The sequence below is a fragment of the Mustela erminea genome, chromosome 4 (assembly GCF_009829155.1).
Source record: "Mustela erminea isolate mMusErm1 chromosome 4, mMusErm1.Pri, whole genome shotgun sequence".
Taxonomy (NCBI): Eukaryota; Metazoa; Chordata; class Mammalia; order Carnivora; family Mustelidae; genus Mustela; species Mustela erminea.
Window position 1 is genome coordinate 138,342,107 of NC_045617.1, and position 288,358 is coordinate 138,630,464.

The 288,358-nt window shown below is 45.4% G+C and overlaps 2 long non-coding RNA genes across 2 annotated transcripts; one reads left to right on the forward strand and one right to left on the reverse strand.

The window, feature by feature from the left end:
* Positions 1 to 82,870: 82,870 nt before the first annotated feature.
* On the reverse strand, positions 82,871 to 229,811 carry LOC116589176. The gene is made up of 5 exons (XR_004285226.1): positions 229,723 to 229,811; positions 221,013 to 221,080; positions 123,898 to 124,001; positions 88,301 to 88,412; positions 82,871 to 84,136 (listed from the first exon to the last, which is right to left on the reverse strand). It is a non-coding gene; the product is annotated as an uncharacterized LOC116589176 (long non-coding RNA).
* LOC116589173 lies at positions 99,926 to 102,976 on the forward strand. Its single transcript, XR_004285223.1, has 2 exons — positions 99,926 to 100,048; positions 102,417 to 102,976. It is a non-coding gene; the product is annotated as an uncharacterized LOC116589173 (long non-coding RNA).
* Positions 229,812 to 288,358: the final 58,547 nt, after the last annotated feature.

Below are 288,358 nucleotides of genomic sequence, written 5' to 3' on the forward strand. Positions count from 1 at the left end.
ATTCTTTTTTTTTTTTCCCCCTCCTTACTATTCTTAAAACACTTCAAGGTTGGGGCTTGGTGTCAGTCATTTACACTATAGTATGAATTAGAATAATCAGGATTTATTTAGCTACATTATAAGTGTATGTTTGCATTTTAATTCTCAACTCAACTGTATAATGAAAGGTATGGGCTGATGAAAGCAGTCCTCACCTCTGCATTTCTGAAACCAGACACCTAGCTTCCTGGCTCCTTTGTTTGTGGGAAAGGCAGGCCCCTGACTGCAATAAATGTTTCCATTTTAGCTACAGAATATCAGCATTTAATGTCTCTGCCCCTTTAGAAACAGCACACACTGGAAAGCCTACTAAATGTGGGAATGGTTGAAATAATGTTCAGTCTGTGAAAATATTCACATATCCAGGTCTTTTCAAAGACAGTATTCTGTATTCTTACTTATAAAATCATATTTGCTTCCCAAAGATATTGAGTACATATACCGAGTGCCTAATAAATAAAAATGAGTAATGATTTTGAGTGCTGGATTTTGGACACAGAAGGGGAAACTGTATCCTAGAGCATTTAAATAACCACTCAAGGTCGTTCACTGGTCAAGGTAGGGCTTGGCCAAGAGAAGGGGGTTTCTGGTTCCTGGGTTCGTGTTTCAACACATCATCTCTCAAACCACCTAATTCAAGTCCCAGACAAATCTGACAGCCTCACGTTGACGCTGACGGGAAGGTTCAGAGTGACCCTCCTCATTCTCTCTCCTTTTCTTTGGGGTAATTCTTGGCAAGTAGGCTATGAAATGAGGTTGAGTGAGCAAACACCATGTGGCTGACCCTGCTAAGCTTTGCCAACTTATTAGACCATACTCTGCCGCTAAATGGGCAAAAATGCAGAAGGAAGAAAAACTTAGAATGAAACAATCGCTTGTCTTTGCTCCTATTTCCCTCATTCTGACCCACGTCACGGTGTGGTCAGTCCCTGGTTATCCACACATTTCATGGGACCGAGAGAAGGGGGGGCAGGGGGGATGGCACCGCCAAGAAGCTTCTCCAGGGCTCACCCCTTAGGAAGAGTTTCCCAGCGGAAATCCACCTCCAGCCGAAAGGCTGAATTCACGATAGCCTTGTATTACTTATAGAGGGATGGTTGATACTCTGTCCCCAAGGTTAGATCTGGGGTCACCTTCCACCAGACCCCATGGGGACCGAATCTAGGCCCCCTAGTCATCGTGTATCCTGTATATTTGCCACATTACCCTGTCTGCTGTCACCTAAAGCCCACATCAGATCCTGACCTTGACTTGCCAATGTGTGTTACCTAAAGAACCTTAGTACCTGCCATTTATAGATTTGTTCACTTATTCAGCTAAAATATGGTAAGTGGTTACTGTATACCAGGCACTGGGCCAGGCTCCTGCTATATAAAGAAACCAGACACGCAGCTCTTGCTCTTGACAAGCGGATGTGAGAATCAAAAAGGGACAAATGACAGAGAGCCAAGTTAATTTATACCCAGATTGACAAACGCCTCTTTACTCTTGAAGACTCTGATCAGACATCGCCCTCTTCAAAAGGCTTCCTGCCCATCTGCAAGCAGGGCGTGCTTCCTCTCCTATGCCCTGCTAATAGGCGGGTTGTTATTCGACTGCAGAATTTTTCATATTGTTAAAGTTATTTCTATGCACCTCTGCTCGATTTTTGAGACTGTGTGTGAAAAGGCAGGAGGATGGAGAGAGGAAAGACAGAAACTGCTATTTCACATCTCCAGACACCCACAGTATCTGGGACTTTTCAAATGATTGGATGGATGGATGGACGGATGGACGGATGGGCAATGTCCAAGTTCTCTTGTCCTCTTCATAGATTTCCTTGACCCAAATACGTGTTCACATGAGAAATAAACTTTCCTCACAGCTCCTTAATATATAGAGCATGATTATTTCAGGTTCATCACGCAAACTTCCAGAATCTGGAGACGTGAAATGCTCATCTCACTCCGCCAAAAGCTCATTTGGTTGTCTTTGTTTATGTTTCTCCAGGAGCGTAATTAGAGTACGTGTCAGCATATGTGAGTGTGGGTGTGTGTCAGTCCTCACGGAATTGAGCAACGTCCCCCATAACGGGGGTCCCTCCAGTGGGTCTCAGCAGCAATGGAGGGCATGGAGGGTGTGCCAGGAAGATGGGGAGATTCAGCCTGTCAAAGCCAGTCATATTAAATCTTAGTGCTCATTCAGTGCCTGTCACAGAAGGAGAAATCTGATGACACCCGAACATCAGAACGGTTATAGCGTCTGTTAAATGGCTTGTTAATGTGATTGTTGAAAATTCTACACAGAAATGACACTGGTTACAACCAGAGCAAGGCAGGCCTGGCTCCCAGCCAGCTTCTCCTGAGCTCGGCCACCACGGCAGGCCAGGTGGACGGGGGGGTTCCACTGCTACCTGGCCTGGCCTCCTGCCATCATTTTAAAGCTTTCCCTCTGTCTTGTAATCTGTTTCTTGAAAGAGAAGCCTGGCAGTCTCCCCCTGCCGCCCCCTCCTGTCATGAATGTTACCTATCTTTACAAATGGAATAAAAAATTTTTACACCACAACTAAACAGAGCTTGGAAACAATTTGTCTATTCTATTTTTGGTGGGAAGGGTACCTATCAGAAACATTCCATGTTGGTTTAGGGGGGCCTGAGTAAGAAAACTCTTCCGTAGGCTAAATCCATTTCATTGGATACCCAAGCAACAATCATAGAATCTTAGGGTCATAGACCTTGAAGGTGACCCAGCCAACCTTAAGTTTCTCCTGAAAAGTAAGTGAGCTATGGTGGACTGGAGCGACAATCCAGGGGTCCTGATGGTCAGCCCAGCTTATCTCCCACTCACCCCACCCCCCACTACCTAAAAATCCAGATGCCTCACTGTTGTCTTTAGTAGCAAGAAACCCAGGTTGCACTCTTGGACCTGGCCCTGGTCCCAAGGACATCTCTGACATTGCCCTGCCGCCCCCTGCTTCTATCTCTGAGGAAGGATGCTTGGCTCTCTGAAGTGCCATGCGGGCTCTGCCCATGCCCCCCCGCCGCAGGTGTGTGAGGACTGAGCCCCTGTGAGGCAGGGTGACCATAAGCTGGGTAGCACTGGACGCTCCTTTCTCCCCCAACCCCCGCCCAGGAAACAGACGTCCCAAAGCGGCTTGTTACCATTGCTTACTTGGAAGGACAGAACCTTCCCTGACGGGGTCCTTTTCTTGCAACCCTTGGTAGTGGCAACAGATGATTTCTCAAAGGCCTGGATCACCCCGTCTCCCGTTCTGTTCTTCCCGGACACACTCTCCCCTTGTGGGCAAAGCCCTGAAGTGATCTTCTGGTCAGTTTCAGTGCCTCCTGCCGTGCAGGCCCTGGGTATGAATTACACAGAGCAAATGACAAGCCCCTGCTAGTCTAACTCTTCAGCTTACATTGGAGCTCCCTTGCCTTCCTCAAGACCCATGGAAATGAAGATCGGCCCTCCCGGGCTTTCTTGACAGTTCAGTTCCTGGCCTCCACCCACAGGAATCCTTCACCCAGCCCTCCCCCCATCTCTTCCCTGCAGCGCTCTGAGCCACGCTCTGTGCGTTGGTTTTAATGGCTTTTCTTGAAGGCAGGTTACCCTCTGTATTAATTTCCTAGAGCTGCCGTGACAAATTACCATGATCTTGGGCACTTGAAAGAACAGAAATGTACTCGCCCACCCTTCCAGAAGCCAGAACTACAAAATCAAGGTACAGGCGGGGCCATGCTCCCTCTGAAGCCTCGAGAGGAGAATTCTTCCTTGTCCCTTCCAGTTTCTGGTGGCTCCAGGCTTTCCTTGGCTTGTGGATAAATGGTTCCAATCTCTCCTTCTCTCTTCACATGGCCTCCTCATTTTCTTCCCCTGTGTTCTCTTCTGTCTCTTTAAGGACACTCATCACGGGGTTTAGAGCCTACCTGGATAATACAGGGTGATGTCATCTTGAAACCTTTAACTGAATTATATCTGGAAAGGTCCTTTTCCCAGATCAGGTCACATTCACAGGGTCTCAGTGTTCGGATATGGATCTGTCTTTCCAGAGAGCACCATGCAACCCACGGCGCCCTCTTCTAGGAGCACCACTCAAATCCTGCTCCCCGGCATCAGAATGGAAACCTTCACTTTGGAGTAACTCAACGATTCAGCCGTGAAGTGTTGAGTGCTGCTTGGGCACTCGAGGTTGGATATTAGTTCGGTATTAGACACACCCAGTGAATAAATAAGGCATGGTTCCTGCCCTCGAGAAGTTCTTCTGTCTGACCCATCAGGCAGAAAAGCAAATAAGTCATTACAATACAACTTGAGAGAGAGGAAGAAAAAAAAGAAAAAAGAATTGGAAAAGTCCCCTCACTCAAGAATCTGATGGCCCATTTCCCTGGCAATTCCATATTCCAAGCAGTGTCGCTCTCTTTTTGTTCCTGTGCCACAGAAATCTGCTTAACCAGGAAAATGAGAACGGATGGAGGAAGGGAAGGGTCATGGGAGACAAGGGACGTTTCTTCCCTGAGGAACTTTCTTTAGACTGCGGATACGTCTGTCTAGATATTAAAAGTAAGGGCAGACGTTTGGCAAAAACAGTGCACTAGGGGCATGACGTTTCTGATGTCTGAGCAGAGAGCAGCTCGGAGACAGAAATGACTCACACACGGGCAGGAGTGATGGCTCCCTGAAAAGCTTTCCACATATTTGTGCACAAATCGACACGTTGGCCGGGTGCCAAGGAGCAAGCGTGCTCTTTCACTGTTGAATTGTTTAAGCATTTCAATACTTGAGTTATGCGAGGCCATATCTGAGCTCCCATGTGAAACCTTGCATGTTTAGCGCTCCAGATAGGAGATGGCCTGGCTCACAGACAGAGAAATCAGGCAAACGCTGTCCTCCGCTTCAAAACAAAGAATCTAAAAACCCTCTCCTAAATTCCTAAGGGGCAGGGGAAGGGAGGTGTAGGGGAGGGAGGGTGTGAGACATTATTCAGGATGATAAGGACGCCAGGTGGAGAGAAATAAAAAAATATACCTTGTCAAGTAGTTCTAGAAGGTTCTTTCTATAGCAAAGCCTTCCACCATTTAGGAAGCCAATTGTGGATAATACTTATCCTTGAGAGCCGATAAATACAGACATAAAAACGACAGGCAAATAGACAATGTACAAATTGGCTGGAATATTGTGATTCAGAAATAATCACTAGCTAGAGTAGTTCCTTTGCTCTGTACTTCTAAAAACACACTTAAGTAGTATTTTACAATAAAATGACTTTTCTTCTGACTTTTTCTTAGTGGAGACTCAATGAGTAAAACATAGATAATCATCCTAAACCAGCCCTTATCTTCAGGGCTCTGCCATTTTCTTTGAAAAATAAATTATGTCCCAGAACAGTTCTAAGAAAATTGGCAGAGATCCACCAGCTGTCTGAAGAAAGTTAAAACTGTAAAATTCTCTAGCCATGCTTTGCTGACTCTGCCCAGCATAGAACTTCTCAATTCCAGATAAGTGGCCCTTAGACAACACCATGTTGCAATTCCAATCTTTGCACTTAAATGACTCATGTTAAATCCTGAGTGGAACATCTTGACCAATAAAAACAATAATATGCATAATTGTAATTACATCCTCAGAACTACAAAGGAGAACACCACACACCTGCTCACACAGCTGAGAAATATTATGAAGTTGGAGTTGATCTGGCTAAGTCCCAGATTCTCTGAGCTTACACTGTAGCCAAAAGAGGACAATGTAAACTGACCTTATCTAGCTCTTAAAGATCAGGGTCACCCCCCAGCTGGACACTGGTTTCCCTTTTACAAGTAAGTTCCCCAAAAAAGTTGGTTCTAACCCATTTCTCATTTCTAATTCAGTCTGCCAGAAGAAGCAAGAAACCCCATCCTCCAAAGAACAAAGAAATGCAGGTGATGAATCCTGTTTACAGATCTCATTTGAGAAAATGTCAGTGTAATGTGCTGTTTGTTCATCAACCTACCATGGGCATCCTAGGGGCTCCTGCTGCTGCAGACTGTGCCCACTGTGTCCCTCCACCTCCCACCTCACCCCAGGACAGGGGCTTGAAATCTCAGGTTCACCAATGTGGCTGCCACCTCTTGCCCTAAGCAAGATGAAGTCAATAAGACCAAAATGTAAAAAGGCCAATGGGTCCATCCATTTTTACATTATGTAACAGATTAAAGGAAGGTCTTCATAAAGGTATGCCCATGTCCCGGACCTGTGACTATGACCGTATTTGGAGAAAGCGTCTTTGCAGACATAAGTAAGTTAAGAATCTGGAGATGAGACCATGCTAGATTATCTAAGTGGGCCCTAAATCCAACAACAAGTGTGTTTATATGAGATACAAAGAGGAGAGACGCATAAAGAAGAAGAGAAAGCCGTGGGGAGATCAAGGTAGAAATTGTCATGTCACAGGTATAGCCAAAGAATGCCTGGGGCCACAGGAGTTAGAGCGTACAAGGAAGGATTCTCCCCTGGAACCTTTCCCAGAAGCACCAGGCTCCACCAACTCCTTGATCTTGGAATTTTGACCTCTGGAGAGGATAAATTTCACCCAAGTTTGGGTGAAAACTCATACCTCTTGCTTCATTTTCAAGGACAAATTACACTCTCGCGATCCAAAAGGCCACAGCATGCTATGATCAAGCTCATAGGTTTGGTTTGAAACCTCGTACTCTTTCATTACATAATTGGTCATAGCCCTCAAATTGATCAGGCAATAAATACACTTAACATCTATTAATTTGTGGCAGCAAGCACAAAGATGAGCTAGAAAATATTGCTCAACATATGCTGAAAGTTTTCACTACAATTCAGGATGAATCTACACATGATAGACCCATCTGAGGTTGTTGGCCTTCAGCAAATGAATCTCCTCTCCTGGCAAATCACACCCCACACTCACAGAATTGAGCCCAAAGACCTACTGGTGTTGCATGACTCTTCTCCACCTCCTATTAGACCAGTTATAATTGATGGGAGCAGAGACAGACCTTGACCAAAGCTGGACCAACCACGCTGCCTCTCCTGGGAATCTGAGGTTGGGCTGAAGGTAGCTCGGCCAACTGAGCTGGCTGGGTGTAGAGAAGAGGGAAACTGGGTCGCCATCAGGAGGCCATCTTCCTGCGTTTTTACATGGGTCACTCTGGACAGAGAAGGAGGGGACAGACGCCAGCGAAAAACAAAGATGGGAGACACAGAGAGGGTCCTCTCTGGCTTCCTCCTGCAGCCCTCGGATTTGGTGTAATATTCCTATATTCTCCTATACCTTCTTTCTGGCCTGAGCCAGTTCAAGCTGATTGCGGTGGTCAGCAACCGGGAGAAACTTGGTTGAGACCTGAATGAGCTCCAACAATTAAAATTAACGAATAAAAATTTACATTTCACAACAGATATATGTAGGGATAGGCTGATCTATCTGTCTACCTCTCCAGCCACCTATAGACAGACATCTGCATTTCTTTATCGATATACAATACATACAACGTGCCTTGGCCGAACTCAAAGTCCTTCCGGACGTAAAAATTTAAGAAATCCTTCCTCTCAGTTAACATCCTTATTTTAAAGGACCTGGTCATTGTACTCCACCCCTTAGCCTTGAATTAGAATTTAATAAGTGTTTATTGCATGCATACTAAAAAGGGTCTTGAAGACTTTTTTTTTTGAAAGTCCTCTCTTCCCCCTTGAAGTACTCACGACCTAATTAAGATGATAAAATACACGCTGTGACCTAGTGTGGGTATCTCACCTTGTCACAATTACTGGCAGTTTTCACCTTTCATTAATCGAAAACTTCTCCATACCCCTAACCACTCACATATTTGACACTGACACCTCTCAACCCGCTTTTGTCTGCCAAATTCGGATCTTTATAAATCAGCTGAGAAAAGAGCATTTTGAGCGATTGCGTGGTACTGCTGTCAGCCAAGAGCCGAGTTCTGGAACCGTTACCATTTTTTTTCCCCCTGCACAGCAATGCTTCTGCAATTACTTGAAATCTTTTATTACGCCGTGCCCCTACGGTTTTACAAAAATAAGTGGGGAAATGGAAAAATGAAAGCACTTCAATGTAATTCTCATGAACTTAACACAATCAAGACAAAGGTGGAACTCGGGGAGCCTGACGTGCTTAAATAGTCACCAGGTTTAAACCGATGAAGGAAAATAACAAAACGAAGGAACTTTTATGAAACGGGGCAAAGGCCGTCTTGCAAGAGTGGATCTAAGAGCAGAGGGGTGATAGAGGTTGGGGACGGGCATCCCTCCCCCTTCTCTTGTTCTGCACTCACATGTCGCTGTGAGCCGGAAACTTCCTGGAAGGCTTTGCTGATGGGAGTGGTACCCGGTTGGTGGACGGACAGAAGGGACCTCGGGGGCTGGAATCGGACTTCCCCTCTTACCTGTTTTCTCAGCTCTGAGGTGAGGTAAAGAAGACCCTAAACTGATTGCCCCATTCCTTTACGGTGCCTTCAGGTGAGCGCTCACCGTTGGGGTCTTGGTCTAGCCCAGCGGGTCCTGAACCAGGGACATTCTTGCCCACCAGGAGGCATGTGGCAACATCTGAAGATACTTGCGTTGTCACAATCAAGAGTAAGAAGGTGCACTACTGGCCGATGGTGGGTAGAAGTCAGGTTGTTAGATGCCTCTAACAACCCACACAGGACAGCCCCCAACCACAGAATGTCAAACAGTGCTGCCCAAGCCAAGGAAACCACTAGCTCCCAAACTCCGTTCCTTTTTTGTTTTTTTTTTTTTTTAAAGATTTTGTTTATTTATTTATTTGACAGAGAGAGATCACAGTAGACAGAGAGGCAGGCAGAGAGAGGGAGAGAGGGAAGCAGGCTCCCTGCTGAGCAGAGAGCCTGACGTGGGACTCGATCCCAGGACCCCGAGATCACGACCTGAGCCGAAGACAGTGGCTTAACCCACTGAGCCACCCAGGTGCCCCCCAAACTCCGTTCTTAATTTAGGAACTCTCTTTCCATTCTAAAACTCTCTGAATCCAATGAACCTCTCTCTGGACGATGAGTTATCCTCTCTAATTTGTGTGGGGTAAGTGACTGTCACATAGAGGGGGCAGTGGGGTCGGGGATGATCTAAATGACCACCGTTTCCTGCCCACTCACTACGAATTGGCTGAACTCGGCTCCATGTGCTTTGCAAACGTGACCACGTTTAATCCTATGAGAGTCAAATACAGTAGGTCCGCTAGGGTCCTCACCTTACAGATGAGAGATCCGTGGCTCGGAAAGTTCACTCTGGTGTTCAAAGCGACAGAGGTCCTAGGTGCAAAGCCAAGGCTGGAAGGGAATTTGACTCCAGACCTGGAGGATGCATGAAAATCCGGAAACACAGATGATGTTCCAACATCTTTAAATGAAGGAGGAGGAGGAGACACACTGGCGGAGACCCAGTGGGTCAGGAATAAGTCATGCATGTCCTCAGCGTCCTTTGTGCTGGCCCAGCTGCAGAAGCTGTAGTCCAGAGCCCCTGGACTCAGACCTGGGTTCGAGCCGCAGCCCCGCTGTTCAGGGCTCTCACATCGAGGCTCTCTCCCCCACCCTTGGCTCAGGCTCATCCCATCCTGTTAACCCAGAACTTGCTTTGTGCAAAAGCTGCAGAACTGTGAAAAGGAGCAGAAAGCATGTGATACGTTTAAATATGCCAGAGCGACATGCTGACCAGCGAGGTTTGTTTATTAAAATCTTGATGTGGGGTGAAGCTCAATTGAGCTGATGTCAGCTGGTGTAGGAGAGGCCCTGTTTCCAAGATCGGGCTGCTGCTCGTCTTCCGTACTGAGCTGACAGAGGACATTCTAGAGAATACATTATGCCAAAAACATCTGTATGATAGAAAATCAACAATGAAAAGCAAGAGCTCCAAATGGAGTTAGTACTTTGAGAGGCTTTTATCTGTCAATAGATTAAACTGCTATTTTTATCTAAGGAGGAAACTAGAGAAGTGTAAACCAGTTTAAGAACAGCAGAGCCAGGCCCACTCTCTTCTGCCAAGTTATTTTTACACGCTCGGGAGAGAAGGGGGTGGGTTTCTGTTTTGTTTTAATCGGCACTTTAAAAGAAAGTGCTTAGAGAACGACCTTATCCCAAATCAGTCTACGTGGGGCTGATTTTTTGTTTTTTCCCTTCTGTTTCTCCCCCACTGGAATGTGTGCCCCGGAGTGAGACACTAATGGGTTTGCATCTCATGAAGAATTGGGCCTCTTAAAGGCTTTCCTAGTTCCAAACTCTGGAGCTGTCACAGGCATAGCCGGGTGTGACCAGAACTAAATTTGTCACCAACACCCTCGTGAGGACAGGAATAATACCAACAATAAATTGCTAACATGTATCGAGCACTTACCCTGGCTAGGTATTTCCCATTCATTATTCCATTCAATCCTCATAGCTCTGTGAGCTTTGTCATGTTTTGATCTGGAAGTTTTTACATTAACATTTTATTCAATTGTAACACGCATGCAGGTAATGGCACAAATTCTAAGTATGGAACTCGGCGCATTTCACAAACTGAACGCACCACCTTGCAGGACAAGAAACCCAACATCTCCCGCCGTCTCCTGTGCCCACCTGCCCTTACCCCTCAAAGCTAACCACCGTCCCAACCTCCCACAACACAGAATGAGATCACTGAGCTTTAATCTGTATGTAAGTGGCCCTTACACAATTGGAAACTTTTTGCATCTGGCTCCTCTCTCTCAGGCCTTGTGAGATGCATCCACATCCTTGTGTGTGGCTGTAGCGAGTAATTGCATTGTGCGTCGTGTGTGGTTGTAGTGTGTAACCATGCTGTGTGTCATGCCCAACCGTGGTGGGTAATTGTCTTGTGTATACTATGTGGTTGTGGACTCCTTATTCTCCTAGCTGCAAAATACTCCATTGTGTGAATAGGCCACAATTAACGTTTCCATTTCATTGTGGATGGGTTTTACTCCTGTTTTAAGCTTGAGGTTAAAGTTCGAGGTTCGGGTGGAAAGTTGAGAATACTGAGACTCAAGAATTTAAAAAAACAAAACAAAAAACTTGCCCAAGTTCACAAAGCTAGTAAATGGTAGATCTGGGATTGTAGCTCAAGTTGGCCTGACTCCAAAGCCCATGCTGTTAAGCACCATGCGGTCTTAACTTTCAGAAAAGCTACTTTTGCAGGGTCATCTCCCCAGTGGGTGGAAAGGTCTTTGGTATACAGATTTGGGAGGGCCACAGGAAGAGATATTTGAATAATGTGCCATGAATCCAAGTCTGCCCACCACTGTTGAGCTCATTACCTTCTCTGGATGCGTCTCTATGCCTTTGGGTCCTGTCAAACACTTTCTCCCACGTGCGTTATTCTGTTAGACCATCCAATAGCCCTACCAGGATCTCAAGCACCGTAGGACTTGACTGAGTAGCAGACACTGAAAACACACCATTGCACCTGAGACCAGGAGATATGTAAGCCAAAGAAGGTGTGGGGCATGTCAAGTTCAGCTGGCACTCATGTGTCGGCTCCCTCTCCCCGCTCTCCAATATTTCTCCTACAAACAGTTTATTATGCCGTTGCCAGGTCATTCCCATGGTAAGCGTCAAGGGCACATCCAGCAAACTGGTCCACTATTAGGATAATTGTATCCTAACAGCATTCCTGTATTTTTTACATGTTCTCAAGAGGAAAGGAGAAAAAAAAAGAAAGAAAAAGGAGACTCCCAAAGAATTACAGCACGAGAAAGGAAATACGAAATCTTGCTCTCTTCCTAATTGTTTGTCCTCTTCGAATGAAAAGTAATCCAATAAAAAGGTTTATTTTTATTGGATTTTATTATTATATATTTATTTTATTATATAATAGATATTTATTATAGATATTTATATTATTTTATTTGATTTTATTATTTTATTATTTTTATTGGATTGTAAAGAGGGAACATCTATTTTAGGCAAATTTGGGGGGGCCCAAGATTTGGATCCTTCTCGACCCTCATCATCATAAGTGACTGTGGTTAGAGACACACAGAGACCAGCCACCAAAGAACTAATGAGAGCTTTCAGCACAGCTTTCTTTCACTAACTTTCAGCCTAGCTCCCCGGTGATTTTCTGCAGACGGGCACAGAATTGGTCATGAGGTGTGTCTACTAGGTCGTTTGGCCAGTTCACAGCTGACCATGCAGCAAATGCTCGATTATTATGGGCCAATGAACCCTGCTTGTTAAGATGAAAGAATCCTTGGATCAGCTGAGCTATAGGCCGTTGTTTCTTTTCCATAAACACCACTGGCATTTCCAGGTATTATGCCAGAAGAAGCCCACCTTGCTTTGCAGCATCTCAAGAACGCTTGGCCTCTCTCTATGACTGCCCCCCGGCCCCCGAAGGAAAGAAGAGGCTGATGGTACTGGCCAACTATACTCTCTTATTAGGCTTGCTACCACAAAATACTACAGACTGGGTGATTTGACCAATGGAAATGATTGTCCCATGTTATGGAGACTGTGAAATCCAAACCCAAGGTGTTGGCTGGGTTGCTTCCTTCTGAGGGCTGTGAGGGAAGGATCTGTTCTATTCCCTTTTCGCTGGCTAGCCGATGGCCGTCTTCATGTTCACATTGTATTCTGCCTGTGTGCATGTCTTGTACCAAATTCCCCCTTCTTATGTGGACGCAGTCATATTGGAAAAAGGCTTACCCTATTGACCTCACTTGATCACGTCTGTGAAGACCCTATCTGGGAAGGCCACATTCTGAGGTACTGGGGATTAGGACCTCAAATAGGAATTGTAGGGCGGACACAACTCAAGCCATAACACCAGCTCCCACAGAAATTTCTTCTCTCCCCAATGCATAATTAGTTCCACTCTCCCATGAATCTAGGGTCTACATTCTGTATGCTCTGATCTCAACCAAATAAGCTTACTGAGGAAGTGGGAGTAAATGTCACATGGCCCCAACTCCGATTTCTTTGTGGTCTTCTGGTAACTTATCACATTGAGGAATGACATTTGGGTTGTCGGGGTCTCCTGTGGTCCAAGAGTTAGAGGCACCCACAAAACTTCTGCTTTGGTCTTCCCAATCCCCTTCCTCACACCCAATGGTCTCACCAACTGGACCTCTGCCTTCACGTCACACAGGCTCATTCTTCCCTCCCTTCATCGATGTGACGCAAGCTCTTTCCTCCTCTTTCTTTGCCCCTTCAGTGATCTTTTAAGATCTCATTCAATTCATGTCTTCCATGACAGGCGCTTCTCACTCACATCATCTGAACAGACAGCATCTTGTTCCAGTTTGTGTTATACGATTTGATGAAGGAAAATGGTGGGCATTTTCTCTTTCCATCTGCGATTTCTCAGCAGCTCCCCATGGCTGTCACTGACATCCCAGTACCATGTCTCGGTTTCCTGGAGCCACGGATTTCTCTTCCAGGTATCCGGCCTTTGAAGCTGCTGCCAGGCAAGCACAGACAGAACAGCTTGATCACATGGATCTCTGACTGCCCCTCTTTTCTGATGAGCACAGGAACTTGGGAGATTTTACCCATGGTTAAATGAGAGGAGAGAGGGAGTCAGTATTTCATTTTGACTTGCCTGAATGAAAATAGGATTTTTTTAAAATCTTGTTTTGTCTCCAGTCCTTATTTTTGTGATGTCTTTCCCTTCCAACCGACTTTAATTTTAAGAAACTACTTCAACCCTTCAGAATGTCATAAAAAAGTCCCCCTGTTCAATTTGCAAGCAGAATCAAATTGCTGGAAATCATCCACATGGAGAGAAAGGAAGAAATGTGCTATAGGGAATGACTTGTGAGGTGTTTTAAAAATATAACATTTGACCTCATTTCTTTAAAAAATGTAAAGCTTGGGGATTTCTTCTGTGAACTTACAAGTGGTGAATGGATGGGTGGGTAGATATGTATCGATTAGGGGACTTCAAAACCAATTGCAGCACCTGGTTTAGTCTTCCCAGGGAATGAGTACCTTTCTGGCAGAAACTCAGGTGCTTAGAGAAACACATACACTCTTTCAAGATGGGAATCCACTCCTGACAGCACTCTTTGCTAACGGATCTGATTACTATCCCCAATTAACTGATGGAAAACCGTAAGAAGGAGAAAGAAAGGATATTCAGGTGCCCAGCTCCATACCTGATATATAACTCTCATTACATACATTAGACAAATCTTAATCAGTATTGAAAGGTATAAGGGCAACAATGGCCATAAAAGCTCTATTTCCTCACTCAATTAAATTCAATTCACTCAATAGCCTGATTTTTCATACCAAAAAATAAATGTGTCTTGCTCCAGTTAGTAGATATGATATGAAAAGGCTATGTGTTCAACATACTGTGATACGTACCTTGGTCATTCCTTTGTGCAATGAAAATTTATTGAGTATTTATTATGTGCAGGCAATGGAAATAACTTCCAGTCAGATACGGGATTCAGAAATGTTAAAGCAGTTGCAGTATAATTTATAGGAACATGTAGGCAAGTCTCCTGATCCAGTCTTGGAGGGCAGAAAATGAAAAAAAAAAAAAAAAAAAAAAAGGTGTTATCGAAGCTGAGTACTATCTGAGATGAGGCCCGACGTTAGCCAGAGGGATTGCATTAACCTAGAAGTGAGAGGAAAGTGGTCGAGTAGAACCTTGGCAGAGAAGATGGAGAAAAGTAGTCAAATTGGAAAAACGTTAGGAGGAAGGGTCTGCAGGACTTGGTGATGGCTTATGTCTTGTCTCATAGGTCATGGTACTGAACAGGGGAGCAGACGCAAAGGTGATTTATTTTGCAAAGTGAATAGTAAGACACTAATCCTCCTGCCTGGTAAATCTCTGTTTTCACACGTAGCTGCCTTGTTTCCAACTGTGCGCTGTTGCACAGCAGCTTTGATTTAAGTGAGTCTTTTTATACCAATGAATTTCTTCCGCTGTCTCATTCCGAGAGCCTAGCTGCTAAGACAGATACCTGAATTTAGAGTGAACGTCTTCTACCTTCAGTCCTTTATAAGCAGGAATCAGAGACTCTTTTAAGCTTCATGCAATGAAATGATGAAGGGGCGCGTGGAAGGCGAGCAAACACTAATTTGTTTTGTGTGGCTAAGGCATCATCGAAGTAGCGACTTGGTAGTAGTGTGTTAGATATTGGAGATTTTCCACCTGAGCAATGCCCCTGCTTTGGAGCTCACAATGTAGTAGAAAAGATAAACTGGGTGTGATAAGCGACATCATGGAGGCATGAGCAAATGTCTGTGAGCACCAACGGGAGAGCGCGCGCATGGACCTGCACTCGGGGAATAGCAAGGAGGGAGGTCACTGGCAGGAGCAGGCAGCAAACCTGGATAGAGGGATTGGCCAGAGTCACTCAGCTGGAAGGGTGCTGAAGGGAGCTCCAGGGGAGAAAAAAACATCATGAACAAAAAGTCCAAATGTGAAAGTAAAGGGAAGAGTGGAGGATGGTAAATAGACTGCGTGCTGAAGCCAGAGTGGGCAAGGTCATTGAGGAGAGCAATGAGAAAGAACCAGAAGGATGGACAGGATGAGGGGCTGTGAGTGCCAGAGAGAGGATCTGGAACCACATGCCTGCCGTGGGAGCCATGGGCGAATGTCAAGCAAGGAGCGACGGGACCAGATCTGCCTCTCAGCTGCCCCATGTCTGTGATAGATTGGAGGTAAGAGAGAGAAATGTCAGGAAGGTCAACTTGGAAAGAAGCCAACGAAGATTTGAGGAGGATCTGAGCCATGGCTTTGCGAGTGGCAATAAGCAAAGGAACAAAGTCAGCTGGTATTTCTGCAACAGGATCTGGAGAGGTTGGTGACCAACAGCGTAGCAGCCATGAAGCTGGAAGAGAATCTAGGGCTTCTGTCTTAGTCCACTTGTTCCACTATAATGGAATGCTGTAGACTGGGTGGCTCATTAACAACAGGAATTCATTTCTCAGGGTTCTACAGGCTGGGATGGCCAAGGTCAAGGCTCCAGATGAGAGTCAGCTTCCTGGTTCATATTCCTATCTGGTCACTGTAACCTCACATGGCAGATGTGGAAAGAGGCTCTCCGGGGTCTCTGTTACAAGGCTCCACCCTCATGACACAATCACTGCCCAAAGACCCCACCTCCCAACACCATCACACTGGGGCTATGTTTCAACACATAAATTTGGGGGACACAAACATTCAGTCTCTAGCAGTCTCTACCTTGGGCATCTCGTCATTAGGAGAGAGAGAATTCAGGGATAGCGGGGAAAGGACGCTGTGAATCTAGGATGTGAGTTATCTTCACATCCCTTTGGAGGCCAGACAGCTTCCCAACATTCAACATTCCCTTCCAGACTGGACCACGCAAGTCTCTCTGGCTTCTCTGGGTGGCACTAGGTCAGAGTTGCTCTTAGAATGAGCAAGGAACATGTTTTCAAGTTGGAGGTGTGGAGGTGCCTGAGGGTCACCTGTACATATGACATAGGGGATGTTTTTAGAGGAAGAGGGTAAGAGTAAGAGGACAGAAGGTAGGACACCGCATTGCTCCAGCATCAAGAGAACACAGGAAAAGAGAAGTGAGCAAAGGAGATGCCAATAGAGAAGTCACCAAGGGGAGTGAGGACTGGGTCCCTGAGGTCAAGACTGCAGGCACTTGGGGAAACATCAGAACATCAATACGGAGATCCCTGGAGTTTGCACCTTGGAGATAAATGCCAGTGTCTTCCTAACCATTACTGCAGAGCCACGGAGACCAACATTGGCAATAATGAGAAGTAGAAATAGAGAACACAGAAAACAACAGAGATAAACACGTTTTCATAAAATATTTCATGAACTGGCATAAAAAACCAGAATGATGTGCAAAAGTAATTATGTACAAGGGCTATTTATAATAAAAACATAGTATGCATTTAATAAAATTTGCAACAACGTAAAAGACCATACAAGGTATTGACTAAGGAGGATGTATATTGTAGCATATTTCATAACAGGAGAGAATATTCACAGTATGAGTGGAAAAGCAAGATACAAAAAATGTATACAGTCTGATCTCAATTTTGGTATATATATTATATATATTATAATGGAAAGAATATTATATATATATTTTCCATTATATATTCCATATATATATATATATATATAAAATGCAGGCATGAAAAGACTGAGATGATATACAGTGATTTGCTAGCAGTGTTATGTTTCACTGATAAACTTAAAGGTGAACTTTATTTTCTTTTTCATGTTATTCAGTATTTTTAAAATTTTCTGCATTCCTTTTTACTTGGGGAAAAAAAAAACCCAGAAAGTTCTATCCATTGTTTTAGTGATCGCATTTTGTGGGGTGGAGAGAGGGGGCTGGGTTAGTGGCTTGATGGACAGGCAGGACAGAGGGGCTAGATTCCGAGGATAGGGAACACTTGCGCAGGACCCAGTAGCCCTGGGGCAGAGGAATTAACCATGGAAAGGAGAGGGCACACGCCTTTCCTCTGGAGAAAGAGGAGAAGACACCAAAGAGCAGATGACTGTACAAGTACCTTTGGAGTCGTGGTTGGGAAATGCAGACAGTGAGTGTCCATTTTTATGAGAAGACTAATCACCCATAAAGCGAGGGTCCAGGGGGGGCAAAATAAGGGTCCAGGGGAGAGTGGCAAATGCTCAAGAAAGGTTAATGAGTAGCTGGGCTTGGAGACCTCCAAGCCCCCAAATCATCCTTTTCTATGGAGCCCATAAAAATGTAGAATGTAGGGTAGATGCCTACAGATTTGCCCGCCTCCCAGGGGCTTCCCTGTCTACTGGTTCTCCTACTAGTCCATGCCCAGATGAACAAAGGGCAGGGAGACCATCCTGGTGTGGCCTGTGTCACACAGGCCCATGGACTGTCCCCAGTGTCTGCAGAGGCCAACAGCCTGGTCTCCCTCTATAGCCAGACCCTGGCCATAGGAGGCACACACAGCACCTCTTTCCAGGTGATCATCAACTTACCCATTGTCTTTACTCCTTACTTAACCCCAGGGAAAACCTTACCCAAATTTAGGGGTCATGATGGATATAGGGAGCCAGAATTGCCTCCTGACATTTCTCCCCAAGGGCGTAGTCCTTTGAAACAGTAGAAGACAGCAAAAAGTGCCCAAACCATTTGCTCTCCATCTGGCCACATCCTTCCCCTGAGGCAATGAGGATGGGGGGCAGGAGACTGGCAAAAGGAGGACAAGGGGCTGGAGGAGGGAGGAGGGAGGGCCCAGGTTCACTTTTCAAGACCATTATCCTGCCAACAGACACAGCAATGCTGGCCACGCCTGCATGCACCCAGGAAGTGCGTGTGCAATGGTAATTCACCAGGACGTCTTTTTTCTTTCCAGCCTCTATCCTGAGCTCTCCCCAGCTCTCTGCCTTCTGGATGTGCAGGACACCTGGTCTCCTCCAGCCCATAATATGAGCAGCTGTCATTCCCTCCGTAGCCCAGATTAGCAGGTTGCCGAAAAGGACAGGCCAGTCCCACAAGGGAGTGATAAATACCAAAAGGGACTACATTAGGCTCTTCATTAACTGGAGGGCCAATAAATTTATGAAAATCATGAATCACTGAATCTACTACTCAGAACGATTAATAGCTAATTAACATGAGGACAAGGGCTGACCCTACTATTCATCTCCGCTCACTCCCAAGCACCCAATTACAGACCCCAGGGCTATCTCCTATGTGCTCCAGTCAGATCCCAAGGGGACAAAGCTGAGGGATGAATTAAATGTAACTTTCTCTTAATGCTGGGACTTCCTCTGAGGGCCTATGCATTTCTTTAGCTTCGTATTATGGAAATAGTCACACATGAAAAATAAGTAAGAGCACCATGAACTTGATGTACCCATCAACTACCTTCAACACTTATCAACACATGACCAATCTGATTTCATCTCTTGGTCTCCTTTCTGGGTTCTTTTAAAGTAAACCCCAGACATTCTGTTATTTCATCTATGATGACTCAGTTTATATCTCTAAAAGAGAAGGACTTCTAAAAACACAGCCATAATGCCGTTATCACACTTTAAAAAAAAAATCCAATAATTCCTTAACACCATTGCATTTCCTTGTGAATCTTACAAATTTTTTAACAGTTTATTTAAATTGGTATCCAGTTAAGGTCCACACACAGTGCAACTGGTTGATAAACTCTTTGAATTTATATGTTCTTCCTCTATAGATGCTTATTTCTTGCAACTTTTTTGTTTTGTTCCATTAACCATGCCATTTGCTCTTAGCATTTGACAGTCTGGATGTTAATGACTGCAACCCTGTAGTGGTGGTTAGTGTGTATGCGCGTGCACGCCCTTTTTTTGTGAAAGTTAGAGAGGCTTCCTTCAGATGAGTTTGTTTTTGTTTTTGTGTGCTTTAGCAAGAATGTCAAAGGTGGTAATGTGTACTCCAATCAGGAGACCTATCAGTTCTCCTTGTCCCTCCTTTTGTGATATTAGCAGCCATCCATGATTACTGCCTGAAGCAGAAGTTCTCAACCAGGGTGACTTTGCCCTCCCAAGGAACGTTTAACAATGTTCATGGACATTTTTAGTTGTCGTAGCTGGGAGAGGGGATGCTACTAGAACCCAGTGGGTACACACTCAGGATATTGCTACCATCCACCACATAGCCCCTTAGCACAAAGAATTATCTAGCTTGAAAGGTCGATAATACAAATTCGAGAAACCCTGACCCAGGGCCATGTTTTCATTTGGGGTTGTAAAATGTGATATTCTAATTCCATCGTTCATTTCTTATTTGTTAGCCTGACTATTTGTATAAAGAAAATAAATATAAGGAAGTATATATAAAAATAAAGAAATACAAAAAAACATAAAGAAAATATAATCAGCTTTTTGGTTTCCTTGAGGTAGAATGTATAGAGTAGATGTCAGTAAATACTTGATTCTTTCATTTACCGGTTTCCAAAATGATGAGGGAGTTTGCTAGACTCCTCCAGAGATGACCAGTAAGATCTCTTCTTACAAGAATCACTTACGAACTTGAGGGCCTGAAAGGTATTGGATATGGTCCAAAAATACAGCGATTTTCTTCACTGATGCCTAAATTGTCTCCTCTTACTCAAGTTGCTTCCTGAGTCCTTCTGATGTCTCCGCTTGTCTTTAAAAGTTTGTTTGACTTTCTGGAAGATAACACACTCTCAGGTCATCTATGTTTACCTTCCTAGACTGGAATCAGCCTCTTCTCTAAGGTTCTTTGGTTCCTTTCAGTGATCCTTAAAGATCACCATCTGGGTCCTAGGGGTTCATGCATTTTAAGAGACAGATAGCCTTTGTAACACCATATTTCTCTCTAGGGATGGAATTTTCTGAGCCATATTTTATACACAGAAAAACTTGGACCCAAGAGAGTGTTTTTACCCAAACTCAAAGCACATGGAAATTTTTGAAATTCTGAAAGATACACACACTCCCATCTCCAGATTCTTTCAGTCAGTAGGTCTGGGAATGGAATGGGCCATCTCAAAAGCCCAATAATGAGGTTAAAATGACAAAAGAGGCTGGATCTTGGGGACTAAGAGGGCCTGAACATGCCAGAGGCTTGGGCCTCTGGCCTCTCCAAGTCTTGGACTTCCCTAGGCAGAGGCTCCCAGAGGGCCCCAGAGTTGGCCATAAGGAGTGTCAACTCTGCCCAAGGTTTAAAGAGATGAGAGGATCTTCCTCCATGTTACAAATCAGATGCAATATTTTATATTTTTAAAAAAAGCCAATTATGGAGTGATGCGCACAATTTCCCATGGTGATGTAGACTACGACTTTGAAGAAGTGGTACATTGCCTGTAGCCCACTCAGCACTTAGCTTTAGAGCACCAGGGTTCAGGTCCCTGGTCCACTGGCATCAGGGTGTTTGGGGGTCAGAGTGTGAGAAGGACTGTGAGCTGACTCTGAACCCAGTCCGCTCCAATAAAGGAGTCTCTTCCTTCACTATAAAGCGAGGTAGCTTAGATTTTAGTGAAAAGTCCGCAAATGGGTCCTTTGTCTAAAGTCAACAATTCTTTTATGTAGAGAATCCCTCTCCCCCTAATTTCTCCTTTCTTGAATAGTGTAACATTGGAGCCACCTGTCTTGGGTTTAAGCTGAGACATGTCAGATTGAGAACAGCCTTAAATCCTTTCCGAAACAAGGTAGGATATGATAGAGGGATAGATAGACGATAGATAGATAGATAGATAGATAGATAGATAGATAGATAGAAAGATGATAGATGTGGAAACATACCTGCCATTTACCCAAGGGGGGTTAACTGAATTTCTTTTCTTTTTCAGCCCTGCAGCCGGCTATCTCTAAGTGAGTAGAAAACTCTACTGCCCAAGTGATGAAATCAGATTAGCATGCCCAACTCTGATGTTCTGTGCTAAGGGAATTGGAAGGAGCTGAGAGTGCCGGAGCCGGGCTATTTTGCATTTCTCAGTGACATCCTCTAATGAGCTGACAACGCAGAACACCAGGCTGCTGTCTCGGAGAAATGAAAACAATACAGTGGTCATTTCACATCCTATCATCCTAATGACAACCCATGAGCTGCCTTCTCCTTGCCTTTGATTAAAATACATGGGACCTGCAAGAGGAATTGAAAGCAAGAGGCCCCGATGGGGAGAGAGACCAAAGAGGGCTGCATGGAGGGAGAGGGGAGGCCTCCGAAGGAAAAACACCTTTAAGAAAGTCGGAGAGGTCAAGGGTAAATAAACTAGCCCTGGTGTCCCTTGAAACTTGGGCTCTTGGGAATTGTCCGCTGCAACGCCTGATTAACTTCGGCCAATAGAGCCAAAATGGTTCCACCAAAGAGACCCAGTTCTATTTCATGGCTCAGTCGCCACAGCAGTGCAAATTATAGGGTGACATTCCTGGGGCAGGCGTTCAGCTGGTGTACACCAGGACAGCTGGGCTCGTGATTAAAATTTTGAAAGACCACATACGGGTTGATGAAAACCCGCTCCTCGAGTCCTTCTGCCAACCACCACCCGTCTTAGGGGCTCCTACACCTGTCCTAAAACCTGGGGACACCCCCACAGCTCGGCAACCTTACTAAATGGGCAAGGCCTGGTGCGGGGCGGGGGGCCGGCCTGCACCCTGATTCAGCCTGGTAGGCACCTTCCCTTCTGACTGTCAACGTCCAGGCCATTATTACATAGTTTTCGTATTCAATTAGGCGTGTCCATTAGGCCGCCCAGCACCGCTGAGCCTTCTCGAATGCTGCCAACAACCCACAGGGGCAGGCCCACTCGGCCCTGCCCGCCCCCCTCAGGCCAGTTGCCTCCACAATACACTCCCACGGGCCCCAATGAAAGAACAAAGGAAACTGAAAGCCCTACCATCGCTCTGCCGCTCAGAGGATTGGACAACCTTCACATGCTTGGCAAGCTGAGCATTAGGATTTTCTTCCTGCCCTTTTGTGGTTGCCAACCCTCCTTAAGCCTCCTAAATTAATAATGATGAAGCTCTTTAAACCTTATCTTGAGTCTTTGTTTTTGATAAGTTCCATTCTCTGGGGCCTTTTTCTCCCGGCTCTGGTAGGGTTTTGCCAGTTCCTCCTTCATTCGTAGCCATTCTCAGATATCCACAAGGATTGTCACTGATTAGGTCATCGGTAGTGGGGGAGCAAAAGGTCACGGGGAGGGTGGCGGAAGGAAACGTAATTGTGGAAAAGAGAGGAATGGCCATTCAGGAATCGCTGGGTCGAGTGTTTGGGTCAGGAGCGGTATGACATTTCGTAGGCTGTGTTCCCCAGTGAAAGAGCCCGGGAGAACGAAGAGTTGGGATATCCCTAAAGGATCGTATATAATGTCTAACATGTGGCAAACGGGGGGGGGCAAGAAAGTAAGGGGTAGAACACCCTCCAGGACCAACACTTGAACCTGGCCTTGAGCTTGCCTAGTGTGAACAGCAGGTGAAGTGTCCCTCTGACGCCATTGTTTCCTCAGAGGTAGATAATCCTCAGCTTGGGGACAGTCGCCTACTTTCTCCTCAGGGAGAAAGCTGGAGCCACCTGCTTCCACACAGCCGTTCCTTTTTCCTTTCTCCACGACAACTGCCTTGTATTCCTGGGTCACCAGACTCCTCTTCTCCCACTGCAGAAGGTATGGAGAGGGAACATTCCAAGGGACCTCAGGGCTGCCCGCCTGGCAAGAATCCTCACAGGGCGGCACCAGCCCCAGGCAGAGGAGCAGGGACTCCACCTGTTCCCTTCCAGCCACCGAGGAAGGGCTGTCAGCGTAAGTGGAAAACCAGATCGTCTCAGACAAGTGAGGACACACGCAGGACTCACTCGCCACGCCGCCATGAGCTGGAGCTTCTCCAGTTCAATCCCACACAAGAGATATGTTGAGTATTTTCTGTGTCAGAATCTGGGCAAAGTACTGGGGACTTTAGAACAGCAAAAGACCAACTTTCTCTCAGGGAAAAGCTCGTCATTTGGCTCGAAGAAGGCTGAGATGAGCCGATTTGTGAAATAGTGACAAGAGGAACTATCTCTTTGCGACAGACACAGCGTTGTGTGAACACTGACTTGAGTTCATTCTCTGGGCACACAGCTCCCCGTTTCCCAGCGCCATCTGCAGAGCCCACATGAATGAATGAGCTCTAGCTCATGGAATGTGGACAGAAGGGTTGGACGCTCCTTCCAGGTCTGGCCTCTGAACACTTTCCCACAATCCTCCAGGCAGGAGACAATCTCTTCCTTCTTAGTCAGCCGGAGGCAAAAGTCCCCACAGAGGGCTCAGAGGACCTACAGGAAGTAGAGCCACTAGCCAGAAGGATTCTGGGTCCCTAAGAGACTACAAAGAACAGAAACCCCCTCCCGATACACACATACACACACACACACACACACACGAGTTACGTTGGACTGTGATATGAACAAAACAGTAATATTGCACTGACCCACTGAGACTTTAGGGCTGTTCATCCCAGCGGCTAATATTTCTTACCCTATTTAACAGACTCGTGGATTTCCTCAACAGATGAAATGAGAGAACACATGGAAAGTGCCTAATTGTATGCCTGACGTATAGGGGCCTGGCACTGTGCTGGGAACACCGCAGGTACTCAATGACTGACGATTTTGTGATGAGAAACCAGTTGCCTTTCTTCGAGGCTCCAGACGTGGAATCTCTGTCAGCACAAGCCTTTGTAGCCAAAGAGAGGGGGAGGCAGCTTCCAAAACAGGAGACCCACAAAAACATGGGCTGCTGGACAGGAAGCGCTGCTGCAGTTAAAGGCACATGGAGAAAATTTTAAGCGACAACAGTCACGATGCACCTATCTGAATTCTTCCTGCCTTTGTTGAACATGGGCTCTGCCAGCTGCCCTGAGTTCCCGGCCTCCCTACAGGTCCTGAGCCTCCCTCTCTCCGGCATAGTCTGTCGAGCACTGCTTTGTTCTGGCCATTTCCTAGAGCAACCCTTCCATCCCAGTCCCAGGCATCCGGACTCCACCACCCTGACTCATTCCCGAAGTATTTGGTATATGCAGGGCACTGCGTTAAAGACACACCAAACCAGGGTGGCTAGGAGTGGGCAGCAGTACAAAGCCACAAGGGAAAATGGCAGAAAATGGAAAAACAATGATAAAACGCATGCAGGTCTGCATTTTATTATCATGGGGTCAGAGAGATCCTCAACAAAACCAGCAATAAAACCTCCTCCCTGCCCCGATAGTACCTGGCTTACTTACTTCCCACATGCCCTGGAATCCTACTGGCTGGAGACCCAAGGTCAAATACAAGATGCTCCTTGCCTTCGGGGTACCTGCAGTCTAGCAAGCGAGCCTACGGCTAAATGTACCCACAGTGTGGGGAACAGTCAACAGTAGGGAAGGCTCTCCCAAACGCAGTGTAGTTGGAGCTCCGCTTTGCAGGACCAGAGCTAGGATTCCTCTAGATAAACAGGAAGAAACAGGCATCACGATCCCAAGGCATGAAACCACATGACACAGCCCAGGGACGACAAATAGTTCCCCGTGAATGGAGGTAAAGTGGCACCTGGGCGGGGGCGCTGGGTGACGCTGGTGAAGCATCAGACTCTTGACTTTAGCTCGGTCATAATTTCAAGGTGGAGAGATCAAGCCCCGCCTGGGGCTCCGTGCTGGCTGTGAGGCCTGCTTAGGGTTCTCTCTTTTCCCTCTCCCTCTGCCCCTCCCTGTCCCTCTCCACTCCTCTCTCTCTCTCTCTCTCTCTCTAAAAAAAAAAAAAAAAAAAAAAAAATGCACCCGGGCAAACCGATACTGGTCAGTCAGACTAGAGCAGCCCATGGTATTGAATTCCAGAAGAACCCTTGCCGAGCTGGTGATAAGAAACTCACAAAGCACTGTTTTTCTTGTCTGTCGCTTTACTGAGATAGGATTCAAATACCGTAGGATTCACCACATAAAGTGTACCCATTCCGTGGTTTGTTGTGTACTCCCAGGTTCCTGCTCTCCTCACCACCACCAATTTTGGAATTGTGCCCCCAAAAGAAACCTGGTACCCCTTAGCTGTCACTCCTCAATGGTCTTGGGCATATGCATAAGAGCAAGCCAAGGGTTTTTGAAACAGGAGAGTGAACATTTTTTACATCAGTTTTCTATTTTTTAAAAGGTCTCTTACTGACCTTCCATTGCCCAAAGCCCAATATGGCACGTATGCATGTGCGTGCGCGCGCACAAGCGCGCACAGACACACACACACATACACACACACACACACACACACACACACACACTTCCTGCATCATCCTCATGATGCAAGCATGAGAAGGACCTACCCACAGCCCCAGGTCCTTCCCCCTCACCAGCTGCGACCCCTCAAAAGCTTGCCCCTGCATGCCGATCTCTCCCCCGCCGCCCGTAGGCGCTGGTTTCCTGCCTCCCAAGAAATGCCTTCGGGAGCGTAGCTTCGGGTCCTGCTTCCTGGTGGCTGGACTTGGAGGATCCGTCCCCCAGGATTTTCCAGCTCTTGGCCTGTTCTCTAACAGCTGACTCTCTCCCCCTCCAAACCCCCCTCCCTCCCACAGCTACCCCATCAAACCACACCCCTCCCCAGGGGGCAGAGCCTCCTGGCTCTCAAGGCCAACAGAGGCCCACAGAGGCTTCAGCACTCACAGAAGTCCCTGGGACTCGCTCAGGACCTGCCTGCAGGGAATATATCATTGTGCTTATTTCAGAAATGGGGAAACTGAGGCTTGCAGAGTATACGTGGGGTTCTAGGGCTCCGTGGCAAGGGACAGGAGAAGCCAAGCCTCCACCTGAGGCAAGGAGAGGCAGTCAGTGTTAGAACGGCTTTCAGCAGCCTCAAACTACCCTCTCACACAAGCGGCCCAGTCGGATGGGAACAGAGAGCTGCTTCTCCCCGAGTAGCGCGTCCAGGTTAAGCACGGTACCACACACCACGGTATCAGCCGAGTCCTGGGATCCCGTGTCTTTGTGTTTCGCCATCCCTAGCATGGGACTTCCAGTTCCATCATCAAAACTCCTACTCCAGACCCTGAGATTTTTTTTCAACTGGGCAAGCAATAGCTTTTCCAGAAGCCTCATCTGGTGGGCTTCTCTTCCATCTCACTGGCTCATCAGGAAGCGTTACATTCCTGCTACACTCAAAATGAGCATTTTTCACCAAGGAAGAGGGAGGAGGGAGAATGGATACTGGGTAGGGAAACTGATGCAGGCTCTGAGCGGAGTCCAGCCCCCTGGTCTCCCACACTCCACCCTCACTGCCCCAGACCTGTGGCCCAGCACCCCCCACGCCCCAAGATGCAGTGGGCTAGGCCCCAGGCAGGCTGGGCGCTCCCAGAGGGACAAGAGCCTCTGCCTATTATCCGTCTACACTCTCAGCTGAGCACGTGTTCCCATGGGCAAGGGGAGAGCTCGGTCATTTCCTCTGGTGGAGGAGCCACTGAGAAGTCCCCGCTTCGGGAAGCATTAGAAAGCCCTGCGAATATGCCTGCCCTCCCAGCTGCTGCGGGCCTTAATGGAAAAGGCTCTGATGCACTCATTTCCAGGCCTGCCACAAAAGCCCTCTCTAGAAACTTCAGGCTCTCAAAAGGGCTCAAGGATAAATTATGTAAGAATCACCATCTCCAGATCATACATGCAAATTACGCCTTCGTGCTACAGTTTCCGAGCAGCATTAACCTGGATGGTGGGGGTAGAGGGTAAGGGGAGATGTTGGTGAGCTGCGAAGGAAAGAAGTCTCTTAGAGGACAAAATGCAGAGTCTCGGAGAAGTCTACGCTGCAGGGGTATTAACTAGAGCGGGTCCATCTGTCTTGTCTGCCTTTCCCTCTGGCTGAGCGGGCCGGTGAGACTGGGGAAGCTTAATCACAACAGAAGTGGGCCTTGCAGAGGTGGGTCCCCTGCATCGAGCAAGCCAGGCCCTTGTCCCCCAAGCCTGGGGGCCAGGAGGCACTAAGACACTGCTCCTCACACCCTGTTCTCCGAACAAGGCACCATGGAAACCTCACTCAAGGCGTCTTATTTCCAGGCTCCATTGCCCACCCCATTCTCTGAAGATTAAACCTGTTAAGAACCTTGAGAAATGGGGCACCTGGGTGGCTCAGTTGGTTAAGCGACTGCCTTCAGCTCAGGTCATGATCCTGGAGTCCTGGGATCGAGTCCCACACCGGGCTCCCTGCTCGGCAGGGAGTTCGCTTCTCCCTCTGACCCCCTCCCCTCTCAGGCTCCCTCACTCTTTCTCTCCTCTCTCGAGTAAATAAATAAAATATTTAAAAAAAAAAAAAAAGAACCTTGAGAAATGTTAATCACCTTGGGCTTTTAACAAACATCCTTCAAAATCAAGACCCCAGGGCACCTGGGTGGCTCAGTGGGCTAAGCCGCTGCCTTCAGCTCAGGTCATGATCTCAGGGTCCTGGGATCGAGTCCCGAGTGTGGCTCTCTGCTCAGCAGGGAGCTTGCTTCCCTCTCTCTCTCTCTGCCTGCCTCTCTGCCTACTTGTGACCTCTCTCTGTCAAATAAATAAATAAAATCTTAAAAAAAAAAAAAAAAAAGAAAATCGAGACCCCAGGGGAAAACTGTAATGTTCCATGGGCAGCACGACGGCATGGAAAGATGCAGGAACCGTAGCCCTGGGTTCTGAACCAGACCCCTCATGAGGCTTCCTGGCCATCTGACCATCTTCTCGCCCATAAAACTAGGCTTTGAGCTAGAAGAGATTAAAGATCACTTCGGGCTCTGATTCTAAGACTCTAGGAATGAACTCTACTGCCCTGAAGTTTGTTTGTTTTTTTTTTACTTTTTTGTATGAATTTTTTTCAGAAAATGCAAGTAAGTCACAGATATTCATGACAATAACCTTGGAGTGGTTACCATGACCTCTGGCAACGTACTTGAACCTGGTAACTCAGTTCCCACAGCAATCCTATTGTAGGCTTGGGTACATACTACAGACCCAATATACAGGTACAGTAACTGGGCACAGATAAATAAGTCATCAACCGCTGCATCTCCCCTTGGGCGTCTTAGAGGCATCTCCGGGTTTTTTTGTTTTTTGTTTTTTGAAGATTTTTTATTTATTTGACAGACAGAGATCTCAAGTACTCAGAGAGGCAGGCAGAAAGAGAGAGAGGAAGAAGCAGGCTCCCCACGGAGCAGAGAGCCCAAGGTGCGGCTCGATCCCAGGATCCTGGAATCAGGACCCAAGCTGAAGGCAGAGGCTTTAACCCACTGAGCCACCCAGGCGCCCTGAGGCAACTCTGGTTTATCAAGTAGTTTCCCCACCCCCTACCCCAGCTGCTTCTCTTCCAGTCTTCCCCTCCCCAGTGGGAGGTCAGTCTTCCGGTCTGACCACTCCCTTCCTCCTAGATCCAGGCCAAAACCTTCACACGTCTCCCGCCTCCCAACTCCTCCCAAATCGCATCAACTTTGCTCTCAAATGTATTCCCAGCCTAAGGCTCCGTCGTGTGGTATCTGGGCCACTGCAAGAGTCTTCTTACTGATCTCCCCGTGTCCGCCACACAGGAGGGGTCTCTCAAGGCCATAGCCAGAATGATCCTTTGCAAATATCATGCAAAACTTTCAGTGGCTCCCTACCTCACTGAGGATGAATTCCAAAGTTCTTACTGTGGCTTCCAAGGTCATCCAAGATCTCTCCCGCCCCAATCTCTCATCTCCTCTTCTACTTTCTTCCCATGGCTCGCTCCTTCCCAGCCACAATGGGACCCTTTGGTCTTCCTCAGATGCCCACCAGGCATCCTCCTGTCTCAGCCCTTGCCCAGCCTGCCCTCCCCCCCAGATACCCAACTGGCTTGCTTCCACGCTTCACTCCAGTCTCTACACCACACCCAGGAGACACTCTCCGACTATATAAAATCGCACCTCCCTTATCTATCTGCGTCCCCTGGTTCAGCTTATTTTTCTCTTTAGCACACATCTCTGCCTGACATTGTTTATATTATTTATTTTAGCGTCCTTCTCCCTCTACCAAAGGTAAGCTCTATCACGACAAAGTCTTTGTCTCGTCTATTCGCTGTGAAATCCCCGGGGCCTAAGAGAGTGCCTGGCATTTTCAAAAGTCCCTCCGTGTGATGGAGGTGTCAGCTAACATAGTGACATTAAAGAGAAAAGTAATAATGTGTTTCCTATGTCACCTATATTCCTTAGTCACCTATAAAACAGCCCGCTGTGGATTTCTGCATGATATAAAGTATTTAAAACACCAATTACCTAATTATTTGACTCTTAATGAACTCATTAGTGAGCATGTTTTAATGCAGAAGGCTAATGTACTGAAAGAATGACATTTTCCCTCTACCTGGACAGGAATTATATACTGTGATGTAAATAAACAATAAAATGATTTGTTAAAGACATTAATTCAATGCAAATATAATTATCCAAATAAAATAAACCATTTTTTTTTTAATGCTTGCTTACTGAATGAAGAGTTACCTGACTAAGAGAGGGAAGCATGTGCCACTGTGTGGCAATGGGGAAAGAGAAGTCAAGGGAGCTGGGGAAGGAGGGAAACCAGTGAATACCCAAGCCACATCCATTTCCTAACCCGGGAATTTGCAGGCAGACTCCCCTTCTTGGCATCTCCAAAACCTGGAAGTGAATGAGTGACTGTGGATCATCAGTCAAAGTCATAAATGAGGCCATAGGATGAAAACACACACAGGTGCACCTGGATGGCTCAGTCGGTTAAGTGTTTGACTCTTGGTTTTGGTTCAGGTCATGATCTCAGGGTCGTGAGATCGAGTCCCGCCTTGGGTTCCGCGTAGGACGTAGAGCCTGCCTGGGATTTTCCTCTCTCCTTTATCCTCTGCCCACCCCCCACTTGCTCACAGGCTCGCTCTCTCTCTCTCACTCTCTGAAAGAAGAAAACACACACATTCAAAATAGACATCTGTTTTAACTATGTAACTATATAATTTATTACCCACACTGAGACAGTTTTGAAAGTGAGAGACAAATAAAAGTATAATTTTTAAAGAATGCATTTATAGATTGACAATTTTTTTTATTTTATTACAAAGGTGGGTCTATAAAATAGTCTTATTTAAAAATTATTTTCATGAATAAAATCATTTCTAAAAACAAAAAACAATGCACATGAAAGCAAAAAATGTTTAATTATTTAGACTGATTTGTCTGAACAGTTACAAAATGCAAAAGCAGAATATTATTCTTGGTTCATAAACACTGTAATTCACTGTGGAGTCACGTCTCTATCTAATACCACATCACAGACATGTTTCTCATATTTTTAGAATTATTTTAAATTTTTTTATAAAATTGCCTTCAATATTTTTCAAAGTTGCATTTTATGGTTTATAAATTTGAACTTATTGACACCTTGGATTGATTCTTCTCAGCTGACCACAGTATCTTTAGTTAAGAAAATATTTTTTTTCTATAGGTAAGTGAAGAGCTAATTCTGATAAATAGAAAATATTCTCAATTCTAATTATTTCCTTATTGAAATCTGTTAATATCTCATCCTAGATCTTTTCTTGGGTACCTTTTTTTTTGTCATTCAGAGAAACATTCTTCGACTGATATTTTATGGGATAAAATTCATCAAATACGTTCTCTATTATTCCTTTAGATGTTTTGCCAAATTTAGATGCTGCAAAGTCATAAGATATTTTGAAGAGTAATTATTTACCCTCAAATTCAAATTATTTGATTTGTTCAATTTTTCCTTTGGTTTTGTAGGTATGAATATTGTTCTTAATGATTACATTTTCCAAAAAGCTTCCAGAGCTGAAGTCTTCTGGCATACAGTTCCTCAAATACTTGGTTCAAGATTACCAACTGCTTTGGAACAAAATGCAAACAAAATTTAGAGGACTTACTTGGGGGGGGAACAAAGGTCAGTAGACATCATAGCACGTTTGAGTTGATTTACAAAGTAGCCCATTAAAGGCTCAAACATTTGCAAAATTGAAGAACACGGCAGAAGAGAAAAAGAGCTCCTTTAGCTGAAGCACTTTTCTGATTTGACATCAGCTCCATTACAAATATTTTGTAGTTTCGCTTCTCTGTGTGTAAATAAAAATATTTATGTCTGTCAACTATGGCTTCTATTTTGTTGGTAGACTGGAACAGCTTGTTTGGATGCAATTATGAACTATGAACGCACTACATCTAATTCCAAATACGTTTCTGCTCCACAGATTTCTTAATTTAGTAATGATATTCTTTCCCTCATGATGCTGAGCTCCACCAAAAACTGTATTCAAGTGTACTACCCCATCTCCCATTGTTGGACAGTTATTAAGTGAAGTGAGAAGCTACAATAATGTTAGAGGCTACATTTTGGATAGAATGAACTTCCAGAAGCTTTGTTTTGGTTCCATGAATGGATGGGGTCGAGGGGCGGATCAAACCATTATTTAAGTTAACTGGTTTTCTGTTGAAGAAACAGATATAAAGCCACATCGTTTTAAATATTTGCAATGTTCTTCTGCTAATGGAGCCATCCTGTTAATAACCATACTTCGTGCACAAGAAAAGTGAAATCAAAATTAAGCCAAATAAACAATGAATAATCACTGTCCCTAAACTGAAAGTCATACTTCCCAAAGTGATTTACATATGCAACAGCACGAGTGAAATCATCCTGGCCAGGTGTAACTGCCTTAGAACAGCTACTCATTTTTTTAATTGGACAGTGATGATTTTTTTGTAAGATTTTGTTTTTTGGGTTTAACTGTGCCAGTGGTGTTACCACAGTCCCCGGGTTTTGTGGCAAATGTCAGCAAGCCCTATGCAGGTTTCACATTCATCACCAACATTCTTGAGCAAAGGATAATCAGTACTTAATTTTTCATTAAACATGTACCTTTTTTTTAGCTCAATGATATTAGGGAAAAAAACAGTATTATCACACAATAAGGTAAAAACCATAGCTTATGGGTTTATCCTATAACACTGAGGTAGGGGCTACAACTGGGTTCAGACCATCCTGTCTACACTCCACTGTATGACCAACCGGTCAAACTCTGTCCAGCACATATTTCACGTCCACCAAACCAACATGCCCCATGTTCCCTTCTGATTGCCGTGACTCTGTCCTGGTCACCCCCACAGTCTGACAGGTTGAGGCTTGTAGCCCAAGCTGCCAGCAAGCTACAATTGGATACCCCCATCATTCAACACCTAGACCCAAAAGAGAAAAGCATCCCTGGCCACTGGTGTCCAAGGGGAACAGGCTCTCCTTCAGAGCCCTCCAGAAAGAATTAGTGTTGTGGAGACCTTGTCTGTGAGAGAAGACTTCTCTGCTGTGGAAGCCAGCACCCAGGGCACCTGTTACAGCCGCCCCAGGAAAACAATACTCTGCCTTGAGCCCCTGAAAGGCACCTCTGAACGTCCTCAAAATGCAGTATTGATTTCCATGTGGAGAGCCATATTTCTCTGGCATGACAAGTTTACTCTTGCAATTTTTGAATCTTCTGGACTGTTCTGAAACCATCCTGACATAGGAACAGTTTCAATATTTTCTCTCATGGAACACTAGGACTTTAGCACCCATTCATCCAAGGGGAGGTTATAGGGATGTGTTGATTTTGGATGCTTAAGGCAACAGAACAACTTTGGACCCAGCAAACTTCTGGGTGACATCAAGTTCATTATACAAAGCTACTTGGACCTGTCCCTAAATCCTATAGCCCCCTGAGATCCTACTTTCCCTTAATTCTTAGATAACATAGCTTAGTCAGACATCCTCAAATTCATAAAATGTTCAGGGTTTGCATTTTCCACGTCATTTTTTTTTTAAGATTTTATTTATTTATTTGACAGAAAGAGATCACAAGTAGGCAGAGAGAGAGAGAGGAGGAAGTGGGCTCCCTACTGAGCAGAGAGCCCAATGCAGGGCTCCATCCCAGGACCCTGGAATCATGACCTGAGCTGAAGGCAGAGGCTTTAACCCACAGAGCCACCCAGGCGCCCCTCCACGTCATTTTTTATTGCAAACTTCTGTCTCCACTCCGGAGGCTACCCTACGTTATTTCCTCAAAGCATACTTCATACAAAACAGCCAAATGAGGAAAAGTTTACTGAGGGTTTGGGAAGAATGGAAATGGTGGCCCAGTAGGAAAGAAGAAACGACTTAAAACTGAATAGAAGGCATGCTTCTCAGGACACCCTTGGACACCTCCTGCCATTGGGGAATGTCACATGCGCCATCTTCCTCCCCTTGTCTCTGGCTGGCACTCGAGCTTTTCAGATAGTCTTTGCAGGTTCAAGTCCCACCTCTGATAACTCCTCTTTGTGTGACCTTGGATGCATCATTTCCCCTTTATGTGCCTCAGTATCTTCATTTGAAAAACAAATGTAACATTATTCAGTCATTTAAAAAAATAGGTACTGATGCACGCTATGGCAGGAATGAACCTTGGAAGCATGATACGGCGTCAAAGAATCCGGACATGAAAGTCCACGTCGTGCATGAATTCGTTTGATGAAATATCCCTAGTAAGTAAAGTCATAGTAACAGGAAGCACATTGGTAGCGTACAGGAGCAGGAGGGTTGGGGTTGGCGAGAGAAATGAGAAATCATTCCTTAATGGGTATTATAGGTTAAATCATGTTCCCCTAAAAAGATATATTGAAGTCTTAAACTTCAGGTACACCCAGAATGTAACCTTATTTGGAAATGGGGTTTTTACAGAGGTAATCAGTTTAAAACAAGGTGATCAGTATGGCACCGAATCCCATATATGACTGATGTCCTTATAAAAGGCGGAAATTTGGTTACAGATTCAGGTGCAGACACGTGGGAAGAATAGCCTTTTTTTTTTTTTTTAAAGATTTTATTTATTTGACAGAGAGAGAGAGAGTGAGAACACAAGCAGGGAAGAGAGAAGCAGGCTCCCCACCAAGCAGAGAGCCTGATGTGGGGCTCCATCCCAGGACCTCTGGATCATGACCTGAGCCAAAGGCAGACACTTAACGACTGAGCCACCCAGGCGCCCCAGGAAGAACAGCCTTTGAAGGTGGAGGCAGAGAACGGACTGAGGCAAGGAAGCATTCTACTCTGAGTGTCAGAGGAACATAGCCCCGCAGACGCTTTGATTTCAGGCTTCTAGCTGGCAGAACTATGAGACAATACATGTGTATTGCTTTAAGCCCCCCAGCGTGTACTACTTTGTTACTGAAGCCCTAGAAAAGGAATACAAATGGAAACAGGATTTTCTTTCGAGGTGATCAAGATGTTCTGGAAGCAGATCAAAGCTGAGGTCCCACCACATTGTGAATGCATTGACTGTCACTGAACTGTTTACTTTCAAAAGGTTAATGTTATGTTATGTGAATTTCGTGTTCATTTACACATGTGTAATAACACCTGCCTACCACAGTTGTGAGCGTTCAATGAGTCAACACACAGGAAATACTTAGAACAGCTCCTGAGATGTAGTAACCACTCAACGAAGGATTGAGTAAGTAACTGTAGATAACATAGAGAAAATACTACTATCCAACATTCTCTTCAAATTTTCCTGCTTCGAACCATCAAATAAGAAGGGGCAGTTAATTACCCAAGACATGTTTTTTTCTTTATGTAAAGCATTCCTCCCTATTTCCTGCCAAACCACTCTGTGTGAACATTGAGTCTGAAATGTCTTCTCTTTTTTTTTATAAGCTGTCCCAACAAGTCATTTTCCCCAGGATTTCTCACCCACAAGATGATTTGTACCAACCCCACCACCGAGCATTCAGTGGACAGATTTCTAAAAAGTGCAATTATTTGGGGCGCCTGGCTCACTTAGTTATCTGCCTTTGACTCATGATCCTGGGGTCCTGGAATTGAATCCCATGTCGAGCTGCCTGCTCAGTGGGGAATTGGCTTCTCCCTCATCCTCTGCCTCACCCCCTCCCCTCGATCATGCTCTCTGTCCCTCTCTCTCAAATAAATAAAAATCTTTTTAAAAAATTGTAATTATTTCCATCTCATCCCACTAACAGCTGCATACAGAAATGAACTCATTTCCCTACCACTTAAAAACAAGCACTTTTCGATCATCCTTCCTGGGGGTGGAGGTGGCAAGTGAGGAGGGATGATTTTATGAGACCCTCTACACTCTCGCCTACGGCTCCTGAACACAGCGTCTCTCTGGGCTGTGATGGCTGAAGCCAGTAAGAACACTTGCCCACATGGAAATAGACACCTAACCTGGGGCCCTGGGCTCTCACCAAGTGGGTTTATTGTCTGGTACACAGCCCATCACATAAGAAGGAAGCTCAGGTGGATGGGCTGGCAATGTATTAAAATGGGGCAAGATCCAATAGGTCTTTTTGTTTTTTATGAAGGTCTTGGTTCTAGAGGATTAAAACACCCACACACAGAAAAATGACTTGCTGACCTTAAAGTCGTCTTGTTTTTCATTCTTTCTTGTAGAATACAGAATAGGAAGAGGGAAAGTCTTCCAAGTACTGAGAAACTAGCCTTTGAGAGATGTGATGCTGTGTGCCGGTGGGAAACGGATCATGGAAGGAAAGGCAGAAGAAAAAAAAATTGTGCAAGTGAGCTGGAGCATGAAAGGAAAAGTTGGAGGAGACACGTTCAACCATGGCCGCCGATCTGAATCAGGCATGCCACAGATTTGGGGCAGGCTTTTTTGAAAATCTATGCCTCAAATTTCATTTCACAGAATTGCTGTTAATGCCCTACAACTTGTCGTAACACGCTGCATCTTCAGGAAGGCCCCTTTTTATTATTAATATTTTATTGTTTTTAGGGTAGGCACTGCAGGAGAGAGTATATGGAGAGAAAATGTACCAGCACACTCTCAGCCGTGCATCCGGGTGGCAACGCAAAGCACTGGTTTGAACAACTCTATTATAAGCCAGATACGTATTTATGTCCTAGATGCTTTCTTCTTCATAAATATTTTCTCTGGTGTCTCCATGTACCTCCCTATCCATTTAGGGATCACTTAACCTCATAATCAAACACTACTGGGCAAGCCGTGGAAACACACAGCTGTTTCCCAAACAATTACAAAAGGAGGAGAAATACATCAAATGTGCAATTCTTATCACAATTAGCTGTTGTGGGAAAGGATAGCCCCTCCCTTTCATCTGTCGAGATCATCAGAAAAATAGAGGCTACATTTAGAAAGAAAAAAGCAGTCCTGACTAGAGGACAAGTGAGACGTTTTATAAGTTAAGCAAATAACAGCGATGATGAGAGTAATTATCAAAATGATGGCAGCCAACATGTGAAGCTCCCAAGGCCAGGACTTGTGCTGAGTGGTCTACGTGATTTTTCTCACTAAAGTCCTCCAGCCCCCCCATGGGGTAAATGTCATCATACCCATTTCACAGATGGAGCCACTGAGACGCAGAAAACATGGCCAAGTTCATCAGCTATTAAAGAGAGCCAGCCCTCAATTTAGATTTATCTGATGCTGAAACCTATGGTTTTAATAACAGTGCTTCTTGCCAACATGAAAGCTTTCACATGCCCAAGGACAAGGCTGCCAGTCTCCTCCCATGGATTCTTATTCTTTTTGTCACAGGATAAAATTTAGCTATTGCAAATAGCCTCCGTGGCTGCTATTCCCCCTGTGGCTGGGTCTGCTGCCTTGACCCACACAGAGGTCATTTTCCTCTCTCTGACCAAGGTAAGCAAAACACACTGGGTCTTCAGGATTAAAAAAAAAAAAAAAAAAAAAAAGCTAAGCTAGAAAAAGGTGAATATAGTTATTGTGAAGACAAACAATAAAAATGAAGTCCCTGAATGGAAATATGAGTGCCCTGCAGTCAAGACATAATTGCTAGAGTTAAAGAGAACAGAAGAAGGAGGGAGGAAAAAGATGGGGAAAGCCAAGAGACCCACTCCAAGCCCAAGATAAAGGCAGGGAAGAGTAAATGCTTTTCTTGGATAATTAAAACTGGGATCGTATGAGATATGAGGTTAGACACTTGGTGAATTATATATTTCTAATTCCTCTACCAAAGCGCCATAGGCTAGAGACAGCTTCCCAGGTATTAATGAAAAGACCTCAGCATGGTGCTCTGAATTCACTGCGGTGTGCCCAACCCAACAAAAAGAAGCCCAGAAAACCCGCAAAAATGGCGAGAGTCAGTTCCTTTGATCAGTTGATTTCTCTTAATGGTTACTGTTTGCTAACGGGCCCCCTCCCACCGTCCCACATACACACACACAGACACACACACACACACACACACACGTACGTGCACACACACATACACACACATACACACACGCAGAAGGGTGACAACTCTTAAGAATATTTTCTGGATGGGCTGCTTTGTCTTTGAAATGTGTTTCATTATTCTTCAGGCAAATGTAAGACAAAAATCATCATCCTGCTCATGAACTAAGGCCTAAAGACTGACCACACTTAGCAAGAAAAGGGCTGTTCAGACCCTCAGAGGATGCAGGGCCCAACCGGGACAATGGAATCCCTCTCCTTCAAAACCTTCTGCCCAACATCTAAGGCCTGCGCAGAGCCCACAGGTGAAAGGTATCTCTGGTAGCATGTTTGCAGCAAGCAGTTTGGAGAGGGTGCCTCAAAAAATCTCAGGAATTGGGGCACCTGGGTGGCTCAGTGGGTTAAAGCCTCTGCCTTCGGCTCAGGTCATGATCCCAGGGTCCGGGAAGCAAGCCCCACATCGGGCTCTCTGTTCAGCGGGGAGCCTGCTTCCTCCTGTCTCTCTGCCTGCCTCTCTGCCTACTTGTGATCTCTGTCAAATAAATAAATAAAATCTTTAAAAAAAAAAAATCTCAGGAATATCCTTCTCTGTGAGCCACACAAAAATGCAGCCCAGACAAAAGATTTGTGCCCCCAAATGTTAATCGCAGAATCACTGAAAACAGAAAACGAAGATATAGGGCCTCATTATGGGGGAATGTTTGGGTAAAGGATAATCCTTTCCATGTATGCAAGGATGGTTTTATCACTAAAATGATTATAAGATGGTAAAAAAGAGTTATAAAATCCTGTGCAGTAAATGCAACTAGACAAAAATATCACCCACAGGATGAAGGAAAAAGCTAAGTGTAGTTACCCCTAAATATACATGGTGGCATTTATGTTTATATATGAAATAATAAAAAAAAAATTTTTTCTCTTAGTTATGTTCTGTTTTTGCTGTCTGAGTATTCTACGGTGGATATTAATGTTTTAAAGGCAGAACCAGAGTTTGGTTAAGAGCAGCCTCTAATCAGAAGACCCAGGTCTGCGTCCAAGATCCCAGATCTACCACTCACGAGCTCCACAACTTCAGGCAGGTTACTTAATATCCTTGAACTTTGGTTCTCCAGTCGATAAAATGAGGACGATTTTATTGTCGGGAGGATAAAGTGGATTGACAGGAGCAAGGAGCTTAAATCCACAGCACAGAGTAAATACTCAGTAAATATGACCCATATTATGAAACTCTTACTGAATACTTGATGGTTGCAGGTTAAATGTTCAGCCCACTGGATAAAGAAGGCAAGAACCAGCTCCCCGTTCTTGAGGGGAAACAGACATGAAAACAGACATGCACAATACGGTGGGGTCAGTTGCACAAGCTAGGGAGATACAAGACATGGGGGAAGCAAAGAAGAGAGAGTCCCTGCTCCACCAGGGCAAGAGTGTCACTGTCCCCAGAACTAGAATCCCTCAGATAGTTTCAGATCCTAATGTTACTTCATCTTGATACATTTTAGCTACTCGGGGTTGGGGGGGGATGAGTACCTGCAGGGTAACTGGCCCCATAAGAAGGAGGTGGTGTGGTACTTGGCATCTTAAGTCTGGGGAGCATTTGATAAGGTCCAGACTGCGCTCATTCGCACCATCACACTTGGCTCCCGCATGACACTATAGGCTGGTTATTTTTCAGCAAGGCTTAGATGGGTAAAGGTGGCTGGTTCTGGCTCCTCAGCAAGTAAGGGTAAAGATGAGACACCAACTCTGGGAGAGAAAATGTCATGGCAGAGAGGTTACAGAAAGCCTTCTCTGTTAGGAGAGGCTCGTGTTTCATTCGTTACTTCTCTGTGTGAGAAGTCTCCCACACCAAGATCAGGACAGAGGGATTTGGTGCCCCAGTGAGCTTGCAGACAGTTCAGAAAGACCAGGCATGGACCCCCAGCAAGAGGTTTGGACAAGGTCCCACCAAAAGCTCACACTTTGTACAGGAATTCTGGAATGAGAGGCAGACTACTGGTTGACCCAAGGATTGTTGACCTTCATGCCTGATACTCTTAACTGCTGGCTTCCTTTGAGCCTATCATCCAACTTGAAGGTGTTCTTTTGCATACCCAGCTACAGAGAAGCAATGTAGTCTAAAGTAAACAACAGTGAACTTGGAGACTCTCCCACTCCCTCTGCCCCTCCCCCCTATCTTGACCATTGGAGTGGCCTAATCAGGCTTAGTTCAGCCATTTATTCATTGTATGACTTTAGCAAATGACTTTAAGCTCTCTGAGCCTTCCCTCCCTCCTTTATTGAAATGTTGAAATAGTAACACCCACATCCTAAGGTTGTTAAGTGATTAAGTGAAATTATATTACGTGTTTTTGGAATATTTAGCAACATGGTTTGGCTCGTAAATACCACTTATTCTTCTGGATAAGGGAAAGGATTCTTGGTGATACCCAACCACATCATCGGCATCATAGCTTGGACGTGTCCCATGAGTCACATGGCCCCGATTGCTCAGCAATAAGGCCAGTCAGTTAGACCATGGCTAAGTCAGCAATAGAGACATTTTCCACTCGAACTGGAGCCACCCCTCTGACTCACACAAAAGGAGTCTTGCTATCCAACTCCCATGGCCTTTACCTAACTAGGTGGATTATCCACTGGTTTTGAACATCTAGGTCAATACTCTTTATTGTTGCTATAGAAAATTGAGAGCTCCAATAGGATAAAAATAACCTCTACCAAGACCTACATTTCTGTATGGAATCTGCACTGCTATGAATTGCTCTTGATCATTTTCCGTTGCCAAAATGGGCCCTCTTCATACAAAAACGGTCATGCGACCCTCAACGATTTCACCAACCATAACTCTACACAGTGATGGTCAAGGAATGATGAAATATGATTAGCAAATTATAGCTCTGGTGTTTCATTTTACGGTAACTTAAGGAACATGAATGGATTGAGCTATTTTGCATTTTTCAGTAGAATCATTTCAAAGGAGCGGGTAATAGCGAACTCAAGACAGATGGCCAAGAGAAAAGGCATGCATACTGGTACCACTTCATAGCCTTTCAGCATTATTTCTCCTTGCCTCCTGTCCTGAACTGCTGTGCATTGTTGTACATGGCTACACCCCTGCTAAGTGTTCCTGGCATCTTTACTTAAATACTGGGTACATTGACCTGAACCATTTTAATTATTTTGTATCTGAATACATTAAAAAAAAAAAAAAGACATGCAATCCCCATCATAAAATCTCACATTGTGCTTTCTCTATAAGTCAGGTCAATCATAACAGTATCTCTGGGATGTAAGTCATGAACAATACTCTTCCAGTAGGTTTAGTCTGTCACCTGTCTTGTATCACCTCTTCTTGATAATAAACTCTATGGTGACCAAGTTCAGGGTTCTTGACATCTCATGAGAAATAAAGACACATCTCCACTTCTCCATTTCTTGCATTGATAACAACAGTGCTATGGCATTGCTAACTTTTTTCTGTCTTTAAGCCCTAGGCTTATAATTTTTAGATCCCTACCATGGAGTTGGCAGTAGAGCAAAATTCCACACAACCCCTTTTATTTTCCCACTGATATCATTATAAAATTAGAGGTACATTCCTATGGAAATAATTTGGCCCTGAAATAGAATCAGAAACACAGTTAAGGACGCAGCACATATTTTAAGTGCATATTTTAAAGAGTGAAGATAACCTGTATTAAATAATTGTCAAAATAACCATTAAAATAAGGGGAAAAGCATTGGACCTGGGTTTGAATACAAGTTCTGGGACCTACCAGCCATGTGATTTGGGGGTATTTTTTTTTTTTTAAGTTGGACTAAAAACTCTTGCATCACAGGGTCATTATAAGAATTAACAGGGAAACGCCTGGGTGGCTCGGTTGTTTAGGCATCCAGCTCTTGAATTCGGCTCAGGTCATGATCTCAGGGTGGTGAGAATGAGCCCCGCAATGGGCTCTGTGCTCAGCAGGGAGTCTGCTTGAGATTCTCTCTCTCCCACTCCCTCTGCCCCTTCCCCCTATCTTGAGCTGTTTAAAAAAAAAAAAAAAAGAACTAAGGGAAACAATAATATAATATCTGATGTACAATATGGGCTTACTAAACATTGCTCAAATTGAATGAAAGACTGAAAACAAGCTATAAAAGTAGAAGGCTAAAACAGCCATCAACTGGCACTTTTCTTCAAGAAGTAGCAGCACCGATTAAAATCAAAATATTTTTTAGTTTCTGAATGTTTTTAAAGCACATGTCACATTACTCATATCTGTTAAAATCCTTACTGACTTTTTAAAAATTGTACATGTAGTATGAAACTGGACAAAATGAAACATTTCAGAAAAACATGATATAATGAAAGTTTCTGTTAATTAAAGAATCCAGAACTTTAGAGCCTGGATTCAAACCCAAGTCCTATCAGGGTGACCTTGCCTGACATTGTGCCAGCATATGCCTTTCATCCTGGCATAATTATTAACAGTGGGCCTCCCACTTTCAAACTGTCCCCACAGAGGTGATAAATATGGGGTCTCTTGCCCTATAACCTGCTTTCCAAAAAGAACACCCCATCAATAATTGGATGCCATGTTCCCCATCCTCTTCATTCTTTATTACCCTCAAAAAAGCATTATTTTCCACAACTTATTTCAACTTTTCCTCTTACTTTACAGATTGAATTTTTGTAGAAATGTAATTTTCCGTACATGTCCATTTTCCTATTTGAACCTGGATGGCAGAATTCTGTTGTAAATGCATTTTGTATTTCTAAGAATGCATGCAAGTGAGATAAAGTAATAGTTAACGATAACTTTTTAAAGTTCCGTGAAAAAAAATTATTTGACCTGAGGTCTGTTCTGTATGTCTCAGCCAAGCGAACATAGATGCAGGTGGGGTACAGTAAAATCCCACTGGTTTGGAATCCAACATTTTGGAATTTTGAGATCATTTGGGCAGGATCTAAATTGAAGCTCCCCACTACTTAAGAAGTCATTTCTCCATGACAGTGAGAATGATTATTTTTTAAATAAGATTTTAGGGCCAAGTATTTAAGAGATCAAACTGTCTGTTCTATTATAAAAGAAAAATATGGGATTTAGCTCAGTTTGACTAATAGCATGAAGTTCAAAGTTATTTGATTATCTGTTACATGTTCTGTAATTAGGCTGTTCCCTAAGTAAGGTCTATTGAGACGCTAAGACAAAATTCATTCAGGAGCTACTCTGCAACTATATCCAACTTATTTCTTCCTTGAGATCCAAATATGTTCCCAGCCTGTTCTGCAACCAGTAGTGATCCTGTCCCAGCTGAATCCCTAGAGGGTAGAGGTGGGCAGGAAGGGCACAGGGTCCTTTAAGAAGAAAAGTCTTTCTGATCGAGGCAGACATGGCTGGTGCCGCCTGTTCCCCACCCTGCGGGCCTTGAACACTTGGAGGTCAGATTGCCCTATCGCAACGGAAGAAAGACCAAAAAAGCATGAAGACTCCCAACTCCGAGGATTCTGAGCAGGTGGACCAACACTACAGCAGCCTGCTCCAGACTTCCGGCTGCATGAGAAAAATAAACCCTTATTTGTGTAAGGTGCTGTGAGCTGGATTTTGCATTACCTGGGGCCAAATGAATTCCTAACTAACACAATGGCCCAGGGGCTGACATAAGCCTATTTTACTTGAAACCGGGGTTTTGCATTCTTCCAAGAAGTGATGTGGTCTCTTTCCAGCAGTAAAGTAAGAAAGCGTTCCCCTTCAATCACATGAGCCTTTTCATCTTATTTCAATTTGAATTCCACTTTTTCATTCCGAAGCAGATAGTCTCAGAACGTCGCGCAAAGCCGTATTTAAATTTAAGCGTTCAACCTATTCCAGGTACCGTGTTCTTACTACTAACCGCCACGCCATGGAGTTGTGGTCACGAACACCGGCTCTAGGGTTGGAATGCCCGGTTCCCAGTCGCAGCTCTACCACAGACATACCCTATGACCTCACACTTGAACTTCTGTGCCTTAGTTTTCTCATGGTAAAAGTGGGGGGGGGGGCGGGAATAGAGTATATGCCCAACAGAGTAATCGTGGTGAATAACCAAGATGGGTACAATGTTTAAAACGGTGCGTGGGGGGGGGCACCTGGGTGGCTCAGTGGGTTAAAGCCTCTGCCTTTGGCTCATGGTCCCAGGGTCCTGGGATCGACCCCCGCATCAAGCTCTCTGCTCAGCAGGGAGCCTGCTTCCCGTGCACCCCTGCCCCACCGACTTGTGATCTCTCTCTGTCCAATAAATAAATAAAAATCTTAAAAAAAAAATCAGTGTGTGGAACTCTAAGCACTCAATAAACAGCAGGCTTTACGTGGGATTTAAAAGTTGATTCTATATCATATATACAAATACATATAGACTGTGTGTATACATATATCAGTGTGTGTATATGTAACTTCTCGTGTTTTATTTTATATTCTCAAATAAAACATGGAATAAAATGAAAGTTGGATCATCCAGTCCTTTGGACACCCCAACTATAAATCCAGAGAAGCCCCAGGGAATAAATTATCCTTCATCTCTTTTGCTTCTATTTTTTTTTTTTTAAGTTCTGTGTCTAAGCCCATTTGATTACACCTGTGTAACGGAACCCTCACAATCATTCACTCTTATTTCCACGAGCACTTGAAAGAATATGGACACTGCTTTGAACGTCTTCTCAAGCCAGCCTTCCTGAAGATCGAGTTTTACTATTCCTTACCAACAACTGGCAACAATATCTGTTGATTTGGGGTTGGTCGATTTCGTCTTTTTTTTTTTTTTTTTTTTTTTTTAAACCTCCTTCCTGTACAGTTGTTGTTGTGCCCTCTGTGCGTTTCTCGCTGTCTTCATCTGGGCCGGAGAAGCTTTTCTGTGCTTGAGCCTAAAGGCGCGCACTGTTCTCCCGTCTCTCAATGCCACTGGCTTTTTTGGATGCTTGACACAGCATTACTTGAACTTTCCATCATCAAAGAATACATATCTTAACCAAGTGGGTCACAACTGCAGTTCCAATTTCTTCTTTTCTTTCGTGACAAGGTTTTTCTTTCCACCTTTGCAAGAGCTTTCCAAATGACCAGCACCCGCCCTGTCCTCTCTTCCCCCACAAGGCACCATCTAGTCCTGCCCCCTTCAGTGTCCCCGTCTCGGTGAGCGTGTTCTCTCCTCCCTTGCTCCCCAGCATTTAGATCCTGCCTCTGTGTGATCCCTATCTTCCAAATTGCCTTCCAAGCTGCGGCTGCCACCCCTCCTTGGTGGTGGCCAGAGTCGGATCTAAAAGACCTGTCCCCTTGCTGGCTTCCCTATCTCCTACATTAGAAAGTTGTCATCGTCGTATTTCACTTGTCAGCAACGCGATGCACAAATCAGATATTTCTTTTTTACGCCTTCGTCTTTGCTGCACACAAGAATTAGTGTCTAATGACACAGAGGCGAAAAGTTAATGGAAATTTAATTGAAAAAAACTACCGTCCCAGCAGGAATTGGACCTGCTGGCCTGCACATGGGAGGTACATATTTCATCCACGTGGCTTCGGGGTTTGGTTTAGCAGGCTTGGATATAGATGATATCACTTTGGTAAACAGATCATTCCTGTATTTTTCCAGTATTACTTTGGTCAACAGAAAGAAGAAAGGAGTGGATTCCAATTTAAATGTCAGGGCTACCACTCTAAGGAGGGGAGTTATAAAAATAGGATTTAATTTCCTATAAATGTTTGAGTTCTTCAACCCTAACATATAGAAATAATGAATATTTATACATGTAAAACATGCCTTCCTCTCAGCTAAAGCAGCATTTAGTCGCTCGTACCCAAAAGAAGTCCGGGAGAATGTTTTTAGGGATTAAGAATCCCACCTCAGATTTTTCTAGAGGAAATAACATTATAAAAAGACTTTTCCCCTCCTTCTTTCATATTTGTCCCCAAAAGCCTAAGCCATAGAAAGAAATGGGCAAGGGGGCTGGCTGCCCAGGGTGGCTCAGTCAGTTAAGCATGTGCCTTTGGCTCAGGTCATGATCTCAGGACTCTGCGATCAAGCCCCACGTGAGGCTCCCTGCTCAGTGGGGAGCCGGCTTCTCCCTCTCCCACTCCCTCTGCTTGTGCTCACTCTCAAATAAATAAATAAAATCTTTATTAAAAAAAAAAAAAAGGAATGGGCAAGGTATACAGTTTTGATGATTTAGTGATAATAATATACTAAAGTAATTCAGACAATCAGGATATTAATATGTGTTTCTATTTCAAAACAAATTAATTAAGATTAACAAATATGTCGTATTCAGATTCACCTAGAACTGTCACCTGATCTGCAATATTTGGGCTGCACACATGAGGCTTCCCGAGGAGGTTGGGAAATGTTTCTCTCCTCAGCTACTTGCTTGCTTTCAACATTTTAGAGCATTTAGTTGTTTTCTGGTGCATGGCTATGTGACAGAGACTGTATGCATTACAATATGTAACTTTGGTCAAACTGGCCCTTACAGCATTGAACAAGCTGTAGAAAGAACCCCTAGACTAGAAATTTTACAAATAACACGAGCCCAAAATGGCAAAGCCTGTACTTTCTTTGCACTTGGACACCATTTTCATCAGTCCCACCATGTGGTGAAGAGCATAGAAGATTTCACTTTTGGTCAACCAAAAAAAAAAAAAAAAATCCCTAAAATTACTTTTTTTAAAGATTTTATTTGTTTATTTGACAGGCAAAGATCACAAGTAGGTAGAGAGGCAGGCAGAGAGAGAGGAGGAAGCAGGCTCCCCGCTGAGCAGAGAGCCCGATGCGGGGCTCAATCTCAGGACCCTGGGATCATGACCTGAGCTGAAGGCAGATGCTTATTAACCCACTGAGCCACCCAGGCACCTCCCCAATGATAAATATTTAAAAGCTTCTTTTTGTAAGAGCAAAAACGGTTTTGTGAACTGCTAATAAATAAAAATTACATCTCTGAAATACAAAAATATTATAGAAACGTAATTTTTATCTTTACTTCATCCATGTTAAATCTATTTGTATGAAACATATAATACATTAAGACCACAGCACAAACATACACACACAAGTTATTAAAAAAAAAATCTCTGAGCCTCAGTTTTCCCATCTGCAAGATAGAAATATCCATACCCATCTCATTTTTTCAGTAAAACAGCACAGTGTTTGCTACATCATAAGAGTCCATTAAGTACTAGACATGATTGTTGTTGTTACCAAAATTATTATTATTATCCCTCCTAAAGGCATAATGTTTTCCAGCAATGCTGAACCACTCACTGTCTCCTTACTTGCTTTTGATCACACCTGAATAGCTCCCACCAGCTCTATGTAGTCAAATATTATCTGTGTTTTTCAATTTTAAATACTACCTGCTCCATTAACACTGCTTAGCCAGAAGCAACTTTCTCTCTCCTCCACATCAAATATACTGTATTTGCATCCCTCTTATGAAGATTATAGCTTTTTGTCCTGTATAGACATATAAGACATTTAGGACAGACATACGAATCATTTGAATATATACCACTTCAGAGAGAGTGAGTTTCTTGAGGATAGGGGTCATTTCCTATTCATATGTGTCCTTCCCAAAACATTCAGTGTTGAACCTTGCCCTTAGTGGCAATCAATACATACAAGTTGAATTAATTAATAAATATTTCTCTCTACTCCGTGCAAAATGTCTGCTTCAAGGCAAAAGTGAGGCAGTGAGGAAGGTTGTGAGGTAGTAGATATTTCAATCTTTATGTCTCCAATCCCTGTCACATGTTATAGTTAATAAGGCAATACAAAGTTTATCTAGACATGAATGTGAACCCTCCTTTCCCTCCCCACTCTCCACCACTAACTTGGTGACCTTGGGGAAGTCATTAACTATTCTAGGCATTGGTGCTCTCTCTGGAGAAAATGAAGAGCTGGATTAAATATCTGAGGGCCCTTCTGGTTGTAAATCCAGGATACCATATTTGAGATAATGTCTGTGCCAGCAACAATGGAGTTATGGGGGAGGGGTCTAAAGCATAAGAATCAAGCATCAAGGTTGAAGCCAGAGAGGTATCTGGGTGGCTCAGTGGGTTAAGCATCTGACTCTCGATTTTAGCTCAGGTCATGATCTCAGGGTATTGAGATCAAGCCCCACACTGGGCTCCATGCTCAGCAGGGAGTCTGCTTAAGATTCTCTCTCTCCCTCTCCTTCTGCCCCCCCCCCACACTCAAGAGTGTGCTCTCTGTCTCTAAAATAAATTAATGTATCTTAAAGAAAAGGAAAAAAAAAAAAGACTGAGGCGAGAAACCAATACTAAGGAGGAGCCATGGGCTGGTTAATTTAAGGTCAGTCCTAAGGGCAAACAATGAGTCTGAGAACAAATCCAAGATGGCGGCTGGAACATGAACGAGCATTTCACAGGGTCTGTGAGTGCAAACAAACCAACCAAACACAGCAACGAACACAGTCTAAACCAGGTACCTCAACATAGAAATGTTAGTATGGGAATCTTGCCACAAAGATGTTGGAAGAGCTAAAAGGAAAACCCAAAACGGATGGAAAGGCAACCCAGGGATTAACAGTGGCGGGTAGCCACTACTCTTTCCAGGGTTGAGGAAATAATCGGAGAAGCAGTGTTACTGGTGTCCAGGGCTGGGGAGGTCCAGCAGGAGAGACTGCTCGGTAAGAGTTACAACTGCCAATGAGACCTAGCTACTTCCAAATACACCATCCCATGGAGAAATTGAGGCAGAGAAAGACCTCATCTTCTATCTTTCTCTTATCTTCTGATGATTCTTGTTGGCCAAATCTGGCTGTGAGACACTTGGCAGGAGCATCCAGAAACAGTTGATAGGGGTCAGCTCACACAATATCAAACAGAGCAGAAGAAAATGAGAAAAGGAGATGAGAGCAAACAGACAATTAACCAACCCAGATGGTCTTGGAGCTAGCTTCAGAGATGATTTTTCCAGAACAGGCTTCCTTGATCTGTGACTTCTTTCAAGTTCTCCACCCCACCTGCTGCCATCACACTTTGCTATATTATTGCTTTGGGGGAGCTAAGAGGAAAGCTACTGACAAATGGTCTGATGAAAGAAGTATGGAAGTGAAGACCACGTCATACAGCATCAGTTGTAAACATTCCAGAATTCTCTAGATGCTTCCTAACGTATGCTTGCTCATAACCACGGTTTCTCCAGTGCAACATATCCCCGAATAGAACCCTGGTGTGTTTTTCCACACTGACATTGATCTCATCGGCTTAGACAATGCAGCGTCTCGTGTCTACTACTAAGTTAACATGAGCTGTAAGACCGTACTCCGATGATAGTCTGATCCTTCCAACAAAAACATAAAACCCATCAGTGCGGTTTCCTGCTAATGAACTAGGAAGCAACAAGCTTTCCTTTTTCTTTTTCTTACATTCCACGGTGACATTCATTGACCTACAGCAGGCATGTGCAACACTGACAGTAAAATGATATCGCATGCATATTTATCGTATACAAATTCATCTTTATCCATTTAGGGGGGAATTTGAGGGGTGGAGGGTAGGGAGAGAGAGGGGAAATTTTCCAATAACACAGGCAATTTTTCCTACCATTTCCCACCATGAGCGAACGCTCTGGAGTGAGTCGGAGATGAGAGATGTTTAACTGTTCTGCCCTAAATCAATCTTCCCTCCTGCTTATCTCTCAAAGCCTCTTGCCGAGATGCTAATGTGTAAGGATTTGGCACTGAAAAATTAAATGTTGCTTACATAGTCTTAACTGTGTACGTATTTTTATATATACTCTGCATACCAATGCTGTAAACTATGTGTACTACACAAAACTGGCAGATGAAGACTTCTTTTAAGGGTAGATTTTCAAAAAATATAACAGTTCCTGGCCTTCCCTGTGGACATTAGAACCTAGGCGACCCGAACAGTGTGACTCCAGGGCACATGTGTAGGAATTGAAAGTTCAGTTGAGGGGCACCTGGGTGGCTCAGTCAGTTAGGTATCTGCCTTCTGGTTCAGATCATGATCTCTGGGTCCTGGGATACAGCCCCACATGGGAATCCCTGCTCACTGAGGAGTCTGATTTTCCCTCTCCCTCTGCCCCTCCCCTGCCATGCTCTCTCTCTCAAATAAATAAGTAAAATCTTAAAAGAAAAGAAAATTCAGTTGAGAGGCTGGTGGTGGTGCAGGAATGGGGAGGAGTTTCACTTCTACCAAAACAAGAGTATAAGCCTTACCTTCAAAAAGGGAGAGAAGGAAGAGAAGACAGGGCTGGAAATCAGTATCACTGCCAGGATTTATCATCACAGGCTGTCCCCCTGGTGCCCAGATACTGCTCTGAGATTTCATCATATGACTAAACCAATGATTTCCTTTGCTCCACCTCAGCTATCGGCCTCAAGAGATGAGGGCATGATATCTTCCTCTTGCTTATTGTCACAAAAGAATATCTAGTGGGGCGCCTGGGTGGCTCAGTGGGTTGGGCCACTGCCTTCGGCTCAGGTCATGATCTCAGGGTCCTGCGATCGAGTCCCGCATTGGGCTTTCTGCTCAGCGGGGGGCCTGCTTCCCTTCCTCTCTCTGCCTGCTTCTATGCCTACTTGTGATCTCTGTCTGTCAAATAAATAAATTATTAAAAAAAAAAAAAAGAATATCTAGTGATTAGATCTAATTCCCAAGTAAGCCATTCTCCAATGGTTGAGAGTCAAAGATGACAGATGAATTCGGATCAGGATAACCCACCCCGGTTCTGTTCACCTCAAATGTGGCCAGACGTTGGGGTGTCGGGACAAGCACAACAGCGTGAATGAATGTCACTTGCACAACAAACAACCCAGTGATGTTCTTCCTTAATCCAAGTTACCAGGAGAAAGTTTTTCCCAACCTTCATCCAAATCTAAAGGGCTTCGTTTGAAGTTCTTCAGATTCCTAATCTCAACTGTGTAACATCCAGAATATATAAACAACCAACCAACCAAACCAGGAAAATCGTCTATGAGCTCCCGCAGCCTGAAAAGCTGCCATCAGTAATAAGCCTTCCCTCTTCCCTCGCTCGCCCTGCCCTGAACCCTGGGCCCCTGCTGTGCTCCACAGCACAGCCCTCTCTAACATGCCAGGTTAATGCTGAGAAGGAACTTAAACCACAAAGGACCAAAAAGCAAATATTTTTGCCCAAAGCTAATGTAGCAAATTACATGCAAGATCTAAACTCCAAGAACCTTTTAAATGGCGCAAGTCTACACAAACAGACGGCATCTAGCTTGCCAAGACTTAAAAACTAAATTAAATCTAAATCATGTCCCACTGGGGGATTTATAGAACCCAGTTAAAAGACCAGGGGTCGGGTCTTGGCAGGACTACTGGCTCACATCGCCCCCCCCCCCCCCACCCAGCTAACTAATTTCTCTCACTGGGCTTCTGTTTGCCCGGGAAGCCTACATTTCTGCCTAGGAGCATAGGAGCGGCAAGGTGAGAGTGTGTAGGCTGGGTGCTCAGGGCTCCAGGCAAGAGAGGTGTCTCTGTGGAATTGGAAATTCACCGTGAGTGTTGCCAGCCACGTGCTCTGTTGCCCCTAACTGGGCTGCTAAGGATGACGGTGTAGTCTGTGAGGTGCAAAGGGCCAGTCAGAGCGAAGGTCAAGTCCTCTTTGAGCAGGGTTTCCCCAAATGGAGGAAACCACGTTGCCTCCGTGCACAGTGCTAGCTGCCTCCAGGCCCAGAAACCTCATCAGCTCAGAGAGAGTGACTTGTATACATCTGTTAAAGATACCCCGTCAACAGTGACCTGAGCCCTAACCACGGATGGATCAACTCTCAGAATCAACGTCCTCTTGTACAAAAACATGCAAGGGAAACATTTACAAAGGAGCTGCTTTGGTGGGAGTCAGATCCACAATGAACACTTGCGGTCAGAAGGCTAGAGACCAGCAGACATAAGGTATTCACGGCCACCTTTGGAACCACGGCCATAGGACTTAGCATCCGGCCACACTCTATGTCCTTCCTGCCCCTTCACCTATGGCTGCAGCCCGAAGCAACAATGCAGATGAAGCTGGAAAAGCTCATTTAGAATCAGTGCAGTGCGGAGACTGGCCCTGGCAGTGTTGCATAGGAAAGCCAGGAAGTTAATGGACTGCATCTGGCTTTGTTTTGCTCACATACTCAGTTGGACACTAGACAGCAGTGGTGGTTATTTTTTGAGCACTTGGGGGAAACTGTATTTTTTTTAGGTCAGCGTGCACTATCAGTTCTGCATCACTTTCATCCCTGAATTTCTTTGTGCATAGGTTTCAAACTGTATTTCAACTAGATGTTTTTGACCTTGTCTATCAGTAGGGAAATGAGTTACTGTCAATGATGGATCACACACTTTCACAGATCCTGTGGCTACAAATGTCACCCTGAAAAAGCAGCCTAGCAGACTGTCCTGCAGTATCCGAGAAGAGCAGCAAGACACTGATCACCAAGAACAGCCCCAGGGGGCTAATTCAGACTCAAGTGCAAAAGGCTAGCACCTTTTAACACCTATGGAAAAAACTCCTACCCAGTCCATGTTGGCCGGATCTTAAAGGTCATCCAAGCCAACATGTCAATCCATCCACAAACTGTTTTATAGAAATGCCCATGGATTTGGGGTGGTTCTGAACTGGGGAGAATGAGAAGCAAAGGAAGACTAATTCCTCGCCCCCTGCAGTAAGCCATTCTCAGGAAATGAGCATTCGGGATTATACCTGTGTCCATGAGTCATTTTGTCTTTCGTCTCTAGTCTTCTTCATGCGTTCCTAATTTTCTACAGTAAACTGGTGGTTTCTGGTAAGTAAGAAGTGGGAGAAGTGCCCCTTGTTATCTAAATTTATTTGACTCATAAGTTCTGAGTGTGAGTGTTTAGAAATTGAGTTTGGAGAACAAGAAATCTATCCAGTTCCTGAGTTTCAGAAAACAAGACCTGACATTTCAGAGAGAGATGGTTTTATCCAAATCAGTTTGCTGGCTGAGCTCCAAGAGGGAAAATTTGGTTGACCAGCAGTCAAATAGCAAGAAACATCTAAATTGAACTTTTAATAAACAAACTTTGCCCTCCCCTCTCTACACATAAGCACCAAAATTATACTCCGGTGGGTAATTTTTGCAATGTCTGTCTCTGGAAAAGATTTATACCACAGTACTTTCATATGACAAAACTTCACACTCATTTTAGTTGTTTCTTCAAGTAAGGAAGAAGTTTCCAGGATGAGTCATAGAAGCAAAGAAATTGGGGACAACACAGGTGAGTTAAGCATCTTTGTCAAATTCACACAATGGAAACACTTGAGTAAGGATTATGTTTTAATGTAATTCTGTGTTCTCTCAACTAATCCGTCAATGAGCTAAGAATCTGAGATCTATAGGCAATAAGTGTTAGGCAAACATGAAGAATGATTTCTTGGCCTCAGCCCATAGAGCCTTCACTTACGCTTTAGACAAATTAAATTAGAGAAAACAAAATCCTGGCCAAACCCATGACTGTTACAGACTTTCTATGCCAAGGAAGTAGAACTCCTCAAGGAACTAGGAGCTAGAACTGCATCCCACAGACAACGCTAAGAAAGAAATACCATAGTTGTCAAGTGAACCCAGTATTGCTAATATACTTCAAGCAGAGATGTAACCAGAGAACCAAATGTTTTCTATAAAAAGTGAAAGGTGAGATCAGACCCCTTGGAGAATTTGTTTTTCCCTTTCTTTAATATCTTCCAAATATACTTGAACTTGTTTCCTTCTTGGACTCATTTAATTTTCCCTGATACACTTCACAGATGTGAGTTACATTTGGAAACACGACTCAGGGACTGCGTGGTTTTGACCCATATGTTGGACTCGTGGAATTCCTCCACAGTTTCCCACCACACCAACGTCGCTCACTCTCAGATTCCCTTCCCAGTGCTGCCCACTTCCCTCCCAGCAAAGGGCTGAATTACTCAAGTGACCGCTGACTCAGTCACTGTAGGAGGAGACTGCCATCAGAGCCAGTATGAGTCTATGAAAGAGGAAGATCCCAGCTGGTCTATGAAAACTATTGCAATTGGCCAAGCCGCCCTAACCCACAGGGCTCAGTCCCTCCTCTTCCCTTACAGTGCTTAAAAGTGGCATCATTTGCAACTTATTAAAAAAAAAAAAAAAGAAAATACTGGCTTACTTCCAGTTACCTTTTCTAAATCACAAATGTTAAGTAGACATGTTTACTGAGCGAGTAAGGAGTGGGAGAGAGAGAAAGGAGACTCAGAGGGGAAAATGAGCAGGGCTGAACAGCACCCACACTGAAACACTCAAACTGCTCGGAAATTCTAATTGTAAAATAACAACAGTCCCCGCTTGTTGGAACCCAATATTTATCCTCACAGCAGCCCCAAGGAAAAGCATTGTTTGTATTCCCATTTTACAGAGGAGAAAATAAAAAGCAAAAAGGTTGGGTAAGTTGCCCAAGATCTCACAACTGGGAAATGATAGAGCTGAGTTTCCAAACTAAGTTAAATCGCTGCTCTTTCCGCCTCTAACATCTGTCAGAAATATTAACCAAAGGGTGTTTCATAAAATCAGTTTGGATAGAAAACAAAGAAGATCTAAAGAAATTTGGAGAATGGTTTCTTCGAAGATCTTCTAAGTTAGTTATCATTGTCATGTTATTCACACATCTATTGACAACCTAATTCAACCTAATTTCCTTTATGTAGAGAAGTGTCAAAGAAAGCATGTATGCTCTGCTTTCTTCTTAAAGAATCATCTTCCAGGTTCCCTTCTTTTTCCTCTCAGCTCATTGCCATGTTGGCCATCAAGGTCTCCCCAGGACCTCATCAGCACAAGCCTGCCTCTACCTCCACATTGGTCTCCTCCCATTGCCCAGAATTCCACCACCACCACCACCACCACCAGACTCCCTAAACTTTATATTCAGCTGAATAAATGCTGCCTTCTTTAACAACTGGGATTTGAGTCTCTCAAACCCTCCCTTCAGGTCAGCCCCACCTACTACCGATCCTGACCTTTTGAATCACAAAACACAACTGGAGAAGGGCCCATAACCCCTAGACCTGGCCCACCGCAGGCTCACACCATCCAAATACAGCTTGGCCCTGGCAAGTGCTGAGTCATCCCAATCCCAGTATCTGTCCTTCATCTACTCCCTGGCTTTTTTCCCCAGCAAAACAGTTATAGATCTTCTTGTCTTGTCTGAAGACCCAAATCTTGGTCAAACACCCATCTCCTTCTTCTTCAAGTAGCTGGAGACCTTCTGGAATCAGCTTCGCTTTGGAGCCCTCCGTCGTCCACCATATACCCTTTTTTTCCTGCCTCTCCCCCTTCGTAAGACCTAGTCACCTTCCACGCTCTTCTACAAAGCCCGCCCTGAGTGTTTCCTCCCTCCCTTGATGTCCTAAAACACACCTGTTTATACATCTTATTAAGGTCCAGTTGCCAAGTATTTCTTATCTTTTTCCCTTTGAATCTTCTTTTAATATTTTAAATTGCACGAACAGTCTGACTTATCTTTTTTATGCACGTCTCCTGTCTATCTACCCAACCAGATTGGGTGTCCTCCAATGCTCTGTCCTTTCCCATCTGCTCATCTTCCTTTCTAATAACTCCCTTGGAGAGAGCTCATCCACTTGCGAAATACCACGGAGGCTACACGTATTCGTGCCATTAAGCCCCTGCTCGGGCTACCCCTGTCCTTAGGCTCCTTCCTTCTTCTCCCTGTCAATCTAAATCCATACTCTTTGTTCAAGGCCACTTCAAATTCCAATGACACCTTATCCAGAAAACACAGCTCCCAATTACCTATTTTTTTCCTCTGAGTGTCTCTAGTACTGCTGTCTATATGGGTATTTTCATGCTTAAGTATATTTTTGTCTTAGTGTGTCTATAAGTGTGTGCACCATTCATTTCCCTACCAGTTTTAGAGTCTCCTCAGGACAGTAACCAAGTCTGTGGTTTTGTACCCCCGTAGTACTCAGCACAGAGTTATATATTCTAAATTGCTTATTAATTACGTCTTACCCACATGCATCCTACATTTCAAAAATTAAAATAGAACTCAGATTTCTGGTTGCCAATATGGCGCAGTAAAGGAAGGCTGTGGTGGGGCTAAATGGAGCCAAATCTGGAGCCAAAACTGAGCAAAATCTAAATCCTCGGGGCGAGGGGTTCTATGTGCTTTAAGAACCTCTTTTCGGAGGGCACCAAGTACACCAGCCATGTTGCTAGTACCCAGCTTCACAGGGTTGTCTTGTTTAGTTATCCAAACCCAGAAATGTAACACCTTGAAAGAGTCTGGCCTGGCCGAGTCAAGCATTCAGATCTCATTTGCCCAAGTGGAAAGTTGCACGGGGCCAAGCAAAGCTGACCTGATGAAAGCCAGCGTGTTCAGTTTCCTTTCAAATCAGCAACCATAATTGCCACTACCATTTAACATGGCACCAGTCACACCTGTGTTCTAGGGCCAAGAACAGTGGCCAGCTCAGCACCTTCTGAAACATGGGTGGCTGAAATCCAAGGCAAACAAGTCTGAACAGATGAATCACAGCAGCTTGAAACCAGCGGCGGCCATTGTAATCCAGGGAGCCTACCCACAATCCAGCAGGGCAGGGTGTAACCTGTAAGGTGCTGGATATGGGGTCCACTCAAACTTCCAACCTAAGAAGGTGTGTCTCTAATAATTGCTAATGAAATTCTCTTGCCTCATCTTGGTCTGAAAATGTGCTTAGCCTTCCTGGATAAGGGACCCAGGGCTCATCTTTGAAAGAAAGTATGGCGACCCACAGAGCTGACCCATCCTCATAGCCACGGTCCATACAAGGATGACAACAGAAAGCCAACAGCCAACATTCCTAGGCTGTTTCATTATGAACTAAGCTCAAAGGAAGCTACTAACACAATGTTCTATAAAGTTCTCAGGAAAGGGATACATGGGTGGCTCGGTTGATTAAGCCTCTGCCTTGGACTCGGGTCATGATCTCAGGGTCCTGGGATGGAGTCCCACATCATGCTCCTTGCTCAAGGGGGCTCTGCTGGAGGATTCTGTCTCTTGCTCCCTCTGCCCCTCCTCCTTCTCATGTTCTCTCTCAAATAAAGAAATAAAATATTTTTTTAAAAAAGTTCTCAGGATAGTATTCTAGAAAGGCAGTGCCCCAATGTTCACCAGTTCAAAAGCTAGTCAGAGTGGAAATTGAGGGTAATGTTCAGTCTCAGGAGCTTTCCTGCCCCTGCCCCCCGGAGCTAGCAATAGCAATTGGGAGAAAGGAGAGAAGAAGTACAATTCACTTTTCATAAGTACATCCCGAGCCCGCGCATCCTGTGGACCCACACTACCAACCTGCCCCTCCCCGCACTTGTCTGTGGAGAAAGCGTCTATATACACTCTCCTACAAAGCCAGCATCCTCTTTAGGATCCTCCCTGAGGCATGAGAACAGCACTACCTGGACTTGGGGCACCTTAGTCCTGAGAGTCAAGAACTCTCAGAGTTCTCGAAAGTCTTTCTCGGGAGTGGAAAACCAAGTCATTTATTCATTCAACAAATACTTATCAAGCATTCACTATGCGTAAGCAGGTGTTCTAAAGTCTGGAAGATGGCAGGGGTGGCTGGGTGGCCCAGTGGGCAGAGCATCAGACTCTTGATACCGGCTCAGGTGTCAGGGCCGTGAGACCGAGCCCAGCATCAAGCCCCTCATCAGGCTCCCGCTCAGTGGGGAGTCCGCTTGCCCTTCTCTCTCTGCCCCTCCCCCTGCCCTTCACGCGCTGGCTTGCGCGCACGCGCTCTCTCTCTCTCTCTCTCTAAAAGTAAGTTTAAGACTCTTAAATAAACTAAATAAACTCTGGAAAATAGCAATCATTAAAATAAGAAAAGTCTCTGCCCTTCTGGATCTTATATTCTGTCCGAAAGAGATAGGCAATTAACAAATAAACGTGTCCATATACAGACCGTCAGATGATTGCGGCTGTTTGTGGGCGAACCCCGCAGATCAGAAGGGAGAGGAACCACCCACAGCTGGGGGACGTGGGTCACGAGGGGTGGTCAGGGCAGTCGGGGCCGACAGGGGCGGTCAGGGGCGGGTTCACTGAAGAGGGGACGTCTCTAAGATCCTAAGGAGGTGAAGGAGAAGCCATGCGGAATGGTAGGGGGAGATTTCCGAGCCAATGCACCAGAAAGGGCGGGGGGACCCTGAGGCGGGAGCTGGGCTCGTGTGTTTGCAGAGCACCAAGGGGACCGAGGGGCTGGAGGGACTGGAGGAGCAGGAACCAAGCAGAGCAAGGTGGAAGGAGCGGAGACGGGACACGTGGCCAGAAGCCAGCTCAGGGAAGACCTCACAAGACTCTTGAAGGACTTTGGCTTTGACCCAGCGTTATCAGTGGGGCCCGGTCGGGAGACAGAGGCCACGCCAGTTATTTCCACAGAGCTAATTTAATATAAAGAAATGTTAATGAGAAATAAAGTCATTAACCGGGTCAGGGACAGGGTAAGAGAGAGAAATGCACAAAGCTGGCTCCGCCGCTAGGGCTGGGTGAGTGAAGGATGAATCATTAAAATTCAGACGCTCAGACCAGGGTCCCCACGGAGCAGGAGCCCAGACTCCTGAAGAGGGGACGAGGGCAGCTGGTTCTGGCTTCCCGGAGGAAGCGCAGTGAGATTGGCTCTTGAGCCAAGTGCATTTAATTGTGTCTACGGGAAGGAGATGCCGAGGCCATGGGGAGGCAGCCGGGGTGCCCCTCGGAGGGCCGCAGCCGGACAAGGAAACCCCGCAGAAAACAAACCCGAGAAACGGAATCTCCTCTGGCTCCTCCAGGGGCGCGGCCTCCCTCCAGCGCCCCCTACTGGCCGGTCCCAGCAGGGAGGGGGCGCAACCAGGGGAAAGGTGGGGGGGTGGGGGGCCCAGCCCCAGCAACTTAAAACCCAGTATGGAAGGATGAGTTTGGAGTCAAGTGGCAATAGCTTAACAACCGACACCCTCTGAGCAAGGCAGGAGGGCATCGGGGAATTTTGAGCAAGAAAGGGGCATATGCTGACTCAGTCCGATGGCTGCGTTCATAGAAGATGGTGCGAGGGCAAGGGCGGCAGAGGTGGGAAGAAGTGGTCGGCTTCTGGATACAGCTGGTCCCATGGGATTTGCTGACCGCTTGCATGTGGGCTGTGAAAGAAAGTGAGGAGTCAAGGTGACTCCCACATTCCCGCCTGATTAACTGGAGAGCTCTGGGTGGGGCCACTTGAGTTTAGCACACCCATTAGAAGTCCAAATGATGATTTAGCAGCTGGATACCCAAGTCTAGAGCTCAGGAAGGGGTCTAAGTGAAGATGTAATCCTGAGGTTCACTCACCACATAGATGGATTTTTTTTTTTTTTAAGACTATTTATTTAAGAGAGAGAGAGTTGGGCGGGGGCTAGCAGCAGAGGGAGAAGCAGACTCCCCACGGAGCAGGAAGCCCAATGCAGGGCTGGATCCCAGGACCCTGGGATCATGACCAGAACCAAAGGCAGATGCTTAACCGACTGAGCCACCCAGGAGCCCTCCCCAAAGATGGATTTTAAAGCCACATGCTTAGATGAGATCAGTAATGACATGTGAACAAAGGTCCACCAGACACAATGGCTAGGAATAAGATTTGAAGTCAGAACACCATAGACTTGAATCCAGCTCTACCACCACTGGATATTCCCAGGCAGCTCCTCACCACTCCAAGCCTTGATTCCACGTCTGCGAAATGGGGATGATAACCATCATACTGACTGCATCGTTCCCATGTGAGGACTAAGCCTGGTGGAAGTAAGCGAAGCCCTTACAGTGCCTGACATGCATCCGAAGCTGGAGAACTGGGTAGCAGTCAAGTTTACCCCCCACGGTGAGGAAACTAAGGACAAAGGAAGTCCAAAGGAGTGCCTCCTGATGCATATGGGAATCCTTGCTCTAACTTGTGAATCACTGGCCGGGGAGTAAAAGGAGATGCCAGACAACCATAAGACAGAAACAAAGAGAGAAGACAGATTCACAAAAGGATTCTCAAAAAAAGAAAAAGAAAAAAAGCAAAACAGCAATCCTTGAAACCGCCAAAACTGAGTTGGCAGGACATCAACGGCAGAGAAACAGAATCCTTGCCGGGAGATGAACTCTGGAGACATCGGCGGGTGCCTGTCGTGAGCCGGGTGAGCCGTGGGTGAGTCGCGATGAGCACTGCTTCACCACGACACTCAGCCCCACAACACCAGCCCTTGCTCGCTCCAAGTCGGCCTGGGAACCGAGCCCCATCTTCCCTCAACTGTGCACCTCTCATGGAGCGTGTTCACATGAGGCAAGCGGCTTCTTTCCAAGAGCTCAAAGGCAGGGTTATGTAAGGTTGTACTGATGTCCTTGCCCAAGAGCTGAGACCAGCTGCCTGCACAGGGCGCTCCCTTCCGAGGGGGTAGGTCAATTCAGGAAACCGAACCACAGATCGCAAGGCTTGCAAAATCCAGCGGTGGGATGCGAGGAGCCGACCCTCTCCACAGGCTGCTCTCCCCGAATGGAGAAAGCACTCTGCGTGCCGGACCCCACCGTGTGACATCAGAGCCCCCCCTCCACCCCTCATTTGGTGTCAAAAGCTTGTCACGTTGCTCTGCTTACAGCAGCCTTTTTCCACACGAGTTCCCAACAATTTGACAATGTGAAATGCTCTACTGTCCAGGGATTATATTCCAAACAGCTGTTCCTGGACGCTAGGAAGGACCCATCGGAAACAGGGATTCTTGACCTCAGCTGCAATTCTTCTTTAAAAAGTTCTGATGCCTACGCTCCCCTCTGGCCAGTCGTTAAGAGCGGCACTGCATCACCCCTCAAATTCTAAGTCCCAGTCCTTCAGACTATGACTGCATTTGCGATGGGATCTTTCTAGAGCTAATTAAGGGAAATTGAGGTCATTAGGATGGGACCAAATCCAGTATGGCTGGTGTCCTTATAAGAAGAGGAGATTAGGACACAGGCTAGTACAGAAGGGAGATCATGTGAGGACACGGGGAGCAGCCTGAGGTCCACAAACCAAGGAGAGAGGCTTCAGAAGAAACCCAACCGCCCATGCCTCTATCTCTGCCTGCGGACCTGTGAGAGGATACCAGGCGTGTGTGAGCTCCCCAGTCTGCGGTGCTTCTCTTATGGCCGCCAGTTGCCTTAGAAGCTCTGCGAATGAGACCTAGGCGTCAGTGTTGACTCAAGTTTTCCCAGTGTTTCCACCATGGTTGTGTTTTAGATATCACTCTTGTGATTGTAAATGCTCTTCCTTCTGCTAAAATCAGGGCTGACTCTGAAGATGGCTTCTCGAAGAATCCATGATGCATGATACTTGGTATAAGTTCGTTTCTTCCTTCTTTCCTTCCTTCCTTCCTTCCCTCCTTGACAGCAATGAACAAGACAGGCCTCGGCCCTCACCTCAGCCTCAGACTCAGCAAAAACAAAGTTAAGTCCCACCTAACGGCCTTCTTTTAAAATCTGAACCACTGAGCGGCCCCAAAGAAAACCTCTAATAAAGCCAAGGACCTAGAAAAGGGCTCTAATCTGATGAAAGCTGCCAAGGGAGGGAGGCAGAGAGACAAAGAGAGACCCGGCTGTAAAAGCTAGCCGGAAACGCCGAGGCAAGGCCTTCCCTCTCTGGAACATGCCCCAGTCGCACAGAATGTCTTTTTTTTTAAACTTATTCCTCATTCAGCTTTCTAAATGTCCCGTTATACGCAGCAGCACCTTCCTAGGAACGGCCAAATGACCACCGCAAGTTCGGGAGGAAAAGGGAGCTGCGGCAAGAGACCCACACAAATCCACAGGAATGGCCAGTCCTCCTTTTTCTGCAAATGGTTGGTTCTAAACAAGCCACCAGCGGTGATCTGATCCCTGCAGGTCTTTAAATAATGACAGCAAGGAGGACTCGCAAGCTTGCAAGCCTTGTCTCTTTCCCTGGGCCTCTGTTTCCCCACCTGGGCTGCAGACACGGGAAGTGTGGACATCTGAGCACCACTGGGATGCAGGTGAACTGTTGTGGCTCCCCAGCAGCCTCTGAACCTCTCCACAAATGTTTCCCCAGCATGCCTTTGCCATCCCCTCCCCCTCTTTTTTTTTTTTTTTTTTAAAATTCATCCCTGAAAGCTTCTATTATCAGTCACTGCATGGGGTAAATTTTCAAATCAGCAGTCAGTTTTTAAGCTGCATGACTTCTATTACAGCCAAAGGAGGCAGGTGACCAACACCGATTTGGTCTCAAAAATCCACTCAGCAGCACATTTCCTCGTCTTCATCCGCTCGTCTTCATGGTGAGGGTCCAGGTGAGCGTCTCACAAAGCCTTCTGGGAGGATGGGTCTCTGGTTCCCAGGGGGTCCGGGGGAAGAGGGAAGGAAGAAGATAGGGCTTCCGGGATGGTTCCTCCTTCGCCTTTGGTCACAGTTACTGGAGCCAGCTCTGCCAGGAAGGAGCCAGTGTTCTGATCGGTGTCTGAGGCACTCTCCAGCCTTCCAGATTCCCTTTCCCAAGCATGCACATGTCCCTAAACAATGCCTTCCACCGACTGGCCAAGTTATCCCTACACAAAGGGCTCTGACCCACGTTCCTGCAGCTCTGGGACCCTCTTGGCAATGCCTGTCTGTCCTCTGTGGAGACGCCATCTTGCCTCCCCTCTGGCCTCGTGGTTTTTCTTCCCACTCAGCCATTTGGACCAAACATCCATGCGCATCATGTCCTGGTGTCTGACCCACCAGTATACTCAGATGCTGCCTTTTATTTGGCATCTATCGGTGGAGTAAGACTTCCCCATCCCTTGGAGATACAGGCAACCACACTAAGCCCCCCAATTCTAGCCTACCAAATGTCCAAAGTCTTTCCTGCAATTCAGCCTCTACTTCTGATCCCCACACCTTAACAGACTGTTTCTGGGCCACCTCCTACTGGGCTCCTCAGCCTGTGTCCAACACCTCTCCTACAAAATCATTAGTAAGGACTATAGGTCGGGGAGCAAGAGGAAAGATTCACCTCAGGCACAAATGAAGAATCCATGATATGTGTTCTCAAGTTCCTCTTGGCAACCCCACAACCTGGGGCAGGGAGGAGGTCCCCTTTTCCTCAGACCCAGCACCCAGCCTCAGGGCCTCTCAACAGAAAGCCTGGTCTTCCTCTTTCCATCATGTAAGGAAGTTCAGCAAACACAGACACAAGTGCCTAGTACAAAGGTCTCTTTCTGATGGCCTGTCACCGCCTTCCTCTGAGGAAGGGGCTCACCTCCGAGAACTCCTCATTCAAAGTCCATCCTCCATCCCCTCCTCTGAAGTGAGGATCAGCTCCAGAGTCAAACGAGAGCTGGCCGGTGGCCTCTGATGAGACCGGGCAGGAAAACTGCCAAGAGAGGACCTCCACACCTTGTAGAAACCAGTTGGGCCCCAGGGATCTTCTCTCAGAAGGCAGGGATACAGGAGTCAGTCACGGCCAAGAGCAGCAGTTAGAACAGCTGGTACAGCAGCAAGAATCCGAGAGACATCCCAAGAAGGGGCCAGTGAGTGAGCAGAAGTCCAGAAGGCGCACGGAAGCAAAAATCTTGAGATGCAAAGCACGGGCAGGAAGGGTTGTGGTAGGTAGTGGCAGGTGAGCAGGGAGGGAGAGGGAGCTGCCCCACTTGTCCAGTCAAGGCCGTCTGGAATGAAAGGAGGCGCCATTTTCCCCACCTGGCCTCAGTTACCTGCTGCAGACACAGTGTCCCCTACTTGCTTACTTCCCTCATGTGATGAATCCCCACTGCCTCGGACTGGAGGCCTTCTCTGCTCCTTACACCCTACCACAGCAGCTTCGTAGCCTCTGTTCCATGACAGTGTCACATGTTGATCTCAGAACACTGCTAGGCCCCCCACCCCTTGCACTGTGGGTCAGGGGTCTTACTCAGATTCATAACCTCGTGTTCATAGCTGCTAGCACAGAGATGCTCAAGAAGGATTTCCTTCCAGCTTAGCCCTCTACATTATGCCTGTGAACTTAGCCTGCGGGTCGTCAAGCAAATATAAACATGATATAAAAATATAGGCCCATGTGCAAGACCTTCAGCTTCCTTCCTCCAGGTTGGCCAACAAACTACAAGGGAGAGTTTGAAATGGAATAGCAACTCCCTGGACCATGGAAAGAAAGTTGAGAAAGACCTTGAGGTCAAACCAAAAGCCATGATTTCTTCCCTCCTCCCGACCCCAGGGCAGCCTCCATGACTGCAGATGGCATAGTGGTGGGCCTGTCAGGTTCTCCTGCGTTCAGACAACTATGGAAGGGTCAAGCTGGAAAGTCCTCCTCAAGTGAAATGGCCCAGTTCTACCATAGTGATTCTCCACAAAAAAATCATCTACGGGGGAGGTGATTCTGTAAAACCCAGGCAGCCAGAGAACACATCAGTTGAGAGCTATGGCAGGAGGAGAAGAATTCGCTAGGGTGATTCTTTCTGCTGAATGTGGCTGATGCCGGGGGGTGGGGGAAATCCAGCCTTTTGCCTCCTGTCAGAAATGGCTGTATGCACCCAAAGGGCAGATTTTACCCGTTTTCTCTGAAGGAGGCCTTTCTTCTCTGTTTTCATGCTGAAAATTTCTGACGCTGTTAATAGCCAATGCCTGAATATAGCTTATGCTGGTTCCCTTTATGTGGCATTTATAAACCTAATAATAATCTCACTGGCGTCTCTACCTCCGAAACTCAGATTATTACAGTGGGATTAAAGTCTGTAGACCCCATACTCTACCGCCATCCTCTCTCTGTACCCACCAGTAATGGAGGGTCTAGTGGGTCTCTCTCCGATGGAAACCAGCTGCATCCTCTGAAGGCGTGAGTAGTGGAGGTGTGACGTGTCACAGCAAACCTCTATGTTTCTTCTGACCCAGCTCACAGCCCAGATGAAGTTCACACCAATATGGCCCTAAATGCATGCCCACTGGCCAGATGCATCTCCTCCATTTTCCTCCCACTCGAGAAATTATATCAGAATGCAAGAACCTAAAAACAGCACCCTTAAGGGGGCTCTCTCTGGTACTCATTGTAATTTTTCAACAAAGCAAATTATTCAGAACTTTGCTATTTCAACTCTTACTAATGAACTCTTTCCTTCTCACATGCAGTGTGGACACTACAGTTGAGAATACTGACTTCTCAGACACCCTAAGACGCCCACCACTGGAATTGCTGATGTCCAACAACTGAGCAAAAAATAACTGTTGCTCTTAACTGACTCATGGAAGATTCCAGCACTTTAACAGGCATCGAGTCACCTCTCTCTTTCGTAAAACACACTCACCAAAATGCGATATTCTCCAATGACAATAACAACAGTGTAATACCCAGCAAAGGCTCTGTTATCCTCCGAACAAAGGAAAAGATAAAACATGTCAACTTTATCATCGTTACGGATGATTAGTACTTTTTGTTGTTTTATATAGTTCCAGATTCCCCGAAAATGAACATCCACCATCTTTAATTGGATATTATTCCAAATGTTATGTAAAAAATGTATTTCCATACTAGGAGTATGATTTGAGGAGATTCCCCAGGGCATAGACTCTTCCCCATATTGACTTAAGAAATTCTTAGAGCACTGAGAAGAGGAGAGCATTTTTTTAAACGACCTCCAAAGGGAGGGTGGGGGGAAGGTGGAGGTTACCACATTTTTACTAAAAGATTTCCTGACTGCCTTCCATTGAGATAGAGATTATAACAACACTCCTACTTTCTCAACCAACAATTAAAAGACAACTTTTTCCAAGTGTCTGCGAGACATGATCTTGGGATCTATTATATCAAATGCATGTTTTATAAGTCACCTGTCAGCTAAGCTTCTGCGAGTGACAGACTTTGGCCGCTGGAAGCAGTATGTCAGAGAACTGGAAATGAAAGTGGATCAAAGGTGCACACCCCTCTAACTAATATCAAATCTTCTTTGGTCACTGAGAACATAAGGGCTTGGGCTATTCCTTTCCAGCCATCTGGGCAGCTGAACTGCGATCAGGGGTCACAACACTGAAAATCCAGAGGACCACTGAACAGCTTTTTTGTCTGGCTCACCATTTCTGTAGCCAGAAGGTATGAGCTTTGAGCTGGGTGGTGGCCAGCATAGAGGGGCAGCGTACCAGGAAAGTGGAGGGAGACAGTTACATGGTGGGTTGGGTAGTCACTGCGGGAAGAAGGACAAGAATCCAGAGGAAGAAAAATAAAAGCGAAGAGGATAGAGGTAAAAAGGAGACTGAGGAAGGTTAGCATTCCTCCCTGCCAGTGCACGTGAGATGATGGAGGTTTGCGCTTCAAACTCATCAGGAATGTAATTCCCGAAGCCAGAGGGCGAGGGGAGATCCCCTGGGTGACCTAGACTTTGCAATGAAAATGCACCAGGGAAGCAGAGTATGCAGACATTTATGCCACAAAGCTGGGGGAAGCCTCCACACCACTTCCCAGTCTTCGTCCTGTCAAATGACAAATGTCTCTTTTCTGTAAGGATCAAATGGTGTTGGAGGCAGGAACATAAGCAAAACCTGCAGTGACATTGATTTTGCGTGTTAGTGGGGCTTCTAAAGAGGGACTCCCACAGCGGCCAGAGAGTTTCTTCACCTAGGACTGCGATGCTGCAGCATCCTTAGCCACAGATCGGCCCACAAAACATGTTCATCCAGCCTCTCTGACAGCCTCATGTGGACATTTCAATTACCTGATAACACCGCCATGTTTTCCTCGCTCAGCAGGAAGACTCCAAAAGAGCTAAACCTTCTTCCCTCTTCGGCTCCCGCTAACCTTCTACCTCCTTCTGAGGATCCCTAGCTAAGTCTCCACAGTGAGCTTGCTACCAGCACACAGAGGGAATACCAACAGAGTCCTGGACCTGAATTCAAATCCTGCCTCTGCTGTTGGCCAGTGGCGTGACCTCGACTAGATTGCCTATATCCTGTCAACCCCATTCTCCTCACCTATAAATTAGCAGTTGCTGCAGAAAATCAGATCAGACCGGCACCATTTGGAACACATGGGTACGGTGCTGGTTGTTGGGATGCCAAGTGTGGTAAGCAAGTATTCAGCTCCCTCTCCAAACTAACATGAAACGTACATTTCTTCTCATGAAAATGCTCTTGAAAACCTCTTGAGTGCATTACAAGTAGCCAATCTAGCTTTAGTTTTATGCAAAAATATTCTGCTCCAATTATCCCGAAAGCTTCTTGACAGAAAATTAGTGTTTAATTTGATAACATCATCCTTCCAATGTAGGGGGGAAAAAAAAACCATAAATTTTGTGTATCTGAGAAATAATTCTAAGTGATTAATATGATAACAATTTTTGGTTAATAATAAAAAGAACTACGCTATGGTCAACACCTCATATTTATTTACAAAGTTTTGTTTTTGTTTTTTTTTTTTTCTTTTTCAGTCTAAAGATGGCAGCAGAGAATATTCTAGATGTCTCTCCGGGCTCCACTCTATACAGATTTCTACTAAAGCAACTGGAGTCCCTTTAGGGCATTGGTTGCTGTGTCTCTCACTGGAATGTGAGCTCCTGTGGCTAACGTCTTCGCCATCTTTGCGTATCTGGTGCTAGTACATAGTAGGTTAGGAAGGATGAGCAAATGGTCAGTCCACCTACCTTGGCAGGCAAAGATACAATCTGAAAAAGACAGCTGTTTTATAAGTTTATATTATACTTGTATCAGTTAAGATCAAGCTCATCTGCTTCCGTCCATACCCTATCAAAAAGGGCTTAATCAAAACAGATGTGTATTTCTTTTCACATCGAAGTCTAGGGCTAGTCTGTCCACTGTCCCAGCTCCAGGGACCCGTGTGGCTCGAGTCTCATTGCTGTTGCCATGTACGGCTTTCATTCCTGGGTTTACGTCTTGGTCCAGGATGTCTCTGAAGCTCCAGTCATTACAATCACAATCCAAATAGAAGAAATGTATGCATGGGTATTTGGGAACCAATATGGGTGGATTGTGTCAAAGAATGCTATTTACTTCTCAATATCTATTGCTTCCCTTTTAAATAATGGAACCTCAATTTTTATCCCCTTTTATTGTCATCCATAATAAATATTATATTCCTCAGCCTGCTTTGCGGGGAAGTGTGAACATACAACTAGGTTTTGTATAATGAAATATAAGCAGAAATATTATGTGGAATTTTGGGGAAGTTCCTCCTCTTTAAACAGAACACGGATAGGATGGCTGGAGCCCAGTCAGCCATCTTGGGTCATGAAACCACAGAGAGGAAAGCTGCATCCTAAGAATGACAGACGAATGAACTGCAAGGAAACTTTGTAACTGAAAACCTCACAGAGGATCCAGACCAGCCCTGGGCTGCCAACTCCGAACATCTTTGTTCTGAGAGAGAAATTAACTTATACCTTTTTTCTGCCACTGTTACATTTCTGGCCTCTGTAAAGCTGAATCTAGTCTGAAACAGGGCAGGACTGAAGTATGGAATCTCTTTCCTCCCCCTTCCCATTTATCCATTACCAGCAGCGTCACTCTCCACCACACAAGGCCATTACTGAATCTTTTTTCACTATCTTAACCTTTCTCACAGGGAGTAGCAAATAAAGGACACAAAGCTCATAACTTTTAGTTTTGCAAACTATGAAAATTTTATAACAAAAGGAAATAAAACATGAACCATCAACAATTCCCTGTTCTGCTCTTGTGAAATAAAAAAGTTAAGAGAATTCATCTCCAAAATCCCAGAAGCCCTTCTGTCACCATTCAGCATCTATGGCCAAGTTCTTACATTGTACTTGATAAGGGAGCATATCTTTAGATAAATGGTTCCTCATTAACATACATCCTTAAAAAGAATAAAGTCAGCAGGAAAGAAATACTTATTGTTCTCTATCAAAGGGGCAGATCACAAGCTCTTTGCCATTTGACCTAAAACCCCTCTGAACAAGATGATCACCCCATTTTCCTTCCTACAAATCTCTATTGAAAAAGTTCAAGCCATGTACGTTGTCAAAGCAACTTTACAAATAAGCAGGTGCCGACATAGCCATGAATACTAAAATCTTTTCCTGGCCAACAGTTGTCTTCTCTAAGATTCTGTTAGAGTTATGCCTCTGCTGATAGTCTCAATTCTTATTTTATCTTATTTATATTTAAATGAGTTCCATGTACCCACAAGTATAAGAAAAAGTGTTTTATAAATTAATGCCATGGAGAGATCAAGATTAACAAGTTTTATGAAGGTGATGTGTGGGTAGCTGCTCTGAATCTTTCTGCAAGGCGTGTCTGGACTCCACAGATCACTACAGATCCCATGACAGAGAAGAAAGGTGAATAGACAGAGCTTACTACAAAGACTTGGATCCTTGTCCCGAGTCCCATTTCCAACACTAGCATAAATTTGGACAAGAGTCTGAATCTCTCCAGCCTCTTCTCTGTTAAATGAGAATTATAACAACTTTAAATAATTTGGGTGAGGTTTAACACTCTATGAAAGCGGTTTATAATGGTAAGGTGTTGTATAAATGTACTGTCCATATGTTTGTATGAAATAGTAGTGTTTAAGTTCTAAGTAGTCGAAATTAAACTGTGTACCTTAAGCATTTGTGTGTATATATGTATGTGCCTAATGTATACAGAACATTCTGGAACAAAAGAAAATAGACCATTAAATGAAATGGTCATCCTTGGGGGGTAGGGTTTATTTCGTTTCCTTTAAACTTTTGGTGGTAGCCATATATTATAAAATTAAGAAAAAATATGGACTATGGCTGAAGCTGTTTTCATAATGAAATGGGAGGAGGCCAAAACGAAGGGATTTGAAAGAAACAGGATATTCTTCTAGCAGTGATAATGAGTCCCCCAGATCTATAGTCTTGAAAGCCGTTACCCTGGTGACCCACAAATTATGTCCTTCAGATGGATACCAACACCAGGCTAGCCCTAGCAATTACACATCAAGATTTAGAAAACCAAAATACTTATAATTGTGTGTGAAGAAGTCCCCAAACATTCAATACATAGGTGTTTCTGGCATTAGGAGGCAGCCCTAAACACACACCACAACACTTGTATTTCTAAGAAGTACTTTTGATTCAAGGAACACCCTTACCCCCACAATCTGTCAGGCAAAAAGCGTTTGGCTTTCACAATTATTTTCTTGTCCACCATTTCCCTTCCTCTTCTTCACTACCTGTTCCATAAATATTCCAACACTCACTCCCAAAACCCCAGAGAAGATCTGGGGGTGATACATTGAAATTAAAGCAGAAATTCTTTGTCTTTGTGCAAATCCCCCACAAATTAAAGCAGAAATCCTTTGTCTTTGTGCAAATCCCACTCTCTTCTCTGGAGTCTCCATATCCTTACCATGATTACCTTGTCTCCAGGCCTGAGTCATCTGGTCTAGATTCTCCAGGCAGGCACACATAGAGTCTGGATCGCCATCCTAACAATGACGACCCCCTCCATCCACACATCCAGCTCCTGCAAATGCCCTGAGGAAGGCTAGTCAGCAGGGAACAGATCAGGTATGAAGGACACCAGAATGGTGGGGCACAATGGAAAGTAAGATGCTGGTTCCTCAAAAAATTAAAGGCAGAATTACCATGGGATCTAACACTTTTCACAATAGCCAAAAGGCAGAAGCAACTCAAGGGCCCATTGACAGATGAATGGAAACAAAATGTGGCGTATACATTATTACCCAACATACACAATATCATTTGACCTGAAAAAGCAGAGAAATTCTGTCACATGCTACAATATGGATGAACCTTCAGGACATTAGGCTTAGGGAAATAAGCCAGTCACAAGAGGACAAATACTATGTAATTCCACTTATGTGAGGTCGTTAGAGCCATAAAATTCATGGAGACAGAAAGTAGAATAGTGTTTCCCAGGAACTGGAGGGAGGAAAGAGGGGTGTGTCATCATTTAATAAATCCAGAGTTTTAATTTGCAAGAAGAGAAGAGTGCTGGAGATTGGTTGTATACCCCTCTTGCTTAAGATGGTAAATTTTATATTGTGTATATTTGATCACAATGTTTTAGAGAGGGATGCCCAAATCACCTGTGCCCTCCCCTGGAGCCAAGAGCACCACACATCCAGCCCAAGTGGACCCCCTAATGTCCAACCTTAGAAGACCAGCCCAGGTCCCATTAAAATCCTGCCATGAGCAAATGCCTTCCAGCTAATGGGAAACTTCCTATCTCTGACCTGCTGTAGCCACATGATCGAGACTAAATCTCAGTCCCAAACTGTGTTGCAGAAGAATGGTTTTAGATGTAATGGGGTTCCCACGTCGGTAGAAACTTAAGAAGCTGTCAGCAGCAGTAATATTGCTTCTTGATCTGAGTGGTGGTTACGTGAGTATGTTTACTTTGTGAGAATTTATTGAGCTGTACAATAAAGATCTGTGTGCTTTTCTGTACATAAATTGGCCTATTTTTTTTTAAGTTATTAAGAAAATTTTCCAGCCCTACTCCATTGTTGCTTGCTTCATTATTACAATCCTGGGCCTCTCACAAGATGATGAGTTCCTGAAAGCCTTAAAGAGCCTAACACAGTGCCAGGATTTATTACTAGCTTCAGATGTGCCTAGTGACTTCACTGAAATATGGAGATCCAAGGGTTGTCAGAGGGAAGAGGGCAGTGGGATCGTTTTCCAAAATCCTTCAGCATCAGCAAAACAGAAGCTTCTGACCCCAAAGCTGCAGCTCAACAATACAGCTTTGATAATCAGCCCAGGCTTTTAGAGCAAACTCAGCTGTGCTCATGATAATCCACACTCTGCAGGGGTAACAATTTTGATTTTAAAAAATAGATAGATTTTTAAAAATATATTTGTGTATGTGTATATACACACATTTATATGCATGGTCGTGTATACATGCACACACACGCCAAAAGCACCAAAAGTGTCAACAGAGCCCAAATCCAACCTCTCCACAAGAAGAATGAACATGATGGAGTAAAAACTGTGCCTATATTGAAAAGGGCTTAAACCAAAATACATTTGCAAGTGGCAAGCTCTGTTGACAAGGTCTGCGATGGCAGATTCTTAAGAAAAGTCAAAATTTGAACAAGAGGTCCTTGGTCTTGAAAATGCTGCAGACTCTCATGACCCCAAGAAGAAGGGTTGGTCCCACAGCAGAAAGGCTAGAAACAAAGCACCTCCAAGGGGGTGAGATAGAGCCTCCAAAACCACTGGTAGGAGATGCTCAGTTTGAAGCTTCTCACTGGAGAAGACCTTTGAACTCGTAGACACTAAGCCTTGGTAGGGTCTCCGGCATTGGGATGCAGAGAATGGGCGCCATTTGCATTTCAGCTGTTTCTCCGAGGGTGGTATGTCCAGTGCAGAGCTGGCTCCCGGAGGAGTCAGAAGGCCTCCACCCTCATCTAGCAACCCTCTGTGTGTGGAACAGAGAGGGAAGCTTTGACCCACCAAGGGAAGCCGGAGGAGGGAGTTAACTGAGGTCTAACTCAAACACCACGCCTGTGGGGGATTCGGGAGACAAACAGATCTGGAGGCAAAGGGGTGTTCTAGTCAGGACATGGGGGAGCCCTCCCCTTCCCACCGCTCCTGAGAGAAAATATACCTTCGGTGGGTAGGCCAGTATAAGATGGAAGGTGCACCAAGCTGCCCTCAGTTCTCATTTTTCTCTCACTTTCTGGTTTTTCTCTGGTCTGACAAATCAAATGGAATCCCAGAGGAAAAACGCCAGAGGAGGAAAGAGTCCTCCCTCTCCAGGCAGATTTATAGCATTCTGGATGCAGCTTGCGTCTGTCAGGCCCAAATGGTGAGGGTGGGCTCATCGAGTAGAATTACAGCTTCCTATAATGGGGAAAGTTAAATAGACAAGCTCGCCTACCCCGAGGAGCACGAAGCAGAGGTCAGTGCTGCTGGCTTTGAACATGAATGGCCCCTTCCCCTCTGTCCCCTTTCACATGTGGCCCGGCAACAGTAGCAGACAGATGCCACACAAAGACAGACACACCTGATTAACCATGAATACAACAGCTGTCGCTTCCCCACCGCCGCCACTACCCACAGCCCGGCTCTTTCCGCTCACTTTTTTCCCTTTCTTTCAGCTCGCACGAGGAAATTAAACCCACCATTAAAACCCAAGTTAGTGGGAGGGTGTCAGCAGCCAGGCCTTTGTCTCTCTGCTCACAGCCCTGTAATAGGTACCTTCTGATTTGTCCTTTCATCTGAAGAAGAGTTGCGGCCTACTGCCGAAGGCCCAGTCAACTCAAAACCTGAGACCCCAGAGAAAGGCCAGCGGTGGGTGGGGCAAGATGGCGCTGACTCAAATGGGGAGGGAGAAAGTCGACAGAGCAGCACGTTTTGTGTGCACCTGAGACTTTCTCTCTTCTCCCCTCCTCCTCTTCATTGTCTTGCCTCCAGCCGACCAGCATTGCCTGCTGCTCAAAACACCCACCCTTACGACAATTTGGCAGTCCTGCATTCAGCAATGGGAAGTGGAGCTCAATGCAGCATTGTCTTTCGTGAGAACTCACGTATTTCGGCCCCTCCATTTTGAGCTAGCCTTCACGAAGAAGAATGAGGGCAGGTGTTGTTTACTGCTTTTTGTTTTCCCCTCTTAGGTAGCCAAATCCTTGAGTCCAATTTCACTTCCAAGACCTTGAGAATCAGAGTAAGGGAGGAAATCTAAGTGTTGAAATGCAAGTAACTTCTAAGGACATCAATAAAGCGGAATGTGACTGTGCTGAACTTCCAGAAACCTACAGAACAGTAATTAGAGCCCTAAGTGTGAACTATGATTTTTCTTCAGGGGTTTCCTTTTGTTTTTGTTTTGTTTTTTCCCCTTTGGTCAATTCAAGTTAATCATTTGACCTCTGTAGTCCTGTGTTTCTAGTTCTTAAAATGGCTCTCTTGACTGTCAAAAAGTTTCTTAAGCCATGACCAAGAGAGACTAATAAAAATGATCAGAAATCACTCAGCAAACACAAAGTCTTATAACATAATAAGGGGTTGGTTACTGGGTAATTTAACTCAAACTCACGAAAATTCTACAAATATCACTTACCTCCTCATGAGTGGAAAAGTAATGGAACAAAGCAAACCTGTCATCTGAAGTCTGTTTCCAATGAAGACCCAGCTCTACTGTATATTTCGGACTTCTACCAAGAACTCACGGAGATATCTCCATCAAGATAATTAGAAAGAAGTCTAACTGAAATGCCTAGAAGATTCTGTTTCAGACAACATAGTAGAAGTCCCAAGAGCCACGATTATGTAAGACATTGGGATTTGTTCCAGAACACAAAGGTAGCTTGCCATGGTCGGTAATCTTAGACTCATCTTCCATCCAGTGGATGAGGAGCCATATCCACCGTCAAATCAGCCGAGGTATCCCACTTCAGAGCGATTTGAAAAGGCCTCCCTCACTTTGCCATTGAAAGCCTTCTCCACAACTCTTATAGTATCCAAATATCTCTTTTTCTTGCTTCACAGAACCCACAGTTTAAGCAGAGGAAGCCTGTCTGTTTTCAATTCTTAACTTTTCACACATGGCAAACGAGTAGAACTTTTGAACACTGCGATCATCTGGCTGATGAGCAAGCTGTTTTCCGTTTCTGGCAACAAATACTTCTGGCTTATCTTGACGGGAAGAAAAGGGATGAAAATATACTCTGGTTGGATATCGTTGATAACATTTGTCATCTTTGCAGCTTAAAAAAAATAGCTTAGAAAAAGTCTCCCTTGGTGTTATAGAAAATGGCAAAGAATTGACACCACCATTCAGATGCCAATTAAATTGAGTTCATAAATGAAGTAGACTGCTGTGATCCTTTTCAAAACAAATACAATATAACATCATGATGTGGGATGAGGACCACATCAGGGCTAAGGATCTTTGGGTCCTGGATCTGGAACCCCACTGGTGGACAGAGTACCTTTGAAGGCTCACTTGGTGTGTCTAAACCTATCCTCATCCCTATCAGTGTGCTAGGGCTGCTAACACAAAGCAGCTTGGTCTGGGGGGCTTACATAATAGAAATGTTCTGTCACGGTTCTGGAAGCTGAAAGTCTAAGGTCAAGGTGTTGGCAGGGTTGGTTTCTCTCGAGATCTCTCTTGGCTTGCGGATGTTCATCTCATCCCTGAATCTTCACGTGGTCGTCCCTCTGTGTGTGTTTGTGTCTTAATCTCCTCTTCTTATAAGGCCACCAGTCACATTGGATTAGGGCCAACCTTATTGACTTCATTTTTCACTTTTAACTCCTTAAAGACCCTCATTCTATATACAGTCACGTTCTGAGGTACTGAAGATTAGGACTTTAACATATGAATTTTGGGGGAACATGTTTCAGTCTATAATACCTTCTCAGGGACTCATTGGACTAAATTAGTTTAAGATCTATCTCAACTCTGAGATAGATCTATCACACTCTGAGGCTATGGTCTGGGTCCATAACCAAGGCTTACATGGCATCCATCTTGCTATGATTCAGTCACAACCAAACATGAAGGAAACAAAATGGATGGCCACATCATTTGAAAGCAGGGAAGTCAATCTCATGAATTGCAGGGTCCTTGAGAGTCATGCTGCCACCTCTCAAAAGAATCAGAAAGACGAGTAAACAAGATCCCTTCTGCTTTAAGGGAGGAGTGTTTTATGAGCATTAACTCACCCTCGCTGACCATGCCCACTCACCAAACCCCTCATAAAATGGTTTTTCCTTCTCTCACATTGACAAATGGCAAAAAGCAAAGGAATGAATCATCAAACAGGCAAAACACTCTTCCTATGACTCTTTTACCTGAGCAAAAACGTTACTTCCTGAAAGAGGAAAGAGAGAGAAAGTGTCAGGCATGACTAACGGAGGTGACAAGCTGACGCAAAGAAGTTCAGGACAGCATGAACGTTAGAAACAGGCAAGATTACGTAGGAAAACGAAGGTGGATGAGCACAGTCCTTCAGGGAAATAAGGCTTGGGGGGTGGAATTGTGAATAAAAGATTTCCAAAAAAAGACATGTTTGTGTAATTTACTTAATAGTTCCACCAACATGCAGCAGTGGGTTGGGGATGATCGTTCCAAACACCGTATGACACATGTTTACAAAGGAACTGGGTGACTCTATTTTAAATGACAACTTCTTATTCATCACCCCTCCAAATGGCCTGTTTGCAGCACTGCTAATCACCAGGGTTCTTCTGGAAGCAGCACTGTTTAGTCATGAGCCATGTGCTGGCAGTGGCTGGGGACAGACAGGAGGGCCAGCAGCTCGTGACTTCAGGGATCCACAGAGGGGAAGTAGCTCCAAGTGATGGTGTATGTTATGGGTTGACTTCCGTCTCCCAAAAAGATGTGTTGAAATTCTAGCCCCCAACACCTCAGAATGGGACCTTATTTGGAAATAAGGTTCCTGCAGATACAATTAGTTAAGATGAGGTCAGACCATCATAGGGTAGGCTCTCCATCCAGTATGACTAGCATCTTTATAAGAAGAGGAAAATTTGGACACAAAGAGAGATGCAGGAAGAACATCATGTGATGATGGAAACAGAGATTGTCTGACAATCCCTACATGCGAAAGAATTCCAAGGGTTGCTGACAAATAACCAAAGCTCGGGGAGGCAAGGAAGGATTCTCTCCTGCAGGTTGCAGAAGGAGTGTGGTGCTGCTGACAGCTTGACTTCAGATTTCTAGTCTCCAGAACCATGAGAGTAAATTCCTATGGTTTAAGGCATCCTGTCTTAAATCCATACTTTGCTATATGGAAGCCCCAGGAAGCTCAGGTGTCCTGCATTGTGGTGAACCCAGCAAGCTTCATGGTAGGTGTTCTGCAGCTCCATGACTTCTAAAACAATGTATTCTTCCAGGGGCACCTGGGTGACTCAATTAAGTGTCCACCTTCAGCTCAGGTCATGATCCCAGGCTCCCTGCTCAGCAGGGAGTCTCCTTCTCCATCTGCCTCTGCTCCTGCTCATGCTCTCTCTCACTCTTCCTCAAATAAATAAAATCTTTTTGAAAATAAAATAAAATTAAATTAAATCAAAAAATAAAATAAAATAAAGTAAATAAACTCTTCCAAAAGTCTCTCCTTTCAGGGATTTGACCTTTTTCCAGTTCTGAAAAAAAGATACAAGACCTTTATTGGCCTTCCAGCCTCTCACCCCAACATGTTGAACAAAGACTTGGCAGATCAGAGTTGGAGACATATCATCTACCTGCTTTTAGGGGTAACTTCCTTATCGTTTTACATTTTCCCTAACCAGCATGACTATGGGTGAGTCTCTAGGCCTCTGTCTTTTCATTATAAGATAAAGGGCCCCAAGTACAGTAATTCCTAGCCTGAAACACTGGAGACCATAACTGTTTTTCTTCGTTGTGTTTTAGACACCAAGCTGATGAAAAAGAAAGGGGACAAGGCTGTAATACGTTTTCTTCTCCCTTGTGCTAGTCCTAAGATGTTCTTAAAAAAATTAAATGGAAAATATTTCTTGAATACACTGTTTAGCAAGTAGCAAGAGGAAAGATAAAGGTTATGAATTCAAAGGAAATACTTCGTACCATAGTCAGAGCAGTCAACTAATTAACCAACCAGTATTTACTGATGCCTATGGAGAGATCAAGTACACAAATGGTTAACAACCAGAGCATATAAAAAATTGACTTCTAACTTACAAGCTGCAGCAACTATCTAGGAATCCAACCCATTATCTAAAGTAACCAGCCCAGAAAGTTAACCTGCTGTAAGTCAGACTTGTATGAAGTCAGATTACTATCTCCAGCAACAATCCAGGAAGCCAAACAATAACCCCTGTAACAATTAACCCAAAATGTCCAGGACCTAATTAGAAACTGAAAGCTTACCTCATTTTGGTCCCCATGGCCAAACTTTGACCAACCAGAGAAAGTCAAGTATGCACCCCCAACCAATCCCATGGGATGCTTGCTTGCTTCTAGTTAGACCATTATCAATGGTCTCCAACCAAGGCACAGCTGAAGCCTTCCCCCTTTTCCATTATAAATCTTCCCCACCCCTCTTCCTGACTTTGAGTCTTTGTCAAAACACAAGCTATGGGGCGCCTGGGTGGCTCAGTGGGTTAAGCCTCTGCCTTTGGCTCATGTCATGATCTCAGGGTCCTGGGATGGAGTCCCGCATCGGGCTCTCCGCTTGGCAGGGAGCCTGCTTCCTCCCCTCTCTCTCTGCCTGCCTCTCTGCCTACTTGTGATCTCTCTCTGTCAAATAAATAAATAAAATCTTAAAAAAAAAAAAAACCCATAAGTTATGGTAGCTGACTCCCTTGCTATATAGCAAGCTCTGAATAAACTTTTCTTGTTCTTATTTGGTTGGTCTTCCATTTACTTCCACACCACCAAATGCAAGTAAAGTATACTCTTGGAGGGTAGGGAAAAATACAAGGATGTATAAGACATGGTCTTTATATTTAATAAACTTAAAATCTATGGGATTTGAGATAAAATACCCAAAGATCAGAAACAACTATCACGACAATTAAGCAAGTGATAAAACCAGTCAGGAATAGAAAGTCTTAAATGCAGTTCTAGGCACTGGGTAGAGAAGTTTGCAGGTTAGAGATTACTTTTGGCTGGGAAAGACAGATATGAACCGGATTTCAGTACACAGAAGAAAATAATTCTCGTAATTATTGAGATACCCCTGTTCACACGGTTATTTAAACTTGAAAGTCTGTGGGAACTAAAAGAAGGCCTGGCAGAAAATGTGTTTGTTCCATGACTACTTTGACTGTTACTTGAACATGGAGTGATTTCTTGGGCAGGTCCCTCCTTTCTCTTCATAAGCCCCAAGTGAGTCAGAACATTCCCTGAGTCACTCAGGCTGTAGACAAGACACCCTCGCCCAATTAGCCTCTCAGTTAAGTTCATCTGTGTTCCCATTCCCAATGATTTCCCCCTGAATCCTTGACTATCCACCAAGAGTAGATCTTTATCCACACCAGGCCATTTTTGGAGACCAAGCAGGGTGCCCTCCTAGAAGCTGGGGTTTTAGGAAACCCAATAAATAGTATCCTTCGCTGGCCAATTTCTAAACCAATTAAGAGGCATAAGAATTAGACATCTAGAGGTAAAAATATCACCATCTGTTAGATGAACAAAGTCTTGGCTGGAGACTATGACTTCAGGTCTGTGGGCTTGTTAATATGATACCACTAAAGTCGCCTAGCAGGTGCCTGGCAGGGCTGGAAGATAAATTTTGCCACGTGGGTCACTGCCCCTTAAAACTTCAGGCTTGAAGAAGCAGAGAATGTTCACTGTCTCTAGACAGTTCCCAGAGAGTGAAGAGAGGGTGAGGCATTTATGCTCAGTGACTTCATCCAGACTGAACACCCCTCTCTTCCTCCAGTGCAGGGAAAGGGAGGATGGGGAGAGCCCAGGGGATTTGCTGAATGCAAGCGTGTCCCCCTAGAAACAATAGGAGAGGGAATAAACATTCCCATGTAACACCCACAACAGGCAAGTCTTACTCCCCACAGGGTTGAAGTCTATAACACAGACACAGACACACGCATACATGCACGTACACTCTTACACATGGCTGCCAATACTATGGTCATGCTCTGTAGTTCTAGGATTTATGACAACTTTTAAGTCTGACGAAAGCAAATGCAGTCATGGAGAAAGCTCCCAAGTGAGGGATTGTCCTCAGCACGGACTATGTTAGAGGTGTAGACCCCTAAGTCACGCATCCTGAATTCCTGTCCTAGTACTGGCAGTAAGTGGCTCAGGAGTTATTCAAGGTGCTCCAGGTGCTCTGTTCCAAGCTATGCACTAGGAATCAGCACCTATCCTGTCGGGGGTATAAAGTGAGAGAGAAAATGGGAAAAGCATCACCATAGAACTCAACTCCACTTCACAGAGGCACCAAGGTGGTCCCATATTAAGAGACAATAGTAACATCTTTCTTGAAAAGGAAGTTCGCCACACAGAACTTTTTCAGCATGAGGGAGTACGTCCAAGAGTGGATCCCTCAAAGTGAAACTGTGGATCCCTCAAAGTGAAACTGGAGAGCAGAAAGGAAGGGTAAGGATGGTCCCCAAACCTGTGAGCTGAAGGGCTGGGTGTTACTGGGTCAGTCAATACATATCCAGCAGCCTGACAAGTCCTTTGCGACTCTGAAAGCCTTCACCCTCAGGCAACCTTTCCCTGAATTATCCCTTAGGAATAAAAAACCAGAACACCCCAATCCAAAAAGTATTCATCAGAGAGAGGCTGGAATTTGAAAGGGCCTCCAGCTTTTCCCCCTGCCGCTTCTTGAAGAACAACTATTGTTGGCTTAGCCCTTTGTCATGGCTTTTTTTAAAATCATTCTCTTGGCAACAAAATGGCCTTAGACCTAGCTAGAGAAATGGTGGGAAGAAAGGGAAGGAGAAAGGAAACATTGGATTAAGGAAGAAGAGAAGAAAGGGGGGTTCTTCTTACAAATAGAAGACCAGGGAAAAATTAAGTGCAGAATTTTTTCAAGTCCTAATTGGAATTTCCTAAGGGTGCCCTGCCTGCCCCCAAGACCTCAAAGTCAGAGCTTTGTCTACTGGTAGATAGAGTGGCTCAATAGGAAATGTAACTTTATTCGGAAGGGTGTAGAAGGATCTGTTATTTCACCTTGCCAGTAAGGCTCTGCTTCCATTTTTCTGCCAATGATTCTCTCTGCTACGTGCTTCCTTTTCACATGTACTCGTTCACCAGGTGCTAGGAGCCTGGTGCTGTGATACACGGGGGAATGAGACAGCACCCCGCTACCCTCAGGGAGATCCGGGTTAAGTGGGAGAGACGCTAGAATGGAGGGAGGTCTGCTGCAGTACAGTGAGAGAGGTTCAAGTACAAATAAAGGCAGTGAAGGAGCTCAGAGGATGGGACTCTAACTTAGGTGGTGAGGTGAGGGGTCACAGCAGGGGTCCTCATAGGGTTCCCCAAGAAACAGACTCAGAGACCACTTGCAAGAGGCTTTCTGGAGAGGGCTCGCTTAAAAGGGAGAGAGAGAAGCAGGCTGAGCAGAGAAAGAAGTTTGCCCCCAACTCGGTTGCCCAGGGGGCTTCGGCTGACCCCTCGAGGAGACAGAAAGCTGGGATGGCTTTTCAGAAGCCATGCCACGAATCAAGGCTCCGTCCCTTGCACGGACCACACGTTAGCCATGGGCAGCCCCAAAGGACAGAGGGGCATGACCTCAGGCAAGGCTGCCCCATGGGCCAAGGGCAATGTCTGGGGAGGGCTTCATCTGTGAGCCAGCAGCAGGCAACACCCCACCTGGGGTGGGGAGAAGCTGGGGGATGACCACCTTGGGCCTAAAGGGGAGCTAGAGCAGCACGCCGTGGCGCCCACTCTCAGAGGTTTTCTAGAAGAGAATGGATCTGAGCTGAGTTTTAGAGCATGCAAATCCCCACAAGGAAAGAAGAGTGTTCGAGGCAGAGACAAGAGCAACGTGCCTTCAGAAAGCATCACACATTTGGAAAACCATCAAGAATTCAGCAGACTCATGAGGTATGTTGGAAGGCAGGACCGAGAGAAAGGGGAAACGAGTCAGGAAAGTGGGCGGCCAGATCATAAAGAAGCCCATTGGCTATGCTAACGAGTCTGGATTCTATCTTAGAAACAAGGGAAAGCCAGAGAAGGAAGTTCAATCTTGTTTATGGGGTTTTTTTTTTTTTTTCCTGATTTACTATGAGGTTAGGAAATGCATTAAGTACGAAGGGAAAAATAAAATAATCTCATAATGCCACCACCCAGAGATAACCATAATTAACATTTTGATGGCATTCCTTCTGGAATTTTTCTATTTATAGATATATGTACTGGGACAGGAAGAAAAGGGTTTTGAGAAACATCAGACAGATTATATCATAGGTACAGGTTTTTATCTTGCCTTGTGATTTATATCATAAGTAGCTTCACGTCATTAGATGTTTTTCAAACACATGATTTAAATATTCGCACTGAAGTCTATTCATTGGATTTAACTAAAGCTTTCTTTATTATTGGACAGAAAAATTTCTTTCTGGATCTTGGTCTATAAGTTTTATTATATCTTAAGACAAATTCACAATAAAGGAATCAGATTGGGTTAAAAGATAAAAACATTTGAAGACTGAAAAAGTTTAAGAGATAACACTGGATGCAAAGGAATGTATTTTTTTTTCCACTAACTTACCTCTGGGTCTTCAATAAAGAGTAGGGGAAGAGATCCAAGTGACTGTGGAGTGTTTCAGTTAACCAAAGGCTGATTCTGGGGTTCTAACATGGACCCACGGGTCTCACATGAGGGCTCTGACACTGTCAGTGTTGCAAAGAGCATGTGAGGCAATGCCTCAGTGTCCCCTCTAAAACTGAGTCCTTCCTGACCCTCAGCCACTCGGGGTACTCAGATTTCATTTTTCCTTCCCCTTGGAAAAGATCCAAACATCCAAAGCCTACCATCGGATGCCGTCTAAGGTTCCCTTTCCTGCTGAAATTCTGACTGTATCTCTGTGAATGTTCCTCTGGAGCAAACTACTTTATTAGCTCTGCTTTCCACATTCTGCTTCTCCCTGAAGGCAGACAGAAGGAAGAAGCTCTAAACCTTCCATTGACACAGAAATTGTCCCAAATGCTCTCAAATTTATCTTCATTTGTGCTGCTGCCTATAAATTACTTTCTCATGGGATATGGTTTGAATTATAGGAACAATCCATTCCTCTCCCCGTTGGTTGCCAGCCCTTCCCCAGGGTCACAGAATACTTCTTTTTGATGTTCATATCCTAATTTTAATCCAACTGTGTGTTCTGTCAGTGGTCTCTGGGGTCTGCATCAGACATAATTCTCAAGCAACAGGAAGTGAGTTAATGTGACCAGTTCCGTTGCTTAGGACCCTTCCATAACCCACTCTCTACACAGCCTTTCGACATGTGTTTATAATAACATGGCATTATCTCTACAGCAGCTTGAATGGTCTTCCGTCGGAAGGGGCCATCGGGGAAGCGCCCGTCCATCGAGCCTGCTTCTGGTTCTGTTGTTGTTGTTTTAATCTGGCATCTCAGGAGGCAGAATGGTCTAATGAAAAGACAAACAAACCCAGATCAAGAAGTCTAGATTCTTGGCATAGTTCTGCCACCAACAATTTAGGTGACAGAGAGGAATTTACCTCCCGTTGACCCGTCTCTCAGACTGGTCATGAGGAAAAACCAAAGTAATCGTCATCAACACAAAAAACAATGTGCACAGTTGCATAGATCCAAGTAGTACTTTATTCCACCAATCTCATGTATATGCACAGAATGAATAATAATATAGTTCGCAAAGCAAATATCGTCATTCGAAAAATGTTTATTAAGCCGGCAGTTACTTGGAGAACAAAGAAAGACAGAATACAGCCAGGGGATTTTCCAGGGCTGGTTGGAAAGAGACACAGGAGTGACTATTTGCAGCAATGATAAGTGCTTTCATGGGCACGTGTATGATCTGACTCGCGAGCGCAGAGGAGGAAGCAGCACATCCCGCCAAGGAAAGTCAGAAAACAAATCAACAGGTGACACCTGAGCGGTTTGTAAGGATGAAAAAGACACTCTGCAGGCAGGTAAGTCAGGAATGAAATCATCACTTCCAAAAATCTCCAAGAAGAAAAAGAATACCGCATGTTCAGGGAACCATAAGTCCACCAGCGTGTGGGAGCGCCACATGTGTGTCAGGAAGGAGCAAGGCTGGAGTCCTGTTCCCCTACTGTGGAATGTTGCTTTGTCTTCAGGGCAAGGTAGAGTCAGTGACATGCCTACAGCATGGCTGTATTGGTCTTGGTCCAGGCAAGAAACATTGAAATCAGTCATTTGAGAGGAGTTTCCAGCAGGATTTTGTTCAAAGGTGTGGATAAGGTGTAGGGGAACCGCAAGGAATCCTGATTGCTGTTCTTAGGCCTTGATGGTTGAGGGGACTTGGAAGAGAGCCATGTGAGAATCCACCTGTTGGGAGCAGTGAGCCCTGGGAAGGACTTAGGGAGAGAAGGGACCCTTCTCACTGCTCCCACCCTTCCCACCTCATCTTACCAGTACCCCCATTGGCCAAACCCTACCGGAAGCCAGAAGACAAAGAAACTTTGGAGGAAGAAGGCAGGGTGAAGAAGGATGGCTCTATAGAGACAAACAAAATCTATCTAGCATCAGGCGAGTAACACCAGATTGGAATTTCAGGCAGCTCATCAGGCAGCAGTACAGAGAAAGGAAGCCAGAGAGAATCAGGAGAAGTAAAACACAATCCAGATGAGATATGATGGGGATTTGATAAGGCAGTGCTGACATTAAGGAAGGGGTCCAATAGACTCAAGAACATTGAGAAGATTCAATCTAAGGAACTTGATTGTCCCTAGCTGGCATCTCTCAGAAGCTCTTTATCATACATGGACAGCTCCTTGGGCAATAAACAAAAACAGAAACAAGAGGATTCTGGGGGATACAGCTTGTCATTTCTGATATCAGAGACTCATCCTTTTGAAGCAGTTCATTTCGCTGATGACATCAATCCTTGATTTGGAAGCCAAGAACTTAGGACAAGCAGCTCCCTCCTTGTCAAGTGTCTCCATACCCACCATCTGGGAAAAAAAGAGGCCATTGTAATGGGCTGAGTGGTGGCATCGCAAAAGATGTGTTTCACATCCCAGAACCTGTGAATATAACCTTATTTGGGAGAATGGTCTTTGTAGAGGTAATTGAGTTAAGGATTTTGAGATGAGCTCATCCTGGATTGTGGAAGGCCCTAATCCAAGGACAATTGTCCTTAGGAGAAACAGAAAAGAACACAGGGAGACATGGAGAGAAGAAGGCCATGTGAAGACAGAGGCAGACATTGAGTTCAACAGCCACAAGCCAAGGAACATGTGAAGTTACTAGAAGCTGGAAGAGAAAGGTGGAAAAGGTGAGGAAGGATTTCTGGGCGTCTCCCCTAGGGCCTTCAAACACCTTGGTTTCAGACTGCCAGCCATGGCATGATCAGGCAAAACTTCTAAAGTCCACCAACACTCGTCACCACCTGTGTCCCCAGCGATCTCGCCACCCCTTGAATGAAACTTTGTTCTGTTCACCACTTGGCCCGATGTGTGTCTTTACCATCAGTGGCCTCCTTCCCACTCCAATGTTTGCCCCAGAAGAAAAATACAAGACACTTGCTTATTTGATGTCACATGTTCTAGAAGCTGTCATTGAAATGAAATCTGAATTAAAGACAGGTCATCATAGACATCTTGAAATGTGCCTCAAAGTGATATCAGATATATTTCTACCAACCTTCACTTTGCCAACTAAGCTTCACCCCTTTATGGGAAAGAACTTCTAAGGTAGCGTGGCATATCGGGGTGATTGCTAGAAGGAGATTGCTAGAAAATATTCCAGTACGTTGCTTAGGTGCCTCTGAATATGATGCTGTCACTGCACAAACCACAGAACCAGTATTAAGAGCACGTTTGTTGAGGTGGGACAAAGAGATGATGGGTACCATGTTCAATAGGTTGAATACAAGATCCCTGAGGCCCACTGGGGTAGATTTCTGGTAAGCAGGATGAAATATGTCTGAAGCTAAAGAGTGAAGTTTGAGAGGACATTCGGGATAATTATGTTTTCCCCTTAAAAGTAGAAAGTGTCTTCTATCTTTGATGCATCTCTTCTTATTTTTTGTTTTTAACTTTTTTTAGATTTTATTTATTTATTTGAGAAAGAACACATGAACAAGAGGGGGACAGAGGGAGAGGGAGAAGCAGACTCCCTGCTGGGCAGGGAACCCAATGAATCAGGGCTCCATCTAGGAACCCTGGGATCATGACCTGAGAGGAAGCCAGATACTTCACCACCTGAGCCTCTTGATGTAGCTCTTTTTAAATTCCACTACCTCATAAAACAAACCCGATATAGAATATAATTTCACTTCTAGATATCTTGGGGTTTGCCCCTTTTACCAAAGGCAAGAGTTCCATTTGAATATATCTTGCTCCCATGCAGCCAACAAACCCCATTCCTACATCAGAGAGTATACCGTTGTTAGTCTGAACCTATAACAGGAGCTCCATGCTCCTTACTGGAAATTAAGGTTGATCATGTGACCCCATTCTGGCCAATGAGATGGAAGTGCTGAAGGGACCTGGGAAAGCAAGTGCGTAGCTTTTCCGCAAGAGGTAGTGGCAGCTCGTATTTCTCCTTCTCTGACAGAGTAAAGGAACACTAGCACTAAGGCTACTGGCAGTCATCCCATGCGCACAAGGACAGCCAGCCTGAGGATCCACTCAACACCACACACAGAGAGGGAGAGAACGTGGGTTCCCATGATCATCGCTGAGCCACTGGCTGGATATCTTCTGAGTCACTATAGGTCCTTATCACTTAGGTCACTTTCACAGTTTCTATTAACTGCACGTGTGAGCACCCGAGCCCCTACCAGAGTCTTCTGATGCTTTGTCCCTAAATCACATCACCCCAGACCTCCTTTGGTGAGGCTCCTATCACTCATCAGTTGTCATTTCTCAGTGACAGACAAGAAAATACGAGCCAAAGCCCTTGGCATAGGGCTTAAAACCCAGGAGGCGCTGGGTAAACTTAGTACCCACTGCTTTGTCTTACTTCTCAGGTTTGAGCCCTTTGTCTCTCTCCCAGATCCCCATCATTGGTTTTGAAATGCTCTACGTGATAAAAGCCAGGTCCCAGAAGGTCTCTGGATGGCTGGGTGCTTAGAAGCCTTGTTGCCAAGGAGTATGCAAGTGGGAACTCCATGCCCAAGAAACATTAGCAATGAGCAACCTTGCTTATTAGACTGTCACCACAGCTAGTCACAGACACTCTTACTCCTCACAAGATTCTAATATGGTGACCAGGCATAAACACCAGAGTCGTTAGAAGCTCAGTGAAATCTGGTTTTCGATCATTCAGAGCTGAGATGTTTCCCTTCTGAGTCATCATTACCAGTATCAGTCCTCACACTGCAGATGGGCAGAAAGACTGATTACCGAATTCTGATTACTATAATGTTCACAGTGTTACTGAAGGAAAGCCCAAGAACTCTGGTCAGCAACTTCTTTCGAAAAAGAGACCATTGGATTTCCCCTCCCCTTCACCCTTAATGTCCTGGTTCTTAGGTTTGGCCCAGGAGCGGTTGCAATAAATCCTCATTTAGAGCTCAAACTTTCTCAAACTACAACACTGCCCTGCGATGGACCCTTCGATAATGCAGCTGGAGAAACCTTCCAATAGTGGTATTTTTTTTTCCTTTTGCTTTTTTGGGTTAAAAGTCACTCACATTCATGTGAATCTTACAGTAATCTCATGAGATACTTGGAGACACCTTGAGATATTGTAAAAATAAATGCTGAAAAGGCTGGTTTGAGAACATCAGCCTGGGTGGAAAGTGCCTTCCCCATCACCAGTGACTCACTTTGGTGACTCAGGGCTTGTCCTACAAATGCAGAGATGCACAGCGCCTATCTTAGCTCCCCTTCCTCTGCATACCTGGACAGCAATGAGGGATTCGTTATGTAAAGTGTACAAAGTGCTTTCAGTCCTTCTGGATACAGTTTACATGAACACACGGCACTCCCCAGGAGTTAAGGAGCATTCAAATTTAGGGGAGGGAAGTGGGGCGGGGAGGGATAAGGCGTGGGATCTTACTTTCCCAAGTGTCTTAACTGAAACTGAATGTCCCCAACAAAGCCAAGACCTTAAAATAGAGAAGGTTCTGATTATCGGTTTAAGTGTGGAAATTTTAAATTTCTAGCAAACTTTAAGAAAAAGAAAGAAAGGGAAGGGAAGAAAAAATCTTGATGTGCCAGTCCAAACTTCTATTTCACATATATTAAATCCCCTTTACTCTGGAAGACTGTCAGGTGTCCAGTAACATTTTAATATTTACACTTTTTTAAATCTTTTTTCTAAAGATTTTATTTATTTATTTGACAGGCAGAGATCACAAGTAGGCAGAGAGGCAGGCAGAGAGAGAGGAGGAAGCAGGCTTCCCACTAAGCAGAGAGCCCAATGTCGGGGCTCGATCTCAGGGCCCTGGGATCATGACCTTAGACGAAGGCAGAGGCTTTAACCCACTGAGCCACCCAGGCACCCCTAATATTTACACTTTTACTCCTCTGCCATATAATCACCTCAGCTTAGACATTATGCAAATATATGAAATCTTCAAACATAAAATGAAGCCAAGTTACTCACCGAAGGGAAACCCTATGTCAACCTTCATCATTGCACACCAAAAATGTCACACAAACCCACTCATTTACTAGAACCAAGATAAAACTACCCACCAGTGCTCAGGAGTCCCTCTCAAAGATATGCAGGGCTAACAAAACACTGAACCTTAAACTCATTTGGAAAATAAGCCTACGAATTTCTTCCTTTAGCAAATGCCACTGGGTGACCCCACCTTCAAATCAAACAGCTGAAACTCAGCTTGCCCTGTTTCCCTTGAGTACTGAGTTCTAAAGGCCACTGGTTTCAATATATTTTGCCAGAAATAACTTGAAGGCTTTCCTGAACAGGCACCAAAGCCCTTGAAACAATGTAGTCGTTTTAAATTAACATCCTAATTTAAAATAACTAAACCCGATTTTTACTTATGATCAAAATTTATACTGGAACACCTCTGTGGGGGTTAAATCCAGTGTCTCCACCCGAGACAGGGGATTTGCTGACAACCAAGAATGGAAAGAGAAGGTTTAAGTCCAGATGCCAAGAAACCAATCCTGTTTCTGAAAAGAAAACAGAGTCTGTACCTTGTCAATCACTTGGAGTTGAACCTATGCCTCCATTAGTCAAAAGAATCCCTGGGTAAGTCCCTCTTTCAAAAGGTTTTCTTTCTTGCAAACATCTGCTAAAAGTAGCAACCTAGAAGAAAATATATAAATATAAAAGGAAAGAAAATACTGTGAGAGGACCAAAAACTAGAAGTGACCTAAATGTTCTTCAGTAGGTAAATGTACATTTATGTCACAGAACATTGCCCAGGAATAAAAAAGAATCAGCCAGTCTTGGCAGGTCACATACTTTTCAAGATCACTTTGATAACATTCTAAATGGCCAAATCACAGAACTGGGGAACAGACTAGTTGGTGGTTGATATGGGTCTGGGGATGGTGGGTGAGTATGCGCATTAGTGGGTAGCATGATGGAGATATCTGCGCGTTGATGCTTACTGAATCCGTACATGCGGTAGAAGGGTATGGAACTCCTCACATGCATTGTACCAGTGTCAGTTCCCCGGTTCTGATGCAGTACTCTAATTATGTCAGATGGGATCATGGGGGAGACTTGGCGAAAGGTGCAGGGGACCCATCGGGGCTATCCTTGTTCTCATTGTGACTTTTGACACATCTATAATGATTTAAAATTTTCCAAAAAGTAAAGAGAAAATAAAAGAGTGAAAGGAAATAAAAGAAAGAAGGAAAAAGAAACAACTTAGAGTAAAATACAGACAACTCCAGAGATGAAAGATGACAGAGAAGATCTAGAGGAAGGGGTAGATGGCAAGAGTAAACAGCAGGGGTCATGGTCAGGCAGGCCGACAACCAGAAGTTGGCTGGATTGTAAGTTGTAAATGAATTCAGTGGACAGAGAAGGGGAAAGATCACTGAACTGTTACCCTTGAATGACAAGGATAGAAGTGAGGGAGCAAGAGCAGAGTCACCGTGGTGGCAGAAGCTACAGGAAGGTCTGGTGGAGAGGGAGTGGGATGCACAGGGTGGGGCTAGCATCTCATATTCCTGAGGACGTGACAAATATCAAATGAGAGAAAGAATGACAAGGGGAAATGTCTGACTCAGAAAGAAATATTGGAAAGGAAGATGAGCCATAGAAAACCTGCAAGTTGAAAAAGAAGGGGCAATTTTCTGGGGCTTGAGCAGAATCACCAATCAAATAATGATGAGGTGGTCAAAGAATATCACAGGCAGGTGAGTCAGAAGGAGGAGAAGAATGACAGAAACCAGGTCTTTGAGGGAGACAAATGCTGAGCAGCGAAATGCAATGGCCTCGGAGAAGGTGTTCCTTACGTGGGTCTAAAACCCAACAACATATCCTGAACTTTCTAGATTTATTTAACAAACATCTTTGATAGCCTGGTACATATCAAGTCAAGCATGATTTTCACATCAAAAAATATGACCTTACCGAGTGTCGTTCATGTACAAGTAACACAAAACTGCAGGAGGGTGAATTAGCATAAGGGAGGAAAGAGTTCACAAGACAACCTGTGAGCAAACATCTTAGAGTCCCCTAGGGCCCGATGCAGGAGACTCTTCAGTGTTTCCGAGAGTGTAAGCAGCCAGTAATATTAAAATCTGAAAATTAAAAAAAAAAAAAAAAATTAAAAAAAAAAATTTAAAAAAAAAAAATCTGAAAATTAAAACAGATCTAAGGATCTGATCCTCAGATCTTAGAATCTAAGATTTAAGGTGGTCATAAAGGAATTCTTATCACACAAAGAAAGCCGCAGTTCATGAATCTCCCAGGAGACACCAGGGAAATTCTAAGGAGGGTAGCCCCTAACAAAAGAGAGGAAAGAAAGATGGTTGGCCACTCCCCATGGTTGGAGAAATTACAAAACAAACAATCAGTTTCTCTCTCAGCTACTGGGGAAAATATCAGCTCGGAATTCTTAGCCAACATGCACTCAACAGTGGGGAAAGAATCAATGGCATCCCCTGAAAGTGATGGGACAGGAATCCGTTTATCTCCATGGCCACCAAACCCAACCTCTAGCTTTGGAGAAGAAGTCAGCAAGTAACCTAAAATTAAGAAACCCAAAGCATATGGTAAACATTGCCAGATATCATTCCCTGATAAATTATGTTCCTGTGGCCCTACAAAAAATCTTCATTTTCCTTTGCAGTTTTATGTGAATCCCTTGCAAGAAGCAGATGTGTAATTCAAGAAGGATGCTCTGATAAAACCTGAGTGCCCAGGGCCTGTGGGTGGCTAGTGCAAAGGACTGAGAGGTGAGAAACAGTGAAAAGCTTTCTCCAAAATAATCATGAGAGATAGGGCAGAGGGAGAATTCACTAACATGTGGACTTTGAGAAACCACTCCATAGAAAGGCCAACAGTTGAGAATAAAATTGAGAAGAGACATCTCAACTGCAAACTGAGAAGTGAAGTTTGAACATTATGAGACGTAAATCCCCTCTTCAGTTTTCCTTATAAAATCTTCAGTACAGCTTATCTCGACAAGCACTGCAAAAGGTACAGAATTGTCAAATCGCTCCATTTTACACCCAAAGCAAATGTAACGCTGTACATTAACTACACTAGAATTAAAATTTTTTAATTAAAAAATAAAGGGATGCCTGGCTGGCTCAGTCAGAGGAGCAGGTGACTTTTGATCTCGGGGTTGGGATTTCGAGCTCCGGGTTGAGTATAGCGGTTACTTAAAAATAAAATCATTTAAAAAATAAAAATTTTAAAAATTAAAAATAATTTTTAAAAATAGAATAGATTAAAATCTCCAGTACAATCTGCTTTGTGGAGTGAACTTTCATTGAGGGAGACACACATACGTGCAGAGCCCTGCGTCAAGGTCAGCACAAGGGCAAAAGCATAGGTCTGGGTTACCTTTTTATTAACTACTCATTATTTAATTTACATTAAAAAGAACCTGAGGACATGAAGCCCAAGGGAAGGAAAGAGAGGTTGGATCCCTTTTTCTTTTACTAAATTTTTAAATTCTTGAGTCACTCTTTCTCAGTTTCCAAGCAGGCTCTGTGGGAGAAGTATGATCACCTAGGGTTTATAAAGAGGGTCTGGTCTCATTCATTCCCTCCAAAACTTCAAGAAGCTTTAAGGATCACAAAGATTCTTTTCAGCTCTGATATCCTTTTCCTCTCCCGGGATCTCAAAAGCCTTCCCATCCTCCTCAGAAACAAATCTAGATGTCTTTGAAAAGAGGACACATACTCGGCGGTGTTCTGTTATTGCTGCTTTCTATGGGTCATCATCGGATTAGAGTTTAACTATTTTACCAAATAACCAGATAATCTCTTTACCACTGCACCCTTTTTTTTTTTTTTCCCGAAAAGGGTTGGCCATCCTAGAAAGTTAAAAAATAGGAAGGGAGTCTCTGTCTTTATCCCTTTGCAAATAAATCCTACCCCAGAGGGAGACGCAATTATGCTGAATCCAGACTGTGAGTTTCTTTTCGTACCGAACAGCAAAATAAAGAACAAGGCACACACGTAAAAGCAAGTGATTATCTGTGTGGTTTCATCAACAAACACATCTGTGAAACTGAAGAGGCGGTCTGCAGAGCAGTTTTGCAGCCAGAAACAGCAGCCTCGGCAGTGAATCAGGACAGGTCTTAGAGCAAGAAAGACCTGTTCTCCAGTCCTGGCACTGCCCTTGCTGCTGGATACTCAATAAAGTTTTTTCACGGCTTGCAAAGTCATTAAAAATAAAAATGAAGTTTGCCTTGTGGAAACAGAGACAAAAATACGAGGCATATGGTTCCTCATCCCCAAGCGCACAAATAATAATTGAAGAAGAAAAGAAATGAATGAAACACAACTCTCTAGCTCATCTACTTTTTCTCTCAGTCACTTTTTTCTTTTTCTTTTTTTAATTTTGTCCTCTCTCTGTCCCAATTCTGCCTCTTGTTTTTTCCAACCTTCCCGCCTCTGGTATATAATTATTCATCCTGTTCTCAGAAGAAACAGAACAATCATAATTTGCTCCAGGAATCATGAGTGCTCAAGTCACCCTAGGCCACCCAATGCTAGGTGATGGGACAAAAAGGGATGGCAGTCAGGTGTTATGCAATGTGGACACTTAACCATGGGCAGCCCAGCAGACCAGATGGGTTTTTCTCACTTATCAGAGGGGCCTTATTCTCGTTCTCTCACCCAACACCTCCAAAACAGTCTTAGTAAAATATCTTTCATAATGCTCTCCCTACTTAAAACTTGTCACTCGTCCAATCCGCAAACACCTGCTGATTGTCTCCCCCAGGTTCTCCGCAATCATCAATCAAGATGATGTTTGCTTTACCTCAGCAATAAAAGACTTAAAGCAGGTGCTGTGCCCACAAGACTCCTTACATGTCAGAGAATGTTCTTCTCTAGTCTCTCTAGCCTTCCCCTGAGCAGTGAAGCAGAAGCCCTGCTTGCAAGAAGCCATCACAAAAGGTTATAGATGAAGAAAACTGCTAGAAACATTTTTTTAAACACTCTTTTGCTTTTCTATAGTTCTTGAGCCAAACTTATTGCCCTAGCACCAAAGTCTCTCTCTGGCTTGTGGCCATTCTTCTCCTGTTCTTTTTTCTCACCAACTCTGACACTGTTTTGCATCTCCCACAGCTGTGAACACAGCCCTTCGCAAATACTTCAGCTCAGTGTAGACATACTGTCTTGATTTGATTTCTCCTTAGAATCTCAGTAGCGTGATTGGTTTGGTTCTTAAACCTTTGACTCACCTGATGGGTAGGGTTGCCAGATCTGGAAAACGAAACAAAACAGGATGCTCAGTTCAATTTGAATTTCAGATAAATGATGAAAACTTGTATACATTCTAGGCAATATTTGGAGCATATTTATACTAAAATAATTATCACTTATCTGAAATTCAAATATAACTTGGGCTTCCTGTGATTTATCTGGAAACCCTACTGGTGTGTCACCTAAAGCTGAGCAAGGGAATTTTCCATATTTTCAGTTGGTGACGCTTGGACAACAGAGATGGCTTCCACGCAGCAAGACTCTGATAATCCCTCACTACAGAAATGGCAGAAGGAGCAAGGAGGATATCCCAAAGCTGGCAACTTAGCCCATATGAATAATCTGTCTGGCAAAGGAGGGCTTTGTTGCATTCTGAGTCAAAGTGGCCAATGGTATTTTAAGTGATCGTGCAAGGTGGAAAGGCAGGGAGGCATGGGAGTGGAAAATATCACCCAATAGTGGCATACAGCAACCACTGCCCTTCTAAGAAGCTGAATTCCTCCACAAGGGTCCCCTCTGGCCCTGTCTCGTAAGCATGTCCTAAATCAAGGGCGAATGGAGGCAGGGCGTGTAGTTGAGTGGTCTCCCTGATTAGTGACCCCTGCCCACTAAGCCACCCCACTCCCCAGAGTCACAGCCTTGGGTATTTTCAGAAAGCAAAAAGATAAACACCCATGCCCAGAAGTCAGGATAAACACCATGCCCAGAGATTCTGGGCAACCGCCACAGTATCCAAGAGAGTTGGCAGCCTGTTTTCTACCTGGGGAATAAGGGGACTTTCTCCTTTATAATGTGATTTCTTGGCTGAAGTGGAACCACGAGGTGCCCCGAGATGCTCTGTAGAAATGCAAGATGATACTGTATTGTATTAATGTCACTTAATGGTAGCTGTCAATGATCGTGATGGAATAAATATGGAAAAGGAAATTGCCGTAATTGATTGACAGTCTGGAATCTTCGATATTCGACCTAATGAGAGAAACCTATGAGCAGCCGCCTCCCAGTGCAGGCTATTAATGCAAATCGTATGCACCACACTGGCATGCTGAATTATGCAATGCCGTGTGAATGTCTAATCCATTTCACCAGGCTTGTCTTTATCCAGAAAAAAAAAATATTTCGCTGACATGCTGATTAGTATATTAGGAGAGTTTAAGAAGTTTGGTGCTAAAGTAGGTGCCATCGTGGTGTTATTAATTTAGTTCTGAACAAGACAAACAGCTCTGTGCAGCCATCAAAATCACTACATAGGTCTACAAGATAACTTTGTCAAGACTGATGGGAATTTACAGAAAAGGCTTGTGATATGTGGAAGGAATTAGCAACTAGATAAGGAGCATATCATTTTTCTAGAAAACCACTGTCAAGGACTCAGTACCCATGCAGAACCAGACACCTGCCAAGACATCTACGATGTCTGCATGATCGCTTGCTTAGACATTCAGAAACTTGTGGAAACTTAACAGAACCAGATGTGGGAGGTCAAGGGAACGACAGGTACAAATAAGGTTTGGGGCCTCCTCTGGGGATTCTGTGGAGGTTTAAGTACTGCCCAGGCATGATCAACAACAACAAAACACTCCCTGTGGGAATCCACTTTGTATGGGAAGAAGTCCCTTAGGATGGAAAAGTAAGTTGCCAATTATCCGTTACTTACACATTCCAAGAACTCATAGCTTTGAGAATTCCCTTGCCCTAAGCTCTTAACTCTGCATGTATCAACTCTTAAAACTTGGACCCTTAGAGGAAGTGCCTAGACTCCTAACTACATCTCCCAGGGCTTCCTACAAGTTTACTGTTTCCTGCCTGCTCACGGGTACCCCAAGTGTCCCCAAGTTTTAAAGCCTGGGAACAGAAGAAACAGAAAATGCCATGCATTGCAATTTTCCACTACCGGTCTCAAAGTAATAGGTCAGTACATAGATGAACTTTTTACCTAATTGCACAAAATACTGTTGAATACCTAGAAGTACAAACTCTGTCTTGCCCACATGGTGCTTACAGTCAAAGAGAGGGGGCACAGAGGCCGTGGGGATTCCCGGTGGGTGGAGAGACGGTCCCAAAGGAGGAAACAAGTGTACACGACTGGGGGCAGACTCAGTCTGGAGGTTGGTGTGGGGGCTGGAGAAGGTGTTATTGAGGAAGCAGTGTGTAAGCCAGGACTCTTCCAAAGTTTTTATCCTTTTAACTTCAATGAACGTGTCCTGATATGATGTCTGTTGGAGAAAACACTCTTGACAAACTTCCGATCTGGGTGTCGTTCTATATAAACAGCTGCCCATGTTTCCTTTTCGAGGGAACCAATGTAAATTGAGACGTGAGCCAGCCAATGTAAAGACAATATTAAGCAAGTAAGAGGGCAATCGGCACTCAAATATTCCACAGATTGCGAATGTGGGACATGATTGCCTGAAGTCCGGGAATTCTGTGTGAGGGAAAGGTGAAGACAAAGGTGAGGGGTAACCTGGGTGGGAAGGGTTCCAGGCAAGAGTTGAAATAACAAAACGAAGGAACAGGAAAGCAAGACAGAAAGTTCCTTCCGTGTGCTTTCCCATATTTTATTGCATTCTTTCACCGATCACCAGTCCCCTGTGGTGTAATGTATTCCGTCAAATTTTCTGTAGAATAATCGAGGCCCTTTCAAGGTCAAGTAAAACATTAGAGGTCACTCAGCAAATTAGCAGCAGAGGTAGAGTTACAAGGCAAGCCACCTCTCGCCCCGTGGAGAACACTGTCTCTCGCCTCCAAAGTTCCGAGAGTGCCGCAAGATGGAAAAAGAAATTTTATATAAAACAAACTAAGTAAAACAGAGGACTTCTAAGAGGAAAATAAAGGCTGCACATGGCTTAAAAACATAGCAGTGTTTTCGTGATTGGATGTCCTTTGAAATGACTCCATTCCAAGGTCTTTGTGGAAGCTTGTGGAATACTGTGTATCTTTCCAAGGACAAGGTAGCCTCTACAGAGCAAGCAAGGATAGCCGCACTGGGGAAGTCTATGTCCCATTTAGTCCAGTTCAGGCTCTCACAGAGGCATGAAAGGGCATTCCATGCACGGTGGGCTTGTCCTTCTCAATGTCAACGTTCAAGTTGGGTTTTCCCCGCGTAGGTCCCAATTATCCTTATAACCCATGAAAAGGCAACATGTCAAGCACCATCCATAAGCTCCTCTGAAACCCTAGAGGAACTAGTTCTGTCTTCCAAGCTCCACCATTCCAGGAGGAATGAACTCCACAAGCTTATTTCTTCCTGTATAAAGAAGAAGAAGAAGGGCTGCTCCAGCCATGGCTCTTCGAGGAACCTCTTGTTTCATGGTCCGAGAACAGTCTGGAAAGAAGTCCCACTGCTGTTAAATGCCCTGCCTTACCAGCGCCTTCTTACCTCTCCCACCACACTTCACTGGCCCCACCCACTTCCTGCCCTATCCCTTCCCATTTCTTCCTTGTTCTCTCCCAGACCCCCAGGCTTTCACGGATTTCCAGCTTCAGGGCTCATGACTGGTTCATTCAGTCAACATTGAAATATGAACCCCATCTACCTGCCAGGCTTTCCTCTAGATCCTGGCATGCAAACAGTCCTTGGTCTCACAGAGCTTATATTCTAGTGGGAGGAGACAAAAAATAATCTCATAGGTTTGTTACAGATTGTTATTGTATTTTATTTATTTGAAAGAGAACGACCATGAGCAGGGGGAGGCACAGAGGGAGAAGGAGAAGCAGACTCCCCACTGAGCAGGCAGACCGATGCGGGGCACCGACCCAGGACCCTGAGATCATGACCTGAGCTGAAAGCAGACACTTAACCAACTGAGCCACCCAGCTGCCCCTCATAGGATTTTTTTTTTTAATCAAATGGTGATAACGCTATCTACGGAAGAGTATTATTTAAAGGCCTATGTGAAATTGAGTGAGCAAGTGGATATTTTGCAACCTGGAAAGCCTGTCTGAGAAGATCACATCTAAGTTAAGATCTAAACGGCATGAAGAGCAGTAGGGAGCGTTCCAGGCAGAGAGAAAATCTCATGCAAAGGCTCCGGGCTCCTGGGAAAAGGGGAAGGTTTACAGAATTGAATGAAGGCCGTTCTGGTGCAGTAATTCTCAGTGGGGCCACGAGTGGCAAGATTGTAGGGGATCCTTCCATGCATTTAGGGATTTCTACTATACCTGGCCTGTCCTCTCAATAAACGCCAATAAAGCACCTAGTTCTAACCACCAAAATCATCCCCCTCTCCCGCACCCTCCCCAGAGTTGCCCCAGCTGAGAAGTATTAAAGACCAGCAGGTCAGCAGTGAGAATATTCAAGGGGCTTTGCAATCAAGGATATTAGTTTCCTCTTTAAAGTACAGAAATTGATGCCTTCACAGTTCTAGAGGTTGCGAATCCCAAATCAAGGTGTTGGCAGGGTCAGTTCCCTCTGGGGATGGTGAGGAAGAAACTGTTCCAGGCCTTTCTCCTGCTTCTGGTGGCCTCAGGTGTTCTTTGTCTTGTCTATGACATATTCCAGTTTTCATGTTGTCTTCCCACCATGCGTATCTGTCTCTGATCCGTATTTCCCTTTTTATAAGGACACCAGTTCTCTGGGCTATGGCTCACCCTACTGACCTCATCTTGATCACTTGCAAAGATGCTGTTTCCACATAAATTGGCCTTCACAGCTAGGCTCGGGGTGCCAAACCCACATGGGGAGGAGACTGTTCAACCCATAATGCAGGTTAAGAAATTCGGATTTTATTTTGTTTTATGAAATGCTTCAGAGGCTTTTAAGCAACTGCATGATAGGATCTGATTCCTGCTTTCAAAAGTTCGATAGATGGATAGATAGAGAATTATTTGGGACAAGAAAAGGCTGGCTTGGGAGGTGTCCTGATACCTGGAGTCAGGTATAGACAGCATTTGGCCCGGTGCCCTCTCAAAGAACTACACCAGGAAATGGGCTAACCCTCCCCAGGAGAACTGCTCAGGGAGCGAAAACTATCTGGGGACCGCCCACCAGAAGAGGTAAATTGGAGCCTGAGAACCATCAGCTTTCAGGTCGAGACCAGAAAGTGACTTGGCTAGGTTTCTGAGTGCAGAGGGCAAATTGGATCATCTCTCAAGTGCCCTTGCCCCTGCAGGGGTGGACGGTGCTGGCAATTTCCACACGGTTATGTCAACACAAGATACTGCCACCTTCCATGGGTCAGGCCATGAGAGGTCAAGGGTGCCTTCTCTCCCCATCACTCCGTTCCTCCCTCCCTCCTGTCCCTGACGGTGCTCGCCAGGACAGAACACGGCCACTGTCTTTTCAGAGCTGTACGGATACACATCCCCTCCAACAAATGAGTATTTCCATTTCAGTGAACAAAAACAAGTTAACGCACCAATAGCGTGGGCTACCTTCCAGGGTTTGTCTGCTGACAGATTAAAAAGTGTGTCAACATGGCTTTAGATGAACAAATATTGCAAAGCAGAAGCCTCTGTTTGTTTTGTTTTGCTTTGTTTTCCTGGTTTCATGGTAATGTCAGCGGATCCACGCCTGCGCCCACGTGAAGGTAGGTGGACCATGGTTCTCCAGCCAGGCCAGGACCTTGAAACGTCCAAGTGTCCGTGAATTGCAGCGGTCAGTCTCTTCCTCTCGCCAGATCCATCAGCGGGGAGAGCGACAGCAAAGGTGAGTGGGTGGGTAGTGTCTTGACCATGCAATCTGGGTGCCTACAGCCACTGTTAAGTGCCTGAATTCTGATTTTCATATCAAAGGAGGAAGAAGATGCTGAGGGATGAGCTAAGGGGTGGGAGATCCATGTGACAACTTTTCAAGAAAGGTTTCAAAAAATAAAAAAGAAGAAGAAGAAAGGGGGAAGGTATCTTTTAATTCTTTAATGTAGGTACTAACTCTGGACTTTTTGTTGTCCTCCATCCTTAGTGGCTTACAAATAGTGCTTAAGGGTAGACCTTGACCCAAGGTTGACTGGCCAGGGTTCAGGACTACTCTGGAGCAGGGGACAGCCAGCCATGGCTCTCAGATCAGTTCTTTTTTTTTTTTTTTTAAGATTTTATTTATTTATTTGACAGAGATCACAAGTAGGCAGAGAGGCAGGCAGAGAGAGAGGGGGAAGCAGGCTCCCTGCCGAGCAGAGAGCCCGATGCGGGGCTCGATCCCAGGACCCTGAGATCATGACCTGAGCCGAAGGCAGAGGCTTTAACCCACTGAGCCACCCAGGCGCCCCTTTTCAGATCAGTTCTGGCCCACTACCTGCTTTTATACACCCCACAAACTAAGAATGGTTCACGTAGCTTTTAGCGGTTGGGAAAAAAGCAAAAGAATTGTATCTTGTAACATGTGAACACATTTCATGACCCATGAAAATTAAAATTATGTGAAATTCAAGTCTCTGTGTCCGTAAATAAAGTTTCATTGAAACACGGTCACATTCATTTATCTACATATTAAGTATGGCTGCCTGGATGGTGTGGCAGTGACATTTAAGTGATGTCCAAGATTGTAGGGTCCTCCTAGTCTAAAATGTTGACTCTCTGCCCCTTCACAAAAAAAGTTTGCCAACTGCTGCTCGAGAGGATTAAGGAACAAGCATACTGGATCTTGTTCTGTGGTCTCAAATGCCTGTCCTAAACCTCTGTGAATTACTGTAGTATTCATTTGAGAATATATATGGAGCTCCTGGTCCCGGTGCTGGAGGTACGACCAGGAACAGTAACAGACAGTCCTGCTCTCAGAGCTCAGAGTCCAGGAGCAGAGCAGGTGTCAAACGCAGAGTCATGCTAGGGCAGCACGCTCTCCCTGATAACCGGGCCAAGTGCTCTCTGCAGTCGGTACGGGGAGCTATGAACACACAAAAGAGGTGAACTGACCTCCTGCTCCACGGTATCAAGTAAGATATGCCCAGGTTAGGTTAATGATTGATTGGGGGTTTATAGGAAATGGTAAAGTTGACAAGAAGGGGAAGAGAAAGGTTACCTATTTCACTTTCTTGCACACACCCTTCTATCTTCTACCCGTCCCTGAACTTCTGCCTGGCACGGAGCAGCAGAGGCACAGAATATGAGGTAAGAGCGAACAGTCTGGGTGGGGCTGGACCAGGCAGAGACCCGGAGGCCACGTGAAGGATTTTTGTCTTTAAGAGCAGCGGGAAGGGTGCCTGGGGGACTCTCGGTTAAGCCTCTGCCCTGGGCTCAAGTCATGATCCCAGGGTCCTGGGATCGATTCCCACATCGGGCTCCCTGCTCAGTTGGGAGTCTGCTCCTCTCTCTCCTTCTGCCCCTCTGCTTGTGCTCTGTCTCTCTCAAATACATAAATAAATAATCTTTAAAATTTAAAAAAAAAAAAAAAGGAAAGAGCGAGCAGTGGGAAGTTGTACAAGGACATTCTCAGCAGCAGTGTCCCCTTAGCAAAACTCTGGAGGCAACCAAAGCCCCACCCACTGGAAAAGAGAGAAACGGAGGCATATTTGGAAAGTGGACTATGACCAAGTCGTTCCAGCAAGTCTACTGGGGCGACCTGCCATGGGATCGCGGCATCTCAGCCACCTGTTATTGGAGGGAAAAAGCAACCTCAGAAGATTACACAGGGAATGATAAACTTTTTACAACGTTTAAGCTAACTAAAATTTAACAGGATGCTTTTTAGAAATACACTTATAAAATAAAACCATATTTAAATAAAGCAAGGAACAATTAAATACAAGGCCCAGGAGAGTGAGTTGGACACGGGGCGGGATGGGGCTCCACGCCTAGTTCTTGTTAATGCTCCAGTTCTTGCGGGCAATGGATTTATAGGTTTTTATAATATTAAAAAAAAATTTTTTTGATTGTAACAAGAAGCCGTTGAAGCATTTTATAACAGAGGGTGACGCAGTCTGATTTGCAACTCAGACGATCTCTCTGGCTGCCGTGAGGAGACTGACTTGGAACAGGGCAAGAGTGGAAGCAGGCAGACCGGCCAGGGGCGAGGGTAGGCAAAGCAGCAGGGCTGTGCTCAGATCAGGGGCACAGCAGCAGAGACAGACAGCGGCATCCCTTTGGTCAAAGTGACTTGCTATCTGTTTTTACACTTAAGGCATCAGTATTCAACAAACAGCAACTCAACACTTCCTTAAATAGGTTAGGTTTCTACCTAATCTTCTAACCTTTTCTAAGGCAGAAGGACAAGAACCTAAATCAGGACAGTGCCTTTTACCAACAGATGTCCATGTCTACCCATTGGAAAAACGAGTGATTACATGAATGAAGATAGCCTACATCTGAATGAGGATTCGAGATCATTAGAAACACTACCGGCAAGGCCTGCTAACTTAGGAGACCTCATAGAAAACCCTCTTATCTCCTGGAAAAATAAATAAGAGAAACACAATAAAGCTACCCTCGAACAGGGTCACCCACCCTTCCTCAGAAGTTCTCTCCCCTCACGCATACTGTACCAACCTCTGACCCCCACAAGCGTACTTGAAGTTCTCCAAAGTACCCGTTCTGGGAAACTAGCCTCCCAGCTGGCATATTTAGTTTGGCTAGCTGCTCAGTGTGTGTAAATAGCTTGGCGTCCAAGGATCAAGGTTAAAGTCCAGCCAAGGCAAGTGACAAGTTTGTGTCCTAGACTCAAGGGAGTGTTTCACGCAATTAAAGGGGTTGCCCTCTTTGTTAAACTGCTGTTGGGACAACTCAAGACAATGAATTGTAGGCCGGCTCTGTCTCTCACATGTTCCTCACTGTGACCAGCCCAGTGAAGGAAGGGCCCCTGACTGGCTAAGGGACCCGGGCACCAACCCATGAATCTGACAATACCAGGCCCAGGAAGACCCTCTGTAAGCGTTGTTCACGCATCCCTAAGAAGTCACCTCAAAACGCACCTACCTCCCGCACGTGTACCCTGTTTTCTGCACTGTTATCAAATGCCCCAAAACAACTTCGGGTCCTATCCCAGCTGGTTTCATTTTCTCTACAGACTCAGAACCCAGAACAGAAACAGAAGCCAGTGGAAACCTTCTGCGAGTGACGGGCTCCTGTGTTCACCTTCCAGTGTGTTCCCCCACAGTCACCTGCCGAGTCGAGGACAGGCCCTCTCCTCTGCAATGCTGGGTGGCTCCTTTTTGTTTTCCCTTCTGCTTGGTTTTGGGGGATCTGATTCTTTCTTGGTGATTACACTTATAAATCAAACAACTTAAAGGAAAAAACGAAAGAAAGATAACGGGTCACCATCCTGGGTCACCATCCTGTCCTCCATTGTGCTCCCTCCCCTTAATCAACAGACCCTTTCTTCCCTTCTCCCCCCTCCCCAAGAAATAACAATAACGTCATTGACAAAAGGCTGCCAGGGCTTTAAAGGTTTAGAAGTGAGTTTTCTGACTCTGGGGACTTTCAGATAAGAATCTGCCCCTCAAATGAGATGAATAATAGTAATGGTAATCTTTTCAAACCGCAGGAACAACAAAGGATGTGAAAGCCCAACAGAAGACCAGATTTTCAGAAATGCGGAAGGTGCCGTGTTCAGGCAACCTCCCACAGGCGTGCTCCGCGATGCAGGGGACGTGGGTGTCGCTCGAGAACTTCCGGAGCACCCGCTGACGCTGACGGGCCGGGGAGAAATGGGAATTATGCACTCTGGGAACCCTGGGGACGTGACAGTTAACTCGTTTACATTGAAAGTTGAACAGATCTGCCCCAAGTAACAGATAAACATATTGACACAGATTGTAAATCGCAGTGGTGCAGAGCTGGCGGGGGTCCAGAGATCATCTCACCCGACTGGCTCCTGGTACAGAAAAGGAAACTGAGGCCGGGACATCCCACGTGACCGGCGCAGCTGCACCCAAGAGAGCGGGGGGCGGGCAGAGCTAGGGCTCAAGTGTTGCTTTCTTGGCTCCTAGTCCAGTCCGCTTTTCTTACAAGCCCCCATATGCCTCTGAACTTGAGTGGAATGATTCTGTTATCTTACAACAGACAGAAGGCAGTGAGGGAAACAAGATGGAAAAAAAAAAAAAGAAAAGAAAAGAAAAAAGAAATTGAAACAGAGAGGAAAGAATGGAAGAGATAGAGAGTGACAGACATTACAGGAGGGACTCTGTCTGCCCCTATCTGTCTTTATCTTTCTCTGTATCTGTCTGATCTCATTCTCTTCTGTAACCTGTCTCTAGCCTGTCTCCCACATGCTGGCTCCTGAAAGAGCACAGCATTATTTAATTTATCCTAAGTACTTTTGAGGAAGGCTTGCAAGTGAGTGAAATGCTGGTGGCCTGGGAGCAGTCAGAATGAATTTTCCAGAACTTCTGTACTTGGGCTTGGGGTGGGCCCATCCTCTGCCCCCACTTCCAATGAGGGTCTGAGATCGCATCACACACACCTCAAACTCTGGCTCCTGGGCATCACCTTACACTGTTAACATGCAGAACCTTGGGGGCGCCTGGGTGGCTCAGTCAGTTAAGTGTTGGACTCTTGATTTTGGCTCAGGAGTTGTGAGATAAAGCCCCACATCAGGCTCCACGCTCAGCGGGGAGTGTGCTTGAAATTCCCTCTCTCTCTCTCTCTCTGCCCCTCCCCTTGCTCACGCTCTCTCACTCTCAAATAAATCTTTTTTTTTTTAATGCAAAATCTTGGACCCACCCCTACATCGGAGGGATCCAAGTCTGCATTTTAACAAGATGTCCTGATGACTGATCGATTCACGTGCACATTAAAGTATGAGAAGCAACAATGTCGAAAACATTGGAAATTCTTCTTCCCAAGTGTGTCTCCCTCCGTAACAAACTTTCTTTCAGGCCCGGGAGGAAGACACCTCAGAGAGTTTAAAGACTGAGTAAGACTTGCGCAGTTTTTTAAAGGCTAAAAACCCATCTTGGGAAAAGCCTGGGGAACACATACGTTCATTCTAAATAGTTCGTTTCAAAACAGTTCAGGCTTGGTCTTCTCAGGTTGGTTGTCATCTATGACAAAGTCACAAGAATGCCTATAACAGGTTGGGTTTTTGCAAAGTCCAGAGGGATGTAGATTTCTAATACTTCCAGCCTCTTCTAAATCAGAAAAGTATAAACAGCAGGAAGGATTTAAGTATTTTGAACTTGTCAAATTCCATAGTAAAGCAGTTCTCTTCCCATGCCTTGGTGGAAAGGGGGGTATCAGAATGGGACAAAGCTGGAAGTTGTGGATGATTCCACAGAAAAGGCAGCTTTGGGGCGCCTGGATGGCTCAGTTGCTTAAGGACCTGCCTTTGGCCGAGGTCATGATCCCAAGGTCCTGGGATCGAGTCCCACATCGGGCTCCCTGCTCAGCAAGGACTCTGCTTCTCCCTCTTCCTCTTCTGCTCTCCCCACTCATACTCATTTTCTCTCCCAAATAAGTAAGTAAAGTATTTAAAGAGGAAAAGAATGGGAAGGGAAGGGAAGGAAGGCAAACTTGACAAGATTTCTAATGCGCACCCCCATGGCAAGATCACGATAAAAAAATTAGTGGGAGAAATTTTCAGGTGTCAGTTGCAACTGCGGAGTGACGGGCAAGGAATTAGAAGCTCCTTCTGTAAAAGCGTTTCCAACTTTGAAGCTGGTGAGGGAATATTGACTTATATCCTTATTTCTCCCAAGCGTGATGTCATCCCATGTGTCCCGTTGACACCGACAAGGATTTCTTGTTAAATAATCCCTCTGCCAACATCGGGGAATAGCCTTGCCCTTTGATCTAAACAGATAGGATCTCGAGAGTTACCCTGCTTACACATCTCCAGTTAGGCTGCTCAAAATCAGATTTCTGAAGGTAGAACGAGGAGAAGAAAAGTACACACAAAAGTAGAATGAGTGAGATCAGAAAAAGGAGAGAGAGCAAATTCTAGAATGTGCCTTCTATGAATAGACACTGCCAATGTTTGGTGTATGCAAAGCACTCTACACCATTCACAGATTTTATTTAATCTGTAGATTTTGCCAATCATGTTCATATTTATAGCCGTATGCAACTCTTTGTAACTCAAAATCTAAAACAAAGGCCAAAAACTCTACCCTGGAGAATCTGAATTCTGTCGCTCTTCCTTCTTTCTACACACACACACACACACACACACACACGCACACACAAGCCACGGCCATGAAACTCTCCTGTGCCCACACAATGACATCGTGTCACACCTCTGCCCACACAATGATCCCAGCCCCCAAGACTGAAAGCAAGCCTCACTCCCGCATTGGATTCTCCCTTGTCACCCGAAAAGATGTTAAGCTGGGCTTCAGGGTTGGAAATGCTCAGGGGAGAAAATGAAAGCTTCCAGATTGAAACAAAACTCCGAAGGGACCAGATTCATGGCAAGGCACCTGTCAGAGGAGACGCACACACACACTCATGCCTCCCTCTGTCTCCTATGCCTTCAAAAGACACAGTTCTCTGTTTTTATCAGACTTTGAATCCAGCGCCCCAAGACTAAAAGTCTGATGATGTTTCCAGTCGGCTCCGCATTTGAGCTGGCTCCGGACAACCCCAGTAAATTGTGGGTCGGTGCCTGCTGTAAAGATCAGCCAACCTGAGCTGAGTCTTCTTTTCAGCAGGAACAAGTTGAATATAGGCAGGACCCGGTCCTAAAGATTTGAGATATTTTGTCTCTCTAGAAGTTTGGGGAACACAGAGTGGGAAAATACTTTAAAATAAGGGATCAGCCTTGTGAAATGGAAGGCAAGACAGGGAAGGGAGTGTTTGGCTCACCGCCCACTGTGCAAATGTGTTTTCAAAACCAATTACCATGCAGCGATCAGGCAGCTTATCTGCTGGGGGACCAGACCGTGGACACCGGCAAGCTGGGCGTGGCTTCCCTGCACACACCAAGCCACATCCTTGGGAATGAGGGGACAGTTTTCGGTAGAAGATTCTTGATGGAAGAGAGGATTTCTTTTAAAAAGGACATCTTTTATTTTCCCATCTGTTTCTTCTCACAGTACAGTGTGGGGTCAAATCAGGTCTTGCAACATTCTGCAGGGTAATTTAGCACTTTCCTTCTATAAGCTTGAACGTAGAGACAAAAAAGGCCTCGTTGTTACTACCTGGTTCACCAGGAAGGACAGGACTGAAGGGAACACCACCACCACGCACCACCTGTCTCTATGTAAGAACCCATTATAAATAGACAGGGGTGAAAGACTTTTGAAGGGAAAAGAAAGGACATCCTCCCCTCCCCCCACCGCCAAAGAAAAGGGTGTTAATTAAATTTGTTTTCAAAAGTGCAAACCCTTATATCTGCTCAAAGCAAATGAGGCATTAATGCCTCAAAGGCCATTGTGTCCATTGCACAGAACTCCCGAAATGGAGCACACGGCCACTGTGTCTTTTGAAATGGTGAGGCTTGGCCCCTCAAATTCAAGCTACTGGGACATGGTATGAGGTTACCGTGGCCTCACAGTCACAAACAACTTGAAACTTTTATAAGAGTCCCAGAAAGAAGGAGGAAGAAGAGAAACACAAAAATAAAGAGATTTTTTTTTTTCTAGCTACTAAAAAAATAAAAACTGCCCCTGCTCCTGGCCTTCCTCCACAGCTCACATTAGCCAGCCTCAGAGGGAGTGAGCTCCCTAAATGGAGAGGTAATCAAGCAGGTGGTGTGCAGGCTGGCATGGAGCTCAAGCCACCAAAGGAGCCATGCAAATCCTATCACCACCATCTCGTGCTCCCTGTCTGATCCCCAGATGACCATCTCCCCTCCACGCACCTCCCCTGCAAAACTCCTGGGTACCAGAAGCAACTCCAGCCATAAGCCCAGTCCAATTTTTTTGTTTCCAAATATAGTGCCAAGGAGAAGTGGAAAATGAAATCATTTACAACAAATGGCCCTCGGGAGGGACTAACTAATTCTATGCCATGCTTGGTGCCATCAGGTAAAGGGGTAGGGAAATGGATATAAAAGAGAAGTAGGGATTTGCTTAAATGGATAAGTAAGCTTTCCAGATGGTGCCAAGGCAAATACCTTGACAAATTAAAAAGTTCACTGTTGACAGTCAAAATGATATGAAAATTTTAAATCCAGATGACATTTGATCCTAATTAGATTATAACATCAGTTATTGAGTTAATATAATTTAAAAGCTTCATTTAGAAAATGTGTAAGCTTAAGTATGCTTTGGAGGGGGATGGGGAAAGGGTGGCCAACTAAAGGTCAGGACATTTGTGTAGAACAATAGAGCTTTGGAGCTGGGTTTCTTAGAAAGTCCTTCTACCTCCCTCTCCATTCAGATCATGGGCGCCTCACCTTCCCCAGGGGGTGCTGACCCCCACCAGAAGGGGGTTCCAGAAGGTCCAGGGTTTCCCAAAGCTGGACCTGACTGAGCAGAGGCAGCCATTAGCAGAACCTTGCAGGCTACCCATGCAAAATGGGCTGAATGTCCATGTCCCTCAAAATTCAGCTGTTGAAGCCCTAAGCCCTGGTGTAGGGGTGGGGGCTCCGGAAGGTGATTAGCCTGAGATTAGTTAATGAGAGTAAGAGCCCCATGATGGGATTAGTGGTTTCATAGGAAGACCACGGTCTCTCTCTCTCTCTCTCTCTCTCTCTCCCTCTCAATCCCCTCCACCACCAAGGAAAGACCGTGTGAGGACATGGCTAACGGCATCCATCTACAAACCAAGAAGAAAGCCCTCACCAGGACCCAGATCCACTGGCCCACTGATCTTATGGACTTCCAGCCTCCAGACGCGTGAAAAGCAATCTCTCTTGTTTAAGCACATCAGTGTGCGGTCCTTTGTTGTGGCGGCCTGAGCAGCCGAAGTCACATCCCGCTCTGTCCCTCCCCCAAGAGCCAGCTAGCCTGTCCAGGAGGTCACCTTCCTCTGCTGCTAAAAATAATCCTGCCTCAACCTGGAGGACCAATATTCTCTTCCTTCCTTCTAAACACCATGGCAGTAAGCTTCTGACTTCTGGGAGGGAAATACTCGAGCAAAAAGTGTGTGTGCGCGCGCATGTGTGTGTGTGCGTGTGTGCGCGCGCGCGCGTGTGTGTGTGTGTGTGTACATTGTGCGCAGAACACCCTCTCTTTCAAAGACCAACTAGAAAAACACAACAGCCACCGGCAGGTTTTCAAGAACATCATTCCAGAGAGAGGTGTGCTCTGTGCTTCTTTCCAACTGTGCCTGGCCTCCCCCCGTGCTCTCTCTATCATGTGCACTGTGTCTTGTTCTTACAAACACCCCTTGAAGAGGGTGAGAAGGTCATCCTGATTCACATCGGTAAAAACAAGGAGGCATTTGGTTGAACTTGTCTCCGTCAGTGATATATTTTCAAAACTTCCTAGCAACCACAAGCCGTTGGTATTGGACTGAAATGTTTCCGGAACACAGAGACACAAAAAGTACACCAAGTCTGAGCAGAGCCAGACACACAAGGCTCTTGTACTTGACATCACAGTTACTTTCATGGATGTTAGTGTGGCAAGTTGGCAAGGCTAACAGCAGAAGGGCACAGCAGAACCTGAGATGGTATTTTCACATTCCATCTCCCTCTACCTGCCCTGAATTATGGCCCATCTACACACAGCCTGGAGAGTTTAGCTCTACAAAACACCAAGTGATAAGCCTCGCTTTCCCAAAGCCTTTCCAAAGGTCAAGAGCATCATGAAGGATGCTATTATGATTAAACCAACAGCAGTCATCTCCCACTGGCTGCAGTAGAATGTACAAGAAAAAGGAAGTGGGGTTGCAGAGAGGAGGTTCAAAGAAAATTCTGGAGACAAGTTAAGGCCTGAGGAATGTGAGGTGGATGTTAGGACTCTGCTCTCCACCAGAAGAGAAGAGAAGGCTTTCTGGGCAATGAGGAGCCTGGAGGTAGGGGTGGGGAGATTAAAAATAACCCCAAATAGACTTGGGCCATCCCGTATTTCAGGAATGTGCCCAGGAGGGGCAAGGGAGAAGATGGAGTTCCATAAACGGGTAAATGTCTCCTGTGTTTTTCCAGATGGCCATACCCCTGCGTAGGACGGCCCTCAGGCAAGGTCCTGCTGCCCAGACAGGCCTGAAGAGTGTCTGACCCAGATGTTTATCAGGGCTGATCAGCTGGGTGGGGAGAGCTCAAAGTAGGACAAGGAACTCCAGGACATGGATGAAGTCCTGTTTGTCTTGTACCCACAGGATCACGCCAGCCCTTCATAAGCCTACAGCTCTTGGCACTCCCGCGCCCCCTTCTCTATGGCTCAGCCCGCCACCCCCATCATGGGTGTTCTCCACACCAGGCCCTGCCTCCCTGTGCCCTCCTGTGACAAGCCCCCTGCCTAGTTCCCTCTACGTGCTGCCTCTACTGAAGACCCCTATGAGGGGCTCAAACTTTCCGCTCTGTCCTCCAAGCTCAGAATGCAGAAGTAGTCTTGTTTCTGCCTCCTGGGTAACCCTGGAGGACTCTTGGGGAATGAGCTCTCACTACCACTCCTGCCCAAAGGGGCTTTGTCTCTGCTGTCCTCCAGCCCCAGTGACTCTACCCACTGACCCACAGAGAGCCTAGGGTCTACACATCCCCTTCCAGACCCTGCTCTTTTGGTTCCAGAGGTGACTTGGGTGGTGGTCACCAGCCTCCAGATGTTTCTTGACTTGTTGGTCTTAATCACACAACTCTTACAGAGGTCTGAGGAATCCCTTACTGGTGGGTCAGTCTACACTTGCCTTCAACCTTAGATGTGGGACCCTGATGGATATAATCACACTTGACAGCTCTGAGCACATCATCATCTTTGGTCTATAGATGGGGCCTTCTCTTGTCTTTCTGGCTTTGGTTTTATCAATGCCCTCTGTCTGCGTTATTCCATTGACTCTACCCCGTGGGCCATTATTCTGATGCGGTCTATAGCCGTCTTCTTCTGCACATTCTCTTGCACAGTATTTACAACTCGTTGGTGTGTATATATTTTTAACTTGCACAGGTGGTTGGTGTTTCACATTTTATTCTGTTTCTTACTTTTTCCCACCAACACTCCTTTTTTAAAGAGAATCCATCCGGCTTTTACATTTAGTGCATTGCTTTGAATTATTGCACAACATGTACATAGATGATCTCCATCTACCTGTCCTACCGGTAATTCTGCTGATGGTCAGGAGTCTCTAAGTCTCTACCAACACAATAGTAAGGCAATATACAAATACAAATATCCTCATAGATTTTCCTGTCTGGGTCAGGGTAAAACTTTCTCTGGGATACATACCTCACTATGGAATATCTGTGTTATGGTTCACACAAATCCTTCAAGTACCCCAGCAATGCCAGGTTACTCATGAAAACACCTACCCGGTGGTTAGGCTGTCAGCAAGGCATGAGGGAGTTCTAGAAAATCCATTTGCCACCACCAGTTGACGTCCCTGAGTTTTCTAACGTTTTCAAGCCTACGGTGGGGTAGAGCGAAATCTGTGTTCAGATCTGCGTTTCTCTCGTTGTTAGTACAGATGAACATGTCTTTACACATACATTGTCTTTTAGGTTTTCTCCTTCCTACAATGTCTGTTTTTTATCTTTTTTTGTTTTTCCACTGGAGTTGATTTGTAGGCCTCCTTAGCAAATTCTACATATTACTCCTTTGTCAGTTCCAGATGCAAACATCATCTCCCACTTGACATCGTATCTATCTTTGAGGTTTCTATTGTGTTCCCTTTGTTCTCTAGGTCTGTTTCTGAATACTATTTGTGTGACTATGATTTGGTTGTATGTTTTAATATCTGAATAGATACATGCCCTCTTTAACTTCCGTGTTTCTTTTGTAATATTCACTTAGCTATTTGTAAACCTTTTTTTTATATAAATGTATTGAGTTCCTGGGAAAAAAGTCCAACTGGAATTTGGACTGAGAGTGTATGGAGATTATAAATTAATTTGGGAAGAATTGCAATCTTCATAATATTAAATTCTTCATCCAAGAACATGATATTTATTGATATTATTTTCTTTGTCTTTTATTAGAGTTTTCAAGCTTTTCCCCATGGAGGTCTGAGGCAATCTTGGTTAAATCAATTCCTAAAAAGTAATTTTTTTGTTCTTATTGGAACGGCATCATATTTTTTATTATACTTTCTGGACAGTATCGCATAGTAGAAACTGAAGTTATAACTGTCTGACTTAATTATTCCTCCCCACTAAGAAGGGAAGGATGTCTTCCCGAGCTGAGCCTCTTTTTATTTTTTTTTAATATTTTATTTATTTATTGGACAGACAGAGATCACAAGTAGGCTGAGAGGCAGGCAGAGAGAGAGGAAAGGAAGCAGGCTCCCTGCTGGGCAGAGAGCCCAACATGGGGCTCGATCCCAGGACCCTGGGATCATGACCTGAGCCGAAGGCCACTGAGCCAACCAGGTGCCCCCCCGAGCTGAGCCTCTTAAGGAAAATGCCCCATCTGGAAGCTTCTTCTCTCCTATTTTATTCTGTCTCTCCAATACCTCACTTCGTTTCCAGAGTCTTCTTGTTCAAATCTCCCAACACGGAGCACTTACTTTTAACCCCAAGAGGGATTCTACCATTTTTCTTTCTTGTTTCTTGCAAACTCCCAACATTGGTTGATACGAGTAGAAACTGAGGACATGAGTGGGGCAGGGAATGAGCTCCAGTTCTGTGAATGAGAACAAAAGTGGGCGCCCAATTCTAGTGTAATACCTTAATTTTCTACCAAGAAGCACTCCGGCTAACTCCCAGCTGGTTTCCTCAGGAATTGCAGAGAACACCTTGCCAAGCCAAGCATTCATTTTCCTTGAAGACATTACAATATTATTTCACACGAAGAAAGGACATTGCTATGGTGACTTTAACCTTGTCCCTTTCTAAATAATGAACTTTGGCATGGTGGTGTAGTGAAGTCTTTTCTTCTTTCCTGGGTTGGCATATGTTCCAACAGACATCACAGCAGCTATAAATGCCTCTTTCCCATCACCCTCAATGGGTGGCACCAGCTCTGATGAAATTTTCTGGTTTGTTTTGTTTTGATGTCAAAGAGTTCTTTAATCAATGGAATGAGCACTAAGGAACAGGGAAAGTTTAACCTACCAGAATCCCTCTCCCAACCCCAGTAGTAACATTATGGAAACCATGGGATCCCAAACTTCCTTTCTCTCTGCTGAACCTGAAAAATACTACCTGTCTTATAGACGAACTTCTACAGGCTGACAGGTATGAATGGTGAGACTATAAAACACTCCAAGGCCCAAGATGTCAAAATAAGGTTTTGTTGCAAGGGAATTTGATTGTTCACAGTTCTACCAAGTTCCTAGTATTTATGTGTAACCAGGGACCACTCTGAACCAGGAGGACATTTCGCTTGCAGGATACATGAGCTCCACTCATTGGCATAGCTGTCTCGTGCCCCCATGCCTTCGGTCAGATGTTTCTCCCTGTTCCCCCTTTTGTCACCAGCCTTCCATACACAAACCACCCCTGCTTTGAGAACCACTGAATTGGAGATACCACTTCAAAACTGTAAAGTTTACAGTGAAATTCAGAAGAGTTTTTAAAACCCCCTCCTTCAGGGCCCCATCACATGCCCCTGTTTTCACAAAAGAATTCACCACTTCCTTTCCTAAGTCCCTGGGTACTGCTCCAGGCCCAACACACCCACCGCGCTCACTGAGGCTAAAATGAGAACCACAAGGAAAGGCAACTTTCTTTTCCTTCCTTCCCCTCTTGTCCCAAACTGGGGCTGAACACAGCTCTCACTATCTGTGATGCTTATTTGCGTCTTAATTATCCTCAGCCTCACATCGTCCCTTAAATCTGTTCACACTTTACCTCTGCACTTGGGCTCCAAAGCCGGACATCGAAATCCATGTGGAGGACCTGTCGGTGGTAGACTTCTGGTCTCTCCCAACACACGGCTCCAGCCTCGGGAGATCTTCATACCCACTGCACTAACAGACCATCTCTGTTCAAACCTCCATGCAGTTCTTGGTCATGATGGCAATCCCGTCTGGGTCCTTAATCCGCAGGGAGAAGCCAGAGGCACGTTGACAGGTGAATTTGAAGTCCATGGGTCTGTACGTTCCCTGCGTCCCCTGGGTCTTGCCTTTTCCCTTTGAAGAGTGGATTCCTGTTTCACATTTACTGTCACCTAAGAATTTACTCCCATCCAAGTGCAAGGCGGGCAACATTCTCTCACCTCCCTAACATGTGCCTGAGGACTGGATATCGTAGCCCTGAGGATTTTTAAGCCCCCGATGAACAGACCACTGGGCATTCACAACGGAGAGGCGCAATTGTTGGGTTTCAGCAGCCTGTGAGCAGCAGAGGTCCTGATGGGCAGGCTGGAGAGAGTACCCACCATTAATGGGTAGACTTGAGTTGTTAACATTCCCTCAGTGTTCCCCAGCACAGGGCTCTTGACTGGACAGCTGGAGATAAGAGGTGGGTGTAGGGGAGGGGGCAGCGTCGGGTGGAGTAAAAGAGAAAAATCTCTCATTAAAACCCCAATCAAGACATTTTAGCACCTTTTCTCCCCCACAAGGCATTTGCTTCGAGCCCACTATGTTATACTTATTGAACACTATCATAACAGAGACAAATCACTTGCTTTCGTTGGGGGATTTGGGGGTGGGTTGTGTGTCTTGAAAAGCTCACATATACTGGATCCTTGAGGGATCATATGTTCACACTGTAGTGTCTCTGACAAGTGCATTTCTAAGCACAGGCACATGTATGTATGCAGATCATAGGTTACAACAATACTTTCCAACCTCTGTCCTTTTATTTCTTTCTTAATTTCCTTCCTTCCTTCCTACCTTCTTTCCTTTTTCTTTTGTAATTTCCTTCCTTCCTTTCTTCCTTTCTTTTTCTCCTTCCTTTCTCTTTCTTTCTTTCTCTTTCCTTCTTTTTTTTTTTCTTTTTTTCTTTCTTTTTGTTGGTATAAAAAATATTGGCTATTTCTTGAAAGCAGGCCTTAGGTTAGTGCCCCCAAAAGTCTTTTCTTACACAAGGATTGCCATGAGAGCAGATGCCTGTTAGGTTTTATGGGCAAGTCCTCCTTTCCAGAACTGCCCCTCACCCGCCTGCCTTGGTCACAGGGAACTCTCAGGGGCCATGTCTGCTCAACATGGTCTTTCAACCCCAGCCAAGTGGACCGGAACCAGACTAGGCACCAGACCCATTCCAGACCAGTGAGAATCTCACATTCCAGACCCCAGGACTTTAGAATATGAATTAAGGAATGGACATCAGGGTATGGCTATGTTTTCTGCTTTGTGAACTAAGACAATGATAATGTCCTCTTACTGAAAAAAAGAAAGAAAATACTACAAATGTGCAACAAGAAAGGGAAAAGTGAGATGCGGGGGAGATCACACCTAGGTGCCCCGCGGTCCACAGAAAAGTGTCCTGGTCCCCTGGGGCCCACTTGTCTAGCCAACTTCTGCATCTGAGGAGTGAGAGCCCTTCCCCGGGCATGCAGGGCCAGGGAAGAAAGGTCAGGCTAGAAAACCCCACTGAGGATCCTAACAAGGGGAAGCATTCAATGCCTTCCACGTTAGGTCCCCCTCCTCTAGCAGGGAACATCCGACAACAAAGCTTATCATCAAACACATCTTATTCAAGGTCGAAGTATCAGCGTACCATTGTCATGATGAAATTTGACCCATATCAAAAGAGCTACCTAGCAATTCTATGTGTTCTATACTTATCTGCTCACATTACTGAAAAACCCACAAATGTAAAGCCTGGGAAGAAAGGCTAAATCTGTGTATTCACATACCCAAGACATCCCTACACACTGATATTTACACCAGTGAGGGAATCTGAGTGATGCTGAAAGAGCCGCCTGGTCCCAAATATCCCTCCGTCCTTTCTGGCTGCTTGTGGCTACCTGTAAATTCCACTATTATAATCATTCCTCTATATTCCTATGAACGCTCCATTTGGAGAACTTTCTTCTTGAGATGTGACTATCACAGGGAAGATACTATACAGTAAACTACACAACAGCATGAATTTAGTTATCAGATTCATTAGTTGATAGTTTGTAAAAGCTTGAGGATCTAGGCTATCCTATGGTAATCTTTAATGGGTGAAAAAGCAGATTTTCTTTATGTTGGAGAAAATTAGAGTCTCCACTATATGTCTAAGACTCTGCCAGTGACAATATAATGAAACATGACCCTGCTCCTTTCTCAAGAATTTCTGTATGATAACACCTCTTAATATATACCAAGGAATTTGGATATTTTTGTACTACCTACGCCCCTGGAATGTTTACTAACTCTAACAGGCCACCCACCAGCCAAGGAAAAATCTGCCCCGCCAAGGGTCACCACTGAGAGGGTTACTTCTAAATTCTCAAAACGAGTATAGACAGGGGCCAGATCATGGGAAAACCAATGTGGCTCTTTCAGCTTTTCCAAGTCCTGGGCCCCATGCTTGGAGGTCCCATGCAAGTACTTTTTCAAGAGCTTTTGTTTGTCTTTTCTCTTGTTTTGGATATTTACAGGTTATCACAGATATGCATGACTTCTTGTTTACCATACTCATAGCCCTATTTTCAAAACGGACTGATATTTGGGTAGTTTTATAGTTACTACCCAGAGGCTTCTCTTCATCAAGGCTCAACTGATTAACCCATTCAGGCATGCTGAGGTCCCCATATGTGTGATACAGTCTGTGGCTATATCCCAAAATAAAGCAAAATCTGCCCTCAGGTGAAAATGTACATACTTTTGCTCATAATCAAAGAATCATGTAAGGCCATTCAAAACCAATCTCTGTAATACATTTTAGAGAAAGAATGAAAAAATACATTTTTTTAGGAAAAAAATTTTTAAGGGACACTATGGACAAAGTTAAGGGATAATATATTGGAAGATTTTTGCAATGTCAAACTGATAAGGAACTACAATCTAGCATATACATAAGGAACTTCTGCCAAGCTACAAGGTCCAGGAGGCCATTCTGGAGAGAATCTGGTAGTACTCAGCCAACGGAAGGGCTATGACCCAGCATTCCTGCCCCTGAGTCCTAGGAGATATATGCCAGGAATTCTTAAGGATTAGCCTATCAGTCAACAAGGGGACATGGCTGGGGATCTTTACCTCAGCATTTGTGGCAATAGGGAGTTGGAGATGGTCTAGGTGTCCCTCACTGTTGGAACAGATGGATGTTCCAACATCCATCCAATTTCTGGATGCAGTGCAGAAAAAGTAAGAAGCAGAATGAGGTCTCTAATATGCTATTTACGTAACTTAAAACACATGTTCCCCAAACTGAAATACATGTCTTGCAAGAACACAAGCAAATAAACCAATACGCACAAACACGTTAAACTGGTTGCCTTCAGAGAGGACAAAGATGAGGATGGGGAAGGGGACAAAGGGAAAACGTTTCATGCATCCGGAGAGGACACTTGAAGGGATCTGTCACAGCACGCCGCAAACCAGTCTTCTACACTTCAGGCTTAACAACAAGCAAAAATGGGCCAGGAGAAGCCATCCGGTCCTCCGGTCCTTGAAGAGAGGAGAAAAAGGGGTCCTTTCTGAATCCCCAACAGCACTGAGTGCCATGTCCTGTCTTTGGACCACGTCTAGTATTTGTACAACAGATACGTGACTGGTGGATCTATCCACAAATGGTTCCATAAGAGGAAAAACACCATCCCATGGAGGATGGCCAGGAGCCATGGAGCTGCCCTATAAATAAATAATTACTGATGCTCTTTTATATGCCAGACACCATGCTAGACCCTGAAAATGAAATGAGTGAAGAAGGAGACAGTCCCTGTCCCCACGGAGTTCTGCTGAGAGAGAACTCAATGAGTCAAGTGGCAATTACAACAGACTGTGTCGATGGCTATGACGCAGGTCAGAGCACGGGGGGCCCCGGGGACACCCCGCAGGGGCTCCTAGCCCCACTGCGGAAGTTCAGGAAGAGCATCCCAGGAGAGACCGATGCTTGTACTGAGTCCCAAAATGTAAGTAATAGTTACATCAGCGGGAATGGGGGGGTTGGTGGGGGAGGGTGCATAAGAAGCAGGAGAAATCGCATATGTAGTGGGGCTCCAGGGTCAGAACTTCACCATATTAACTCTGATCCCTACTTCAGAAGAGCTGTCTTCCTAGCCTGAAGATATAACAGACCAGTTACTTTCATAGATGGAGCCGCTTGGCATGTATAAGCGTTCTGGAGGCATCTTTATCAAACAAAGAACTGATCCCTGTGTGAGAGGGGAAAGGAAAATAAAAGCCTTCAGTTCTCTTTTCAGAGGCAGCACATGTGCACATGCAAGTTGATCTTGCCTCGAGCAGGCCAACAGGAGCCGAGCACTTATCACTGTCCTATGCAATCATTTCCCTTCGACTTAAGAGGGATAAAGAATTTCGAACGGAAAGGCTTTACACCTGCCAAGCGACTTCACCTTTCCGACGTTTTCCTTCCATCCCGTAATTAGGATTCTTCATTTGTATATGGGCAAGGATGCTTACAGCTGACACACGTCACACGTCTCACTCTGCAGATGTCCTCCCGGAGTAGGTAGGGCTCTGGGTTTGCACTGGCCTGATGAGCTGAAGCACGGAGTCCTACAAAATGCCGGTGCTAGAAACTTCCTCCAGGGGGTCTCAAACTTTGAGCCTGCAGCAGTACCCCTGGAGGGTTTGTGGAAACCACAGGACTGGCAGGGCCGCCCCCAGGGGTCTGACTCAACCCCAGCCTCCGCTGGGGTTGCAGAATTTGCAACTCTAACAAGTTCCCAGATGGTGCTGATGCTCCTGGTCTGGACCACACTTTGAGACCCACTGAACTCCTCTAATTCTGCTGATGGAGAAACTGAAAGTCAGAGAACGTGTCAAGAAAATCTACAAGTCTCCAGTGGGTCTCCTTCATGCTCACTTAACTATGACCTTGACGATGTTTACCATACCCTAGGAGGCAGGACAGGGTGTGGAGGGCTCCCCATCAAGCAATTCTCTGGGATACCACTTACTGCTGCACAATGTAACTCAATTCTGACACCATCTTCCTGGACCTTAGACCCTCCAGAGTACTCCTCTCCTGCCCACTTCGGACATGGGTCTCAAGTCCCGGTTGCCCCCTGGGCCATATGCTGGAGGTTCCCACAACACCCTCTTTGGGTTTGATTAATTGGCTAGAGCTGCTCACAGAACCCAGGAAAAGAGTTTACTTCCTGTTTATCAACTGGTTATAAGACGATATGATTAAAAAAAACAAAAAATACTTGGATATAAGAGATATGCAGGAGAAGGAATGTGGGGAAGGGTCCAGGGTTTTCACGCTCTTTCTGGATATGGCCCTCCCAGCATGCCCATGGTTCACCCACCCAGCAGCTCTCTGAACCCCACGTTTTGGGGATTTTTATGTACTCTTCATCGCATAGGTTTGATCAATCACGAATTCCACCACCAGCTCCCCTCCCCTTTCTGCAGAATGGGGGTGCAGCTGAACATTCCAAGCTTTTAATCATGGCTTGCTCTTTCTGGAGACCAGCCCCCAACCCAACTGGGGAGTCCTTGGGGAGCCCACCCAGAGTCACCTCAGGAGAACAAAAGACAATGCTATCACCAAGGAAATTCCAAGAGATTTAGGAACTCTGTGTTAGGAACAGGGGTCAAAGACCAGATATTAGAACAAAAGATGCTCCCAGTGCTCTTATTACTTAGGAAATTACGGTGTTTTTGGAGCTCTGTGCCAGGAACCCTGGGCAGAACCCAATATATATTTTATCTATTACCTCACAGCAAGTGACTTATGGAAAATGATACAAATTCCTGGTAATCCAACCCAGGTTTTAGGGGCATATAGTGAACAGGAAAGAAATAAGAGTTACGGAGGTTCTTGAACCAAGGTCCTCACAGTGAGTGGCTTCCTAAATAAACAGGAGACATCTTCTCCAGTTCTTACAAACTTCTCCCTCTCCCTCTCATCCAAGCCTGAGAACCACCACCAAGGATGGGGGCTCCGGGGTTGCACCAGCAACAAAGGAGGTGGAGGCAGGCGCTGAGGGTTGAACAAAGTCCTAGAGGTCCCTGCAAGGCAGAGGCAGGTACCAGTCTGTGCTGTGTTTCCACTCACCCTGCACAGTGCTCAAGCCAGAGGTCCGAACTATGTGAGTGAGTGAGCCCTCTGCCAGAGCCTCCTTAACCCATGCCCCACAACACCGGCAAAAAATAAGGCCTGCAGATGAACTCCAGACAGCCTGCTCCACCTGTCAGCCCTCGGTACCTCTGAGGAGATAGCAGCTTCGGGGAAACCACCTGAGGCACAAAGGAACCGCGGCCCGCTGCCCTCTCCCATCGGAACCCCGCCATTGTGCAGGTTGCACTCTAGGAGAATGATGGCGGCTGCTGCCATCTTGGGACCTTCCCTCTCGGGGTAAGGAGGGAAACAAAATCTGGCCTGTTTACCAAAGAGAGCTTAATGGGTTTAATGACAAAGGGCAGGAAGTCTGTGCTTTGGCTCTTGTCAGCACCATGGGGAAGAGTCTGGGTGAAGAAAGATGGTGGCTGGTTATCCTTGTTTTGTTGTCCACACCCCTACCTTCTTTCAGGAGGAATGTGATGGGAGAGGAGAAGTAAGCCATCAGCTGGGGCCCTGGTTGTCAGTGATGTCAGTTATTGAGCCGGAGATGCATTGTTTAGGCATTAAGAGTTCAGAGGTCAAGTCTCTCTGACTGTTTATTACACCTAGGGCCCAGAACACTCAAGACATCTGCAGTTACTGAGAGTTCATTACAGAATTCTTTCCAGTGGCCTTCCTAACGATCTATGATTACAAAGATGGAAATGTCCTGCTTTGCAAGAAGCATGAGTTTGAATTCCACCAAAAAAATAATAGTTCTGCCCTTCGGTTGGAACCGAAGGAACCAAGGAATGTTGCAAGAAAATTACCCCATAGCTGCTCAACAACCCGGTGTGGCTATAGAGCTACACGTTCTAAGCTTGCTTCTGTTTCGCATTCACAGCAACATGGAGATGTCATTTGTCTCTGGTGACTCATGGTCACAATGTGACTTATGACGAGGGTAAAATACTCATTTCAATAAACCCGAGCTTTCGCGGAGTCACTGGTAGTGGAGCAAGACATGTAACAATAAATATTTCGGTTTATCGTATACCAGATATTTGGGGAAATATTCATAGACTACTATTTGAACCAATTATCAACCTATTTTTTTGAAACCTGGTTGCTAGTGGATAATCATGGCCCTCTGGCCTGGAGCCCGAGCTAGAGGTCATCTGACCCACTGTTTAAAAGGCCAAAGGAATCAGACCTCCAAAGGTCTTACTTAAAAAGATGTTGGAAGCTCGAGCTTCCAAGGCTGGGTGCCGCAGGACAAATTCTCTCTACTTTGCCTTTATTCCTGAGCTGAATAGCCTGATTCTGAATTTTGCAAAGCAGGGGCTCTCAGAGGCTATAAAGAGAGTTGAAACCTCTCCCCCAGATGAAGTCCATTCTTGTGGTTTGCCTCCCTTCCCTGCCCTCCCCCACCCACAACAGCAGGCACGCAGTCAGGACCCTGATGTGGTTTTAGCTTCCCAAGGGTCATCACCTAACATTTTGACTTGAGTCAAAATGCCACTTATAAAACCCTTTACACGTTTGTTTTTAAATTGTGGGAATGGCTGATTTACTTCCAAAGGATGTTTGGAGATCTTCCGAGCTGTGCCAGGATCCATAATTATCAACAATTGCTAAGGCAGCTTAACCCTTATGTAAAATATTGTGCATACAAATGGGTTTATTTTGAACCCGTTCACACTATTAAATTTGAGTCTGGTACAGGGTTTATCCCCAGGCAGTGCTCAATGACAGCACAGTAGCAAACACCTTGGCTATATGTCTTCCTATTTGGTTGGCTCGTTTTATATCTTTGCATGTTTAAATAGGCAATGGGAGTGCTAATTAAAATGCAATCATGCAGATAAATTAGACCATGTTTCTAAAAGGTAAAATGAAACCCCTTTTGAGTTCAAAATCTTTGTGATATTCAAGGCAAAAGCACAGTGTGATACTGAGTCCAGAGAAAATCTTTCATGAGATATGGCATGTTTAAAACCAAAATTCGTTTTGTTTTGTTTTTAGATATACGGAACAGGCAACAAATTAATTATGGGTAATTTCTTACGGGAAGTCAAGACTCAGGGTTTCTAGCAAAATGTTCAAGTCATAGGTCACTCAGAATAATCTGTGCAGTCCATGTTTTGCCTGCAGAATGGAAAGTATAATGCGTATTTCAAAGCCTACGTCGGTGTAGGCATCAAGGTGACCTCAAAACCTATGGTTGAGTCTCACTCACTGGGCTCTTCATTCTACCTCTTGCTTAATCTGTTCACAGGTGAACCTGACTGCCAGCAACCAAAGACAAAACAACACGCTGACGTCCCATTAAATATTTTCTATTTCTGAGTTTCAGTTTCTTCCCCCTGCAAAATGAGCTCCGGTAAGGCACTGTGGACTGCTTTTGGTATTATAAACTGTTCCAAAACAACAACAACAACAACAACAAGGACAACAATAGTAGGTGTGCATATCTCCGGCCCCTGCACAATTGTACACATGCAGCCTCTAACCCTCTGATCTATATCTGTGGACCTCCAGTTAACACCACTAGCCCGTGAGCCAGCAATCCCACTTCTGGCTATATATGCAAAGAAAATGAGAACTCCGCATCCCTACAACAATGAGATGGCATATGTCTTTATCTAGGACTTTGTCCTAGGCTCTAACCTGTTCCCTTTTGCTCAAACTGTGTACTACGAATTAATCTTTGCAAAACAAAGTCCCCAAAAATCATATAAAAATTCATCTCTGCTTCAGCATGAGAATATTCTGCTGTGTACACCATTTACAAGCCAGGAATTAACTAGAAACCATTTAAGTAATACAACCAGTGTGGTCTAATTGAAAGCGTTAGATAGTCTAGGAGTTCTTGTTTGCCTACTGCCCCCTTTTAGAAAGCATGCACTTTATTTCAAGGTTACGATTTCTCCCATAGATTCCCACCACCTTCGAGTTTCCAGTCCCGGGCTCAGAAGTGTTCTGAGCCTGCATGGGTGCCAGGAGAAGATCCCGCTTGGGTGTTTGCTTCTCGCCCTTCAGCTTTTGATCTGGAGCCTCTCTAAGTGCTAAAGCTATCAGCCTGAACTACCGTCTCCCCAAGTCTGTTCTCAGACATTTCCCCAGAAATGTGCCAGAAAGCAACGTGTCCATGGACAAAAGAATCTGGGAAATTCTGCACCTAGGATACTCCCAAAGCATTTTGTCCTATTAAAGGCACTGAGAAGTCTTTCATAAACAAATCCATTTAATTTTGTTTTCCCAAAGTTTGAAAAACTTATGTGATTTGGGGCACCTGGGCTGCTCAGTCGGTTAAGCATCTGACTTCAGCTCAGGTAATGATCTCGGGGTCCTGGGATCAAGCCCCACTCTGGCTCTGTGTTTCAGCAGGGAGTCTGCTTCTGCCTCTGTCCCACACCCCCTTGCCCTCGCTCATGCACTTTCGTATGCTCTCTCAATCTCTCTCTCAAAATAAAATCTTTTAAAAATAAAAATAAAAACTTATGTGATGTTAGAATCATTTTGTCCCTGTGGTATTACTATTAGAACACATTTGGAGAAAACCAAAGATCTGGTTTCTGCCCCATCCTCAGCCAATGGACCCTCAGTGAGCTTCACTGAGATTCTGCTGACCTGGGTTCATTACTCATCCCTTTCATCTAAACATCATTTTGTCCATAGACCTCTTAGGTCTTTTGCGGTTTTGCTCGGTGGTGCTGTCAAGCCACCCAGGTCCATCCTCCTCCACACCCACCTTTCCTTTTGGAACTCATAATGCACATCTATGTATGAAAAGATGGTCACCAGTGCTCCTGGGTGGCTCAGTCCGTTAAGCATCTACCTTCAGCTCAGGTCATAATCTCAAGATCCTGGGATCGAGCCCCACCCAAGTTGGGCTCCCTGCTCACTGGGGAATCTGCTTCTCCTTCTCCCTCTGCTCCTTGCCCTGCTTGTGCTTATGCACGGTCTTGCTCTCTCAAATAAATAAATAAAGTCTTTAAAAAAAAAAAAAAGATGGTCACCGCCCTGCCCCAGAGACAGGCCCCATTGTCTCTCCTTCAGATGTGTTTCCCGTCTTAGTAATTTGGAGCCAAGAGAGCTCTAGATATCACCCAATCATTTTCTAACGTTACAAAGAAGAGAACAGACCTGAGGTGTTACCTGACTTGACAGAAATGAGACCAGAGCCCACACTTCCTGATTCTGGGTCTGGTGGCCCCAGGAAGGAACTCAAACTAACCAGAGGCACACAAGATTGATACAGACCAGAGAGTAAATTTGCTGATTTGCAAGGAGCAGTGAGAAGTGTCTGACCAGACCAGTTATGTAGAGACAGACCTGCCCAACAATGAAATGACAGTTGGATGCTTTCCTGATGAGGACAGGCCCTGGGGGTGGAAAAACAATTGGGTTTTCTTAAGGAAGTAATGCTCTGGAGAGCATATGGGACGGGTATTTAGGAAGGGGATCCTGAGTCTGATTTTCTCACTAGAAGATGGTGATGGCAGCTCGATGACATCACCTCCTACATCACAGACTACCTGGCAGATGAGAGAGTTACCTTCCCATCCCTTCCAGCTCTATGTTTTAGGATTCTATGATTCTAAGTTCTGTCCTTTAAATGACTCTGCCTTCATGTGTTCAGCATCCCCTTTTACATGTCAACACACAAACCCGTAGCCCTTGGCGAGACGTTCTTCCAATCCATAATCACCCAGGATTGGGCATGGGTCCTCTTTGTCCTCACAAGGTCATTACATACATCTTCTCGGTATTCTCAAATAAAAGGCTCATTGAAAAAAACAAATAAAAACAAACACAATACAATAAAATACACACAACAAGCCGGGTTGACCGCAGCTGTTCCCTTGATCTCGAATAAATATTAACGTCCCCATCTCTTCCCAGAACCCCCAAATTAATGTAGTCGCCTCATACTCACCGATATCTATTCATTCGATGTCGCAGCAAGACCTCGGGCTCCCCGGGAAGCCAGCGTCACAGGCTGAAGTCTAGACTTCTCCATCGGGGAGTCTCGGCAGTTTCCTGCAACACCAAATCACAGTGTCATTAGCCCGAGATTAGGATGACAGGGTCTCCTAATTCAAGTCCGCAATGGTGCCTTTAAATCACAACCGCTACTAAACTGCTTCATTTATTTAAAGAATGTCCACTACCCCCGGGGCCTCTGGGCACCGGTACAAAATGCTGCTACCAAGAAGTAGCCACAGCAGTTCTCCCTAATCAACTAGCTGCTCATTAGCTCTTACCAGTAATGCTAAGTACATCAACAAGGATGAACTATAAGAAACATATGATTCTTGTTCACACTTACATAAAATAGTGACAGTGCTGTTAGTAATTAGTTACCAGATCCTCGATGGCTTTGTTCTTTGGCATTAGTAATATGCCACTTGAAGTTTTACACCAAATTAACATTACCCGCATTCGACTGTTTCCAAGCCCCTTGAAAATGTGCGATCCTGTCTCGTAAGCAAAGACACAAGCCTGACAGAGAGACGTGGACTTTGAATTGTTTGCTCGCGGCCTGGAGGGACGTGATCCATCGTGGTGCAGCAACGTTCGGCTCTGATACTGTTAGCAATCATCCACAATTAGGAACGATGACTTCGCTGTTTGAAGGTGACGCACTTGTCTGGGCAATAAGTTTATTAACATGTGGCTGTGTCAAACCATCAGGCCTGGCAGATGCAGGGGAGCGAGAGCGAGCTCCGAAGGCCACCGAGGCTCTTACCCAACCGGGACTCTTTCTGGTTCCACGGTCGGCTCGTAGACAGAAACAGAATGCCAGACTCTTCCGGAGGTTTGCAATCGATGCTGCTAAATCCCTTAAATTCAGTTTCTGTTTTTCTATTTGTAGAAAGATAATGATATCTGTTGATATCTAAATTCCTTAGGAAGACGAATGCAAGGTAAACACATAGATCACTGCCATTTTTAAGAAAAAATAAAATGCTTCTGAAATAAAGAGGATTAGTGTGAGACCAGGCAGGAATCCCAGAATCAGGCTCCAAATTCTGTTCCCCAGAAGTGGGCATCTACTGTCTCCACTTCCACTGGAATAACCATCACCACCTTTGTCTTATGAACGACCCTGTGGACAATATTTATATCGTATCTAAGGATTTTGTTTTGTTTTGTTTTCCACGGACACTGTACATCAAACATTTCCAACTGCCGCTGTCGCTAGAAAACTGGATCTAAATCTTCTTGCTGGTTTACATTTCCAAATCCGTCTGAAACTCCCAGATCTCTGACTCCCCACTTCCAATTGAAATATGAATGTGTCAATTAGCTCTCTGGCTGAGGGAGAACACACTGACTCCAGAAACTCCAGATTTTGCCACCGGATTAAATACTGCATGTGCTGTAAGCGCAGATCCTAGAATTAGACTGAATCTTTCTCTTTCCCGCATCCTACTTGAGGCAAATGTGGTATTGTTCTTGTTCTCGTTGATGGGCTCACGATGCTGTCCTTCACGTATGGAAGTTCTGATTCATCAGCAGAAACACGTGCTTTTGAGGGTTTTAACCAGGAAAGAGAGACTCCATTGTTATCAGCCCTCACTCCGCCAGATTCCTCTTGCAACCATAGGAAGGATGAATGGTTGGACTAAGGGGCCCCTCTGTGAAACTAGAAGAGATGTGGGGCTTTTTGCCTTAAGTAACATGAAAGAAATTTAAGTCCGTGATCTTTTGGTTCTTAATATCACGGTCTCATAAACCAAAAGAAACCATCCCAGATATTACAAGAATGCGATTCAACGTTTACGGGGAAATCGTACCTTCAGCATTTAGTTAAAGAATGTATTCTAGACTCTAATAAGTTTTTACTATGTTGGCAAACAGAAAAGAACCATAGGATTAGTAACAAATGTTTTGCTCCTGCAAGTAATTACTTCGCTTAAAACAAAATACTTTTTTTTTTTTTTTTTTTTTTTTGCTTTCTACAATGTGAATTCTCCAATCCTTTTGGATAAAAGGCTTAGATGATCTGTTGTCTCTAGCCAGAATGACTGCATATGTTCTATCATATATCAGTTTCATCAGCCGCCATAGAATAGGCACATATGACAATAAATCATTTTGGGAACTTCCTGAATCCCAGCCAAGTTGTAGACAATAAAAGATCCTGCTTGTAAAGGCAGCTATAAAAGTTAATTTCATACAGGTTCCCCAGCACACATGCCACGGTTCAGTTCCAAACAGATGTGATCTTGGAACAGCAATGGAAAATGGCACGAAGCATTTTCGCTAACTTTCCGTATCCAGGAGATTCAAATATTTCGTGTTTTCTACAACCTTCCGTCATTAGCACATTGCAGCAGGTATGAGAAATGAATTCTTCAAGCTCTTCTAAGGCCTAAGACAGCGTCGTTCCGGTCTAAAATATTCCTCCACGTTGGAAAGATGATCCATCAGGCCAGACACACAGAGACTGAGAAAATCCTCACAGAGCAAAATAACAAAGACAAAAGCAGACATGTGGGGCTGCATTCTGAAAGAATCTCTTGAAACAGGAACTTTTCTTCATTTCCTTGTTTGCCTTTGCCTATAGATGCCCCAGCAGACAGCTCCAGAGACAGCGATCTCCTCCACCCGCTCACTCATGGCACGGCCCAGAAAAAGGGATTTGAAGGAAGGAGAAGCTGAGGTTGAACTTGGGCCACACACACCAATTACACAAATTGATTTAAAATTTTTCTCTCGGTCCAAGATCGCACTTTGTCCTTGGTGGCCAAGGCCATTATAAACTCTTTCCCTGCTCCTGCCAAGGACTGCAGCCGCATTCATTCCTAAAACTCCCCCATGGTCCTAGGCTAACACACCACGTTTCTCCCGATTTTCAACAATAGCTGATTGCCTGAGACGCTGCACGTTCATCTGAATTTTTGTAACATGAGTCGTTCTCTACATACTGGCAGAGCTCCGTGTTCACAGGTCTCTGGAATCAATTCGCAGCAAAAATGATCAACCCTCGGGTTTATCTGTTGCTGGAATGGGGATTTTTCCAACTGTCGTAAAGACACCCTCTCTCCACAAAAGCCCCGCTGAGCCTGAGAGCACAGAGCGCAACGGAAGTCCAAGAAATTGTCGCACAACGAGATGCCGAGCGCTGAGAGAGGGCGCCATTAAAGTATTAATCATACACCTGGAATTAATTAAAGCCAACCTAAGGATTAAGGTGCTCCAGGCCAACAGAAAGAAAAAAGTGGATTGATGATATTATGTGGTAGATATTTATAGACTCACATCTTGGACCAGCAGACTTGCTTCAGAATTACAAGGGACATTTTCCATCTATTGGTTCATAATGAATACGGGGCCAACCTCAGAAATTTGTGAGGGGTTCTTCTTTCGAAGGTTTCAGGAAATAGGCTCAGTGACATTGGGTAGCCATTCCAAAACGGAGAAAGGAGAAAAAGGCCACGAGCCCAGGGTCATGGCCTTGAAAGGGAGCCCTGACTTCTTCCCAAGGGTATCGTCTACGCTGGATCTGGGATTGTGTTCCCGGGGGATTTGGTTCACACCGAAGACACGGGAAATGGAGTTCTATCGGCTCCACTGCTGACCAGCTGTGGCCTTGGCAAGTCCCTTTAAATGCTTGGACCTCCCTTTCTTTAATGGTGAAAAGAATAAACTAGTAAATGAACCCGAAGGTCCCTTCCATACCCAGCCTTCCACGTAGGTCACGGTAGAGGTAGTTGAGCTGTTGTTTATTGACAAAAGGCACGAGGAAATGCGTTTTGTGAGTCTTGGGTTGAAGGTACTCCCACTCCTGAGCTATGTTTTTATCACAAGTGCTTTGCATTTTCAAGAAATAGGTATAAATATGTCACAGCATGGGCGGGGTGACCTCAAAGCCAGAGGATATTTGCTTGCACCAGAGTGAAAGAGCAGGATCCAGGACAGGCGAGTCAGGGAGCAGAAAGGCAAGAAATAAGGTCAGGCTCACCAGCCCCTGGGCAGCTGTCGGGTGGTTTCACCCGAAACCTGAGGTGGTTCTCGGTTTAGTGGCTGGTTTTCTTGGAACTAAGAGCAAGTGGTTTTGCTTCACCAAGCAGGTCAGAAACCAAATACCTGCCCTGTGACCAGCCTGATCTTTGTCTGAGCAACTAAGTCCATTGTGGTGTCTCTCTCTGGACTCCTATGACCTCTACCTTTGACCACCTGGGCTAGTGCCCCAAGCAAGAATGAATCTCACATCCCCCAGTATCTTCCCCTTCCTCCCCCATTTTGCAGTTCAGAACATGGCAGGTCTTTACTAGCTGGTTAAAAGTTGAGTATTAAAGGTCTGACTGTTTAAAAGGTAATCTGTGGCGTTTGATGGAAGTAGGACAGAGCTGATGTCCAAACTCTACTGTGAGAATGATTCCTTCATTTAGCAGTCCCATGAAAACCATAGCCCTATTTTATAATAACTAGAACGTCTATAGCTCCTAGCAATTTCTCTCCATCATTGTCTGCTGTCATTGGAACAGACCAATTTGCAAGATAATAGAGCACACTTTGTTTTATTTTACTTAATGGGTCAGCTCTTTGGAAACAAACTGGGTATCCTATAAGGAAATAAGTAGTACTTCAGCGGCAGGAAGAGTTCTCATCTGGCTCCTGGGGCATAGCTTTCTACCTGACACAATAGGGATCACCGGTTTTCAGTCCATAGTACTTTCTAGAAGGTGTGGGCTGCAAGGAGCTCTTCTTTATATATCCCAGTATTTGAAATATGTCTCTTTCAGCCCATGGAGGAGTATACGCCTCTGCAGTGTCTAAGCCAAGACCAGGTGGTATTAAACAACCTCCACCCTTGGATGCCTCCGCAGAACCCCCAAAGAGCAGCCTTGCGGGGTAAGAATCCAGCAGCGGGCTTCCCACTAACAGAGAACTTCACACGGAGAAGAGATGAGCCATCTGTCTAGGCCCCATTTGTCCAGGGATGTATACTCATGGCTTTCAGACTGTCGTTGCTCTGTCTCCCCAGCTCTGGGTGACAGGCATAAGAAAAGTTCAAAGGAAGGGCCTTTTGTGTTAGTTTTTGTATTGATCACAGGTTCTTCTCATCTTGGAATTATTCTGTAGATAATGTAATAACAGTGTTATACGCAACTAACGAATTGTCGAGCACCAAAAAAACTTAGGATGTACTCTATGTTGGCTAACTGGACCTAATAAAAAATAAAAATAAAAATAAAAACAATGCTGTGGGCAACTCTTCCAAATCAGTCAATCTTAGCAACATAATCCTTTTTTAAAGTTTTGTTAGTTTTTTTTTTTTTTTGACAGAGATCACAAGTGGGAAGAGAGGCAGGCAGAGAGAGAGAGGGAGGAAGCAGGCTCCCCGCCGAGCAGAGAGCCCAATGTGGGACTTGATCCCAGGACCCTGAGACCATGACCCAAGCCAAAGGCAGAGGCCTCAACCCACTGAGCCACCCAGGCACCCCAATCCTTTTTTAAAATACTGCCAACCCAAGCTCAAGATTTCTACAAGTTGGCCTCTCATTGAGTGAAAAGGAGGAAATCACACAGAGGAACTGTGAGCCAGGAATCTTTCCTGGTATTTTCAAGATCACTGGGCAGAGATTTTTTTCCATTTATAAAATGCATTTTATCACCAGAATAATCTCCTATGTCGTATACCTTGAGAAAGAAAATGAACCACGAAGATATTTAAAGACAATTCCAAATACTTCAGAAAGCTTGTGTCCCATCTGGGCAAAGATTTGTAGAGCCCCAATCCAAGCACTACAATTATTTTTGTAGTTTTATGCGATTAGTGGTTAAGCTTCAAAATGACCAAATTGATATCAGGCCGTTCGAAGTTATTTCAAATAAACTGACACTTGGTAATAGAATGGGTATAATAAAATCTAACAACAGTACAATACTTGACAGTTGATGGGGTATTTTCCCATATCACATTTGATCCCCATGACCTGTCTAAATGGGCTACTGTTATCCTCCTTGTGTAGATTAACCCTGTGGCTGATAAAAACTCAAATACAGGATTCACACTCAAGTCATCTGAAAATCTAGATCAGAATCTGAAACTCCTTTCATTTTACCACGAAGTGATCTCAGCAGTGCCCGACCAATTTACAATATGTATTGGGGAATCATAAGTCAAATGCAGAGTAATCTTACATTTCTGAAATTGTGCAAGAACTAATTTTAAAATAGGTAAAACATCATCTTCAAAAGCAAGAGGATTAGGTACTGAACACAATGTATTTGGCAGCTCTCCTCCAGCTTTAATACTTTGCGCAATGCTTTGTCCATTTATGATGTTTCCCCCAAGAACCAACGAAGAAGACTTCAGGGGCGAACATCTTTTGCCTCTTTGATGGTTGGCCTCGTATCCCTCAGGGGATTTCATCATCTCACTCCCTCTCTGTCTCTAATACGCCTCTAGAGGAGCAGAGTTCAGATCCTGGATATAGTTCCCCACGGTCAACATCTACAGGGTTATGGGTGGTTTGCAAATAATATTCAGCAACCACTGCTCATGCTCCTTGAAACCTCCTTGGAAGAGAATGAATCACCCCACTGATCATCTCGCCAATGCCACCTGAGCTGCCCTGTGGTGGGCCCAGTAAGGAAAGGCCAGGAATAGACTTGGCCCGAAGAACAAGGATATTTGACCAGGAATTGGCCACGAATCATTTCTCTCTCAACTAGAATTTTCAAATGGTGGTTCGTGGTCATTTCCCCCAACTCCTGGGATAGTAGTTGGTAAGGAATAAGGGTTAAATTAATGTCTATTATAAAGGGGGGGGGGGAAGGAGAGAGAGAAGGAGGGAGAGAGGAGGAGGAAGGGAGGTCGGAAGAGACAGTGGCTACGCTTCTACAACCATCTCCAGGAAAACCGATCAGAGATAAACAAGTTCAAGCGTGTAAGCTTTTAAAACCACTTTTATCACAATGTGCCACTTCCTGGGGACTTTCCCTCCTCCCGCCTCCCTCCCCCTGTGTGGCTGGCATGTCCAACCTATAAGCAACGATCTCCTTCGACATCTGCCTGTCACTGTGTCCAGTTTCCCTAGGCTCCATGTCTTGGCCTCTGAGGGAGGCCTTTCATCCGCCCTGAGAGTCCACTCCTTCTGCTCTGCCTGCCAGCCTAGACCCTGGATCTTGGCCTGTCTTCCCCTCCTTGACTTTGCTTGTGTTCCCTAGGTCTGGATGGGCCAGCTCAGAAAACCAAGCCTGCTTCCTCCAGAGGCCACATGTTTCCTGTCTCACAGCTGACCCTCATCAGGTGGTGGTGGTCGGGGGGGTCTCTTTCCAGTTGACAAGAGGCTCCTTCCCTGACATTCTTAGCAACACCCCTTACACAGACACACACCCCTCCTCAAGGGCTCAGGCAATCACGTTCTTCAGCTCCCAGCCACCTGCCTTGTTCCCAGCTCCTCTGGCCAGCTCTGTCCCTGCCCTGTATTTAGATCAGAGCTGAGATTCTGCTTTCCTTTGGTCACACGTGGAGGATTCCTCCCAGACTGGGAGTATTAATGGGCCAACCACAAGACATATTTTGGCAGGTTCCTTCCATTTGCTTATGTGGATAACATTAACCCCCTTTCAGAGGAAGAAAGGAAAGAAAGAGAATGGGAGAGGAGGGCCATGCAGGGGAGTGGAGGGAAGGGAAGGCGCTTACAGAAAAATTTAGCTTAGGGACTATCAGAGGCTATTTGCCCACCGATATGCGTTTTCCCCCCCTTTTAATAATGCAACCCCTAAATTGTACCTGGGCTTAGCCCATCAGCTGGAGACTACATTTCCCAGCCTCCCTTGCAGCTTTGGTGGCCACGTGATCAAGTTGTAGCCAACGGGATGTGACAGACTACGAGCCCTGCTACGGGTCACTACCCTGGCTCTTTTCCTTCTTCCTGCTGAGTGCAGCTGTAGCCACTGCCTTGCCTCCGGCCCCAGCCTCCTGACCTCCGGACTGTTACATAAGAGAAGAAGAAACTTTGATCCTATTTATATCACTGTGTTTTAGGATCATTCTGTTTTAATATGTTAGTCCGTGCCCTAACAAATACAGAGGATCAGGACTTTGATGTCACAGTACTTAGCTGGGCATTACCTAAATTGTGATTTCCTCAAGTCTCTTATTCAAGTGTGTTTTAATTGTATGTCGGTCGGTATACTGATTACATGTTTCTGAGAATGGGCTCCACTCAAAGCACTCTGTGAGGCCCTATAGACATACATGACATTATCCAGCCCTTAGGAAGGGTGTCATCTCACCATGAAGACCAGATAGACACAAAAACACCACAACACAGCCCTGTGCATGGTCAGTCTCCATACAGGGGCATCAGTGGTGAGCACACAGCCACACGGCTTCCGTCTTCATCAATAACACTCTTCCTGGTCCATAGGCCTCCCAATTTGAAATAAGATTTTGTGGTGTTTGAGTAAGTTTTTCCTTCCCCTGATCACTTAGTTTTCCTCTACCTCCAGTTTTGCAATTATGAAATGGCCAAGTGTACTAGCTATGTCCTTATCCCTTTGACTTTATGGCTTGGAATTCCCACTCTCTCCAATATGCCTTCCTCTCTCTGGTCCTAGGGCATACGGAAGTGGGTCCGGGCCGTGGCATAGTTTCCTTCTAAGTCACGCATTATTAATGTTGGAGATAATTGCTCAGTGCCTCTCTTCTTGCCACCCAAATAGCAAACCTTGCATTCTTATATTGGTCCCTGCTGCGCCTCATGCTGGATGATTGCTTTACAGGAGCTGAGAAAAGGGGCTGTGCGAATTTGGCCTGGCTGCCCAGGCGCCAAGGCCAGAAAAGAAGATTAGCTGGCCTGAACAAAATCGGGACATGAATTGATGAAATGAGGAGGACCTCTTTCTATGGCATTGGCAAGTGAATCTAGAGCTATTTTCTAAACCAATCAAATTGCTTCATTGTTCACCAGAGGCAAGAGTAAGATCGAGCTCCAGTATTGACCAACGGTAAGTAAAACACACACACACACACACACACACACACAAAATGGAGATCAATCCAATACTTTGGATTAGCGATGTCTCCAAGCTAGTAAAATGGCGGAATGGGAGCCATGTCTATCTCAACAGTAGGTGAACAGGAGAGCGATCTTCTCCATCTAGTATGAGGGAACCATTTGGGATACAGAGAGAAACCATGTTGTGGGAAAAGATCTGCCCAACTACTACTTTACTACAAGTCTAACTTGTCAAGTGACCATATTCTCAGGTGTGGAAAATGGGAGCGCAGTGCAGGAATTCTCGGAAAGTCACTGATAAATGAAAGCGCCTCACCCGCTGCCTGACCCAGTCATTCTTCTTTCGTTGTTAGCACCACCAGAAGCGGACATTACAAAACGCTAATATTTGTTTGAAAATGAAAATAAGATCCTAGATGGACACGGAGGAAAGGGCTGCCAGAAGAGAATATGAGAGACTGGGAAAGGATCCAGGGAATGAACCTCTATCCTCTGAAGAGGAAAGATTTCAGGCGACCTAAGAAAACTGGCAAGAGGCGTCAGAGAAATATGTGGGAAGGCTCAAAACCAGAGAGGATCTCCTAGGACACGAGCCCTGGAAAGAAAGAGAATAAGTCACTGAGTTCTCCTATGGGCAGGACATGGGCACAGCCGTAGCCTTAGGGACTCGAAGGCTGCACAGGGATGATTTTCAACCACACACGAGGCAGAGGCCTGTGGAATTCCCCGGCCATGAAGACAGAAACAGGGCAAAAGGCAAACCAATGAGGGGGACCTGAAAAGACGTACAAAAGATTCAGGTAAATGACATAAAAAATAATCTAAGGGTCTATATTCCTACAACTTGCTGAACTGTTGCAGAGTTGACCCCTTGAGATTTGCATATGTCGCGGTAAGGTCGTTGTGGAAGCTGGCAGCACGTGTGGTGTCTCAGAGACGCCAGCTCTGGAAGGGTCGGGGGCTGCCGGGGGCAGGAACCCACGCTGTCTGTGGTAATTCTAAGGCCCAACCGTGGGGCCCTGGGAGCCTCCCCGTCTCCTCCCACGTGGTCCAGCGACACTCCAGATTCTACTGTCTTGGCCCACCCTGAGCTGGACAAGTCATTTGATTTGTTCCTTTCCTCTAAGAGAACAGAAGATTTGGGCATCTGGGTTTCAGACTCTGTGAAAAAACAGTTAACTCACAGGGGAAACATCCACCTCTGGCCGGTAGGTAAACAACCCACAGACCAGACCAGTGGCTCCTCCAAGAGACTCAAGAGCTCTAGATCATTAGAGATGGAGGGAGGGAAGACAACCTCTCCTTGAACCTCTGACTTCAAGGTCACAGCCACATCCACTGGCAGGCACAGCTCTTCTTTGCTTTTTCTCAAAAGGCAGACAGGAATCCTACACCATCCACCCTGCGGGCCTCCAGCTTGTCAGCAGAGCTGGGGGAACCTGCCCTGGGCACGCACGCCTCCCAGGCATGCAGAAGGACAAATCACCTCTCAGAACACGGAAGCGTGATAAATGATTCCCCTTCCAGTCTCCAACCAAACAGAGCCACCTCCAAAGCCACCCCCACACAGCACCCCGCACCCCCATCCTGAGCCTGTCCCTGAGTCCCACATCCTACAAGGGAAGGCGACCCTGCTGCCCGCAGCCTGACACAGACCCAGGCAGAACTGCAATTTGACCCACATGGGGCATCCAGATGGCTCTTATTCTGCCTGGGAATATGCTTCCCTCAGAGAGCCCCGAGCTCCAAGGCAAGAGGAGGCAATTGTCGCCGCAGGCAAACATCAGCCCCGCTCCCCGGGTCCAGTTTCAGCAGGAGTGAGAGACCACAGTGCACCCTTGCTTCCCTGGCCCCTCCGACCGCTCAGAGCCGTTTATTTTCCTTCGCTCCATCTCTCCTTTCTGCCTTCAAGACCGCGTGAAGTCGGGAAATCTGCTCAGCACAAGACAAAACAGAGAGAGGAAGAAGCCGGCACAAAATGTTTTCTCCAGCGTGCTGCCTGGGGAGACAGGCCTTGACTCTGACATGTGCTGGAGGTGTGGTGTCCAAAGTAAACCTTTGAACTGTTTTTTTGGAACCTCCAAAAAGACCCTGCACATCAAAGGGGATCCGAGCCCCGCTCCGTGCGTTGCAGGCATCATTAAGCATTTTGCATGAATCAACCACCTTCTGAAAAAGAAAGGAAACCCAAACTCAAAGCACATTGCCAGCCCGTGGACCCGAACGCGGCCCCGAGCACATGCTCACCACATGGCTTCTTCCCCCACCCCCGGTTCAAGGCAATCAAACCCTACAGATGCGCCAGGGCTCCATTACCCATCAGTCACCACGGAGCCGCCCCTCCGCAGCCCAGCACCCCCCCTCCCAGGGGCGGATACAATGGGGCCGCTTGTTGGAGCAGCCTCCGGACCCTCACTCGTGCCTGCCTCGGAGGAGCCCACATGAGATCCGACTCCAGTCACGAGGGGAGCCCCGCTGGGCTGCCCCACCCCTCAAGCCAGCACAGGATGCCATTTAGGGCTGAATAGGGAGTCCTGTGTGAGCCCTTTGGCAATGTGCCCAGAAAGCCACATATGTGAGTGCCCGCGTTGGTGGGCACAGCAGAGGACTCCCGTCCACTAAAGAAGGTAGACCAGAAAGCAGATCCAGAGTCCCCAGACTCTTCTGCCGTCTACCTTCTGGGAACTCACTCAGTGGGCTACGGGCAGCCCCGGAGATCGGCAGTGGATGGGCTGGAACCTCAGAGGTCACAGTGGCCCCCGCAGCTCCTAGACATTGGGAAGATACTGTCCTTCTTGATCAGCCTGAAGAGGAAAACACTTTCAGGCCCTTCGTTACCAGCGGTGTCGTCCCCAGCTCCAGAATGGGAGTGATCATTGGAGGGCAGTGGGAAATGGCCTTGGGAGGCCACTTGTGTCCTCTCCAGCCACTATCCACCTTCAAAGCACTAGGAAGCTCTCCAACCCTGCAATTTCACTGGAGGTACATGAAACAGTTCTTAAGACAAGATGCTCTCATTCTTGGCAGTTGTCTTTTTTAAAGTCATTTTCTCTGGTAAGCAAAGCTCTGGCTTCAAAAAAAGAAGAAAAAAAAAAAAAAGGTTTAAAACTGCTAAGGCAAACCGAATGGTAAGAGTTTTAATTAGCAGTTCAAAAACTGCCCACATTCTGGGTTTTTAATTAATAGGCACAATTTTTGTTGAGTTCTACTTCAGTAGGAGCTATATAAAACCAGTGAGTGGGTGACATTATTCCATTCAAAAAAGAGCTATAAAGGAAAAAAAAAAAAAAAAGCCAGATTAGGAGGAACAGAAAAGACAAATGAATCATTTCTCTGGGTTATACCTTTATAAATAAGCGTTGTTATCTAACCCCTCTTGCTGGAAGCCCTTCTCCCCATAACCAATCAACCCCATGAACTATTTTAGCATCTTGACCCTGTCACTTGAATCCAGATCCCAGGGATCCCAGCCAGATCTCCTCATTCAACAACAACTGACATATGCTTTGTCAAGCACCAGGCAGGTACCCAGGATGCTGAGATGAGAGGGCTGCTCCCCACCATCCAAGCAACTAAGTCTTCTACAAAATAATCCCATGAGAAATAAAAATGCTACACGACCAGACTCCAAGATCCCCAAGCACAGAAATGCGATCTTATCCTCCTCTGTATTCTCATGATCCAGGCAAGGTCTACACAGAGGAGGCAACTGTTAAATGTTTGTTGAATGACTGCAGGGTGAATAGTGGGGGCCCCCATGCACACAGTGAGGGCACAAAGGAGGGATGATCAACTCTGATGGGGTAGATAAACCCAGATGCTAGTTACCTATGCATCAGGGTGAGGCCATACCAAGAGTTCTCCATGGCCTCTGTTCTGATGGCTCAGAGCCCCCCAGAAAGACCAGTTGTTAAATATCTAGGCCATCATCCACAAGGAGAGAGGTGTAACTCTGGAGATGGGTCTTAAAAACCAAATGGGAGTTTCCCAAATAGAAAAGCTGGCCAGGGCATTCTGGACAGAAGGAGTAATCCAGACACAGAAAAAGAGAATGGAAATTTACCAATAAGCCAGGGTATTCTCAAGAGGGAGGCTGGGCTGACACACTGGAACTAAAACTTACAAAGGATAGTCTACTACACGCAGGAAGACAGCCCTTACCCCGAAGGTGATAAGGGGTCATCAGAAGGCTTACCCGGAAAGAGATTTGATGAAACTACTTTGATGAGAAAAGAGCTCTGGGGGGAGAAGAAAAAATAGGTCTGAAGGTTAAGAAATGGGCAAGTGGAGCGTTGAGAACAGGCACTGGCAGCAGGGTTGAGGGGACCTCTGAATATGGATATATCTGGGAGGGAGGCTATCCTCGGATGAAATACAGGAACTCCCTAGACATGAAGGAGGAAAGAAGAGCTCCAAATAGCTTCTGGCCTGGGCAACTTGGGGGTAGGGGGGTGTGGGGGAGTCTGCCAACGTGATAGGACACAAAGGAACCTAGGAAGGCTGGAGCAGACGCGTGTTTCACGTGGTGGCTGTTGCCTTTGCCATGACAGATGGAGCGATCCAGCATGTGTCCTAGAGTTCTAGAGCCCAGGCAGATGGTCCTGGAGAGTGGACCTCTGCTGGACTGGGATTTGCATGGAGTTTTGGGGTTTTTTTGCCACAGTCTCAGGCGAATGCACACTCACAGGCACACACACATACGCACACGCACACACACACACAGCCTCCAGAATTTCCGGATGTGTCACCCCCCTGATAAGAACATTTCCATTGTTGAGGAAAACCTGATGCTAATTCAGAAGACACCACGAAAAGCAGAGCACAATGAGAAGGCGGCGATGACACCACTGAGTTAACATGATGACAAAGCAGACTCCAGGAACACTTCCAAATAGGGAGAAAAGCTCAACCTTATTTCTCACCCATGTTCCAAAGAGCTCAGCAAGAAACCCCAGCACTCTCAGTAACCTCAAGGAACCTTTCCCCACTTAAAGCAGAAAAGAACTATAATAATAATAATAAATTTTTAAAAACCTCCCCCTTGCCACACATCAGAGTCTTAGCTCAGGCTCAGTCGTTTCATCTGAACTACCAGCAGGCTTCCCACATGCAGTGATGGTCCCAACAGACATCTCCCTGTGGAATTCCAAACAAGAGATCCTGAGCCATCAATAGACAGATAGCCTTATTCTCTCCTTCCCTTCGGATATTTTTCTTATAATCCTGGTTTCCCCGAGAACCAAGAAATTCTCACTAAGCATTCACATCAATTCATCTGCCCCAGACTCCATGAATCTACTCCTGTTTGCTACACCCTGTAATTTCCAGGTGCAACATAGAGCCAGGGAGAATTCCAAACCTATTTGGCTGCAACATGGCAGAAGGGATCGTCATGGTCAGCTTGCTCTTCCCGCAGACCTGCCTGTGAACCAAGTCAGCCCTAGGAGTCTCATTACTACCGGGCTGGGGCACAGAGAGAACAAGCAACTTCAGGGGAAGTCATCCCACAAACCGTGAGAGCTCAGCCTTCCGGTAGGTGTCCCCAGTTCTAAGATGGTCACAAATCCCTGTCATTTTAGAGAAGGGAGTTCCAGCCTTCCCTGTGAATAAGGTAGTCTGAACATGTATTACTAGACTAACTATTCAAGCACGTCGAGTTCAATTCCAGTACAGACCCTGAGGCTAGCCAGGTGCACGGCCCAGGAAGAAACACCACGAGAAGTTCACATGATCCTGTGTGTTACCAAAAGGTTCATACTTATTATTCATGATAGTTATGTGCTATACAACTGTCAAGAGCACTAAGACATTAATATAGAACCACAGCTCCTAGGGAGAAATACAGGGTTAGATTCCTGGGAGCCTCTGGTCAAAAATGCATAATCTTGTTTTATGTGTGTTTCTATTTAAAGATACCTTATTTAATATTATATGTGTGTGTGTGTGTGTGTATGCATATATATATAATTTCTATATAATTATATACACTATTATACATTACTTAGTATTTTATATATGATATATTTATATATATTGTTGGTTTGCACACATTGAACTCATGGTCAATAGCACTATAATTCATGCCTGAATGAAGCCTCTCTAACATATATATTTAAGACCCATCACAGGGGTGCCTGGGTGGCACAGTGTTGACCATCTCACTCTTGGTTTCAGCTCAAGTGGGGTTCTCAGGGTTGTGAGATTGAACCCACGTGGGGCTCCGTGTGGAGTCTGCTTGAGATTTTCTCTCCCTCTCCCTCTGCCCCTCCCACTCGTGCTCTCTCTCTTTCTCTCTGAAATAAATAAATCCTAGGAAGAAAGAAAGAGAGAGAGAAAGAAAGAGGGAGGGAGGGAGGGGGGATAGGACGGAGGGAGAAGGAAGGAAGGAAGGAATAGGGAGAGAGAGGGAGAGAGAGATGGAAGGAATGGGCAGGAAAGAAAGAGAAAAGACACATTGCAGCCTTCTTGCCCTAGGAGCATTAGACAATTCTCCAGAACTGTGCTTGGGACCATTTTAAACAGTGAAATCTCCAAGAAAAAGCACCCCAAAATGTAAGAAATGTGGCCCTATGAAAAAGACACCTGTTCACAGTCTGAGAGCTGAAACCAGAAGGCAGAGCATTGTCTGTTCACCCTCAGCTGGAAACACACTGGTTAGGTGACCAATTTTTCACCATGACCCATATACACAAAGGACTATGAGAGCACTCTAATTATTGATCTGGGGGTTATAAATAAATTGTAGCCAGTAGGCAAATTCACAAATACGGATTTGTGAGTAATGAGGATCGACATGGGTTGTATGGGGCTCTTTCCTGGAACTTAGCGGTTCTGTAGGGGATATAAACTAGACGTTTAAGTACATCATCATTTAAAGCAGTTCATCTTCAAGGTCATTCAAGTCATTTCTATTTCTTTTGGATTTTAGTGTGTGTATAAATATGTACATACATATTTTTTTAAGATTTATTTATTTATTTATTATTTGAGAGAGAGAGAGAGCATGTGGAGGAGGGGCAGAGAATCTCCAGCAGACTCCCCATTGAGCGCAGAACCCAACTCAGGGCTGGATCCTACAACCTCCAAGATCATGACCTGAGCCAAGATCAACAGTCAGAGCCTCAACCCACTGAGTCACCCAGGTGCCCCGATTTTACTATATTCTTAAAACAAAAATATAAATGAAGAAATGACCAACAGGGTGATTTTAAAAATGCAGTGCACATTGAATGCTTTATCTTTGACAAATTAATGCCTTTAACGTTCAGCACCAATATCATGTAATACAACTGGCCCTATCATAAGATAATGAAAGGATTTTTTTTTTAAATATTCATTCATAGGTGATTCCCGGCAGTTTGGTCTGGCAGAGGAACACGGGATTTAAGTCATATGATGACAATCACCATTTATTCCGTTTGGTATTTCTGTGTCTGTAACTGCATTTGAGGAGAATCCCAATTTCTATATTTGAAGCCCTCTGTGAACATGTGGCCTGGGCAGATGATTTTTTTCCTGATCCTCCCTGTGACAGGCTCATACGTCAGTGATGACCAAGGCTTTGAAGGGACCTTCTTCGTTCATGATGCAGTGAAAGAAACCTATTGTTTTATCTGCTAGAAGAATGGCAACAGTGGCCCTCAGAAAGGGGCTGGGACCCAGGGGGAGAATGGTTAAACAAAGCCAGAGCTGAGACTGTGTTTTGGGCTGTGTCCGCTCCCACGTGGCCCTTTAGGCCTCCAGGCCTCAGTTTCCTCAAATGTTGCTGGAAGATGCTTGAGACCAGAGGATGGCACACATGTTCTAGAAGGATCTAGATAGTACATGTTTTAGGTTCTATGGGCCAAGAGGCAAAACTGAGGATATTGAGAGGTACTTGGAGAACAAGAGAGAAAATTAATTTCCACAATTTTTTTCAACCCTTTTAAAATGTGAAAAGCAGGGCGCCTGGGTGGCTCAGTGGGTTAAGCCGCTGCCTTCGGCTCAGGTCATGATCTCAGGGTCCTGGGATCGAGGCCCGCATCGGGCTCTCTGCTCAGCAGGGAGCCTGCTTCCTCCTCTCTCTCTGCCTGCCTCTCTGCCTGCTTGTGATCTCTCTCTGTCAAATAAATAAATAAAATCTTTAAAAAAATAAAAAATAAAAAATAAAATGTGAAAAGCATTCTTAGTTCATGAGCGGTGCCAAAACAGTCCGCAGACCAGACATGACCCGTGGGATGCAGTCTGCTGGACCCTGCCTCTGGTCAGATCATTGTGGTCAACAGAACTTCCTATAATGATGGAAATGTCTAACTGTGTTATGCGCATGCAAACTTGAGTTGTGTCTAAGTGTGATGGAGGAATTGAATTTTTAGTTTTATTTCATCTCCATGAATTAATTTCTCTTTTAATTCTTTGGAGCCCAGTATGGGGCTTGAACTGACAACCCTGAGATCAAGACCTGAGCTGAGATCAAAAATCAGATGTTTAACTGTCTGAGCCACCCCAATGAATTTAAATCAAAATGGTTACCTGTGGCTAGTGTGCTAAGCCACTTCCTCAGACCCTAAGACTTTATGGTTCTAGAGTTCACTGCATTCAAGAACCTCTGTTTTATGAAGTTGGCCGATGTGGACAGGCTTTGGAGGTGGAAGTTGGATTTTGTTCTCACTGGCATTTGTTTCCTCTTTTCTAGTTTTCAACAGTGTCTCTAGTTATCCTAATACCGAATTCCAAGCTGTGCAGGCACCCCAGTGTGACACAAGAAACTCAAAGAGGTGCTACAAAATATTTTAAATTGGGGGGCACCTGGGAGGCTCAGTCGGTTAAGCGTTTACCTTCAGCTTGGGTCATGATCTCAGGGTCCTAGGATCGAGCCCTACATTGGGCTCCCTGCTCAGTAGGGAGTCTGCTTCTCCCTCTCCCACTGTTCTTCACTTCCCACCCCAGTTGGGCTCTCTCTCTTGCTCACTCTCTCAAATAAATACAATCTTAAAAAAAAAAAAAAGAGAGAGAGAGAGAGAGAGAGGGAATATTATATATTGGAAAAAACCCACACCATACTAAACATTCATCTATCTATATTAGCTGGAAAACTAGCTCAACACCTATCCAGTTGTTCACACAGCATAGCTGGTTCATAGCTTAATCATGAGTTAGTGCTACATTCCTTCCAATAGAGTCTTATCTCTGCCAAGCTGGGCTTTCAACAGTTGCCGTGATCATAAGCAAGAACCATCGTGCTGTCTTGGTCTGTTTGGGCTTCTAGAACAAAGTGTCACAGGCTGGGTGACTTATAAACAACAGAAATTGACTTCTCACAGTTCTAGAAGCTGGAAGTCTATGATCCAGATGCTGGCATGGTCGGGTCCTGGTAAGAGATCTCTTTGAGGTTGTAGACTGATGACTTTTCTTTGTGTCCTCATGCCATGGAAGAGATGAGAGAGCTTTCCAGAGTCTCTCCTTCGAAGTGCACTGATCCCACTTAGGAGGACATCACTCTCATGACCTGATTATGTCCCAACGTCCCCAAATACTATCCAAATACCATCATAATGGAAGGAGCGTTTTGACATGACTTTTGGGGAGGACACAAACATTACTCCATTGCAGGGGCCCACTCTGATCCCAAGATTTTCTTAAAGTACAACTTTTATCCTTTCTTTTCTCCCCACCTTAAAAATTGGGCCTCCAAATCTTTTTAATCTGCAGACCTCAACAACTTATATCATGAAATTTTCAATACCAGGGATCAGTCCTGACAGGAGCAAAGGGAACATTCCCTGCCAAAATCTGACTAAGGAGAGATTTTGCCTTAGGTTTCTGAGAAAATGTATTAAGGCATTTGTCGCATGTAGACTGGGGTTCCCTCACCCACATGGCAAGTAACTGTCTTATTTTTAGAGCCCTCAGAGGAAGTTCCTGTTTTGTTTGTCTCCTTGGCAGTGAACCCCCACCCCCAACCCCCGTCACCATGGATTCCTGATTTTGGAAAGCATGAGAAGAAGCCTGATTCTCCTACTGACCAACATTCTCCCTGCCGGGGAACAAGAACCCATTACTTGTTCATCCCTAGGAGCCAGCAAGCGGTTCTTTCTCTGCTAGCCCTGCAACAGGGAAAGTTTAAGGAGTCACCTGCGGTCCTAATAGTGTTCTTTCCAACTCCCAGGGTTCTCTAGTGTCTGGCTGTTTGGCTGCATAAAAGGCAATGAGCCTGAACCATTAACATTTTTTCCATCTGGATCATGGGGGAAAGCTGGGAAATCACACCATACATACATGTCTGTATTCTTATATGTATATAGTCTGTGCCCTGTTTTTCCTCTAGAACCTGAAATCCAAGGTGGGTGGTATATAAGGGGTTGCTCCCTGGTAATTATCAAGGCCGCTTAAGGGCTTTGTCCAGGTTCATGGTGAAAACTCCACAACTGGGGCTACCATTGGACCCCACCATTGCCGCCAAGATGGCATGTCACACACAAATACATTTCACCACGGGGTTTTCGGATTTTCTGGCTTACCAACTACAATTTCCCTTGACTGTGATTCAGTCCACTTTAACTTGTTTTACTTTTTTCACTTTACCTTTTGTAACTAACTTTACGGAAGCTTTTTTTTTTTTTTTAACTTCAGGTACTCTCCACTATGTCATCCTGAGGTGGGGCGGTGGGGGCGGGGAATCTCTTTCCCACTAAAAACAAAAAAAAAATCATTAGATCCATATTACTAAAAGTAAAAAATTTTGAAGTCCTGTTAAAGCATCTCTGAATTCTAGCAACACCCACCGATGGGCTGGAGGCTACAGGGGACATGTAAGCCCAGGAGAATTCTTCTGCACAAAAATAAAGGGCTTATATTTAAAAGGTTAAAGGAGAGGCAGATGACTTTCTCACCCTGAGAGCTCATGATTCTGTGGCCAGCTCTGAGGCAATCTGCAGGTTCCCCTTACTATATGACTGTGGACAGATTCTATACTCCTTTGTACTTCCTCTCCCTTAATTTGACTTATTTTAGAAAGCTACATTGGGCCCAGCAATACACCAAATGCTAGAGACATAAAGATGAACAAGGCCCAGTCCTTGTCTTCAAGTAACTCAAAGAAGAAATTTAAAAAAAAAAAAATGCATAAAAAGTAATTCTAATTATCCTCCAAGACCATGGTGAGGACCATGGTGAGGAAATCAAGGAACTTTCAAGAAAGGATGTTGCCTGGGAGGTTCTCAGGCAGAAGAAAAGCTTGAGCCTGGGGTGGACACATGTGATATATTCAAGAAAGAGCACAGGGAACCTGGCTGACTCAGTCAGTAGAACATGTGACTGATCTCAGGGTTGTGAGTTCGAGCCCCACACTGGGAGTAGAGATGATGTTAAAAGAATAAATAAATAAATAAATTTTTAAAAGAAAGAGCAAAGATTATAATGTCTCAGCCTCTTGCCTCCCACCTCTGGCTGCCCCCTCAAATCCATTTTTCACTCCAAAACAGAGCAATCTTTCTAAAATGCAATTCTCTTAAAACCCCTTAGTATGGTTCGAAATGCATTCCACAGTCTGACCCCTTCTTTTTTTTTTTTTTTTTAAAGATTTTATTTATTTATTTGACAGACAAAGAGGCAGGCAGAGACAGAGAGGAGGAAGCAGGCTCCCCACTGAACAGAGAGCCTGATGCGGGGCTCCATCCCAGGACCCTGGGATCATGACCTGAGCTGAAGACAGAGTCTTTAACCCACTGAGCCACGCAGGTGCCCCCAGTCTGACCCCTTCTTATTTCTCCAGACTCAACAATCTAACCAGTCCTTATGGGACACCACTCTGTCCCCACTACCGAGGAAAGCTAATGCCAGCTCATCTTCCAGAACTTGGCTTAAGGATGCCTCCAGAGAAAAGTCTTTCCTGAGACACTCCCAAGGCTGGTTTAGGCTTTTCTTCTAGGTGCCGCCTAGGTATCCTGTGGCACATACTAGACTGCATGGTAATGACCTCCTTGCTTGTCTGTAGCCCTCACAGCCTGTCAGCCACGTCAGAGCAGGCACGTAATACTATTTGTGAGGGGCACTTGGCTGGCTCTGTCAGTAGAACGTGCAACTCTTGGGCTCGGGGTCATGAGTTCGAGCCCCACGTTGGACGTAGAGATTACTTAAGGAAATTTTTTAAATCGATTAAAAATATTTGTGGAAGAAAGAAAGGAAAGAGGGGAAGGAAGGACAGGAGGAAGAGAGGGGCGGGGGAAGGAAGATAAAATCCTATAGAAGTCTCAAGTGTAAGACATCAACTAAAGAAAAAGTAAGAACCAGAAAGAATACTATCTTGCAAGCAAAGGTAGGAGGCTCTTCTCATCTTGAGAGAAATGCTCTAGGGAAATCAGTTTGGCTAATGATTCAAACTGGTTTCTTTGCTCCTTTCTGCGCCATGGACCTCTTTGGCAGTCTGCTGAAACCCAGGGGCCCCCTCTCAAAATAATACTGTCACATATCGAAAATGCAATATACATGATTACAAATAAAACTACTTATACCGAAGTAGCTATCAAAATATTAAAACATCACCCTACAGTCATATCTGCACTTCTCTATTAGGGCATTAAGCAGTGAGATCTAGAAAGTAGTCTGTAAACCATTGCAATTTCCCAGTAGGGAAGAAAGACAACAATACTTTGAGATGTCTGCTATAAGCATAATGGGGTATTAACATATCTATGGGGATATCTAATTACAACAAACACTGATACTGTGGTTGATTGCCTACCTTCATAATTGAAGGAAATGCTGAACTTCAGTTACAGATGGGTGTTTGCCCCATCAATATTCATAAATCCCTCAAGCAAGTACCCAAACTGGCAATGAGGTCGTCACTGACCTTTGCCAGAGCCATGTGAGGCAAGTGATGGGGCAAAAGCGAGGGGGGGTGGGGGGGAATTAAATGATGAATGAACTGAGAAGGGAGAAACACAGCCATGATTATAGGCTCTTCTTTCCAGATGTTGCTGTGGCCAAAAGAATGAAAAAAGGCTTGGAGGAGCTCACAGGCAGAGAAATGTCAAGGGGAAGGAGAAATAGAACATGCTATCTCCTTGCGACCCAGAAAGTCACATTAAGTGGCTTACTCACTGCTGGAAGTGGTCCCTGAGTCATGAACAAAGGACAGTGGATCGGGACAGGGAGTTATTCACACTATTTTGGGTAGTCTGGGGACATCAAGAGACCCACCCAGCCTCAGTGTCAGAGCTGCGGGAAAGAAGGGACAATGCCCCAGGATTTTCGGAAAAATGACTGGCCATCGTTGTTTGGAAGAGGAGGACAACCGGTTGCCTCTGGGGTCAGTCTGCAACTCCCACCCTCCAGGTCCTGCCGATCCTAGAAAGGACTACGGAAAAGCAGCCTTCTGGTCTACAGGGAAGACGGAGTCCCTCCCAGCCCCCTGCTTCCGTACAGCCCTCCCGGGGCAGGTGAGAGGTGGTCTCGGGGCAGTAAGAGTATTTCACAGCACATTTTTCTGGGTCAACACTGAACACCACTCATAGCAGTTGGAGAGACGTGAGGTATCAGATATTAAGAAAAGAATGTGTATATGGGAGCCAGACACAAAATCAGAACAGGCAGACCCAACGGTGACAAAACACTGACCGCAACTCAAATAAAAGTAGAGAACGCTCGCATTTCTTCATCACCAATTTCTTCTAACCGAAGTCCAAAAAAAAAAAAAAGCCTCCTAAGATCCGAGGACTGGGCTGCGGGATCATCCCTTGAGTTTGGGGAGACAGTGAACAGAAGGAAAGCCACGCAGATATGCAAAATACCCCCATTCAAATCCAAGCTTCGCTCTTCCTGCAACCCAGGGAAATTAAGTGGCAGGAGAACGGCCTTTGAGCCGCTTTTCTTCAGCGGGTCTGTCGGCGAGCTGACTGCATCCAGCCCAAGCCAGACCCAGATCAATCAGACTGAACGTCCACCGACACTCCAGCCAGAGCCTACGCGATTCTGCAGCAAGTGTCCTGGGCCTGTGCCCCCGACTCAGGCACTGCTGGGCACAACCCCGTAGGGATCACAGATGCCCTTTCCAGAAGTGACCTGCGTGAGCCTCCCCACTCCTCCCTGAGCTCTGCCAGCTGGCGGCCAGACTGCATTATCAGCCCACATTCCAATTTCCCAGGGAGAGGGAAAGGGGATTTATTCAAGGTCACCCAGCAGATGGAGGCCAAGCCTTGGGTAACACGAACCCCTAACCTTGAGTCTTTATCTTTCACTGCACTATTTAGCTCCACCTGTGGCTTCCAGTGAAATAGGAAAAAAGAAAAAAAAACAAAAAAAAAAAAACAAAAAAAACCCAGCTCTTTTCCAGCAGTGTTCAAGGTCATTCTTTGCAGGACCAACCTGGAGTTCTCAGAGGATCTCATAGAGGGGTTAAGAAAAAGAGATCCATTTCCCAAACCTAATCGCTCAGGCTTCTAACAGCCCCTCTCACAAGCTGCACAGAATAAACAAATTCTGGATTCCTGGAGACAGTGTGAATTTACTGAACGTGCTGTGCACATGGGAGAGTTACCTGCTTCTCGGGAATCTGAGACACCATCAAACCCCCAGCTTTAGGGTGACTTCGTATCTCAAGGATCAGGGGTCCAGCAAAGTGCAGGCATCCTTCAAAGATCCCTGGGGATCCTGGCCACTCCATTCTGAGATTCATGGCCTCCCTTCCAGCACTCTCTGCCCATTTGGTCGTTGGTGTCGTGTACGGAAACACACACAACGGAAGACCTCCCGCTCCAAAGGGCAGGTCTGTGTGCCTGGACACGGGGTGATGGGGCCAGTCTGCCATCCTCCCGCAATTTCGGGAGGATTTGGGTCAGGCATGGCACAGACGCTCGTTTCCAGAACAGAGGGGCCCCACTGAGCCAGCTGTGAACTCTGACTCACCTGCCTGCAGCTGCTCTCTCTGCGTGGCCCAGGGAGTAACTGTTTAATGAGGGCCAGAGAAACAAACAGGTTCTGTTTGACTCTCTCTGGGTACCAGCACAGCTGAGGGAGGGAGGCGAGGGCAGGAGGTGAGGGCAGGTGTCTGCACTTACCTCCAGGCTCCACCTTCCATTGTGTTCCCCCTCTGTCTGTTTCCTGTGCATTTCTGACAGCTGGCCGGAAGCCCTGGTGCCCAGATTCTGCACCCCCTGCTTTTCGGGGTCACCTGCAGACCCCTCAGAAGCGCTAACAACCACACAGCTTTCAAAGGCACCTCTCGCATCCATGAGCTTCCCTCTCGCCTGAAGCCAGTAACCCTGAGACCGCAGGAAACTGCCAGGGAAGTACGGTCAGGTCAAAGCCTCAAATGGCATTAAGAGGAAGAATGAAAGTGCTCCAGCTCCTCCCCAAACACGCAGATTGGGAAGCAAACTATTAGAGCGAGGGCAAGCTGTCATCACCCAGCCCAGCTCCACGCTGAGTGCCTTAGTATTTCCTTAGGACTTACCAGGTGCCCGAGAATCCCAGAGTCCAGGGGCCGAAGGGGACCCTGCTTCCCCAACCTGCTTTTGTGAGATAAAAGGATCACCTACCGACACCCACGAGAAGACGACCACATACGCATTATGGGATTCCCGCCGGAGGACAGACAGAGCTGGGAAGCTCCACGCCCCCACGAGGCCGCATTCTGTCCTTCCGGTCCTCGCCGAGGCCCGCCGGCCGCAGCCAAGGCCATCACCGTGGCCCGTATGCTCTGCAGTCACACACACAACATTGCCCCCAGTCCCGGACGCATGTCCCACTTCCCTGCTGCTTTAGGACCTATGGGTGTCTGCCCATCCCCCCGTGCACATTTACGGAACTTGTAAACTCCCTGCACACCTCACCCTTGCCTCCAGCTCCAGCCTGCTTCCTCAGCTTCCCATCTAGCCTGGTATCCTACCAGCCCAAGGAGCACCAAGGGTTTCCTCCTCCCCAGGGGCAGCGGCCCTAACACCTGAGAGTCCTCACCTCCCCCTGACCATACCTTCTGCGGATCCCGATCCTGCCCTTTCTGCTTAGAAACCTGCCCCCCTCCCCGTCTCGGCCTGTGGGTGTGGTGGGGGCTCCTGGGACCCTCGTCTCCTCCCTCCTTTGGCTCCAGGAATCTTACCCCATCCCCATTGCGTTTCCTGAGCACTCATGCCTTCCTCACCCTCCCGCAGGCTGGTCCACACCACCTGGCACCCCGAACCTCGGAGCCCTCAAATGTCAGCGGTCACCCTTGACCACGTTCAGTAACACCTTTTCTCGTTTCTCACTGCCTCTAACTCTCTGAAACGTTCCACAGTTTGTTAACAACCACGCCTGTCTCCACGGCCCAGCCGGTCCCCGTTGGGATCTGTGCGGTGCTCTGCCTTCCTGGTCTACTGCCCTGGGTGTTGCCCTTGTGTCTCCTTGTGGGATCTCTTTCCAAGGTGAGAGCGGGAGGGTAATCCATCCCCATCATAATCCTCATCCTTATACTTTTCTCATTATTTACGTGCTCTAAGGTCACCCATCAATCCTCATTGCTGAGAGAGCGAAGTACGAACTGGGGATAGCCTTGGAGGTCTTCCACGTGACCCTACCCCACCAACCTTACCCCCACGCTTCCTTCTGCTACAGCCCGGCTGCTGGCCTCCTCCCCCGGACACCACAGGTGCGAATGTGCCGACAAACTCCAAACCTCCGCCTCGACCACGTCCCTCCTACCGTCCCCCTCTCTGGCCAAATCCCACTCCTACTCCAAAATCTAGCAAAACATTCATCTGTCTCACTTGGATTGTTAATGTCCAGGAGACCAGGAATGCATCTCCCACTCTTGAATATGCCCTCAGCGCTTAGGGCAGACATTGAGAAGCCAAACATGGAACAGACACGGGATAAATTCATTTCATAGACCTAACCTAGGCATTCTTTTGTCTTGACTACCACAGCAACGCACCAAGAGGCATACTTTTTGTTCAAGTATCACTCGCTTTGCCAACATAAGTGATCCTAAAGTCTATAGTTGTGTATTTACAATTTTCATTTCCCTGGTGTAGGTTTAATAAGTCTGTGCTAGATAGACGTCTTTGTTTCCTCCTTCTCCGTGGCAGGGTGACAGTAAGGGCCACATTTGGCTATGTGGCCTAAACAGGATGGCTTACGCCATTGACATGCTTTATCTGAAATGGTGATAAGCAGACTTTTCCTTTTTCACAAAATGGAGCCCATTGTGGAAGCATCTAAATTTAAACACCCCATACCATTACCCCATGCTAGGTTTAAAGGTCAACACGGGAGTGGCTTTCTAGTAGAGAAAAGACCCACGTAAGGAAAAAAATTAGTGTCTTTCTCGTTCCCCTTTAATTGTCAGTAACTCCATAAATTTGTGTTAACTTTGTGCATTGATTAAACTCTCCCTCTACAAACCACATCTACTGTATCAAACATAACTCCTTGTCTCCCAGGGTGCATTTCCTTTCTTTTATAATAGAAACCCCAATTTTTAACTGGCTACTGGCCAGCCTGTTAGCTAGATAGGGCTGTGACTATGTTTGGCCAATATGATACAAGCAGAAATGTCATGTGCAGCTTCTGGAAAGTATCTTTTTTTTTTACTCTTTCTTTTTAAGATTTTATTCATTTATTTATCTGTTTGTTTTTAAAGATTTATGTGTTTCTTTGGCAGAGAAGGACACAGCAAAAGGGAATACAAGCAGGGGGAGTGGGAGAAGGAGAAGCAGGCTTCCTGCTGAGCAGGGAGCCCAATGTGGGGCTCTATCCCAGGACCCTGAGATCATGACCTGAGCAGAAGGCAGACGCTTAACCCACTGAGCCACCCGTGTGCCCCTTTTGGAAAGTATCTGAGACAAAAGAATGTTCCCTTCTTTCTTCCTTTGTCTTTCCTGATAAATACAAATGACTTAGACCCTCCAACCATGGGTCCATGTAGAAGAAGAAATAGAAGAAACCTGACCCTTAGCTTTACAGAGGAGACATGCCAGCTGTGTAACACCTGCCTCCAGAGTTCATTTTGTGAGAGAGAAATAACTCTCCATCCTATTTAAGTCACTGTTTTTTGTGGTTTTCTGTAATGGGCAGCTAGACCTAACCCACCTGGAAATAAAAACTTACGATTCAATTCATAACTTCCAGAAACTCCAAAACATGATCCTGCCCAACGTATACTACACAGCTTTGCCTCCAAAGTCCATGTATGATGCCGATTTCTTCCTTTGTGTATTAAATGGAACCGTGACTCATTTCAACTAAATAGGCCAAAATAAGTACTGCTCTCTTTTCCCATCTTCATTCCTTTGTGACTTTCTTTATCCACTAAGAGACAGGCTGAGGGGTGTCACAGAACATGCACAAAATGTGTGGTATGAGAAGTTTACATTGACTCTCATCTCTGCCTTTTATTAGCCATGTAACCCTGAGTAAATGACATCCTGTATTCAAAAAATGGGGTGAATAATTTCCATTTGAATCACCAAAATCCCCACTGGTTTTGCTGTGAGCATTAAGTGATATATTGGAGAGCGTGGCTGGCCTCTCACTTGTAGGAGGAACTTGATAAGTACTTGTGCAATCTGAAAAAAAGAAAAACCTCACAGAGCCTAAAACTCCCAAACAGTTGCCTTCCAATCAATAATTATGGACAATTTCCTTTTTTAAGCAGAGAGAAAAACTGTACCCCTCACCGCAGGTGTTAGGGTCCTCTGTACGAAGCTGTGTACTGAGACTACTGGCCTTGTAACTTTACGGCTCTGAAATCCAGCTTCTCCAGAACCAAGGAAAGAGTACAGGAAGTTCAAAATAAGATCCGTCGATTGGTCCATGTGAAAGGGTACAGTTGATCATCCACAAAGATGGCGGCCAACCATCCTCTCAGTTCCATATGCCCATGTGTGCACCACTCCTCCTGGCAGGAGAAGGACTCTTGCAACTTGCTTTGACCAGTAGAATGCAAGCAGAGTGGTATTTTGTGAATTCCAGGCCTGGGCCTTAAGAGACCTTGCTGCGTCTTTTTGCTCCCTTGGAAGCCAACCACCAAGGTAAGAAGCTTAAGCTAGCTTCTGTGGAGGAGAACCCAGGCTTCCCAACTGGCAGCCAGCACTACATACTCAGATAACCATCCTCCCGACTGTCCTGGCCCCAGCCAGCTCCCAGACAGGTACACCACCTGGCCCCAGCTAATGTAAGAAGAAGCAGAACTGGCTAGCTGACCCACAGAACTGTGAAAATTTTTTAAAAAATAAATTATTGTTGTTTTGAGTCACTAAGGTTTGGGATCATTTGTTACACAGCAATAAGTCACTGGTACAAAAGGTGAGCGTTGGGGCGTCTGGGTGGCTCAGTGAGTTAAAGCCTCTGCCTTCAGCTCAGGTCATGATCCTGGCGGTCCTGGGATCGAGCCCCACATAGGGCTCTCTGCTCAGCAGGGAGCCTGCTTCCTCCTATCTCTCTCTGCCTGCTCCTCTGCCTACTTGTGACCTGTCTGTCAAATAAATAAATAAAATCTATAAAAAATAAAAGGTGAGCATTAACCCCATGACTCTTAGGAGACGGGAGCCACAACCTCAGTGCCTCCTGCCCATAACCCCCCCCAAGCCTATGACATCAAGCAGCATAGATCCCTACCTGTCATTTCAGCTGCCCCATCTGGAAGGCACTTACTTGTCCCCACCAACCCATGCTGTTTGCGGTAACTGTTTCAGTACGCCCTTTGAGTTCACTTTTATTCCTCTTCTCTGACTTTTGTGTCTTACTATTAAAATAAGAAAGACACAAAGGGAAGAAGTACAAAGATAATCCAGCTAAGGCGTTTGCGTGAGATTCTGCCCACCAGTTGGCTCTGCTAATTTGCTATACTTAAATCCCCATTTCTGTAAATGATTTTCCTGTTACTAAACTCTACAGTACTAATAATAGTACATTTATTACATTTATTGCATTCTTACTATGTGTAAGGCACTGTACCAAGCATTTCACAAGTATTATGTCTTTTAATTTTTAACAACTCTATTAGGCAGATGCTACTAATTTATTTATCAAATAGGAATCAACCAGGCACTGTTTCAGGTACAGGGGACACAGAAATAAGCAACAGAGACAAAAACCCTCCCTTCATGAAACTTGCACTCCAGAGTTGAAGAAAGGCTATAAGTGCATAGTACATAGGAGAGTGAAAAATGCAAACTCTGGGGCGGGGGGGGGTGGGGAACAATAATGCAGAACAAAGGCCTTACTGATCAGGAGACATCTGAGCAGGAAATGAGGGTATTAGCCCTAGGTATGGCTATGTGGGAAGAACATTTCAGGCACGTCCAATTCCTTGAGCCAGAAACCTACTTCTTGTGCTGGAAGGATAACAAAGCAATCGTAATGCCAGGATCAAGAGGAGAGTATTTAAAGGTGAGAAGAGAGAAGTCATGAGAAGCCAAACCAAGGAGAGTCTTCTAGATCATGACGAGGGCTTTGGCTTTATTCTCAATGAGCTGGGAAAGCATGAGAGAGTTCTGAGCTCATCTTTTCAAAGACTCACTCTGTCTACTATAAATAGGCCAGAGAAGGAGGGACTGGTTAGGAGACTCAGGTAATAATCCAATGGAATATGATGGTGGCAGCAGAGGGAGTGGTGAGAAGCAACAAGCTTCCGGAAATATTTGGAAGGCAGAGAGCTTGATTACTGTTAGCATTATTCTGTCCATTTTACAAATGGAAACGAAGGGCAGAGTAACTTGCCCGAGATGGTGACAGTTAATGAAACAGAGCCAGAACACAGATCAGGACTGACTGGACTTGAGAACTCATCCCGTTCTCCACACTGTCCTGCTGTCCCACGTGGGAAGCTTCTTTGCTTCATCAGTCAGGAATCCCCAACCCGTCCAACCGCCCCTTCTCTACCATGCCCCATCTACACAGACAACAGAAAGAGGTGGGAATGCAAACTGGTAGAACCACTATGGAAAACCACATGGAGTTTCCTCCAAAAATAAAAAATAGAAACGATCCAGCAATTCCACGGCTAGGCATTTACCCAAAGGATACAAAAATACTAATTCTAAGGGGAACATGCACTCCGATGTTTGTAGCAACATTATCTACCAGCCAAATTGTGGAAGCAGCCCAAGTGTCCATCGACTGATGAATGGATAAAGAAGAAATAGTGTCTAGATATACACATGCACACACACAATGGAATATTATTCGCCCATAAGAAAGAAGGAAATCTTGCCATTTGCAATGACAGGGAATGGACCCAAAGGGTATAATGCCAGGTAAAATAAGTCAGTCATAGAGAAACAAATACATAGGATTTCACACATATGTGGAATTTAAGAAACCAAACAAATGAGCAAAGGGACAAAAAGAGAGAGAGAGAGAGAGGCAAATCATGAAACGGACTCTTAGCTATAGAGAACAAACTGACGGTCAGCAGAGGGGAGTGGGTAGGGGGGTGGGCTAAATAGGAGACGGGGATCAAGGAGGGCACTTGTGATGAGCACTGGGTGATGGAGGGAAGAGCTGAATCACTATTTTGTACACCTGAGACTAATATTACACTGTTTGTTAGCTGAAATTAAATAAAAACTTAAAAAAAATAAAAAAGCCAAGCCCCAACTCAGCAGCTTTGCCCTTATGTATTGAATAATCCCTCCCCCCCTTACGTGGTATTAGACCTGAAGCCACACCCTTGGACGTGGACGTGTTTTGGCCTCGGGCTCCGCAGGCTTTACCAACTCCCTTGGATTGCCTATAATCTGGGTGAATGGCTTTTCTCTCTTGAGGAAATTGCAAACGATCCCTGATAATGATTACCTAAAGAGATCAGAATCACAGGGTCAAAAGACAGCCATTAGAGACGACTTACAAAACAGCGTAGCTTTACGTGTAAAAATAATCACATCCCAATCCGCCACTTGGTAAAACAAAGTTCGATGCCAGGACCGAGGTCTTGCGTTAATGATTTCCATGAACTGAAGAGCTCGGATTCTCTTACTCTCCTTGGAATTTTCTTACTCATGAACTTTGACAGTGTGACATGGTGATGATCCAAATGTCGGGGGAGGGGGATGCTTTCCAGAAGACACGTGAGTGTACAAAGGGCTTTACAGAAAGAACAGTCAGGGATCAGATGGTCACGACCTTCCTACACACACTTTTGATTTTGTTTTCTTTTGTTCTTAGTCGTTGACAATCTTGGTGAAATTCTGTATCATAAATTACGTTTAAGAAGAAGACGTCCCTTCCCTCCTTTTAAATTTCCTATCGTCAAAGTTGAAAACAAAAAGGCCTTCTCTGAACCCCAGTCTCTCTCTCTCTGTCTCTCTGTCTCCTCTCTTTCCAAAGAAGAGGACTCCAAGATTTTCAGCTGCTAAAGCCTCAGAGACCCCCAGAGGTTCAACTGTTAAGAACACCAATTTCCGACCCAGGACTCACCCGCCAAGAGAGTGAAGGATAACTGACATCACAATTTATTGCCCCAAAAACAACCTTCTCAACTCAAAGCCAAACCATAATTATTGGTGAGAAAGACACTGCCTGTTAACCAGCTGTGAAAGACTGATTTACAATGCATTCTCCCTCACAGTAGAAGGCCTCTTGGCAGTCACAAATACAGGTTTTGTGTATTCAGAACAAAGCTCAGAGGAGCAGAAGAGAGCAAAAAAGGATATTCTGCATGGGGAGTGTGCCCTTTTCCACCACATTTATTCCATAAAGTCACAGCACTAAGAGCCCTTGGAAAGTGCCCCATTAGGAAAACAAACTTGCACCAGTATAGGGACAAAGACGGAGCACTCTCTTTTTCCCTTTCTCTCTCTCTCTCTCTTTTTTTTTTTTCTTTTAAGTAGATTCATATCCATTGAAATCTGCCGCTCGGTATTTATGGCTTACGGGAACATAGCTCTTCACAAATGAGGAAAATGCTAATACAATTTTAAGTTACAGAACAACACGACCTAACCTCGCCAGAGATAGACGATTTAAAATAGTATTAAATTCTTGTATCTAAGAGGGCTGTCAAGCATTAAAGCTAAAACAACACTCTCAGATAAGCGGGCGTCAGAGAGAACACTTCCCTGGTGCTACCAGGAGAGAGGCTAGTTGAAGTTGAGGGGGTTTGGGAAATGAAACAAGTGTGTGAGAAAGAAAAGGAGTCTAGAGGAAGGACAAAGTCACCCAGGAGCAGGTCTGTGGAGGAACTGCCTAGAAAGAAGGCCTGCCCGGTGGTGGGACCCTTCCTTCCTGGCTTCCCACGCCAGGTACCATAATCTCAGGGGGATCAGAAAGTTCCTGAACCTTTCTCCCCCACCCCCCGCCCAAATCTGGAGAGCGTCTTACAAGTTTACCTCCATTTTTCCCGAACAAAGCTGTCCACCGCCACCCCTCTCCCCCACCGAGACATACTTTGGTCATTTCCCTCCTAACAGACCTGGTCCGCAACAGGATTAATCTTTGGAAATGCCCTCCAGGGAGCCAGGGAATGGGTCCCTTTTAGGATTACTGGGACACAGCTCTACGTCAAGACAGAAATGAGTGCGGATATACTTTTCCTCACAGAAAACGTCTTCACAGAGTTTCCACCGAGTGGAAACATCTGGAATTCAGAACAAAATGGGAGCCAGGGTTCAAATCCAGTGTGTCATCGAGCACGTAACTCAGACACTGAGTCTCATCTATTAAACGGAGTTGGAGTAACTGTGTTAAGGACTTGCTGTGGATATGGCTTGAGGTGATTCATCGAAAGGGCCAGCACATGGATGACCGGCTGACCAGTCGACGGTCAACACGTGGGGCTGTGCCGTGGCCCCTGAGGTAACCACCTTATACCTGAACTCAGGACCCTGGGGTTAAACAGGGCTAAGGATTCGTTAGCTCCGGACTGAGAGTGAGAAGGAAAAAAATGCCGCAGGAAAAGAGTAGATCGTCGTCTGTCAAAAGACCCAAAATTATGGGGGAAGGGGGTGCCAAAAACCAACAGCCATCGGCACACCAACCACCAGCCTTAGATCTTTGGGGGGGTTGCCAGATAAGGCGCAGGATGTGTGGTTACCTTTGAATTGCAAGTAAACAAGGAATAATTCTTTTAGTGTAAGTACATCCCAAATACTGCATGGGCAAACTTGTCCTAAACTTCATCTGCTGTTTATTTCAAATTCTAACACAGCCCTTGTTCTGGGGCAGGATGTGACTAGAGGGATGGGGGGAGTCAAATGCAGCAAAGGTAAGAGGAAGAACAGAGCCAGGTTTGGGAGGAAGGCAGGGAGAGGGGTTGGAAAATGGTCAAGGAAAAGCCACTGCGAGCAGGCCAGGAGGAAGAACAGCCAGACAGAAGGAAAGCAGAACACAGACGCAGAGAATTCCTCAGCTAGTTTGGAAAGACCACCGGCACACAGCGTATGTCATGGATGGCTTGCTTCTCATTTAATGCAGGCGGAACTCATGGCCTGCCACCAGGTGCCAGGGGAAAGTCTGACTCCTTCTAGTCCTTTCCAGCACACAGGGAGTTAAGAACCAAGGTTTTATCAGCATTGCAGGACCACTAAGCCTCTCAGGGAACCGGGACACCCGCTCAGGTTCCACGGGAGCCTGGGCTGTCTGTACTCACATGATTGCTTTTCTCCAGACACCTTATTGCATTTACCATAATTACTATGTCTCTCCCCACCCGGGGAAATAAGTCCCCCCACACCTCGTCGGGTCTTAGCCTGGTCCTCCCATCACCCAAGACATAAATCACACGTGCAAGTTGTCAGAAGCCAGTACTGCGGACTAAGCCCAGGGGAGGCAAAGACAATGACATTGGCTCCATAACGCCTTCCCCTGGGCGTCCATGGTCACGGGCTGCATGGACACAGAGAAGAAGACCTTGAAACCTTCCATGGGCCAAGTGCAAGAGAATACAAGATAGATAAAGTAGGTTGGAGAAAACAGAGCTTTCAGGTCCTTTAGGCCACAGGGAATGTTTTGCTCTTTGTGACACATAAAGGAAGCTGGACCCAGGACCCGGACAAGACAAAGAAATCCAGGGCCCCGGCAGCAAGCAAAACAGTGGTTCGGTAAGCTGTGAAGAAAGCCCAGCTCTTGAATTTCCTCCTTCCTGCTGTGGGAAACGCATAGCTGATGAAACCCTGGCCATCACCGGGACCCACACACATCACGGAGCGGAAGACCCAAGTTCGAGGGTCGAAGGAGGAAGGTAGGGGAGGAAATTGCCAGGTCAAAGCCACCGCCTGAGGAAGTCTGATTACTCGGCACGTTTAAAGCATTATTGTCTAGTCTGGAAGTAGTAGATACAGAATGAAAGGGGGGTGGGGAGTGTCCAGAGAGATGTAGAAAAAGAAGGGGCTGTAAACTTGAGCATTTCCCCCTGGAGTTTTACTGAACCTTCGGCAACACTCCCAGGGTCCCTGTTAAGAGAGGGCAGGCGGGTAAGGAGTCAGCCAGCCAAACACAAAAGGAGAGGAGTATGGAGTGGAGGTTAATTGTGGCCGTCAGAGACGAGTGGTTACATGGGGAGATTGGTTTAAAATTAACGAGGCGTTGGTTGCATTTTATAGGTCTTCCTAGGTAGGGAGATCATAAGCCAAAGGGGCAGAGGGCAAGGGCTCCTCGGGAACTTTTCCTGACCAACCCCTTCAGGCCAAATACAGCGGGGGCGCTCGGCCAGAGGAGCACAAATTCACATGGGTGCCAAAAGAAGGGTCCCAATCCCGTGTGCCTGGGCCGGGACAGGGTACAGGAGCCCTGGGGGAAGGAGAGACCGTGAGGCCCTGAGGATCTCCACGCTGGAAACTTGAGACTGAACCCCTTGCTCTGGCCTGAGATCACACTCAAGAAGGAGAATCTCCAAACCCACCATGTTTGAGCTTTTTCATCTTACTCCCGCCACTGTCAGACTTAGAGTACGATCAGGGAGGGGGCGTGCCAGTAATTAGTGTGCCGATAATGGACCCTTCTCGACTAGCTTGGGCTGGGGGTGTGGATACACTAGCCTCTTGGTGTCTCTATCAGGATGAACCTGAATTGAATGGGGTCAAAGTTACCCCCTCTAGGAAGGCTCCCTTAATGCCCCAGGCAGAGAGAATTGCTTCCTCCTTTGTGCATATATTCCAGCTTCCACGGTTTCATTCTCCTAATTTCTACTGTTTACTACTGTTGGACTCAGGAGTAAGAATTTTGCCTCATTTTTCTTGATCCCCAGCACAAAGCACAATGAAAGCTTAGTGAAACTGTCCGCAGATAAAGAAATGGAAACACAGAGTGATTTTCTAACTATGGCAGCTAACCAGAGATGACAATGCACCAGAAAAAGAGGGAAGACCCAGGGGAGAAGGAAAAAGAGAGAGAGAGAGAGAGAGAGAAATACACATGTCCTAAAGCCGCAAGCTCAGAAGGAAAGAGGGTCACGGTTAATGGGTAAGACATCCAGAAACGTACCAGCTGAACAAGGAGCATGAGACTTCAAACCCTGGACAGGGCTATAAGGAAAGAGAAGAAATCAAAATAAAAAGACAGAAGTGTTTATCTCTTGTGGAGTCGAAGTTTCCCAACACCAGGGTCTAGAGACTCAGAGCAGCCTGTCGGGGACCAGAAATCACGCAAGTGGTCGCCATCTCAGCCAGCCCCCAGCTGCCTCGGCCCCCACACCCAGAATGTTCAAAATTGTAAATAACGGTTGACCCGTTGATTTCTCATCAAGTCCACATTGGGAGGAAACCAAGTGGATGGTGATTGTGGACCCAAAGTCAACCAGCTCTCCCTTCTCCTCGCTCAGTAGAAGAACCTGAGGGACGATCAGGTAATACCAAAGGCAGGAGAACAGAAAGGGAATTGCTGAACAAGGTGTCAGGGTTCAAAGCAATGGCCCAATTCCCAGCTGCCTCCTGGTTGGCGCTTCCTTCCCCGTTAGGGCTGCCTTGGAAATTTCAAGCACAGACCCAGGGGCCAAAAGACCTTTTCCTCTTTCCTCAAGTGTCATTTCACCCACATAAGAATATACCCATTTTACACCTCTAAGGTCAGAAAAGGATGTCTCGTATTTCTTCTGTAAGTTTCCCTGACTCCTAATAAGGTCTAGGATCCCCTTGGCTATTCCACGCCACACGGCAGGGCACCGGGAGTCCCAGGGAGGACAAGTCACTCAGGGCTGTTACTGAAAGGCAGCAGGAATTACATGGAGGACGGCCGAGGGCCACGTGCAGGGCTCAGCTCTGTGAGCAACAGGGAGCCATTAAGGAGAATCCGGGAAGGAATCGTGAGGCCCTCATTACAGAGGGATGACTCCACAGAGGGCAGATGTGAGGATGACAAGTCTGGAGGCCACTGTAATAGGACAGGTATGGGCTGGTGAGAGCCGGAGCAGGGCCCTACAGTAGGCAGAAGGAGGGAATGTAGGGAGGGCCAGTGTGCCAGGCACCGTAGGGAGTATGAAGGCAGATGGCAAAGCCAGTCCCTTGGGGCTCCGGGAGGGGCCAGACCGGGAGTTGCCGTGTGGATACCAACACGTCCCTGAGAAGGTTGGCTCCTCTTGGAAGCTAGACTCGCCTTGTGGGTAGAGGTGGCCTTTTCTTCCTAAGGAAATGAATGCCCCCCTTGTCCACCGCGTTGGGCCACAGACAGAAAAGGAGTGGGCTTTGGACTTGGGGACAGTACCAGAGGGAACTTTCTGTTTCCAGGCTGCACTGGTTGCTACATCTTTTGAAAGGTGTAGCACCATTACTGTCTTGGCCCCACCATTGTTTTAAAAAGGCAAGGTAGATTGTTTTCAAGCTGCTGTGGTGGAGGAGGGAGCCTGCAGTACAGAGTCAAGCCTGACTCTCCATGTGGCAAAGGCCCCTGGAGATTCATGGCTCATGGGTGAGTGAGGGGTCAGCACTTGAACCATCACTAGGAGGAGCTTGACTAGATACCAAGAGTTGGGGGCGGGGGTCTCACTCAACTGGGCTCAGCAGGCCAAGGTCAAGGTCTGGCCAAGAAGAGGGTTCAAAGAAGCCTGACCAAAGTTTACTCAAGGAGGGAGTCCTTGTCAAACGGGAGGACCGTCTCTGCAGCATGGGGCAGAGGGCCCAGAGAAGGGGCCAAGGGGTGCTCCCAGATACCAGGGGTACCAGGGGGCAGCCTGGGAGAGATATGTGGGAATCTGCTGGGAACCAGACATGGAGCCTCCAAGGCCCGGGAGCACCCATGGCCGGGGTGAAAGGAAAACAGTGACCGTGTGCCCGGGGATATTCTGTACAAAGAGGGGGCACAGAGCATGGCTGCGAAACCTACGAGGTCAGTTCACATATCAGATCTAAACCGCGGGATCCCACCGGGATGAATGTGGGGGACAAAATGGCATTCATTGCAGATTTCCAGACACTATAAGGCGCACCCTTAAAAAAACATCGGGAGCTCCTGGGTGGCTCATTCGGTGAAGCATCCGACTTTCCATTTCAGCTCAGGTGATGATCTGACGTTTCAGAGATCGAGCCCCACGTCTGGGTCTGGGCTGAGCTTGGAGCCTGCTTGAGATTCTCTCCCTCCCTCTCTCTCTGCCCCTCACCGCCATGCACTCACGTGCACTCACTCTCTCTCTCTCTCAAATAAATAAATATTTTTTAAAAATAAACACTGAATTTCTCCCTTCTGATATAAAGGAGCTCTCAGAGTGATGGTGATGTGAACATTACCAGAAATGTGTCCTTCCTTTACCCTCTAAACTGGCCTTCGGGCTCCTGCAGATTTTATCTGTATCAGTGTCCCACCTTCTAGGGACTGACTCTACTAGCACAGATTAGTCATGGGTTTTTGTTTGTGAGGGTGGGAAAGAGCAAAGCTAACCTGAATTCAGAGAATTGCTTCTAACTGGGGACCCAGCAGATTCCTTTGTCCACCCAGACCCCTGAGATCAACTAACAGTCCTTGCCTGTGTGATTCTTCCAAATTTCTGCCAGAGAAAGCCAGAACTACGAGCATAGAGCTGGGCTTGATTCAAGGCAGCGTGTTAAAATCCTCCCCCCCCGCCGCGACCCGCTTTCTCTTGCCTTTATTATATGTGATCAAGTGAGTTTGAATGAAACTGTCTCCAAGTCCTCATTTTTATTTCATCCTGACAATATTATTTTTATCAAGCTCATATTTCAAGTAGCTTTATTCTGCTCTGACTTTCCCGAACCAGGGGAAATTATCTTGTTCCTTCCCTTGGGTTTGAAAGAAAACCTTTCCATAGCGAATGTTTATCAGCAGCGCAATTTCTTCTGCAAGAAATTGAAACCTCCTTGACATGGAAAGGTAAAGGGATGATAGACAGACCACCAAGAAAAGCTTCGGGGAAGAGGAAATCCAGCTTCCAGAAGCTTTGCCTTCTATGTGCCTTCCTCGGGCAAGTCACACTCAGGGAGTCAAGAGTGGTTTCAAAAGATGTAGCAACCAGTGCAGCCTGGAAACTGACCAATCCGGACAGAGCAAGGTCCCCAGCTGGATTCATGGGGAGCAGACTTTAACCCTTGCCCTTCTGGATCCTGGAAAGATCTCGGGGGAAAAGACAGCAAGGGAGTGTATTACTCAAGATTCTCCAGAATCACAGAAGTAGTAGTATATATATACACAGGCATATATGTGTACATATGTACTATGTATACCTTGTACTGGGCACTGCGGCACATGTGAATACATATACACAGAGAGAGACAGGAAGAGAGAGAGCTGGCTGCAGACAGACACAGAGATTGAGATTTTAAGGAATTGGCTCCGGCAATTACCCTGGTTGACAAGGTCAAAATCTGTAGGACAGGCCAGCAAGCAGGAGTTGATGCTGATGTCGCAAGCAGAAGTTCTTCTCTGGAAAAACCTGTTTTCACACTTCAGGCTTTCAACTGATTGGACAAAGCCCACCCACATGATCCAGGGGAATCTCCTGTCCTCACAGCCAACTGACAATGAGTGTTAGCCACATCCACAAAACACCTCATGGCGACACCCAGAAGAGCGTTTGAATAATCGGTTACTAATGATAACCATGGCAGCAGGATGAGTCCACTCAGGGGATCTGAGACAGATGTTATCCACTGCGCCACTCAGGAGTATTTTAGTATTTTATTGTATTTTATTTTATTTTAAAGATTTTACTTATTTGTTTGAGAGAGAGAGACAGAAGAGTGAGCATAAGCAGGGGGAGCAGCAGACAGAGGCAGAGGGAGAAGCAGGCTCTCCGCTGAGCAGGGAGCCGATGCGGGACTCGATCCCAGGACCCCAGGACCACGAAGACAGATGCTAAACTGAGCTACCCAGTCGCCCAGGAATATTTTAATATTTTAAATAGTGGCCCTGGTGTCCTCCTGCAGTGGGGACAGAAACAGCATAACCCAAGAAGGAGCAGTTTCTAGGAGGATCTGCTCTGCGGAGACTAGGAGGGAACGTCAAAACGGGTTTGATTTTCATGACAAAATTATGCCCCTCAAATTCTGTACCCACTTCTACGTCATTTGGGGGAACTGCCGCCATCGCCCTAAGAACAAAAGCAAATCTGCTGCTATTACCACAGCAATAAGGGCTCTTCTTTATCGAGAACCTACTAAACAATATGCTACGAAATCTTCAGTAACATTTAAAAGCTAAGAGTTAGTACACCCTTTACACAGATGAAAAGACTGAGGCCTCCAAGCATCAAGTCGTTTGTCCCGCACCGTCCAGGTTGTGAGTGAAAGAGCTGGGTAATCCCAGCTCTATTCAATGCAAAGTCTACGCTCTTTGCACAATGTTATGGAAGCAATAGACATGTTAGCCAGAAGTCAGATTGGGGTTGTTCTAGTTTAAGTAGTCTGGTCAAAAATGCCCCAGTTAAAGACCAGTAGTTTTAATCAGAGTGGAAGAGTAGTTAGCAACGTTCTCAGGTCACTGTTCCTCAGACACAAGGGATAGAGTGAATTTTCCAGAAGATCCATGAACGCTTTTGCTTTTGCTTTGTTCCTACAAAACTCTTCCACATCCCCACATGCCACAGTTTCTAATAGTTAGAATGTAAACTATGGTTGATACTTAATCACACATAACTTTCTATTAACAGTGTGATAAGTAACTAAAATGTTATCAGCATGTTTTGCTGCTGTCTTATTCTGAATGGCACCCTCCTTGCCCCCAAAGCAATAATACTTTGATTGCAAACTATTTCCCTAACCAAATATACTCCTTCCCCCAGAGAACTGCTACCATGGAAATCTATGCAATAAATTCATTTTTGTGGCTTGCACATCAAATCTGACAACATAATTTTGACATTTGGTAAAAGTACATCTTTGTCTATATCCTCAGAAGAAGACTTGCTTAATAGCTCTCCTTTCAAGCTCCTGCAGTATATATTTTATGCCCACACCAAAAATGGGGGGAAAGGTTATCTTGTTTTGGGTTCTGGTTTTTGGCTTATGTTTTTCAGATACCTGAAGAAGGAGTTTTTGTAAAGTTAACAAGGTAGCTGGAAGTCAGGTTGTGAGGAAAAATTATTTGCAACTCCACAGAGAATTCACTAGTAGGAATTCAGCACTAATGACCAATTCCCCTTTTGCAACACCCCTAACCACATACATTCCTCAGCGTTCTTCCCGATGCCAAACTCTGTTGGAAAGATTACCCTGAATTGGATTCATGAAAAACAAATTGGACTTATTTCACTCCAAGAAATTGGAACCACATAAAATAAAATAATGCCAAATTATGCTTGGAACTAGGATATGCTTGGTTCCGATTTCTTGTGACAAAAGAGTTCCAGATTACAGCCAACGTGTGCAATGCGAAATAAATCCTTTCTTATTTTTAGATATTATAAATATCCCTAGCATTGTGTTATTTGCAAAAGAAATGCGTAACTTTCCCGGGTCTTCACTACAGTACCGTTTTCTAAAGAAGAGGGTTTTATATAAAAGGGTGTATTCAACACCGTCCAAAGGTGTGTATTTATTGAAGAGGCAGAAAGGGCTTGGTAGGCGAAATAAGTCAATCAGAAAAAGATGATTATCATATGATTTCACTCGTATGTGGAATTTAAGAAACAAAACAGAGGAGCACAGGGGGAGGGAAGAAAAAATAAGATGAAATCAGAGAGGGAGACAACCATAAGAGACTCTTAACTACAGGAAACAAAGAGGGTTGCTGGAGGGGAGGTGGGCGGGCGGATGGGATAATTGGGTGACGGGCAGTAAGGAGTGCACGGGGTGGAATGAGCACTGGGTCCTCTACTGATGCATCTCTGAACTCTACCTCTGAAAGCAGTAATACACTATATCTCATTAATTGAATTTAAATAAAACAAGATCAAAAATTTTTTTAAAGAGGCCTTATTAGGAAATAGTCTCATAGTCGATTCCAAAGCACGGAACTCAAATAGTGCTTCATAGTGGGACTCCAGTGAATTCCTTTTAAACACCTACACAATTCAATGTTAACAGCTTACTATTGACAAAATAATCTGTCATTGTACTTTCTCCAAAATGAAAATTGCCTCAAGATTACTTCTGTTTTAATCTCTTGTGTAAAGAAAAACAGAGAGGGGAGACCAACTTTCTGGTAGGTAGATGAACTCTTAATGTCTCAAAAAGCATTTTTCAACCAATGATTTTTGAAATATATATAATTGAAGGTATAGATATGTTCTTCTTATACATCTTGATTTTTTCTGTAGTATTCCTTATCATTACTTTGAGCTTAGACAAAGGGCTAAGTAAAATGATAACCTCCTTTAGTTTCTTTTTTTTTTTTTTTTTAAGAATTTATGTATTTATTTGACAGAGAGACAGAGAGAGAGTGCACAAGCAGGGGGAACAGCAGAGGGAGAGGGAGAAGCAGGTTCCCTGCTGAGCAGAGACTCTGACGTGGGACTCAATCCTAAGACCCTGAGATCATGACATGAGCCAAAGGCAGACGCTTAACCTACTGAGCCCAGTCACCCATATCCTCCATTAGTTTCTGCCAAAATATGGGCAAAGAAGTTCCTCTGAGCCATTCCTGCATTAGGAGCGATGAGGGACACAGAAGTATATTATGACGTCCAGTCCTTGGGAAACTTGAACGCCATCCTAAGACAATATATGCATTTGCTTAGCATTTATTAACAATGCAAAACAAAAACGAAACTCTACCGCACCGCGATCAGTCTCTTGATCCATCTAGCAATCCATCTTTTCTTTCTTTTTATGGATTTCATGGTAAGTTGCAGACAGACTCCTACTCGCATCAGCTAGAGTTGACTACAGCGAAGAATGTTCAACATGATCCCATCTGAGGGTGAGAAAGAGTCCACTGGCGTCAGCGGTGTCAGTGGGGAGAATGATGTGCAAGAGAGAGAGACTCAAAGGCTCAGGGGGACGGTCAGGGGGCTATTGCCAAAGTTCCAGAGACAGATGACCAGGGCCTGGACGAGGGCAGGGATAGGCAGAAAGTAGACGAGGGGACAAGCAGATGGTGGAAATGACAGCTCTCCACAGTAGATTATACATGAGGAGCAGGGTGAGAGAACACGAGGGAACCACAGCGACTCCCAGATTTCTACCTTGAGCAACAGTTAGGAACTGACTTTTGGATGGTGATACATATGTTGGGAGGAAAGTTGTAAGTTGGATTTGGGATGCAATTTGGGGGATACTGTGAGTGTCGGAGAGACAGACGGGAGCCAGCAGCATTTGTGGGGAATTGCACGATTTTTGTCCAGAGAAGGCGGGATGCAGCAGGCGCCAAGAACAGAGCTTGAAGCCACATGGTCTTCAAGAGCGGGCAGTGGGGAGATGCCCATAAAAGAAATAGAAGAAGCCGAGGAAAGGGGAGAACCAGGGAGAATGGAAACTTGGGAATAAGGGGAGGAGACAAGTTTAAGATGAACTTATCTACGGTATAAAACAGAGAAGTCAAGAAAGATGAGGAGACCAGAATCTATGGGATTTGGCAAGTTGGATATTGACGGTAACCTTGGTAGCAAACAGTTGTCGAGGAGCTGGGGAAACGAAGCCAGATTTCAGTGTGTTGAGAACTGAATGAAATATGAGGTCATAGACAGTACATGAAGACTAATCATTCTAGAAATTTTGCCATGAGAGGCAGGAGCGAGGTAAGGCATACACATTTAGAGGAGGATGAAGGTCACAGCAGGGTTTGCTTCGTGGGCAGAACATCTTGGCCATTAAATGAACACCTGTGTCACTCAGCTGACATCTAACATACGTGGCTGTGCACTGACAACTGTCATTGTGTGCTTGCATTGTCTCCCTGATTTGACTTAAACTTCCATAAACAGGTGGACTGTTTACTGCACTCATAGTCTTACGGAGCATAAAAGCCTGAAGGTATAGGTATCGGAGATCACTCACCGTAGCCCTTCCTCTTAGGGCTGAAGAATCTAAGCCCAAATTAGAGTGAGTCACTCAAGGTCATGTACAGAGTAGTTGCTAACAAACCACATGGCTCCTTTACATCGTGGTTTGCAGTAAGGAGAAGGGTTTTGTTTTTCAACACAATTGAAATTCCAGTCCAGGAAGCAAAGGTATAACCCTGATCACAAGGGTGTCCTTGCTGTGTCCACAGCAACAGAGTCATCGGGATCTGGGTAGAACAAACCCCATCTTCAAGTGTGCCCCCAAACTGGGATTGATCTGCTGGTCCTAAGTTCCGGGGCAAATACTTCTGCAATCTTCCTACCACTTCTCTATTTTGCTCATATCAGCCCTACTTAAATGTTAAATAGGAGCCTTTGCATATTGCCAGAGAGATACAATTTCTGGGCTTCCGGGCTTCTCAACGGCAGACACGCAGCAAAGTCTCTGAAGGGACCCTGGCCCTCAGACTCCTGCTGTTTTCAGGAATCCTATTCTGTGAGTTCGTTTTGGATTCAAGTGATGGCTGGACAAGTCCTAAACATTGTAACTTGTTCTATCTTCCACTCCTGCTTCTCCAGCTCCCTCCTCAAGTTCCTTTAAGCTAAACTTTGGAATCACCTGGTGTCGGGGGAATGTAGTTGCCCCGAGCAGACAAAGGGAAGGATGAGGTAAGCCACTTAGAAGGCAACTGATTTATTGCATGTAGAAAAACTTCCTGTTAGCTTCCCCAAAGTTATCTCTTCCCTTATTATTTGGAAAGCACAGTAATTTTCCACTTACTCTCTACTGATGTGAAACAGATTTGTTTGGATCTTAGAGGAAGCGCTGTTTTGCATTGGGGTGTGTGTATGTGTGTGTGTGTATGTGTGTGTGTGTGTGTACGCGCGCACGTGTGTGTGTGCACGCATGCGTGTGCACGCATGTGTGTGCATTTCCTCCTAGACCTGCTAGAGTACAATCATTTGGTTGTGCACGCCTATATTGGACGTGTTGCCGCACCATACCACACTTGCAAAAAATGTTCTTTTCTAAAACGGTGAGAAAAAGCCTTTATAAGCTGAACTAACAACATCTGCCTCTCCAAAATGCCTTGATTGTATTGGCAAAAAGAGCATTTTTTTATTTTTTAAGGACTACTTTAACTGGACTGTTGGAGCAGCACCATTAAAAGGATAATGACAATGTTACCCTTAAATAGATGTTCTTAAAATAATTGCTCTCCCCCACTAAGGGCTGGCACCGTGCTCAGGAAATTCTGGTGGGGTCAGCAGGTTCTTGGATGCCTGGCTCTGTCTCACTCACGCTCTTCTTTTTCTCAGCCACCCTCTGCCCAGTTGTATTAGACACTGAAACTTGCTTTCTCACCTGTATCACAGCTGACTCTTTTTTTTTTTAATGATAAATATGTAGGTTTCTCAGTGGGTCAGCAGTTGCTGCTTCTTTATTCTGTCTAGAAATCGTCTTATTCTGGGAAATATAATCAAACATAATCAAAACATTGATTTTCAGAGCATCGCCATCCCAGAAATTGACGAGTTGGCCCTGAAATCAGAAGTCTGCACATTTTGTTTCTTATCTTGGGTGCACCTAAGAGGTCTGACCATGACGTGCATGACGAGGGGACATCTGACCTTGCTGGGAGAGAGGTCGAGTCAGGACTGGTTGTGGTGTCCACCTGGGGCTGGGGAGTAAAGGGAGGCCCGGTTTGTGTATGGGCGGAGGGGATGCTCTTATGAGGCTGTGGATATAAAGCGATAGGGAACTGCAGCCTGTCTCTCTGAAAAAGGAAGTCTCTGGACTCAAGGGGAAGTTTGAAACATGAAGCCAAAGTACCAGGCATAGAACTGCAGAAAAGCAAGACAGAGAGATGTAGAGTTTCGAGAGAATCCAGATGCATGCAGATGGAGAGGGCATTTTACAGTTGCCCTCTGCTCTCACACTGAGCAAGGAGGAACCTGCTACAAGAATCAGTTTACCCAAAAAAAAAAAAAAAAAAAAAAAAATTAAAAAAATAAAAATAAATAAAAAGAATCAGTTTACACAGGAGAAAAATCAGACGACATACACATGATTTTGTTTGATGTCCAGCTCTAACTGAGGCAGCTTCCAAATAATGCAGAAAACACCTCCTCTGTGCAGACACAGTAGCTCAGCAGTGATAAGCGTACAGTCAGAGGTCGGGAGGCATTAGCTTAATTTTCTTGAGGCTGGACTTCCGTTATTCCAGTTTCATGGGACTGACAGACCACCTTGTCAAACCCACCCAGAGTTATTAGCCTAATGGTTTCTATTGTGTAACATAAAGTACTTCTCTGTTTAGGGTTATGTTCTAGATACACAATTCAGCCAGGGAGCACTTGGTTCTTCCTTAAGTGATGCATGGACGGTGGATAAAGGGAAATTGATGAAACACGCTTCTGCTATGTTACCTTTCAACCCATTTGTTTACAATGCATAACCACTTATGGCTTACAAAGAAAATCCACCACGATTTATTGCTTGGAAAGATGATGCAAAGACTTTGAGAGAGAATCACTAATAAATTGATGGTGGAGTGCTTTGTTAATACAGAGTGCTGTTGAAATGCATAATGAAGATTGGCCCCTTCAAGGTCACTCAGCAAAGAAGAGGCTAGAACTCGGGATGCCTTCCCCTCCATTGAACAGACCCTGGCAAGACAGACAGACAGACAGACTCTCACAAAGAGTGAAGGGAGCATGTTTTTAACCTCACTTAGGTACTCCTGGAAGGGGCCCCCACTTATTTCTACCCAACCATCTGAGCAAAACTAACAAAATAAACAAGAAATACAGCAGGTGCTTCTCAAACTTGAACGTGCACATGAATCTCTTGGGACCTTGTTAAAATGAAAGTTGTGAGCCAGTGAGTCTGGGGTGGTTCCTCAGACTCTGCATTTCTAACAAGCCTCCAGGGAAGGCCAATGCTATTCACCCCAAATGTCAATCTAAAACATCTGGACAGGCACAGAGATTCCTTTAGACGCTAAGATTTCAATATGCTGGGAAAGGTCATCTCTGAAGGAAGCTAAAGGGGTCTGTTTAGTGCTGAAGATGCAAAAACAGAAGCACCCAGACAAAGGCACCTACAAGGCATTTGGAGATGTTGAATTGGGGTCCAGGAAGACTTTGAATAATATTTGGGGAACCATTCACATAGATGTGTCATAGAAGACATCATGAGTGTAGACAACTCTATAGATAGACTGATACATGGAGGAAACTTGTAAGTTCACAGTACATTATCGTCACTGGCTCATGCAAAGCCCCATTTTTGTTTTGTTTTGTTTTGTTTTGTTTTGTTTTGTTTAGAGGGAGAGAGAGCACATGCGTGGGCCAGCAGAGGGGGAAAGACAGGGAGAGAGAGATGAGGCTCCATCTCCCGAGTCTGAGATCCTGACCTGAGCCGAAATTAAGAGACCAATGCTCAACAGGCTAAGCCAACCAGGCACCCCATGAGTTTTTAAAATGAGCTATTTCCTGCATTCCCTTGTATTCCCATCCATCCCACAACAAGCAGTTTTCTAAAGTGTTTGATGTGTAGCCTTACATTTTGATAAGTGTTCATATATAATGCATCTTATTTTGTGTGCATAGGTTGGTTTTTTTGTTTTGTTTTGTTTTGTTTTTTGAGATACAACCACGTCTGGCAAAGGGCAATACCTTAATGATACAACGTGCTGACTTGATACACATGTGTACACCCATGTAGCCAGGAACCAGCTGCAGACATAGACTATCTCCTGTGGCTCTCTGCACATATTTTTAATTTCCATAAGTGACATTGAATAATAGATATTGTTCTGTTCCTTACCTCATTCCATAGCACAACATTTTCAAGGTTGATGCATGCCTCTGTGTTTACGTATTTGTTTCCAGATGCTTCACAGTGTCCCCTTTGTTCTTCTGCCACATTTATGTCACATTCCCCAAGGAAGGACACCTAGATTGCCTCCAACGCTCTCTACCACAAATAACGCTAGAACAAACATCCTCGTTTCTGTTCTTGTAGGCACCCAGATTGAGATTTTTTTCTTCCTAGATTCCATAACCAGGGACATGATTAGGTATGGAGCCCTGGTGTGTACACGTACTTACTTCAACTAAGATTTACCAGATTGACTTCCAGAATAGCTCCAGCCAATCTGCACTTACAAATGCTTTTTCCTCAAATCGAATGTAGGTTTCTTTTGAATGTTCACTACATTAAACTGGACTCAAGGTGTCCAGGTTTCCTTAGGGTTACATTTAGATTTTCCCTGTGCATGGCGATTCGTTCCGTCGTTGAATATTTCATGAACACCCACAACACGATGGGTACTCTGCTAGGGGCGGGGAATACATCTGCGAGGAAGAGAAATCCTCAACCCACGTGGAATTGATGTTCTAGTCGTGATAGCATGAAGTGGGTGAAATCACTTAGGAAGAGAATATAGGATGAAAGAAAACCAAGGGCAGAATTCTGAGAAACGTCAAAAGATGAAGGGGTACAGAGGAAAGAATCCTGGAGGGAGATCAAAAACACTCTGAGATAACAAGAGAACCAAGAGAAAGTGATGGCCTGGGAGCCAAAAGATAAGACAGTTTTGAGGAAAGTACAGTCTGTCAGACAGAATATAATTAGGAGGTGGCTGGTCACCAAGAAGGCTTTGGCACAAGCCATCAACTGAAAATTGGAGAATGATGGGGCAAGGCCCATCCTATGGTCCTAGTCATGCCCCCAGACCAAATACGTGACCTCCACTTTTCTGGAAGCATTGGAACCCACTTTTCTTCCTTCGGGGTACATTCTTTTCTAAAAGATTCCTTTCTCCTTCAGTAAACAGACCTGGCTCTTCCAACCCTTTAGACCAGAGCATAACTTCTAAATTCTGATGTAAATGCCACTGAGTGATCAAGGATAACATTTTGCTGATTATTCCAAAGAGGGGGACTCTGGTCCTCTCCAAGAATTTCACAAACCAATCTGCATTTAACAAAATTAGTCGGTAAAATTAAAGAAGACAGAAGGGCGGGGAATGAATGGAAATCTTTTCATCTGACAGTTGAAAAGACAGCTTCAGATGTCATGTTACTGCTTTTATGTAGGACATAACAATGACTTTATCTTTGTCTCCTTGCTTTCCCTCATTTCATCATTGTATATCATGGATACCCGGGGGGGGGGGGGCGTATCTGTAAAATGTCTGCCCCGTGTTTTCAATCTTTTACGTTTTCAGTTCTCCTCCACTGACTTGGGTGTGGTCCTCATTGCCTCCAGCCTGAACCATGACAACAATTTGGGGACAGATGCTCTGCCTCAAGTCCCCCTCCTGAGCAGCACCGTCCAGTAAGCATCCCCACTTGCAGAATCCTCAATGCTTTCCCACTGCCTCCCGATGAATCCTGCAGTCCTTCATGGCCTGCTCTCACCCCACCCTGCACCTTGGGTTTCCCATGGCATCACACCCATAATGCTTTGCTCCTGCCAAACCAGCCTGCTTTGACCTTCCCCCAATACGCTATGCCCTTTCTACCCATCATTCCTTGTCCCTGCCCTTTAGCACATATGGAATTCCCTCACCCTTACTCAGAGTCCTTCAAGTCCTATACCCTCAACCTCCACTCCTCTGTTCAACCTCCTAGAAGAGCAGCTCCCGAGCATCCTGGTTTCAGGACCCTTTTACACACTTACAATAATGAATACTGTTATGCTGAAAATAAATAAAAAATAAATTTAAAAAATTAGTAAGGAACCCAAGAAGTTTTTATCTTGTGGGTTTTATCTACTAACTTCCCATAAGATAAATTAAATCAGTAACACATTTAAATATTTGGTAATCAAAGAGACTCCTAATATCACAAAACAAACTGAGGGTTGCCAGCGGGAAGTGGGGTAGGGAGAGGGTGGTTGGGTTATGGACATTGGGGAGGGTATGTGCTATGGTGACTGCTGTGAAGTGTGTAAGCCTGATGATTCACAGACCTGTACCCCTGGGGCTAAAAACACACATATATATATATGGTATATATATATATAAATCATTTCTGAAAAATGATTATGTGTTACCACAAAAATATATATATTTTATGAAAAACACTCTATTGCCAAAACAACAAAAAAATAACAATAAGAACAGTGGTGGTGCTTTCGATTTTTGCAAATCTTCTTTAATGTCTGTCTGACTAGAAGACAGCTAGGTTCTCCTGCTTCTGCATTCAGTTTTTTTCTTTAAGGTTTTATTTACTTAATTATGAGAGAGAGAGGGAGGGAGAACAAGCAGGGGAAGCAGCAGGCAGAGGAAGAAGCAGGCTCCCCACTGAGCAAGGAGCCCAGTGTGGGACTCGATCCCAGGACCCTGAGATCATGACCTGAGTTGAAACCAAGACTCAGACACTTAACCGACTGAGCTATGCAGGTGTCCCTACATTCAATCTTTTATGATACGTTGTTTTGGTTGAAGCATTAGAAGAAAATCTAGACATTACCTGGATTAAGGGAGAAGAATTATAATTCTTTTCAGATTATCGTGGACCTTGCTTTTTCATCCTGTTCCAAACTGGAAAAGTGATAGTTTCTTAAAAGTTGGTTGCAAGATAGAATCTGAAAACTTATCAATAAATTTTTCAGATTCTGTTATATTAGAATTCATTGATCTGTCTTGTACTTTGAATGGCCCTTTTATCTACTGATAATTTTATAGCATCAAGCACTGACCATTTGGAAAGTATTGGTTCATGGAGTTGTGTAGAACTTCCAAATGTTGACACATTTCATTAAAGGGGATGTGTGTGTGTGTGTGTGTGTGTGTGTGTGTGATATATATATATCCTATACATTCATCTCACCACCAGTCTCATAAAAAAAAAAAAAAAACTAAAACTTGGCTTTCAAGTATTGAGAAAATGTAAAGCTTACAACGGTGAATACATATGAGTTTTCCAGAATTCTACTTTTCATTTGAAAGCTCAAATTCTCTAATTGGTAACAAAAATATCAGTTGCTTTCGTTGAAGCAATAGGCTCTCTTTGTTCATTTCCAAGAAAAGTTTTGGCAAATACCCAAATCTGAATAACCATAGTTTATCTGTCAATCATTGTGGTAGACAGGAAAAAATGCCTTCCCTGCACCAAAGATCTGTTCACTCCCCAGTCCCTGCAACCTGTGAATGTTACTTAAGGAGCTTGAGAAGAGGGGGATGGATGCTGGATTATCCAGTGACGAGTCCCTATAAGAGAGAAGACACAGAGACACGAAGGAGAGAGGGCGACATGAAGACGAGGCAGGGACAGGTGTGATGCTGCCGAAGCGACGAATGCCATCACCACCAGAAGCTAAAAGAGACAAAGAGCAGGTTCTCCACCAGAGCCTCCAGAAAGAGCATAGACCTACCATCACCTTGTTTTTGGGCTTCCAGCCTCCAGAATGATGAGAAAATAAGGATCTGCTGCTTTAAGCCATCAACACTGAGATCATCTGTTAAGACAGCTCTAGGAGGGGCACCTGGGTGGCTCAGTGGGTTGAAGCCTCTGCCTGCGGCTCAGGTCATGATCTCAGGATCCTGGGATCCAGTCCCCATCAGGCTGTCTGCTTGGTGGGGAGTCTGCTTCCTCCTCTCTCTCTCTCTCTGCCTGCCTTTCTGCCTACTTGTGATCTCTGTCTGTCAAGTAAATAAATAAAATCTTTAAAAAAAAAAAAAAAAAGACAGCTCTAGGAATACAGTCCTTCTTGCAAGTAAACATTGGTGGTCCATGAAAAAGGCTGCTAGTTCAGCTGGCAACTCAAACAACCATGCAAGTCCTTTCCCTCAAGGTGGTCCTCACAGTTGAATCAGAGCAAGAGTGCTTTATGCACGCTTCTCATGTCCTCACCCAAAATGCTAAAGGAGAGGACTCAAGAATTGAGATGTAATAAAATGAGTCACTTGTAATGTTTCAAGGACACTCTTCACTGAAGGGCGCATTTTTTTATACAATGGCAAGTGGCAGTGAAGAATACCGTGGCTACTGGCATAGCGGGTGCCAGGGCCTGGTTCGTGCCAAGACACCAGAGTCTTTAGAGTCTTCCCTACTCTCGTTGTGCCACATCAGCACAAATACCAACACAGGAAAGAAAGAAAGAAATGAGGGAGGGAGGGAGGGAGGAAGGAAGGAAGGAAGGAAACATTTTAGCATTATCATGAAAATTGCTTTAACCTCAAGGACGCCTTGAGATTGTGCCATAGGCCCCAGGGTCCGTAGGTTACATTTAGACAATGAATGAAGCAAATATAGCAAGAGGTTCATTTAAAATTTGTGGCGGGTATACTGGTATTCACTGTATTAGTTTAAATTCTTTAAATTTTTCTATAGATTCATTTTCATAATGAAATGGGGGGTAATTTTTGTAGGTTCTGTTAAAAAAATTTTTTTAGCTCATTTTGTGGGGCTGAGCCTGAAAGGGAAAACTACTCTCTTTGGCCTTCTGTCTTCTGGCTCTGGCTCCCATTCACCTTTTCTTTGTCTCCTAACATCTCAAACCACCTGATGGTCTAGAAACACTGGGCTGCTGGGAGTGACCCAGACACACCTCCATCTTCCCTGTCTTCTCACATGTGATTCCCTAACCCAGAATACAGTCTCTCCCCCTCCACCTCTCTTGGTGCTCCAGTAAAGTTTTAATTTAGCTTTCAAGTTGGGGCCCCAATACTTGCTCTCCTGAGGAAACGTCCCTGTGTCCCCATGGACTGACATTGGGACTTCTACTCCTACAGTCAGCCCGAAGAGCAGAGCCGTCGGACATCAGCCCGAGACACCAACAAACTTGGGTTGCTAGAACATCACTGGTTATCTCAGGTTCCACAGGCATCTCTTCAGGTAACCGGTGAAATATGAATTAACGAGGATGGAAGTAAATAGCGATCCAAAATGGAACCATTCCACGTCTCCACAAGCTTATCACTCCTGAGCATTTTTGTCCTGGACATGACAAATCGCTCTAAACAAACAGAAGCCATTTCTGAGACACTTGCCTTAAGTCATAGTTGGAACTTGAAAAAAAAAAAAAAAAAAAAAAAAAAAAACCTCTGAAACCAAGCAATGTGTGAATGTGTGTCAGGGTGATCTTTACCCAGAGAAGGTGGGTCATACTGTTATATAAATCTTAACTACTTTAGTAGGCCTCCCCAAAAAAGTTGCCTGGTTTCAAAAACTGTAGTTCCAAAAAACGTTAAACTGTTCTGGTACATTCCATGTCTGTCACAAATCTCTGATTTTGAACAAAAAGAAAAAGCTAAACAGTTTTTATTACTAGAGAATTCTTTTCTCTACATCCGCACAGATTATACATTGAGCATATATTAAAGGGGTATCTGTCTGAAGAAGGCCAAGTGATTCATCTGCCTCGTATGTTCAGGTGTTTTTACAAAGCCGGCCCATTCTTCCCCGATAGCACGATTTCACTGTCACTTAATTCTCTGGATTTTCATCTCCCCGGTGGACAACAAGTTCCTTGAAGATGAGGACTTCTGTTTATCTTCGTATCCCGGGGCCAAGCCCAGTGCCTGGTATGTAGAATACGCTCGGTAATTAAGGGAATATGTGAAAGTAGGGGAGGCCTTGGCACATTTGAAAATTCAGACATTCATTATACAAATTCCACATACAGTACCTACATGATAACAGAAGCAGGGGTCCCAGGGAAAGGACTCAGCTCCTTTGGTGATCCACGTAATCAATCAAGTATTTGTTGAATGACAAACACCAGCAACTTGCAGGCCTCAGAGCCGACTGCTGAAGGAATGCAGAACAAAACAGGGTCCCTGCCCTTCTGGAGTGAATAATGCTAACTCCACAGACAGTCATGAAACAATTTGAGAAAGATTAAGCTCATGGAGTTCCGTAAAACAAAAGCTGACAAAGGCCCTTCAGGGGACCCAGAATTTGAATATAGGACACTAGGAAACCTGTTCCTTCCTTTATTATACAACAACAGAATGCAGACAATGGAAATAGGGAATCTGAGGCCTAGATTTCCAAGGAAGCTGAGAGTCCTGCAGTATGGGACCAAAACTCAATCAATCAATCAAGTTAGCAAAAGTGTAAGAACTCTGAAAGGCATCTATATACAAAGTATCCCAATATGTCTTCAAAAACGGGGAAAAAAAAGAAAAAAGGGCGCCTCCGTGGCTGCTCAGTTGGTTAAGCAACACCTTCCGGCTCAGGTCATGATCCTGGAGTCCTAGGATAGAGTCCCGCATCGGGTTCCCTGCTCAGCAGGGAGCCTTCTTCTCCCTCTGACCTCTCCCCTCTCATGCTCTCTCTCTCCCATTCTCGCTCTCTCTCTCAAATAAATAAATAAAATCTTAAAATTTAAAAAAAAGAATGAAAAAAAATTATTTTGAATAATTTTCCGTGTAGCCCATGGGCCAACTGATTGACTTTTTTATGGTGCTAAGGTAAATTTACCACTCACCACACCCAAGAGGGATTCACAATCATAACAACTTACCAAGTCACTTCACCAACATTTACCAAGTGACTTTACATTTGTTCTCTAATTTTTAATCCCCATAACATCTCTAAGCACTGCAGCCCTTAGACCTAGCATCCGGGGTCCCGCGCTGGACCCCACATCCAAGAAGACCATTCCCACTTTCCTCTAGCCATGCTCTTCCCATCCTCAAGAGACCAAAGTGATGGGGGCCCCCCGAAAGCCATCACCCCCATCTGCCTCTAGCATGACAGCAAACACAGGATGCACGGTTAAATTTGGATGTCAGATAAACATGGAATCATTTTTTTTTTAAATAATGCTCCATATTTAGTATATGTATGTCTCAGAATACCTAATCTCTACCAGCTTGCATGACCGGGCCAAATACCACCACCCTGGTGCCCTCATTCCCTCCCACCTGCCCCCCAGGTAGGAGCAAACCACTCCCACAACCACCCACCCACCACCCACCACCCACCCCTGCAGGCGCTGTACGTCACCTGCACTTTTTCTATCCTGGGACACAGGACAGTCAACTCCTGTGCATGTCCCCCCTCCTCCGGTCAACGGAAACTCTTCACCGATACAGACTTGTTCTAGGAGAATGCCCTGCCATCCCGTGATCCCCCCACTAAGGTGTTTGAGAGCCTTGCCTGTGGAAGCCTAGAACTTTCTCGAATGCTGGGGTTCATGTCAGGTCGGGTGACATCTGTGTCTGGCAACACCAGGACATGCTGCTGCACAGCTCACTCTCCCTTGGTGTCCCCGAGTCATCGCAGAGCACTAGGCAGACCCCTCCCTTCTTCCCCCAAGCCGGATGGCTTTTCAGGGAGCATCCCTGACGGACAGGCACGCCTCAGAGGCTTTCCTTCTTTCTTCCCTCATTCTGAAGGCTATAATTAACTCTCCTTAGGGAACATCTATCCCATACAAACCTGTCTCATTTTGCTCCCTGGAACTATATAAAATATCAAAATATTTAAATCAACAAGAATCTTAAGAGTTAGGCTGTAAGGTAGTTATAAATCAACAGGAAAAAGACAAAAAAGAGCCCCAGTAGGTCAGGCTACCCTTCACAGCATTCACAAACATACAAGTAGGCAAAAGGGCATTTCAAGACCGCTCCAACTCATTGTTATTCAAATCCATGGCAATTGCTTTGTTTAAAATTGCGCAAAAAAAATTAAAAGTACTTAAACTTATAAGGCACAGTTTTGGCAACGGTGCATTGAAAGGGGGCACTCTCCTGGGCTGCCAAAGGAAGTGTAAACTCAAAAAAAAACAAACAAAAAACGTCTCTGGAGAGAATTTTGTCAATTTGTATCCACAGCCTTGAAAACATTCATATTTTTCTGACCTAACTAGTCCATTTATAAAAATTTCTCGTGAGAATACATCAGATAAGCACTTAAGAGTTTTCACAGCTGTGCTATTAAAAAAAGAAAAAAGTGTGAAACAAATATATGCCTGACAATAGGGGATGACTAAATAAAATTTAGAATATGGATCTAACGCAAAAATTACTGTCGTCGCTAGAAATCCAGTTTTCAGGAGGATTCCTGACATGAGAAAATGGGGTCTTCATTGAGACAGGTTGGGTCATCCTGCAGTAACAGCTTTTTAAAAACTCAGTGGTTTTAAGCACTTCCCTCGCTCACACTCCACATCCAGATGGGATTAGGCCAGAGGGGTTGGTGGGGGCTCCCTCCATGCACTCACCTGGAGCCCCAAACGCTCAGATGACATTAAGACCAACCTCTCAGGCTGGAAAGAGAAGGCGAGGTCGTCCCGCGAGGCACTTTGAACCCAGAAGCCAGGCACCTCACTTAGGAGGACAGCCCATTGGCCAGAACCAGTCACGTGGCTCCACCTACCTACAACAGTGGGAGGGGGGAATGCGATCCTACTACGTACCCAAGGGGAGAGGTAAGCCAGAGAGGGAGGCAGTGCTAAAAAATTGTTACCATTATATTTCTGATATAATGTTCCAAAAACAAAAAGTGAAATACAAAAGTACAAACATACCACAATCCAATTTTAGAGAAATATTTTTGATTCTTTCGTATTGTATGGATAAATGGAGGAAATCCACTCTGATAATACAGGTATCCTGGCCGTGAAAGTACAGATGGTTCTTATTTTCTTCTCTATACATGTTTGAGTTTTCTAAGTTTCCTACAAAGAACACCTTAATTACTACACTAAGAGGAAAATAAGTTTTACGTTTCAGGATTCTTCTTGCTGTCCTGGGTTTTCTCACCTTTGGAAAACAAATGTTTCTTCTCCCTCGTTCAGCAGATTCTTTCTAAACCTCAGCCCCAACGGTAAGGGGAATACTATTACTCTTCCTCTCCCTGTCAGAGAGCTAAATGAGAAGTAACCAGTAGATGTCCATTTAAAGACATTTGCATGAGGCGGGGTGGGGGAGGGGAGTAAGTGTTCATTAGATGCAAGAGTCATGATGCTTCCCTCAGAACATGGAATTAAATTCTGTCACCCTACACAGAAGATTAGATCATATCTTGCTGCCATTTAGCCAAAAGATATGACCAATGCCCTTGATTATTCCCTAAGGAAGTATGAACCTTACCCAACAGTTCAGGCTTAGAATGGGGGGAAAAATAGCTCAGAATATTCACTCTCACAAATGAACCCAAGGGGATGGATTTTATCTCTTGGCCGCCAAGTTCACTGTTGATATCCCTAAGTCTTCTTGCCTAACTCAGGCTCCTGGGCCTCTTGCCTTCCCTAAATCCTTACTATTCACATAGTCTGTGTCAGACAACCAAGCCCAAATCATTTGACACCTTGTTTCAAATATTAATTTCCAGGGTCAGGGACCCTAGGAAGGCTGGGACCCTCTGAGCAACTCTGAGCTCCCCTTTCTTGCCCCCACTGCCGATCTAGCTCAGTACTAGCATAGCTCAGCCCCGTTCCCTAAGGACTTTGTCAAGTTGACCCGAGCCCTTCAGGGGGAAAACTAAGTTGTGGGTCTGATCCTGGTCCTTTCCCCACAGGGCTCCTAATGCAATGTATTTATGTTCACACAGCCACTCGCACAGATTAGAAGTGGGAGCAGAATACCGTGTGGGTCTCGGGAACCAAATTGAGATTCCATTATTTAAAAAACAACAACACAACAACAACAAAACGCATACTGTAGCTACTCAAAGAAAAAAAGATGTAGTTTTACAAGGCTGTCAGCCCACCATCTTCCATGAGAGTGAACACTAAATGTGGCTGAAGGGAAACCCAGTGCATCAGGGACAGATGGAATGCTTATGTGTGGGGTCTTCTTGATTTTTAATACGCCCCACTAGCCACCGGTCTCTACTGATGTGAAGAGAAATTAATTAATGGCAGCATCATCACAGCAGCCTGTTTGAACTAATTGCTGATGTGACAGGGAAGGGGAAGAAACAGAAGAAGAGAAGGATCGTGGCTAAAACAGATGAAGTTTTAATTAATGATGTCTCAAGATGTCATTTCTTCTGGAACAAAGTAAGAACGACCTTCTTGGCAAATAACTCATCCAATTCCACGTTCCCTGTACAACCGTAATACTTACTTTAACTGTATGGTTCCCAACTTGAAGTGGAGACAGTGGGGAAAAGTGCTAAGGTGACTGGGACATTCTCTGCACCTCATCATGTCCCAGCCGGGTCTCGTTGGCTGATATGTGGGTGCAGGTTCAACTTTCCTACTGCATTCATACCAGACCCAGGCTGTGCAGAATCATACATTGTTGACACAGGAACCACAGTCTTACATTAAAAATGATTACCACCCCTTTTGACTTCGTAGCTGTAAATATGAGATTTAATCATAACATTTAGCTCTGTGATTTATGGATATCATAAATCACATTGTGTTGTGAGTCTGGGACTATCTGTCATGGTGCTAAGAGACCACAGCAAATGCCCTCTCAGGAAGAGATGAAAACAAGACTGTCTATAAAGATATTTGGGTCTTCCTCTGCCATCATCCCATCTGCCCTCCCCAGCCGAACACCAGCACCTGCCATCACCTCCTCCCTTGATAGGGACCCAGAGAATACAACTAATAAACTCAGTGTCACTCTATTTTTGCCTGCTATGTATCCTTACTCTCCATGGATAGGAGGAAAAGTTAGGAAAATTAGGAGCGATTTATATGGTCTCCTGGCACTGGATTGGTTTGGGGAAATCATGGAGAAGAACTTGCAACTTCACTAAAAAGTGAATCGAGTAGCATGTGTTAGAGCCACCTCCTAGCCCTACCTGGGCTCTTATCTGGCACTCCCAGCCTCTCTACCATCCCATTTTGCTCCCTTGGTTTCGGATCTACACTATGCCTATAACTTGCTTCTGGGCCTCTGGGATTATTAGTTTCATCCTAAATGTTTAACAATCCAGATTGCTGTCTTAGTTGGCTGGAGCTGCCATTAACAAAATAACACCAACTGTGTGGCTTAAACAACAGAAATCCTATTTTCCCACATGTATTTCCAGTTCTGGAGGCTACAAGTCCAAGGTCAATGTGTCAGCACGGTTGGTTCCTCCCGAGTCCTTGGATGGTAGATGGCCACCTTCTCGCTGTGTTCTCACATCATCCATCCATCTGTGCGTGTCTGTGTCCTAATCTCCTCTTACAAGGACATCAGCCATATTGGATTAGGGCCCATCCATTTAATTTCAAGATCCTATCTCCAAATAAGGTCATATTCCACAGGTAGCTAGAGTTAGGACTTCAACATACGAATTGGGGCAGGGAGGAGGACACAATTCGCAATCACCTTTCCAACCCTCCTCTTCAGCACAACTTGGCCCTTCACCATGGTGAAACTCACCAGCCTGTCCCTCGGCTTCATCCACACCTCCCACTGAAGCACCCTGTGGCAGCAGCATGGGGCAGAGCATGGAGCTGCAGCACGTTGGCTAACACATCACACTGCCGCCTTCTGAGTAGGGCTGCCCCACCTGAGCCAGCAGCACCATGCGAGGTGACCGCCCTTCAAATTCAGAACATGGAGGGGGAGTCCAGCCCCCTTCATGTTAACTCACCCTCAGCTTATTCAGGATGAGTTTACTACCTACCGCTTCTGGACTTCCGACAGCGCCCACTTTGCCAAGAGATTTGAATTCTGAGGAAGAAATTAAGACTTCTCTCTCTCTCTTCCTTTCAACTCTACCTCCCTGAACCAAAAGGGTTTTCTATTTCCAGCAGTATAGAAACTTTCCTTATATCATATTCTCTCTTTCCTCCATCATGGCTCAAAATAATAACACTATCTCAGGCCTCCAAGTTTTACTCTTGATATACAGATGGAAGCTTTTTGGAATTTGGGAAACACTTTTCTCTCGCAGCAAAGCATTGATTTGAAGACTCTCTCACTTTTCACATAACAATTCTAACACGAAACCCACAGCTAAGCCAAGATTCTTTATTCTGGGTGGTCTCCTCCTTCCCCTGAATTGATAGATTCAATGCCAGGACAGCCTGATAGCAAGGAATGAAAATACATGGATATGTCAAGACCATAGTTCTTGTTGCACTAGCAGCTGGGAAGCAAATATTCCGGGACATCCCCCAGAATAAGCTGAATTGTTATGGGCATTTAGTGATCTAGTTAGCACTGGAATTATTTTCCTTAGTAGATAGGTAAGTAGGGAGGCAATGAAGACAACCATCAAACATGTTCGTTAAGAATTCACTGGCAGGGGGCTTTCTCTGGTCCAGAGCCAGAAACCTTCAATATCCAAGAGTAATTGTCTTCCCAGGAACTTACAGAGGCCCACCACCCTTATTATTTGCCCATATCTCACTTGGGACCCCCAGGGACTATGGAAAGTAGAAGAGGGGTACCCTGAGAAAACATCCAAGACAGAAGAGTCAAATTGGCTTGGTCCCTGATAAGTACATTATATAGAAAACGTGACTTAGAGGTAATCCAACATGGCGGCCAACAGAAGACTAGATAGAGTCAGGAAGCTTGGCTTCAAGTACTGACACTCCCCCTTCCTACCTTGTCACTCCATGTTACGAAACCTCTCTAGAGGTCATCTATAAAATAAGGGTTATGGAAAGACCTATGTTTACAGTGTTGTTGTAAAGCTTACGAGCACGAATACATGTACAATGCTAGAAGAGTGCTTCACACATAACAGACTCTCTGTAAATGTTAACGTGAGTATTATCAGGTTGTGGAAAAGTGGTTAGTATGAGTAATTTTAATAGCCAAAATTTATTGAGTGCTTATAATATGCCAGGCAATTTTATAAATTCCTTACATGTGTAATGGGGGCAAAAATTATTAATATAAGAATATTTTTTAAAGCCTGTTTTCCATCCCTTTCTAGATCTCTCCACCCCCACTTCCACTAGTAAAATTCTGGTTTGGTTTACTTGGCACTTCTCCATATCGTCGGCTCATGGGCCTTAATCCACAGATTGCGGGAAAATACTGTAAGCCTGAGAGGCAAGAAGATTTATATTTGAAATGAAGAGAACTCCTGGCATTAAAAAAAGAATGGCTCCAAGAAAACACGGCAGAGTGAGTACGAGAAGTTTTACTTGGCAGTTGAGAGTGGAATAAGAAGAAATTTTCAAGCACAGCTACTCTGTGTTGAAAGTGAGGGCTGGACAAATTGAAGGCAGAGAAATTTTTTTAAGTACAGCTATTTCTTAGGCATACATTACCCTCTTGGAATGTTCTTAAGAGACTACCGTAAACACTTGAATTGCTTTTGATTAAGCATCTCTGTTAACTTGTTTTTCTCTTTTGAATGTGATTCAAAGCGAAGGCAGGACCACATGGGAACCCACCTTTACACAGGTTATACCCACATTCTCTCGGGCTGTCCGCACAGCAATCCTGTGAGTCAGATACTGGTCTTATCCCTGCTTTAAGGGAAAACTGAAGCTTAGAGAGATAACTTGCCCACAATCACACAGAAAGCAAATCTACTTTCAGCTCAGAGCCTGCATACCGTCCACCCTGCTACCGAATTATCCCTTTAAGCCTGCTTTAATGCGTACTTCCTCAGTCCTCGGGAGACTGTTATCTAAACTAATGCCTGGTTTCTTCCCAACACCTGAAAATGTTTTCCTTTCAATTAAAACAAAAACCAAAGTGTATATGTGTGTGCGAGTGGGTGACTTGTAATTTAATGAAACAATTTAAATATTAAATATTCACATTGTTTAAAATTTTAAAGGTACAAATGGTTTGAAGCGAAGTCTCCCTTCTAACCTTGTTCTCCCGGCCATCTGGCTCCCCTTCCCAGAGGCAAACAATGTTATCAGCTTCTATTGTGTATTTCTAGATAAAAGCACTACAAGCAAATACATTTTGTCTCGCCCTCTTTTTTTAAATGATAGCGTAACGAACTCAATATTGTGTACTTTGATTGTTTCCATTTGTCAGTATGGGAAACCGTCCCATACTGGTATATAAGGCGTGTGCTCCTCTTTCCTTACAGCTAAAAATAACCCAGTAGGATGCACCCTGCTTTCTGTTGGACAATCAGAAAATATCTAAATGTGTCCTATTGTAAATGAGGTGACAGTGAATACTCTGTCATTGTGCATGTTTGTAGAGCCACAGTACAGATTTCTAGAAACAGAATGGCTGGGTCAAAAGTCATGTGCCCACGTATTTTTAATCGATACTCCTAAATTGCCTTCCAAAGATTTTTTTTTTTTTTTTTTTTTTTTGAGAAAGAGAGAGGGAGAAAAGCTAAAGGACGGGGAGAGGGACGAACAGACTGAACAGACTGTGCCGAGAACAGAGCCCTCGGAAGGCTCAACCCTGAGATCATGACCTGAGCCGAAATCAAGAGTGGGAGGCTTAACCCACTGAGCCCCCCAGGTGCCCCTTCCACAGATTATTTTAACAAAGTACATGCCTACCAGCCACAAATGAGATTGTTTATTTTCCCTTACCCTCTCCAACACAGTGGATTATTAAACCTTCTGGTCTTTGCCCATCTGATAGATGAAAACAGAAAATCCATTTCTTCTCTTGCCTCAGGTTACTTGAGTTTAATCTGTAACTTGTTGCCCACAAACCGTTTCATTCATTCGTTTAAATAGTGTAGGGCTCTTCCCACCTACAAGTTTCTATCCCAGTCACCCCTTCGCCCTGTGAAGTAGAATCTCTCTCCAAAATCGTTCCGTGGCTTAGGAGTCCTCCAGATGGCTGGGGTTTGAGTAAAACTCCTGATTTCTTCGTGGTAGAGTCATAGGATCATTACTGGAGTTTGGGAGGAGCAAATAAATAATATTCCTGTCCCAATTCTGTCCCCAATTCCTTCCCCACCCAGCTCTAAGTTGGGACCAATCAAGAGGCAGTCACAGGAATCAGACAGACGGGGATGAAAGTATCTGCTTTATGTCTGATAAAGCCGATTGGAGTCTAAAGCTTAGACCCAGAAACAGATGGGTTTTCTAGTATCTGCCCTGAATCAAAAAACAAGCAAACAAAAAAAGCCACAATTAAACCCATACGCGCGGTCATAGGCAGGCCTTCTCAGCAAAGGGCAGTCTTCTGTACAGCGATGGCTACTTAGTACAGGGCCTCCGAGGAAAGTGGGTTTCCTGAGGACAACCAAGCCCACCAAGAGCTTACATGGCTCTCGTGTGCTACTCAGGCAGACCAGCTACACACATTGTATGTAGCCCCAGAGGTGTCTCTCCCCTATCCCTCCCTCACCACACGCATACACGCATGCGCCATAGGCAAGGAAATTCTCACCCCTCCATGCAAACGTAGGGAGAGGGGATAAGAAAACTTCTACTGTTAAACCTTTGATGATGAAGTTCTAAAGAAAAATGGAACCTTTTGCGGGGTGGGAGGGAATTCAAAAATGTATTCACTACTTCATTCACTAAATACTCATTGACGGTCTACCCAGTACCAGGCTCTGTGCTCGGATCTGGGACTGAGAAGACAAATACTCAGCTCTCGCCTTCTATAGGACAGATGTTGTACAAGCGAGATAACCACAGAAATAAATCACCTTGTACAAACTCTAATCGAAGCATGGACAAAGGAACGGGCAAGTCTTTGCCAAGGTGCCAAGGGCTGTGCTAGGAAGGATGAGTAAGGCAGCAAACGGCCATGTATGTGACAATTCTTGGTCAGGAGTTTGTGGGTCGGGCAAGAGGGAATGCCAGCCAGATCAGGATAAGGTCGCAGTTGCAAAAGGAGAGAATGGAATCAAGTTGTGTATGAGGCACAAAGAGTATTTCTGTGTGGGTGGGGACCTGTGCAGAGGGGAAGGCGGGAGCAGGTGATGTAAGACACACCTGGGAAAGCACCAGCTCTGGGCTGCGCAGCCTCTGTAAGCCACACTCGGGAGCTTGCCCTCAATCCTTAGACCAGGGGGAGCCCTTAGCGCTTTTTAAGCAAAATTGACATAACCCACTTTGTTTCAGGATGACCACTCTGGCAGCAAATAAGGAAGATAGAGTGGAAAGAGAGAGACAGAGGGAAAAAACAGAACTGAGAACTAAAGGGGGGAGGACCAGTTAAGAGTCAGCAAACAGACGCAGAAGAAAGAGGTTAAGGGTCAAGATTAGCATGGGGGTGATCAAGAAAAGTGAAGAGATCCAGCAGACATTGTCCAGGTAGAATGAGCAAGAGGCGGTGATTAACCAGTCATAGGAGGTGAGTGGGAGGGAATCCAGAGCAAACAGGCATTCTGTTTGAATGGCGAGGCAGGCACCCGGAGCAAAAGAGGAGCAGGCTGGGCAAGAAGAAACTGAGTTTTGTTTTGGATCATGCTATGTTAGAGTGACCTGAGAGATAGTGGGATGTTTCCGGCAGATGCTGAGAAATGAAAGTCTGAGCTTGGGAGAGAAATCAGGGCGCAGACAGACTTGGCAGCTCCTGGGATAAGGGCTGTAAGGGAAGCTACGGGCATCCTGTAAGAGTAGTTAGCTGCATAAGCAATGAGCATGGCGAGAGAAACAGGGTGGTACAGGGGACCCAACAGGCAATAGGTATCTGGAACGGAGAAGCGGTCAATGAGGACAGTTCCATGGAAAGCAAGGAGGTCTGGGAGATAAGGAGGGAGGAAGAGCCCTTCAATGAACCATCGAGGAGATCGAATTCCTCCTCCTCCTGGATGTTCAAGGCCAAACGGCGTCTTTGGAGGGGACAGTTTTCTCATCCACATCTGCCCTATGATATTCATCTTCTAGGGCTGCCTGGAGAGCTAATTGGGTGAGAAAAAGAAGGGTGAGGACAATGGCTCAGCTTCCTCCCACATGCCTCTCTAGAAGAAGCTTCTCCTTGTTTGCCATAGAATGGAAGAGAAGAGAGCAGAGCAGGGCCTTCGGAACACCTTCCCCACAAAATCTAGCACAAGCTCTGCATTTACAAACATCCAAAGGAAATCTAATATCCTCCTTCATGAAGTTAAGGAAACCTAATATCCTTCTTTATGGGTTTAAGGAAATCTAATATCCTTCTTTTCCTTCTTTATGGATTTCTCACCAGTGAAGCCCACGCTAACAGTGATCACTGCCAGGATCCTTCATGACCACACAATATCTGCTCTGGTCACAACTTGGACAATTGTCCATGTTCACCTTTCTCTAGCCATCAGATCTTGGCACAAGCTAGGCCATGTGCCTGGAATGCCCCATTCGTTCTATAAAATTTCTCTTGATTTCTTCAAAGTCATGCTTGATTCTTACCCTGTCTACAAAGCTTCTGTACATTTTCTGTCTCTGTACGTCAACTGAGATCCACTCTTACTACCGTCTGACTACAGACTTGGTCTGTGTTAACATTTTTTATTCTACAGAAATCATGTCATTTGTCATAATTATTTAGGGGAATAAGCAGACTTTTCCAGAGAACCAGAGCTTTGCCTCTAAGCCTCAGTATTTTATTTGCTTCATTGAATGGACCAATATTTATTGAACATGGCCTTGTTATGTGCCAAACAATGTGCTACACAATGGAGATTTTAAACAAAGGAAAATAAACACAGAGAAAGTATTCATTACATAGGCCAAGAAGCAAGCCTGGGCCTCCTTTAGGGGATGAAAAACTAACATCTTAATTGCTCCCACTGCCTTCTTTGGTAGATCTTACTAAAGCAGAATATTCTGCCTTCTTAGACAGAGAAGAATGAACATCTGAGATATTTGTGTTGACTTGGGTGCATCAACTTGAACATTTCTTTTTTTAATTAGAAAAACAATATGTTCCTTATGAAAAGTTGCAAAAAAAAAAAATTTTTTTTAGTCACCCATGGTCATACCATCCAAAAAAGCAACCACCACTAACATATTTGTGTATCTTTCTAGGCTTTTGTCCAACCAATTTTAGGAAGTTTGCCATAATAGAGATATACTATATTGAACACAAAAGTTCATAGCTTGCTCTCTTACACGTTCCCAGTACGGTGTAGCCAGTTTTCCAGGAAGCATCGTTGGTTGAACCATGTCGACCAGGAGAGAAATCCCAGGCCCCCATTTCTCTGGCCCCTCTTGCCCCCATCCAGAGGAGCAGAGTTTACCCCACCCTCTGCTGTGACAGCAGAAGCTTGAAAGAGCAGAGGAGGGGCGGACACAACATGCCCAAAGCTGAGAAGTCCGTAGGACCCAAGGATGAATTAAAAGAGAGAGTCCTCCTTATTTCTGGAGAGAGGAATCACAAGTCTCAGGGAGTAGGATACAGCAATAGGAGGTTCTAGACATGGAGACAGAAAGAAATAAAAAGGAGGCCTGTAGGAAGTGGAAAGAGATGTCTAGGAGAAGCAGGAGCAACTATATGGGAGACCCTCTGACTAGCAGAGGTATCCATTCTCCACTACCCCCCATTGGCAGAAAGAGGAGATAACACCTCAGAGGCTACACTGTCCCACCGGAGAAGGAACACCTTCGAAGGCTATCATCCAAGCAGAGAAGACCATAATATGTCCCATCTTGAAGACACACTAGTTTCCAAATTCTCCATTTCCAGAGGATCCCTGTGCACAAACCTTGGGAGAAAGAAAAGGGACCTTTAATATGTCTTGTGTTTGTAAGAAAGGGACATCTCCCAGGACTACCAATGAGCAGGGAAGGAAAGCATATCCCCACTACCTGTTGAAGACATGGTCTCACCTTTATGCACCCCCAGGAAATAATGGACTGCTTATAGAATGTGAAGGGTAGTTGCCCCATGCAAAATGGCCCCAGAACACCCATCATTAAACATCCATTGTTCTTCCTTCCCCTTTAGTGCAGTGACTCCCAACCTTATCTGCATGTTGGAATCATCTGCATAGCTTCCCAAACTATCGATGCCTATGTCCCACCTCCAGAGATTGTATGATTCTGTCTCGGGGGCGGCCTGGATTTAAAATTTAAAAAAAAAAAAAAAGATACTCAGGTGATGATAATGTGTATCAGATGTGTTTGAGAACCACTGCTTTAATGTTGGGTCCTGGAAATCACTTCTCCTCGTAGGTGGTCTATAGACTACATCGCCCCAACTCTAATACAATGTTCTGGAAAAGCTTCTAGAATATATCTGAAATGGGGGGAAATGAATTTGGAACAGTGCAAATAAAATGCATGAACTGTAGAATCATAACTCTTTTTTTAAACATTGAATGTGTCTGCTGGGAGACCTCAGTTTTTTTTCTGGATAGCTGAGCTGGCTGAAGAAGTAACCACCAGATAAGCCAAGTTTTATGGCATCTCTGTAAAGTGTATGGGTTGTGTGTTTATCTATGCATATGCTTATAGAATGTTAGCCTGAAAGTTGATGAGTTCAACTATAATGTCTTCTCTGAGGGTTCAAGCAACTTGAGAGCAGGTATCATATTAATGCATCATTGTGTGGCATCTTGAAGAGAAACTTTACACCCAGGAAGTTCACAGTAAATGCCAGAGTGATCTTCAGCACTCACGTTGCTGCTGATTCTCCCAGGGCTGGATAATGGACCAAGAAACAGCCCCAACCCTTAAGCGACAAGGCACTCCTTATAGAAGTGGTATCTGGGGTCTTCTTGGGGATATCAAATATATCTCTCCCCAATTAAAATATTCTTGATGAGTACTATTACTTGTTCCCCAGGGAGGACACTGACTAAGAGAGCTAAAAGCAATGAGTTCACCTTACAGTTTCCCACTCAACTGCCCTTTAAATGTGAAAACAATTATTTTAATCACTTCTAGCTGGAGGCTGCCCAGAGCTGGAAGAGGTTCTCTGAGCATCCTTGAGAGACCTGGACCAGGGAGAGAGCTGGTCCTCAGAGCCCCTGGCTGATGCAATCTGAGGACATTCCCCAGAAGATATATTCCTCACTTCTTAGTTTAAAACAATAAATTAAAAGTTTAGGAGAATAATCCTAAACATCACACTAATTGACTTCAGAGACAAAAGGCAGGTCTAGCCCATGATAGCTCAGCCTCCTGCAAAGGCCAGAGAGTCTGTGAGGAGCATGGGTCCCACACAGGCAGACCAAAGTGTTCTTGCCCTCTGCCACGTCTTGTCTAGTTTACCCTTCTTTAAAAAAAAAAAAAAAAAAAAAAAATTATTTTCCTCTTACAGCAGAGTCCTTCATAGAAAAGGTCTAATGATACATTTCATTAAATCCAATCTCAGTTATGTTTTACCTCAGTGTTGCTACAGGGGTCCCCCAAAACTCTTTAGAAAGAAAGAACTTAAAATGAATATTTGACACCTTTGGGTACACTTTGATCTTAAATAAAATATATCATTTGACACATCTAAGGAGTTAGAACAATTGGGGGAGAAGGAAATGGTTTTTTCTTAAAGTGAAACAAATAAAAGGTATTGCAAGACTCCCAAAGAGTGAGAAGTACAGTAGTGTCATGACACAAATGGCACCTGTGGGCCCCTTTCCATGGACAGATCATTCCTGAGAATAGCCTTTCTGTAGAAGGAAGGAATCTTCTGACCACTTTTCTACCTGAACCTTCTCTTCTTCTAAGGACTTCTGAACTACAGCATTAGTAACACTCTGCCTATAAATGTTCTTGATTTCCATGATGCCAGTCTCTTCTAGTCTGCCCTCTAAATGTTCTTGATTTCCACGATGCCAGTCTCTTCTAGTCCTCTCCCTAACTTTCTAGATGCTTCTTCCCCACCCTGCTAATGGGCAAATCAATCCCAAGTGCTAGGCTCTTGGACTCTGCCCTTGGCCCTCTTCATCTAGGCTCTCCCTACATGACCTAAAACACTCCCATGACTTCAGCTGTTATCTGTAAGGTGCTGATTCCCAGAGGTAGCTCTCCTGCCAAGGTCTACATCGCATTATTTCTTGGACATGGATTGGCCATCAGAGTTTCCACAAACCCAACATGTACAAAATGAAATGCATACTGGTTCCTAAATTCTCCTTGCATTCCTGATCTTTGCACCTGACATCATCATCTACCCATCACTCAAACAACAAATTGGAGCTCATCCTCCAATCAGGAGGAGTTCACCCCCTACACCCAGCGTATCACCATTTGTCTCAGTTAGGAATTGCTTTGGGCTGCTGGATGAAAATGATGGATACTGCAATGACTTAAAGAAGAAAAGATATATTTTTTTTCTTATATAGCGTGAAGTGCAGAGGGAAACCATCCAAGGCTAGTACACTGGGCCCGCCATGTCATTGGGCCCCTAGACTCCTGGCCTTTCCTCTCTGTCATGTTCCCACCCTTAAGAGTACATCATGGCTCCACACTGTCTGTTCCCAAGTTCCAGGCAGAAAGAAAGAAAGAGGGAAGAGGCAATCCACATACTTCTTTTGGCTCATATTTCATTAGCCATAAAGAGAATGCATAGAACAGCTATTAGTGGGGCAAGATAGAAATCAGGACCACCCATCCTACTTCTTAATAGCTTTCAAATTATCCCCTAACATATTTTGTTCGGGCCCTTATCATTTCTTCTGTGGGTTATTTCAATAGCTTCCTAATTAGACTCCCTGCCCTACCACCTGTGCCCCTCACAGCCATGATTTACACAGCCGCCATAACTATCTTTCCTAAATGTGAATCTGATCCCTGCTTAAGATCATTCAGGGGCTCCCCTATAGTCCTCAAGAAGAAGCCCACCCTGCCTTACATGCCTTTAAGCCCTTCCCAGTCTGGCTCAAGACCATTTCTATGCCTCCGCTCGCCTCTCATCCCCCAAGTTCCAGACACACCGACCACACCTTCATCCCGGGGTATCTCAGCTGTCTTACGCCACCCCCATCTTCACAAGCATTGTCGCTGGGTCTGCACAAAGACACTTTTGTGTGTAAACAACGATTAAAGATTTGAGGAAGTACCCACACTGTTCGTGTTCGCACACAAGGAACAGTGAGTAAAACGCGTTCTTTGTGATGCACGTATACATACCGCCCTTTGGAAACCCAACAGAGATGCCTCCTCTGTCTCCAGAAAGAATCTAAAGATGACTCTCCAGGAGGAAGCACATGGGAGAGTCTCCGTGTCACTTCCTCGGTGACCTAATTAGTTCAGCCTTCCACACGTCGAAGAAGAGAAGGGAAAAAATGCAACTTCTCACTTAAGAGTCCTCCTTGCAACCGAGACACCTCTAGGTAGATGAAAGCAAACCAAAGGAAAAGTGAATAAGGATGAAAGAAAAAGGGCGTAATGATGAAGGAAGACCTGTACCCCCAGATAGGTAGAAACTCCTGCAAAATGCATCCACCAGCCTGGACTCTGACCCGAGATGTGTGGCTTGTGGGCAAGAACAGAGAGAATGGAGAAAAAGCAAGAGGCTCGTTGGAGCCCAAGCGATGGTGTTTTCCCTGGTTTTCTCAAAAACTGAATTGCTTGGGATGCCTGGGTGGCTCAGTTGCTTGAGCAGCTGCCTTCGGCTCTGGTCATGATCCCAGGGTCCTGGGATAGAGCCCCACATCGGGCTCTCTGCTCAGCAGGGAGCCTGCTTCCTCCTCCCTCTCTATCTTCTGCTCTCCCTGCTTGTGCTCACTCTCTCTGACAAATAAATAAATCTTAAAAAAAAAAACCAAAAAATAAAAAACTGACTTGCTTCCTACAAGTGCTGGGGGTGGGGGGTAGAAAAAAACAATCACAGTCCATAGTTACTGTGGGGAGGACAACAGTGTAGCTAACAAAAGGTGACATGTGACTCTGTGTGTGTGTGAGATGCCCTGGGCACCACGCCCCCGGCTATTTGGAGACCCCTGTGGAAAATAGGAGCCAGAGTCTCCTTTGCCATGTGTCAGCTGTCTCCTTCCAGGGAGCCTTCCGTGCACCTTGCTCATGCTAGTTCAATGTCATCCCCTTTACTGTAAATAAATGTTGCCACTGGGGAGCTAGCCTATCACCCCCATAGTGCTAAGACTTGCTGCTTTTTCCAGCACACACATCACTGGGAATGAGCCTGGCCAATGAGTCAAGTTTCTGGAGAAAGAAATAGAATGATCACGTGCCTGTCCAATGACAGAAACTGCTAAGGACACGAATCTTCTCTCTGTCGATTTATGTTCCTGTAGCTCTGTGGGAAGATTCTTAGAAGTGGTAGCGAGAGAAAAGGAAACTGGGGATCTTGGTGTTTCGGTGACATTTCATCTTGGCCAGTTACTGCTTCTTCACTCGACACTCTTTAAAAGAAAAGAAAAAAAAAATCGTGTCTTTTAGGCACAAATGATTAAAGAGAAACAGAAGACAGGACAAGAATTAGTTCCAAAATGCTCCTCTACTGTAACACGAAGCCATTCTCTGAGAGGGGTTGGACAGATTGTGTAAAGAAAATGAGTGTTGGGAGAAAGGAAGATTGAGGCGTCAGGTAGGGAGAAAGCACCTCACCGTACATCACAGTCATGTTTTCAGACAGCCAGAAAACCGGCCGCGAGCACTGGAAGACTCGGTGCGATCTGAGATTGAGGTCATTCTCAAAGCACCACCCAGCGGAGCCCCCGAGGAGTGAGCGCATCCCAGGAATTGCCCATCACTCTGGTACCCAGGCCTTCTCCTCGCTTGACATCGTCCAGCTCCCACACACTGGCCACGTCACTGTCTCCCTATCCTTCTCCTCCTCCCGTCTTCCCGGACTCCTCGGTGTTCATCGATCCATACATGGCGAGGAAGTCCAGTGCCTTCAGACAGCTCTAGGGACCTGCTCTGCCTAGTACACCACTCGCGCATCTGACACCGTATCTGAAGAGTCCTTCCTGCAGCGACAGAGAACTCTCCGGTCCATTATCATGTGCTCGGAGGCCCTTTGCTGAGGAGTAAGGACTCGGATCCATCTTCATTAATCTTTGGCTATGCCAAGGTCATCAATGAAGTTGCGGTAAAAACAAACTTGCAGGAAGCGACGGCGGTCCGTGGCGTGGTTAATTCTGCGTGGTTTTAACAATTTTAGAAGGCCAGGTACGAATCAATACTGTACAGTGGATCTTGTAGTTTTTTGTTTTTTTTTTTTCCTCTCTCTCTTCTGTGAGTGATTGCTTGCTGCCCAGAGGACGTTTTCTTTACCTGAGGTCCTACAGAGATTTCATGTGCTTAGGAGAAAACTATGAAGGCAAAGAGGAAACTGGTTACATGTAGGTGTTTCCTAACTCGGGTTTCACTTTTGTCTCACACACACTTTTAACCCTGTAAAGGTGAACTAGACAAATGCCAGACGAGAACAAACTAGACCGATGGTGCTGCCTGGGTCCTTTCTGAAGCTGAGGCACCCATGAAAGGCCACCACTTCTCAATCCCGGCTCCACAGCTAGGTCAGTGGCAGGGACAGCAGAGAAGTGAGCGGAAGTACAGTGTTTCTCCCCTTTCCCTAGCTGGTGGCAAACAACTGGCTATCATCTTACTTTCTTTGTGTCTCCTGGACTTTAATCTGCTCACTAAGTATCTACCTATGATTTTCATTGCTGGTTTGTTTGTTTGTTTGTTTGTTTTTAATGTAAGCTCTATCCCCTATGCAGGGCTTGAACTCACAACCCTGAGATCAAGAATCACATGCTCCAATGACTGAACCAGCCAGGCACCCCCCCTTCATTGATGTTTTAAAGCAAAGAGATGGGGTGTCCGGGGGGCTCAGTCAGCTGAGTGCCCAACCCTTGGTTTCAGCTCAGTGATCTCGGGGTTGTAGAAGTCACCCTCATGTCAGGCTCCACACCCACCCAGAGTCTGCTTGAGGGTCTCTCTCCCTCTCCCTCTGCCCTCCCTACCCCTTCTCTCTCTCCCTCTCTCTCTCTCTCAAGTAAATCATAAAAAACAAACTTCAAAAAAATAAAGCCAAGAACTCATGGGTGAAGAAAAAATGGGGAATTATGGCAGCCACACATGTTTTTTCATTTTCTTCTGGAACTGTGGAAAGGAGAGTAGATACCTACAGTAGCCATGGCATGACTTCTCTACTATTCCAAGAATTGTACATTTCAATTTGTTTCCTAGTACAGGTTGCACAAACCCCCGCCCCAGGGAGCCCTTTATTAATACTTCATTCACCGGAGAGAATGCAAACAAAGCAGGCAAAAGTTGCCACGTCTGATGCAACTTCTTTTAGGACTGAACCAGGCACTGATGCAAAACCCCAGGGAGCCTCAAAGTTAACGCCACCTGGGAAATTGAGCAGGAGAAGCTCCCTCTTTGTGCCACCGGTCTTCTGCCTTTCCTTTGAAACCCCCAGGCCTTTCTTTCACCTGGCCATCTGCTACTTACCACACTTCAATTAGAAAACCAAAGGAGGGGAGGGGGCTCAGGCTTCTGCACAGCAAAGCCTAGAACCCTGTGGGGACAAGTGGAGGAGTGCAGGAAGTAATCCCATGCCCATCTTCTGAGGACTGATCCCTGAGACGTGCAGGGACACCTTCCGTATCATTCCAGAGGTCTGTGAGTTGTCATACACAGCAGATGTGATAGACAATGGGAGAAGAGTACTCAGGGCCCAAGCTCGGGGATGTTCATTCAAACTCTGGGAAATTTCTAAAGCTGATTTGCTCCTTCACACAATCCAGAGAGAAGAGGAGATGCCTGTGTACACACACAACCCCCACGCCCTCTGACATGACCAAAGGAAGTTACGTGAGGACTTCTGAGATGACTGGGTGCCCGTGATGACGCCGCCCTTGTTCCCACAAAAGCTTCTCTCCCCCTCGCTGGGCTGCGGTCACTCTGATGAAAATGCTGAGATGCGGAGAAACATCACCACGGTCTCAAAAGGTCATTCTGTCCTTGCCGTCCCCAGCCTTCCCGGCAAGAAAGAACAGCACTCACATTCATACTGAGTATGGCTCTTACTCAGCTCTATCTTCTGGGCCTTCTTGAAACCAAGGTGAAGTCTTAGCGTGGAAAGTTCCAGACTTAGCGTTTGTTTTCAAAAGAAACCAGATCTAAGGGGTGAAGTGCTGGGCCACAAAACATCTCCCAGGAAAGTCCCTTAAACTCGGGACAAAATTCTGTCTTTACTCACCTGTGGGATTTCACCAGAGCTTGTAATCATAAAGTTTCTAACCCATAGACGAACGTTAGGAGGACGGGAAAGATAAAAGGTATAAACCCAGGTGCCAGCCACGTGAATAATGGGGGCTTTTTGGTGGCCATTTCCATAAATTTAACCAACAGATTACACCATCCTTTTCTTTTCCTTTTATCTCCTTAGCATCCTGTCACCGAAGGAGTGATAAAGATTCAAGGGAAAAAAAGAAAAATCCCGTTCGGATTGATTTTCTTTTTCAAATTGGTTTTCTAAATGCAAGTGATAATGACCAAAGACTTTTAAAAACTCATTTCTAAATGATTTCATCTTTCTGCCTTGACCACATATCACTTAATTCAATACTCTCGCGCAAGACCACACTTTTGTTAACATTCCACATTTCCTTATTGATTACCGTGGGCCATCCTATCCAAAGGGAATGGAGGATGAGCCAGGATATCTCTCTTTAATTTCTAGGTCATACTAGTTCTTGGTGGACGTGAACTAGAGGCCCATCTAGGAAAGGAACGACCCCAGTAATGACCACTAGGAGAAAAGCAAAAAAAAAGAAAACAAAAAAGAATTTCTCTTGCTGATGTTATCCGTATGACGTGAAGACAGCTCTCTCAACTCTTGAGACCTAACAGGCTTGGTAGATAGAAAAGCCAAAGAAACTCAAGATCCTCTTTAATACTCATCTGAGGACCCTTCCTTTCCATAGGACGTGTGACCAGAGCTGGAGGCCAAGCTTCCCCCCTCTAGCCAGGCTTCCCCAGGGAGGCATAAAGAAAGCTCATCCTGGGTGCCCTTCTGCAAACTATCGGACACCCAGCCCTGTAGGGAGAGGTCACTCAAGGAGACTCAGTTAGCTTCAGATATGGAGAAGTACACCATTTTGTGTGTTTTTTGGTTTTTGTTTTTTTTTTTTTAATACGGATATGAAAAACAGACCACAGACATTCTCTGACAAGTTGTGTAATTTTTCTACACAAATCGGGGCTTGAAAACCCTTGGAGGCGATAAATGGGAACACGGAGCGAGGGTGACAGGACACAGTGAGTCATTTCAACTTCCTGCTGATCACAGAACCCTACAAAAGCTCCATGTGTCTCAAATTTTTGCTGGGGGCTTTCCATCTGAATTCATTCTCCGTCCGATTGCTACGGTTTGCCCCTTCTTTCCATTTGTCCCTCTGCATCACATGCATCTGAATTCTTGCTGGTCTACAAAATAACGTCATTGTGTTCTGCTGGGTGTTGGGTTTTTAAATGTCAGTGTTCTGGGCTCAGCCTTACATGATGAGATAACACAGAATATTTCTGACTTCATTCCTGTGATGGTACTAACTGCTAAAAACAATTTTAAATGGTAGGTGCAGGAGACTCCTAGTATCCACTTATCTTGATGAGCCCTGAGTAGTATAGATAGAACTGTTCTAGGTTGTACATCTGAAATTCCTGACACTGTATGTAACTACACTGGAATGAAAATATTTTAATTAAATTTAAAATTTTTTTCAGGGGGTAATTATTTTCATAACCTTGAGTGTGGGGGTTGAATTAGGCTAATGGATAGAATTTTAGCAACTTTAGGTTTTTCTCCAGATTTTCCTTCAACCTGTAGTTCTTGTGATCTCTTAGACTATACGAACAAACAAAAAAGGAAACTGGGAAGGAGCGTTTGTGTATCTGTGGTACAAAGAGGCAACAATAATGGGGGGAGGGTTATTCTTCTGAACAAATGTTTCTGTTTCTGGTGTCTGTGTGTCTGGCTGGCAGGAAATACAGTCCTAGTCATGATTCGTCTCCACTTCTGTGGATTCTGAGCACGCAAGGTGCCAGGACAGGGAGGGAAGGTACCAGGAGGCTGAACCATGAAGGCTCATAGCCAACACCCCTCTTCCTGCCACAATTGAATCCTGGTGTTAAAAAATATTATGAAGGTAAGGAAGACTTTATTCAAGAGACAACTGAATGGAACAAAGGGAAGTGGGGATTTATGGTTAGGGGCATGATAAGAGGGTCAGTGGATGGAAACTTACAAAGAGGAGAAATCAGGGGTGGGGGAATTCTGGCTAATTGGCTCAATGGAACCCTTGCTGAAGATGGGCCAGGACGATCAGACACCAAAGATGGGGTGAGGAGTTTGCTCAGAAGCAAAGGATGGTGTTAAGCATGGGGGTTCTTTCTAAATGGCCCATCAGGATTCTTGCTAAAAGTGGGCAATGCAGGTCCAACAAAGGCAAACCCTGAAGCCCCAAGGTCAAAGTATATTTGGCTTAGAGGGGCCTCACTAAAGTTGAGTCAAGAAGAGAGTCTTTGTCACTGATTGCCTGGCAAAGTTTAGACGTTCTGCTCTGAAAATATTCCCTTGTAGTCGCTGTGTTCACAGACCACCCATGGGACCCTCACAGCTACTCCATAGAATATTGGCCACTACCCTTAGAAGGCACTCAGCTTGAGAGGGACTTGGGACCTGCCATGCATAGAAACCCCCAAATTGGCCTCTCCTTTTAGTGTTTTGAATCTCCCTTCCCTACCCACCCACACAGAGCCAATGCAACACCTCAACTGCAAATCCTTTCTTCACCCACTTTCTTTCCTGGAATACCCAGTTCATCCGACTTAAACAACATAACATCGGGTAGGGCTGTTTTCCGGGTACCAATAAATTACACCTCGGTTTCATACTACAAAGTCTTGGTTTCTTGGGATGGGGGAGGTAGAAACACAAGAGGGAGCACAGAAATAAGTATCTCAATAAATTGTTTCCAAGTTATCAATAGAATGACTTAAGAACATAACCGTTCTACTTTGAATATATGTGTCTTTCTATTCGTGCCTGCAAATACTATCGTATTATTTAGAATTATTTAGACTATTCAGAATTCAGGATATTCTGCCCAAAACACCTGACTTCCAGGTGCTGTATCCCCTGAACAAGTTGCAAACCATTAATATTGCAAGTGTGAAAGAAAATGTATCATGCCATGTCAGGAGCATTGGTGGCTATAGAATATTGCTTGATGATTCTGGATTATGTCAGTTGATTCGATGGGACGGAAGGAGAAAAGAGAATGACCTGTGTCTTGGGGAAGGGAACTCTCAGCTAAGAAAAGGAGTGATCATGTACCGTTTAATGCTGAAGTCAGAAGACTCATCGGAGGACAGGAGAACTGCCAGACAAAAAACAGGATACTTAGCTCAATTTGAATTTCAGATAAGCAATAACAATTTTTGTATAAGTATAAACCATGCCATATTTGGGATATACTTATACTAAAAAAAAAAATAAAATTCCATTGCCTATCTGAAATTCACATTTAGCTGGGTGCCCTATATTTTTATCTGCCAAATCTGACAGCCCTAATTACAGGCTCCTTTTTTAAATATCAGCTTAAGCAATTGATAACATTGATATTAAGCCTGACAGAGGTGCCATGTTTAAAATCGTGCCCTAAACTAGACACCAAAATGGGCGGGTCAAATATTGTAACAAATCGTCTTAAATCACTTTCTGGCTTCCAGTCCTGCACTGCTTCTCCCAGCTACAAGCTGAAGTGGTCACTGTCTTGGGATGGGTGGATACTGTGTTCCAAGCAGCAGGACCAGGGAGTCATCAACCAGAAACATTCTGTTTCCTTCACAGGTTTCTCTTAACTTCCATTCCCAGGCCCCCATCTCAGACCTCTGCTCTTCTTCCTGAATACTCTCTCTAAGAGAACATCTTTCCTTGCTCACAGGTTCCATCACTCCTGAGCCGGTTTCTGCCTCCTTGGGTTCAAGCAGCAGCCCCAGCCATGAGTTCCCCTTGGGTTTCTTATCATTTCTTAAACTCGGCTGGCCAGAGCAAAACCCACAAGGCTCTCTTCAGACCAGCTTCTCCTCACGTCTGCAGCAACCTGGGCTCCACTGGCCCCAGCCCGCTGGCATCTTGAATGGCTCTCTTTCCTGCCTCCTACAGTCAGACCAAATCTCAGCATGGTTCCTCTGTAAATTGTCCCTCACCCATAGCTTTTCCCAGGGCGGCCACATTCATCTTGGCCTACCTCTCACATCTCAAATTGCAACTCCCCCAAACCCAGGCATTTCCTCTCCAGATCCGTCTCCTTATTGCTTCCAAGGCTTCTGGCTTCCTGCAGGGCTCAATCAAAGCCCTCTGCAGTAAAGTCCTACCCTGCCTAGAAATATCGGTTCCTATGTCCCAGCATGACATTTCTTCCACGGCCTCTCTGTCTCAGAAGATGGCTTCCTCCTTTCTACCCCCACATCATTCTCCCCTCTGGAAATGTGCTAAATCCAACCCCTCCTTCAGAGACAAGGGCAATTTCTTCTTCCCTTGTGGAGATCTCCTTGTCTAATCTGACCTCCCTGGGTCTCCTACACTCAGGCTTTACCTCAGTGAAGTCCCGAAAGGATAAAATGATGCCATTTTCTTTGTTTAATAAAGGGAATGGAGGTGGTTGCCTCCTTCACCGAGATCCTGGCTTCCCTCAGTGACAGGGTTCAAAACACATGACCCCCTAAATATGGCCCTCAGTATACTGAGTACCTTAAGCTGAAGGAGTATGAGAAAATGGCAGATACAAGAAAGTCACTCAAGAGTGACCTTCCTGGGGCGCCTGGGTGGTTCAGTGGGTTAAAGCCTCTGCCTTCGGCTCAGGTCATGATTCCAGGGTCCTGGCATCGAGCCCCGCATCGGGCTCTCTGCTTGGCTGGAAGTTTTTTTCCTCCTCACTCTCTCTGCCTCCTTCTCTGCCTACTTGTGATCTGTCAAATAAATAAATAAAAATATTAAAAAAAAAAAAAAAAAAGAGTGACATTCTTGGCCTATTCCCCTGAAGCCCGTGACAAGACTATGGTGTGAGAGGTGCCTTTCCCAGACCTGCAGGGAAGGAGCATCCTTCTCTCCAAGATGGGGGCGGATGGCGAGGGGTACCGAGAAGAACCAAACACAAAGGCCTAAGTTTCCCCCACTTCACTATACTTACCTCACACCCTCTTCTGATCACGCTTCCCCACAGCTGGCTGTCTTCATCACACCCAGCATAAAAACACTCAGGTTTAACCATCTCGACGAGTCCACATTTCCTTAGGAAAGCTTCTGCATCACATAAAGCCATATTAAATAAATTCGTATGCCTTTCTCCTACTAGCTTCTCCTTGAAGATTTAATTTTCAGACCTAGCCAGGGTCCCTAAGAGAGTCGAAGAACACATTTTACTCCTCTACATCCAAGTCCTCTTGGTCTGGGGGTGATGGGTTCTGGAGAAATATTTTCCAGCCCTGCAGGCAAAATTCCCTGTAGACCTGGAATGTCCGCTATCCCCCAGACCCTGGCCCTCACATCTGAGTCCCCAGAGCTGGTGGAAGATACACGAAGCAAAGAGCTTTCTGAGGTTCAAGCTTCCTTTCCAAATGAAAATGAGAAAAATCTAACTTGTATTTATCATAATAAAATTTTCTTAAGCGATAATTTTGCATAAGCAGCTCTTTGTGGCTTTTTCTGGCTTAAACTTTTTTTTTTTTTTTAATGTTGTAGTTTTTTGCATTGGTCAAGGCTAAAAAGTCATCTCTTTCAGGAAAGTTCCGTTTCCTGATTTCTTATATCACAGTCTGACTCACCCAAAGCTGCCTAAGTAATACCCTGAGTTCTTGGGGCACCTGGGTGGCTCAGTGGGTTAAGCCTCTGCCTTCGGCTCAGGTCATGATCTCAGGGTCCTGGGACTGGGCCCCGCATCGGGCTCTCTGCTCAGCGGGGAGTCTCTTCTCTTTCTCCTTTAGCCCCTCCCCCTGCTTGGGCACTCTCTCTCTCTCTCTTTCTCTCTCAAATGAATAAATAAAATCTTTAAAAAAAAAAAAAAATACCCAGAGTTCTTGTACCTCACTGCTGTTTGCTAGTGGTTTCCATGATGCACCAGGACAGGACAGCACCTCCCAGAAAATAAATCCATGTCAGACACGGCCTTAAAGCCCATGGTGAATCAAGTTACAGTTGGCCTAAATCCACTCTTTCTTTCTGAAATTGGGTAAGGATCAATTTCTCCATAAGAGTTGTCTTCCTCTCAAATTTCATGGACATCCGGGGGGGAACAAATAAAGATGTTGATTCCAAATGGCCTTTTGCCCTTGGTTCTGATGGGTTGGGACAGTCTAGAATGAGGAACCGTGTCCAATTCTGGTTGGAAATGGGTAAGGTTAAAAAAAAAAAAAAAACACATATGCAAAAACATTTAACAGGTCAATAACAAGCAGTGTGCTTTGCATGATATCCTGAAGCCTTGCTCTAACTAGCAAGAAGAATTCTGTAGAAGGCAGACTCCGACCGGACCCCATCCAAGGATGCCCATCGATTGAAGTTACTCTGAGACGGGATGGAGGGGAGCAGAGAACCGTGGCAGTGGGGCCAATGGGGAAATGATGGCAGCGGTCCAGGTGAGGTCATGAGGACCCGAAATAAAATGGGGAGGACAGGAAGAAAAGAACATACTTAAGAGGCCTTGGGCCTGGGTGTGTCTGAGCACTGTGGGAGGCGGACTGCAAGAGCTATTTGTTTAAAGAGGTGATGCATGGAGGGAACCAGGGAAGAGACTTGTTGCCGTTGCCATAGAGGGAGGCAACGTCAGCCAGGAGGTGCTTACTCCGTGGGTCGGGGATTTTAGTCTCTGGCCCCGGCCCTGTGGATTTATAAGCACGTTCTGCAGTAAGGCAGGCTGCAGACAGCAGTAGCCAAAGTTCTTTTCTCAAAAGATGGTGGAGACGCAGAAGCAGAAGCCATGCGACTTCATGCCCAGGTGACAAAATGCAACCCAAAATAGAGAGCAGCGGCCTGTCCTGGGAGCCCAGAGCCCAGGGCGGCTCGGCTCAGGGAAGTCTTCGAGGAATGCGGCACCTGTCGGTTGGAGCCTGGGGGTGTTGGTAGGCAATCTTCAACCGCAGAAAGGCCAGGTCCAGAAGCAGCCCTGGGGACAAAGGACATCACAGGGGCCAAGCCAGAGAACATGAGGAAGATCCCAGGGGCTCACAGAAATAACTGGCTGGATCTGCATTCCAGGGAAGGGACACAGGCCAGTGAAATCCGAGTTCCGACAGTGAATCTGACCTCATTTGTATCCATAGGCTGACGGGGCCTGGAAACGTTCGTGTTACAGACAGCCACACACCCGGACTTACCACATGACATTACAATCCCCAGTTTACATCACTTTCTCCTTCACTGCTCCAACAGCTTCTGGGGCGAAGTTCCTCTGTATGCTCTCCAAACAGCGTGCACGCTTATGGGAGGCATGGGTCTGGTGTGGCTGAAACCCCAAGAGGGATCTCACTGTAATATGACCGTGGAACCACATCCCGACCCCAAAACAGAGTCGTTACAAAACTCCAGCATGAGAACAAGAAATCAGCATTCCTCCAGTGGATACCATGAGCCCCACGATGACGCCGAGCCCCGGGAAGGACCTGGTCTCTTTAGGTCAGCAAGTTACCTCTATGTCTGCATTTCTTACAAGACAGGGATGCACCGAAACTTAATAAAACGGTCTGCTTGGCCAGAATAGCCAGCAACTTCAGAGAGGGGGGAAAAATAATTCTTTTCTTTTCAGGGGGAGGAGAAGGAGAGGAGGCAGATTAGTTAGTGGTTTTGGAGACCAAAAGTCTAAGCAACACACACTCATGGATGTACCCATGCCAACTTCACCCCCACGATCTGAGACCCTGGAGAGAGTCACTGGGGCCAGGAAGAGGCACCCAGAGATTTACTGAAAATGAGGGGCAAGGGGCACTGAGAAAGGGACTTAGAGAAGAGGCACCTGCTATTGAGAGGCCACAGGTAAGCAAATGAGGCCATCAGTTCAATCTGCCTCTTCCCCCAGAACCCCCGACCCCTGCCCTGGGGAAGCAAAGTCTGGCCGGAGGGAGATTCACAGGCAACTCAGAGACATCACCCTTCCCTGCCGAAGGACCGCCAGCTGTCCTGCACAAGGGGCTCTGGGAGTCACTACGACAACACAGTCCCCAGCCATGGATAGACACTGGTGGGTACAGACACTGCTCCCCAGTTTGCTTCGTGGGTCACAACATAAGGTGATTCGGTTAAGTTCAAGCTGCCGCACCCCCGGCCCCCTGATTTCCAGTCTTGCTGGAGAGGGGCCTGACCAGTGAAAGCAAATTCAACCCTGCTCCCCGTGATGGTCCTGAATGGGAGCTGCTCCGGGGGGCGGGGAGCAGAGATGCTGACATTAAAAATACATATTGTTCCCCCCACCCCACACGTTCCCCTCCAAAGTCATTGATTTTTTTTTTAAACTGCTCTCTAAAGGAGACACCATCTCTGTACCCCTCGACAGCTCCCCTGCTATTCAGAAGCAGGAACAGAAGGAACGGATTCTTCCAACACACCGTCAGCCGCAGTGGCCAGAGCCCATGGCCAGGAGCTCTTTCCAAGCTCCGCAGAGAATCGTGTCGAAAGCAAGAAAAATAAAAAATATCGATTACCGTGTTTGAAGAATTTTAAAACAAGTGTTTGCCATTCCAGCTTGCTTTCCTAGTCTTAGCACTTGAGAAAAATCCTGCATTTCCAGATAGGAAAGTGCTGGGTTTGGGACTTTTAAAAAGGGCCTGGTCATATTTTTCCTAAGATCTTCGTGGTAGGGTGAGTTTCTGCCCATCGCCTATGTTCAAAAAGATTTCAGTGTCAGTAGTAGCTGGGACGGAACAAAGGTGGCGCGAAAACATCAGTTTTAGATCTAAATGAGCCCGGCTTAATAAGACGCAGGAGGTTTAAAGGCAGACTAATTTCTCTGTCTCCCGCTAAATACAGATTTGCAAACACCATTAATGCAAAAGAGGTAAGATAAGTCAGGGGCAGATCCCACGCTCGAGGACAAGTCATCCTAGTCTTTGCCATAATACATGTGTGGACAGCACCAGACCAGAAGGTGGTCGGAGAAGTTCAGAAGACATACAGACGTGCTTCGGGGATGCCCCTAGGACGTGAACTTCTCCAAGGGCGGCGCTCTCTTCCAGCGGAGACCCAAGCGGAGTCCCACCTGCCAACCCAAGGAAAAAGCTTCCCAGGTAAACATGTGCGGTCCACATGGACACCGACCACTCCTCCCAGTGTGAAGACCCCCAGAGCAGGGGCACATGCAGAACAGGAAGGGAGACTTTTCCGGGCGGCTCCCTTGGGACCGCAGCCAGCTTCTTGAAAAGGGGAAGATAAACTTAAAAAAAAAAAAAAAATTATAAATAAGAACCAGGCCAGTCAAAAGTCTGTCTCTGTCCCCCTGCAGGGTGACCTGATGTTGGTAGGGAAGCCAGCTCGGTAACTCCCCACCCACACACCTGCCCCCACTACCCCTGGAGTGGCAGCGAGAGACTTCATTCCCCAGGCCTCTGTGAAGGAGACAGGGTGCACCTCAGGCAGGTTAGCTGTGTGGGCTCGATTTTGGGTGGCCGCCTCGTGTCTCTGTCATTGTCACAACCAGTTACAAACCCCGAGGGACTCCCCATTTGTCCCCAGCCCTCCACCCAGAGGGAGAGCCTGGAAGTGTCCAAATGTTCCAGCCTGCGCTGATGGGTGAAACCGTGTCTGCTGTCCCCTCACCTGGCTGTGCGGCTTCCAGAAACCCCTATGACGCTTTACTTGGTGGGTCAACTGAAACCTACGTTGAGGAAGTAGCATTTGAGCTGAGTCTTGAAGGAAGGGGATTTGGCCCCTGGGTCAAAAAGCAGCTCGCATGCAAACGTTTCACACAAGAGCCTTCAGTGAGGAAAACAAGGGAGAAGAAAACCTGCATTTCCAGGAACACAGACCCGTCAGATCACAGATAACACACATTTTTTTTGCCCTCCCTTTTCTCATTTTCCATAATTTATATCCGCTCGGACTTAGAGTTCCTTAAATCCTTCTTGCTTAAAATCAAACCTGGCCCAGAAGGAAGAGGTGAGTGATATGTAGCTGTGGGGAGAGGCTGGGGGGTGGGGGTGGCAGGTAGGGAAGATCTGAGAAGATGCTGGTTGAAGTCACCGCCTTGCTAATGGGTGAGAAGTTCAGAAAGTCATGGGCAGCTGTGGGGTCTTTGCGGCACTGTGGAGAGCAGCCCAGTGCCTGCCCTCACAGACCAGCAGAGGCGGGGCAGGGATTGCAACTTCTGCAAAAGGCAAACCCAAAGGGTTGTGGAGGTTCCCCGTGGAGCTTCCCAACGGCTGCAAAGGCCCAATAAGTAAGGCCCCCACACATGTCTGTGCAGTACTAAAAAAGGTTACAGAAAAACCATTTCTTTGTTTCGGCAAAACGTCCAGAAAGCAAGAGAGGAATAATAGAAAGCCGCACAACAGCCACTTGGCAAAGCTTTCCAGAATGCCTTTCTATGTCTCTGTTTTGCAAGCTCTGGGAGTGCACTGAGACTTCCCCAATCAAGCAAGGATCCTTTTTCTTAACATTTTGCAAGGCTTCCTTACAAATGTCAGGAAACATGACTCTGCAGAGCCACCAAGGTCCTGAGGCGGGTTTTTAAGGTCCAGACTGCAGCGTCCTGCTGGCTGGTCTGCCCACCCTGGACGCCCAGCTTCTGAAACCAGCCCTTTTACCCTGTGGCTCCCTTGGCCAAAGGACTTGTATGACTGGTGGGAATCCAAGCCCGGATTCACACTCCCTGCCAGCAAACCCACTTCACCCATGAACACTTGGCACTCACACAGAGTAGAATTTAGCCAGGCCCAGTTTCTTGGGGCCACTGAGCTTTTCGAGTGCAAATGCTCACCAACAGCCCCCTCCAGGACAAGCCAGAGTGACGCAGAGGAGAAACGAAGCCAAGGCCAAAGGCATTGTAACAGATCCATGAACTGGGCGGCCTCCGTTCAGCTGTGGGCGTCACACAGAGCTCAGGGCACCACAGTTGGCTCTCTGAAGGAGAAACTGGGTGCAGTTGTATATCTACCAAGGTTTATTACAGACTTTACGAGTATACAAAGACATCAAGTTGGCTCTTAGGGATGCTTCCACAGATCAGTGACTTTCGTATCTTAACAAACGTAGAGCGGCAACTGAGAAACTGACAAACAAGTGTAGTTTGGGGGCGCCTGCGTGGCTCGGTTGGTTGTGTGTCTGCCTTTGACTCAGGCCATGATCCCAGGGTTCATGGATCAAGCCATGAGTCAGGCTCCCTGCTCAGCGGCAAGCCTGCTTCTCCCTCTGCCCCTCCCCCTACTTTTGCACGAGCTCTCTCTCTCTCTCTAAGTCAAGTAATATATAAAATCTTAAACACACACACACAACAAGTGTAGTTTTGACATGAGTGTGGGCTGATACTTTTATTTATCTGAGTAAGAGGAAAACAACATGACAAATATGCATGTCAGACCTTCACTTGCTGGCCCAGGAAAGAGGCACTTCTTTGCAGAATCAGATCCTAGATTTCAAGCACTAGAATATTTTCTCAATTTTTTTGTGCCATCACGATGTAATAGCCACACACAGGTACACCTAAATCTATATTTCTAACATCATCTCCAACACTTTCTTTTTTTAAGTGATCTCTGCCCCCAGCGTGGGCTCGAACTCGAGAGCCCTGGATCACCAGCTCCTCCGACGGAGCTGGCCAGGGGTCCCCTCCATCACTCTCTCCAGTCCAGGCCAAGGGTCAACAAGCTTCTGCTCTTCCGGGCCAGATATTCAACACGGTCCGCTCTGTGAGCAGTACCGTCTCTGTCAGGACTGCTGACTCTGAAAGCAGCCACGGCAACCTGTACACAGATGGGCCCAGCTGTGCTCCAGTCACATGCACACAAAAACAGGCAGGGGCCCAGATCTGGCCCACAGGAGGCAGCTTGCCAGCCCCTTGTGTAGACCCGCGATGAAACAATGACTCAAGGGCACCTGGGGGACTCGGTAGGGGAAGAGTCTGCCTTTGGCTCAGGTCTTAATCCCAGAGTCCCAGGATCGAGTCCCGCGTCCGGGTCCATGCTCAGTGGGGAGTCTGCTTCTCCCTCTGACCCTCCCCACTCTCATGCTCGCTCTCTCTCTCTCTCAAATAAAGAAATAAATAAAATCTTCAAAAAGAAAAGAAAAGAAACAATGAATCAAACCCTGATTGGTGGTATTTCTTTGAAAGTCAGGCCCCCGTGGCTGACGGCAAGCTGTCCGTGGGAAGTCAGAGACTGAGCCTAGAGGACAGGGTAGATGGGAGCACACCCTTCCACACCTCTTTGCTGGGACTGCCGTCACAAAACACAGCTCGCTGGTGTATTAACAATGGACATGTCTTTCTTGAAGTGCTGGAGGCTGAAGTCCAGATCGAGGTACGGGAGACTCTGTGCCCTGCCCCTGTGCTCACTTCTGATGGTTTGCTGGCAATCCCAGCATTCCTTGGTCTCTGCGGCACGGCCGAGTCTCCGTCTTTCTGTTCATGCGGTATTCTCCCTGCCTTCATGGCTGTGTCCAAATTTCCCCTTTTGATAAGGACTCCAGGCATACTGGATGAGGGTCCTGCCCTAAAGATCTCGTATTAAGTAATTACATCTCCAACGACTCCATTTCCATACAAGGTCACATTCCAAGACTAGCGATTTTAACTTCAACATACGAGTTTGCAGGGTGGGAAGGAAGACACCATTCAATCCACAAGACTACCATACAGCTAGAAGAATTCTCAATAACCTCTAGAGTTAGAAATAGAAATAGATGGGGCACCTGGGTGGCTCAGTGGGTTAAAGCCTCTGCCTTCAGCTCAGGTCATGATCCCAGAGTCCTGGGATTCAGCCCCGCATCCGGCTCTCTGCTCAGCAGGGAGCCTGGTTCCTCCTCTCTCTCTCTCTCTGCCTGCATCTCTGCCTACTTGTGATCTCTGTCTGTCAAATAAATAAAATCTTAAAAAGAAAGAAAAAGAAATAGAAATAGAAATAATAGAAAAATGTAGCCAGGGAAGTGATGAGTTTTGGGTATTGATCATTTTTGTTTTAATATAATTTTCTTAATTGTAAGTTCGTATAAGACTTATCTAGTTTAGGGATGCCTGGGGGGCTCAGTCGGTTGAGCGTCTGCCTTCGGCTCAGGTCATGATCTCGGGGTCCTGGGGTCGAGTCTGGCATTGGGCTCCTTGCTCAGTGGGGAATCTGCTTCTCCCTCTTCCTCTACCTTTCACTCCCCCTGCTTGTACACGCTTTCTCTCTCTGACAAATAAATAAATAAAATCTGCCCCCCCGAAAAAAAGACCTATCTAGTTTAATTTAAATATGAATATATGTATTTAACACCTGGCTGGCAAAATTTCTGCAAATCTGTTGGTTGACTCTCTTAAGCCAATACAAGTTGACTTCAACACACCATGGGTTGTAGGTGTGTATGCTATGAACAGGGCTTCCAGAGAAACTATATCTCCCCCAGGCCCTGAACAAGAAAAACCAGCCCATAGGCTCTTTGTCCCCATCCTAGAAGTCCTTCCCCCAGAGGAGCCATGTGTGACACAGCATCAACCTCAGTTGACTTCCCCAATGCCTCCTACCCTCTCCAGTTAACTCCATCCTCATTGTTGGATCAAACCTAACTCCCCTGCTCCCCAAAGAAGGTGATGCTAAGCAGAGCATATGAGACTTCACATCAGGACCCATTCTTACTCATATTCTGGTACTCAGACTCCCTCCAAGGCCAAATAACATCCTTATATCTACTAGTAGCTTCTCCAACCAAGCCCGGTCCACAGGGATCTTTCCCTTTCCTGAATTCCTATAGAATCTGCTTACGTGTGACATCACATTACCCTGTGGTTGGTTTCTGTATGGATCTTTTGCTTCTCTATTTAATTTATAAAACCTTTGGAAAGAGAAACTATATTTGTTGCTGTCTCTCTCAGTCCTGGCCCAGGGCTAGATAGATAACAAGGAATTAATAAATGCTTGTCACTTACATAGAGAACAGAAAACAGTCATCAAAAAGCAATTTTGTCTTAGGCTCAGGTTGGAAAGAGCCAGGCCCTGGTTCAGAGGAAGGCAGAAATGAAACTCAAGGGTATCAATCATTTCTACTCACGAGCTTTAACAAGTTTGTAAAGGAAAGAACTGCTTAGACCAAGGGAAGGCCTCGCTGAATGTGCCTTCTTGTTGTCTCCTGACTCTTCCTCATGGGGGGTTGGCCAAGGGGGAGGTATTGGCCAACAGCCCATAAAGGATAAGAAATCTCCTGAGTATTAGTTCAGCTAATCATGGCTACCTATTATACCATGTACACTACAAATACTCAGAGGCTTAACAAAATATTGAGTTCTTTTTTTCTTACATAAAGCCTAATGACAGGAAACAGAGGAATGAGAACACAGTGTGCTTAGGGACAGAGGCTCCGCCATCTTCTACCTGTAGCCCTCATACCTTGGCCCTGGGAGCAGACACAAGCTGGCATCCTCAAGGAAAGAATGCACATATAGAATCAGTCGGGAAAGTCTGGGTAAGTTCTGGAAATGGTTTCATCAGTTTTGCCCACCTTCTACTGACCAGAACTTAGTTGCTTGGTCTGATGGCCCCATCTAGATCTCTATGAGCGGGGAAAACAACAGCTCTACTGTGAAATGAGAACACAAACCGCTAGGGCTGTGCAAATTTTTCCATAAAAAAGAGCCTGGCCAGGGCCTCCTATAACCCCTAAAAAAGAGAGACCAAGATGGAGGCTTCATCAACTCTGATGGATAGAATTTGGCTTAGACATCCAAAAGGGGTGGTGAAACCCTACAAAACTTGGGAATCATCCATGGAAATTGCTCCTAGCCAGGAAAGAGTCTCATTTAGCTGAAAAGCATCATTTAATAAATGAGAATAGACTTAATATCTCAAATGCCTTTCAGCCCCAGGAGAGAAAATATCCCACTTCCACGCAGCTGGAACGCCCATCAGTGGCTTTGCTCAAGTGAAGTGGCAAAGGCCCTAAATTATCTCAGCATCATGTGCTCTGTCGCCCTTCAAACAGTTCTCAACCGCACTGAGCCAGGAGCCAGTTACCATCCAGTGGTCAACAACAGTATTCAGGTGGCCCTAGGCCATCCCCAGTGAACACAGGAAATTTATTCTACAGACCCAGAAATACCAAAACCTAGAGGTATTTTAATGGCATCTCCAAGCTTCAGCACCCTGAAAAAGGAACGTGATACCCAATTTTTATTTTCTAGACTAGGATAGTAATTTGACTCACTGTTTTCAAATAGTCTGGAAATCTACTGGAAGGAGCCATCATCTGACTTCGAAACTACCACTGAGAGTCACCAGGAATACCACACTCTCAAATTATTTCTTCTTTATGAGCCATGAAACCAGAGTTAGAGAAACAGCTAAAATGGTGTAGATACATCAACAGAATAAGTTCCTCCAAAAGTGCCAAGCAAGATCAAAGAGCAGAACTCAGATATTTAAAATGAGAGGAGAAAGGGGTGTCTGGCTGACTTAGTTGGTAGAGCATACAACTCTAGATCTCAAGGTTGTAAGTTCAAGCCCCATGTTGGGTGTAGAGACTACTTAAAAATAAAATCCTTTTTTAAAAAAAGAGAAAGGATAGAGATAATAAAATGCTAAAAACAGCATCCACATGTAGAAAGAAGCAGAGCTGAATTAAGAAAACTGTGCCATGGGGCGCCTGGGTGGCTCAGTGGTTTAAGCCTCTGCCTTCGGCTCGGGTCATGATCTCAGGGTCCTGGGATGGAGCCCCACATCGACTCTCTGCTCAGCGGGGAGTCTGCTTCCCCCTCTCTCTCTGCCTGCCTCTCTGCCTACTTGTGATCTCTCTCTGTCAAATAAATAAATAAAAATCTTTAAAAAAAAAGAAAAGAAAAGAAAAGAAAACTGTGCCATGTCCCTTGGAGGGAAAAAGAAGTAAAAATAAATACCCTCACACCCCCTCGAGAAAAATGTATATGATTTTAAGAATATTGATCTTGACAAATCTTAACCCTGAGGTTTAGAAACTTGAGTATATCTGAGCTGATTTCACATTAGAAAGGGAAAAGGAAAGAAATAAAATGAGGTCCATGAGCTTTAAAGATATATTTATTTATGTGAGAGACAAAGCATGAGGGAGAGGAGTGGGGGAAGGGACAGGAGAGAATCTAAACCAGACTCCGCAGTGAGCTCAAAGCCCAACTCAGTGCTCAGTCTCACAGCCCAAGAGATCATGACCTGGGCCAAAATCACGAGTCAGACGTTTAACCAAATGAGCCACCCAGGTGCCCCAAGGTCCATAAGCTTTACAGGAAAAAGATACCAATTTTAAAGCTGCTGTATTTTCCAAAAGAAGAAATAGAATGCCCACAACTGGTCAGAAGGAGACAGATTATCCAGGTCCTTGGGAAGCAGAGATGAGACATTTATTAGTTGAATAGCACACCGCAGCCTTATGAGAGACCACTAGGTAGGTGACAAATGGCCTCCTTTCTAAAATACTCTCCTTTTTTTTCCTTCCCAGCCAAATGCCAAAAGTAAAATATATGCCTTGGGTGTCCGAAAAAGACAATGAAATATACGGCATCCGACCACAGCTTCAGGCACGTGAAGTTCTCCAAATAAAAGCTAAGGGGGGGAAAACCCAAGTCAAACATCTTAAAGTTCAGCCTATGTTTAAAAAAAAAAAAAGTAAGACCAAATAAAAATAAAACTCCAGACTCCACAGTGCACATCTGGGACAATTTATATTGTGAGAGCAGGTTGTAACGGAAATTGCAAATGCCATTAGCTGTAGAGCCGTCCACAGACTCTGTGGTAGGACAGCTGGGTGGCCACACCCGCGGCGTTCCGCTGATGTCCCACGGATGAGAACTGTGATGGGACATTGCATCTCTGATGGGACTAATGATGAATACTCATTTCCTCCACAGAAGAGAGAAGTTTAAAAAGAGGTTTCTGCTCTTTGCCTTATCACAAAATAGTTTCTATATTCACAGAAGGGAACGAAGTAGGCCCTGTGATCTTTACACTGGGTGGCCTCCAACAACCCTACGCCTTCTGATATTGACGACCTTGTGTAGATTCCTTCCACATTGGCTCTGGGCCTAGACACTTGACTTGCCTTGACCAGTGAAAATTGGCAAGGATGACCCAAGCAAAGTCTTATCCTTTCGGAAGGGATGCTTGTTCTTGAAGGCCTGGGCCATCATATGCGGAAGTCCATCCATCCCACTGGGGAGCTCAGCGGGAGAGATCAATGCCTTACAGCACCCAGCTCATCCAGCCCATCCCAGCAGAGGCACCAGGCATGTGAATGAAAAAGCCATCTCAGATAATCCAGACCAAGCAGATGAACTATGGAATAGAGTAACTGCCCAGATGAGCTCACCCCAGATCACAAAATTATGAGAAATTATAATTCGTTTTAAGCTACTGTGTTCGGCATAGTATGTAATGCAGCAATCACTAAGTAGAACGGCTTCATAGGAGAGAAGATGTAGTCAAATGCTCATGACCTTGAGGATCAGGTAGACTCAGATCAAGTCTTATAACATACCATCTACTAGGTGTGTGGTTCGGGGTGATGTCTTTTTTTTTTTTTTTTAAGATTTTATTCATTTATTTGACAGTCAGAGATCACAAGTAGGCAGAGAGGAGGAAGCAGGCTCCCTGCCAAGCAGAGAGACTGATGCGGGGCTCGATCCCAGGACCCTGGGATCATGACCTGAGCCGAAGGCAGAAACTTTAACCCACAGAGCCACCCCAGCACCCCTTGGGGAGATGTCTTTTAACCTCTCTTCATTTTTTCAGTGAGAAAGCAGGTCCCTGTTGGTCGCTCCTCCAGCCGAGCACCCATGCTTTTTCCTGCTATGGAAGCCAATTCTACCCTAGCTCCGTAGGTAGGCCAACTGACTCAGAAAAGCCAATAAGTGTACTGAGTACAATAAAGTCAGTCAGGGCTAAGTTTGTGACCTAACCCAGTCCAGTTAGAATGAATCTCAGAACCTCAGCTGACAACATGAATAATCTTTCTTATCCTAGAAGCTAGCCTAAGAACAAAATCAACACACACAGCAGGAAATATCCAACAAAAGGAAACCACAGAGAAAAGGAACTTGAACTTGATCAAAATGCTCCTGAAGCTAGGATCTACCTTGAACGCTTTAAGTTATGTGAGCCAATAAATTGCCTTTGCTGTTTAAATTAGTTCAGGCTAGGGTTTGTTACGTGCAACCAAAGTATCTTGGCTGAAATAGTGAGTACCTAGTTTTTTTCCTGCCTTGTACCCCTTTCTCCTGGAAATACTACTCGCCTTCTTTGGGGAAACTGTTCCTTCCCCACCCCCCCCAAAAAAAACATAATTCTAAGGAGGCTGACATCGCTCCCCCGGCCACAAGGGAAGAGTAAGGCACAACCAGACCGATCAGAGTCTTTCCCTAGTTTTAGCGATTGAAGAAGAGAGATGGGCCCCCTCTGGTAGTGAGGCTGAGCTACCAGGAGCCACCCACAGCCCTCCTTCCAGCTTTGGGATGAAAGCCTTCTGAGAGGACAAAACCCTACTGAGACACAAGAGGAGAGTCCGGGAACATCCCAGACCTTGACTCCAGATGATCCTGAGGACATCTGCCACCCAACCTTTAACAAACTGACTCTGCAAATCCGTGAATCCCCCTACCCTTCAGCCCTGCCTCTTGGGGTGAGGTGTGTTGCTTTCACTTTGACCAGGGCTCGTGGCTCTGACTTTTTAAGCCAAAACAATCACTGAGAGCCTCTCAGAGGCAAGTCACAAAACTCTCTAGGCCTCTGTGTGTTAAATAAAGGGCTGTCCTGTGTGCCCAAAGCCCTTTCCATCTGCTATAGACCTCTGGGGCCTCCAGTACAGATGAAAGTAGTACCCACTTGGCCAAAGTTTCACGTAACTTTTGCCTTCTCGTTACCATATCCCATTTCTATCGCACAAAAATATTGATTCATAAAGTTAACGAGGGCCATTCAGTGTGCACAGAACAATATCCACAGCTTCTACTCACCAGGTGTCTGCTTAGTGCCAGGTTAGGCGTTTCATTGCTTCCAGTCCTAATAAGCCACACATAGTAGGCTTCTGCAAAGGGCGACTATAAAGGAAGGCACATTTACAGTCAATCCCTCATCTCAGGACTCCAGGATCCTGTTTGCGCTTTCTTCTTCCCCAAATATTTCTGAGAATCCTGTTGTGAGTCCTAAGGCAATTACCATAAGAATTTCCCTCTAGTTCCACCAGTAAATGGTTCTCAACCCTCCCCCCTTCCTGCGTCTTTCTATAAGTCCTCAAAAGGGGAGGGGGGGGGCCAGCTGGAAACTACGCCCCAGTGCCCATCAACAAGGGAATGGATGGAAAGGCTGTGGTATATTTACTCAGTGTAACACTAAGCCACAACAAGAGGGAACGAACCCACATTCTACCCCCTATCACTATGAATTGCATGGACATAAAGTTGTACAAAAGAAGAAAGACAGTAAAGAAAATGCAAGAATAGTTTCACTTATATAAAGATAAAATCCGTATGATACAGCAATCCCACTTCTGACTATGTATGCAAAGGAAATGGAACCACTGTCCTGAAGAGATATGCACATGCCTGTGTCCCTTGCAGCCTTATTCACGAGAGTCAAGACATGGGAACAAACTGACTGTCCATTGACAGATGCATGGATAAAGAAAGTGTGGAATACACAGACCATGGAATAGTATTCAGCCATAAAAAAGGAAATCCTGCCATCTGCAACAACACTGAGGAACCCTCAAGGCATGATGATAAGCGAGATTAAGTCAGAAAGAGGAAGACAAATACTGCATCTTCTCACTTGTATGTGGAATCTAAGAAAGCTAAACTCAAAGAAACACAGTAGAACGGTGGTTGCCAGGGGCAGGAGGGTGAGGGAAATGAGTGGGTATTGGTCAAAAGATACAACCTTCCAGTTACAAGAGGAGTAAGTTCTGGGGATCCAATGTCTGGCGTGGTGACTACGGTCAACGAATCTGTATTACATACTTGAGTCTTTCATGAACGTAGATATCAAATGTTCTCACCCTAACAAAAACAAAATGGAGCTTATGTGGGGCAACGGGTGTGTTAACTAATTTTACTGTGATAATCATTTCACAATATGTATGTGTTTCCAATCATCACTTTCTACACCTTAAACACACACAATGGTATATGCAGTTGTACCTCAGTAAAGCTGGAGAGGGAAAAGAGCCCCTTAAATGGAGGAATCATTCGGGGAGCCCAGGTGACTGACTGGTTGAGTGGCCAACTCTTGAACTCAGCTGGGGTCATCAGTTCAGGCCCCGTATTGGGCTCCATGCTGGACATGGTGTCTACTTTAAAAAAAATCATTCAAGGATTGAATTCTTGACTTCAAGAATTGAATTGAATTGAATTCTTGAATTCCATTCAAAAAATCATTCAAGGATTGAATTCTTGAATTCCATTCAAGGAGTCAAGGAATCATTCAAAATGATACACACATTAACCTTTTACATTAAAACTTAAAAACGTACCTCCACCTACCAATAATTTGTTGTGAGGCTTAGGCCTTATTTTATTTTTTTTAAATGGAGATCTACTCTTTGATGATCTAAGAAATGCATTTTCTGTGATTTCCAATTTGGGCTTCCTAAAAACCAAAAAAAAGTCTAAAGATACTTGCAAAGCAATTTTCGTGTGAAGTATCCCTTGAGATTTTTATTCTTTCTTGCCATCTTTTTTGTCTGCCCCATCTACACATACTTTGACAGCAGGGTTGTTTTGTTTCGTTTTTACCAACTCTCTGTATCTTGTCTTTACCAAAACATGCAGCTGAAACTTCATAAGAGACACCTTTCTCTTCTCTCACACATAGTTCCTCAGTATGTAAAAATTTTTAACTCCGTAAAGCAATTTAAAATCATGGGGAAAACAAAAGATCGCAATCAGGCACAATGAAGCAAAGACATTAGAAGTCGGGGTGGCAGCGTCCCCGCGGAGGGATGGCAGCAGGAAGAGGCAAAAAGAAGCACTTCTGGGTGCCGGTTACATTTCCCTTCTTGATCCTGGTCGGGCGGTGGGATCAGCTTAGCAATGTTCCTTAACCTTGACACCTGGCTTGCACTTGTCCTGTTCTTTTCATATACTGCAATACAGAAGTGGTCCAAGGACAGAAGGGGACGTGCTGCTCTGGTTTCTGGACTGGAGGGCTCACCTGCCAGCATTATGAGTTCCTCCCATTATCACAGAACTCTAGAGAGGGGGCCCGCACTGCATTTGGGCATCCGATCTAACCCAGCCACAGAGGTGCTGGCCTCTGTGCCCTCTGCTGCTCCCTGAAGGCCTCATGCTCCCTGTCTGCCAGTCTCCAGAACCCACCTCTCTCTCCATCAGCAAGGAGAAGCCCTCTCCTTCTTGCATATCCAGCACCACAGGGCAGGGGGCCTCTCGTGCTGCTGCGGCTTAAATTTTACCACCCAATTCTCTGAGAAAGCTTTCCCCCAGGAGAGTTTATTATGTTTCCAGTAATAAAGAGTTCTATTTTTGCCACTGCTGCACTGAATGCACTGGCACTGTGGCCAAGAGTTCGTTCAATTAGAACCATATGGTACAATGGTAAAAAGCATGGCTATAGATCGCCTGGCGCTCAGCCCCAGCTCCGCCACTTACCGGCTGGGGAGCCTCAGCCAAGTTGCTTAAGTTCTCTGGGCCTCAGGTTTCAAAATTCAAACGTGGCCTCTTCTGTACAAATTAGGAAGATGAAAGGAGTCTGTACGTGTTCGTGGCTTAGAATAGAATTTGGTATATAGTTCAGCAGTAGTAACCCTTACCTGCCAACTGACATTTACTGCCTGTCTTACCCTGTAGTCCATCTGCTGTGTCTGTTTCTTTCTGAACCCTGGTTGTGGGTGGACTTCATATCCTTTCCTAAGAAACTCCTAGAGCCCGTGCAAATCAGAGGATGGGGCCAAAGCCCATCCCCAGTGTCCCCCAACATTCCATAACTGTTAGAGATGGTCTACCTGCATAAAGATCACAAATGCCCTTTGGGAGCAGGCCACCTAACTCAAAGGCTGGCATTGCATAGTCTTAGGTCCAAGCCAGCAAGGAGGCCATCCAACTCACTGCAACCCTGTGGAATAGGGATGATGAGTCTCGTTGTGCACATGTGCAAGCTGGAGCTCAGAGGGGGGCTGGTCCAAGCCCATGTGGCAAGTGGATAGCCGAGCTGCACCCGAGCCAACTGTTTCTAACTCTAAAACCCAAGTGCTTCCCATGGGACGATGGCAAGGAAAGAGGAAGCATCATTTGACTGGTGTGAATTACAGTCTAGTGGCGAGGTAGGGCATGGAATCACACTAGAAAATGAAAGTCAGCACAGGCCACAGCCTATTAGACCTGAACATGCAGAGACCTACAGAAGAGCTATCTTCAGCCAGCCATTGCAGGTTGGATTCAAAGTGTCCAGAGAACCACACTTAGTCAAACAGAAAAAAAAAATAATAATAGAAAACAGCTGGCAGTGGATCCAAAGGGTCATAAGAGATCTGAGAGGATGCACTAACCAAGAATCAGAAGTGAGGTAAAGATGAAAGCACATTTGGGGCACCTGGGTGGCTCAGTCAGTTAAGCATCTGCCTTCCGCCCAGGGCATGATCCCGGAGTCCTGGGATGGAGCCCCCAGGTGGGACTCCCTGCTCAGCAGGGAGCCTGCTTCTCCCTCTCCCTCTGCCACTCTCTCAAATAAATAAATAAAATCTTTGGAGGAAAAAAAAATATGAACGCAAATTTACTCTATGTCAGACACTGAGCAAAGCACTTCTTTTACTTTTACTGTAGTGGGGGGGGATCCCTACAACCACCCTAAGTTTCAATCCTTCACAAGAAGGACTCTTAGAACTCAGGTAAGCTGCTTTGCTCATGGTTACCGTTACAGCAAAAGGATACAGATTAAAATCAGCAAAGATAGAGGCATGCAGAGCAAAGTCCAGGAAAGACCAGGTGTGAGCTTCCAGTGCTCCCTCCCACTGAGGTTGTACAAACAATGCTTCCTTATCCCAGCAACAATGTATGACAACAGGTACAGAGTATTCTCAACCAAGGAAGTCGCTGGAGGCTTGGTGTCCAGGGTTTTTAATTGCTGGTCCGTCTCATAGGCATGGCAGGCCTGGATGGCTGACCTCAGGTCCTCAGTCTCAACCCCTCCAAAACTCAGGCAGATATGGTGTGACCCAAGGCCTCCCTCACAAATCCATTGGTTAGCATAAACTCTATGGCATGGCCTAAGGCCCCAAATAAAGAGACACTCTTGGCAGACAGGATATTTCAAAGGCTTAAAGGTCACCTCCCAGAAGACCTTCATGGGCAGGGTTTGAGCACTCCCAACACAATTACTCGACCCTACAGAGCCCATGTCATTTCATCTGCACCAATAATTCTCTGCAGATGGTCTCCAACTTACTCTGGGTCAATTGATGATTTTTTTTTTTAATCTTTATGATGATATAAAAGCAATAGACATTCAACAGAAACTGTGTTGCACATTATGAATTCTGATCTCTTTCCAGCCCAACCATACACAATGCGGTTGTCTCCCGTGATGTGGGGTGGCGAGCCATAGTGCCCAGTCACCCTGTAATCACAAGGAAGAACAATGGACACACTGACAAGCACTCTGCCCCCACACAACCATTCTGTTTTTCACTTTCAGTACAGGGTTCAATCAATTACAGGAGATATCCAACACTATATTATAAAACAGGCTTTGCATTAGATGATCTTGCCCAACTATAGGCTGATGGAGGTGTTCTGCGCACATTTAAGGTAAGCTATCCTAAACTATGATCTTCAGTAAGTTAGGTGGATAGAATGTGATTTCAATGTACAAAATTTTCAGCTTACAGAACTTAAAGCCTCATTGAGCTACATCAGCATGGATTGTTTGCATGATACAAACTTCCGACTTAGCACTCAACACAGGACAGGTCTTACCTCTCTCCGACTAGGCTTCAGAGGCTCCAGAGGAAGGCAGTGGAATAAATCCTTCACCCCAGCATCCCCTATACCAGGAGCAAGAAGAAGGAACACAACAGTTATTCTCTAGATAAATTGAATATCCTGCTGGGGGTCAGTCTAATAAACTAACTTCACAGGTGAAAGACAGAGTATTTGAATCATATTATTGACAACTGCAATTTTAAAAAGGAGCAAAATAAAAGCCAAATGTCATTTATACACAAAGAAAACATGCTTGACTTTGGAACACTAAGGAAAAAAAGAACCCAGGCAGGTAATTCTCAAACAGTAAAAAACAATGGAACTTTTATAGATGTAAAGCGTATATCAAACAGTGTAATCCTTTGATAAGGGACTGACAAGGATGACAGAGCTGGTTCAGAGGAGAATTTAAGGCACAGAGGTTTATATGGTCAACCAAGAAGGATATGCCAAAATAAGTTTTCTGAGTGAGATACCAAACGAATTAATGACAGAACGGATAATAAATCTTTAAGCATCGGGGGGGTTGTCTTCTCCACCAGTCAGAAAACTATTTTTGCTCTCCTGAACAAATGTTTCTAAGTTAACATGCAACTTCACCAAGTCTGAGCCCTAATCAAGAGTAAACAGTAATTAAAGCAAAAAATACATTCTCAAGTGAATTAAATAATCCTGGGATGGGCTTGTTGGACAATGTCCCAGGATGACACCAAAAGTTTCAGGTCATTTTTCTTAATAGTAGATATGATTTTTTTTAATGTAAAGATAGCTTAGAGTGTTATATTAACACATATCATGATTAGACTGAGATCATCAGATTCTCTATCTTAGGTCTAAAGGAATTTGGGGGGAAAATAAAAAACCTATTCTGTCATTTCCTAAGCTTAACCTGATAAACTTTTACATCAGAAACAGAACTTCTCACACTGTACTCCATGTATAAAGTTAAAACCCAATATATTAAAAGGCTATTTCCAAAGCAAATACAGACATCCACTGCCAGGGAAAAATAGGGATTATCAAAAGAATATCAGCTAAAGCTCCCTCGAAAATAGAGCCCTCCAAAAATACTAATCCTCTAGTATTACAGTTAACTATTTGTTTAAACACACTTAATCCACCAAAGATACTGTTTTGATTGTCATTTATCCTTACGAATAAACGGTAATGGACTTGAATTTCCACAACACTTTTTAGACTCTTTAATTTAGAGTCCGATAATTGGCATTTTTTGCAAATCCTGCAAAGCCTGTTCTGAAGTTTGTTTTTCGCTATGCATGAAAAAATAGTTTGATTAGAAGCTCAGTAGTAGCAATCAAGTTTAGAGAGGGGGCGTAGGAAAGAATATTTTAACTACTTATTAACTTTTAAAATACTGTGAACCCTTTAGAAGTATCTATTTACATAAAATCAATGAAGTAATTAGGGATTATTCTTATCTCTTTGTTAAGATAAGTTCCCGAGAAACTCTATTCACAGTGCTCATCCCTCATCTAGCTTCATCTGGAACACCTGGAAAATGCTTTAAAAATAGAAGCATGTAAACTCAACCCATCTTTGAGATTCTGATGCAGCAGATAGAGTCCAGAAATTCAGGTGAGAAAAATCCACCAATTATTCTGATGACACCCAAGTATGGGGACCACTAACCAGAAATGACACTTTTCTCTGGGCCTATCAGCATACAAAAGCATCCTTAGATGGCTCTTGGAGACTAAAAATAACTTAGAAAACATGTAGCCTGACATATTTATAAAATACTCTATATTTTATAATTCTGACTTTTAGGTGCAGTAGCCTGGAATTAGCCCCCAGATAATTCTAGTTAATCAGCTTTTATTCTATATTTTAATCTTGCATTTCACAGCAGGAACTCAGGGTCAGTCAATCCTCTCAAGTTCTAGACAGTGAAGCCTAACCTAAGGGTGGGCAAACAATGGCCAAGTCATTCCTCTATCTATATTTGTAAATAAAGTTTGATTGGAACTTAGGCTTATTTGCTTACATATTGTCTATGGATGCTCTCACACAAGGACTGCAGAGTTGAGTAGTTGGAGCAAAGATCATGGGGCCCACAGAACCCAAAATATTTACCACTAAACCCTTTACAGAAAAAGTTTGCTGATTCCTAGCTCAAGCCTTCACTAAAATTGGCAAATATATTCTTTTTCTTCACAAAATAAAGAACTTGAGGCCAGAATAAAACTCTTAACAACTCAATAATAAGGAGAAAGCCCAGTTTTTTTTAAATGGTAAAAGATCTGAACCCACACTTCATCAAAGATGTATAAACGGCAAATAAAGAACATGATAAGATGTTCAACATCATGAGCCCTCAGGAAAATACAAACTGAAACTACAGTGAGATACCAGTGCACACTTACTAAAATGGCTGAGAGGCCCCTGGGTGGCTCAGTCATTGGGTGTCTAACTCTTGATTGAAATCAGGTCATGATCTCAGGCTCATGGGATCGAGTCCCACATCAGGCTCTGCACTCAGTAGGGAAGTCGGCTCAAGATTCTCTCTCTCCCTCTGCCCCTCCGCATCATGCTCTCTGTCTCTCCCTCTCAAATAAATGAATAAATTTTTAAAATAAAATGGCTGAAAGTAAAAAGATGTGATCATACCAAGTCTGGGGAAGAATGCAGAGCACCTAGAACTCCCTCATATGAATAATGGTAATCTAAAATGGCACAACCACTTTATAGAAACAATTGGACCATTTTTTAAAGTGAAATATATACCTACCATATGATCCAGCTATTCTTCCCTGAATTATTTACCCACAAGAAATAAAAGCATATGTCCATGTGAAGATTTGTACACAAACATAATAGCAGCTTTATTTTTAGTAGCCAAACTCTGGGAACAATCCAGATGTTCATGAACAGATGAATGGATAAACAGCGGTAGAGTCAAACCATGGACTATTATTCATCAATAGACATGATGGACTATTTATTTCTCTTTTGTTTTTATTCATATTCTAGCCAGTTAACATATAGTGAAATATTGGTTGAATGAACCACTGCTATGTGCAACCACCCAGATAAATCTCAAAATGACTATGCTAAGTGAAAGAAGCCACACACACACAAAAAAACATCCTGAGAAGCCAAAATATTGAGACAAAAATCAGATCAGTGACATCCAGAGCTGGAACTGGGGATGAGGAAAGGATTGATGTGAAGAGTCAAGAGAACGCTTTCTGTGGTGGCAGAAAGGTTCTGTCTGCTTATGGTGATAGTTACACAACTGTATACGTTTCTCAAAACTTACCCAGTATATTCTTTTAAAAAGTGGAGGGTTTTTTCTGTATGCAAATTATAACACAATAAGTGTGACTTACAAAAGGACACAGGAGCCAGTTGGAAGGGACTCCCACCAACCAAATCTGGGACAATTTGAACATCAAAACAAATCATGGTAGTAACAGATAGTAACCCATTAAAGAAAAAGCAAATCTGAATCCTTACTGTGATGAGTAAATAAACAAAGAATTATGGGCAGAGGGGAAGGAGCATGTTTGTTTGTTTGTTTGAAAGATTTTATTTATTTATTTGACAGAGCGATCACAAGTAGGCAGAGAGGCAGGCAGAGAGAGGCAGAGAGAGAGGAGGAAGCAGGCTCCCCGCTGAGCAGAGAGCCCTATGTGGGGCTCAATCCCAGGACCCTGGGACCATGACCTAAGCCGAAGGCAGAGGCTTTAACCCACTGAGCCACCCAGGCACCCTGGGAAGGAGCATGTTTACAAAAGTAAGCCAGTTAATAAAAATAAGTACTTTATTTTGACTACGGTCATCATTAACACTCAAGAGTCAGCTGTGAGCACTAAAACTAACGAATGAAAGTTTGTAAAAACTGAATACTTGCATAGTCTCAAGTTATCTTCCTGCAAAATTATTATCAATTTTAAAGGGGGAAATAATGTCTTTATATTAGAGAAGACTGGTGGACAACTCCCTCGACCAAGTGAGTAAATACATCACCTATAACAAGACAAGCTGGCATCATACACTTAAGGGTGAGCCACGAAGGATGCAACATCACTTCTAGTCTTGTCCTACCAAGTATTCAAAACCTGAATCAAAGCTTGAGGAAGCATCAGACAAACCACAATTAGAGAACATTTTATAGAATAACTGCCCTGTCCTATCCCAAAATGTCAGTCATCAAAGACTTTTTTTTTTTTTTTTAAACAAAAAACTAGTCTGGATTAAAGGATATAAGGAAACATGAGAATTTAATGCAGTGATTGATTCTGGATTACATTTTGGACAAGAAAAGGCATTATCTGCACATTTTGGCTAAGACCAGGAGGATGACAACGTAGTATTGTATTCATGTTAATTTGCTGGTTTTTTTTTTTTTTAAAGATTTTATTTATTTATTTGTCAGAGAGAGAGAGAGCGAGCACAGGCAGACACAATGGCAGGCAGAGGCAGAGGGAGAAGCACGCTCCCCGCCGAGCAAGGAGCCCAATGTGGGACTCGATCCCAGGACGCTGGGATCATGACCTGAGCTGAAGGCAGCTGCTCAACCAACTGAGCCGCCCAGGCGTCCCTAATTTGCCGGTTTTGACGGCTGACTGCAGATGTGCTAGAAGATGACCTTATTTCTTTAGGAAATATGCTCTGAAGTATTTAGAGGGAAAGGGGCAACATACTTGCAACTTAATCTCGGAAAAAAGTATAGGTAGGTACAGTAGCATCCTAGGGTTTAATAACCAGCTCTCCAAAACTATGTGCATATATATGCACACACATAAGGTTACTGGTATAAATTGACTGATATAAAGAATGCGTAGTACACAGTTTGAAAAAAATTAAATATGCAGGGTGCTTTACTGTAAATGTTATATAACTGATTCTTACAAAATGCTTTTGCTGATTTTTGCCAAGCTCTTTACCCCTATCCCCACCCTGAGGTTGCTATTCACACGTCAGCACTGGCAGACACCGCACACTTCAATCTGCATTATTAGCACACTCTCATCACTTTCTTAACTCTAGATAAAAAGGATTATTTAAAAAAAAAAAAATTCAAGCCCTGATTTGTCTCCACCAACGGTCACTGAATGCGGCATTGCAAAATCTCGCGTGGGCGTGCTCAATGATGGAGCCTTTCTGCCATGGATCACATGAAAGAAAATCACCTGCAGAGCATAAATGAGAGTAAAATAATTAAGAAGAGATGAGTTTTGAGTACTGGTTTCTTCTGTATTTGAGTTTGGAATGGGGAGGAAGCATTGGTCACCGTGGCTTCTGCCTCTTTACTCCTCACACAGAATCATAAGCTAAAATAATTTCATGTTGAACAATGGCCAGGTTAAACAACTAGCTTGTGAGTTTCCAGAAACTGTAGCCATAGGCTCTCCTAAGCCAAAACAAACTGGCCCCAGTACACAACGGAGAAAGAGAGAATGATAAACCAAATGTGATGACATTTTAATACTCAGGAAATCTGAGTAAAGGGTGTGTAGGAATTCTCTCTGTTCCTGTAACTTCTCTGTCCATCTGAGATCATTTCAAGATTTAAAAGTTTAGATGAAAGGAAGAAGCAAGATGGCGGAGAAGTAAGAAATCTAAATATCGTCGGGTCCCAGGAGTTCAGCAAGAAAGTTGTCAAACCATTCTGAACATCTACAAACTCAACAGGAGATCCAAGAGAAGAGGAGCAGCAATTCTAGGAACAGAAAAGCGACCACTTTTTGGAAGGTAGGAGGAGCAGAGAAGTGAGTCCGAGGCAATATATGGGAAGATAGACCACAGGGGTTGGGGCCGGCTCCCAGCAAGCAGTGGAGCAGCGCAGCACAAAATGGATACTGTTAGAAGTCAGCTCCACAGGCTAAGTGGGGGTAGAGCACTCACAGGGACAGTGTGGTCTCAGGACCCACAGGGTCACAGAAAGACCGGGAGGGCCTAAGTGCAGCAGAGCTCCCAGGTATCGGAGTGGAAGCTGGCTGCAGAGACAGAGCTGAGGAGTGGCTCTCTGCTCGGGGTTACCTTAAACCGTAACCCGAGGCCCAGTCAGGTCACTGTGCTTTGAGCAGGAACCCCACAAGCAGCAGATCTGGGAGGCTCACCATCCTCCGGGAGGAGCATGGCAGGAATCTGCTGGGTTTGGAGACGCCAAACAGCGCCAAGTGCCAGAGACAGAAGTGCTTGGTCACAGGCCTGGACCTGTGAGACCAGGGAGACGGGAGGGATTGATGGCTTTTCTCGGAGGGCGCACTGAGGAGTGGGGCCCGAGTTCTCAGCTCCTCCAGGCGGGAGACTGGGCGCCGCCATCTCCATTCCCGCCCTCCAGAGCTCTGCGGAAAGCGCTCAGGGAACAAAAGCTCCCAAAAGCGAACCCAAGCAGATTGCTTACCCGGCCCTTGGCAAGGGCGGTGCAATTTCACCTCCCGCAAAGACATTTGAGAATCACGGCAACAGGCCCCTCCCCCAGAAGATACGTAAGAACACCCAGCCAAGACCAAGTTCACTGATCAATGAGAACTGCAAAACTTCACAACAATGGTAATACAGCACATAAAATTCATGGCTCTTTTCCCATGAGTCTTTAGTCTTTCAAAGTTAAATTTTTTTTTATTTTTTTTCTTATTCCATTTTTTAAAATTTTTCCTCTTTCCTATTTTAACCTTTTTTAAAACTATTTTATCTTATGAATACCTATTTTTAAAAGTCACTTTAAATTTTCATTGTTATAGTCATAATCTATCCCTTCATTGTATTTAACCTTATATTTTGTATACATATAGGTTTTTCTTTCTTTAAAATTTTGGAACACAGTTTCTTCTAATAGATCAAATAAACCCTAAATTTAGTACTTGGCTTTATTCTAGTCTCCAGCCTGATCACATTCTTTCCTCTTTTTTTTTCTCTTTTTCAACCAATTTCTTATCAGTTCCTTTTTTAGAATATTTTTTAATTTTCATTTTTACAGCCATGTTCCATCCCTTCATTGTGTTTACCATTATTTTTGTATATATGTAAGTTTTTCTTTCTTTAAAATTTTGGGAGGCAGTCTCTTCTAACTGACCAAAATACACCCCAAATCAAGTGTGTGGCTCACCAGTCTAAAATATATATCTCTATGTGTGTGTGTGTGTGTGTGTGTGTGTGTGTGTGTGTATTTCCCCCTTTCTTCTCCCCCCAGTTTCAGGTCTCTTCCAATTTGGCTAGTGTATATTTTTCTTGGGTCGTTACTACCCTTTTAGTATTTTATTCTCTGGTTCATATATTCTTATCTGGATAAAATGACAAGGCAGAAAAAGTCACCTCAAAAAAAAGAACAAGAGGCAGTACCGACAGCTAGAGACCTAATCAATACAGACATTGGTAATATATCAGATTTAGAGTTCAGAATGACAATTATCAAGGTGCTAGCTGGGCTTGAAAAAAGCATGGAAGATACTAGAGAATCCCTTTCTGGAGAAATAAAAGAAATAAAATCTGACCAAGTTGAAATTTAAAAAGCTATTAATGAGGTACAATCAAAAATGGAAGTTCTTACTGCTAGGATAAATGAGGCAGAAGAGAGAATTAGTGATATAGAAGACCAAATAATGGAGAATAAAAAAGCTGAGAAAAAGAGAGACAAACAACTACTGGACCACGAGGGGAGAATTCGAGAGATAAATGATACCATAAAACAAAATAATATAGAATAACTGGGATTCCAGAAGAAGAAAAAAGAAAGAGGGGTGCAGAAGGCATATTGGAGCAAATTATAGCAGAGAATTTCCTTAAGTTGATGAAGGGAACAAGCATCAAAGTTCAGGAGGCACAGAGAACCCCCCTCAAAATCAGTAAAAATAGATCCACACCCTGTCATCTAATAGTAAAACTTACAAGTCTCAGTGACAAAGAGAAAATCCTGAAAACATCCTGAAAAATTCTCACCAAAATACTAGCCAACAGGATCCAACAGTACACTAAAGGATTATTCGCCATGACCAAGTGAGGTTTATTCCTAGGCTGCAAGGTTGGTTCAACATCCGCAAATCAATAAATGCAATACAATACATTAATAAAAGAAGGAACAAGAACCATATGATACTCTCAATAGATGCTGAAAAGCATTTGACAAAGTACAGCATCCTTTCCTGATCAAAACTCTTTACAGTGTAGGGATAGAGGGTACATACCTCAATATTATCAAAGCCATCTAAGAAAAACCTACAGCAAATATCATTTTTAGTGGGGAAAAAGTGAGAGCTTTTCCCCTAAGGTCAGGAACACGGCAGGGCTGTCCACTTTCCCTACTGCTATTCAACATAGTACTAGAAGTCCTAGCCTCGGCAATCAGACAACAAAACGAAAAAAAAGGCATCCGAATCAGCAAAGAAGTGAAACTCTCACTCTTTGCAGATGATATGATACTTTATGTGGAAAACCCAAAAGACTCCACTCCAAAACTGCTAGAACTCATACAGGAATTCAGTAAAGTGTCAGGGGAAAACGTGCACTCAGGGAAAGGGGAGCACTGACTTGGTAGGGTCTGTCCCCAAGTTCTTTAGCTTCATCAACAGCCCGTTATTCCACAGCGAGGTCAATGACAACCTATCTTCAAGTCAGCCCACGACACAAGTGAGGTGTGATACTGCAGGTATATATGAAGGACCGGGGGCACACGGTGGAGATCTCTGACCTTTTTCTCCCCTGCCCCTCCACATAGCCTTTAGCTCCTCATTCCCACCTTTTATCTATGAAAGCAGCACATGATCAGGGACCACGCATGGTCCATGACGGTGAACACGCAGTGAGCAGGTGTCATCGCTATGGAAGTTGCCCCACGGCCGAGACACACCAAACCTCACCCCTCCCTCCCCAGCTGGAATTTAGCCATGCCTTGATACAAAGCAGCTGTGGCATGGCATAACAATGCCGAGCAGTTTGGGACAGGAAGTGAAAGATACCACATCCTCTCGAAACTGCAAGGAAAATCTATCAGGCCTATTATCATGGCTTCACAGTTAAGAAGTGGCAGTTGGGCTCTCCTATTATGATGGTCTTTGGAGGAGGCATTGGTTACTGTGGCGTCTGCCTCTGTACTTGAATCTGGAGAGGAATGTCATTGAGCATCCCAGTGCTTGACATGAAAACTTCGAAGACCATCCCTCAGAATGTCCCTAGAAGATGGTCATCAGAAACACGGACTAAAGGCCTGCTGGGCCATTGTGGGGCATGGGCACCCATAAAGATGAAGCTTCCAAGATTCTGTCAGAGCACTGATGTAGAATCGAAGAATTCTAGAGCTTCCCAGAAGTAGACTTAGAGCTCGTTCCACTCAATACGACAGTCTGGTTGGAGACGAGAGACTCATCCTGTCCAGAGAGCCCTTATAGCATAAGGCTATACACGAAAGGCGTCTGATGCATGCTAGGGAGAGTAAGTGCAGGGAAGGCACAGGGAAGGGGTGATTATGGAAATCTTCAGGACTCCCTGCTCTACCCAAAGAGAGGCGGCCCAGGAACCCTACCTTCAAAACCTTAATTTTCAGAACAAGTTCTATCCCTGATGAAACAGGAATTATCAGGCAACAAAGATCAAAGCGGAACCGGGCTCAAGGTCTCAGGGCCAGGGAAGGAGAGGAACAGGTGGCAAGTGAAGGGGGAAGATTTAATAACATGAGACTTCGTTGGTTCAACAAAGAAGGTCCTAATCTTCCAGCTGAATCTCTACACATATGGGTTTATAATCAGAGGCCCCAAAACAGTAATCAATCTTCAGCCTCCACCAATGCAAATTAGGTACATGGGAGGAAGGAAGAAGGAAAGAAGTGTTTGCCTTTGTTTTCAGTCTTTGTGGTTATTTTTTTTTTTTTTGTCTTCTGGTCTACCTAACTCTGTTTGTGTATTTAGCCCACTGCCCGTGGCCTGAGGTCCCATTGGCACCGTCTTTCTCCTCTAGCTTCTCCCACTACAATCTTCTCCATTTTGCACCCAGAGCTCCGGACGTGGGGTTCAGTAGGTGGATGGCAACCAACACTGCTCACATTAGATCAGACATAAGAACTAGAGCCTGTTTGGCAAGCCCCCAAGCTTGGCTCTCTCAAAGGTTCTGGAAAGGGAGATAAAACGTGCCTTTCGCTGTGAAATGTTTGTGACTGTATCAAATTCACATTGCGGACAGCTCTGTGGAGCGGCTGGACACAAAACAGAATTCCCAGTCCTGCTCTCTGCCAAGACCCACCTCCCACCGTAAGGAAATGTGCAGCCTTGGCCTTCGTGGTCTCCAGAGAAGGAGGGAGTCGTCGGGAGGTCTGGACGTGGGGGCCTGTTACCCAACCACAGTGGTCACACAGGTGACTGGTGACAAAGGCCCGAGGATGTGGTTTCTACACTGGCTCATACTCCAATGGTCCAAGCCATTGGGAGCCCTCTACTTTTTAGTCTGCACTGACTTCTAAACACAACGTCCTCGCTGCTCAAGTTTCATGAACATACTTCCCTCGAAGCACGTGAAGGTCCTGCAAGTACATGGTCCAAGGGCAAACCCCTACCGACATCAAGCTTTCAGGAAGATCTAGGGTTAGTAATGGGTCATTGAGAGACCAATATCAATTACAGCGCCAGGCTCCCTGAGACCTTGTGACAGCCCACTCAAGGGCAGGGCTGAGGTCAGCCTCCGGGGCAGCTCTTACCAGCATGTCACATTGCCTACAAGTCATCTCTCCCCCTCTTCTCTGTCTGCTGTCGGATCAGATTCAGGTCATCACTTTCCCTCCCCATCTTTGGGCTCCTGAAGTCACCAGGATTAGACTGATCCCCGTCCCTTTGCTCAGATGAAGTCGTGTCACCTTGTAAAACTGCAGACTTGGGTTCTTGCTTTGCCAGAGTTCATTTTCCAGGAAGAGCTGGCTTTTGCCCAAGGAGGACCTCAGGGAATCACAGTGGGGTAGGTACATTTTGTTTTGGAAGGCCCAGGAAAGGGAACGTCAGAAAAAGGAGTGAGGCAGGGAGATGACAGGATAACAGGGAAATAAGATAATAGAAGAGAAAGGTCAAAGCGGCATTAGCATGAGAAAATGGCACAACTGAGGACAGACCCTTTACCTCTTGGGATTTTTGCTGGAGTCAAACTCTAAAAACTGAATCGCCTCCCAGCAGCTGCTAAATGTCTCTTCCCTTTGTTCTAAGTGGGATTTGAAAGAAAGTTATTCGAACTTGTCCTCTGGATAAAGCGTCTTAGAGAATGTGTCTGGGAGGCTCAGACCTTGAGCAACCTCAGGTCTACTTTAAATCAGCCGGACTCTCTCCTTCTGCAGATTCAGACCGGCAGCCACATCCCAGGGCAAAGGTGACCCTCTGGGTGGCCTAAGCTCTCATCCTAATTAGTATCAGCTGGCCTCTGGGAAAGAGTCCGTGGAACAGAGGCATAAGTTTCATCATGGAAGTCCCAACTGTCCACTTTGATTAAGAAAACAATTCTATTTACTATAAAGTCAAAAAGAATGAACTACTTAAGGAAAAAAAGAAAAAAGTAATGGAGGAGGTAAAAGACTTGCACAAAATGTTGTCAAAAGATATAAGACACAAATATATGGAAAAACATCCTGTGTTCGTGAATTCTAAGACTTATTACTCCTAAGGTACCAATATTCCCCAAAGCAATCTATAGATTCAATGTAATCCCTGTCAAATCCTATTTTCTTTAAGCAGAACTAAAATTCATCCTAAAATTCATACAGAATCTCAAGGGATCCTGAGTGGTCAAAACAATCTTGAATAAAAAGAACAGAGTAGGAGGTCTCACAAATCCGGATTTCAAAACGTATTACAAAGCTACGAAATCAAGACACTGTGGTACTGGCATAAAGACAGATAGATAAACCAGTAGAATAGAATAGAGAGCCCAGAAATAAAGCTTTCCATATATGCTCGAATGATTTTCTGCAAGGGTGCCGAGACCATTCAGGAGGGCAAAAATAATCACTGGTGTTGGTGCTGGCAAAACTGGATATTGACATGCAAAAAATAAAATTGGGCCCTTTCTTTACACCAGATACAAAATTAACCCAAAATGGATCAAACACTTAAATGTAAAATTTAAAAGTACCAAATTCTTAGATGAAAAAAGAGTTGAAAAAATCTTCATGACATTGGATTTGGCAATGATTTCTTAAAGGTGACACCAAAAACATAGGCAACAAAAAACAGACAAAACAATTGCATATTTGCATTTTGCAAAGGACACTCAATAGAATGAAAAGGCAAATCTCAGAATGGAGGGAAATACTTGAAAATCACATATCTGATACAGGCCTAGTTTCCGGAATATATAAAGAACTCTGAGGACTTAACAATAACAACAACAACAAAAAAAAAACAATTCAAAAATGGACAAAGGACTTGCATACATGTTTCTCCAAAGAAAATACACAAACGGCCAATACGCATATACAAAGATCTTTAATATTACTAGCCATTGGGGAAACGCAAATCTAAACCACAATGAGGGGCTCTGGGGTGGCTCAGTGGGTTGAAGCCGCTGCCTTCGGCTCAGGTCATGATCCCAGGGTCCTGGGATTGAGCCCCACATTGGGCTCTCTGCTCAGCAAGGAGCCTGCTTCCTCCTCTCCCTCTGCCTGCCTCTCTGCCTACTTGTGATCCCTGTCTGTTAAATAAATAAATAAAATCTTTTTAAAATAAATAAATAAATAAATAAACCACAATGAGATAGGAACTTATAGTCAGTAGGAAGGCTACTATAAAACAGAATTTAAATTTAAAAAAATAAAAACGGAAAATAACAAGTCTTAGCAAGGATCTAGAGAAGTTGAAACCCTTTATAATATTGGTGGGACTATAAAATGGTGTAGCCACTATGGAAAACAGTATAGTGATCCCTCAAAAAACTGAAAACAGAATTACCATATGATCCAGCAATTTTACTTGTGGGTATGTATCTAAAAGAACTGAAGGAAGGGTCTCAAAGAGATATTTATACTCTCATGTGACAGCAGCATTAGTCACCATAGCCAAGAAGTGGAAGCAACCCGAGTGTCCATTCACAGACCAATGGATAAACAAGATGCGATATATACATACAGTGGACAATTATTCAGCTTTACAAAGGAAAGAAATTCTGACTCATGCTATAGAGTGAATGGACCAGAGGACATTATGTTAAGTAAAATAAGCCAGTCACAAAAAGACAAACACCGTATCGTTCTACTTACACAAAGTACCTAGAGTAGTAAAAATTCATAGAAACAGAAAGTAGAATGGTGGTTGCCAGGCTCTCACGGAGGGGGAACGAGAGGATGCTGTTTAATGATTATGGAATTTCGGTTCGGGAAGACATAGTGAGTTCCGGAGACAGTGACGGTAATGACTGCATATTGTGAGTCTAGTTAAGGTTACTGAAATGTGCACTAAAAATATCATTAAAATGGAAAATTTTATGTTTGGTATATCTCACCACAATTGTACAATTTTTTAACATCTCTGCCTTGTTACATTTGGATTCAGGGCATGGCATTTGGCTTTATTTTGAGAAACTAGCTCTAAGCATGCCACTCCCTCTAGACCCACAATAGCTCCCTCCTGGCTTTACCACTTGGCTTACTCCAGGTCCCAATGCCAGATGATTTTCAGCCCCTGGTACCACCATTAACCTCATCTATCTCTTACTGGTCCTCATTCAAGCCATGTCCTTTGGTCCAACCCAGGTATGGCTCTTTGGGTCTTTTTTTTTTTTTTTTTTTTTGATGATTTTATTTATTTATTTATTTGAGCGACAGAGAGAGCACAAGCAGTGGGGAAGGGTGAGAGGGAGAAGGAGAAGCAGAGTCCCCACTGAGCAGGAACAGCTCCCCAGCCAACCCACACACAGGGTTCGATTCCAGGACCCTGAGATCATGACCTGAGCTGGAGGCAGAGGCTCAGTCAGCTGGCATCTCCTCCATGGGCCTTTTCTCTAGTTACCTCATCTATCTAACGTGTGCTCGTTCTAAGTCATTCAGCGTCTTTCCACCTTTCTTCTAGACCTGGGTCACACTCCCACCCCTTGCACAGACTGCACCAATGATTGCCAACCCACGTCTTCTCCTCATTCTCTGAGGTCCAACTGTGTTATTGTCTGAAAAACCCAGTTTAGCACTGTATGCATTGGACGGATCATTGAATTGAATTGAGCATTGAGCAACTGAACCCTTTTCACATGCATGGGACTAGACTAGAGACTAAATTAAGGTCCATCAGATATTGCTCTCCAGCTGACTCATTCGTAAATCTCTGTACCACTAGGTGGTAAGTTTCTTAAAGATGGGACTATGCGTGTCTTTTCCATGCCTCTGTCTAAGAGATAGCGCCAGGTCAATGTAAGGGATTCATGGGTTTTGACCTCAAAATTTAATAACCAAGTGGATAATAATATTAAAAGAACTTTAAAGTCCTAGAGTTTGAAAAGAAGTTCAAGAGTTTGAACATAAGCAATTATGTTTGCAAAATTCCTCCTGGCAGTCTTTTACCCCTCCCCCCACGTTACAAAACAGAACAAACCAGAAAGCCCTTTATGTGGGTAATAAAAGGGGAGAGGCATGGAATCAAGATAGTTTTTTTGTTTTTTGGGGGTTTTTTTGGGGGGGGGGAGAAAAAGTGCTTGGAGATTGTCATATTTCATTGAACTTAATCTGAAAGCAGAATGTTGACAGTTTGGGCAAAGGCAGTGACTCTGAGGGCAGAAAAGATAAGCTGAGAATGTTTCCTTACAGTTCAGGTCACCAATTTTGGCTTTGTCCCTTGCAAAAGTTAGTAGACATGCTGCTTTTAAGCCAGCCAAGCACCACCACCGAGCTCACAAGGGCAGCATTGCAATCCGTAAACCACGCCCCATGCCCAGTGGGTTTCTGCTCCTGACATACCCCATTTGGAGGCTTGGACTGAATCTGGGATTTCCTAGCAGAGCGGTCCCCTTTTGGTTCCAATGAGTTCACACATTAAGTAGAGTCTGAGTAAATATAATTATGTGTGATTTAAGATTTCTTTCTTCAAAAGGAACCAACTCATGAAAATTTCATAGAAAGGAAATAGAAAATCAAGGGCAGGATGTAAAAAATGTGAAGAATCATAGAAGCAAATGTGTTAAGTGGGAACTTCCTAAAGGGTTTTTACTGTCTCCGGTTATATATTCTACTTATCGCCAAGATGGAGACTAACAAGCTTCTGTTTTCCTTAGCAGATCTCCCAAATACAGGAACCAAAGGAGGCAGTGTTCAGTCTGTCCCCTCTGGAAGCCGGGCATATATACCCTCCCTCTCCAGCCCACCTCAAAGTGCAGCTAATACTGGATCAAGCCTGAAAGTTCTGGCAGCAACAGAAAGTGCTGACTCGTCCAATGAAAATCCTGCTTAGCCTGGGCATAACCAGGCACAAAGAGTTGCCTTTGCCCCTGCCCCTGTTAGCCCAGAATCCATGCCAGGTCAGGCCCTTCAAACAAGCCCCTTATGTCCCCAGGAGAAAAGCAGGATGAGTCCAGGTGAGAAACAGGCTCGTGTTCAGACGTCCACAATCCATCCCACCAAAGGGAAAACAAGGAAAATCTACAACCCACAGCGAAACAAGGGCAACCCGGCCAGGAGGCAAAGAGCTGAGGTATGCCCAGGGATCTGAGGGTGTCTCTACACTCCGGTCGCTGCGGGAAGATTCGCTTTCCTCTTCTGCCTTTCGTCCTTGAGAGTCCTACCCCACTAACCTGGCCTCGGAGAGAGATCCTCCGAAAAAGCTGTTTTGCTGATAAGGGTGGGTCCACGCACAGGGCTTGTGTGCGCTGCTAAAAGGCAAATGATCTCAACGTGAAAGACGGATTAGGCAGTTTTTACTACACAGCCGGCTTCTGTGGTTTCTATTTTATCTCCCAGGATTTAAAAACACACAGACACACACACAGAATGCACATTCATATTTTATTTCCTAGAACAGGAGTGAACTTTTTAACCATGAGAATCCCTTTTAGGTCAAATAATGTCCTCAACTGCCACGTGACTGTAATTGTCTTTTAATTTTCTTTGATGCAGAAAACACAATGTCAAAGGCTTTTATAAATTAGGCAACCGTTTCATAAGATATATGGATAGTAGCACAATGGCTTCTACAGATACTTGAGAAACTTGGGTAGAAGACAGTATGGGTTCACAACCACACCCACTCATGATCCCCACCCCGCCAATGCCACCCCTCCACCCTGCGCTTTTTTTTTTTTTAAGGATTTCATGTATTTGTTTGAGAGAGAGAGAGCGGGGGAAGCAGACAGCAGACTCCCCGCAGAGCAGGGAGCCCAATGTGGGGCTCGATCCCAGGATCCCAGGATCATGACCTGAGCCAAACGTAGATGCTTAACCCACTGACCCCTCCCTGAGCTCTCTTTAAAGATCAGCCTCATAAGTTGTCCTAGCACCAGAGTTCACAAATCCCCAGAACTAGTTCTCAGGGCAGACAGAGATTTAAAGAAGAAGGTTACTTCACCCATAACTCATCTCTACCTGTCACCTCCGCCTCGCTTCTTAACAGCAGACGTGAGAGTTATAAGGGCTAGGGATGTCTGCCCTGAATGCACATGGCTCCCTAGTACCCTCCGGGGGGGAGTGATGGCTGAAAGGCAAAGAAACAAAAGGTTTGGGTTTCTGATGCTGATTTCTCAAGAGCAGAGTGGCCGACTGAAATCCGATTCTCTGTGTAGAACCCTAGGAAGAGATGGCGTCACCTATTGAAAAAGTCAAACCCTTGAGCTGGATTTTAGACACCCCCGAAGGGTGAAGTAAGACCCACCCCCCTCCAAAAAATCCCTCCTTTTCTCCAGAACAGAGCAATCTTTTCAACATCCATCAGCACCAAATGGTAGCTATTTAAATAAAGAGGTGGACAGCGCAGCCTTTGGTCCAGCTTGAGCAGGCCATCAATTAATACTGAATGAGTGAGTAGAAAAGACAAAAAAGCAGGCATGGCCACGAGGCAGAGGACAACACAGGGATGACAGAGCCTCTTCGACCCCGGTTCTGTCGCTCCCTGCAGTGGAGCGGGGGTACACAGGGCCTCTGGACAAATTGGGTTTGGAGTTTGGGTGAGGAAGGGGCCACGCCTACGCTCACTTCCCATCTTTCACCCAGGCAGGCCCCCAAACACTTGTCAGGCCACACTGATGGATGGGCCTGGAATGGCCTTGTTTGCCGCCAGGGTGAGGCCCAGCAGCTGTTGAACAGGCCTGCGAGTGACCCTGGTCAGTCCTTGCAAGGCAGGAAGCACAGAAGAATAGAGTGTCCACTGAGTGCTACCCACAAAGGCAGTGGGAGGAGGAATTCCCTCCCATTGTGAGCGGGCCAGCAGCCGGCACTCTAATTACGCTCACAAACGAGGGAGGAGGGGTAGCAGGGGTAGCGCCGGGAAGGCAGGCAGAGGGAATCAAAAATTGCTCCAGAGCCATCCCAGTCTGACCCTTGGTCCCCCAGCAGCCCTGCAGCCCCGTGTGCATGGAAGCCGGAGAGGAGATGACCACAGATCTCTAACGGGCACCCTGCGGGACGACGTCCCAGTCCCTGGGAGCCTCCTCCGGGTCTGGGGAGCGGGTGTGTGCCACGTGTTCCCACAGCCCAGGAAAACCTCCTGGAAAACCTCTTCCTGAGCCCCACACTTCCCGGGTGCCCCACTCAGCTGTCTGTCCCCAACCCCACACCCCGTACCACCCCACACCCCACCCCACCCCCACGCCCCCAGATGCTACCACAGGAAGAAGGCAGAAAGGCCAGATTAAAGGGGGACTCTCACTGCTTCATCTACGGAGCTGACACGGGTTTCACGGGGGTGGGCGAGGGGAGGTCAGGACACACTCAGAGTTATTCCATTTACTGCTCCCCCTTTACCCACCCATCTGAGCCCTGTGCCACTCGGGGGCCTTGTGCCTTTCCCATTCGGCCTCAGTGAAAACCGGGGAGACGCCGGGCTACTGGGGGCAGTGGTTTTTATTCCACAGGCCAACGGAAGCGGGTCCACATTTTGCAAGACCTGAAGCCATACAATTTTTACAATGCAAAGCATATCCAAAATCATAAAATACAAATTAGGTCCGGGGTCTCGAAAGAGGCCGTGCAAGGAAGGGCCCTGAAGCTTTGGTCTCCTCCACTTCCTGACGAACCCACACCTGGGGAGGTGTGGGGGCATGAACCCTCTTCTCGAGTTTCCGCTTCCTGAAAAGGGACCCAGTACATCTGACCCAAAACCCAGGTGGGCGCGAGGGAACCACTCACAGGAGTCAGAAGGAAACACCCTGAGTATCTTTCTTCTTTATTTTGCTTCCTCCCTCCCACTTAAAAAGTACACAAATGGATGAAGGTATTTGTTGAGTCTGAACAGAGGGGATTGCCATCCTAGGGGAGGTGATGATGAGTCCACACTGCCCGGCTGGCTCTCGGACCCTCCTGATGAGCTCCTGGCTGGGCGAGGCCACTTCGGATGGAGTAACTCGGCCCCAGGACAAGCCCGCCTCCAGGGCCCGCTACATGCAGTGCTCTGAACTAGGAGCTATTTAAGGAAAGGGAAAGCAGAAGCAGACACAGTCAGCTCTTTCCCCCACGTGCGAGCAAAACCTCTTGGCCCAGAGATCACAGGGCTTTGTAACCCTAGGTCCCTCCACATCGTGCTGGGCTAATTCAGAGAACAGGGCATGGTTAGGCCAAAAGTGATGTGAGCAAAGGAGGCAACACCCAAAGAGGCCAGTACCAGGGGAAGGAGGAAGTGCCCAAGCCCTTCTCAAGGAGCGGTAACTTTCACCGAGTGGGAGGAGCAGGTTCCTGGGTAAGCAACCTGCCAAGGGAAATCATCCAAGACACAGTCAGCCTTGGCCGGCCTCTCTCCTCCAAAATGCAGTCAGCTCAGCTGTTCCCAAATCCCCAAGGTGAATCCCTGACTGCTTTGACCCCTGCCCCCACATTACAGAGGGGGGCAGGACGACTCCAGTTCATGCTTGCTCTAAGACAGCTAAGGCCAGCCTCTCCCCAGCAGGCCCCTTTGCATCTCACGAGCGCCTTCCCCTTCCGGCCCCCAGTTCCAGAATGATCCTTCCATTAAAGGACCCCGGTGGGAATCTTCCTTTCCCGCAGCCGGGACTGGGTAAAACTATCCCGGCCCATTCTCCTCTCGGAGATTCTTGGGTGTGTCTGGCTCCATTCCCCGACTCTCTTCCCCCGTCCCTCCCACCTAACTACCCCAAATAAGGCAACTCCTTGCAGAGGGCACTTCTCAGGGTGTTTCATAAACAATACAGGTCATGACCCGAGGCTCCTCATGATTGAGTTTTATGCAAATCTGATTTCAGGGACCAGGATTAGGTTGAAGCCTAGGAAATTGCTGTAATTCGACCATGTGGACATCCAGAAAGGATGGTAGTTTCACGAGCTTGTAGCTAATAAAACACCCTGGTATCCAAATGTTAAAAACGTGTTGTCTGGGGCACCTGGTTGGCTCAGTTGTCAGGCATCTGCCTTCGGCTCGGGACCTGGTCCCAGGGTCCTGGGATCGAGCCCCGCATGGTGTTATCTGTCTTCCTACCTGCACTCTTCCTAAACAGTACTGATCAATTTAGCAGGCCGGACAGTGTTTATTGTTCTCCAAAAAGTACATGCTTCTCAACTGGGGCATTTTTGCCCCATCAGTAGGCACCTAGAAACACTCAGAGACATTTTGCTTGTCACTATGGTGTGGGACACTCCCAGCATCTAGGGACTAGAGACCAGCGATGCTGCTAAACGTCCCCCAATGCACAGCACAGCCCCACGACAACCATGATCTACAACCAGCCCCAGGACCAGCCACCTCCCGGGAAGTTCTTCTGCCATTTCCCTGCGGTCGTCTGACCTGCTGGGCATTTTCAGACTAGACCCAGGCCCCGCCCAACCCCATGAGTTAGAAGTTGGACTCTGCTCCTGAGCTCGGAAATCAACCCGAAGGGGAGGACAGGCCACCCATCTGCCCGCCGGCCTCACCCAGCAGCATGCAAAGCTCACCACAAAGCTGCCCTCCCAACCAGAAGAGAGAGCTCCCCGGGCCAGCTGCGGTGGGCTCGCCCTGTTTCCTGGAAGAGATTGCATGTCCCTCTCGGTGATGAGGAAAGCAATTTCAGAGGCTCTCCAGCAGCCGTATCACTTACCTCCCCCAGCTGCTGCCCTCTGCTAGGCAAGGAGCTCGGCTGGAAAGAGGCTGAGTAAATACAGCTTGTTTTCCCCGTTCGCGAGCTCTAGGCGCCCTTCAACTGCAACCACCTCAGCCCTTCCCAGCTCCATCAGTTGGCGAAAAGTCCGCGTGGGGCTGAGGCGCGCTCCCGTTCACTCATGAACTTGAACCCAAGGTACGGCCGCAAGTTACCCGCTCCAAGAAATGGAAGGAAAGCCGAGAGTCACCTAAACAAGGCTAAATCGGAATTTCCAAAAATAACAGAGTCTCAAAATCTGCTCCCGAAGACTTCCAAGGAAAGAGATTCCTCCGTCTCCTTGGAATACCAGGCCTGGGTACCACACGCGGTCGGACAGGAATCTCGGGGGCATGGCCGTCTCCCGGCCACCCCGGCCTCTCTCCTTCCAGCTGCAACTCAACACTCAGCGGTAAAACGGGGGATATTTTTTAAAATAAAAACAGGAGACATATGATCCTTTCCTTCCCAATACTTAGCCTGTTCTCTGCTGCTCGGAACTTAAAACCTGCCTGCCGGTCACCTAATGCCACGGAACGCTGGCAGATGTTGCCGAGAGAGAGGGCTAGATGTCCTTTAATGGGACCATGAGGATTATGTCAAAAGGTGAGGAAAAGGCATTCGCCAGCCAAGATAACACGCGTGCACCTAAGACAAATACAACGTGTTCCGTCCCTCTTCCCTCTGGCCCCTTTCTGCTTTCTCCGAGAATCGGATTCGGCAGGAGGGTCCTTAGTCCACGCACGACAGGCAAGTGAGTGTTTCCTTAAGCCAAACATGGCGGGTGGGAGTATATGAGGGTAGGAAGAGACGGTCCGCTGATAGGAGTTAAGCCAAACGGGATCCGTGCAAATTTCAGACTAGGCGGATTACAGAGTTACAACCTTCCTTTCGACAAGCCAACCAGCCATTCACACTGCGTCAATGCCAGCCCTGGACATCTTTGTTTTATGCTTTAGGATACCGGCTATTAAGCCTTGGGACTACACACAAGAGCTCGGAGCAGAACAGAGGTCTTCATTTGAACCAAAAACATTCTGATTACTTTCTCAGACCTTGCTCAACACCACAAGGGAATGGGGGGACCCACATTTGCTCCTTTAAGGTAGTAGGTACAGGTGATTTAGTTATACACGCAAGGAAAAACACAGTTCCCCCATTCTTTGCCTCTGTCTGGGTCTTTGTGTTCACAACAGCAAAAGCAGCTGCCCTTCATACAGCTTTCTACCACTTTACAAGGCAATTTCACGTGTGTTTCCTCAGGGGTTCCTCAAAGGGAGAAGAAAACCCCTAGTTTAAGGGAGCTTACTATCCCATTCTACAGATAAGGAATTAATGAGAAGAGCCTGTTTCTGACTCGCTGGGCTGCCCTGAGTCATCAGAGCAATGCCGTGTGGCCACCAAGCCACCACGAAGGCATTACTTCCCCCTGTCCAGAGACGGGGGGGCTGTGGCTAGAACCCAGACACCTGTGTCTGCTGACAGCATTCTTCAATTCCAAAAATATCACATCGCCTGAGTGGTGATTTCCTCCCAAACCCTTCATATTAATAGTTGGTGTGTGTGTGCACACGTGTGTGTGTGTGTGTGTGTGTGGTGTTGTTTAGGGGTGGTTAGTTACCATATGACTGCCCCAATAAAGAGTCCACCAAAGGTGCTAGAGGAATACTTTAAAAAACCCAATGAAAATGCACACCAGGGGTGCCTGGGTGGCTCAGTCAGTTAAGCGTCTATCTTCCACTCATGGTCATGATCCTGAGGTCCTGGGATCGAGTCCCCCATGGGGCTCCCTGCTCAATGAGGAATCCGCTTCTCACCCTGCCTCTCCCCCCTCCCTGCTCATGCGCTTTCTCACTTTCTCTCACATGCTTTCTCTCTCTCAAAGAAATAAATAAAATATTTTTTAAAAAAATGGAAAGGAAAAGAAAGAAAGATAAAGGAAAATGCACACCAGAGCATTTGCTATTAGCACAGAGATTAAATTTTGTGTCTCTTTTGGTGACATGTTCAGTGTGTAATATACTGGTTGAGAGAAAAACTGATCCAGGTACTTACCACCGGGTATGAATAAGGCATAAAAATCTGGTGAGCCCTAATCTTCATACCTCAGAAGCAGCATGGTGACTCTTCCACTCTGCTTTGGCTTGTGCCCCACTAATCACTGTGGGGGGAGCACTCACCTGATCCCAAAACAGGTAGTTGCACCACTTCAGAGTGAACCTATTTTTTTTTTAAGAGTTTAAGTATTTATTTGAGAGAGAGACAGACAGAAAGAGCACAAGCGGGAAAGAGAGGGAGAAACAGGTTCCCCGCTGAGCAAGGAGTTCGACGCAGGGCTTGATCCCAAGACCCTGGGATCATGACCTGAGCCGACTGGGCCACCCCGGTGCCCCACACCAGAGTGAATCTATGATGTGAGAGGTTTGCCCATCCCCCACCTTCCACTGCTGGAAGGTGATCAAGGCCCATGGGGAGGTGCAAAGCCAAGGTTAAAATGTCCGCAGGAGAGAAAGCATGCTTGTCCCCACTGGCAATCCTGGGCCTGTTGCCCGGCCTAGCACCCCAGGGAGACCTATAGGAGGAATGGGCATGGACAGCAAAAGAAAAGAAGAGGAACTTTTCCATAAGAAAGGAGATCTTCCAGCAGCAGAAACTAATGACGGAAGAGAAACTCACGAAATCAAGCTGGTAGCAATGAAAAATAATCCCCATGGGAACAGGAGCTCAGAGACAAGACGATACAATTGGGAAAGAATAGAACAACCTAAGCCACTGTATCCCATGCACATTTTCTCTTAAATATTATATCAAAAATAAAAATGTTGACACTAGAGGCACCTGGGTGGCTCAGTCAGTTAAGCATCTGCCTCTTTCACTCAGGCCATGATCCCAGGGTCCTGGAATCGAGCCCTGCACCGGGCTCTTTGCTCAGCAGGAAGCCTGCTTCTCCCTCTCCCACTTCCCCTGCTTGTGTCCCCTCTCTCGTTGTTTCTCTCTGTCAAATAAATAAATAAAATCTTTTTTAAAAATGCTGACACTACTAGTGAATTGAAAACCGGTATCATGTGCTGCAAACAAAAGGGAACCATGAAAATAAATATGGTGATGGCAATGTTAGGGATTCCAACAGGATCTTGAAGCCTGGGAGCCTGGGGCTTGCTCCCTCAGTGTTTACCAAGACAAATGAGAATGAGAATGAAAAAGAAAAAGAGGAAGAAAACTGAGAGAAACTAAGAACCGGTTCTCCACTGATGGTAGAGAAGTATTCAAGATATCTCAGAACCAAATGGAGACTTTTTGACTTAATCGATGGGCACAAAGCTGACTTGAAAGGCAATAGTTTCTGCTCTGCAACCTGATATATTATTGAATGCCATGTGTGAGAACTGCCTACAACCATCTCCCACCCCTCAGGAAACACCTAACTTCCCCAGGGCTGTTCCAGGCAGAAAGACCCCAAAATGTCCTCAGAGGAAAGACAGTCCACACCCAACACTCAGAGAAGCCGGGTACACCATCACCCACAATAAGGTTTCATTTTCTTAGGAAACGCAATGACTATTTAGAAATGATGACATTCATGCTTTAAAAATAAGTATTAAGTCACGTTTGACCCCAGAAATCTCCCTTTAAGATGATCTCAAACCCTTGTAGCTGTAAATACTTCAATAATGCATCAATTGACTCTACGTCAACTGGGGCAGGATAGGGGAAGCCCCCATCAAAATCCTATTTTTCAAAATATCTGAAAGCAGGCATTATCAAGGAGTTGACACTAGCCGGCAGTTCAATGGAAGGAATCCATTAGGAAAAGTGAGCAGAAGGGGGACAAAAGCTTACCTTCTGGGCCTGGCCAGTGACAGAGCCAATAGCAGATCAGGACTTACCCAGAGGTAACCGTCCACAGAAACTTAGCACTCGTGAGGGCTTCAAAACCTGACAAGTCCCTGGTGCCCAATACTTGATCAGGAAAAGGTCCAATCACCCTCTGGTCAGCCCATAGAGTGCTGGGCCAAGGAACACCAGGTTAGAGGAAACACATCTAGGATCACAAAGTAAGGTGTGCCTCAGAGTAATTGCTCACATACTGAACCCACAACCTACCCCACGCCCCATCTTACACCCACAATTCAAGACCCATACCTGCAGACACAACCCTTCCCTACAAAATACCCCTCACACTCTTGAAAACCTCATCACACCCCCTACAGAGCTCAGTGGACGGCCTCATGTAACTGACACACACGCTGGTCAGGACCACTTGTATTTAAACCCTCCCACCCAGAGTATCAGATCTGTGTCTGTTCACTACATCTTTTTGGCAGGCCTACTGGGAGCCAGGGGCTGTGTTTGGGGCTGGCTGGTGTCCTCAAAGTCTTCCCAAGCTGTAGGTCTCAGGAAAGATTCAGGTGAAGGGGAAGAGAATAAGCCAGTGTCATAAAAATTATTTTGAGGGACGCCTGGGTGGCTCAGTGAGTTAAAGCCTCTGCCTTCGGCTCGGGTCATGGTGCCGGGGTCCTGGGATGGAGCCCCGCATCGGGCTCTCTGCTTGGTGGGGAGCCTGCTTCCCCTCCTCTCTCTCTGTCTGCCTCTCTGCCTACTTGTGATCTCTGTCTGTCAAATAAATAAATAAAATCTTTTTTAAAAAAAATTATTTTGAGCCAAAGCCATTTGTGTTCCTGAAATCCCTTACCCACCTAAAAGCAGGGCCTCTCAAAAGAACTCAATTGTCATAAACCCCCTCCCTGGGAGCAACCGGAATCTTCTCTTCTTGCATTTGAGAAGTCGCCACCACACCGATGTTGTCCTCAACTATCCTATCTCCCACCTATTCCCCTAGGGGTTCATTTCTCCTTCCAAAAAGTTGCTTGTTTTTCCATGAGTGACTGTCCTCCCCTCCCCCTTCCAAGAAGTCACTTGTTCTTGCAGAAATGCCACTCTGCCCTTGCCTACTCTTTCGGCCCAGGTGACCCTCCCTATCCTCTCTGCCCAGATCCCCAAATTCCAAGCACTCCTTGAGCCACCTTTCTCCATGAATGCCCTTCTTACCTATGTCATTGAATCTGGGTCCTTTTCCTCTTGCTGATCTGTCACCTGTCAGGTTTGCTTGCTAACCATCAAACGCTCAACATACCAAGCTAAAAAGAAGGTTTTTCTCCCCCAACACAGGCAGTCACAGCGCAGGGTGGTTGGTTCCAGGAAGGCCAGACCCTCCCCCAAGCACTGTGCCTGGAGGATGTAGCCAGGCACAGAACCTTCTAGTAACTTCTGGCCCACCGAGGCCTCTGGGACCCACAACCTCAGCTCGACCCAGGTCACGGAGGATGGAACTAACAGAGGGAAGTGGTTCCCCTTGAACTCAACAGACAGAATGTTGGGACAGCCCTTCTCCCCCTGAGACATGGTGCCATCCATTCATCCCAGAGGCACAGCCCACCAGGTGGCCCAGTGGGACACTTGTCCAGGCTACAGAGAGAATTTCCGCCCTCAGCCTCTCAGGCCAACACCTTTGCCAGCATGAGTTTAATAGACTTTAACAAAGGGGGCGGGGGAGCGGAAGAGGCCCCATGCATGCCCTCCCACCCAGCGTAGGAAAAGTGGAAACCCTTTCTTCTCCTTATGCCAAAATTTGTTTTGCTGGGAGAAGCTGGCTTTTCACCGAGCCTCCAGTCTCTTTACTAGCCAGGGTCAAACAAAGAAGCTTAGAGAACCATAGAACAAATAAACCAAAACAGCCCACGGAGAGCAAGGCCAGGAAAGGCCCCCAGTTGCGAGCAGAGCCAACTTCCTCCCAGCCTGGGTGCCCCAGCCCAGCCCTGCACAGCCCTGATGACGCCCGCGGGGACAGCTCTGTCTTCTCTTTATTAGCCTCTGCCGCGGCTTGGCTCGGGAGGGTCAGGCTAAAGAATCCATCCAGAGAACTTGTCTCCTGTCTCCACCTCCCACCCAATCCGCTCCTTCCTAAAATTATTAACATCCACTTAAAAGGAAGGGGCGGGAGTGGGGTGTAGCGCTGGCCCTCTTTTCAAATTGCTGTGAAGGGAGTATTGCTTATCACAACAGGTGCGCGGGCTACTCACAAAAAAAAGAGGCAGTGTGGAGCTGAAAGGCTAGGAAATTGCTTGTTCTCTTTGTCAGCGGCTCCTACGGCCCTGCAAAGCCTGCTTAGGAGAGAGATTTTGTGTCCCTGCTTTTGGGGGGAGGGGAAGTAAGGGGGGCGGGCAGGAGAAAGGTGTAAGGTTGCCAAGGACTAAGAGAAGAAGAAAACAGTGTTGGGGGCTGGAATGGCAAGATGAGGGAAGGTTTGGTGTTCTGAGGCAATTTTGGAAAGGCAATAGGGGTCTGGTGGCTGGATGAGAAAGCTCCGTCCCAAACTTTCTGGAAAGCTCCGGCAGCATATCCTCACCTCTATGGCAGGATGGGAAAAACAAACAAACAAACAAAATGATACCCAGCCTGAATAAAACACACCAGGTGAACCAGAGGACAGTCATAGGTATAGATGACGTATATTGTATCATCTTGTGTTACGTATATGAAATAAAATGAAGAAAAAGTATTATTCAGAAACTGCCGTATATAGCAGGCAGAATAGAGATGATTGAGTTACTCCTTAGGAGAGAAAAACGTGTTCAAAGCTGTGTTCTTCAGCCATGTGGTTTACACTAATTTGGGCAGTCCCCTGTGTGATATTGGCCAATGACCTCCAGCTTCCCAGTTTTCAGACTCTTCTAGTGGACACGTGGACACGTCCTGTGCTCCCCAAACCCAACCCATTGGAGGGGTCCAGGCAGGGAAGGGGCAGCTCTCCCCCAAGCCAAGGCTGATCTAAGATCTTTAAGATACCAAAAAATGGAACTTTCTTCCCCTTGGGAAAGCTGCCATTATCATGAAAGAAGATTATTTGTTTTGCTTAAACATAAAGATTAGACAGTGGTGGAGATAAAGGTCTAAGAATCTGCCCCATTGCCCAAGTAAGTGATCAGAAGACAGAGCCACAGGCCACGAAGCCGTTGGGTTTTGAAGCCGTTGAGTTTTAAAGCCGTGCAATGATTCTGACGTTAAAAGAAATGATGTAGATCTGAAGGTCAGACTTTGGAAAGGCAGCTGTGGTAGATCATTGAATTAAAAGGGAAGTCAGCCTGGGTGGCTCAGTGGGTTAAAGCCTCTGCCTTCAGCTCAGGTCATGATCCCAGGTCCTGGAATCAAGCCCCGCATGGGGCTCTCTGCTCAACAGGGAGCCTGCTTCCTTCCCCCTGCCTCTTTGCCCACTTGTGATCTCTGTCTGTCAAATAAATAAATAAAATCTTTTTTAAAAGGGGGGTGTGGAGGCAGCAGGAGAATGGTGAGCATGAATCCCATTTCTATTACAATATAGGGACCTTTTTTTTTTTTTTTTTAAATCATGCCAGGAATCTGAGAACCAAAACCACACAGCTTTGCACACTGAGTTCTAAAACTACCGCCCATACACACCCAGCAACCCCCATCGAACATTCTACACTAATGGGACTCCACTATCCCATTGTCTCTTTAGCCTGACTGCATTATTCAGAAATCTTCTCAGAAGCCCATGAACTTTTCACTGGAAAACACACCATGTAAGCCCTCAAATTTTGAGCGTTGCACCTCAAAATCTTCACCTGCTGTTTTCTACAAGCCCTGGACTGTGGCGTCATGATCCTTACCCAATCTTTAATCAAGCACTGTGCTGAAAGACATGCCTTAAAGGAGACTTCCAAATCTCCATCTGTTTCAACCTTGCCATTCTTTCTGGAGACACTTCCAAAGCTCTAAATGGTATTTCCCTCACCACGGGAAACACAGGTTGTGTTGGTGGCCCCGGGGAAGCCTGTGTTCGTCTGAAGGAATCCAGAATATAGCACTGGGAAGAGGGGTTTGGATCTTCTATTTCCCTCCTTCCTTTCTTTCTCTCCCCACCCCCACCCCCCAGTTTCCCCCCCTGAATTCCCCTTATCTGCTTAAAAGCAGAGCCTCCCAGAAGAATTCAACAACAGCAAATCCCCTCCTCAGGAGCTTTTTTTGCAAGCAACAAAAATGGACTCCTATCACTGGAGACAAGAAGCCTGGCAGTGGGATAAGGAATTGCCTAAAAGGCCCTCACAAAGCTATCCCATCTCCCATCTCTTCTCTTAACGGCCCTTTATCTTTCCTAAAAGTCATTTGTTTGCACATTAGGACCTCTCTCCGATTCAGATGGTACTTCCGCCCCAAACTGTAACTGCCATCTTGAATCACATTCTTCTGGGAGGGCCTACTTAGCTGTGTGAATAGAAATCTGTGTTTACCCTTGTTATTCTGTCTTTTGTCAATTTAATTTGCAGGCCCCCAAATAAAGAAACTAAGAGGATAGAGGAAAAGTTGTTTTTGTTTTTGTTTTTGTTTTTTTCTCCATGACATGACAAATCAAAGACAAGACCTGGGCAGAAAAAATCACACACTCTCCATGACGAAAGTTAGTAGGATACTGGTACATATAGACTCACTGAAGTTAAAGTTAAGGAAATTTACTGAAAAGAGTAAATAAACCCTTGGTATCCAAACAGGATCTATTCTCAGATCTTCATGAATCCTCAGTTATAATTCTCCATGAAACTCCTACTATCTGCTTAAGAATCATATTCCTTTGAGCTCTTCACTCTTCAGTAGCATGAGCAGGTGTATGTCTTTCCAGAGGCTTTTTAAAAAGTCAATAGACTTGGGGCACCTGGCTGGTTCAATGGGTTAAAGCCTCTGCCTTCAGCTCAGGTCATGATCTCAGGGTCCTGGGATCGAGCCCCGCATCGGGCTCTCTGCTCAGCGGAGAGCCTGCTTCCTCCTCTCTTTCTCTCTCTCTCTCTCTCTCTCTACCTGCTCTCTGCCTACATGTGATCTCTGTCTGTCAAATAAATAAATAAAATAAAATCTTAAAAAAAAGATTTATATTAAAAAAATAAAAAATCAATAGACTTTATGGTTCAGAACAGGTTCAGATTTATAGAAAAACTGAACAAATAGTGCAAAGAGCTCCATAACCTCCCCCAACCCTCTACATAGTCTCCCTTATTATTAACACCCTGCATTCGTGTGGTCCATTTGTTACTATTAATGAACCAAGACGGAGACATTCTTATTAACTAAAGTCCATACTTTCCCCAGATTTTCTTAGTTTTCACCAAATGCCCTTTTCTCTGTTGCAGGATCCCACCCAGGGAACCACGTGCATCCAGTTGTCATGTCTCCTTAGGCTCCTCTTGGCTGTGACAATTACCTAGACTTACCTTGTTTTTGATGACCTTGATAGTTTTGAAGAGGACTGGCCAGGTGCTTTGTAAGACATCCTTTCATTGGAATCTGTCTGTTTTTCTCAAGATTAGACTAGAATTATGAGTTCTTTAGAGGAAGATCAGAGAAGTGAAATGCCATTTTTATCATACCATATCACGTACGTACTCTTGACGGGACTTATCACTATATGTGTTAACCTTGATCGCCTAGCTAAAGTGGTATTTGTCAGTTTTTTCCACTTTATTTTTTTTTAAGACTTTATCTATTCATTTGAGAGAGAAAGAAAGAACCCAAGTGGGGAGTAGGGTCAGAGGGAGAGGGAGAAGACTCCCCACTGAGCAGGGAGCTCAACTCGGAGCTCGATCCTAGGACCCCGGGATCATGACCTGAGCTAAAGGCTGGTGCCCAAAGGACTGAGAGCCATTCAGGTGCCCCATTTTAAAGTTACTCTTTGTTTCCCCTTTTCCATACTGCATTCTTTGGAAGAAAGTCACTATGTCCAGCCACCTTAACCAAGTGAGGAGTTAAATAAAACAACTCTTCCTTGAGAGCAGAATATTTATTAGAATTATTTGGGATTTTCTGCACGGGAGATATGTCCCTCTTCTCCTCTGTTCACTGATTTATTTAATCTGTCATTTATATCCATATGGACTCACGGATATTTATTTTATGCTTTGGAATTTAAACCAATACTACTTCCTTTATTTTGTGACTCAAACTGTTGAAGCTTTGGCCAGGGGACCCCTTTCAGCAGGCTCCTGCATTCCTTTGACACACACAGCCCCCCATTGTTGGAGGGGTGGGCAGGGGTTGGGGCTTGGTTTGGTTTTGCACTTCCTTTACTGATCGGCACAAGATGCTCCCGGTTCACCTTGTATGTTTCCTGCCCCAGCCCAAGAATCAGCCACTTCTCCAAGGAGCTCAGGGCCATCTCTCACAAAGAAACTGAGTTCCCATCACAAGACGCTGGAGTGTAGATAAGACCAGCAGACAGCAGCGCTAAATGGAGAGGCAGATGAAAGCAGGGTGGTCAACCTGCTGGGCACTTTCCTTAGGACTCTCTCTTGCTGTCCCCACCCCTCACCCCCAGCTTGATAACCAATATGAGTCAAGTTCATGCCTCCTTTTTTATCTTAAAATATTTTATCATTCTCCTGATTAACGAACTTATGCAGAATGGTTTTTGAATTTTGTGCCCCCGTAAAATGACAACATATGCAACATGTCGTGGTCTTTCTAGAAGTGTTTGGGAACAGCGAAAAACCAGTTCATTGTAGAGATACAGAACACAGCTTGCAATCCCAGCCACTCCAACCTGTTTGAGGGCAGCAAGGTGCCGCACCTGTAACCGGCTGTTCAGTCTGTTTTCCTTTACACATCTATCCCATCTCCAAGTTCAAAGCTCCTTTCCCAATTGGTGGATTTTTAGCTTTTTTAGCAGGGAGCCCTTTTCTCATATGAAAAACAGTGCTCATCCTCTATCAACCTTATCGTCCAGTTTATTTCACTTCAGTGTGAAACGTCAAGAAAGTTTCGGTTAACAAAAATTTGTTTAAAAACAGACACCCTTTGCCAATACTGCGCAGTTCATCTTACAGTCTCAAGACAGTCTCCAATTAAGTAGAGGAAGCAGAGGAAGCCATCTTGTAAAGTCTATGCAAAGATGCACTAATTTCGTAGCAAATGGTAACATCTGGGGAATCTTCCATTTATTAATATTTGGCATTGTGTATATAGTCTTACGGCAGGTATGTTTAATAGCTTAGACTATTTTTAAATGAAATGTTATAAACATTTATGGAACTCCTTAAGTGCCATCCCAGAGTATAAAGTTTCTCCGGGATGCCTCGCTGGCTCAGTCGGGGACGTGTGTAGCCCTTGATCTCAGGGTTGTGAGTTTGAGCCCTGTGTTGGGCATAGAGAGTATTTTAAAAAAAAGAAAGAAAGAAAGAAAGAAAGTCTGTGAAACCCTGGCTAGTGCCTGGGCAGTTTATTTTCTGGAAGTCCCTCCCCCTCCAGATAAGTGACTTATTTAACTATATGCTCATTAATTCTCTTGACTTGGCATTACATGGCCCATTTCCTCTGGGAACAGAATTTGGGAACAGAATTCTTGCTGAAGAGTTAATGGCTGATGTCCACAGTTGGCTTCCTAATTATGTACATATTAAAGGCCCTTGAACTTTTAAAGAAAGCCTAATGATAGAATTTTAGACAGGAGGGCATGTAGTGGGAGACATTTTTCAGAAGACAGGCTTTTCCCCATTTTGAGGGAATACAAAGCCCATCATATTATAATAACACAAATCGTTCAGAAATACAGTGCCTCCTGGGGTACGGGCCCTACTCTGGGTGGTTAGTGTTAGCTGCATACTAACTCCATCAAATCATCCCACCTGACCTCTGAGGTAGGGGCCATGCTATCTCCATTTCACAGATTAGAAACTCGGGCCCAGAAAGGTTTAAAAAAACTTTTCCCAGGTTTCACAGCTTATAACTGGCAATGCTAGCATTTCAACCTAACCATTCTGGCTCCAAAATCTGGGATCTTAAATAGCATACCGCTCCTGGATACTGTAATTTCCATAGTCGGTGAACCAGCATCATACTTCTTATTAACTTATTCTAAGAACACGCCTGTTGGGACCCCTGGGTGGCTCAGTTGGTTGGACGACTGCCTTCGGCTCAGGTCATGATCCCAGAGTCCCGGGATCGAGTCCCGCATCGGGCTCCCAGCTCCACGGGGAGTCTGCTTCTCCCTCTGACTTTCTCCTTGCTCATGTTCTCTCTCACTGTCTCTCTCTCAAATAAATAAATAAAATCTTTAAAAAAAAAAAGAACACGCCTGTTTATAGAGTGCCTGTTTGCAGCTGTGTCCGACCTCGAACAGATAGCACCGTTACAAATGTGCTCAGAACCTGTTTCAGGCTTCCTCTGCAACCTTAAACCCTCCCCATCAGCCACAGGAGCCCACTGGCCACGCATACCACAGCCCTCGGCTCTCCTGCCTCTAGGTGTTTGCTGACGCTGCTGCTAACAAGCTTGTCCTCTCCTAAGACTGGTGAACAACTTCTTCAAAAAGCCTCAGACCCAGTCGTCTCTTCTCCATAAAGCTTCCAGAGCCCCCGCCCCTGAGTGAAATTTCTCCCTCCTTCCCTTGTATTTATGCATCTTCTGTCTGGGCTTCTCATCTAGCAGATCTCATGGATGGTAAGCTTCTTAAGAAAACCTAAAGTATGGGTGCCTGGGTGGCTCAGTGGGTTAAGCCTCTGCCTTTGGCTCAGGTCATGATCTCAGGGTCCTGGGATCGAGCCCCACATCGGGCTCTCTGCTTGGCAGGGAGCCTGCTTCCTAGCTCTCTGCCTGTGTCTCTGCCTACTTGTGATCTCTGTCTGTCAAATAAATAAATAAAATCTAAAAGAAAGAAAGAAAGAAAACCTGAAGTATATCTTTTCATTTCCTATGTCCCCAGAACTAATTATCAATACAGCATTTGTAGAATCTGTTATATTCATATATACATATATTGTGTCCATGCATATGTGAAATGTAACACTTCCACATCATGAGTTCTCTAAAAATGTCTGTTGAAGTGCATCAACAGCAAACAGTGGGCGTCAACCGAGAGCCTAAAAGGATCATTGAGGAAATGCAGTTCCGGTTTTCTGGGAGCTTAAGGTCTAATTGTAGAGTCACCAGACGAGAGAACAACCACAAATTATGCTGATGGGCAGATAGGGAAATGACGCGGAAACACAGCGATGGGTCATCGGAAGAGCCAAAATCTAGCCCTGGCCCTGACACCACCTATGCGAACTTGGACAAGTAGTTTCTCTCTTCGAGCCTCGGTGGCATCCTCAGGATAAGGAGGCTGATGGTGTTAGTGCTCCTTCAGGGAGTCCGTGAGCAGACCAGCAGTGGCCAAGAAGGCTTTCTGAAAGAGAGCATCCTGCCAAGGAAATGTGACAATCCAGAACTCAGAGAACGAGGGGGTCTCTTTCTCAACCATCAAGAAGCAATCCACCACAAAAATTACCAAGATCAGTAAAATTCAGAGGAGGACTCTTGGGAAAGTGTCAAAGTTACACACAGCGTTGTCATGACAGATCAAGTCAAGAGAGGAAGGTCTGAATGGAGCCCAGAAGGGGCGCTGGGAAGGAAGGGACGATTAGGGCCCACCCATCCATGAACCTGGCCACAGCCACACCGTCATTACCATGACACGCTCCGGCACTGCGGGGAGAGAGCCAGGCCTGCCCCCCACTTAGACCCAAAGCTCCCGGAGCCATCCAACAATTTTCTCTGTGATTCCCTGAAGGCTGAGCAACATTCTAATGACTGGTTTTGCTCTCCAGCTTCTGGTGTAATGAAACAGAGGACATTTTCCTCCTTTAGCAGCTGGAGTGAGACTTCCTCTCGGGGACGGTCCTAGGTTTACCAGGAAGAAATCCCGTTGATTAACCACCTGGGTTGAGGAATAAAATCCCAAGCAATAAACAACAGTGTCGATCCGCCTTCTGAGGAGGCTAGGTCCCGACCCCTTAGGGTCCTTTATTTTGTGAGCCTTGCGAAGAGGTTAGGTCTACAACCTTGACTCTGACTTTGGTCACTACCGAATCACTCCATATGATGAAAACAGGAAGAATCTGAGAATTACAGGAAAATCAGGGTGGGAGGGTGGGGAGCGTCGTGGAGAGGTCAGGCACCAGGCGGATTAAAGAGACTTGATCTCAGGGTTGTGGGTTTGAGCCCCACATTGGGTACAGAGATCACTTTAAAAAGATTAAAATTATTTTTTTAAAAAAAGAGAGAGAGAGAGAGCAAAAGAGAGAGAGTCTTTGGAGAGAACAGAATATTTAATGGGAAGTTTAAGTTGTCTGCTGCAGAGTACACAGTTTGCCTCCTCATCTCCCATTCCAGAATGCTGTTGCACCTGTTTGGAAGCATCCCAAGGAGGTTCTAAACTGCACACGGCTTGCTGCAGAGACGCCATACGGAGTCCTACAGCTGAGAGCAGCGGGGGCCGTGGACCAGGAGGCCAGGAGGAGGCAGAGGCAGGCAGCCCTAGGTGGTCTCCGTGCGTACGGGCTCATCGTGAAGCGGCGCCACCTTGCTGGGAGTTAGGTTAGGTTGCATCTGCGCCTGAGAGGCTCGCCCCTGGTGAAATCGTGAGATGAGGTTCTGACCGCACCCAGCTGGGAACGGAGAAAGTCAATGGCTTCCCCATCCTCAGGGCAGTGCCGCCTTCTTCAGTACCACCAGGAAGACTTCCGGGACCCGCAGACTTGTCCACGGATGCCGCACTCAGACCTCCTCAGCCGTGACCTCCGCAAATTGAACCAGAGGCTGCTGGGACGTAGGATGACCGCCATGACACCCAGTCCCAAGCTTCTACGTTCCAGGGTGCCTGGTGGCTCAGACGGTTAGACATCTGACTCTTGATTTCGGCTCAGGTCGTTTTCTCAGGGTGGTGGGTCGAGCCCCATATGGGTTCGGACCTGGAGGTGGAGCCTGCTTGGGATTCTCTACCTCTCCCCCGACCCTCCCCACCTGCTGGCTGCTCCCTCTCTCTCTCAAAAAAGAAAACAAAAACAAACACAAAAACAAACACAAACAAACAAAAAACTATTCCATCTTACTCAGAGCCAGCAACCGCCTGCAGCTTTCTAACTGCTACTAAATGGATTGTCTCAAGAATCGTGCACAGGGCATAATCAGCAGCAAAAGGAGAGTAAGTGTTCCAAAAAAAAAAAAAAAAAGTGGGGGGTGGGGCTGCTTGGGTGGCTCAGTGGGTTAAAGCCTCTGCCTTCGGCTCAGGTCATGATCTCAGGATCCTGGGATCGAGCCCCACATCGGGCTCTGTGCTCAGCGGGGAGCCTGCTTCCCCCTCTCTCTCTCTCTGCCTGCCTCTCTGCCTGCTTGTGATCTCTCTGTCAAATAAATAAATAAAATCTTTAAAAAAGAAATGGGTGACTTGTCCACAGAAGTCACCGCAGAATCCAGCGGTCGGAGCTCCTGTTCCGCACGCAGATGAGAACATTAGAGAAAGGAAGGCAGAGGAAGAGATGTGAGCCGGAAACCCCCCACCTGCACACCCTCACGTCCTGCCTCACAACTCACTCGGAGAGATTCAACAACGTGGCACGCAGGAGAGAGAGAGAAGCCCAAGACCAGAGACCCTGGACACCGCAGAAGATCTCCGCATCTGGCTTCGGGGGTCCCTCCGGGGAGAGCAAGGACCGTGGCAGCTCAGAGGGGCGGCAGCAGCCACTGTGAGGAGAGGAGCCAAGTTCAAGGAAATGCCACGGGAAAGAGAGTGGGAACACATCAATCAAGCGATCCCCAGTGAGGATCAGATAGATACAGCTTTCCCGAGCAGGCTCACGGCCCCTGCCCAAACACCAGCAACTCGTCTTAAATGCAAGTCACGATAATGTAGACCAGGTGTTTCGACTTCCTACCAGGATGGCTGGCAAGACCATCAATGGAGAGTCATAATGGCAACAACATCTGAAGAGCATCTGTGTTGAAACACAGAACAGGCAAGCTTTTCTTTCTTCTCCAAGTAGGTGTCTGTTCTGCATTTACATGGTGATAGCATCACGGAGACGTGGGACCGCGAGCCTTTTTGGAACAGCTTCCCCGGCCTTGAGAGTCACACTGGTATTTTCTTTTTGCGATGGTTGTTTGTTTTAAGGAAAAGAACACCCTGCTGATGGGAGATGTTGCTTCCGCGAGGCAGCTGGCATCTCCGGTGTAGGAGCTGTGGATGCCCAGGGGTGATCCCCCGACAAACATAGAAGCTAGGAAGTTAGGAGGCACCAAAAATCAATTGTCCCTGATCCTTTCCCTCAAGCTGCCCCCGTCCATAAAAAAGGGCCCCTTACAAACGTTCTCAGGAACATGAGCAACATTTTTCAAAGTTAAGACCTCGGAATCAAATACAAATCCACTCCCTTTTTGAGCAGTGTCTCCAATCAGCCGCAGTGAGGTTGCCCTAAGAATTCAGTAGCAATTCACAGCCATTCACATAATTCAGCTAAGGTACTGCTGGGCCTCCCAGGGACCCAAACTAGGAACTAGAAAGTAGAGCCACACTTTCCCAGCTGGTCTCTGTCTTTTTCTAGCTCTCTTTCTATTTCTGCTCTTCCTGTTTTCTTTCCTTTCTTTTCCTTTTTTTTTTTTTTTAATTTATGTATTTATTTAAGTAATCTCTACCCCCAAGGTGGGGCTTAAACTCATAGAGTCGTGCACTCTCCCAACTGAGCCAGCCAGACCCCCCCCCGCCCCCGCTCCTGTTTTCCCTCTCAACAAGTCTTCTCCACTTGCTCATCATGGTCCTAATCCAGAATGCCGATCCCAGCCCGCATCTCCACAGCCTCCCAGGTCTGGGGCCCACAGCCAAGCAGAACGCCGTAGCACCAGGTTCCAGGAAATGACCTGACTATGGCTTAGTTCATTTGTTTGGACAAAGCCATACAAGTTACAGGTGGTGGGCCTGGTTTTCTGGTCAGGGGTCCTTCCTGGTTGCAATCAGCCAAGGCCTCCGGTACCCTGGTGGTCCCAGGTGGGGAGGGCCTCCTAGGAGGAAGAAAGCAATTACACTAAGCAAGCCCCTTACTTTTATTTACTTCCCTGTGGATAAAATCAGGGTGATGATATCTTGTCTTTAGGTACCAGCCCCGTTGGCAGGACCGCAGGACATAGGGTTGGGTTGGTTTGGGTTTTTGAAGGAGACCCTTTGTCATTTCAAGGCCTGGGACACACACCTGAGACCCAGAGCCCAAACTCCCCTGGTAAAGAGCAGGAACAGCTCCAGACAGCGGGAGAATCTCCCATTTCCTGAGTGTACCACAAAGGAGACCACTTCTAGGTAGAAGCCCAAACTGCTATAAGGAACTGAAAAGCCTCAAGTGTCCCACGGCCCAAGGACAGAGAGGCACAGAGAAGCATTTCTCGTTAAGGGTGCTACTGGTCGGGGGGGCGGGGGGCAGACCAACCCGCTGTGGGATGAGACCGTACCGGTGATGTTCACATCTCCTGCCTCAGTGCCGGGCATTCCCGAGGTGCCCCAGACGCTGTGACTGTGACAACAGTGGCAACCACAAATCAGAACCATCCCCCACATACCCCTGAATGCTCTCTCCAGGGAGCACTAGCCCTGGGAGAAACCTGGAACCGGATGCCACCCGGGTAAGCTTCTCGCCTGGGGACCCCTGTGCTCTGGGGAAGAGAAGGGATAGCTGTAAGGAAGTCCAAGAGAATTTAGGTCTGACCTGAGCAGAAACCTTTTAGGAGGGACGCCTGGGTGGAGAAGTGTCTTCCTTTAGCTCAGGTCATGATCCCAGGGTCCTGGGATCCAGTCCCACATGGGGCTCCTTGCTCAGTGGGAAACCTGCTTCTCCCTCTGACCACCACTCCCTCAGCCTGTGCTTTCCCTCTGCCAAATAAATAAATAAAATCTTGAAGAAAAAAAAAAAGGAAAAGAAACTTTTTGGGAGTCATTGTAAAACAGCAAAACAAATTGCCAAAGAACAACTAGATTTTTGGGGGTTCTGAGGGGCTGTGTGTGTGTGAGTCTCCTGAATAACGAAGAAAACCATCTTCTTAAAACAGGGTAAGTGCATCCCCACACAGACAAAAGAGAAGAGTTGAATTGACTGCCTGAGCTTTCAGATGGTACCTGGAAAATCCATGATGAGGAGTCTAAGGGACTAGAATTAATGTCCCATATTCTGTTAAAAGACACGGAATAATATCATTACTGACAGACACAATTACATACTCTAATGAGGCACTGTCACATGTTAATAGTAGTTATGGTCATTTTCAAGTAATTAACAGTAATACAGAGACAATACATCACGACAGCGTGCAAACACATCGCTACCCCGGGCGCCGGCATGTAAGGTCGCTAACGTCTCGCTCCTACGAGTCTCACGTGCCGAGTCGGCTTTGCCCACAGCATCGCTCAGCCTCCTATTGACTTCCTTCCGCGGAAGCCGAGCCCCAGGTCCCCTTCCATTAGAATAACCGGTAGCCTTCTGAATTTCCCCAGAAAACCCAGTCGTTCAGATTTTCCACAGCCACGAGGAGGAATTAATCCCAAACCAAGCAGGTCTTGCTTTGCGGGCTCGCCCGCTCCCTCCCGACCGGCCACTAATGAACTCATTGTGTTTAAGAAAAGTGAAATTTGGGTGCACCTAGATGGCTCAGTCGGTTGGGAGTCCATCTTCAGCTCGGGTCGTGGTTTCAGAGTCCTGGGATCGAGTCCCACGTCAGGCTTTCTGCTCAGTGGGAGTCTGCTTCTCCCTCTCCCTCTCCTTCAGTTCTTGCTCAAATAAATAAATAAAATCTTATAATAAATAAATAAATAAAATAAAAGTTAAATTTGACGGTATCAGGAAGAGAAGCCGCTCCGTGGCCTCTCAGAACAGAAACCCCAGAGCATGCCTCGTTTTCCCAGAGTTCGGTTCTTGTGTGTGTGTTTTTCTCCTTGTTCCTGGTCCCCAGACACCTACCTGGGTGGTAGCAAGAAATGCCTGGGCGCTGGCCAGGGAGGTTTTCTCCCTAATTCCTTCCTTGGCCTGTTTGTGGATTGGGGTAAGCATCTCACTTTCCCAAGGACTCTATGAGGCAGGAAAACGGGCACGCCAAAACCTTCCTCACCTACTTTGTAAGGGTGTGAGGATGAGGAGGCGGTCAACAGAACTCAGGGAGGAGAACATGAAACCGCACCCCTGGGGCCACCCAGAAGGGGAGGCTGCTTTCTGGGTTTTAGGAAGTTTGGGATCTTTGGGGCAATATAGTGGTTCTAACCTAAATCCTCCCATACATATCGAGGACTGTGTGCGCTCGGTCCCTGCTGGGGGAACGCAGCAATGATGGTGTATGTGCTGAGGGGTACCAGAAGACGCCACCCCACGATATGCCAAAATATCTCTCTCTTTGGCATATGGATTAATTTGAGTTAAAGGCCTTTGAGGACTAATAGCTTGGGGAAAAGCTCCAAAACCAAGGCACGGTTTTCCATTTGTAAAGGAAGTTGACATGTATAAAGGAAAGGTAGGAGGCTTGCACAAGTCTTAGTGGTGAAGGAAGGCAAGGAGTTAAATCTTCACAATCTGGCTCATTTGGTGGCCGATGTGAGTCTTGATCTCGGGGCTGAGAGTTCACGTTGCACTTTGGACCCAGGGCCGACTTTAAAAAGTAAATAAGATAAATAAATTTTCACAACCAATCTTACTCAACAACTTTGTTTACTATAGTTTTCCTGGGCACCTTCCCATAACTCGACTTTAGCGTGCAGAAGCCCAAAACCACCTTCTTCATCTTCGCCCAAGACGGCACAGGAACCCCTGTTCTAATCACCTCTTTGGGTTACTCCTCCCCAGTGGCTCCCATGTGTACACACAACAGGCACACGTTCATAAACGTCTGTTTTTCTCTTGATCATCTGTCTTGGACTCCAGCTGGAGAATTTCTAGAACCTTCTAAACCTAACCCTCCATCTGATGCGGTTTGGGGCGGGTAGTCTGATCATTCAAGGAATCCCAGAAAATCTTAACCCTTGTCACCATGGGGCTATTAGTCATTCTGAGTCATTCATCTGGATGTGTGCTGCTGGGATGAGAGAAAGAACCCAGGTCTCTCATTTTAGAGATAATCAAACCGAAGCCCAGATTAGTGAAGCATCTCATTCCTCTATTAAGAATGCTTTCTACTAAAAATTACCTCCTTTATAAATCCTCAAATGTGTATGGGATATTTGAATGCTGAATGATACCACAAGAGAGATGAGCATTGATTTAAACGCTGCAATCTGACAGATCCGGCCATCATTCATAGCCTAACGTCTCAGGAGAGCCATCCTTTACACATGTACTTGGGGACAGCATGAGCAGAATTTACAGCTGAACCAACTCTGCATGGGAGCTGTCCTTTCCCAGCGGCTACCGGGGCCTGAATGGGAGCCCGCCCCAGTATCACCAGTATCACCCTGAGGGTTTGCTGAGCCCACCCTGAGGGTTTGCTGAGCCCACCCCGAGGGTTTGCTGAGCCCACCCCAGCGTTTCTAACTGAGTAGGTCTGAGTGGGAAGTAAGAATGTGCCCTTCTAACACCAGTTTATGCTGATGTTAATCCTAATGCCACAGGTTAGAGGGGAAACGATGCTATTACACTTTGAGAAGTTGATGCTAAGACAAAGATGGCCCCTATATATTTAATTTATACAAATTTTAAGAAAACCAAATTTAAGGGGTGCTTGGGTGGCTCAGTGGGTTAAAGCCTCTGCCTTCAGCTCAGGTCATGATCCCAGGGTCCTGGGATCAAGCCCTGCATCGGGTTCTCTGCTCAGCAGGGAGCCTGCTTCCTCCTCCTCCTCTCTCTCTCTCTCTCTCTCTCTCCGCCTGCCTCTCTGCCTACTTGTGATCTGTCAAATAAATAAATAAAATCTTTTTAAAAAAAAAAAAGAAAAGAAAAAAGAAAAACAAATTTCAAGAAAATTACTTTCCTTTCTTTTTTTTTTTTTTAAGATTTTATTTATTTGACAGAGAGAGACACAGCGAGAGACGGAATACAAACAGGGGGAGTGGGAGAGGGAGAAGCAGGCTTCCAGCCAAGCAGAGAGCCCAATGTGGAGCTCAATCCCAGGATCACGACCTGAGCTGAAGGCAGACGCCTAATGACTGAGTCACTCAGGTACCCTCTTTGTTTTTTGTATTTTTTTTTAAGATTTTATTTATTTGTTTATCAGAGAGAGAGCACAAGCATGGAGTGCAGCAGGCAGAGGGAGAAGCAGGCTCCCAGCTGAGCAAGGAGCCCAACATGTAACTCCATCCCAGGACCCTGGGATCATGACCTGAGCTGAAGGCAGACGCTCAACCCACTGAGCCACCCAGTCCCCTTTTATATGGTGCTATCGGCTGAATTGTACCCCATGCTCCAAAATTCATATGTTGAAGTTTCAATCCTCAGTCCCTTAGAATGTGACCCTATTTGGAGATAGGGTTTTTCAGGAGGTGTTTAAGTCACAATGAGGTCTTTAGGGTATGACTGGTGTCCTGATAAGAGGAGGAAGTGGGGACAGCGATACACACAGAACAAAGACCATGTGAAGGCACAGGGAGAAGACCTCCGTCTACAAGCCAAGGAGAGCCTGCAGAAGAAACCAGCCCGGCCAACATCTTGCTCCCAGACTCCCAGCTTCCAGGATGGTGAGAAATGACTTTGTGTTGTTTAAGCCAGTCAGGCTGTGGTCTTTGGTTATGGCAGTCCCCGCAAACTGACAGATGCAGAGAGGCAGGACAGCTGGAAGGGCTGTACTAGGAACCAGGGGGTATGCGTGCTAGCGTCAGCCTTGCTGACAAGACTCTTCTCTGGAATCACCAGGCTTCCTGCTCCTTCTGCCACGTGGGGTTTTGGTGAAAAGCAAAACTGGGAACTTACGGGAAAGTGTTTTTTGACTTGCAGACTGCCCTGGCTCTGAACAATTAGAAATCCACATCATCATCATGGTCATCAGCCCCTGTATGAAGACCCTGGGAAGCTGTGGAACTCTCCAGCAGTGCCAGGACCCAGACCGAAGGCAGGCTCCCTGAGCAGAGCCAGCACTTCATTTGCTGGGAGTGATCTTCCCCTGTTTTGAGCTGGAGCCTGAGAATCCATGAAGAGGTCGCAACCATAGGGATGGCTGAGGAAATGGGAAAATAAATCAGTAGAAAACACCCAGACTCATGTTGAAGGACCAAAATGGACGAAAAACACAGAAGGAAGGAAGGATAAAAGACACATGGGACGTATGTCCCAACCAAAAGTTAAGAGAGATGTAATTGGAGTCCCAGAAACAACGAGAAAGGGGGCAGAAGCAATAGGCGGAGAATTCTCCAAAATTACCCACAGCCATCCAGCCATAGATTCCAAAAAGGAACAAACAGAAACACTACTGGGGGTGCCTGACTGGCTTAGTCAGTGGAGCCTGTGACTCTTGATCTTGGGGTTGTGAGTTCAAGCCCCACGCTGGGTATACTTAAAAATGAATCCTGGGGTGCCTGGGGGGCTCAGTTGGTTAAGTGTCTGCCTTCGGCTCTGCTCATGATCCCGGGGTCCTGGGATCGAGCCTCCATGTTGGGCTCCCTGCTCAGCAGGGAGTCTGCTTACGCCTCTCTGCCTACTCATTCTGTCTCTTTCTCTCTCTCTCAAATAAATAAACAAAATCTTTAAAAAAAAATTTTTTTTAAATAAGCTAAATAAAAAATAGAAATGTTACAAACCCCAACCAGAATAAATACAAGGAAAATAGTGAAACGTTATTCAAGTATTAAGTAACATTATGTCCTAACTACACATATGGACTGTTTGGTAGAAAAGGAAGTGTTGAGATTGTTTGCTGAATCCGAAGGGCCAAAAAGAACGAGAAAAAGTGACAGTCCCCAAGAACAAACAAGCCCCCCATGACCACTCGAGAAACATGTTAATACTGAGTTAATCTTTGTTAAGTATTAATTCAGTTTTACTAAGAAATAGTTATAAATACTATTTAGTATTCCTAGCATGTTTGGAACAGTACCTAGCACATAGTAAGAGGTATAGAAGTCTTCTTTTAAAAATACATAGAATAGGGGCACCTGCGTGGCTCAGTGGGTTAAAGCCTCTACCTTGGGCTTAGGTCATGATACCAGGGTCCTGGGATCGAGCCCCATTTCGGGCTCTCTGCTCCGTGGGGAGCCTGCTTCCTCTTCTCTCTCTCTCTGCCTGCCTTTCTGCCAACTTGTGATCTCTGTCAAATAAATAAATAAATAAAATCTTTTTTAAAAAAATAAAAATAAAAATACATAGAATAAATAAATATTGACTGGAGAGGCACTTTTAGGCAACAGGCTTGAGCAATAGAAACTTCATGGAGCAAAAGGGCCCATAGGGACCACAGAGCTGAATGCAAATGCGCTCAATAAGGACCCACGTCTGAAGAGCCACGAGCCCTAACTAACCAATGAGCTACTTAGAACCAGACCCAGGTACCAAAAAAGGGAAAATTCCATAGGTTTCCATACCTCCTCACTCTGCCCTGGGGCCCCTCACCTCTGCTTCCTGGCAGACGGCCTCTCCTTTGCTGTCCTTCCCGCCGCCCCCCTGCAGGGTCTTCAATACACTTCCATCTCTTTTGTTCTGCCCTGGCTGAATTCTTTTGCTGCACACACCCCTGGCCACTGCATTTGGTGCCCCCCCCCCACCAGATCAGAGCATCCCACACTGAATACGATGTATGTTTAGGATACCCTGCTTAGTACCTCCGCTAGAGAAATACCAAAAGAAGCAGTTGACATTTTATCAAAACAAGGATTTAAAAACTACCATGAAAGAATCTACAATTTTCTAAAGCAAGTGTTCCGAACCTGCAGTCCTTGGACCCCTCAGAGGGCCCACAAGTAGAATTTAAGGATTCAAAAATTGGGGGGGAGGGGAGATTTTATTCTTACTTTCATCAGGTTTCAACTGAAATTCAACATTTTTCTTCTATTTTAAATAGAACAATAGACCACAGTGGTGCAAGCAGTAACTATGACTTTGCCACCAATAAAAACTGCATTATCATATACCATTGTTTTAGGATATCACACAATACCATTTATACACATTACTATTTTGAAATTATGCTATTAGATCTGCCGCTAGATCCCTCCTTTTTTGTTTTATATTTTAATTCCAGTCAGTTAACATGCAGTGTTGTGTTAGTTTCAGGTGTATGACACAGTGAGTCAACAATTTCATACATAACCTGGCCCTCATCACGCGTGCCTCCTTAACCTCGCCACCTGGGGCACTTGGCTGTCTCAGTCAGAAGAGTGTACAGCTCTTGATCTCACATGAGTTCAAGCAATCTCTTGATCTCATCATGAGTTCAAGCCCCATGTTGGCTGTAGCAATTACTAAAAAAAGATAAATAAATAAACTTAATCCCCATCACCTATTTCACCCATCCCCCTACCAAAGCCCCACAACTAGATCTCGATGCTTGACGTACTAATAGGGTATGGTTTTATATACACATAAATATATATATAACACATGTATATGTATATGCATATACATATGTGTATATATATGGTAAATTTGGTGTTTCAAAATAATTTTATAAATGTATTTTAACATAATTGGTTTCCTCTGCAATTCCATATATCTTATTTTGTGCACTTAAAGACATTATTGTGAGAAGGGGTGCAAATCTTTCATTCACTTTAAAAGGTCCATAATATATATATTTTTTAATGTTAAGAACCCCTGATCTAAAAAAACATTGGTCAGTTTCTCAAATTCTTAAAATCAATTTCTCAAAGTAATTTTACTTTACTGAATGTGAATAAGGAGACTCTAAATCAAATACCATACAAGTGAGAGGGTCAGAAGCTCAAAAATAATTAGGAGTGATTGTACTGATCAATTAGCTTCAAGGATCAAGATAAGATAAATGTAAAATACCCTTTTGTTTTCAGGCTCCTCGTTTCTGAATAAATCGCTAAATGGGATCCCTTGATTTAGACTGTTAATGCTATAAAATCTTTAAAAAAAAAAAAAAAAAAGGAGGCGCCTGGGTGGCTCAGTGGGCTAGACTGTTAATGCTATTTCCTTCTCTCATTTCCCCTTTCCTGCTCCTTGGTGTGCCTCCTGTGGAAAGCACCTCCTTCAGCCAGCCTCCGAGACAAGCTTCTACAATCCAAACCAATTCTCGACCATGAAAAGTACAGCACAGAGAATGTTGCCAGTAATATTTTAATAACTCTGTATGGTGACAGAGGGTAACTGAGCATTTCATAATATATATAACGGTCAAATCGCTATGTTGTACCCCTAAAACATATACTATGACATATGTCAACCATACTTCAATTAAAAACAAAAACAGATAAGCCGTTCTCAACCTGTTTTGTCTGGGGACTGTCACGTTGAGGAATATTATCTAACCAGTAAGACCCACTGACAGGCGTACACTGGGCTTTTCCCACCTCTTCAAGTTCAGGATAATCACTCAACCAATTCAAAACAAAGACCTCATCCCCTCTGCTATCTGAGGCTTCTCTGCTTTGCCTTTCTTGAACCGGCTCTAGTTTGAGCTCTAAAATGCATATGTGTGCCTAATTGCCAGCCAGAAAAAATTCAACTGATCAAAATAATGTATAAGAAACACAAAGGAAGCAATACCTTTTCACTACTGTCCCTTTAGCTCGCTTCTGAATAAGAATGTTGCCTTAAAATTAAATTTTCCTTCATACTTGAAGATAGGCATTTTTGTATTCAGTAAGACACTAATTCCTAACTCTCAGGTGTATAGAAATTGGCAGCTATGTTTAAAGTATCTATAGGAAGAGATTAGACTGTGACATAAGTAAGAAAATATAATGGAAAAGTAATATCTATTTGAGTTGAGGATTCTACCGTATGTGTTATTATTTGGGGAAGGGGAATAACAGACCTTTATGAACACTTAACCCAAGACCAAGAAGATGGCCCAGAGCACACTGAATTATGGGGAAGGCCAGCCGAAAAGCATTCTCCAAGACATAGCCACCCATCCTTCTCTGGTGGTGGCTCTCAAAAGTTGTCCCCTCTTTATTCCATCACCATCCCCTTGGTATGCACCCATCACCTCACACCCCCATCACCTCATACCTGAACCTTAGCAGGAGGCTCCTACAAAGCCTTGCTATGACCTCTCTCCCCATAGCCAGTCTACCTTCAAAGGAGTAGTACTGTATATACCCAGGGCCTCTCAGAGGTGGGGGGAAGCCTGGGCTACCTCTATTTTGTTTAAGGTTTCCAATACATTATCAAAAAACAAGAAGAAGGGGGAGCCTGGCTCTCTCAGCCAGTTAAGTGTCTGACTCTTGATTTCAGCTCAGGTCGTGATCTCAGGGTCTGCACGATCTCAGGGAGTCTGCTTAAGATTCTCCCTCTCCCTCTGCTGCTCCCCCCTAAAATAAATCAACAAATTCTAACAAACTATAAAAATAAAAAGAGGAAGAACAAAAAGGAGGCAAGCAAGAAAAGGAGAACAAGAATGTGCAAAAAAAGAGTTAGCAACGCAAACTTGACTGCTATCTTTAGAAATGCCCACTTGCACGGTTAGCCCTTGGTGGGCACTTGGGAACCTGGATTTCTGGAGATTCCCACAATAATGCAACCTCTGGATTCCCTCTGGGAGTCTGGAATTTTGGAACACACCATTCAAAAGGGGCCTATGTGACCAGCTGCCAATAAAACCCTGGACACTGAGTCTGTAGGAGCTTCCCTGATAGACATCCTTTCCCACTTGTTGTCACAACTTCTTGCCAGAAGTCCTATGTGACTCCACCAAGAGAGGACCCTTAGAAGCTTGTGTCTGGTTTCTCCCAGACTCCACTCCATGCTCCTTCACTTTGCTGCGCTTATCTTGCATCCTTTCAGTGTAAGAAGTCATAGCCATGAGCAGGACTGTATCTTGAGTCCTCCTAGAAAACCATCAATACTGGGGTGGTCTTGAGTACCCCCCAACCCGAGAAGAAGAAAAACTACCACTGAAATGGGAAAGCCAGACGGTGGGTCATTTTTACATGTTTACTTAAGGTTTTTATATATCACCTTGCAAATCAATTCCCAGTGAGAAAGCAAGTAGAAAGGAACTGTTCTTCACATGATCATTATAACATGTATAAAACATACAGATCAGTCCATGGGATGCTAGAAGCTGCCCAGTCCAGTTAGGGGCCCAGAGGACATCTGGTGCCAGATTCTCAAACCTTTCTTAGCTGTGGAACCCTTGGTGAAAATGAAATCTCTCGTCAAAGTCAGCAGAGAAAAGTTCCTCTGCTTCAAGACTCACTCAGCTTCCTCCTCTGAGAACCCCAGAACTGAGAGGAGGACAGATTGCAAAACAGCTGATGGAACACTTTCACTTACGGAGGAGAGAGCCCCGGCTTAGACCAAAACGAAGGCTTGCAAATGAATTCAACCTTGACCGAAGTATTTTTATGCCAACAAATGAGCGAAAGCCTTCTCTATAACCTCTGCTTTTTAACTGCCCTTAATTTTTTTCTCTAGCCTAGCCTGTGACTATATGCTCCCTCCCCTCACTCTCTCTGTCTCTCTCTCACAGGACCTCAAAGAATGTGCTACCACACACCCCAAAATATTCATGGGTAAACTTCAAGGCCAGCCATGTGTCTGCCACTCCCCCCCTCGGGATGATGTTTGGTGAACCACTAGAGTGGCCAAGCCACAAAACGTTAGAACTAGCAGAGGGGAAGAGCCAGTGGGAAGAAGGCCACAGAGCAACGAGCCCTAAGGGTTGAGCATGTGAGGGACGCAGAACCCACTTATGTCCAAACTAACAGACCAAGGCCCTACTTCCTTCTTTGACCCAAACCGCCCCAGCACCAGCCTCTCTGTGCTTCGCCACAGGAAAGTTCCTTTTACTTTCCCAAGTTTTTACCAAGTTCCCCTCTCCACATGTCTTCGGGAATCCCCAGGGATTGCCCACATGCTCCACAAATCTGTTCTGCTTACCACTTGTCACCTCAACTGCCATCTGGCCCAAGCAGCGCCCCAGGCCATTACTCTACCCTCTTGTTGCCCTGAAACCTGATTCTCCAGGCAGCTGCCGCTGCCTGAGCCCCACCTCCAGCGCGGGCACAAACCCTTCCCTTAATTCTTCTTGGTGTCTGTTAATACCACACTGGAACACTGGAGAATTTATGGAAGGCCAGGGCCTAACCGAAGGTAATGCAACTCCGAGAAGTCAGAGGTAGAGCCTCCATACGGCTGCTCCTGGGCCCAGGGCTTTGATCTGACTTGCTAGTCTCGGGCATAGTTTTCAGGAGTCAGTTTTCCCCTGTACCCAGACAAGCCCAACCCCCAACCTCCCCAAAATCAAGGAGAGGGAAGATTTTCCTGGGGTGGGTGGGGGGAATCCTCAGAAATGCAGAAATTTATTTCCACCTAAAAGAAGACAAACTTTATTTTTTGAATTTTTTAAAGATTTTATTTATTTATTCAAGAGAGAGAGAACACGAGAGGGATGGGAAGCGGGAGAGGCAGAGGGAGAAGCAGGCTCCCCATGTAGCAGGGAGCTCAATGTGGGACTCGATCCCAGGACCCAGAGATCATGATCTGAGCCAAAGGCAGATGCTTCACTGACTGAACGACCCAGGCACCCCTAATTTTTTTAAAGACAAATTTTAGATCATTTGTCTGTCCTGAGGTTAGCATATCTGAAAAGAACTGCTACTTGACCGCAGTTTCACCGAAGGCCTTTAAAATCATTTTCTAAAAAACAATGAACAGCCTATCCTCAAGCTGAAGTAAACACCCCACACACCAGAAAAACAGAAACAAAAATAAAACAGTGACATCAAAAATGATAGCTTGAATTTTTGAAAATGGCTTCTTCTCCTTCTTTGAAGCACTGGTGTTTCGCAAAAACATCTTGGCCAATAAGCACATGAAAACAGGTTCAACGTCACTACTCACGAGGGAAACACAAAATCAAAACCACAATGAGATACCACCTCACACTCACTAGGATGACTCTGATCAAAACAGAAAGTAACAAGTGTTGGCGATCATGTGGAGAAATCGTTGCCCTTACGCACTATGGGTAGGGAAGGTACAATGGTGCAGCAGCTGTGGAAAATGGTGTGGAAGTTCCTCAAAAAATTAAACATAGAATTACCGTATGATCTAGCAACGCCACTTCTGGGTCGATACCCAGAGGAATTGAAAGCAGGAGCTTTAAAAATATATGCGCTCCCATGTTCACTGCAGCATTATCCCCAATAGCCAAGAAGTAGAACCAATTCCAGTATCCATCATTGGATGAATGGATGAACAAAATGTTGTCCATCCATACAATGGAATGTCATTCAGCCTTGAAAAGGAAGGAAATTCTGACATAAGCCACAGCATGGATGAATCTTGAAAACACTACGCTATGTGAATAGGTCACCAAAGGACAAATATTGTACTATTCCACTTATATGAGACACTTAGAACAAATTTATAGAGACAGAAAGTAGAATGGTGAGTTCCAGGGGTCGGGGAGAGGGAGGATGGGGAATTAGTGTTTCATGGGTAGAATTAAGTTTGTGAAGATGAGAAAGTTCTAGGGACAGATGGTGATGATGGTCACACAACAGCGTGAATTTAATACTACTGAACTGTACACAGAGAAATCACAGAGATGGTCAATTTTGTGTGATTTGTATCTTACCACAATTTAAATTTTTTTAAATAAATAACAAGGGAGGAGAATGGGAAAGGACCAGTGTCAGACAGAATACCTCATAACAGTGACATCTATCCTCCTCCTAGAACGTGAAGCTCAAGGGGACCTTTAAGTCACTGTTCTAGGAAGACCTTCCAATGAATGGTGAAGAGAGACAAGGTGGGGTTATCTCAGGTAAGAATGCATGGTTAAGGGAAAAGTATGCAAAACCACAGATCAGTGCTGTCCAAAGGGACTTTCTGCAATAATGAAGGTATCTTTCACACTCTGCAATTGGGGGACCTATGGCCACTGTACACTGAACACAGCAAATGTGACTGAGGAGCTGAATTTTAGCATTTCATTTTAATTATGTTAAGTAGCCACACATACCTGGTGGTTATTGTACTGTGCGGCACATAACGGTCTAGATGGCCACAGACACCAGAGCTGTCTAACCCCAACCCCCAGCTCCGGGCTTTACCATCATGGCGGCCCAGGTCTCTGTCTCAGCGCCTGTGCTCCTCCTGAACTGACTGTGATCTTCCTTTCCCTTACTCAGGGCTCTATCTCCTTCTGCTCACCCTTGTCCATGAAAAGCCCAATCTAGTATGCTCACCCAGCGTCACCAGTACCGACTCAAATCCTTCTAAGTACCTTGCAACTCATTGGACTGTTCTGTGGAAAGACTTTTTTTCACAGGTGACCGAAATCTGTCAAAAAGGAAGATCTTAGACAAATGGCTAATAACTATAGAACTAAAGCAAAGTTTCCCATCTTTCTGTCATTCTCTACCCTGAGAGGTGACTTCACTGGTGGCTCCAAGCCAGACCTGGCTTGCAGATTTATTTGGGGTTGGCCCACATACTTCCCAACATTTAAAAATTGGGATAGTTCGCATAAAAATTCAAATCTTGGGGGGAGGGTCACCTGGGTGACTCAGTAGGTTGGGCATCTGCCTTTGGCTCAGGGCCCTGGGATGGAGCCCTGCATCAGGCTCCCTGCTCAACGGAGAGTCTGCTTCTCCCTCTCTCTCTGTTGCTCCCCCTGCTTGTGTACTCTTTCTCTGTCAAATAAATAAATAAAATCTTAAAAAAAAAAAATTTAGATCTTGGATCCCTCTAAGAAACAGGAAGTCCTGGCAATGTTAGGCCTGCATCTCAACAGAGCACAACAGAGCCCCCAGGCACAACAGAGCACCCAATTTCCATGTGCTGTGGCCCCCAAGAGGATGGTTCACTCATACACAAGATGGGCCTGGCTTCCATGAGAATTTGCGTTCTGGAGAGGAAGAAGTGAGGAATCACATTGAATGGATCCATTACAGATCTCCCTCCCACCTCCAGCACCCCCGCCCCAGAGGCCACAGAAAGTCTATTTCTCTTTTATATTCCTAACACCTAGTATGAAGTCTTGAACATAATAGGTGCCCGATATCTATTCATTAAACTGAACTGAGATGTAAAACCAAAAAGCGAATCCTGAATTGCACCATGTCCCTAAGTGGTTATCTAGCCTAGAGAGGCCCAGTGATTTGCCCAAATGTCATGCTTGAGACAAAAATCCTATTCCCAGAACACGGCTCTCCTTTGCACTCTGATTTCCCTGTGGCCTCAAAGGACATTGTTGTGACAGGGTCATACGTCCAGGGTGGTTCGACAGCCTGGACCCCCCAAAGTCAACACGCTAGCAAGGTTCCAACACCGGGGCCTTCCCAGCGGGATGCTCAGCCTTCTTTCACCAGAGCACACAGCCAATGCCCATGCAAGGGAAACCATAAAAGGTTGTGAAAGCTATTTTTAAACTTCCAAAGACCATACTGTACATTGATAATGGGAGCGTCTAAGTGCCCCGGTGTTATGGCCCCAGTCAGCAGGCCACCTAAATGCTGAAGATAATAATCTTGCCTTTCATAGGAGCCCCTTGAAAAGGAGCCCTGTTCAATGCACTGTTGCATTAAATGGAGCTGCTTTTAAATAGGCAAGGGCTCTATTTCTTTATGAAGAAAATCTCTGTGAATCACCATCTCCCTGCAGTGACACATTCGTGTATTCAACTGGATGCTTCGCTGGGTTTTTGTGTGTGTAAGCTGAAGCTGAAAATATTTTACTAAATATAAATATCTCTAGACGGCCGTAGGTTATTTTCTACCTATTTTCTCCTTCTTACCATTTCCTTTCTCTTATCCTACCAGTTAGGAGCTATCTCCACTTTCTTATACCTTTTCTCGTTGTCAGTGTTTATTGGCAAACCTGCGTAACCAGGGTTGGGGATCCCAGCCGTAAATCTCCAATAATGACCACCATGGACAGAGCTGCTACTTGGGGGGCAGGTGCTAGATTGGGGACATGCACGAAAATACCCCATGTTTAATCAGGACGTGTCAATAGAATACAAGAAATTATCAGACAATTATCAGTCAAATAACAAAGCGCAACCGGGAGATACACGGAAAGACGTCGAACATTGCTTGAATACTTTTAAGAGTCTCATGATCCGAAGAGAAACATTCTGTGAAAAAGAATACCAGCTTAGTCTCCGTTCAAAGGTCCTCCAGAATTAGATAGAAAAGGCCTTCCTATGACCTTAAGAGCCAAAGAAATGTAAAACGCAATCCATCGTTCACCATGTTAGTGCCCCTGCCATGCGCAGTAAATAGGCCGCCCTCCACATGTTCCCTCGGGGTCAGAATAGAAAGGGATTCAAGTGCGTTCCAGGACTGAGAGCTATTTCCCAATATTGCTCGAAGGGCACAAGTGCTTCCTCAGTAGGTCAACCCCCTATGATCCCAGGAAGATTTAGAATTTAGTATAGAAGCTACTCATATTTTTGATGTAGGGAGTAAGCTACATGTATTTGGTGTTTGTCCTCTTTTGTTTGGACCGCTCCCTACAGTTCTGGAAGCTGGGGAGTCCACAATCCAGGCACTGACGGATTTGGCATCTGCTGAGAACCTGCTTCCTAGTTCATAGAAGGCTGACTTCGGGCTGTGTCCTCCCATGGTGAAGGGGCGAGGGAGCTCTCTGGGCCTCTTTTATAAGAACACTAATTCCATTTGGGGGGGGCGCACCCTCATGGCCTCGTCATCTCCCAAAGACTCCGTCTCCACATATACCATCACACTGGGCACTAGGAGGTCAATGGAGGACTTTGGGGGGTGGCGGGGGGACAAAAACACTTAGTGTGTAACAGTACTCCAAAATTTTGCCAAGTTTAAAATAATATGGCCATGGGGCACCTGGGTGACTCAGTCTGTTGAGCATCTGACTTCAGCTCAGGTCATGATCCCGGATATCCTGGGATGGAGCGCCACATCCAGATTCCTGCTCGCGGGGAGTCTGCTTCTCCCTCTCTCTCTCTCTCTGCCCCTCCTCCCTGCTCCTGTTTTCTCTCTCAAATTAAAAATAAATAAATAAAATAAAACAATATGGCCAATTATAATAATAGTACACCTTCTAATGGCAACTTAGAATATATGCCAGAGTAACTGATTGAGGTTTATGATTTTAAGTTGAACTCATACTGTTTCTACAATACTGGAACGCTGCAGCTCTACCGTATTTACACATTTATTAGATTTATAAAAATTACTTAAATGTTTCAAGCATTTTGTCAATGAGATAATTTAAGTATTTAAGGAAATGTAATATGTTAAGCCCATAAATATAGTTTAAAATACACAAAGGGGTTTAATTGACTGAGCTTATGATATAGGGAATAAGCATAATTCAAAGGCCCTTTTCAAATGGTCGTCAAAACGTGCTGGAATAATAGCAAGAATAGGAAGATTTTGTTTGTTTGTTTGTTTGTTTTTGTTTTTTTTTAAGTATCTTCCACACCCAGCATAAAACCCAATGTGGGGCCTGAACTCAGGACCCTGAGATCATAACCTGAGCCGAGATCAAGAGTCAGACGCTTAACTGACTGAGCCACCCAGGCACCCCTTGTAAGATTCTTAAATAAAACTTAAAAACTTGAGAAGGATCTAGATTTCTAAATTTGTAATTGCAGTAAATAAAATGTTAGTTCATAAAGTGGAAATAAAGTACGGAATTGTCTTTCATATATAAATAACAGCCTTGAGGATATCGAAAAGCATAAATGTAAAAGACCAATATTTGGGCTCCTACTCCAAACGTCTTAGAGCCTACACCAATAGCTTGAGAGAATCTTGTTACCATACAGACTGCCTCATGGCATAATTGTCCATGCCAAAATCCATGCCATCCTACCCCAAGAGGGCTCTCAGAGCCAAGAATCTAAGACTGAGCTTTCCACCCAAAAGCCTGTCCAAGGGTCAGGCAGCAGCACTCAAAGTTCCCAATACATCTCCAGAAGCAGAATTTCTTCCCAGTGCCCATGAACCAGAAGTTTACTCAAAGGCTGGGGAATCCTTATGAGATTAGAGAGGCTAAGCAGATGACCAGACTGACTTAACTTGCTTGTGTCAGGAAGGAAAAGCTTTTGCTCTACCCTCTTAGGTTCATGACCTGGAGGTTTGCAAATTAACAAACAGAAGCCAGATTCACAGAAGGAAAGGAACACAAATGTTATTCATATTTTATGTGCACAGGAGTTCACAGAAAAGAAATGAGACTCAGATTCAAGCGATGAGACTCCCAGGCTTATATACCATTTTAACAAAGGAAAGGGGGCTTGGGGCTTCAAGAGATAAAAAATTATGGGAACGTGACTGAGAAGTATACACACAGGAGAACTGAGGAAGGTCAGGGTTATTTTAGTAAGGTTTATTTATGCGGATTTATTCTAGTGCCAGTTCTTCCTCTCCAGTAGGTTGCTCTCCTCTTGTTGGTTCACGAGAGGAGGACACCTTCACTGAGGGAAATCGAAGCCAGTGTTAGAAAAGGGAGCTAGGAGAACTCTCCCTGCATCCACTGATTCTCAATTGCTTTCAGCTCAAATGCCAAAGTGGCCTATTTAGGGCCATAGACACTGATCCCCTTCACCTGGTATGTTGTAAGGGTTTAATAAATGTCTATTTCCTGAATGTATGAAAGAGCTCCAAATTCCTTTGCAAATGACAAACAAATGTTAAATACAATATGGAAATCTGACCCCCACCCCCGTTACTGACACATAGACTGTTGGGGAGGCCATGGTGCCTTCCTGTGGATCTTCGCAAGGGTTAATGACTGCTTCTTTGAATCTCAGTGTAGCAGCTGCAAATGACATCAGATTTTCTGCCACAATGACTTACATCAAAACAATGAATCCATCAAGGGGAAGGCCAAGGCACCATTTGGGGCTCACAGGGAAGGACTGGGCAGAGCGCTCCCAACAAATGAGATCGGGAGAAATTTTCCCCGCTGCAGGAGGATACCTCAGAACGAGAACGTCTCAGGCATTTTCACAGAAGAACAACAGCCTGTCTCGCTGGTAAAAGAACATACAGAACAGACATCAAGAAGCACAGGGAGAGTCTGTTTCAGCCCAACCTGGAGACGGGGCAGAATTGGTGGAACTGGGAATTGGTGGAACTGGTTTGAGCAACAAATGCGCATGCACTTCCTGAGATCTTCCCTCTCTCAGGGGCTCTCCTCAGGTGCAAGAACACGCCTCACACATGGGTGCAACCATCTCGTTCCTAGTAAAACACACAGTCTGATTAACGGGGCACCTGGGTCACTCAGCCGGTTAAGCATCTGCCTTCGGCTCAGGCTGTGTTCCCAGGGTCCTGGGATCTAGTCCCACATCCGGCTCTCTGCTCAGCGGAGAGTCTGCTTCTCCCTCTTCCTCTCCCTCTGTTCTCTCTCTCTCAAATAAATGAATAAAATCTTAAAAAAAAAAAATAAATTCTGGAATATTCCACTCCTTTTCCTGGAGACACCGAAAGCCTCGGAAACAGCTATGGCCTTCAGAGCTACAACGGGAACATCCCGCCTTGGCGAGTCTTCAATCAGACAGCTGACCAGGGGCGTGGAGGTGTTCGTCTACACCCTCTGCCTATGCGTGCTGGTGCCCTCTGGCGTGTGGCCGCAATTCCACGGCCTGCTTCAGCAGCGCCCCCCATCCCCGCCACCATCACAGACCAAAACCCTCGAGAAAGAACAGCAGCCTGGAAAAGCAGTCTACAGCGCTCTTTTCCAGAAAGCCTCAGGACAGGCAATTTCTTTGCAGTTCTGGGCTCATCATATTCAATTAATTCCCTACAGCCAACTACTTCACTCTCGGTAATGACTCTGAAGAGACCAAGAAAGTGACGCAACTTCTTCTCTTTCTCTGTCAACCACCTGCAAGGCTTTTCTCTGCTGCCTTGGGCAGCCACTCCCCAGACTCCAGAAAGTGCGAACAGCGGCCCCACGGTGGCAGGTCCCAAGGGCAGGACTGGAAGCAAGGAGGGAGGCGGCCAGGGAGGTAGAGGAAAAAACTCACATTTCTCTCGCAAAGAGTGAAACAGAGGCCCAGGTGGTAAACATGACTTCCAATTACTTGTCTTAAACCAACCCTGAAATGTGAAGTTACCGTATTTCCTCAACAGACAAACAGAAGAACCAGTCTGTAACTAACAAGGCCTTTGTACTGTAAATATAGAGTTTTTACCTGAAATTCTGCCTCATCCTGGCGTCTCTTCTTTGCTGTGGAACAAGCAGGCTCTCATCTTTTTTTTTCTTTTTTTTCTTTTTTTTAGATTTATTTGAGAGAAAGAGGGAGAGAGAGAGAATCTCAAGCAGGTTCCCTGCTGAGTGGGGAGCCTGAGGCGGCCTCCATCCCAGGACCCTGAGATCATGACCTGAGTCGACAGGAGTCTGGTGCTAAACCGACAGGGGGTCCCCAGGTGCCCCAAGCAAGCTACCATCTTAAAGGTTCGGCAGCCCTTCCCATAAAACACTGCGCCAGGCTGGAACACAGTAAGGACTAGGTTCTCAGTGAAACCTGTTTCAGAATCACTGGGGGCAGCTTATTAAAAATGCAAATTCCAGGGGCGCCTGGGTGGCTCAGTGGCTTTAACCTCTGCCTTCGGCTCAGGTCATGAACCCAGGGTCCTGGGATCAAGTCCTGCCTCAAGCTCTCTGCTCAACAGGGAGCCTGCTTCCTCCTCCTCTCTCTCTCTTCCCGCCTCTCTGCCTACTTGTGATCTTTGTTTGTCAAATAAATAAATACAATCTTTATTTTTAAAAAAATGCAAATTTCAAAAAAAAAAAAAAAAAAAGCAAACTCCTCTACCACGTCCTGACCTCCAGGAGGCTTTGCATTTTTAACGAGGGCCCTCTGATGAGTCTTGTGCATAATAAAATTTGAAAACCACTGATATAAAAAGTCTACAACTCTAGGGCAAGGGTCATAGAGTCCCGACAAGGAGGACTCAAGATGTCTACTGCTTTCAGCCCCAAGAGTACAGACTCTGAGGCCCCCCAGGGAAGACAGACCCTTCACCTCGGGTGTAAATGCAAATTTCCATCCAGTTGATTCTGCTGGTTAGTCCCAGGTGGCCCAGCGCCACCCAATGCTGGAGTAGAGCTGGAGGATTAGTTTATAATCCCAATAGCCCCGGTTAGATAAAGCGCAAAAGGAAGTTGCTCAAACTTGAAAGTATTTTGAAACACCAAACTCCCCTTTAAAATGCAAATACTCCCCCAGAAGGCAGAAGCTGCTCATTTTATGATGACTTATTTGAATCAGATTGCTTTCCTCTTAGCTGAACTCAGTCCCACCCAGATGGTGGACGGGTTTTCACTAGAGAGGGGAGGAGAGAGGAGTAAACAGGCCTGAATGGGATCTGCCCTGAAGGTCTCTGACGGACCGAGGGCAGCAAAGGGTTTTTGCTCACAGGAGGAGAGAAGCCAACAAGTGTGAGAGGTCACTGGAGAGAAGGTCATCAAAGACAGATTTGCCCGCATTGAAATACTGATTTTATTTTATTTTTTTTTTATTTTTTTTTTTTAAAGATTTTTTATTTATTTATTTGACAGACAGAGATCACAAGTAGGCAGAGAGGCAGGCAGAGAGAGAGAGGAGGAAGCAGGCTCCCTGCTGAGCAGAGAGCCCGATGCGGGGCTCGATCCCAGGACCCTGAGATCATGACCTGAGCCGAAGGCAGTGGCTTTACCCACTGAGCCACCCAGGCGCCCCTGAAATACTGATTTTAATAGGGAGACTGCAGTGTGGCCAGTTACCGGGCCAAGCCCTGGGATGCTCACAGGAACAAGACACAGTTCTGTCCCTGCAGAATTCGAGGCCCAGCAAGCTGGTCTCCAGCACTGAGGGAAAGAAGCCACCACTTGGCACCCTCACGCTCTTGGCGTGGTGCCACTGGTTGCTGAGACCAGCCGAAGCCATGGCAGGGCAAGATCTTAGTCAATACTGTATTGTCTGAAAACATATCCAGTCCTTCTTTAAGAATTCCACACATAGAATTCTCCAGAGAATAGAGGTGACTATAAGAGAGTTTAAAACCATTAATTTGAGGCCTTTAAATTAAAATCTTAAATTAAGGAAAAGTCATATAAGGGAGGGAAAAACTTTTCCTCTACCATCTTAGGTTCAGTGTCTAGGGCCTGCAAATTAAACTGACAAAGAATAACAGAAAGAAAGGCATATGATTTTGGTTGATGTTAATATTTTTTATGCACACAGGGGGCTTAAGAGAAAAGAAGTGGAAACCCCATTTTAACAAAGGATGATAAATTGTGGAGAACTTATTAGACAAAGGAGAGGGGGGTTGGGCTTCTAGAAGTAATAAATTGTGGGAAGGTGACTAGGATATATGGGGGAAACTAATGGAAGATAAGAGTTATTTTAGTAAAGTCTGTTTATGTAGATTCACCTCGGCCTTGACACCCCTTCTGTAGTGATAAGAGGCGCTCTCCCCTTCCCAGTACAAGGACAGCACCTTTCTCACAGGAAATTTATGTCCTGCTTTTAGGCAGATGGGGGAGGGCAGAGAGCACTTCCTGTGTCCGCTGTTTCTCAGTTGCCTTCAGCTCAAAATAAGCCTTCTGCCAAAGTGGCATATTTGGAAGTGGCTTACTCGGATCAACTTCAGCCATTAATGTCTTTGCTGTACCCTGTAACTCAAGTTCAAAACCGTCACGTCCTTATGGAGGTGATGAGGGTGACTCAGCCTCCCTCCTTCGCTCCCAGATAGAGCCGATTTGTCCAGCCGTCCTTCGAGCTCTGGCTCGCTCTCCTGGTGCACCTGGGCCTCCCACATCCTCTCCCAGCTCAGCCAGTGCCCTCCCTGGCTTACGATCTGTCCCGAGCCCGTCACCACACAAAGTTTTTCTGCACTTTGTAAGTTATAAGGGGATGTCTGCACTCCTGACCCCCTCTTTCCCCTCTCTGCCACCAAGACTCAGTCTAACTTGTTTTCATGTAACAGCTTCATGCTCCCTAGGACTTGCAACTCAGGAGTGGGTTCAAGTCCTACCTTATCCTCTGACCTTGTGGAAGTCATTTAAACCTGTTAAACCAATCTGAGCTTAGAAATGGGAGGAAGACTAACTACCTCATGGAACTGATACAAGGAACAGACCAGATATTGCTGGGTTACTGTGCTTCCTTGAGACGCCCCATTAATTTTGGATGGAGACTGTTAAAGCCTTTAGATGTCTTTCTCTTGGGCCAACTCATTTCTTAAGGCTCTACCTCAGTTCCAGTGCTGTTTAAGGCCCCCTTCATTTCTCTGACAAGGATTTCGAACACTTACTAAGTTCGAGACGGTGTGCTAGATAAGGAGTCAGCAAAGTATGCCGGCTATTTTTGTAAAGCTGAGAGCTAAGAATGGCTTTTACGTTTTGGAGTGGGTTGAACAGTGTCCTCCTAAAATTCATGTTTATCAGGGACTTCTGAATGTGACCTTTTTGGGAAATAGGGTCTCTGCAAATACCATTAGTTGAGGATTTTGATATAAATTCATCCTTCAAAGGGAACACCGCCCTGCCAGTGCTTTGATTTCAGACTTGTAGACTCCAGAAACTGAGACAATACTATTTGTTGTTTTGGGGGCTCAACCAATCATGGTAATTTGTTATGGCAGTCCTAGGAAACAAACACACATTTTTGAATGGTTGAGGAAAAAAAAAATCAAAAGAAAAATTATGTTTCACGATACATGAAAGTTATATGCACTTAGAACTGCATTATCCATAAATAAAGGATGATAGAAACAGAGACACACTCATTTATTTAGGTGTTCTTTTGTGCCACAACAATAGCAGGTGTGAGGTGGGACCAAGACTGGATGGTCAGCAAAATCTGAAAGAGGTACTAGTTGTCCTTTACTAAAACGTTTACTGATCCCTGCTCTACATGCCTGAGATTAAGATAAATATAACCCCTACCCTCGTGTAGATTATATGATGGCAATGTACGTAGGTATTAAGCAACTGATTACAAAATTGACTAATTACAGCAGTGATCTTTATAGTCATGAATGATGTTGTAACTGGAGAATAAAGCAAAAGTCAGGGGGGATACGCAGAACCCAATCATATGGCATCTTCAGATCTGTAAGAGAAACCAATCCATGTAAAACAAGTTCAAAAAGGTTAGGAAAGAATCCGATGGAAAGTTACTAAAGAATCATTGGTGTCCATTCCAATTACCTATGGATGCTTAACAATCTTGCCAAACTTAGTAGAGTAATACAAACACCATGTTTATCATACTTAAGGGTTTTTGAAAAGTCAGGAATTCAGGCTTTTGAAAGCAGGAATTCTCTGTTCCACAATTTCTGGAGCCTCTGTTAGAAAGATGCCAGTGGGGAGGGGCTGGAATTTTCTAGAAGCTTCTTCACACAAATGTTTGGCCCCTTGGCTGGACTGATTCAAGGCCCACCTAAGACCAGCTCCCATGGACCTTGGGCTTCCATGCAACATGACGGCCTCAGGTAATCAGACCTCTTTACACGGTGGATCAGATCTCCAAGAGGAGGTGTTCCAGTGAACAAAATGGAACCTGCATGTCTTCTATGACTTAGCCTTAGAAGCCACCACTTCTGTGGAACTCTTCTTGCTGAAGTTGTCCCAAAGCCAGCTCAGCTCCAAGTGGAGGGGACATAGATCTTGACTCTTGGTGGAAGGTATGTCAGAAAATATGCAGCTGTGTTTTAAGATGACCAGGGTCAGATAGAAAAACATTAAGATCCTTTAGGAGAGCCACAGAAATGCAATATCATACCAAGCATTGAAGAAATTATCCTTAAGCTGGGATGAGCATTGCAGATTAAAATCAAACAGAAAAACTGGGCAATAAATACTTCCAGCAAAGAGAAGCGATCTGTGAAAACAACACCTTAGTTGTGGAATCCAGATTATAATAACGATAAAAATGGTTCACTGAGCCCCATAAATGTCATGGGCAAGAATCAAGCTTTTTGGTTTAGCCACACATCTCTATGGTTGCAAGGCAACATCAGTGTACTGAGGCAGCACTCCCAATTTGCTTGGGAAAATCCATTTTTTCTTAGTGGGAAAGTATCTTTTAACACTGCGAATGTTTAGAATTAATGGAGTAAAACCAACCCATGGTATTAATACTTTTATGTTAAACTTAGGAATAATATGGGTACACAGGGAGTTTTAGTGGTATTTGAAAGAATCTGGCAAATTAAAGTATTTGGCAGGTGGGCCTTGCAATTCTGATTTAAGATGCATAACTGAGGAATTGATTTCGACTTACGATTTCTGGTTGGTTGCTCACCCTCTTCAAGCCTTTGCTCAAATTCCTCCTTCTCGGGGAGCCTTGACCAATCGGTTTAACTCAGTTGTTCCCTCTCCACCCCAATACTGATCTCCCCAAGCCTACTTTCTTCTTCCCAAAACACTTACCCCCTTCTAACATACTACTTAACATACATATTCATTATTTACTGCCTTTGCCTTTAACTAGAATGTATACTTCAGGGGAGCAAGAACTTTGTTTTGTTCACAGATGAGTTTCAAGCACCCAGCCCAAGAAAACCATAGTAAGCATGCAACAGATACTTGTGGAATGCGTTAAATTAAATATTCCTGTTTGTGAATAACCGTGGAGCTTTTTTTTTTTTAAGATTTATTTATTTATTTATTTATCTGACAGACCGAGGTCTCAAATAGGCAGAGAGGCAGGCAGAGACAGAGAGAGAGGGAGTCAGGCTCCCTGCCGAGCAAAGAGCCCGATATGGGGCTCCATCCCAGGACCCTGGGATCATGACCTGAGCCGAAGGCAGAGGCTTTAACCCACTGAGCCACCCAGGCGCCCCAACCGTGGAGCATTTGAGAGAACTTAAGATTCCCCCTATTTATAAGCTTAATTTGTTCAAATTATAAAAACCTTTTAAATGTTTGGGAAGGTTTTGTTTGTTACTCAGGTGACTGATGGGCTTAAAAAGAAAACTGACTATATTAAATTTGTAAATACAGCTAAAAGTGTCCACGGAATATAATTAACTAATTTACCCAAAAAAAGCCTCTTGTGGGTGTAAAAATCTGCTAGAGTTATAACCAGAAGAGTAAGACTGTAAGTTTTTTGTTTTTTGGTTTTTTTTAGTTTTTAGTTTAAATAGGTCCCACGCCCAACATGGGGCTTGAACTCACAACCCTGAGATCAAGGGTCACATGCTCCACTGACTGAGCCAGCCAGGTAACACCCTAAGTTTTTGTTTCTGTTTTTTTAATTAACTCTAATAAGTCCAATTTTTTTTTTAAACCCCAAAGCAATTGTGAAAGATGCTCATTAGTCATCATATATAAAATCCACCATAAGGAACATAAACACACCCAATTTATAACATCTAATACTGGAAAGGAGAAGTCCAGAGTGACCCACCCTAGTTGAAGGTGTAAAACTGACCAAAACAGATACTGTCCAGCAGAATTCAGGTTATGAATTATGTGAGGGGGAGCAACGCTCCTATAACCTCACTAGTAAATAATAGGGAAGGTCAATAACAGATCGGATTCTGCTACTCATACTGACAGTTCATAAACTTTTATTATCAAGCAAGCACAACGCATTTTCTAGAAATCTTTCTGTATGCCCAAAGGGTCACTGCTCTCTGTTCTTTTTTTTTTTTTTTAATATTTTATATATTTATTTGAGAGAGAGACAGTGAGAGACAGCACGAGTGAGGAGAAGGTCAGAGGGAGAAGCAGACTTCCCGTGGAGCTTGGAGCCTGATGCGGGACTCGATCCCAGGACTCCAGGATCTTGACCTGAGCTGAAGCAACTGAGCTCGCTTAACCAACTGAGCCACCCAGGCGCCCCTCACTGTTCTCTCAGGAGTTCACTACCTGTCACCTTGTCGCTGGCATCAGGAAGTCCTCCAGACCCGTGGCCGGGCACAGGACTGTGGAGGAATTAAGCCCTGGGAGCCAGTCCCACAGATACAGACTAGAGGTGCCAACACACTCATACACTCTGTTCCTGCAAGTCAGGGAGCCTCTGAGAGAACTCCGAGCAGAACACTGAGTACTACAATTTCATCAGGTCATTCTTCCTAGCATTCATCCAGTTAATCCACAAGCCATGATTTCAGCCATAGAGCCCCAGCTCCAACATTCACTACGCTAATTAGCAGAGCACTTGGCATTGGAATGAATATGTCTGTATCAGAAGCAGCCTCAGAAAGGAGGGCTGGAGACCCCGTCCCTGCCCCAACCCCAGACAGCCTCCCTCCCTCCCCATTCTGCCCACCCGCGACGGAAGTGCCTCTCCACTCTCCTGCCTTACCCCCTCAAAGGCAACTGTGTTCCAACTGCGGATTGTGACATCGCCAACATGAACAGACCTCGCTTCAAAGTGCTGGGAGAACTTGAGAGGAAGACGCTTTAGATAAATCCATTAGCTTGTCAAAAGCTTCCCGTCAAATCGCATCACTGCCATACATCCTTGCATAACGAAGTATCTTCTCTTTGTCTTCCAACCGGTGGCTCCAAAACTACTCACAAATTAGCATGGGCTTTCCAACTGTTACACATGACAGCCGAGGAATATTTTATAATACTAAACAAGTCATATTACCCTTAAATATCCAAATGTATGTTTGTAGGAGGATAAGGACCCTGATACGACTGGGTGATAACGGATTCTCCGCACCAGCCACGGGAGGGACAGAGAACAGTAGACGTGCAAATCGTTTTGCTTTTCAGTAACAACACCGAGCAAGATGTTAACTTGATTTTCGACAAAAGAAATTTGCAGTGCTGTAAGTAATTTTTATTTTAATTTTGATCATTCCGGAAATAATTTGGACGTTCAAAACCTGTAGGCACTTTCATAATAATTTGTATTTCTGCCTTTTGCTTTTAAATTATTTGGAATTTTAGGGAGAAAACTTACGACAAAAGTTGGAGAAATAATTTTAATTTTTGAATTTTTAGCATTATGAATGCTAATGTGATGAAAATACATTCGAAGTGTTAAAATAGTATCACCAGCCACAAAACACAAATTATGTGAAGATCATGAATATAACAGAATAAGTGATTTCACTGAAACAAAGATAAGACAAAATGAAATGCTGGAGAATCGCTACGTAATGTTTATGAACTGTGTGCATCTTTGTGTCACCTATGATCCAAGTACCTCCAGCCCATCAGTAGAACACTCTGACAGGAGCCAAGATAATTAAGATCAGTTGACTTTGATATATTGCCAACTTTGAGTCATATAAAAACCTCACCTTTATACATATGATTGTTAATGACTGTATATTTGACAAGGTCAAAGAGAAAAAAATTATTATTTAGCAGATTATTAGTTATGGCCTATAACTTTTATTTAGGTACAGGGTCCTAGGCCCTCCAGGTGCACGCATGCCCTGGGCCCGCAGATGTTAGGGACGTCTAAATGTCAGGCCCCGAAGAGAACCATGGTTGACCTTGCACACTGGTGTCTGGCCTTGACTGAGGGTGCATTCCTGCGTAGAAATCTAGCTGTGACAGAGACTTAACTGCAACAGAAGACGTTCTGTGCGAATATTTAGAAGGAAGCAGACATCCAATGTGGAAAAACTAGGCCTGTGTGATCTGCTGGTGGGATTGCAAAATGAGGTAGCCACCGTGCAAAACAGTAAGGAGGTTCCTTAAAAATTAAACATAAAATTACCATATGATTCAGCAATCCCACTTCTGGGTATACCCAAAAGAATTGAAGGCGGGGATGGGGGAGATGCCTGGGTGGCTCCTTTGGCGACTCATCCGACTCTTGATTTTGGCTCAGATCATGATCTAAGGGTCGTGAGATTGAGCCCCATGTCAGGCTTTGTGCTCAGCTGGAAATCTGCTGGAGATTCTCTCTCCCTTTGTTGCTATCCCCACTCACGTTCTCTCTCTCTGTGTCCCTCTAAAATAAATAAATCTTAAAAAAAATTCTTAAGAATCAAAAGCAGGATCTTGAACAGATATTTGCGTACCTGTGTTCCGAGCAACGCTCTTCACATGAGCCAAAAGGCGGAAGCAATGGAAGCAACCCACGTATCTCTCCAAGGCTGAATGGATAAACAAAATGTAGTCCACTCACACAGTGGAATATTATTCAGCCTTAAAAAAGAAAGGAAATTCTGACCTCGGCTACAATATGGATGAACCGCGAGGACTTTAACTGAAATAGGCCAGTCACGAGAAGAAAAATACCATATGATTCCAGGTACATGAGATACTGAGAGCAGTCAAGTTCTCAAAGAAAATGGGATCATGGCGGCCAAGAGCTAAGGGGAGGAAGGATGGCGAGTTACTGCTCAGCGGGAACCTGGTTTCAGGTTTGCAAAACAAGGAGGGCTCTGTTGATAGGTTACGCAGTGCACACATACTTGATACCAACTGTGCACTTAAGAACAGCCAAAATGGGGGCGTCTGGGTGGCTCAGTCAGTTGGTTGTCTGGCTTCGTCTCAGGTCAAGAGGCCAGCCTCCTGGGATGGAGCCCTGCGTCAGGTTCCCTGCTCAGTGGGGAGCCTGCCTCTCCCTCTGCCTCTGTTGCTCCGCCTGCTTGTGCCCACTCTCTCTCTCTGTCAAATAAATAAATAAAATTAAAAAAAAAAAAAAGAAAGAAATGAACAGTCAAAATGGTGAATTTGGGGCTAGGTCTATTTTACCACCGTTTCTCAAAAAGTAAAAGGCAGACCTCCTCACACAGGGAAGCGGAGAAGCTTCTCTGAACAAGGAACTTCTAAACCGAGAGGTGAAAAGATGAATGAGTAAGACCATGAGGAAGGAAAAGGCCAGGAGGGCCAGAGCAGAGGGGCGGGGAGTGCGGGCGCCCCCGGTGGGGCCTGGTGAGCAGGTCAAGAGCGTGTTTTATCCGAAGCGCAGCAAGGGCATGAGGAGCACAGGGGTGTAAGGTGCGGTGTCCGTGGAACAGTCAGCAAGCCATTCCACACGGTGTCCGATAGCATGCCAACTGACGCGGTAGGGAACCTAAGTCTGGAAAAGTCCAGGAGAGGGCAACGGACCTCAGGACGCCAGGGAGGCAGAACTTGATGGGCCACCAAATTAAGGAGGACATGAAAGGCCCAGATCTTGGCCCTGTGAGCCCTCCGTGGTGGATTCGAGTTGCCTCTGCAGACGCAGGGGGCAGTGTCCCCCCTCCCCCACATGCCTGCTCCGACCTGCTGGCTCCTGGGGCCCAGACCTCAGCCTCCGTCACTCACCACCAAGGGCCCGTATTTTGTGGCTCCTGCCCTCCAGCCTCCTTCAGGAGAGGGCTTTGCTACCTGCCTCTGGCCTCCAGGATTCCAGCACGGGGAGCCTGCCTCATGGCGAGACATACTAGACCACCCCTACCAGCACTTGGACGTGGTAAGCCATTTAACCTCTCCAAGACTTGGAGTCCCTGCGTGCAGTGCGGAGGTGACAGGCCAGGCCTATCCTATCTCCAAGGCTGTTCCGAGGACTGTGTTGGGTGACTGATATTGAAACCCCTTACATGTCATAGAGCCCAATAATGAAAGAGACCACGAAGCAGGTATAACTGGGCCTGGACAGACCTATGGACTCATCTCTGAGTTGTTGCAAGGCCAGGGAGCACATCCACGTAAGCCATCCAACACAGCACCTGGAAGAGGTGGGCGTGTCCCTGCGGCCGTGACCGTGAACCCGCTGGTGGAGATCACAGCTACTCCAACAGCACGCAACAGATGACAGATCTGATCTCCCACTGAATCCATGCCCAAAGTCTCTGGATTCTGCTCGTCTCCCGGGACATCAAGAATGCCGGTTAGATTGCTCTTTGAACAATGGATTATTGCAAGACAAACCGTAAGAGACTCTTAACTCTAGGAAACAAACTGAGGGTTGCTGGAGGGAATGGGGGTGCGGATGGGGTAACTGGGTGACGGTCATGAAGGGGGCACGTGACAGAATGAGCGCTGGGTGCTGCGCACGACTGATGAATTACTGACCTCTAGCTCTGAAACGAATACACTGTTAATTCAATGATTTTAAATAAAAAGAAAAAAAATAGGGCCCCCTGGGTGGCTCAGTGGGTTAAGCCTCTGTCTTTGGCTCAGGTCATGATCCCTGGGTCCTGGGATCGAGCCCCACATCAGGCTCCCTGCTCGGCGTGAAGCCTGCTTCCCCCATTCCTTCTGCCCTCCCTCCTGCTTGTGCGCGCTCTTGGACTCTGTCTCTTTCTCATGAATAAATACAATCTTTCAAAAACTAATATATAAATAAAAATTACTTAAAAC